Raw genomic sequence first — 288,358 nt, 5'->3', positions numbered from 1 at the left:
TAGGAAAGACTTTGGAGGGAGATGTAGAATAAGAATGTAAAGGGCTACTATCGAAGACAGTGAGAGAAACCCCTCCCACTGTACGAGAGATATTTTAACAGTCACATGAGATAGGCTTGAGAGTGTATATAATAACTGTAAATAATAGAGTTGTTAGATAATCTTTACTGGAATCTAAGACTTTCTCTAGAATGCCCTACAGTGCTACTAATACAAATACAACAATGCAACAAAAAGAATCCATATATTTTATTAAAATCATTCATTTTTCCATAACCTAGGCTGACATTTCAGTGCAGCACTCTCGGAGGTGCTGTCTTTTGGGTGCGATGTTAAACTGAGGTTCCAACTGCATTGGCAGGTGGATGTAAAAGATTCTATGACACTATTTGAAGAAGAGCAGGAGAGTTCTCCCGTGCCCTGGTCAATATTCCTCCCTCAGACAAACATCGCTAAAGAAAACTGATTATCTGGTTATAACCTCATTGTTGTTTGAGGGATCTCACTGTGCGCAAGTTGGCTGCTGCATTGCCCTACCTTGCAACAGTGACGACCTTTCTAAAGTACTTCATTGGCTGTAAAGTGCTTTCGAACATCCTCAGATTGTGAAAGGCACTATAGAAATGCAAGTTCCTTCTTTTCTTTCTGACTCTTATTATTTATAATAGGACATCTTAAAAATAGTAATTTGGCAATGACCAGTTCATGAACAATGAGGAATTGCACCATCTGAGGGAATGGATTAACAATTGCAGAAAATAGAATGAGATGAAGCTTGTGAAGTGTGAATGGACAGTAAGCAACACTAAATAAAAAACCTCTCATTCTGTTCTTTGCTGGACAGAATTCCAAATAAACAAAACACTGGCTTTTTAAAACTTATACGCAGTAAGGTAAGTATATGGAACAACAACAATTTCCCCTCCACATTCCCCTCCAAGCCATAAAACAGGGTTCTCCAACATATGGCCCACGGGCCAGGATCTGGCCCACCAAAGGTTTCCATCCAGCCTGCGGATGTTTTTCAGAGATGAGAAATTTTCCATTTGCTTCTTCTTCCAGACCAGCTTTTTAAGAAAAAATCGCAAGTCTATTTCACAGCTGACAGGTGCTGGGAGTGGGAACAGCATTTTCTGAATCTCGGACAGATTCGGGGTTTTCTGGCGGACTTTAAAAGAAAAAGTCAGAACCCACTGGAAAACCCTGAATCTATCCGAAGTTGGGAAACCACTGTTCCTGCTCTCAGCTCCTGTCAGCTATGAAATTGACTTGCATTTTTTAAAAACTGGCAAACCACAAAGCTACTCTGCTGAGCATTCCCATTGTCTGCAACTGTCAGAGAGAGAGAAAGAGACAAGGTGGAGAGAGGAAGAGAGGGGTAGAGAGGAGAACAGAGAGATGGGGGACAGAGAGCGAGGGGGGGCAGAGAGAGAGAGATATAAGGGGGCCGGGAGAGAGAGACATCAGAGAGAGAGGGGATAGAGAGAGAAGGGGACAGAGAGATAGAGAGGGGGACAGAGAGAGAGAGAAAGAAAAAGAGGCAGAGAGAGGGGTGGACAGAGAGGGGTGGACAGAGAGAGGGGGTCAGAGAGAGAGAGAGGGGGGAGCAGAGAGAGAGAGCAGGACTGAAAGAGAGAGAAGGGGACAGAGAGAGAGAGAGATGGGGACAGAGATGGATTGGGGCACAGAGAGAGAAAGAGGGGGAGTCAGAGAGAGGGGAAACAGCACAGACGGGGGGAACACAGAGAGGAGGACACAGAGAGGGGGGACAAAAAGAAAGAGAGACAGAGAGAAAGACAGAATGAGAGACAGAGTAAGAGAGAGGGAGAGAGAGTGATCAAAATTATCAGAATACTTTGCTTCGCTACAAGTGTGCGGGCAAACATTGACTACCTGTGCAAGCAAACAAAAAAATGCCAGGTATCTGACTAAATCAGTATCCAACATAGTAATGATAAATTAAGAAAATAAATTAGTCTTCTCATTTAAAGCTTGTTTGCAAAAATGTGCATTTGTTGTTGTTTTGATTAATAGTAAGATACATTTTTAAAGCCTTTATCTTTCTGAAATTGTCTCACCGACCCCCAATGTAAGGCAAAAATTGTAATATGGCCCCTCCCCCCCATGCGAAAAGCTTGGACAAGCCTGCCATATACCATCCCGACTTGGAAATATATCCCCATTCCTTCATGATTTCTAGGTTAAAATCCTGGAATTCCCTACCTAACAGCACCATGGGAGTACCTTCACCACATGGACTACAGCAATTCAAAAGCAGTCACTGCCACCTTCTCAAAGTCAACCAGGGATCAGCAATAAATGCTGACCTTGCCAGCAATGCCCACACCTCCAGCATGAATGGTAAAAAAATTTCTGTGGAGGACCATTGTGACAGCCAACCTGTCTGCTGGAAATTCTGCACCATGAAGTTGGCAATTCTCTCAAAACAAAATGTATGTCTGATAATGTTGTGTTAAACCAATCCTGCAGGTTGGACTATGCTTTTCCCTTCGAAACCTGATATTGCACTTGATAAATGCCAGTGTATCTCAGAGGCATCAGTGATGTGTCCCTGCATAAATCACACAATCTCTGCAGTTTAGTGATTCAGTCTCGGATGTGCCAACAATTTCTATATAAAAACTGATATTTGGTATTTTACAGGCAATGTCAATGTAATCTGGTCACAGCATTCAAAATCCACAAACATTATTTTGAATTATACCCAGAGACAACCTAGCATCTATTATCCTTTCCAAGGTCTGTGAAAATGGACCTTCAAGAGAATGGAGCATAAACGGCTGATAATGGTGCAATAAGTGCAATACAGAAAAGATTGTGCAGTTCTTTCCAGCTATTGCCCAATTCATTATTTTTATAGAAAGTGACAGGCGCTCAGTGCAATGTACCACTCACCAGAAACAAATTCAGATTTTTTTTAACTGTTATAACAAGTTTAGGACAACAAAAGAGCTGTAATGGTTTGTCAGGTAATAATGGCTTTACTCAAAAGCAGTTGCATTTCTTATTCACTGCTGTCATACCATATTAATGGTGGGATATACAGAAACTACACATTATACTAAAAGAAAACCTGTGTCTGTCAGTTTTTATGAGCATAGTGTAAGTACTTAATGCACTTAGTGGAGCAGACATCAGTAACAGAGCCCAAACCAGATGCATTGTTAATAATTAATGTTTACTGTGTGTTGGCAGCCCATGATGATAGGGTAAGAGGAAGTTGTTGGCCTCTGTCTTTGCCATGCTATTTCAGGAACTGCTGAGAGGTTGAGATGATGGAGGAGCACTGGAGTAGGAGTATGTTATGATCTTGCCAAAAAAAAAAATATGCGTGGTTATTATGGTAACTCCGTCTCTGATTGAATGTTTTAAATGCAATATTTTAAAATTGCACTTTACAAGAAGTGGTCTTAAGAACAGTGTAGAACAGCAAACATTTTATTTGTTTGTGAAAATTACACTTACAGCCAAAAGAAAGGTAATACTGATGGAGATGTTATACACATGTGCTATATGTTAAAGGGAGGTATATGTCAGCAGATGTAGAAGCTGTACTAAGTGGATGCATTTCTCAATCAAGTATCTAACTTGCTCTTTCATAGAATCATACAGCACAGAAGGAAGCTCTTCGGCCCATTGTGCCCGTGCCAGCTCTTTGTTAGAGCTGTCCAATTAGTCCCTCTTCTCTGCTCTTTCTCCATTGCCCTGCAAATATTTCCTTTTCAAGTATATATCCAATTCCCTTTGAAAGTTGCTAATCGAATCTGCTTTCAGCACCCTTTCAAGTAGTGCATTCCAGATCATAACAACTCGCTGTGTGTGAAAACAAAATCACCATCATGGCCCCTGGTTCTTTTGACAATTATCTTAAAATTAGATACATGTCATCCTGTTCTCAATATTGTCCTCTTTTATTTTAGTTGTCACACATCCTACTCACTTTACAAAATCTATTTGCGAGAGTTAATGCTGAGATGCACATCAGATATCCAGTGGTAGATCATATTGTGAATCTGCAATGTTTTTTCAGATGTGTATTCTGTGTATGGCTGCTAGATATTACATTTCGAATAATTAAAATGATAATGCTCAGCACGCGATACGTTTAGATGTTACATAATTACATTGGAGAATCTCTATGACTGATTCCTAAGCGAAAGTTTGGTGGTCTCAGTTCTAACAGGAGTGGAGCAGTGATAAGATTACATCAGAGTTCAACAAAAAACAATGGTCCCAAAATGCCTCTCTTGAATAACCTTAGTGAAAAGCTTTTTATGAGTAGGAAATGTAATGCCAGGAGAAAGCTCTAGTGGCTGAATCATCCTTGTTCAATGCTGATCCAAGCATTTGCACCACTTTAAAAAAGGAGTTTGAAAAAGGCTTGTGAAATGGGGGAAGCAAGCCAAGCTAAGGATTTGTTAAAGATCATTAATGATATACTCTTCTGTTCTGTCACAATTTTATATTTAAACATAATGACAATGAGGATTGGAAAACAGTGATTTGACCCACATAAGTTCCTTCTTGCAATAAATCCAAGAGAAAACCTGCTGGATAAGTCCTTTCCCCATTAAATAGATTTGCACAACTGGAGACAGTAACATGTTTAATAATTCACTTCATTTATTATTGAAAAAACATTAATCTTAAAACACCCTAACCAACCATACAGAGCAGCACAGATTAGTCTTGCATCCATAATTTACTGACCTGGCATTTCCGTTATGTTGAGCTGTATTTTTGAGCGCAATTCACCCAAAATTTGCCAAACCAGTGCTAATGATCATGGAATTTCAAGCACAAATTATATCCAGCGCAAGCTAAGTTTCCGCAATCTCTTGTGCTAGAAGCTGACCCTACCCATGAAACTGGCCAAGTCCCCGGAACAAATTAATCATGGTTGCGGGTTTCCACTAATTGCACCTATTCGTGGGCCTTTGAGGAGGCTCTTAAAATAAAGTTTTTCTTTTTTGACACAAGGACACTAATAGGCATGTTTTAAAAGATTTTTGATATATACTTTTTTAATTTACTAATTACTAATTGCTGTATAGCAATTATGACTAGTAAATGGTTTGGTATAGTTTGTCAAAGGAATTTTCAGTTATATCACATTAATAATAAAGATGAATCTGTCACCGATGTTGTGGAATAAATGCAACTTCTGGCATTCCTACATGCTCAGTTAAATGCAAAAGTCAGGAAGTTGCTGTTTGAGTTATAGTTATGGCTCCTCCAGTGGCTGTACTATAACAGAACCTCACCAATAGACTTGGCATTGCTACAGTGTGAAGTTGCAGTACTTATCCATTAGTTACCCATTAAACACTCAAGGGAAAGTTAAGCTGATGCATTCAGGAATAAGTGAATTTTTTAATGGTGTGATGTGATAATTACTGCCAAACAACCTTCCCGGGCCTGAAAATTTTAATTTACAAGTGTGGAGTCTCATTCCTTTTGAAGTTAATTGGTGTTGGCGATTAACTTTTTTTACCCTTTTCTGTTTCTTCTATTTCTCTCTCTTAATCACATCTGTCTTTCCCAATTTTTGTTTTGCTTTCTGTACATGATTTAAATCTAATTTATACTTCCTACTTTATTCTCCCTAGTTTAGACTCTGTGAGCTGAATTTTCCCAGACCTGTGGAGACAGGATTAGAAGTGGGATGCCGGGAAAGATAGCAGGAGAATGTGTCGGGTCTGCTCGCCAACGTCTTGCCATCGCCAGTCAATTTCTCTAGTGGTGGCCAGAGCACGGTAATGGGAGCCCGCCAGCTGGCAGCGGGAATCCAATTGAGCCATTTAAGGTGGTAATTAAAAACAACTTTGTGCAGTATTTTCAATTTTATTGAAGGTGCATGGGTCTCTCGAAGCTTCAGTGACTTGCCAGCTACAATGAGGCGAAAGCACAGTGAGAGGTGGTTGTTGCCTGTAACTGACACACAATAAGAAGTGCACAGTTTCCAAGTAGGAAGGCTCTGGGCTGCCATTGGACGGCAGTGCAATTTAAAGGGATTGTTATGTGGGAGGTCAGTAACTGGAAATTTTCTTCCTAGGACCCTTGCAGAAAGGCCAGTCAAGACAAGGGGGTTGACCCCCATTGAAAGTTGAAGGTTGCAAAGGAAAATGGTTGCCCTATGCTCAGAGATCCCCTCCTGCATTCAGGAGGAGACTGAGAGAGAGGAATTTCAGTAGCCACATGGGAACAGGCTGCAGCAGCCAGAGGAGTACCAGCTGCATGACGCTGTGCTGACACGTGCATGCGGAGGACTCATAGGGGCATTTAAGCAGCCGAATGCTCAAAGAAGGTGCTACCCAGCCCAAAGGGTCCACAGAAAATGGCTCAGCTTCATGGACCTTTCAGAACACCACTGTCTCCAAAGACTCCACTGATCAAGACTGGTGGTTGCTGACCTGGCAACATGCTGGAGGAGGAGTTGAAGCCACTGGGATGTGGTGGGCACCGATTGCCTGTGGCAGTGAAGTTGACCATGGTGCTCAACTTTTCCTCTACAGGGTCGCTTTGGCTGGAGACATTTGTGGGCTGTTGCAATCTGCAGCCAACATTGCAAAAGGCAGGTGATGGATGCCTTGTTCGTGAGGGTGGAGGAGTACATTATGTTTCCAGACTGATAATGCAAGTCAGGCTGAGAGGGCCATCAGCTTCAGCGCCAAGGCAATATTTCCTCAGCTATAGGGGGTCATTGAGTTCATGAAGGAGGCCATCAAGGCTCCCTAAGTGCAGCCAGGTTCATCAAAAGGAAGGGGTTCCACTCCCTCAATGTGCAGGTTGTGGCGGCACAGTGGCGCAGTGGTTAGCACCGCAGCCTCACAGCTCCAGGGACCCGGGTTCGATTCTGGGTACTGCCTGTGTGGAGTTTGCAAGTTCTCCCTGTGTCTGCGTGGGTTTTCTCCGGGTGCTCCGGTTTCCTCCCACAAGCCAAAAGACTTGCAGGTTGATAGGTAAATTGGCCATTATAAATTGTCACTAGTATAGGTAGGTGGTAGGGAAATATAGGGACAGGTGGGGATGTTTGGTAGGAATATGGGATTAGTGTAGGATTAGTATAAATGGGTGGTTGATGTTCGGCACAGACTCGGTGGGCCGAAGGGCCTGTTTCAGTGCTGTATCTCTAATCTAATCTTGTGTGAGACTACCACAAAAGAATCATGCACAAGGTTCCCAGGAAGCTGCCATGACTCCTTCATTCAGAGACAGACACAGGTGCCTCAATTGTTCTCTGCATGGGAAAGCCTTCGTGGATGGGTGTTGGGTGACAAAAACTATCCACTGAGGTGCTGGCTGCTGACAACCAGTGCGGATCCCTATCACTGAGGTGGAGGATTCATACAACCACAGCCATCTAAACATAAGGACCCTTGACCAGGCAATCAGGCGACTGAAAATGTGCTGCAGATGTTTAGAGCGGGCTGGGGGAGTCCTTCAATATGGCCCCTCAAGGGTCTTCTATATTGTAGTCTGCTGTGCTCTGCACAACCTGGGGCAGCAGAGAGAAGTTGAACTGGTGCCGGATGATTCTCTTTTGTGCGTTGCCTCTTCCGATGAGGAGGATAAGGGGGACGTAGAGCTAGACCCAGCGGACAATGGTCATGCACAGGAGTCGCTGATGGCCATGACCATTGACATGCGTACAAGGGAAGCTAGAGACTCCCTCATCCACAGTAGATTTAGCTTCCTTGTGGATGTCCGGGTGGCTTGTGGTGTCAAGCCATCACAATGTCATGGGCCGGTGGCGAGCCCATCCCATGTCAATCATCAATCCTTGCCCTTCAGTCATTGGCACTAAAGGCCTGCTACCCGATCCGAACCCGACGGGACCCGACGACATGTGTCGGGTTCGGGTCGGGTAGGCTCACACTTCCGGTTCCGGCATTCGGGCTCGGGTCGGGTTGGGTCGGGCCGGATTGGACACACTCTATCACCAACTCAGGTAAGTGACTTTAATGTTAATTTACTTTTTGGACTTTAAAGGTGGTTTTGTTACAGTTATCTTAAGCTTGTGCAGGTAAGGGTCGGGTCGGGTGTGGGGAAAAATGGAAGGACTCGGGCCGGGTCAGGCTCGGGATCGGATGGGGTTCTGTCAGGCTTGGGTCGGGTCTTATTTGCAGACCCGAGCAGGCCTTTAATTGGCACCCCCTTCATGGACTCTGTCTTCACGCCCCTACATCTGATCAGGGCCCCATGAGGTAATAAGAATCACATGACACAATGAAGTAAGGTATCAAAAATATGTTTAGTTGTACAAATGAAACATACAGTGCCATACATTAAATAAAGGCAAAGTCGTGATACCCATTGTGCAACAAGGCCCATTTACCTGTTCGCTTTCTGAGTGCTTCTACATTGTGCTCTCCCTGCAGCTGGAGCTGATATGGGGGCAGGCTACTGGCCTTGCTACTCTGGTGCATTAGATGACTGCAGTGGACAGCCTTTGGTTAGAGGGCCCTTGAGGGCCTGGCATAGACTGTGCCACCTGGATATGTGCAGTTAAAGCCTCTGTCCTTGTTGCGAGAAAACAGCATTCATGTCACTGTCAGAGGGGCCACCATTAATACCGGGGGCACATTGAGCAGAGTCCCCATCATCTTCAGCCATCCATTCCTTGAGCCTTTCAGGACCCACCTGCACTCCCCTGCTTTCCAGAAGCTCCCTGCCACCTGGCAAAGGGTCCACACATCACTGAGCCATCACGCCAACTCAGTACTCAACACCACTTAAGGTTGATGTGATACTTTGGAGACCAATGTGCGCTTCCTGCATGCACTCTGCGGCCTGCCGCATGTGGTTCTCAAGGTTCGCCACTCTCTTTATGAAGGAGGCCTTGCACTCACAAGCCAAAGACATAGCACCGTTCATGGCATGGATGGACTCCTCCATTGTGCAGACATGAGAGTGAACAGCCTCTGGGAACTCACAGATGTCCACACAATTTCCACTGCCACTCTGTAAGCATCGGCTTCACTGCTGACCCCCAAGTTTCAGCATCTGCGTGGAGCCGAGCATTGCTGGGCCGGTCCTCACTCCTCCAATGGGGACTGCCCGTAGCTGTCACTGCTTCCATCATCTGTTCCTGCAAGTGTGTGCCATGCTCACCAAATGGTGCCACCCACTCTAACCGAGCTTCATACCTTACCACTGTGAGAGTATCTGCACTGGTGGAAGGTGCGCTGGACTCATGTGACGATGCATCTTCAGATGGCGCCTCAACCTCTGAGGTCTTTGCATGTTCCGATGACCTCTGCTGCGTCACCTCCACCGCTGGTTATGCGGGAAAGACAAGAGCGCAGTTCCCTATGCAACCCCTTCCTCCTGGCTGTATATGCTCATGAGCTGCATATGATCATCATGGTCCACTGAGGTGACACAGAACTGACAAATGAGAAGGATTCACATCCACTGCCATATCATTGCTTGCTCTCTCTTAGCTGTGCATGGCCTCGCCCTCTGAGACAGCCTGGCCTGCTGCCACCTAGCCAATCTCCATCGCCTTCTCCTCCATCTGCATTGTCAGTGTTAGGAAGGGAATGCCACTACCCATCCATCTCTGCTATCTTGCATTATTTTTTTTTTAATTCATTCATAGGATGTGGGCATCGCTGGCTAGGCCAGCATTTATTGCCCATCCCTAATTGCCCTTGAGAAGGTGGCGGTGAGCTGCCTTCTTGAACCGCTGCAGTCCATCTGGGTAGGTACGCCCACAGTGCTAGCGGTTAGATACAACTGAGTGGCTTGCTAGGCCATTTCAGAGGGCATGTAAGAGTCAACCACATTGCTGAGGGTCTGGAGTCACATGTAGGCCAGACCAGGTAAGGACAGCAGATTTCCTTCCCCAAAGAACATTCGTGAACCAGATGGGTTTTTACAACAATCGACAATGGTTTCATGGCCATCATTAGACTAGCCTTTTTTTTTAAATTCCAGATTTATTAATTGAATTCAAATTCCACCTTCTGCTGTGGTGGGATTTGAACCCATGTCCCCAGAACAATACCCTGGGTCTCTGGGTTACTAGTCCAGTGACAATACCCCTACGCCACCACCTCCCCTGAGCTATATTATGAGCTATATTATCTTGTGACAACACCAAGATAAAGTGTTACACTACCCTCCTGACCCTGTGATGCTCATAACGCTGCACCACTTTCAATAGTCATCATTGTGGAACTGGGAAGCTTGCTGCATGCATTTATCCAGCCTTGGCACTGCAGAAAGTGCCAATAATTGGCCATGGTGCTCTGTGACCCTCTATCTTGATGTACACGTTGGTCCTTTTTGCATTTCTGTGCATTTCTGCACATGTCATGGTGGCCAGATTTTCCATGCAGGGCTGCCATCTTGCCAGCATTCATGCCACTCATCTTGCCAGCCCTCACCAGATCTTTGAAGGGCTTCCGGTACAGCATTCATGTTCTTGCCACGATCCTGCGGCTGCACACTTCTTCGGCCAGCTCCAGCCATGCCTTCTTCGTGAGCCTGTCTGGCCTCCTCCTCCTCCCATCCTCTGGGAATAGCACCTCTCTCCTTTTGCCTCACTGCCTGCATCTCTCGGAAGGTGTCACTGAAGCGTGGAGCCACTCTTCCTCGCACAGCAGCCATCACCCCACTCACAGACATTCTGCAGCCTTCTCTGTATGCAGCTGGTATGAAGGCTACAGATACCCCTTTAAAAATGGTGCCCTCAAGTTCCCTGCCAGAACTAATTATCACCCACCACCCTTTATTTATCAGACCCCGCGGCCCTGATGTTAATTGGATGCATATCAGAAGATTGTTGCAGAAGTCCTGCCATCCACATGACCCGGAAATGACCCTGCCATTGGCATCTTGAGGCAATCGACAAAATCCTGCCCTGTGAGTCTTAGTGAGGACTCTTACATCTGATTTGTTGAGCCTTGCTGTTTCCTTATTTGCTCACTAATGCCATAGATGCCTTCTAGAGGGCACCCCGCTAGATCAGCTGCTGGAGCAGAGCAGCTCTTCACTCAAAAGCTGTCAGCAAGGTGAATGGCAAGCAGCATTTCTTCACTGCTGACTGCAAAATGCAGGCCATTATCTTTTATATTACCTGCCCTTATATTAACCCCCTGCTGTGGTGAGGAGCCTCTGCTTTAAAAGCTTTATTTTATCAACTACAACGAGGGGAAAAGACAGGCTTTTTGAGAACAAAACTTAAACCAATCCCTTTCTACATTGCAGTTTTGCCTCTATTAAAAACAAAAATAATGTAAAAACATATTGATATTCTACAAAACCACAATTGCACATAACATCTGCAGAGTTTATTAATATGTTCGCAGCATGAGAATGGATTATTCAAGACAAAGTTACACACCATTCAACTACATTCTTAAATGTGATCTAAATCTGATCCTTAGTTTGTTACGTGAAGATAGAGCAAGCCTTTCACACGTTATTGCAGTCTAAAATCTTTCAATTCTAATGAGATGGATTTTTGTTAGTCTACTGTCCCATTTTGTTTTGGCATGAACAGGATGTTCAGCAGATGAAAATAGTTTTTAAAAAAAATCACCAATCACTGACAGCCAGAGGCCCATTTTTGGCAGGTTTCCATTTATGCAATGAAAACCCACAACTTGGTGTGGGGTGAAGGGCTAATTCATAAATTAAAATGTATGAATGTAACCTCAGGAGGGGTAGTGAAGTGTCCCATTGTGACTGGAAGTGAGGCTTGTGCAGCAGAGGAGGGAAGGATTGGCTGAGGAAAAGTATGGTTTTGCAAGGCTATATTCAGAGGAAGAGAAATGTGAAATGGAGTCTAACCTTGGCAGTCCTGGTAAGGTCATTAGATTTTTTCCTGCGCTGCAACCAAGCTCTGGGAATGTTTCTGGCTTCGACCTGATCAGGCACCTGTTTCCATGCCTGCTGACTTATTTGGTGTGGCATTTGTCTGCCATCTGAAGAGAAGAGAGCTTCTTCCTGGATTTGACTTCTGCAATGAGCACCTCCACAGCCATATCTGAAAATTGCAATGCTCTGATTGTTGGCTTTGTCCCCGTTGCTACTGAAATGTGCATTCCACACACCACCAATAAAAACTCAATCCCCCCTTTCCAGAGATGCAGTCCTGCCATACTACCCATCCTTTTAAATAACCAGCAGCCAAAAAGCAATGTGATCCATCCTGGCAGCGGGCCAAAGCTCAATGAGGCCCGACCAACAGAATGGTTTGGGCCTCCCACTGATGTCATCAGTAGCCCCACCTACCACCCACCCAATGAATATCGCAGATGAAAATCGACCCCAACGCATCTGCTCTCCAGCTCTGATACAGCAGCATCGAAAGAACAAACATTAACACAGTTCATCCAATTCCAATCCATTTTTCACTTCCTGACACTAATCTGTTGCTGTCATATCACCAATGTTTGTGTCAGCTGTGGCTAAGCAGTAGTGTGTCACTTCCACATTGAAAAGTTGTGAGTTCAAGTCCCACTCCAGAGATTTGAGCCTAAAAGTTCAGGCTGACACTTCAGTGCAGTGCTGAGGGAGTGCTGCACTGTCAGAGGTGCTGTCTTTCAGATGTGATGCTAAACTGAGGCCTGTCTGGCTTCTTAGGCAGATGCAAAAGATCCCCTGGAACTATTCAAAGAAAAACAAAGGAGTAATCTTTAGTCTCCTGTCCAATATTTATCCCTCAACCAACATCATTAAAGACAGATTATCTGGTTTGAGGAAACTTGCTGTGCACAAACTAGCTGTCGTATTTCCTACACTTCGAAAGTACTTCATTGGCTATAAAGTGCTTTGGGACATCCTGAGATGGCAAAAGTTGCTATATAAATCTTTTATTCCTTAACTGTCTCAGTATCCAGGTCCAGACGTAAAGATTCAGGGCGGCATTTTGTGAGGCTGTTTGGAGCAGGAATGGACACATGGTGGAGGCTGGAGAATAGAGGTGGACACGCCCGACTGGAAATCCGGCGTCATGACGTTGAATCGAGATTTAGTCATTGACGGGAAAACTCCAAGGCGGGGACTGCCATTTGAATTGCTGAATAGGTCGCTGTAATAAATTACCATGCGATTGATCGCGATTCAATGGGAGCGTTTGGAATTAGGTGAACAGCAGGCAGCCCTCATGTGCCTTCGGATCCCCAGCCTCAGTGCCACGACAGGAAGGCAGCCATGACAAGCACTGGATAGGGGAAGAGGGAGGAGCAGTGCTGTGCACTCTGCACAGGTAGGCTTGGTCTCAGGTGGCAGGACCAGGTGGGTTTGGTCTTGGATGTGAGGGTCGGGTGGCCATCCTAATAGGTGAGGAGGTCAGTTGGCAATTGTACTGGGTGCTGGGCTGGCTCTCAGCAAGGGTGGGCACTGAGGGCCATTAGTGTGTAAGCTGAGGGGAGCAGCAAAGGCAAAGGTGTCGATGTAAGTTCATCTCCAGAAGGACAGTGCTCTGGAGGCCTACTGATCAGCTGGCAGGGGTCTCAAACACTCTGTCTTTGTGGACCTCTATGGTCTGATGCAGTGCTTCTGATGGAGGGAAGGCCAATAGGCAGCTGCACCTGCCCATGAAGCTCCATGACGAGACCATCAGCAGCCAACCTTTCCAAGAAGGGCCCACCTGTGCCACAGAATGTACCGGACTCACCTCAGCTACCTCCAAATGTCCAGTCGGCATTGTAAGTGAAGTCTGCAGCTCTTCTGGGAGGCCGTCACCAACTTATGCACCATGTTGCAGGACAAGTTGTGACCTATGGGATTCGGTGTTCACCCTATGCCAGTGGCCCTGAAGATCACTGTGGTACTCAATTTTTATGCGTCTGGATCTATCCAGGGATCCACTGGGGACATGCGTCGGGTCACTCAGGCAGCATCCCACCGCTGCATCAAGGAGGTGGCCAATGCCCTGTTCAAAAGGGCCAGTGACCTTGTGCACTACTGGAGTGACCCTGATAGTCAGGCCGAGAGGGCCATCAAATATGGGGCCATCGCTGGATTTCCCCAGGTGCAAGGTGTGATAGACTGCATGCATGTGGCCATCTAGGCTCCAACTGACCAGCCAGCCACCTTCATCAACAGGAAGGGCTTCCATTCAATCAACATTCAACAGGTCTGTGACCACCAAAAGCGTTTCCTGCAGGTGTGTGCCCGTTTCCCGGGAAGCAGCCACGACACCTACATACTTCGACAGTCCCAGGTGCCACAGCTTTCAGGCCCCCCAACTCGCCTTCAGGGATGGATTCTCAGGGATAAAAACTACCAATTGAAGACCTGGCTTTTGATGCCTGTGAGGAAGCCTTGCACTGCAGCAGAGGAGAGGTACAATACTTGCCACGGCTCCACCTGAGTGACCGTCAAGCAGGCCATTTGCACTGCTGAAGATGAGATTCCGGTGCCTGGATTGAACCAGTGGAGCCTGCAGTTTGCCCCAATGAGCATCTCGCATATCATGGTGGTCTGCTGTGCTCTACACAATCTAGCACTGCAGAGGAGGGAGGCCTTGCATAAAGAGGACATGATTGATCGCCAGTCCTCAACCAATGAGGAGGACATGTAGAAGGTGAATGTGCAGGCAGCACTGGATTTTGAACCCCTTTCACCGGAGGCCAGGCACATTGAGTGGAGGGCCAGGCAGGCAAGAGACAATCTCATACTTACCCACTTCCAGTCATCATGATGGCCTCTCAAATAAAGACTTGCCTCAATGGATTCAGTCTGTCGCTTCCTTTCTATCTGGATTCCATGCCTGGCGCCCATCTAATCCAGAGCTGCCATGTTTTCTTTTAGTGGGATCACTGTAGTTCTATAAAGATATTGACATTCAATTCTACGAAGTCCAATGACATCACTGCCACTGACAACATTCTGGCTATTCGTGTTGAAATGTTACCTCAGAAACAATGATTGGTCCTCAAGTATGCAATGCTGTCCTCTCTGCGTTGCATGTTTTGTGACATACTCCATAACCAGTATGGAGCCTTGCTGGGCAGGATGGCAAGTTAAGGGAATTGAGCATTATTCCCATCGAGTGAGGCGCCACACCGAGAGTCCTACCTCGGAAGATGTCACCTCACATTTTCTTCTATATAACGCAAAGATCAAGCTGATAGCAATGCAAGTTTCTGACAAAAGGCTTATGGAGCCCACTGTAACCCTGTAAGCAAACTCACTGCAAGTTGTTAAGATCAGGACCAGAAAGACTCAGTAAAACATGAGAGATGAATTCAAACTTAGCTGAGGAACACACATAACTTCTTCTTGCAGAGAATGGTAGACACGTGGGATAGAATGACAGTGAAAGTGGAGAACAAGATAAATTTTAAGGCTATGGTCACATTTTTGACCAACAGAGCTACTGAAGATGATGAGAGATCTTTGGGATTTGTATAAGGCTGGAGATGGTTGTATCCTGGTCCTCCATACAAGAACACAAGAAATAGGAGCAGGAGTAGACCATCTGGCCCATCGAGCCTGCTCCGCCATTCAAAACGATCAGGGCTGATCTTAGGATTCAACCCCACTTTCCCGTCTGACTCCACTTTCCCACTGATAGAACCATACAATATGGGAGGAGGTCATTCAGCTCACCATGTCTGTGTCAGCTCTTTGAAAGAGCTATCCAATTAGACACATTCCTTTGCTCTTTCTGCATAGCAAATCTTTCCTTGTCCAATATTCCTAAAAAGATATGGTGATATGGTGAGGTATGGTGAGTAAGGTGAGTGGGGGTGGGGGGTGGAAAATTTGAATCCATCCAATGATGGTTTCTGTTTTGCAATGACCCTCTGGAGTGAAACAAGCTGCTGAATTTTCCATTGCCTGTTACAGGTGTGGGCGGACCCAGAAAATCATGGAGGGAGTGAGGGGGGGTGGGGGGGGGTGGGTGGGGAGATGCAAGAAACCCACACGCCTCCAATTACTTGCTTGTAGAGTTCATTGTGGAGCTCTTTAGGAGTAAGGGGAGCAACAGTTATCAATTTACAAATGGCAAGCACTGGGGACACAGAGTGGGGGGGGAGTGTCTGGGACATGTTTGAGCATAGCTGTCAGGAACACAGCAGGGAGCCATTAGTGCTCCTGACTGCAGTGTGAAAAAGTTGTATAAAAGCGGAGATTTAAACTGCAGTTGCTCATGCAGTGGCACAGAGTTGGCATCACTAGAGCGGAGAGGCTTAATTTTGTGAGGAGTGTTTGGACTCTTGAGGGGAATGTGAGGCTGCTGGCATCTGTGGCTACCTCTAGCCATGCTTGCTTGGTATGGCTCGCTGGAGCTCTTCTTCCAGATGGAGGGAAGAGTACAGCTCTCCTGTCCACCACAGCCCAGATCACGGCCACAGAGGAAGCAACAGAAATACAGCTGCCCAAACCAAGCTGTCCCTCTGCTCTTCCTGTTCATCCATTTCAGAGGCAATGGCAAGCCCAATCATTGCTGCCGTTTGCCTTTTCAATTATCTCTCCGAGCTTAGCTCCCTCCTCCAGCCCATGCCGACGCCCCTAATTGGTTGCCGGACTCACCTCCAGGCCAATTAGTGACTGCCACTTTGAAAATTGCATTGCCTCACTGATGCTGACACGGTGTGAGGTTGGGACCCAGAAACATTCGAGGTATTGGGTTCCCTACCCCCGAATGAAAATTCGGCCCAGGGAGTCAAAGAACAAAGAACAGTACAGCACAGGAACAGGCCGTTCGGCCCTCCAAGCCTGCGCCAATCTTGATGCCTGTCTCAACTAAATTCTTTTGCACTTCTGGGGTCCATATCCCTCTATTCCCATCTTATTCATTTATTTGTCAAGATGCCTCTTAAACGTCGCTATCGTACCTGCTTCCACCACCTCCCCCGGCAGCAAGTTCCAGGCACTCACCACCCTCTGTGTAAAAAACTTGCCTTGCACATCCCCTCTAAACTTTGCCCCTCGCACCTTAAACCTATGCTCCCTAGTAAGTGACTCCTCCACCCTGGGAAAAAGCTTCTGACTATCCACTCTGTCCATGCCACTCATAACTTTGAGCCAGGGAGGAATTTCACAGAACTTTTCCTGAAATTGGCTGCCAATGACATTTTTTCCCTCTATAATTGCTTCCTGCATGAGACAGTTTTGCTTTGGGCTGGGGATATTGGTGCATGCTAAGGTTAGCATAGCTGGTCCTCTCTCACCTCCCTTTGTATATGTTTTATGTATGTGTGTTGTTAGCTGACAGTCTTTCCGGAGTTATGAATGAATGGTTCCCGAAGTATGCCCATATCTGCAGGGAGACCCAGGAGTGTGTTAAGGGGTCCCCAACACAGAAGAGTTTGAAAACCAATCCATTAAATGTTGAATAATCACTGCCTGAGGGTGAATGTTTTCCTGAGCAGCACATTAGCAATGTCATTGCTGACTCAGAGCAGCTCCTCGACTCCTTTCTGAACTGACAAATTTAATATTACCACCAGGCCTTATTGCTCTGTCTTCCTGAATTAGTTACTGAATAACTCCTCCCAATTAAAGATAGTGCAGGAGCCAGACCCAAGCTCATGCGTTTAAAAAAAAATGGAAAATCAGGCTTTGAAGAAAGAACTAATTTGTAAATGGGCCCTGCTTTCAGAGAGGGACAGTGATCAATGTCTCTTCACTAAACTTGACTCGAGTGTTGCCAAAAAGAACATAAGAAATAGGAGCTGGAGTAGGCCATTCAGTCCTTTGAGCCTGTTCTGCCATTCAATAAGATCATGACTGATCTTCTACCTCAACTGCACCTTCCCGCACTAACCCTATATCCCTGAATTCCCTTTGTACCCAAAAATCTATCAACCTCTGTCTTGAGTATCCACAGCTCTTTGGGGTCGAGAATTCCAAAGATTCACCACCCTTTGAGTGAAGAAATCTCTCCTCATCTCAGTCCTAAATGACCGACCCTTGCCATCCTGGGAAACCAGGCAGTGTGAGTGTAACTGGTTACCTTGTAGCAGGGGCAGGCTACCCATTATCTGACCTGGCTGAGAAATTAACTGGTAAACAAGTTCCACTTCAGCAGGGAAGGCAGTGATGGTTAACGTAGTTATTTAGCAGTTGCAATGACCCAGTGATGAGGCTACTGGGCAGCAAGGTGGCACATGTACAAAAGCCTTAAATGTCACTCATGCATGGAAACAAGAAAGGCATCAGGGGAAAGACCCCATGGAAAAATTCAGGCTCGAACTAAGCAAAAACTGAAGCTGGAGAGCATAGATAAAGGCTAGGCCTCCAGATGTCAAAACTGTTTGGATCAATTTGAAACAGCCCTTAGGCAATTTCCGAAGTAAGTTAAAAAGAAAACTGAAAATTATTTAAGTTTTATATGGTTAAAATTGAATTACAGTTTGGGGATCAAAAAAATAGCTTGAGCGATTTGATGGGTTGTGTTTGCAATGGTTGCTAGCTATTGGTTCGGTAATTATTCCGTAGTTACAAAATGAATGCAAAAGAGCTGCAGTTTAATTGTTGTGTTTTTAGTTAATGGGATTTTTAACAAATAAACACATTTTGATTTACTAGATGGTGAGTTGTGATGCGCTAAAGACCCCTGTATGGGCTACTGTAAAGCCTGAAAATATAGTTGCACTTTGCTGTGGAGTAAGCTCCAACTACGTTTTGCGAAGTTGCACCACGGGTCCAGAAATGGGCCCAGGAGCTTCATTTCAATTTTGAATTGAGACCTGCGCTCATTTCAAACAGTCGGTATGGCCGCCTGAAGGAAAGACCCTGCCAAATTTAGCAGTGGCCCAGGCCTACTTGAAAGTCAGGCACAGGTTTTCCCACTGCTAAATTGGTTATTGTTGTACACTCGTTAAACAGGTGCAATGATGTTGAATTGAGACACCATTGTTTAAAAAGTTTGTATTTTCTACATTTACACCGAGCTACAGGCTGACCAAGTGTTTTTAGTTTGTTTCATCTCACTTGTCTTCTGCATCTCTTGAGAAATTGGAATATGGGGCTTGGAGCCAATCATGTGGAAAGCAATCAGATGTGGTAGAATAAATCTGGCTACGATTGGGACTGAGACATAGGGCAGAATTTTCGGGCCCGAAATAGGGGAAAGAATGGAGGCCGGTGGGCGCGTATTTTTGCGCTGCTGGCCGGCGTGCCAGTTTGTTGGCACCATCCGGCCCCTGAGCCATTTCCCTGGAGGTGGGATTCAGGGCAGAAGGACAAGCCACCCACAAGCTGCAGGTAGCCCATTGAGGTGAGTAAAAGGCCAATTAAGGCCTTTGATCAGAGGCTAACTGGAATTTTCCAGTCAGCCTGCGGGCACCCCATGGAATTGGGAACAGGCCAGCTGCTTGACGGAGGCCTCCCGGTGGCAGACCAGGGGGCCAGCACTCCAAGCAGATTCTAAGGCACTCCCCCCGCACTGCCCGCCCCCACCTACCTGGCACAGCTGTGGCTGCAGTCCGCCTTGTGGAGGAGTTCCCCAAAATAGTGGCCAGGCAGCCGTGAACATTTTTTATTTTAGATTTTTTTAATTTGCTGAGAGGGTGCCTCGAGATGAAGGCATTGTCTCTCTCCTTTACTGGCAAAGGCAGGCTGCAGCTCCTTCTGTGCTGGAGGACCTCCTATTGGCTTCAGCCTTTGGCAGCCCACCTGGACACGAGTGCACCCTCTGGCCACTAACTGGCCAATTCAGGGAAAATCACTTCCGGGTGATTGCTCTCGCTACAATGCAGGGTCGGGACCCCCATTTGACCCCAACATTGTGATCCTGACCCAAAAGGCAAAATCCTGTCCATTGATGTTTATTGAGGTGTTATACAAATGCCACAGGAAGTACTGTATAAAAGGAAGGGTATGATAACAGCATTACCACCAGGACTGTTACTATAGTATACTCCCTCTCTTACGTATGCTTTTATTTTCAAAAAGGTAGCTAAGTCACTTTGCAACTGTAATCTTCAGGTAAAGTGGAGCTAGGGAGCAGGAGAGATAATTGCGCCCAGGCATGCCACCTTATTTTAAAGTCATCAGGACCAATTATAACTCAGCCGGCTGATTGGAAAAGGGGCAGTGGCAGAGTTAAAATCTCTGTGGCAAACCTGCCATTCCCCCTCTGCCACCATATTTACTGGGGCCTTCTGCAGAGCAACCCAGAAACCTGCCTGAAGCAGGTAGGAGTTTCCTTACTCAATGGCGTGACTAGGACACAGGAGACATTTTGGGGGATAACCATGCAGAACCTCCCTCCATCATCAGGTCAAAAGTGGGAATGTTCACTGTTTATTTATTTTTAATTTTTATTTAGAGTTACAGCACTGAAACAGGCCCTTCGGCTCACCGAGTCTGTGCCGGAAACGACCACCCATTTATACTAACCCTGCAGTAATCCCATATTCCCTGCCACCTACCTACACTAGGGGCAATTCACAAGGGCCAATTTACCTATCAACCCGCAAGTCTTTGTTGATTGCACAGTGTTAAATTCTATGCACAACTCAGATATTGAAGCAGTCAATGCCCCCATACCTGGGCAAGACCTGGGCAACATTCAGACTCGGACTGATAAGTGGCAAGTAACATTCACGCCACATAAGTGCCAAGCAATGACTCTCTTCATCAAGAAAGAATCTAATCATCTCCCCTTGACATTGAATAGGATTAACATCATCGAGTTCCACAGCATCAATGCCCTGGGGGCAGTCACCGTTGACCAGAAACATAACTGGACCAGCCACATAAACACCATGGCTACAAGAGTAGGTCAGAGGCTGGGAATTCTGCAGTGAGTAACTCACCTCCTGACTCCCCAATGTCTGTCCACCATCTACAAGGCATAAGTCAGGAGTGTGATGGAATACTCTCCACTTGCCTGGTTGAGTGCAGCTCCAAAAAAGCTCAGAAAGCTCAACACCATCCAGGACAAAGCAGCCCACTTGATCGGCATCCCATCCACCACCTTCAACATTCACTCCCATCACCACAAACTCACAGTGGCAGCAGTGTGTACCATCTACAAGATGTATTGCAGCAACTCACCAAGGCTCCTTCAACAGCACCAACCAAACCCATGTTCTCCACCACCTAGAAAAACAAGGGCAGCAGATGCACGGGAATACAGCCACCTGCAAGTTCCCTCCAAGTCACTCACCATCCTAACTTGGAAGTATCTCGCCACTCCTTCACTGCCACTGGGTCAAAATCCTGGAACTTCCTGCCTAATAGCACTATTGGTGTACCTACACCCCAATGACTGCAGTGGTTCAAGAAAGCGGCTCACCACCACCTTCTCAAGGGCAGTTAGGGATGGGCAATAAATGTTGACCTTGCCAGTGACACCCACATCCCATAAATGACTGAAAAAAAATTGTTGTAGTTGAAGCTGCCTAAGTACCAAATGGGTAAATGAAAAATTATTTTTTTGAGGCCAGGAAGCACTGATGTGTTTTCACGATTCCAGAAGAAGAGTACATAAGAACACAAGAAATAAGAGCAGGAGTAGGCCATTTGGCCCCTCAAGCCTGCTCCACCATTCAATAACATCATGGCTGATCTGATCGTGGCCTAAACTCCTCTTTCCTGCCTGCCCCCTACAAGTATTCATTGTTAAATGTGCAATTCAATAAACAGAACCTCCAATAATGCTGCAGTCACTCAGTACTGCACAGGGAACATCAACCTGAATTTTGTGCACAAGTCTTTGGAGCAGGATTTGAACCCACAATCTTCCTAACTCAGAGGGGATTGAGCAGCTCACCAAGCCATCATTACAATTACCATCAGTAAGAGTACTGTGGGCATCTGCTGTCCTGGCTCCCTCACTCTGCAATTGGCCCTCCACGCCCCCCAGCACCCCACACCCACTCCCCACTGCCCCTACCACCCCTACCCCCCCACCCCACGCCCCCCCCCCCTCCCCAGCACCCCACAACTGAACCTACCTTCCCACTGACCAGGTTTGACTCTGGGTTGTCCATTATTGTGCTGACCAGGACAAGGGAAGCTGCAATAAGACATTCATTGGGAGTGTGCAACTCACTGTCACTAAGGCAATGAAGCCCAGGCCTCAAAATGGACCAGACCTGCAGCCAGTTGTCTGAGAGATAAAAATGTTTCTCTATATTCTGTCCTTATTTTTCTATTGCCATTAAATGGGCCTTAAAAATTTTCCCCACAAAATAGGTAGACTGATAACAGTACATAATATATTTAAGCTTCCATTCTTTATATTTACTTTCTTTAAAATCAGTTCTGTAACTAAACCATCTCACCCATTGAGCAATACTGATGTTTTATAAATGCTACAATCATATCTGGGAGTTACAAACCACCTCAGGGCTGATATTCTAGTCTTTCAACCAACCTAGATCCCCACATTAAATACTGAGCATTGCCGATTCTGTCTGTTTCCCTTGACACTGTTTTGTGCCCTCTCAGATTAAGTCGTGATACAAAAATGCAATGCACAAATACAAAAGCAAAATACTGAAGATGCTGGAAATCTGAAATTAAAACAGAAAATGCTGGAAATACTCAGCAGGTCAGACAGCAGCTGTGGAGAGAGAAACAGAGTTAACGTTTCAGGTCAACGACCTTTCACCAGAAATCGACTGTGAAAGCGAGTTGTGGTAGCTACCTGATCAAACACGAGAAGGGAAATAGAAAGCAATGAAGATGAACAAGGTAAAAGAAACAAATGGAAAGCTCGTCAGAGTGAAGAACAGAACTTCTTCAAGGTGGGCATTCCTGGAAGAGAAGTGGCAGTGAGTTAAACATGAATATGAAAACAAAATACTACCAATGCTGGAAATCTGAAATAAGGCCAGGAAATGCTGGAAATACTCAACAGGTCTGATAGCATTTGTAGAGAGAGAAAAACAGAGTTATTGGGGCTGATTTTTTAGGCCTCGCTGGGGCTGGGAGCAGAGGGACATGGCACGTAGCCGATCCAGCTTGTGAACAGCCACTCAAGGCTAATTAAAGGAGGTCAAATGGGATTTTCCAGGCAGCGTCCTTGTTTCCCCAGGTGGCGGAGGTCAGTTTAACTGCCTGGAGGTAGTCTCCCAGGGGCAGACTGGTGGGCCCAGCACTCCAGCTGACCTACGGGCCCTCCCTGCCTGCTTGGGTGTTGCAACAGCCACAGGCTGCCCTGTAGAGGGGCTCCCCACCGACCCTCCCCCACCCCTAGCCCCCACAGTCGTGGCCTGGCTGCAAATACCATTTTTTATTTCAAACTTAAAATGTTGGACAGACATTTAAATGTTGCATTTTGAAGCACTCTCTCCCTCATTTACTTTCCTGCTGCTCCTTTCAAGCTGGAAGGCCTCTGATTGGTCCTCCAATTTCGAGAGCCCGCCCTCTGGCCATTAATTGGCCTCCCCGGGGAAAATCACAATGACTGACTGTTTCCCACACAGTGCAGGCGTCTGACCCACATTCCAGCCCCATGGCGGGGGTTTAGAAGCCCACAGGGAAATCCTGCCCAACATTTCAGGTCGATGACCTTTCATCAGAACTCAGATAATGCACACCTCCTTTCAGATACAGAAGTTTTAAATGACTCATCTCATGGATAATATTCTATTCCAGGGCTATTAACAGAACCGAACCAAATTTTGTTGTCAGTGAAAATTACACCATTAAAATTATTCATTTGTTCCCCATGTGCTTATGTCCAGCTTTTAAACAGACATTTTCATGAACTCAGCAGTCTGTTAAGAAGCCTTTGGCAAACATTTTCTTCCCTGCTTGGCAGAAGCTCCAAAACAGTGCAACCAGTGTTAAAACTTGTCATGTAGAGAAAATAGCACATTGCATTTTTGGATTTCCACTTCACCACACAGATCCAAACAAATCTCTGACTTTTTCAGGATCTTTTAGCACTTTTTCCAGTTTATGTTGTTTACACGAGCATTGTTAAGTAAACAGCCAACAGTAACTGTTCGGGCACATTTTGTTGGGGAGACTAATGGGTAGCAGTAACAAACATGGGGTTTGTATCTGTAATTCTCAACACATTGGGGTTGATTTTGAATCCCATCGCCTGGCGTTAATGGCCTCAAAAGTGGTCGGTAGCATGACCGCCCCGTTACCATCGGCGATGTGGCCAGCGCCATTTTTAAAAGGGGCCTACCTCTGGAGGTCTGAAGTACCCACCTAATTCAGGTGATAGGTTCCACTTAAACCTCTTCTCTCTCTCCTGTTTCCTCCACCCTCACCTCCAACAAGTGCGAGGAACTTATGCGATTTTAGTTACTAAGATTGAGGCATGGATTGATCAGCTGCCTCTGTCACTTCTCTCCTGTCCCCTGGCCAAACTTCGTATAATGCTCCCCCCTGGCCTAGACCTGAATTTGTATCATTCTCTAATTTCTCTCCTGTCTCCCCTCACGACCTCTCCAAGCTCATCTGGTCCAGGAGACCCACCTCCTGTTTCCTCAACTCTATTCCCACTAAACTGCTCACCCCCAACTTCCCTTCCTGCCTCCCATGTTAGCTGATATTGTTGACGCTTCAATCTCTCCTCACATACTGTCCCCTTCATTCAAACCTGCCCTCATCACCCCTTGCCTCAAAAAACAACCTTGACCCCTTTGTCTTTGAACCTCCCTTTCCTCTCCAAAGTTCTTGAATGTGTTATAAAGGCAAAATACTGCGGATGCTGGAAATCTGAAATAAAAACAAGAAACGCTGGAAATACTCAGCAGGTCTGGCAGCATCTGTGGAGAGAGAAGCAGAGTTAACGTTTCTGAAGAAGGGTCACTGACCTGAAAAGTTAACTCTGCTTTTCTTTCCACAGATGCTGCCAGACCTGCTGAGTATTTCCAGCATTTCTTGTTTTTATCCTTGAATGTGTTGTTGCCTCCCAAATCCATGTCCATCTTTCCTGGAACTCCATGTTTGATTCCCTCCAACCAGGTTTCTGCCCCTGCCACTGTATTGAAACAGCTCTCATTAAAGCTGCAAATTACATCCTATGTAACTGTGACAAAGGTGAACTATCCCTCCTTGTCCTTCTCGACCTGTCTGCAGCCTTTGACACAGATTACCACACCATCCTCCTCCAACACCTCTCGACCATCATCCAGCTGGGTGGAACTGCTCTCAACTGATTCCATTTATATCTACTCATAGCCAGAGAATCACCTGCAATAGCTTCTCTTCCTGCTGTCGCACCATTAACTCTGGTTTCTCCTAAAGATCTATCCTTGGCTGCCTTCTATTTTTCATCCACATGCTGCCCCTCAGCAACATCATCTGAAAACACAGCATCAGTTTCCACATGTATGCTGACAACACACAGGTCTACCTCATCACCACCTGTTAGGACTCCTCCACTGTCGCTTAATTGTCACACTACTTGTCTGACATCCAGTACTGGATGAGCAGAAATTTTCTCCACTTAAATATTGGGAAGACTGAAGCCATTGTTTTCAGTTCTCTCTACAACCTCCGCTCCCTAGCCACTGACTCCAGCACTCTCTTTGGCAACTGTCTGAGGCTGAACCAGACTGTTTGCACCCTTGGTTTCATATTTGACCCTGAGATGAGCTTCCAATCACATATCCGTGGCATCATTAAGGCCGCCTTTTCCCACCACTGCAACATCGCTCAACTCATCCCTGCCTCAGCTCATCTGCTTCTAAAACTCTCATTCATGCCTTTGTTACCTTTAGACTTGACTATTCCAACATTCACCTGGCTGGCCTCTGACATTCTACTCTCCATAAATTTGAGGTCATCCAAAACTCTACTGTCCGTGTCCTAACTTACACCACATCCCATTCAACTGTCACCCTTGTGCTCACTGGCTTACATTGCTTCCTGGCCCAGCAAAGCCTCAATTTTAAAATTCTCATCCTTGTTTTCAAATCCCTTCATGGTCTCATCTCTTCCTATCTCTGTAATCTCCTTCAGCCTACAACCCTCTGAGATATCTGTGCTCCTCTAATTCCTGCCTCTTGAGATCCCCAATTTTAATTGCAACACCATTGGTGGTCATACCTTCAGTTGCCTAGGTTCCAGGCTCTGGAATTCCCTCCCTAAGCCTCTCTGGTTCTCTACCTTGCTTTCCTTCGTTAAGACGCTCCTTAAAACCTAAGTCTTTGGCGAAGCCTTTGGTCATCTGTCCTAATACCACTTCATGTGGCTTGGTGTCATATTTTATTTTACAATACTCCTGTAAAGCATCTTTGGGACAATTTATTACATTAAAGATGCTATATAAATACAAATTGTTGTTGCTGTTGATGTTTTAGTTCCACAGGCGAGGGAGGAGAATAGGTCTGCCAAAAGTAATTGTTGGATTATTTTTGTGGGCCCCACAGGAGCAAGACTGCACCTCCTATACCCACAAAAATAACCTGGGCCACTGCTGGCCACTCTCCTCAACTGCAACTCCCTCTCCCCACCTCCCCTCCCGCCCCACCGACTGACCTTCCTAGTGGCGTCCCTGACAGTTTCCTATGCTGACTCTAGTGAACCATGTTACGATGCCCATTTGGAGCCTCGCAATATGCCTGCTGAATGTAAATGATATTGAGCCTGAGCATTGTGCCTCCTGAAAGAATAGTCCCCATTGTCGGTCTACTGCCCTCTGTACACCTGTCAGGATCCCCAGTGCATTTTTATTCTCAGACCACATTCCGGCCACTTTTTCCTCAATCCACCAACAAAGCCTTGATAGCACAGGTTGCAGAGTAACTATTTCCAGCGGTAATAGCTGCATTCAGGGAAAAACAGGAAGCCGTAGCAACACTCCCTTTTCCGTAGTCTCCTGCCTATTTTAGGCTTATTTTCAGGCCGCCATTAGTTTATTTCCTGAAGCTGTGGGTGCTGATAAAATTTCCCTGCTGCTGAAAACTCCAGACTTTCAGGCCGACCAAATGGCAAGCTGCTTATAAGCAGTCTGCTTAGTGCTGGAGAAGCTTGTCCATTGTATTTCAATAAGGCTGGACTACTCACACTGATTGGGCCTCCTGCCAATGTCTTCAGGTGGGCAGAGCTGTCTCCCTACTCATCACCCACCGCAAACTGCCCACCATCTACCACCCGCTTAATAGGCCCCAAAGGTAATAATTACACCCACCAAATACAAATGGTCTACTAATAAGAAATGGTCAATGGCAAGGATGTATTTTTTGGCACACTTTGGTAACAAAAGAGTCGTCAAGCTGTCCAAAGCCTTCGATTTGTAGTTCTAGATTGAAAAGGAAAGAAATAACATGCATTTATATAGAGCCTTTCATGACCTCGGGACATCCCATAGCATTTTACACCCAATGAAGAACTTTTTGAAGTGTAGTCTGTTGTAATGTAGGAAACACAGCACACAGCAATGTCACACAAACAGCAATGTGATAATGACCAGATAGTATATTTTAGTGATATTGGTTGAGGGATAAATATTGGACAACGTCCCAACTCTTCTTCAAAATAACGCCATAGGATCTTTTACACCCACCTGAGAGAGCAAACAAGGTCTTGGTTTTAACATCTATTTTGATTCACAGCACTTATGACAGCGCAGCATTCCCTTGGTACTGCGCTGGAGTGTCAGCCTGGATTTGGTCTCTTGGAAGAGGCTAAACCCACAACCATCTGACCAGGGGTGTGAGTCTGACTGAGCCACAGTTACCACATTGAGTGGAAAGTCTTGCTGAATTCTGTTCAGGTCAGGACAACTCCTTATTGCCGTCCACATAGCAACTTGCTTCAAGATATTTTGTTGGAGGGTGATGCTCCATATATCTAATTGTCTTTTCTCTCCTCTTGAGATAAGACAAAGCACGCTGATGTATTAAATTATCTCCTTCCTTTCCCAGAGTTATTACACATTGATATTTCATCAGTACACATTGCTGCTTTGCAATTATACATACATCAATGGAGATACATATTGCTGTTGTATAAATAACCTTAATACTAGCACTGACTATGTGCTTGAGTTTTTAATTCCACCAGTGGAGCAGTATCATTCAGTGGGCAGTCAGAAAGGGTAATTCAGCTACTTACAGTGCTTGACATTTCAACAATTTATTATTAGTAAGTTTGAAAGAAAGGTTTCAACCAAAAGCATTGTGATAATAGAGCAAAATGTTAGAGGTTATGCTGTGATGTTGCACTTCACACTGAACTTTGTAACAATGAATGTAGCATTGCAGCTTTAATAAAATAAAAAATTCCTTCTCCAGTTTAAACAGCAATATATTCCTCGTAGACCATGGATGGGGACCACTAGTGCCAGTGTGGTCCCAGTTTTTGCATCTATGTTATGCCTTTGTTTCTGGCTTTTTCTTACCCATTTTCAACAAAATATCTTACAGGTGAATTTGTGAGGTGACTTAGTTACTTTCTTAAATTAAAATCATACATTTCCTTCGATGTAGACAAATGATTGAGACCCCATTTACATGTGTCCTTTGTGCTTTAAGATGCAAGCACAAAGCTAATTTAAGTATTTAAACTGCAATACTTCCTCCGTACTGCACTGAGCTTACCACCTAGATTATATGCTCAGGTCCTGGACTGAAGTTGAATTGATGATCCTCTGATTCAGAGGCAAAAGTGCGACTCATTGGTACATCAATAGAGGTGGCCATGGTTACTACTCCTAGAAATTGTCATAGATGTCATTCGAAAATGTTCTTCCTGAAGATTATCAGTCTTGTTAGTGAATTGCATCTATTCTAGGAATACATGGTAAAGGTCCATTCAACGTTAAAGCAATTGGGAGTGGAGTGCAGTGTAAACAGCTTCGAGTCTACAATATAACATTGCTACCAGTCTGACTCTACGCGAGCTCGGGCAAGATTTTGACTTTATAGTCACTGACCGGCAGCATGCACTGGTAGGCCATTCCAGTGGTGGAGAAGGCCTTGTGGTTTTGGGGTTCTGGCCTCATTTAAATTGCCAGATGAGCTGTGGGTGGTCAAATAGGTGTCACGATGCAGCTTGCCACTTTGATGCTTGAAAATCAAACAGAAGGTGCTGCTAGCAAGGCAAGCTGCAGGGATGGGGGCAGCGAGAGGGGGAAGGGAAGTCGCAATGGTAGAGGGTGGGAATTCCTGCTCCTCCAAGGCTCACAGCAGTAATTGAGCACTTTGCCAGCCTTTTCTCTTCCATTGCGCAGGCTTCAACTTCGTCCCTACCCAAAACAACAATTGGGGTCCTTTACAGCAGAGGACCCCTACTTCCATATCCAAAGGGGTGTCTGAGCTGAATCAGGCAGATGCTTTGGACATCTATCAGTAGGCCCATTTTTAAAAGGGAGCTGACCATATCACGGTGGCAACAGAGCGTTAAGGTTACGACCTCATTCGAGGCTGTTAATGCCCCATTAACACCAGACGAGGGCACTCAAAATCAATCTCCTATGTGTGGAAAATTTTCCATCTAACTTTTAAATTCTATTATGCCTGTATGACACAATGGCTGCCTGGTGCTGTTGCTGCTGGTTGATTAAATCATACCGTCATATGTCATTGAAAGACTTTGCATGAATCATATCTTAAGACACTGACCAGGGAATAATTAAATAAAGAAGAAGGAGAGGAATGAGATCCTTGATGAAAATCCCAATGACTGTCAGCAGTATTTTTACATGCCACATGAGGATCTGCTCATTAATTGGATTATGTCTGTAGCTGTTAATTCTACAGTCTCCAGCTGAGGAACAGCAGCCATGTCACACCTGTTTTATGTTCTGGGAACCTAGGGAAGCAGCAAATACGACTCATTTAAATTGCACTTCATGCATATAATTATCTCTCGTTGCTGTGATTAAAGAATTGTTCTTCATTAAGAACCAATGTGAAGTAATAGGTAGTGTGACAGGTTGAAGGTGAGGCCTCCTGTCGCTATCAAACATATTCACTTTGAAGTTGCTGGTGCAATTTTCTTGGCCATTGTGAAATGGTAGGCAAAGAAAATAAGCAAAAGTTGAGCCACTGCTCCTAATAAACTACCATAACCTCAAAGGAGCTGACATCTCAGAAACAGCTGTAAATACAGGCCTGTGGCCTATTGTTCAATCCAAGTTGTATTGGAATGGTCCATCACTTGCATATTGGAACATTTAGGCAAAACTTGCATGGATTTGGGGTGCAGAATTCAGCTCCATAGTGCAATGGTTTCAGCGCTAGGGGTGCTGGTTTAAATGCAAAATGGCATTCGTGCCATTTCTGCCCATTTTCCACGCGGTCTGCGCCGAATGCCCTCTAAGCATGGGCATTTTGTGTTTGCACTGAAGTATGCAGAGTTGGCAGATCAGGATGTTGGCAGCAAAGAAGAGGAAAAGCTGCTCGCAGAAGGAAGGAGGAGGAGGAAGAGTAGGGCTTTCAGCAGGAGGCCTTAACCAACTTGGTCTTCCGGGAACACTTTGTAATATATTGTTATACTATGTTTAAAGTGCGAGGAACGAATTAGCTAGGAACGAGTTGTTATGTGTAAGTGTTTCACTGGGACCACATTCATGGCTGCACTGAAGAATCATGTGATACGTAACACAAAACCAGTCTCACCAATCCTACAGCAGGCATCATGGTGGCTGAACAAATAAATGAAAAGCTCAAGCCTTTCTAAGTTTAAAGTGTGATTATTTCCAAAATCTGGGAACCAGAAAACACCAAGAAGACGTAACACACTTTCTTGCCTGCACCTTCGCCAGGAATAGTGTGTTCAGCGACTGTGATTCACCATGGAGCTAGTCACATCGGCCACCTCTGGGCACCAAACCTGCAGCCTCAAAGCAGGGTGAGGATAGTGCTGCTAATGGTGAGGAAGGTGACCATGGCCCTCAAATTCTATGTGTCAGAGTCCTTCCAGGCTAGAACAGGCAACATAGAGAACATCTTAAAGTTCGCTGCACATTGCTGCATCAGAAAGGTGGCAGAGATTCTTTATGCCAGCAAAGGGGACTTCATTATTCTCTCTCTGAACAGAGAGAAGCAGGCGGAGCACGCATATGGATTTGCCAGGATGACGGGCTTCCCCATGATGCTGGGTGCCATTGACTGCAAACGTGTGGCATTGCGGGCACTACATCTCAATGCTGAATTGTACAAAAACCACAAAGGTTACTACTCATAAGTGTACAACTGTGCTCGGCACATCTTGCTGGTGAGTGCCCCCTATCCTGGCAGCAATTATGATGCGTTCATCCTGCACCAGTCCACTGTTCCAGTGATGTTTCAGTCACCTTGCCAAACCAGAGGATGGCAGCTGGGTGACAAGGGTCAATGTTCCTGTGGAGCCAGGCTGAACAGGAGTACTCCTTTGACCCCACAGAAGTCATGATTGCTTTCCCACCCCTCCCTGTAGCCAGGTATGCTGATGTGGCCTGAAGATCAATTCCTAACTGCCCTCGGGCCTCTCAGTTTGGTGCACCCTGGTCGCACAGCATTGAGTGCAGGCCCAAAAACAGGCCCAGGCCAAAATCTATCCCAGCGTGCCTAATGCTCCTTGTGACAACAGCATTCTGCTATTCTGTAACTCTTCATGAAGTTTCACTATTTGGCTGAATCAAAACTGAAGAACGCTTATTTAATACCCTCTGTGTATGGATGTAGACAAAGACAGCTGTTGAGTTGAGTATTGATAATACGTCATTTTCGTCACCCACGTGTTTAAGAGCAAAGGTTTCTGCAATGTTAGCACATTGTGCATTCAATAAATCCAGCTTTTGGCCTAATTACCTGTGCGGTTACCTCCAGTCTCCCATCATATCCCGTGGATTTTTCAAACTTTTCCAACTGCAGCTGATCGCCATAACCATTTTAACCATTCAGTAACTCATACTTTGTAGCTGTTTTCATCTCCATGTACATAAATCATTTGTGATAGATGCAGATATCAGTGTAGACCGCACCGTGGAAAGGACTTTTCTAAAGGCAGAGAGAGGACAAATCTAAAGTTTTTGAATTTCTGCCATGAACCTATGTTTTTGAAATGGAGTTATTAATATAGTGTGATTGTTCGGTTGTAAAAATTTTATTTCAATTTGGATATAATCAAGATTTAATTAAGCCGTATTGTATGCTGGTATAAGCTCATTTGTCTGAATCGTGCAGAACTGCAAGGCAATTCTAATATGTGGCTAAATTGAATGAATTAAATAAAAATAAATGTGTACAGTATTTACATTGTTACTCAGCATGCATTAATTATTCTAATACTACATTATACTGGTTCAGTTAGTCTTTGACGTAATTCTGTTCTCTCTTTATTAAAGCAGGCACGACTATTGTACATTCATTGCCTGGTCCCTTAAAGCTCTCTACAATTCAATTATGAAAAAGAAATTCAAATCAGTAAAACAACTCTCTCCTATTTCTTTCCTCTTTTTGTTCTTATTAGTCTATCTCATATACTAGGAGGACACAGGGAGAGTATTATTACATTAAATCGAATGTGCTGCACAGAAACAGGCCATTTGACTCAAATGATTCATGGAAGTGTTTAAGTTCCACCCGAGCCTTCCCCCATCTTACTTCATCTAACCCTGTCAGCTTATCCATCTGTGTCATTCTCCCTCATTCACCTCAACTACTCAATTTAGTAGCGAGTTCCACATTCTATCCAGTCTCTGGGTATTCATGGAGGGGGAAACCAGAACTCATTTAAGATCACTGAATCCAGTGGTTAGTATAGAAGGTCCATAACTCAGGACTATCTCTAATGTGGAGGAGTTGTGTATGCCTTTAGTGAATTCGTGAAAGCTCCCAAGTTTAACAACTTGTTTTGGGTTATTAGTTTGTTCTGTCCACAATATGTATAGTGTTCCAATCACTGCCTCTAGGTAGTATAATGATTTTGAAAAAATATTCCTTTATCAATTTTCTCCCTTTCTGTTTTGAAGGCACTGCCCAAAGCTAGTGTATCATTCGACAGATACACATAACCCATCCGTCATTGAACCAAATGCTTCTTCTTGATTGTGAGCGGCAAGGCGTGTGTTAGCAGGCCTTTCTCCATGGGGACCATCCCAGGGAGATATGATCTTATTCTCATCTGACATCCAGCACATCATGTTTACTTCCCATAAAGACAAACAAAAGCACCCCAGATAGGATTGAGACTCAGGGGATGAATTCCCCAGGCCACTGTGCCTCAATACCTTAGTGAAGAACGGGCAGAATTTTGTGCAGGCAGCAGGGGGTCCTGATGCTGGGCCAGGAAGGCAAGAGGAACTCTGCCTCAGCTGTTTGAGGGACCCCCGACCAAATTTAACAGTGCTCACACAATTAATTCCACCTCCAAGAGCTGCCAGCCAATCAGAGGGCCGGCAGCTCAGCAGGCCCAGCAGCGTCAGCAGGAGCAGTGGCCACTGCTGGGACTGCAGATAGGCCCAGGTCCAGGAGCAGCGCTGGAGCCCCAAACTGGAGGTTTATGGGGTAGGCTCGCTGGGGCCAGTCAGTGGTGAGGTGGGTGGGTGACCATTGAGGGTGTTGTTGGCAAGGGGGAAGCCTTTGCCACTGGGGGCCCTCCTTGGGTCAAAGATTGCCCACACAGAGGTCCTCCTCCATTAGCCCACACAGAGGCCCCTGCCCCGCATCACTGGTTCAATACAAATGGCGGCGGGGTGAGGCCCATAAGTGGCCATTAGTTGGAGGTAATCCGGGGGAGTCGGGAATTCTGACCCCTGCCTTCCCTCCCGATTCAATGCCACCCCCTTACCTCCCAGCCTGCTCCCAAGTGCAGCGGGGCGGGGGGGGGGGGGGGGGCATTAAATTCTGACCCATGTGTATACATGTAACTGGAGCTTCCAGTGCAGTTACTCCAAGGTTACACTGGAGATACGGTGACACAGGTGGAGAAACTCTGAGGAAAATCAGCACCTGCCTCCGCAAAGACTGAAACAGTTACACAGTAGGTTTGACAGCTACATTTAATATGAACATACAAAATGGAGAGACAAGAGAAGGCCAGCTGGGCCCTCAAACCTGTCTCACATTCATGATGAGTGAAACATCATGATTAGACACTTTCAAACCACCCCGACTCACCCCACAGCCATGTAATCTCCTGGGAGAGGCAAAAGAAACCCAGGCAAACCCCAAGTCAATAAGGGAAGAAGAAAAAACCTGGAAAATTCTTCTCTGACTGCCTCAGATGATCGAAACAAGTCCAGGAGATCAATAAATAAGCATAAGCTCAATGTCACTATGAACAGGCCACAAAATGGTATACAACTAGAACTCAAGGCATGGCTGCTTGATCACTAAAAACAAACTTCAAAGATAGGATCTTTCCCTTTCCTTAAACCGACCTAGGCCCAAATATCTATACAACTCGTATGAAATGTAGCCTCTTACCATGCTTTAATGGGCATGCCCTCCTCTGATACATACAGTGCCTACACTTACACAAGCACAATGTATTCCATTATAGCAATGCATGTTTTGTTCTTGTTTAACAAGTCAAGAGCCATCCACTGAAACTATTTAATTGCAACCCCACTGACTTCTGTAATTGAAAATGGATCTTTTTCTCTGTTAGTCTTAGAATCTTTGAAAAAAAAATGTCAGCAAGCCCTGTATTGACACAATGTGGAGAATCCTTCTGGTCACCACATGTGGAGGATTTCCAATTAACAGCATCAGAAATTCTCTGGATTCAAAGAGAATCGTAGATTTGTATTCAACTGCATCCTCGCAAAACGCACAATATCCTCGGCTGATCCAAAACTTGATAAGAAATGCTTGATAGAATTCTAGCAGATCAAACAGGTTATTTTTCCTATCCATTAATTACTGGGCCTTGGAGTGTTTGGCAGATGATTACATGGAGAAAAATGAAAAGCATCATGTGCGTTAAAACAATTAAAAACATAATGGTTTTGAAACGATTAAAAACAATAATGGTCAAGAGTTCCTGCTTTGGTTGACAATCACCAATTCGAGCACAAATTGCTACAAAATCACACTAGTTTTAAGAAGTTATTTTGCTCACCTTTTAACTCAAATGCATTTGCATATTATCAAATGTAAAATCTATCATGAGCCAGCGCAATCAGGCAGCATTTTAGAAAGTAAATTGTTTTTTTTTAAATGCGTGAAAAATATTCCTTGATATATTTAAGAGTGGTAACTTGGTGCAGTTTCATTAATACAGCCTGAAAATGGGTTTATCACAAAAATAATCATTTTAAATCACAGTGTCAATCCACCACTTGTGAGTAACCTGATTTTAAATGACTGAAAATGACTTTAAAAAACTATACATAACCAGTTACTAGTTTCATTGTTGTACAGTAGTGACTTTCTTAGTAAATTAAAAATATATATATTTAAAAGCTTTGTGAATGTGCCTCTCTTTGCCTCTAAAAATAGAAGCTTAATTTTAAAAGTCTCCTCAGAGGGCCGCAAACAGGAGGAATTACCAGAAATTAAAGCATCCTGGGGGTGTGGCCAGTTTTGTGGGCAGAGCTTTTGAAACAGAGCAAAAGACTGCGAAAATTTAATTTTCACTGTGCTTTAAATTCCTCACTCTTTTGCGCTGGTTTAGCCAATTTAGGGCAAATAGTGGAAACTCCAGGTCAATGATCTGGTCAGCCTTGAGTATTGTAAAGGTTTCAACATTAGGTAATAGGAAGAAATCAAAATATCTTACAATTGGTTCATCGATCTCATGAAGATTGAGAAATGCTGTACAGACAAGGAACATTCAATAATCCCGTGTATAACAACAATAAATATTGTGAACTGTGAGGAGGATAGTGATAAACTTCAAGAGGATATAGACAGGCTGCTGGAATGGTCAGGCAAGTGGCAGGTGAAATTTAATATAGAAAAGTGTGAAGTGATTCATTTTAGTAGGAAGACCGAGAAAAGGCAATATAAAATAAAAGATACAATTCTAAAGGGGGTGCAGGAGCAGAGGGACCTGGGGGTATATGTGCACAAATCATTGAAGATTGAGAAAGTGGTAAAATAAAGTATTCAGGATCATGGGCTTTATATTAGGGATACAGAATACAAAAACAAGGAGGCTCTGATAAACCTGTATAAAATACTGGTTCAGCCTCAACTGGAGTTTTGTGTCCAGTTCTGGGCACCACACTTTATGCGGATGTTAAGGCATTAGAGAGGTTGCAAAAAAGATTCATGGGAATGATTCCAGGGATGAGGAACTTCAGTTACTTTAAAAAAAAATCTGTTCATGGGATGTGGGCATTGCTGGCTAAGCCAACATTTATTACCCATCCCTAATTGCCCTTGAGAAGGTGGTGGTGAGCTGCCTTCTTGAACCACTGCAGTCCATGTGAGATAGGTACACCCACTGTGCTGTTCGGAAGGGAGTTCCAGGATTTTGTCCCAGCGACAGTGAAGGAATGGCAATATAGTTCCAAGTCAGGATTGTGTGTGGCTTTGAGGGGAACTTGCAGGTGGTGGTGTTCCCATGCATCTGCTGCCCTTGTCCTTTTAGGTGGTACAGGTCATGGGTTTGGAAGATGCAGTTGAAGGAGGCTCGGTGAGTTGCTGCAGTGCATCTTGTAGATGGTACACACTGCTGCCACTGTGCGTCAGTGGTGGAGGAAGTGAATGTTGAAGGTGGTGGATAGATTGGAGAAGCTGGGGCTGTTCTCCTTGGGGAAGAGAAGACTAAGAGGAATTTGATAGTGGTGTTCAAAATCATGAATGGTCTGGATAGAGTAGATAGGGAGAACCTGTTCCCATTGGCAGAAGGATCCAGAACCAGAGGACACCAATTTAAGGTGACTGGCAAAAGAAGCAACACGACAAAAAAGCTTTTTTACGCAGCAAGTGGTTAGGATCTGGAATGCACTGCCTGAGAGTGTGGTGGAGGCAGATTCAATCGAAGCCTTCAAAAGAGAATTGGATAATTATCTGAAGAGGAAAGATTTTCAGGGCAACAGGGATAGGGCAAGGGAATGGGACTAGGTGAGTTGCTCTTGCAGAGAGCTGGCATAGACATGATGGGCTGAATGGCCTCCTTCTATGCTGTAACCATTCTATGATTTTATGATTCTAACTGGCATTTATATGATGCCATCAGATAAAATTGAGCCAGATATTAGGATAGGTGACCAAAAGCATGATCAAACATGTAGGTTGTAAGGAGCATCTTAAAGGAGGAGAGAGAGGTAGAGAGGCAATGATGTTCAGAAAGGGAACTTAGGACCGAGGCAGCTGAAAGCATGACCACCAATGGAGGAGAGATTAAAATTTGGGATGCACAGGCACCCAGAATTGGAGGATCACAGAGATTCCTGAGGGTTGTAGGACTGGAGAAGTTAACAAAGATAGGGAGGGGTGAGGCCATGGAGGGATTTAAAAACCAGCAGGAGAATTTTAAAATCGAGGCGAGGTTAGAAAACAGCAGCAGGAAAATAATTTCATGTGTCTTTGTGCCTATAACAGTAAAACATAGACAATCATAAAGCAAAGAAAGAGTTAGATTTAAGCATAAATGTAATTCCATTCCCTGTGCAAATGCAAACATAAGGAAGATGATTTTCTCTATGCATCATGTGTAACAAAATCATAAAGTGTATGATTTCATTACACATAGCACATTGGGAACTATCATTAAGTTCCTTATATGCTCTTCAGTGGTTTTAAAATCACCAGCAAGATTCACATAGAGTGAAATAGAAACAGGACATATGGCACAACCAGTCCATACTGGTGTTTATGCTCCACTTGAGCCTCCTCCCATCCTTTCTGATCTAACTCTATCAGCATAACCTTTTATTCTCTGCTGCCTCATATGCTTTTCAAGCTTCCCCTCAAATGTAGCTCAACTATGCGCCTCAACCACTCCCTGTGGCAGTGAGTTCCACATTCTCACCACCCTCTGAGTCAAGGGATTTCTTCTGTGTAAACATTTATAGGAACTAACTTTCAAAAATAAACCAGGAGATGAACCCAGAGGTAGGGGAGAGAAATAGGAGAGTAAAATGTAATGGCCCTGGGATTCCAAGGAATGGTCACTTTCAGCCTGTTCCCCCATTGCTCTGGGGTTTCCATGGTTTTCCATTTAAGTTGCGGAGTGAGATCGGGACACCCGTGGAACTTTAAGGTCACTTAACCCTGAACAGACTCCTTTGTAACTCCAATTGGGAAAATTATTCCAAACTCCTGCAGTCCAATCATGTGTTCCTGACCTGTAACTACTGCCGTACACATACACCAACAGAGATGATGCCTGATGACTACTTTTGTTGTGTCCAGCTGTGGTTCAGTGGTAAAAGTCGAACTCTAGCTCTGAGTCAGAAAGCCTCATTCCAAGGGGATGGAGCATATAATCTAGGCTCACAGTCCAGTGCAGTACTGAGGGAGTGCTGCACTGCCTGAGGTGCCGTTTTTCAGATGTGACATTAAACCCACTTAATTCCAACATCGGATTTTCTTGCTAATTAATGAAAATTAACTTCAATACTATGGCTGACTGTACATTTCTTTAATTTCATTGTTATATTGAATCTTCCACTGAACTTTTTTTTATTCCTGCTTGTAATATGCTCTGGGTAAAAACGGCTGAGAGGTGACTTGATGGGAAACTGATTTGGGCCTTCATTAGCCAAATGGTCAAAAAATAAACTTCAGCAGAAATCTAACAGAGGCCCAGACAGGCAGCTTTCTGTGTGAGAGCTAAAAGAATCATGGAGGCTCAGATGTGGGTCGAGCTGGGACTAACTAACTGGGCACCAAAGCTTCCGGGGCAAATTTTACAGACCCCCCCCCCCCCCCCCCCGATGTCGGGGGTCATGGTGCTGGGGGGACCAGAAAACACCTCCAGCAGAAGCTCACCACGGACCGCGACGCTGGGAAAGCCCGGCCCAATATTGCTGGCAGTGGCAAGGCCTCGTGGCGGCCCCTGCGCCGCTCAGCATTGGGAGCCAAATTTAAATATGTTAAATAATTTAAATAAATGAATTAATTACCATCACGCTAAGCCGTCTGTCCTGGAGCAAAATCCCATCTGGGGATCCGAGGCAGAAGACTGGTGGGAAGGAGGGTGTAGGTTAATTGTTCAGTGCGGGAGGGGGTGGGAGGAAGCGGGTCAATCTCATTTCATTGGTGTGGGGGATGGTGGGAAGAGTTACATGGACAGTTTATGAACTTTGGGGGGGGAAGGTCAGGTGCACAAGGTAAGTATTATGGGGGGGGGGCAGGGAAAGGAATTAATTATATGGTTATTGGGGGGTGGGAGATGGTCAATATCAAACTAATTAATTTTTTAAAATCAATTCAGCTTAGAATATTTAAATTGAAATGTAGGGCTTGAAGCCCTTTTAAAATGGCGTCAGCGCCTGCGCAAAGGCAGCTGACGCCGTTGCCAGGGACGGACCACCCTTCCCCTCCACGTCACTGGGATGGGCGATGCGTCCTGACTATTTAAATGAACCGCCACCTTTAATATGGCGGTGGCTCCGTGACGTGCAGCCCGCACAGGCGGACCCGCCATTGTTTACGTCGGCCGCCAATTTTGGGGGCGGAAGTATAAATTTCGGCCCCCTATGTTTTCTTGCTTTAGCCATTCTCTACCATTGAGCTGTTTATGTGCTGATCAGGGTCCAATAGTAAGAAAAAGATAGGTAAGACCAGGAATCATGAGACACTGACCTGGCTTGGGTGAGCAGCTGGATACCAGACATCTTTTGTAATCAAGCCATTCATACCGAGATAATGATTGGGTTAAATACATCTCCATAGGCTTTTCTGTGTAAAGAAAGTATAAGAAGAGATTCCCCAAGCACAGGATTGTTTCTGTATTATGTGTGACATTGACTTACGTGACGGTACCTGGGGCATGACCAGGGATTAGTTACATGGAGTTCACACTACTATCGAGGGCATAATGGTAATACTGTTGTGTTTGATACTACTGCTCATTAGCATGTGTCAAGTCTTACTTGTACTGAATAAAATATAACCACTGTTACCAATACACTTTGAATCATTTCGGAACTTGAGAATAAGAGGTTAAAGGGCTAATTGACTCTGGTACCCCGAACTCCAACAGTCTGCTGTCTCAGATGGACATAAAAATCCCATGGCAGTATTCAAAGACAAACAGCAGATTTCTTCCTGGTGGCATGGTCAATATTTATCCTTCAACCAACAACAACTAAAGCAGATTATCTGATCAGTGTCTCATTGCTATTTGTGGTGTTACGACTGAGGTGGGAGGAGTGCACTGTTTATTCTAGCTCCACTTCTCCACGGGCCACAACATATATTTAAATTTTTTTCCCACTTACCGATACGGTCAATCATAGACTCTATTTTTATCTTAGAATAAAACACACCAACCAGGTTTCTTTAATAAACAACAAAATTATCCGTTTATTTTAAAACAAGTCTTAACCAGTAATGAAGCAAAGCATAAACACACAGATTGAAATGTAAAAGTACCTTTTTTTCCTTAGACACACACAACGCGCACACTCACAACACCTGCGTGCGCACAGACACACACACACACACACACACGCACAAAAAAAAGAGATTTACTCTTTAGAGCTCTAGTACAAAAAAATACGTTGGCCAAAATACTTGCTAATTCTTGAAGAAAAAAAGAGAAGATATGAAAAAGATGTCAGAAGTCCTTTTTGGTTTGGCGTCCCAAATATATACAGACAGCTGTCACTGGGATCTTCCTAGAACAGTTCTTGACAGGCGATGTTGAAGATCAGTTAGGGCAGACTTTCCAGGAAAATGCAGTTGCATGCATTTCAGGCAGTTTTTTACACTTGCTTCTCAGCTGCTCAAGATTTGGAAAACTGGCAGTCTTTTTCAAAGAGTTGGAATGGACTCAGCTGGGGTTTTGCTTCCTTGGCAAGTTTTCTCCAACTGTCTTTTCAAACCACTGTCCACATCCCAACTCACTGTCCAAATTAAAACCAAAAAACAATGTCACAAGAATCAAGCCTCCTGTCCCCTATAAATCTTGACCTGTCACTTCGCCATAAACATCTTCCCCAAGTCAAAAACAACCCTTGTGGGGTAATTATTTGAAGACAGGTGCCTTCCAGTAACTGTTTGTAATACAGACCTCTCAGTGACCCTTGTTAAAAAAAAATTCCAAGGACTCCTTTTCAGTTTTAAACCACAAATCTTCAAAGTTTAACAAAAAATGGAAGCCCTCGATACACTGGGACTTTGCTGTGTATGAATTGGCTGCCAAATCTCCCTACATTACAATAGTGACTACACTTTAAAACTACTTCATTGGCTGTAAAGCGCTTTGGGATGTCTTGAAGTCATGAAAGGTGCTATGGAAATACAAGATCTTTCCTTTCTCTCACCCTCCCTACATTTCAGATTATCATAAAAATTTTTTAATTCAGATTAAATTAAATTCTTTTCATGATCAATACCCCCTGCCCACCACCCCCACCCCCATTCAGAATTTCTATAATTTGCATGCGGGTTATACGTTTTAGTCATTCTATCAGTAATAATTTTCAAGTCACAAAATCCTACCAAGGATAACAACACTTGTAAGTCAGGTATTTAATATTTGATGATAGCCCAATATTATTGCACCTTAAATTTAAGAGGTGACTAGCAGCTTATTGGTACAGCACTGAAATGGCAGTCAGGGTGTGATCAATGCTTTGCTTCTCAATTGTTGGCTTATTAAAAAGAAAGACTAGACTGCATCTCGGGGATCAGAGCATTCTTAGCAAGCTGTGCAATTGTGGTTGTGCAAGCGAAGGAAAGACAGAAAGGGAAGCAGCATCCCCTTACCTCTTGTGGTGTTTGTATTTCTTCAATGCTTTGATGGTTAGCTGCTGTAAATCCTGTCAACTTTCACATCCACAACTGCTTATTAGGAAGTGGTTATTGAAGATTGTGAGGGAATAATCCTTAAATGCACAGCCAGCCTCACTTGTGTATTCCAGTTAATTCCATCCAAGTTGGATAATAAAAGGTTTTTGAAAAAAAACCTCATCAAGAATAATCTAATTTGTCATTTTTTTTTTAACCTGAGATTCAATTTTGGACTCTGAGGCAGGGCAGATTGACTGGAGAATGTTATAACTAATTTATTCGGCTTATGGCCTCGGTGCCGCTGTGACATTAATGAATCTCTGAAGCTTGAGAAACTTCCTTAATCAATGAAAACAACTGAAATTGTGGTGATCCATAAAGACAGTGGAGATCTATTGGTCCCTGGTAGTGACCATCTGTCTCAGAGAAGTCTAATTATTAGCTGAGAGCTGCACCTTGGAGGGATAACGCCCCTTATTAACCATTCCGATCAGGTGAGGTCTGTATGGTGTGGAGGTAACTCAGATAACACAAGAATGGTTCTAGATTTGCTCATACTGAACAGGGGGAGTGAGCCAGATGTGCTGGGCAAAGCTTTCAGTTCAATGGCGGAGTTGATAAATCTCTGCAGTTGACAATTTTTGTGCAGCACAAGGAATCAGCAATGTGAATTTGGGTTAATGTTAATCTCATCATGAAAGTAGTGTGAATACGATCTCAGTGGGAGTCTAGTGGAACTCAGCACAGGTATTGTGTGTGGGGTGGTGGGAGGAGGATGCAAGGTGGGCACTAAGCCCCCATGATGTTGACAACCTGAAGCCCAGGCCATTATAGCTCCTGGGCCTCACTGAAAGATAGGCTACCCTCCCTACCACATTTAGAATGGGGCAGCTCCCCCTCCCCATGTGACCTGCACAATTTCTACCATATTCCTGGTAGTATACGGGTTTGAAAGGGTTAATGTTTTGGACAGTGTGAGTAATACCTCCCACATTGATGATGTAAGAGATCACATGTGAGAAAGACTTGAAGAATAAGCAGCATGGCAGAGAATGTAAAGATGTATATAATTAATATGTAATAAATGAGTTAATATTAAACTTACTGAAGACTCAGTAATCTCTCCTAGCTAGGCTAACCAAACACACAGCATTCCCTAACTCTACCTAAAGTGGGGGATGAACCTCTTACGGCAAGCTTCCATCTGCCACTTGTACTCATTTGTCAACTGTTGAAGGCTTATTGATTGCAGAGTTGAGTGAAACAATAACAACTTGTATTTATATAGCACCTTTAACAAAATAAAATGTCCCAAGTCACTTCACAGAAGTGTTATGCAAAAGTAGCATAAGGCGATATTTGGGCAGATGGTCAAAATCTTGGTCAAATAGGTATGTTTTAAGGAGTGTCTTAAACAAAGAAATAGAGGTTGAGAGACAGAGAGGTGTCGGGATGGAATTCCAGAGCTTAGGGCTAAAGCAGCTGAAAGCATATCCACCAATGGTAGAGAGATTAAAATCAGGAATTCTCAAGAGGCCAGAATTAGATGAGTGCAGATTGGAGGGTTGTGGAGCTGTAGGAGATTACAGAGATAGGGAGGGGCCAGACCATGGAGGGATTTGAAAACAAGGATGAGAATTTTAAAATCAAAACGCTGCTTGACCGGGAGCCAATGCAGGTCAGCGAGCATAGGGGTAATAGGGCAATGGACTTGCTGCAGGTAAGGACACAGGCAGCAGAATTTTGTATGACCTCAAGTTTAAGCACGATACAATGTGTGAGGCAGGCCAGGAGTGTATTGGAATAGTCATTGTCTAACTCAAAGGCCAGAAGGGAAATACTGTTCCCCAGCAAGAATCATCCCCAAGGTAAATATCAAGCGGATCTGGATGGAGGTGGCTGAAGTTGTCAGTTCCAGCAGCATCACGCTCAGGATTTCAATGCAGATAGATTTCATGATATCAAAAGAGCAGCAAGGTTGAATACAACATCTCTCCAGCTCTCTCAATACCTGACAATGCCCCTCTCATTCCCCACCCCCATCACATCTTTCAATGTACAATCACAAGTGCTGATGGTATGTGAGGAAAACATGACTTATTTGCTGTGCTGTTGTGATAACCAGAGCAGGCTGCCTTTCAGACCCTGCGTGTGACTTGATGTGAGTCTATTTATATTGGCTCCCACCTTGGCTACACACGCACAGAGAGTCCCCAACACCATTAGTCTCACATGGGCAAAGCAGAATCACTGGAGATCACTAGACCAGGCAAGATTATGAGCATCAATCCAGAAGAGGCCGATGGCATACCCAAGCATAGTGTCTGCATATTACTTTTATCTCTTCATTCACCTTGGCACAGATACAGCAAGCTTAGCAGCACTAACCTGCAGTCTCAAGACTTATACCTGATCATGTGCAGCTTCTTTCTGACATCCTAACTTCTCTCCCTTTTCTCTTTCTTCTTTTAAAACACATAGTGGCTCCTGCAGAAGAACAGATCTTGGCGGAGGACAATCCCCCTGAGGGTGTAATCTCAGGCATTCCACCTCTCCTCACGGCAGCTCAGACAATGGCAATCCACGTGGGCTAGATGGTGAAGTAGAAGAGTCTGCACAGGGAGAAACACCCAACACTGGTAGACAGAAGTAGAAGGACTGAATGGCCAACAACTGTTCCTATGTTTCAAAGCAATGGAAGAAACAGCAGAGGAGAGACTTTGCTGGAGGCCAAGGTTCTCTCCTACATTTGCTGAGAATGACAGAGATGAGGACTTCCAGGGCATAGCCATGAGAAGAAAACTGCTGGCCTCACACAGACAAATGTCCAAGGTACTGGAAAGCGTGACAAGGAGTCTCACCACTATGGCTGAGAACATGGAGGAGTCTGCATCCTGCCTCTGAGGTGCCACCTCTCATGGCGTCAGCACTCTGCATTCTACTCTGCAGTGTGTGGTATCCTCCAGAGATGTTACAACAGGGCCCTCACAGCGGTGTCCATGCTATGATGATTTGCAGCTTTGGTGTAAGCTCAAACGGTCACCATATAAATTCTGCGCTTCACATGGGTGAGAATGGTGGATCAAATGAATCGTGGCTTGGAGGAGGGCAGTCATCTTTAGTGATCTGTTCTCCCACAGACTACTGGAAGTAATGAACCTAGTCCAAAGGGAGTGGCATTGGCACAATGGGAGCAGGATCTGCTGGCTCCTCACAAGATGTCATCCCATGAGCTCTGTTGGAGAAACTTCCAAGCCTGTTTGTGAAGAAGACACTGAGACGAGGATGCTTTGGTGGAGACTGTTTATTGCTTGCCACAGAGCTTACGTCTCCAAACCTAACAACACCCAACACCTGTACACCCTATTACCTTCAACTACTAGGTATTTGACATCCAATAATAGAACTCATTAGACACTAACAAGCACCTGCCTCCAACAACCGACCCCCTCCCCACACCATTGCTATTGGTCTCCTGGCATGTCCATCCTCATGGTGGAGTCCCATCTACACCAATCAGAATGTGAGTAGACTCTTCATTCCCTGATTGGATGATTCTTGACGGTCAAAGAACCTTTTTATTCCCATGTCCGATATTCTTATAAACTAATGAAAAAAAAGTGTTCAATGAAGATTTTTTTGAACACAATTTTTTATTGCCCCTATTATTTTCCTACTGGGTCACACGTAGCAGCTTTCTGGATTGTTCTTTAATTCCTGTAGACTCCAGGGCGATCCTAGCTATGGTGCCAGCATGTCACCTGGGCCAGCTTGCTCTGGCACCATCTGACTTGCAGTAGTCTGAGGCTGGGCCCTCACAGATTTGAGCACCCAGGCAGCTCAGGAGTCTCCACCAGAGGAAGAGCCCCTGCCACCAGCCCTGCGCAGGGCATTAGGGGAGCACCTTGTAGAAGTAGCAGGGTTAGGAAACCTTCTTTATAGAAAGTCACTCTGCGCTCATCACCTGGGTGAGAAATGAATGGAAGGCATGTAGTACACCCGGCATTATGCCTTTATGGCCTTTGGGAGTGTGGTATGCAGAGTGATTTAATGGCATCTACTGACTGCATAGTAAGAATGTCATTGATTTAGAAGTTGCCTGAATCATTTGAATGTTTCTCAATGCAGGATGTAAGGACTGTTGTGCAGAACAGCTCTATGTAATTTCTCAGTGGAGGGTGTGAGAAGCTCAGTGGACTCGGCAAGGTATGAGCTGATCCCTGATGTCTCTGACTGCAAGGCACTGAAGTGGCTCCTCTTCCATCAGCTGCTCCCTCTCCTTCCCCCAGATCTACCTTGTCTGCTGACGATTACTGCTGCTGCTTCTCCATCAAGGGCAGGCCTCCCTGCAAAGAAAATCTGGGCAATTTGCAGCTGACTCTGACAATACATGACACTCTATCTGGGACATTCTGCTTGAGATGTCCAATTGTGTGCTCTGTAAGGTTCCTGCTTATGTCCTGGTTTCAGTTGTATCTGTGTTGCTTGGGCATGGTGGGGTTGTGCAGGAATGTCATTGGCCAGGTCTGCAGTGGGTATCCCTAAGCCATTCTGTCCCGCTCCTCTCCGAGTTGAATTGCAGGATGATGGTAGGAACAGGAGTAGACTATTCAGTGCTTTGAACCTGTCCTGCCATTCAATTAGACATTGGCTGATCTGTACCTCGACTCCATTTACCTGCATTAGTTCCATTTTTTAAAATTCATTCGTGGGATGTGGGCAGCATTTATTGCCCATTCCAAATTAGCCTTGAGAAGGTGATGGCGAGCTGCCTTCTTGAACCGCTGCAGTCCTTGGGGTGTAGGTACACCAACAGTGCTATTAAGGAAGGGAGTTCCAGGAGTTTGACCCAGCGACAGAGAAGAAATGGCAATATAGTTCCAAGTCAGGCTGGTGTGTGGCTTGGAGGGGAACTTGCAAAGGGTGGTGTTCACATGCATCTGCTGCCCTTGTCCTTCTAGATTGGTTTGGAAGGTGCTGTCAAAGGAGCCTCGGTGAGTTGCTGTAGTGATACCCTTACTGAAAGAAAACCCATCAATTACAGTCTTGAAAACTCCAATTGCCCCAACATCCAGTTATTTGGGGCAAGAATTCTAGGTTCCTACTACCCTTTGTGTGAAGAAGTGCTTCCTGTCTTCAGTTTCAAGTTTCCAGTTTTCATAGCTATTTCAAATCCCCCATACAAAAGTAATGTTAAGAGATTGCGGATGATTTTGACGTTAAAGTCAATCGAACTGAAAATCGGTAGAGATGTATATGGGGGCTGAACCAATCTCCCCTGTTTCACACTATTACCCACAGTCAAAATGAGCCCCTCTGTGTTTATACTGGAGCAAAAAACCTGCATCCTCCCCTTTGTTCAGTGCAAGCTGGGATCTTGTTGAACATAGGTCAATAAAATAGACTTACACAAGCAAAACTATGTTCAAATATTCACCAAAACAGCAAAAGGAATGTGCCTGAAATTCCTCCTAGCTGAACAACAAAGAAGGGGCATTTGAACATATGGAATTGATGGGAGGGAAAAGACTGTTCATTAAGCCTGCCCCACACCATTTTGACTGGAGTACTGTGACCAAAACTTCCTTATGTCCCACCGCCCCAGTAGCCATGTAATCTAAGAGAGGCACAAAAACCCAGGGCCAATTAAGACTTCTGACATTCATTGCAGTGCTATCCATCTCACAGTTATAACAGCATATCTGAGGCTTTAGACACTTATAACTGAATTTTCACCAGTAGTACAAAGGGCACAGGTAACACCTCACCAGGGCAGGTTTCCAAAGACCTCATGTGGCCAATTTCCATTCTCCTGTCAGACTCCACAGGAAACTAGACATTATTGTATAAATGATCCTGAGGCTGAAGATTGACTCATGGAGGGAAATTTCCCCATAATGCGCCACAGGATGCACACTGATCTCCGACATCAGGGATCAGGGCACATTCTTGTGGCGCAATTGTGGAGTCTTCCACGAAGAGACGACTCCTCAGAGAAAAGTGAGAACTTCAAACCCTGTTTATTGCCCTCAGCTGGTACTAGTGCAAGTAATCTTTCAGTGCCTTACACTGAGGAAAATTGTGGAGCTCAACAGCAACAGGGCCAGCTTAGCATTTTCCAGCTACTCTCTCCTTTTCTTATAATGCTTGACATTAGCCCCCCCCCACCCCCAGGATGGGCTGCAGGAAGGGGGGGATGGGGGTTAGGGCAAACCCAAAAAAAGCTGACATCAACCTGATGCATAGATGCCTGATGACATTTGTGCAGAAGGGCTGGACACCTCATTACCATATTTAAATTAGGCTTCCACTGTGTAATTTTATTGCTGCTGCGTGGCCATCCCAAGGATCAGGAAACCCAGCAGTGAAATGGAGGCAGGTGTTGCCTGCGCCAGAAGGTAGATGTCTTTTATAGCGCACCTTATGGGCTCGGAGAATAAGGAGTGCTCCCCTCCCTCCCCATCACACTCCCTGACCCGTCAGGAAAGCCTTTGGACTCCCCCTAGCCGATCGTGGCCCCTCTTTAGGCCCTGCTGTGACTGACAACCTCCCACCATGGCTCCACCACCCCTGCAAGCTCCGATATGCCCCCAGTGCAATTGCCAGGGACTGTTCCCCAAGGGACCCCAGCTCCAACATCCTGCGACTGGTTTTCCCCACCCAGCACTCAACCAGCTTGTCAATTTGGCTGGCTGATGGTCAGCGGATAGTATAAATAGTTAATAATAAGGTCCTGCTGTTAATTCAAGCAAGACCTCTGCGACCCCAGTCTTATCGGGTTCTTTGGCTGCGTTCTGTCAGCCTGACACCCTCCCCCGCTCCCAGCCCATGTCAATATCAGGTTCTGAAATCAGAGAAGTCTGGAAATACTCAGCAGGTCAGGCTGCATCTGTGAAGAGAGAAACAAAGTTAACGTTTCAGTTCAATGGCCTTTAATCAGAACTGGAAGATGTTAGAGATGAACAGCTTTTAAGCAAATACAAAACCTGGGTAAAGGGGGCAAGTAAAGAACCAAAGGGAAAGGTCTGTGTAGGGTTCAGGGCAGGAGTGATTTACTGACAAAAGGAGTGATGGTGTAAGGCAAAAGGATGCGCTAATGAGAAGAGTATAGAAACAAAAGACGGGCCTAGAGGAGTTGTAAATGGTTACAGAAAAATAACAGAGGGGGCGATAAGCATGGACAATATGTGGCAGAAGGATGATAGGTAGACCCTAGAGATGCAGAACACCCTGCTGGCTGTGTCCCAATAGGGGATCCCCATCCCAAGTACCAGTCCACACTTCCTTCAGTCCCAGTGATTCCGGTGCAGCCATCCTCCATTACCAGTGTCCGAGGGAAAATGGAAGCTGCGGTTAAGGTCTAAAGTTGTTACTCTCAATGTTAAAGCTGGAAGGGTGTAATGTGCTTAGTCCAATTAAAGTCGAGTTCCCGTTCCTTGAGCTTGCTTTAAAATATTCTCTTGGCTTGCATTGAACTTAATCTTTTCATTTATTTCATCGATGGACCCAACGATACAATAAGCACAGATGCAAACAGTACTTGTTCAGGGTAAGAATGTCACCATGTGTGCATTAGAAATATCAGACACCCAAGCGAAATTAAAATCACCAAAATCAATATCTCCAAACGAGCGCCAATGCATTTCAAGACTGATTCAAATTCGGTTGTACAATCTATACTAGAATTTAGAGCTCGGCACAAGGAACTGATTAAGAATGACATGTTATCCAATAACTTAATAAAAACAACTGGGAACTTTGGATTCTCTGTGGGTATTTGAGTCTCATGATGGATGTGTCTGTCAGAGATATAGGTGACCACCCTCCTTGGCTGCCTTTGTCACATCCATATGAGACAGACCCAGGGGCTGTAACCATCATATCAGAGATGGAGTCTTCCAGACAGATTTCCGATAAAGTCATCATGGGAGATCTCAAAGCCATCAGAGCCCCAAATTCAGTTATTTTATTTATAAAAGTTGTATGGCCAATATTTAATCCTCCTGCTGATTTAATTACATCTAATTCCTCATGTATTTTCTCAATTTTAAAGTAAAGTATTTATCTAACCGTTGTATTGATTTTATGGCTTTGCTGTATGCCCTAGCAGATGACATTGCAGAATGCAGGAAAAGAGTAGTTGGACTGCAACTAAGCCTGTATCTGCTGCCAGCATTGTTCCCATCTAAAAATTCAATTATTGGACAACTTGTTCCTGATGCCACAAGTTTTAAGAATCAATTATAGACAGTTGAAATTGCACATGAAGGCCTTGAATGCAATTCTGATCAGAATTAAAAAATAAACTTTTGTTAGATCAGAAACATAGGAACATAAGGCTGAATTTTACAATTGGAATTGGGACCCCCAACAACAGGGTGAAAAGCGGGTCCCAAGCCCGCACTTGCTGGCAGCAGACGGCTCGGTAATTTTACCACAGGTGACCTCCCCATTAGCTGCCTGCGGACCTGCCATCCAGTTAATGACGGCGGAGGGGATCTCGATGTTGCCAGTCCAATCAGAGGGAGAGGTGGTCACTGCTGAGGCATTCAGGAGACCTCGGAGTACCTCCAGGAAAGAACATTAAAAATAAAAAATTTCAGGAGGCCAAGGGACGGAGAGGAAACCCCTCTCGGGGGATCATTGGGGCCGCAGGGGCTGCCTTCCCTACCTGTGGCCCCCTCTTTGCGCAATGGAGCGTCTGGCTCTTATGGTCCCCCGGACTGCCACAGGGAGGTCGCCTCCATGAAGCTGGCAGCCTCCCCACGTGGCAGGAGGGCCACTCTGCCTTCATCAAAATGCTAGCGGGCCCAGAAAATAGCCTTTAATAGGATCTTTAATTATGCAAATCGGCTGCAGCATCCTGTGAAAACTCCCCAGCATCAGGGAACCAGCCCAACAGCTCCCCGCTATTTCACCCCCCACCCCTCCCCTTCCTCCCAGCCTATCACCCAAGGGTTGGTAAAATTCGCCCATAGGAACAGGAGTAGGCCATTTAGCCCTTCAAGCTTGCTTATTCTCTGGAGTTTAATGAGTAAATCTCTTTGCTTTGGTACTTTTCTCCATGTTTATGAAAGCCTCCTCAAAGCTTATCTATGCAACTGCGCAATCCGCCAGCTCTCCTAACTTTTCCATTCAGCGTACTTTCCCCTATGTGAAATGCCTTGGAACATTACAATATGATAAACATCCTTTATAGAAGTAAATTGTTTTCCTCTTGCTGAACATACAGAGGTTCTAAAAATGTCAATTATTGTCTATTTTTTCAATGTGTATTATCGTTTGTTGCTTCCAATAAATATATTTGCTAAAGTTAATTTGCACATGCTGTTAAGCAAGTTTACTGGAAAGCAGGCTGATCCTTCCACAGTTCCTGAGGTCTGCCTGATTATCAGGATGATGGCGAGCTCTTGAGGTTACAAACATAAATCATTGTGCTCACCATTTGGCATCAGGAACAAGTATTCTGCTGCAGGATTTGAAGGACTGCAGCATCTTAAGGAGGGTCATAAAACAAAAACAAAAGATGGGATCCATAGCCAAATGTCTTTAATGGAATCATGGCTTGAGAAAAGGCCCAGGGTACTCAGGTTCACAGCAGACATCCCAAACCTGTGACCTCCATCACCTAGAAGGACAAGAACAGCATCATCTCCAAGTTCCCTTCCAAGCTGCACATGGTCCTGACTTGTACATGTATCGCCACTCCTTCATCACTGGGTAAAAATCCTGAAACTCCTCCGTAATAGCACTATGGGAGCACCAGCATCACATGGACAGCAGTGGCTCAAGAAGAAGGACCACCACCACATTCTCAAGGACAACTAGGGACAGGTAATAAGTGATGGCCTTGCACACATCCACAGATTAATAATTTAACAAAAGGAAGCTATGGATGTTCTTCCCCATGAAGCCTGTAAGAGGAAGGTGGCATTGCTTCATTAAAGGTGACGCAGCCCACAATGGAAGCAGCAGTGCTAAGAAGTGGCCATGACAGTCTGTGCTGGAAACATTTTATTGACCTTAACAGGTCTGTAAAGGTAAATGTTACCGGCCACACCTTCCAAGATTGCATTGGACCCCGTATGCCACCTCCCCTCAAACTCAGGTAAAATGCGTGAATTGCTTGCTGTCAATATCCAGGAGGCTGCCTGGTGCCTTTTGCAACTCCTGCCTTCATCTGGAAGGTTTCTTTCACTCACAGCCTTAGATATATTCATCACAATAAGCCTCACTTGGTATGCAGGGTTAAAAGTGTCCCTATGTCAGGAGTTACAAATTACCAGGTGGCACACTCCCAACCCATGATTTTTCCTCCAGCAGATGTAATGGGAGTGGATAATGTTGTAATATATGCTCCTGGCATCAGCAGTGGGGGGCATCTCTTCCCTCTTGGCCTACTGTATCCCATGTTACCGGTCAGCGACTGATATCATGAGACGTGCATGCCACCCCTTCCACTGCAAGTAGCTTGAGAACTCTGCTCCTTGTCTGCCCATTCTAAGGCTCTTTTCCTCCTCTCGATAGGCTTGAAGAAGGGGCTGAGGAACAAGAAGCAGGGTCCTCTGCTCCCTGCCCTGCCAGTGCTTCAATGCATCCATTGGTACTCACTCTCTACCTGCCAAGCACCTGCCTAGAACCATCCACCCAAAAGAATTAGATACTGCGGTAGCCAAGATTGCATTGGGTGATGCACAGTGCATGGGGCTGGGGTCATCGAGCTTCTGATCAGCCATGTTCTATTTAAATGCGGAACAGGACTGAATGGCCTACTCCCGTTCCTACGTAAGAGCAAAAAGTTGCAAGTCAGAGGGTCCGACACATCGGCACTTGGCTGAAGGGGCTGGGGATCAAAATTTCAGAGGTCCTGATTTTAAAAAATGAATGCTTTCAGGATCTTAAGTGTATGTGCAGATACTAGAACCTTTTTCTTCCATGTCAGATAGAATGCTGCCAATGTCAGCATGAATGGCGCAGTCCATTAACCACTTGTACATTACGCTGCTAGATATTTTATAGGCACAGTAGTACACATATCAGCTCCAGGTAGATCTTCCATTACAGAGGTTCTAAATGGCTGTCTGTGTTTCCTCTGTGGATGCTCAGACTGATGATGCAACGAACAGAGGCACCAGATTGGAGAGGGACATCTCATGGTGATGAATACTCCACACAGTTAGGGCAGGATACAGGCAAATATCTCACATTGAGTTTATTGGCACTATTAAGTCTGCTTTCTCGGAGATCAGTGACTATGTGCGGATAGTGTCGAGTTCGATTAGCATGGAAGGAATGGAAGCAGATAACACTCGTCTCCTCGGATTGCAGTCAGCCTCCTTTGGTGCCTGGTTTTATGACTGAAAGGAGGTAAGAACACACTGTCCATGCAGCTTCATAAGAGGTTCAGTCTGTAGCTTGGGCCCTGGCTGGGCAAATTTAACAGCTCTGGAGATTAATGCATCTGTGCCTTGATTGGTGCATCTGTACACAACTCTTTGGCTTTTGTTACAAATATCCCCAGTGTTACAACCAGGTGAGAAAGAGGTCTAAGGTTCCCTTTCAGCCTTCACATGGTCTTACTGTAACAGGGTTTAATTTTTAAATACACCGTATTTTCAGCTCTCCCTTGGTGAATCCTTGTTCACTGCTTTCCAATTTTATGGCAAAGAAACCAGCACAACAGGTTTTCTCAGGTTTAAAGAAGAAAAGTGAAATTTGATTCAACTTAAACTTAAACTCTAATTTGATTAACGCCTATGGATACACGACACAGCCATGCTAGCATGTACACGCGATACACACATGCAGATAGAGACAGAAAGAAAATAGAAGAAATATAGTGGAAAAGTTTGAAGCAATATCTGAGGAGTTTTTTGTGTTACAGTTCTTCGAGCTCACTGTAGAGTCCTTGATTGTAGGTAGATATTGCTTTTTGCTGGGGCCCAGTATACTTCTTAAAACTTGTTCACTGTAGGAGGCTTTTCTCTCTTGGGGGTTCATGTGTCTTCAGTGGATATGGAGTTCCATCAGAAAGAGATGGGAGCAGGCAGACAGGAGAGGCTGTGGTGAGCCAGCCAGGAGAGATCTTCTCAGTCCAGGAGCATTCTGCTTTCTGCCCAAACTGTCCAAATTCAAAAAATTCAGGTTGCCCAGCGGGTTAGCCATGTGACTAGCTTGTTTGACCATGTCCGTTTGTGTATTCAGCCATCTTAGCAGACAACCTGGAATGGGAGCTCCCCACCTTCAATGTCTGGTGATCAAAAGTCCATTGTGGGTTGAATGTGTCAGGGAATGGTCCTTTGTCCTTTCCAAGCACTGCCTGTTAATGTGCAAATGTCTTTCCAGCCAAGGGTCCATTGTGGGTTGAATGTGTCAGGGAATGGCTGCTTTGTCCTTCTTAACACTGTCTATTAATATGCAAATGCCTTTCCAGCCAAGATCTGGCAATTTGTTTTAAAGCAAGTCCTTTCTTCATTTCAACAACACTTTAAAATTTAATGTTCATGTGGCAAAATTAATATGCCTCATGCTTGGCAGGTGGGAGACTGCCCCATGACACCAGTGTTGTGGGAGAATCCCCAGTGAGAAGTCCACTGGGGCTTATCTGAAGGAGAAGTGTTAGAGTGGTCAATGGAAATGTACTTGACAGGAGCAACAATACAAAAATTACAAAAGCTCAAAATATTAGAAATATGGGTTTCTGCAAAACGTAGATAAATAGTTAATGCTTGGCTCTTTAAATTTGCTTCTGCCTTTTCCCCTGCACCTAGCAACCACAACCACCCAATTTATATGTCTGGAACAACTACAAATAAGACAGAAATGATGCAAAAGCAAAACACTCCAGATTCTGGAAATCTGAAATAAAAACAGAAAAGGCTGGAAATACTCAACAGATCTGGCAGCATCTGTGGAGAAAGAAACAGAGTTAAAGTCTCAGGTCTGTGACCTTTCATCAGAACTGGGAAAAGTTAGAAATGTAATAGGTTTTAAGTAGGTAAAATGGGAATTGTGGAAAAAGAACAAAAGGGAAGTTCCATGATAGGGAAGAAGACGGGAGATATTAAATGACAAAAGAGTTGGTGTGGCGGAGCCAAAAGGAGTAATAATAGGACAAATAAAGAAACAAAAGATGTGTCCAGAGGAGTAGTGAATGGCAGAATAATGAACAGCTGCTATCCGAAAGCAAAAACAAGAGAACAAAAAAAGAGAAAAACAAGATTAAGGCTGAAACATGCAATTAAAAGAAATCAAAATAGAGACAGAGATTACAGTCTAAAATTACTGAACTCAATGTTGAGTCGAGAGGGCTGTAAAGTGTCCAATTGGAAGATGAGGTGCTGTTCCTTGAGCTTGCATTGAGCTTCATTGGAAGACTGCAGTACCACAATGATAAAGATGTCAGTGACAGCAAGGTGGAGAATTAAAATGGTAGACCATCGGAAGACTGCTTGCGGACTGACCGGAGGTGTTCCGCAAAGCGGTTACCCAATCTGGGTTTCTTCTCCCCAGTGTAGAGCAGACCGCATTGTGAGCAGCGAATACAGTATATTAAATTGAAAGATGTACAGGTAAATTGTAGGAAGGAGTGTTTGGGGCCTTGTTCAATGAGGACAGAGAAGGTAAAAGGGCAGATGCTGCATCTCCTGTGCTTGCATGGAAAGGTGCCATGAGAAAGACAAGGGGGGTTGGGGGTGATAGAGATGCATGACCAGGGTGTCGGGGAGGGAAGAGTCCCTTCAGAATGCTAAAAGGGGAGGGCAGCGGAAGATGTGTTTGATGGTGGCAACATACTGGTGGTGGCGGAAATGGCATAGGATAATCGTTTGAATCGGAGGCTGGTGGGGTGGAAAGTGAGGACAAGGGGAACCTTATTGTGGTTCTGGGAGGGAGGGGAAGGGGTGAGAACAGAAGTGCAGGAAATGGGTTGGACACCATCAAGGGCCCCGTCAACCTCAGTGGGGGGAATCCTTGGTTGAGGAAAAAGGAAGATATATCGGAAGTGTTGGTGTGGAAGGTAGCGTCTGAACAGATGCGATGGAGCCGGAGAAACTGGGAAAATGAAAATGGAAACATAAAAACATAGAAAATAGGAGCAGGAGTAGGCCATTCGGCCCTTCGAGCCTGCTCCGCCATTCAATACGATCACGGCTGATTATCCAACTCAGTAACATGTTCTTGCTTTCCCCCCATATCCTTTGATCCCTTTCACCCTGAGAGCGATATCTAACTCCTTCTTGAAACATACAATGTTTTGGCCTCAACTGCTTTCTGTGGTAGTGAATTCCACAAGCTCACCACTCTCTGGGTGAAGAAATTTCTCCTCATCTCAGTCCTGAAAGGTTTACCCCGTATCCTTAGCCTATGGCCCCAGGTTCTGGACTCCCCCACCATCGGGAACATCCTTCCTGCATCTACCCTGTCAAGTCCTGTTAGAATTTTATAGGTTTCTATGAGACCCCCCCCTCACTCTTCTGAACTCCAGCGAATATAACCCTAACCGACTCAATCTCTCCTCATACGTCAGTCCCATCATCCCAGAAATCAGTCTGGTAAACCTTTGCTGCACTCCCTCCATAGCAAGAACATACTTCTTCAGATAAGGAGACCAAAACTGCACATAATATTCCAGGTGTGGCCTCACCAAGGCCCTGTATAATTGCAACAAGACATCCCTGCTCCTGTCCTCGAATCCTCTCGCTATGAAGGCCAACATACAATTTGTCCTTTTTACCGCCTGTTGCACCTGCATGCTTACTTTCAGCGACTGGTGTACGAGAACACCCAGGTCTCGTTGCATATTCCCCTCTCTCAGTTCATAGCCATTCAGATAATAATCTGCCTTCCTGTTTTTGCTACCAAAGTGGATAACCTCACATTTATCCACATTATACTGCATCTGCCATGCATTTGCCCACTCACTCAACTTGTCCAAATCAACCTGAAGCTTCTCTGCATCCTCCTCACAACTCACCCTCCCACCCAGTTTTGTGTCATCTGCAAATTTGGAGATATTACATTTAGTTCCCTCATCTAAATCATTAATATATATTGTGAATAACTGGGGTCCTAGCACCGATCCCTGCGGTACCCCACTAGTCACTGCCTGCCATTCGGAAAAAGACCCTTTTATTCCTACTCTTTGTTTTCTGTCTGCCAACCAATTTTCTATCCATTGTAATACACTACCCCCAATCCTATGCGCTTTAATTTTACATGCTAATCTCTTACATGGGACTTTGTCGAAAGCCTTCTGAAAGTCCAAATAAACCACATCCACCTACTCCCCCCTCATCAACTCTACCAGTTACATCCTCGAAGAATTCTAATAGATTTGTCAAACATGATTTCCCTTTCGTAAATCCATGCTGACTCTGTCCGATTCTACCACTGTTCTCTCAGTGCTCTGCTATAAAATCTTTGATAATGGACTCTAGAATTTTCCCCACTACTGATATCAGGCTGACTGTTCTATAATTCCCTGTTTTCTCTCTACCTCCCTTTTTAAATAGTGGGGTTACATTAGCTACCCTCCAATCTGTAGGAACTGTTCCAGGGTATATAGAATCTTGGAAGATGACCACCAATGCATCCACTATTTCTAGGGCCACTTCCTTAAGTACTCTGGGATGTAGATTATCAGGTCCTGGGGACTTATCGGCCTTCAATCCCATCAATTTCCCCAACACCATTTCTCTACTAATACTGATTTCCTTCAGTTCCTCACTCGCACTAAACCTTGTGTTCCCCAACATTTCTGGTATGTTATTTGTGTCCTCCTTTGTGAAGACAGAACCAAAGTATGCATTTAGTTGGTCGGCCATTTCTTTGTTTCCCATAATAAATTCCCCTGTTTCTGACTGTAAGGAACCTACATTTGTCTTCAGCAATCTTTTTCTCTTCACATAGCTATAGAAACGTTTACAGTCAGTTTTTATGTTCCCCGCAAGCCTACTCTCGTACTCTATTTTCCCCTTCTTAATCAATCCCTTGGTCCTCCTTTGCTGAATTCTAAACTGCTCCTAATCCTCAGGTCTGTTTTTTTTCTGGTGAATTTTTTATGCCTCTTCCTTGGATCTAATGCTATCTCTAATTTCCTTTGTAAGCCATGGTTTGGCTACATTTCCCATTTTACTTTTGTGCCAGACAGGAATAAACAATTGTTGCAGTTCACCCATGCGCTCTTTGAATGTTTGCCATTGCCTATCTACCGTCATCCCTTTAAGTAATGTTTCCCAATCCATCATAGCCAACTCGTGCCTCATATCTTCGTAGTTTCCTTTATTAAGATTCAGGACCCTAGTCTCAGAATCAACTACGTCACTCTCCATCTTGATGAAGAATTCTATCATATTATGGTCGCTCATCCCCAAGGGGTCTCGCACAACTAGATTATCAATTATTCCTCTCTCATTACACAATACCCAGTCTAGGATGGCCTGTTCTCTAGTTGGTTCCTCAACATATTGGTCCAGAAAACCATCTCGTATATACTCCATGAATTCCTCCTCTACGGTATTGTAAATAATTTGATTTGCCCAATCTATCATCCATAATTACAGATGTTCCTTTATTGCATGCGTCTCTAATTTCCTGTTTAATGCCATTCCCAACATCACCACTACAGTTTGTGGGTCTATATACAACCCCCCCTAACTTTTTTGCCCCTTAGTGTTTCTCAGCTCTACCCATACAGATTTCACATCATCAGAGCTAATATCCTTCCTCACTATTGCGTTAATTTCCTCTTTAACCAGCAATGCAACTCTACTGCCTTTTACTTTTTGTCTGTCCTTCCTAAATACTGAATGCCCCTGGATGTTCACTTCCCATCCCTGGTCACCCTGCAGCTATGTCTCCGTAATCCCAACTATATCATATCCGTTTACATCTATTTGCGAGATTAATTTATCCACTTTATTGCGAATGCTCTGCGCATTAAGGCACAAAGCCTCAAGGCTTGTCTTTTTAACATTACCTGTCTCCTTCGCACTATTTTTCACTGTGGCCCTGTTTGATTCTGGCCCTTGATTTCTCTGCTGATCACTTTTCTTATTCCCCTTACTGTCTTTTGTTCTTGTCTTTGATCCCCCCTCCTCTGACTCCTTGCAAAGGTTTCCATCCCCCTGCCATTTTAGTTTAAACCCTCCCCAACCACTCTAGCAAATACTCCCCCGAGGACATCAGTCGCGGTCCTGCCCAGGTGTAACCCCTCCAGTTTGTACTGGTCCCATCTCCCCCCGAACCAGTCCCAATGTCCCAGGAATCTAAAACCCTCCCCCTCACACCATCTCTTCAGCCACGTATTCATCCTATGTATCCTGCTATTTCTACTCTGACTAGCATGTGGCACTGGTAGTAATTCTAAGATCATGACCTTTGAGGTCCTACTTTTCAACTTACTTCCGAGCTCCCTATATTCTGCTTTTAGGACCTCATCCCTTTCTTTACCTATGTCGTTTGTACCAATGTGTACCACAAAGACGGGCTGTTTACCCTCCCCCTTCAGAATGTCCTGTAACCGCTCTGGAGTCTCGTTTGCGGCCACAGAAATGCCTACCCTTACAATTGAATCCCCTATAACTATTGCATTCCCACACTTTTTACTCCTTCCTTGTGCAGCAGAGCCAACTGTGGTGCAACGAATTGGGCTGTTGCTGCTTTCCCCTGAGAGGCCATTCCCCCCAACAGTATCCAAAGCAGTATATCTATTTTGCAGGAGAACAGCCACAGGAGATTCCTGCACTGCCTGCCTAGTCCTCTTGCTCTGCCTGGTGGTCACCCATTCCCTTTCTGCTTGTGGAGTCTGAGCCTGCGGTGTGACCACCTCTCTATAGGTGCTATCCCCGATACTCCCCGCCTCGCGGATGCTCCACAGTGTCCCCAGCCGCCGCTCCAGTTCCGAAACCTGGGTTTCCAGGAACTGTAGCTGGAGACACCTCCTGCACACATGTTGGTCCTGGGAACTAGAATTGTTCCCAGCTTCCCACATAGAGCACGAGGAGCACACCACGGCTTTGAGCTCTCCTGCCATGACTTAACCCTTTAAATTAAACCTTTTGGAAGATGCTTAATATCAAATAATATCAATTACTCTAGGGTCCTTCTTCCCTGGTCCTCGTTACTACAGAGCTCCCTAAAAAATCACTACTTACGATATTTGAAAATAAACTGTAGATCTTTCTTACCTTTAGTTACTAAGCCAGCTATTTAGAGCAATCCCTAACAGCAGTTACTCACCAACCAATCACCTTGCAGCTTTCCTGTAATGTCACTGTTGACATTTTTTTTCAAACTCCGGTGCGCCTGGATACTCTCCCTGAAGGTAAGAGACTGGGCCTTGATCCTTGGGTTCGATTTATAGGCTCCATCCTCGGTGTTCACCCCACAGGTCCGCTCCGCTCCGCTCCCGGAAGGTAAGAGACTGGGCCTAGATCCTCGGGTTCGATTTATAGGCTCCGCCCTCGGCGTTCTCCCTACCGGTCCACTCCGCTCCTCTCCTCTCCACTCCTGGAAGTTAAGAGCTTCTCATGGAGTCCTTATAGGAAGCAGGGTGTGAGGAAGTGTAGTCGAAATGATGCAAACTGAGATAGATTACATTCTCACAACATTACTGACTCACTTGAATGTTCATGCTCCAAAAATGCAGAGGACATTTCTGCTCTCTTGCCGAAAATGACGTGGAAAATTGGCTGAGCACAACATTGAACGGGGATCTGGTAAAAGAGAGCCCTGCTCAATTAGGCCCACACCATGGGGCTGATTGTAGCAGGAAATCTAGGCCTTAGATTGATAAAGTGGTCCGAGGTTAAGCTTTCTGCATGTCACAATTAGAATGACAAGCAAAAATAGCAGCACCCTCCCCCAATCCCCGGCCCTAGTACAACTTAAGCTTCTATCTCTATAGCAGGCTGCAGAATACTTGTTACACTTTGCCTTTGGCCATGTTTAGTTTCCTGGAGAAATGAATAAATGCACAGATTAAAACTAGATTAACTGCAGAAAGTGCTTGAATTTGGCAATGTAACGTTTGCTGGGGATCTCACTGAATGCCTTGTTAGTCAGCATATTATAAAACTCCCAAGAGAACCTGGGTACTAAAGGATGAGCATAGAATTAGAACCAGCATTGCAAATTGTACTGATATGAGCTCAAGAAATAAAAGTGACACAGCGCAAACGCGCTTCAAATTAGGATCAAGCAATAGCTTCTTTAAAAAAAATGGAAATGTGGGTATAGAGATGGACATTTATTGCACATGCATAATGTCATTTTCAGCCTTGCATTTGATGTGTCCCTCCATGCTTCTGGTGTAGAACATAGAACATAGAACAGTACAGCACAGTATAAGCCCTTCGGCCCACGATGTTGTGCCGAACCTTTAACCTACTCTACCATCAAGCTACCTACATACCCTTCATTCTACTATCATCCATATACCTATCCAAGAGTCGCTTAAATGTCCCTAATGTATCTGCTTCTACTACTACCGCTGGCTGTGCATTCCACGCACCCACCACTCTCTGTGTAAAGAACCTACCTCTGACATCTCCCCGAAACCTTCCTCCAATCACCTTAAAATTATGCCCCCTGGTGATAGCCCTTTCCGCCCTGGGAAAAAGTCTCTGGCTATCCACTCTATCTATGCCTCTCATCATCTTGTACCCCTCTATCAAGTCACCTCTCATCCTTCTTCGTTCCAATGAGAAAAGCCCTAGCTCCCTCAATTTTTCTTCGTAAGACATGCCCTCCAGTCCAGGCAGCATCCTGGTAAATCTCCTCTGCACCCTCTCAAAAGCTTCCACATCCTTCCTATAATGAGGCGACCAGAACTGAACACAATATTCCAAGTGTGGTCGAACCAGGGCTTTATAGAGCTGCAGCATAACCTCGCGGCTCTTAAACTCAATCCCCCTGTTAATGAAAGCCAACACACCATACGCCTTCTTAACAACCCTATCAACTTGGGTGGCAACTTTGAGCGATCTATGGACATGGACCCCAAGATCCCTCTGTTCCTCCATACTACCAAGAATCCTGTCTTTAAGCCTGTATTCTGCATTCAAATTCGACCTTCCAAAATGAATCACTTCACACTTTTCCAGGTTGAACTCCATCTGCCACTTCTCAGCCCAGCTCTGCATCCTGTCAATGTCCCGTTGCAACCTACAACAGCCTTCCACACTATCCACAACTCCAGCAACCTTCGTGTCATCGGCAAACTTGCTAACCCAGCCTTCAACTTCCTCATCCAAGTCATTTATAAAAATCACAAAGAGCAGAGGTCCCAGAACAGATCCCTGTGGAACACCACTGGTCACCGAGCTCCAGGCTGAATACTTTCCATCTACTACCACCCTCTGTCTTCTCTGGGCCAGCCAATTCTGTATCCAGACATCCAACTTTCCCTGTATCCCATGCCTCCTTACTTTCTGAATGAGCCTACTATGGCGAACCTTATCAAACGCCTTGCTAAAATCCATATACACCACATCCACTGCTCTTCCTTCATCAATGTGTTTTGTCACATCTTCAAAGAATTCAATAAGGCTTGTGAGGCATGACCTGCCCCTCACAAAGCCATGCTGACTGTCTCTAATCAAACTATGCTTTTCCAAATAATCATAAATCCTGTCTCTCAGAATCCTCTCAAATAATTTGCCCACTACCGACGTAAGACTGACTGGTCTATAATTCCCAGGGTTATCCCTATTCCCTTTCTTGAATAACATTTGCCACCCTCCAATCATCTGGTACTACTCCAGTGGACAGTGAGGATGCAAAGATCATCGCCAAAGGCGTGGCAATCTCGTCCCTCGCTTCCCTTAATATCCTTGGGTATATCCCGTCTGGCCCCGAGGACTTATCTGTCCTGATGTCTTTCAAAATTTCCAGCACATCCTCCCTCTTAACTTCAACCTGTTCGAGCATATCAGCCTGTTTCACGCTGTCCTCACAAATGACCAGGTCCCTCTCACTAGTGAATACTGAAGCAAAGTATTCATTTCGGACGTCCCCTACCGCCTCCGACTCCAGGCACAAGTTCCCTCCACTATCCCTGATCGGCCCTACCCTCACTCTGACCATCCTCTTGTTCCTCACATAAGTGTAGAACGCCTTGGGATTTTCCTTAATCCTACCCACCAAGACTTTTTCATGTCCCCTTCTAGCTCTCCTAAGTCCATTCTTCAGTTCCTTCCTGACTACCTTGTAACCCTCTAGAGCCCTGTCTGATCCTTGCTTCCTCAACCTTAAGTAAGCTTCCTTCTTCCTCTTGACTAGCTGTTCCACATCTCTTGTCATCCAAGGTTCCTTCACCCTACCATCCCTTCCTTGCCTCATCGGGACAAACCTATCCAGCAGTCGCAGCAAGTGCTCCCTAAACAACCTCCACATTTCTGTCGTGCATTTCCCTGAGAACTTCTGTTCCCAATTTATGCTCCCCAGTTCCTGCCTAATAGCATTGTAATTCCCCCTCCCCCAATTAAATATTTTCCCATCCCGTCTGCTCCTGTCCCTCTCCATGACTATAGTAAAGGTCAGGGAGTTGTGATCACTATCACCGAAATACTCTCCCACCGAGAGATCTGCCACCTGGCCTGGTTCGTTGCCAAGCACCAAATCCAACATAGCCTCCCCTCTAGTTGGCCTATCTAGATATTGAGTCAGGAAACCTTCCTGGACACACCTGACAAAAACTGCTCCATCCAAACTATTTGCACTAAGGAGGTTCCAATCAATATTAGGGAAGTTGAAGTCACCCATGACAACAACCCTGTTACTTCTGCACCTTTCCAAAATCTGCCTCCCAATCTGTTCCTCCGTGTCTCTGTTGCTATTGGGGGGTCTATAGAAAACTCCCGATAAAGTGACTGCTCCTTTCCTGTTTCTGACTTCCACCCATGATGACTCAATAGACAAACCCTCCTCGACGACCTCCCTTTCTGCAGCTGTGATACTATCCCTGATTAACAATGCCACTCCCCCACCTCTTTTACCTCCCTCCCTATTCCTTTTGAAACATCTCAACCCCGGAACATCCAACATCCATTCCTGCCCCTGTGATATCCAAGTCTCCGTAATGGCCACAACATCGTAGCTCCAAGTACAGATCCATGCTCTAAGTTCATCACCCTTATTCCTGACACTTCTTGCGTTACAATAGACACACTTCAACACATCATACTGGCTGCAACTTTGCCCTGTCAACTGTCTACCCTTCCTCACAGACTCTCTGCACTCTGTATCTGTCTGTTCAACAGCTACCCCATCCACTGTTCCGTAGCTCCGGTTCCCATCCCCCTGCCAAACTAGTTTAAACCCTCCCGAAGAGCTCTAGCAAACCTCCCGCCTAGGATATTGGTGCCCCTCCAGTTCAGATGCAACCCATCCTTCTTGTACAGGTCCCACCTTCCCCAGAAGGTATCCCAATGATCCACAAAACTGAAGCCCTCCCTCCTACTCCAGCTCTGTAGCCACGTGTTCAGCTGCACTCGCTCTCTATTTCTAGCCTCACTAGCACGTGGCACCGGTATCAATCCTGAGATTACTACTCTGCTCGTCCTGCCTTTTAGCTCCCAACCTAACTCCCTATATTCGCTTTTCAGGTCCTCATCCCTTTTCCTAGCTATGTCATTGGTACCGATGTGTACCATGACTTCTGGCTGCTCCCCCTCCCCCTTACGAATCCCGTAGACTTGATCCGAGACATCCCTGACCCTGGCACCCAGGAGGCAACATACCATCCGGGAATCTCGTTCGCGGTGTGTTGTGTTTCATCTGATCCCTCGCACTCTAAGTGGTGGACTAATTCATAGATCCATAGAAATGTCTGGCACAGAAGGAGGCCATTCACCCTGCCATGCCCGTTCTGGCTCTTTGGAAGAGCAGTCGTGCTTTGTCCACTGCCTCATTTTTATCCATAACCCTGTAAGTTCCTCAGTTTCAAGCCCCCGGCCAACTTCCTTTTAAAATTATTTACGGAATCAGCGTCCACCACCTTTTCAGGTAGAACGTTGCAGGTCCCAACAACTCTGAGTGAAAAAGATTCACATCATCCATCTAGATTTTTTGCCAATGATTCTAAATTTATGATCTTTGGTTATTGACCCACTTGCCAGATGGAACCGTGGTCAGAATTTAGTGGAGTCAGCGGGGCTCCCAGCGTCAGGCCGAAACAGCGGTGGGAACACCACCTTGGCCATTTGGAGCACCCCCTCCAGCTCTAGTTAATGGAGTCTGGGCAATTAACAGCCCGGCATCAGTATCCCTGTCCCTTTAAAGACGGGATCGTGCCTCCAAGAGCTGAGGCTAATCAGAGGGCCAGCAGCTCAGCAGTAATGGCAGCACCACCAGAAGCTGGGGCCACTGCCAGCACTGCTTGAGGCCTGGGAACCAGGCCCAGTGCTGGAGTCCCGGACCCCAGGCAAGTGAGGTGGGGTTGCCGGGGCCAGTCCAGCAGGCCCTGGCGATGGGGGGAGGGAGCGTGGGCATTGAGTGCAGGGGGAGGGTGGTTCAGGGAGGTGGATTGTTCGCTGTCTGGCCACAGATTGGTCATGGAGGACCATCGCCAGCCAAGCCCACAGGGAAGTCAGCTTGTTTTACTGGGCAACCTTCCCATGTAGTGAAGGCCCCACCCGTAGATTAATGCCAGTGGTGGCAGGAAGAGGCCCATAAGTGGCTGATAGTAAGCCTCCTAAGGGCCTCAATTGGCCTCTGAGCAGGAAGGCTGTAGAGGCCTATCCTGCTCCTGACTAAATTACCGTGCAATGGGAAGACGATGGGCCCTCCACCCCCCACCTCCATCGCAATTCTATGGGCCCCTCTGCCTCTTGCCCCTCTCCAGGGGCCCATTAAATCTAGCTGAGCCTTTCTGTATTGACACGATCAAAACCTCTCATCATCTTGAAAACCTCTATTATGTCAACTTTTAATATTTTCTGTTCCAAGGAGAACTGTCCTAACTTTTCCATCCTCTCCTCATAACTGATTGCCTCCCGGTAAAAGAGCAGAAGCAGCTCCAAAGAATCTGGTCATGGTATATGACTGTGGCAGTGGGGATGCAACAGTACAAAAGGAAGACAGATATGGATGTGGAAGAAGCACTGAAAATATGGGGGAAACTCCAAGGGAACAAGGCATCAGCACCTTATGTTACACATGCTGAGAGAAGTCAGAAAGGAAATAGAGGCTATGAGCACAGATTAAACTCCAGGGCCTAGAAATTAGTCCAAGCTGACCAGTGCGTGGCTGAACCAAGAGGCTTGAGATTTGATGGATATTGATACTTGGGCCTCATTGACAGATGTAATCAGTGTGGGGCGTAGAGGGGGACAGTGGGTGGCATTTTCCACTTTAGCCCTGCAGTGGCTCCATAATGGATAGGAAATTACAGGCTGGGGTACATAGTTTCCTGCTGTGCATTTCAATGGATGCTGAGAGAACCAAAGCATAAAATCAAAGTTTAAATCAAGAGTTTAAAAACATAAATCGATATCCGGCAGTGTTACAGATCTCCGTTTAAATAGTGTACATTGTGCAGCTGCAGAAAGCGAACAAAACTAATGTTTCGATGCCATAGACCACGTTGTCCCTCGGGAGCCCCACAGATATAATTTCAAATCTCTAATTATAGAGTGACCCAGCATTGAAATGCTGGCCTCTCGTGACATATCTGGTAAGCTGCTGAGCTGGGTATATTTCCTCAAGAGGTTGCAGACACTCGAGGGATGGATGTTCATCTTCTCATTACAACAGGAGTCAGGGTTCGGCCCTACTCTGATACTCTTTTGCTTCACTGACCTGATCAATGCATTCAAAAGTGAGATGATTCTGTTTGCTAATTATACCAGGTGATTAACTCCCTGTCTGACGGAGAAGCACCGACCAGATCACTGGTAATAAATATAGACAGAACTGTACAGTGCACAAGCAGACATAAAGAGACCTATAATGTGATGTAATGCCTGAAGTGCTGCAGCACATGAGGTGCTGGAGCCCCATATTGCTGGGAGTCAAAGGCTGAGGCCTACTTTCTGCCCAGCTCTATCTGATGGGACAGCAGTACTGTATCATTGGCTACATAGTGTGTTATCTTCAGTACTAAAACCAAATCAATAATTCTTTTTAGATTAATGGGTTATAAATGGACTCAACAATATATATCCTATCATAATTTCAAATTCTGTTCTGTTGTAAATATTGATAAGAACATCAGAAATAGGAGCTGGAGGAGGCCATTTGGCCCTTCAAGTCTGCTCTGCCATTCAACAAGATCATTGCTGATCTTCTACCTCAACTCCATCTTCCCAGACTATCCCCACATCCCTTAATTCCCTCAGTACACAAAAATCTATCAACCTCTTTCTTGTATATTCAAGTTCTTAACTTAGTAATAGCAACTGATCTACACTGAGACAAACCAGTGATGAAGATGGCTGCAAAATGTAAATGCAGGAAAAGCACACTGAACACAGGAAGGTTCCAGCTCAGTGGCTCTTTATTCCACTGGCACCAAACATGAAACTACATTCATGAAGAAAAAAACTTATCATAAAGAAATAAACTCAATACAGTGGATGACCACTGCTGGCCACCCCAAAGCAGTAGATATGTTGAGAGTTCAACTCCTTGATTCAAATCAGCAGGGTTGCAAAATGTTTTTTATTCATTCCTGGGATGTGAGCATCACTGGCTATGCCAGCATTTATTGCCCATCCCTAATTGCCCTTGAGAAAGTGGTGGTGAGCTGCCTTCTTGAACCGCTGCAGTCCATGTTGGGTAGGTACACCCACAGTGCTATTAGGAAGGGAGTTCCAGGATTTTGACCCAGCGACAGTGAAGGAACGGCGATATAGTTCCAAGTCAGGATGGTGTCGCTTGGAGGGAAATGTACAGGTGGTGGTGTTCCCATGCATCTGCTGCCCTTGTCCTTCTGGGTCATAGATGTCGCAGGTTTGGAAGGTGCTGTCTAAGGAGCCTTGATGCTTTGCTGCAGTGCATCTTGTAGATGGTACACACTGCTGCCATTGTGCATCGGTGGTGAAGGGAGTGAATGTTGAAGGTGGTGGATGGGGTGCCAATCAAGTGGGCTGCTTTGTCCTGGATGGTGTCGAGCTTCTTGAGTGTTGTTGGAGCTGCATCCATCCAGGCAAGTGAAGAGTATTCCATCACACTCCTGACTTGTGCCTTGTAGATGGTGGACAGGCATTGCGGAGACAGGAGGTGAATTACTCGCCGCAGAATTCCCAGCATCTGACCTGCTAATGTACCCACGGTATTTTATCTGCTCCAGTCATGTTCAGTTTCTGGTCAATGGTAACCCCCAAGATGTTGATCGTGGGGGATTCAGCAATGGTAATGCCTTTGAACGTCAAGGGGATATGGTTAAATTCTCTCTTGCATGAGATGGCCATTGCCTGGCACTTGTATGGCACGAATGTTCCTTGCCACTTTTCAGCCCAAGTCTGGATCTTGTCCAGGTCTTGCTGCAGCTGGACACGGGCTGCTTCATTTTCTGAGGAGTTGCGAATGGTACTGGACATTGTGCAATCATCAGCAAACATCCCCACTTCTGATCTTGTGAAGCAGGGAAGATCATTGATGAAGCAGCTGAAGGTGGTTGGGCTAGGACATGCCTAACACTTGTTTGTTAAACAATGGGTTGCAGGAATGCCCTGCTTTCAGCAGGAGTGCAGGTTTGCGATCCTGAACCATTCTCTCTTGACCTCTTATCCCCACTCCTTGTAAGGGATTTTAGACTTAAAAACTGTACTTAAAGCACTGCAAGAACAAAGTCAAGAGCAGCCGCACTCGTGGCCCCCCTGTTACTAGTTTTACTTGAACCCCTGAGCCACAGGTTACCTTGATACCCAGATCACCAGAGTCCTCTTCAGCATCTCATGCCTTCTCAATCTCTAGGGCATCTGTGCTTCCTAGCTAGCCCTCCATGGCCCATCGTAGCTGGATGCAAACCCCAATTTCACCCCCCCCCCCCCCCCTTGCCAGCACCATTTCCTGCAGACCTTAGGCTGCTCTCTCTGGCTCTTTCTTCTCCTGCCCACACTTCAGCCTGCTGCCTGTGGCTCTCTGGCTCCACCCCTAAGCCCATCAAAGACATGGCTCCAATCCCTGAAAGGATTTCTGGGTCCGAAAACGGCCCCAACCCACTGCCACCTACTGGCCTGGAGGTGTGCACCCTGAGGAGAATGTCCAATTAAGCAGAAGTTGCTCCAAATTCCAAGGAAATGCTTGCTGATCAGTTCACAGCAGTCAACAAGAAGAAGCATGACCCTCCTGCTACATACGCTGAATAAAATATGAGTCCTGTAAAAATGTTTGCTGCTACACATCAGTCTGCCCAATGGTGGAGTATTGAAGTCCAATCTGAAAAAATGAAGAAAAACAATCTCCTGCTTCAGGAATCAGTACAATGCATAGCCATGCAACACTGTGGGCTGATGATGACCTACTCAATGCTATGCCTACCCTATATGGCACTGGCCATGTGGTCAAGCTGTGAGAGTGCGGCAAAGAATTATGACCAGAGCAGCATCATCATCACCGCTAGTGCTGTAAAGGGATCTACAGGTCCATACAATAGCAACAATAGAAACACTTTGGGTACTGGCCCTTAGCATTCTATGTGCTTTTAAAACATTAACATTGAGTGCCAGCTTCAACACTGCCTCTTCTGCTTCTCAAACTGTTTCCCAGACACCATGGGGAGCAACATTAACCAAAGCTGCCCATCGGGAAACTGACAGGATTGGGTAGAATTTACACCCAGATTTACACCCTGCCTGATTTTACTCATTGAGCTCAATGAAGAGTAATATTGGGATTTAAAACCTGCGTTCCAACTGATTCCATCACTTTCCCGATGGGAAGCTTAGGTTAAAATTGACCTGATGCCATTTGTTTCCCACCCATTGGGGGGAATGTTATACTGCACCTGTGGCAACATTGGAGGCAGGAGAGCATATATTCCAGCAGGATGTTGACGGGGGTGTTGGGGGTGGGGGGGGGGGGGGGAGGGGAGGGGCCTGCCACCATCCTGCCTCCACCAAAATTAAGTCCGGGAGGGAAAGGCCTGTGGACAGAGTTCTCAACCCGCCACCAATTGAGGCCCTGAATTGGGCAATTAATGTCCAATTAAGGGCCTCATCCCACCTCAACTTGTATCAGCCTAGCGTGGGCAGGCCGTTCGGGTTATTTTCCAGCTCCGGGGTTGGGGTGGGTGCGAGTGGGGGGGGGGGGGTCCCTCATTAAGTGCCTGATCGAGGGACCTGGTATCAGCACTTGCTGCCAACCCCGCCACAACTCCATCTGCCGCCACCCGCACTCCGTGAAACCCTTCCTACCCTGACTCACCTGTGGCCTGGGTCCAGTGCCTCTGGTATGTCCAGTACCAGCAGCAGTCACCACCTCCGCAGTGGCACTGCTCAGTTAAACAGTTAAACTACTGCTCTGTGATTAGCCCAGCAGCATCGGGAGCCCACCCACTGTCCTTAAGAAGTCGGTTAACTCAGAGGCAGCCAATTAGGAGGCCGCCTCCAGCAACATCGCTGGGCTGGTCTCGCTGCCGGCGCATGTGGGCTCAGGACCTCCATTTGGTCCCGATGTCGGGGGTCCTTAAACCCACCGGAAAATCCTGCCCGATATCTTGAGAGGCTATTGTTGTCTTCAGTTGCATCCAATTGTTATACCATTTAAGAAATCATAACAAAATTAGGGGCAGATTTGCAACAAATATCAGTGTTTTTTTTCACAGACCCTCCAGTAATGTAATATATGTGATTCTGCATTTGATTTGGTTCTGGGGATTAAAGTGGAATTAGTATGTTACCTTAATTTGAGTTTCTTTTGTGTTGCTGTGTTGCTGAACGGACGGTACGAGAACATGCTGGCGCATATCTCCAGTTCGTCATCTGAAATCTGTTTCGCCGTCTTTTTTACAGCAAGTGATCAGTAGTAGGCATGTTTTCAGGGTATTATCTCAAAGAGGGTCCTGTGCAAGACTACAATGGCATGTAATAGCACCACCGTGTCACAGATTGAGAGGACAGAGGTTTCACTTTCCACTCTGTCAAGTTCCTGATCTCAGCCTCCCAGCACTCTGTGGAACATCCTTCTGCAATCAAACAAAAAGCTCGACATTATGAATATGCATTTTTTAAATCCTACAGTCCGTGTGCTGCAGATGACATTTCCAGAGTTCCAAAAGGATTAAACCCTACTGTTTGATCATCTGTGCCAAGACCTTTGCACAAATAAATAAATAAACATTTGCTCCAGCTGCTTTCTCAGCACATCAACTTAACGTGTGGGTCTTTATCACACATCTGGCAATTTGTGACTTCAGGTTTGCTAAATTGTATTCATCATCCATTTATCCGATAAGCTCTAACTAAGTTAAATAAGCTGCAACGCCCATGACATTAGCATTTTAAAGACCTGGATCATGTTCACTCTAATCTTCTTTTCCCCGCTGAGAATTTAGCTAAATCCATCTGCTTCCATCATTTAAAGTTTCAAGTCTAGGAATTACACTAGTTGCCCCTAATTATCCATTGGTATATTTAGATCAGAAGTTCTCTGTGCTGGGCTGATCAGTAGAAGGGAAAGCTCAAGGGGTGAATTTTAACCCGAGCCACCCAGCAGAAACCAAGCAGGTTAACAGGTTAAAATCCACCAGCTAACTTACCCACTGACATCCTGCCTGGGTCGCGTTGTTTCCAATCTTTACCATCACCTTTGGACAGGTGACTAAGCCAGCTGCCCAAACCCAGGGGGTCCTTTCTTTCAGTATGCAGCTTAGGGTCCAAAGGTCATCATTGGGCCCTGAGCAGGGAAGCTGTTGCCTTTTCCTGCCCAGTGAGGGCCAGTACGAAGAGGACTGGCAGCAGAGAAGGCCATTTGAGGTAAGTTTTCTTTTACCTTTGTGGAGCCAGGAGGAGTAGGATTGACCTAAGTGTGCCCGCCCCCACCCCACCCACCACCACCCTCCAGAGCCACACAAGACATGTTTAGGCCTTCTCTTACCACCCACTCCAGGTGGGAAGTTGACCGAAAGCATGTATAGAGCAAAGTGATCGATCCCACAACCAACAAATCAAATCAAAGCGCTGAAGTCCTGCCTCATCCAGTCTAGAAAGATAGTTGACAATTAAACAATTAACGGAAGCAGGAGGCTCCATGAATATAGAATTAACAGCACCAAAAAGGCCATTTGGCCCAAAGGGTCCATACCTGTGTTTGTGCGTCACAAGACTATGAAGCCACCTTACGGCATCTAACCCTATCAGCATAAGCTCCTATTGCTTTTTCCCTCATGTGCTTATCTAGCTTTCCCTTGAATGCATCTATGTTATTTGCCTCAACTGCTCCATGTCGTAGCAAGTTCCACATTCTAAACAATCTCTGGGTAAAGAAGTTTCTCCTGAATTCCTTATTAGATGTATTTGTGACTATCTTATATTTATGTCCCATAATTTTGGTCTTCCCCATAATCATAGAAACACAGAATTGTTACAGCACAGAAGGAGGCCATTCGGCCCACCGTGTTTGCCCAGGCTCTCCAAGTGAGCAATTTACTTTGTGCCATTCCCCCGCCTTCTCCCCATAACCCTACACATTCTCCCTTTTCAAATAAGTCTAATTCCCTTTTGAATGCCTCAATTGAACCTGCCTCCACCACACTGCCTAGCAGTGCATTCGAGATCCTAACCACTCGCTGCATGAAAATGTTTTTCTTTTGCCAATTACCTTAAATCTCTCGTCTTGATCCTTTCACGAGTGGCAACAGTTTTTCCCTATCTACTCTGTCCAGTCCCTTCATAACTTTGAATACCTCTATCAAATCTCCTCTCAGCCTTCACCTCTCCAAGGAAAACAGTCCCAACTTCTCTCATCTATCTTCATAAATGAAGTTCTTCATCCCTGGAACCATTCTCGTGAATCTAAATGAGAAAAAGTGGTGTGACAGAAACCGCACCTGCCAAATGGAAACATATTAATTTTGTCACATGGAACCCTATTTGAAAGCTTACTGGACATTGAACATAACTTGTTTAAAATGACCACAGGGCAGTGGCTGAAAACATGGCTGCACATTTGCATTCTGAAATACAGTTGCACAGAAGGACAATGGGAGTACTCTCTGATTCAATTAGCTAGAAGGGTTTTGTGAGTAGTGTTGATCAAAAGACATTGAGAGTCATTGTCTGTGTAAGAACCAGCACCCCACCACCCCACCACACCCCCCGCCCCCACTCAGTGTGTCTAGTAAGCTTTGAAGAATCAACAGCCCTCGCTAGTGATGTTGTGTCAAACAAAGAGCTGGTCACATGGCTAACCTGCTGGCCAACCTGGGAATTGATTGAATTGTGCATCACAGAAAAGTTTTGAGACAGACTGCAATTTTGAAGACCAAAGTGAAGCAAGGTCTCTCTCTCTCTCTCTCTGTCTCTCTCTCTCACGCAAAGTTCCAGGTACCCACGGAAGTAACTTAAGCCTCATGACAGATGACCCCTGAGGCCTTCTGGTACCAGCAAAACAAGTTTGAAAGTGTGCACTGGGCCCCACTGAGAACTGCAAGACTTAACTCCAATCAAGGCCTTTGCATTCAAACCAAAAACAGTTATTGAATTCCATTTACTACTTCAAACCTTTCCCCCTTTAATTCTTTCTCCTCCATTGTATCTATTTGTGTGTGTGTTTATCGCGTATGCATGCTAGCGTGGTTGTGTCGTGTATTTTTAGTAGTTTTAACTGAGTTAGAGTGTTAAGGTTAATAAACATACCTCTTTCTTGTTTAAACCTGAGAAAGCCTGTCTGATTGGTTCCTTTACAATTACAATTAGAGAGCAGTGAGTAAGGGCTCACTGAGATGAAGCTAAAAAACACTGTGTTTTAAAAGTTAAACCCTGTTACAGCCAAACCAGGAAGGGGGTGAGAGGGTAACCTGAGACCCCTCCTTCACCCGGTCGTAACAGTAGAAACATTTTCTCTATATCTACACTATCAAACCCCTTTCTAGTTTTAAAGACTTCTATCAAGTCACCCCTCAGCTTTATCTCATTTCTAGAGAAAAGAGCCCCAACATTGAATATTAATCAGGCCTACTGGTTAAAACTGCCATTGCCTCTTTCTGCAAAAGGTGGGAGGGAAACTAACTTGCCATTAGAAATGCACCACAAGTTAAAATCCACCCTGGAATAGGAGCTGAACTGGTTAGTTGATTCAATTATGCCTATGATTCTATCTCTGTCTCTTAAAAAAAGCTCTGCCAATGATACTTGGCACCTTGATCAATATGAAGCATCCCAAGCTAAGTTTATCTCTGCTTGCAACATGTGTAAATCCACTATTAGAACAGCTGAGTGCAAACTAGAAGCATCACTGGTGTCTTCTTGCTCCCACCACCCATCCCCCTCCAGCAGCTGCTCCTTTCTGACCCCTGCTGGAATGTAGTGCGGTGGTGACGTCACCTTTAAGAAACCGTACCTTTAAGAGATCAGACCACTGATGCAACTGGTGCCATCATCAAACATATATAAGGAAGAAACACCATTTTGAAAGACTCATTCAGACGTGGCTTTACAGAAAGCAGACACACACCAAAGAGAGAAAAAAACTGAAACTGAACTCGTGCAATGTAGATAATCAAGATAATAAATAGTGTTTGTGTTGAATCCGAATATAAAGTCTGCGGTTGTCATTTAAAGAAGACTTAAGAACACAACACTATACTTGCCACTGTTGTCTTTTGTAACTTTTGTGAATCTTCACTTCCTCTTGTCACATTTTGAGATTTTTGCTTATCTGTCATGCAAGTGATTTTGGAGTTAATGTTATTTTATGACATTGCTGTAAAGTTAAATTTGGTTTACAAGAGGTTAACTCCCAGAAATGCACAGGTTATCTGGAATGTTGACTAAGTCCATTAATTAGTACATTAGACAGAGTCATTAAAAGAATAGTATTCTCTGGCTATGTCATTTTGGTTTGAGACAATGGATGGAGGGTTCATTACCATATTCAAGAGAGGTTTGCATCTATAATCTTTGATTGGTTTCATTCATAAGTACAGGCAGCCTAGTTAAATAACTAATCTAGTGGGGCAAATATCTCATTCAAGATGGTAGCTTTGATTGGCAGTTCAGTGACACAATCCATAACACACAGAGTTAATGGAGGGATCACAGGTCAGTTTTGTCTGTCCACCTCCTTGGGAGCTCTCTGCCAGTGCAAGTGCGATAGGGCAATACTCCCATCTTCCCGAAACACAGCCTGGAGATCCTGTTCCGAATCCTGGAGATAGGTTATATACATGATGATGGTGGATGCATTCTGCCTGCAAAATCACATTGATGGTCTCACTATCTTCTCTGGCCTCAATTAAGGCTAGCATATCTCTTCCATTGTGAGAGCATCCTCCATGGAACTCAGTTTCTCTTAAGAGAACATTTAGGGAACATTTCTCTTCCCTTCAATAACTTACAACTATCTACAAGGCCCAAGATTTGCTTTAAGATATGGAACCGGCGGAGGTTTTCCTCGCACCAATGGGATGAAATTGGATGGGTTCTACAAAGGCTTGAGGATCCACTTGTATGATTACCATCCAAGCAATGAAAGTGAAAGTGACCCCCTTAGAGCTTTTTTCCTCCCACAATCATCAGGCTTTTGAAACACAAGCTTGGTTACTAACTTGATGCTTTCTTGAACAATCGACCTTCTGCTTGGTATTTTGATAATTCTCTTTTTTATAAGCTGTGCACATACTTATCTGCATGGGGAAGTTATTTTGTTGTGTAGTCTGGATTGGAAGTAGTTAAGCACTAAAAATTGAAGACACTCTCTGTGGCTATGGATTTGGGGATGTGTTAGTCAACACTGCTGCTCATGTTACCCATTCTTCATCTTCATTCTATAGATAGAGTCTGCTCTGCAGTGTAAGTGGCACTTTATGCCATGTGGCTTGATCTGCACTGTTGGGCAGCGCATAACACTTTGCAGGGGTTATATACCAGGTGATATCATGCAGCTGAGCAGAAAGCTGTTTCATTTTTGAAGTTGAAACCACGAGAAAATTCACAACATTTTTCTTTTATTAAAAGAAAAAAATCAATATAGCTGACAAGTTTACTTGCTGTATTATCTCAAGTCATAACTGTTTTTAGTTCCTCCCCTGAGCAAAGCATTTTGCATTTTAAATGTTTTAATGTATAACAAATAAAAATCTGTTTAGTCACCGCACATATTTGGAAGTAAATCTGTGTGATTTTTATTTTAATTGGAATTTTAAATTGCTGTGATTTGTTAATATGACCTTCGCTCACAGCACTAACAGGCTGTTAATTAGCTTTTAGGCTACTTTAGACTATTCAAACCATCCTGTTTCTCTAGCTCATTTTAAACTGATGTTTGCATCCTGTGTAAATCAGAAAAAATGTGCCTTTCATGACTTTGGGATGCCCTAAAGCGCTTTACAGCCAATTAAGTACTTTTGAAGTATAGGCACTGTTGTATTGTAGGAAATGCGGCAGCCAATTTGTGCACAGCAAGCTCCCAGCAAGGATGAGATAGCAAATAAATTTCTTCCATCAGGCCCTGGCCTCTCTCCTGGTAAAGCATAAAGGAAATGAAAGCAGAAAATGCTGGAAATGTGTATGTGATTCATCACAACTGAAATTGGGTTGAGATCCTTCATCACAATTGATAGCTGGTCAATCTTTTCAAAGGGATATTCCCACATTCCTTACTTAGTTCTGACAAAGGGTCTCGACGTGAAAAATCAACCAGCCCTTTGTCTTTTCTGGTACAGATGGGCCTGCTCTGCATTCCATTTTCTGCTTGTAATTTCGAAACCCCAGCATTTGCAGATTTTGTTTTTCTTCTTACAGTCCATTATTACTGCTTAGCCACAGTCTCTGTCACTCAAGTCAATTTTTTTCCAGTCCTTTGCAGTTTTCAGTGCCTGAGGGGGCAATCAGACAACAAGGGGGTCAAACAACAGCAGAGAACTTTCAATTGCTGCTGACATGCTGAAGGGGTGTTTAGTTGCCACCCTGTCACCTGCAAGAATGTCTTGTGAAGTTATTTTCAATCAAGACTTATTGTCCTCAATCGGATTTGAAGGTTTTGCATTCAACCGATTGGAGAGTTTAATACATGATACAGGATAGTGAGGCAAGTTTGGGTCAAAGCAAGCTGTGATAGATTTAAAGGTTAAGGAAAAAGGTTGCCAGTTATATTATTGTTCACCCATTGTTAGTTTTTGATAAAAAGCTTTTTTTTTGTGTGGAGATTTGCTTCCCACATTAAGCTGATGCAGGGTATTGAACTCACCAAATTCAAGCTGGGCCGACCTTGTTGAATTTCCTGAGTTCAGCTTCATTAAGTAAGCTCCTGTCCTGATTTAAGCCCCACCGGCAAGATCTTGCTATCAGCAGGGGAGTGGGGGGAAGGACAGGACATAACACACAGGCATGGTTTTTGAAGGCCACAGGGTCATTCTGACTTTGTGCAAAAGGGTATTGGCAGCCCGTTTTAGATCTAATGCCATTTTTATTTCCTTTGATGTCAACAGGAGAGATATAAAATGGGCCGTCAATTTGCATTTGCCCATTTCACACAATTGCACAAAGTCAAAGTTAACCCCTACAGCTTGAGCTGCTTGATCCTTTCAGGGTAGGGACCGGCAAATACCAGGGGCAAGGATGCATGGCACCTCTGGTTTCAGATGCTGCCTTGGAGGTGCTTCTGCAAAGGGTACAGTTAACTCTCATTTCACGAAACTAAATATACGGGCAAACTTAGCATAGCATTTTGTATTTCTTCTCACCTTGTTACATAATGGTGAGATGGCAGGTTGAGCTCTCAGAAAGCAGGGCTTTCTAAGCTTCACGTGTTTACCCATACTGCAGCAGGGCACACGATAACACTGCTGCTGTTGTATTACCATTCGGGACAGTGAGCTGTAAGCAATATTACAACACTATCTACCAGCACGACACATGTACATCCCCTTGGGTGCAGTGGACACATGGATGTCATTCCAGTGCTGTTCAAACTCCCAACATCTCAATAGAACTTTTCTGTTTGCCAGACAAGGCAACACGGAATAGGAGGGAACCTACCTAAACAGGAGGAGAGCCCCATAATTTCGAACAGTTTAGCCAATTTGAACAGGCTGCACTTCATATCTGAAGCCCAAGAATACAAAAGGCAAGGCAGCATCAGTGGAGACAGAAACAGAGTTAATGTTTCAAGTCTGTTACCTTTCATCCAGCATTTTCTGTTTTTATTTCAGATTTCCAGCCTCCACAGTATTTTGTTGCAAGTATGCCCACCTTGGGTGACGTGGAGGGGGGAGTAGTTTGGATAGGCAAAAAAACAGATGTGCATTTTCATGACCACCAGACATCTCAAAGTGCTTTATACACAATGAAGTACTTTTTGAAATGTAGTCACTGTTATAATGCAGGAGCCAGAATGTGCACAGCAAACTCCCAGAAACAGCAATGTGATAATGATTTGTTTTTGGGGTGTTGACTGAGGGATAAATCTTGGCCAGGACACTGGGGAAATCACCACTGCTTTTCCAAAGAGCACCATGAGATCTTTTACACCTCCCTGAGAAAGCAGACAGGCCTCAGTTTAACATCTGATCTGAAAGACAGCACCTCAATCTGACATTGCAGCACTGCTTCATACTGCACTGGAGCATCAGCCTTGATTTTTTTTATGCTGACGCCCTGGAGTGGGACTTGAACCTAAATCCATATGACTCGCAGATATGAGTGCTACAAACTGAGCCACCTGCCGACCACCAGAGCAACCCAGGTCCTTCCTCAGCTGCAAAGCTGGGATTTAGACCTCAAGTAAGCTACCCTTAAAAAAAAAAGGAGTTCTGAAGAAGGGTCACTGACCTGAAACGTTAACTCTGCTTCTCTCTCCACAGATGCTGTCAAACCTGCTGAGTATTTCCAGCATTTCTTATTTTTATTACTTAAAAAAAGGATGTGATCTGAGGTGGTATAGAAGAGAAAGAAGAGAGAAAGTAGAAGGGCAGAAGGTGGACTGGGTAGGAGGAGGGTTGGGGAGAGAGGAGATGAGGAAGAAATAGCATATGCTGAGGGGTAGGGCTTAAGCTGAGAGTTAGGGCTGGTTTGATGGTTAAATTTGCACAAAGGCCCTACTTTGATCCATCTCCCATATAAAGATGTGTACTACAGAGCGGAAATCATGTTAACGATACAATTCCAGTTTTGGTCCCCTTACCTAAGGAAGGATATACTTTACTAAGATGGAGTGTAATGGAGGTTCACTAGAGTAATTCCTGGGATGGGGTATTGTCCTTTGAGGAGAGATTGAGCAGACCTGACCTATATTCCCTCGTGGTGACCTCATTGAAACATATAAAATTCTTAATAGGTTTGATAGTGCAGCTGGTGGGAGGATTTCCCCTGGCTGGGGAGTCTAGAACTAGGGGTCACAGTCTCAGAATAAGGGATTGGCCATTTAGGACTGAGATGAGAAAAAAATTCTTCACTCAAAGGGTTGTAAACCTTTGGCATTCTCTATTCCAGAGGGATATCCAGCCTTGTAGTTTATTCAAGACAGAGATTGATATACTTTGAATACTAAGGAAATCAAAGGATATGGGGATAGTGCAGGAAGGTGAACTGAGGTGGAAGATGAGTATTGATCTTATTGATTCGTGAAGCAGGCTCAAGGGGCCGAAAGGTCTGCTCCTACTCTAATGTTCTTATGTCCTTATGTTCAGAAGTGGTGCACAATTATAAAGTCACGACAATTAGGAGGTGCGTTTTCCCTAACACATATAATAGCTTCATAACTGAACATCTCCAAACCAACTTGGGACTACAGATGTATTAGTAATGGACCCTGCCCAGCCATTACTCTGCGTGTAACTAATTAAATTATCATGAGGTAAGATAATTGGTTAGTGTTTTATCAATAAGAGTTTCCCTTATCTTGTTAATGCCATCACTTTTCAATTACTAACTACTAATCCAGTGCATTCCACTTAAGTGAATAGTTGATGGCTCAATATCTTTGTTAAATAGAAACGCAAGATCCCAACCTTTTCTATCTGTACCCATTGCATTCATTCATGTTAGTTGAATAATATTCACAGTGGATTCTGGTGAATAACTTTATGGTAGATTATGTGCACAGCCACAATTGAGGCACTCGTCTTCTGTGAATGTATTGCACAAACCTGATTATTGCAGCAATTAGAAAAGAAATACAATAACGTGAAAGACACTGAAAATAATCCCCATTACTCAAAGAAACTCAACAAAACCTTAGTAACCAGGGGCTTGAGTGGCTCAAGCTGCCCTTTCACCTGAGGTAACCGGGTTTAAATCTGGTCCAGAGTCTTCTTAGCCCAAGGACCCTATGCAAAATAAGATCAGGCAGCTTCAATCCAGTAAGGGTAGCCTCAAACTGCCTTTAACTTGTTGCTGGTTGGAGTGTCAAATTGAAAAGTTCACCCAGTGAAAGGACAAGGATTGCTGATGTACAAAGTGCAACAATTCACAAAAGTGCAGGGGGAGCCTTTGAGAATTTGCAGCCTTATATTAAAGGCAGCATTGCTGTGCATCTGTGCTGCAATAATCCTTAATTAAATTAGCTCGGGTGAGCAAAGTGGAAAAGTGGTCAATTTGCTATTATTTATGTCTTGTGAAGGTATTCAGCCTTAATGAGGAGTTATAAGGTTAAAATAATTATTTTCCTATGAATGAGGGATTAAAAAATTTTAAAAAGGTACATTTTTGCTGAAAGGTTAAAAAAGTTCATCTCTATAATACTAAAACCTCAGTGAGAAAGCTTGCCTCATCTTAGATCCATAAAGGCAGCTTCTGATCAGGAGGATTCACTCTCAAAGTCACGAACCTTATCACACAGTAAAACATTGATAACATAGTTTTGCAAACTGTCACAAAAACTACCACAGTGTACTACTGGATAAGATGATTTTATGCTGATAGCCCTAAACTACAGTCAACTGAATTTTTGATAAAGCTAACCAAATCCAAAAAGTGAATTATAATCTTGAAACACTGTTAGATGACTAATGGGAAATTGACCATCATGAAGCTCGCAGTTTGGCTTTCTTAGGAATCAAAGAGGATGGACTTTACCTAGAAATTAATAATTAAACAACCTTTTTTAGGAATCAAAGAGGATTCTTTGAGGACCGGAGCGGTGGCAGGCGGACCTGGGAGGAGGAGGATCCGGAGCGGGACCTGAAAAGACAGCATGGGGCTCAAGGCCCTTACCTACCTGAGGACCGGAGTGGTGGCAGGCGGATCTGGGAGGAGGTGGATCCACAGCAGGACCTGTAAAAGAAAGCACGGGAATCAAGGTCCTTACCTACCTGAGGACCAGAGCGCCGGCAGGCTCTCTCTCTCTCTGTGTGCCAACGCACACTGAGGTTCAAAAGAGGAGAAAAAAGACTTACAGTGACATCACGGGAAATCTGTAAGCTGATTGGTTGGGTACGTAACAGCTGTTAGTGCCTGTGAATAGCTTTAAAAAAGGAAAAAGTTCTTTTTAAAAAAAAAACCTCAAAACCTACCTTATAAGTGTTTAGTTTAGAGATACAGCACTGAAACAGGCCCTTCAGCCCACCGAGTCTGTGCCGACCATCAACCACCCATTTATACTAATCCTACACTAATTCCATATTCCTACCACATCCCCACCTGTCCCTATATTTCCCTACCTATACTAGGGGCAATTTATCATGGCCAATTAACCTATCACCCTGCAAGTCTTTTGGCATGTGGGAAGAAACCGGAGCACCCGGAGGAAACCCACGCAGACACAGGGAGAACTTGCAAACTCCACACAGGCAGTACCCAGAATTGAACCCGGGTCGCTGGAGCTGTGAGGCTGCGGTGCTAACCACTGCGCCACTGTGCCGCCCATAAAGTGATAAGGTTAGTGCTACTAAAGTGTGTATTTTTAATTATTGTAATTTATTAAGGACTTTAGATTGTAGTGGGTAGTGTTGGAGTAGAACAAGTCCCCTAATGTAATTAGTATTTTTTAATTAAAGGGAGTAACTAAGTAAACTCAAGGTAAGTCATGGCTGGAGAGCTCACACCCATGATATGCTCCTCTTGTGCTATGTGGGAAATTAGGGACGCTTCCAGTGTCCCTGACGATCATGCGTGCAGGAAGTGTATCCATCTGCAGTTACTGGCTTTCCGCATTACGAAGCTGGAGCTGCGAGTGGATTCACTGTGGAGCATCCGCGATGCTGAGATCGTCATGAATAGCACTTTTAGTGAGGTGGTCACACCGTTGGCAAATGCTGCCAAGGCAAAAAGGGAATGGATGACCACCAAGCAAAGTAGAAGAAGGCAGGTAGTGCAGGAGTCCCCTGTGGCCACCCCCATCTCCAACAGATATACCACTTTGGATATTGTTGGGGGAAATGGCTCAGGGGAAAGCAGCAAGAGCTAAGTTCATAGCACCATGGGTGGCTCTGCTGCACAGGAGGGGAAAAAGAAGGGTGGCAGAGCTATCATGATAGGGGATTCAATCATAAGGGGAATAGACAGGCGTTTCTGTGGCCGCAAAAGAGACTCCAGGATGGTATGTTGCCTCCCTGGTGCTAGGGTCACGGATATCTCTGAGCGGCTGCAGGGCATTCTGAGGGGGGAGGGCAAGCATCCAGTTGCCATGGTACATATCGGTACCAACGACATAGGTAAAAAAAAGGGATAAGGTCCTACAAGCTGAATATAGGGAGTTAGGACGTAAATTATAAAGTAGGACCTCAAAGGTAATAATCTCAGGATTACTACCAGTGCCATGGGCTAACGAGAACAGAAATAGCAGGATATATCAGATGAATGCATGGCTGGAGAAATGGAGTAGGGGGAGGGATTCAGATTCCTTGGACATTGGGACCGGTTCTGGGGAAAGTGGCACCAGTACAAGCTGGACGGGTTGCATCTGGGCAGGACCGGGACCAATTTCCTCAGGGTGGGTGTTTGCTAGTGCTGTATGGCTGAAGCTAAGAAACACAAAGGGGCAGAAAACGTTGGTGGGGGCTATCTATACGCCCCCAAACAGTAGTGGAGATGCAAGGGATGACATTAAACAGGAAATTAGAGACGCATGTAATAAGGGTACAACTGTAATCATGGGTGAATTTAATCTACATATAGATTGATCAAACCAAATTAGCAATAATATTGTGGAGGAGGATTTCTTGGAGTGTGTACGTGATGGTTTTTTAGACCAATACGTTGAGGAACCAACTAGAGAACGGGCTATCCTAGACTGGGTATTGTGCAATGAGAAAGGATTAATTAACAATCTTGTTGTGCGGGGTCCCTTGGGAAGGAGCGACCATAACGTGATAGAATGGGTGGCACAGTGGCGCAGTGGTTAGCACCGCAGCCTCACAGCTCCAGTGACCCGGGTTCAATTCCGGGTACTGCCTGTGTGGAGTTTGCAAGTTCTCCCTGTGTCTGCATGGATTTCCTCCGGGTGCTCCGGTTTCCTCCCACATGCCAAAGACTTGCAGGTTGATAGGTAAATTGGCCATTATTAATTGCCCCTAGTATTAGGTAGGTGGTAGGGAAATATAGGGACAGGTGGGGATGTGGTAGGAATATGGAATTAGTGTAGTGTAAATGGGTGGTTGATGGTCGGCACAGACTCGGTGGGCCGAAGGGCCTGTTTCAGTGCTGTATCTCTAAACTAAACTAAACTAAACTAAACTAATTCTTAATTAAGATGGAGAGTGAAGTAGTTGAATCTGAAACTAGGGTCCTGAATGTAAATAAAGGAAAAAACAGGGAACTACAGACCAGTTAACCTTACATCAGTAGTGGGGAAAATGCTAGAGTCTAGCATGTAATAGGATGTGATAGCAGAACACCTGGAAAGCATAAACGGGATTGGGCAAAGTCAGCATGGGTTTATGAAAGGGAAATCATGCAAAACAAATCTATTGGAGTTTTTTTGAGGATGTAACTAGTAGAATAGATAAGGGAGAACCAGTGGATGTGGTGTATTTGGATTTTCAGAAGGCTTTTGATAAGGTCCCACATAAGAGGTTAGTGTGCAAAATTAAAGCACATGGGATTGGGGGTAATATACTAGGATGGATTTAGAATTGGTTGACAGACAGGAAGCAGAGAGTAGGAATAAACGGGTCTTTTTCCAGGTGGCAGGCAGTGACTAGTGGGGTACAGCAGGGATCAGTGCTTGGGCCCCAGCTATTCACAATATATATTAATGACTTGGTTGAGGGAACTAAATGTAATATTTCCAAGTTTGCAGACGACACAAAGCTGGGGGGGAATGTGAGCTGTGAGGAGGATGCAAAGAGGCTCCAATGTGATTTGGACAAGTTGGGTGAGTGGGCAAATGCATGGCAGATGCAGTATAATGTGGATAAATGTGAGGTTATCTACTTTGGTTGTAAAAACAGAAAGGCAGATTATTATCTGAATGGTGATAGATTGGGAATGTGGGAGGTGCAACGAGACCTGGGTGTCCTTGTATACCAGTCGCTGAAAGCAAGCATTCGGATGCACAAGCAGTTAGGAAGGCGAATGGTATGTTGGCCTTTATTGCAAGATGATTTGAGTACAGGAGCAAAGATGTCTTACTGCAGTTATACCTCAGTGAGACCAGATCTGGAGTATTGTGTGCAGTTTTGGTCTCCTTATCTGAGGAAGGATGTTTTTGTCATGAGGAAGTGAAAAGAAGATTTACTAGGCTGATTCCTGGGATGGCAGGCTTGACATATGAGGAGAGATTGGGTCAGCTAGGCCTATATTCACTAGAGTTTAGAAGAATGAGAGGGGATCTCACAGAAAACTATAACATTCTAACAGGACTAGACAGGCTAGATGCAGGGAAGATGTTTCCAATGGCTGGGGAGTCCAGAACCAGGGGTCACAGTCTCAGGATATGGTGTATGCCATTTAGAACCAAGATGAGGAGAAATTTCTTCACTCAGAGGGTGGTGAACCTGTGGAATTTTCTATCGCAGAAGGCAGTGGAGGCCAAGTCATTAAATATATTCAAGAAGGAGATAGATATATTTCTTAATGCCAAAGGGATCAAGCGATAAGGGGAGAAAACGGGAACAGGGTACTGAATTAGACGATCAGCCATGATCTTTTTTGAATGGCAGAGCAGTCTGAAGGGCCGAATGGCTTACTCTCTGCTCCTATTTTCTATGTTTCTATGTTTACCTAAAAATTGACTGTTATACAGCCTTTTTTGGGACATAAAGGGGGATGAACTTATTTGCAGTTGAGGTAACATCCCCATACATAAGAAATCAGTTATGCAACTTGAAAATCAGTATAAATTTTGGAAGCACACATTGGATTTTTAGATTCGTTGGACTCGATCCAATGTCTCTCACGGTAAAGGTACGACTATTGGAGGGAGGCGGTGCTGGTTCTCTCCTTAACTGGGGCAGAGGTATCTTGCTAACTCTGTAGTCTGCTACTCGGGGATTTAAGGTAAATGTTAATTTAATAATTGATGGATGTCCTACTTAAATATTTTACTGTAACAATATTTAGATTTAAAAATTGGATTCTCTCCTGGAAACAAGATTGTACTTTCTATCTTTTCCATCGAATTATTAACATTGCGATTGACTGTCTCACCAGCTGTGAACTACATGTTCAATTCTTTAATAAACTTTTAATTAAATTAGAACTTATATTGTCTCACATAGTCTTCTGTATCGCTAACTCGTGAACCCATCTCTGTACACTCTTTGGTGGGGAGGTACATTACTGAGGAGAGATTTCCAGACCCTCATAATAATCGTGTTATTACAATCTGTCTGAAAACTATCTGGAGGATGGTAATATTCTCAGTTGGTTCCTTTTCATTAGGGAGAGGTAGATCAGTCCTTCAGACCCATTCACCTATCTTTGGTATCTCTGTCTTTCTTAACCACAAGTTGAAAGTGATCATCTGAGAAGTACCCCTGATCTGGGATAGACTCAAAAAGGGACTAGGATTATAATCCACTACAGTCTTTCATCTCAGTAAGCACTTAAGTTCCTCTAAACAGTTATATTATTCAATGTTTTGGGCCAATATGTCTATAAGAGTATAATATTGCAAATTGGAGATTATCTCCCTTCCACTCTGAGACCGGCTGTGCATGTACATGAACATATAAAAATGTCAGGCAGTGAAAGGCCAGTTGGTCCATCAAGGGCTGGTCCACACTCATAGTGACTGAAACATCACATATGGTCTTATGTTCTTGCACATGGATGACATGTGAAAACTTCTGATTTCCTTGAATCAAGTCCTACTGTGCAGTAAACAAATATCAGGAAGCCCAAAAATTGTTAATGTGGTTGCACGAGGTTGTGCATGTCTGTACATACATAGTTGTGATGTTTTTGTGGAGAATTTATGAATATTTTTGCATCGCACACTGTTGCATTTTGAAACAGTTTGAAATATATTTTACAATACAAATGTCAGATATGCTAGGACTTGGAAATGAGCTTGATTCTTGCCTGCACTTGTTTTAGTAAAATTGCTATCTGTTTCAGCTGCACCTCAAGTAGTATTTATTTCCATTGTACTGCCTCTAACTGATTAGGAGCCAAGTTGTGCAACACTAACTCTGCCTCTGGGATCTGAGTTCAAGCACCAGCTCAGAGTGATGGGATAAAAGCTTCCTCTCTCTGCTGGCTCGTATTGATCCGAAATGAAATGAGTTTGAGAAGTCTCAATCCCGTTACTAGGGGAAGTGAGCACACCGCACTAATTGGTTATCTCATTCGCAGAAGCTAAACGCTGGGTGATTGGTATGAGAAATAAAAATATCGCATAGAAGCAGCCAGATGTCTTCTTAAGCGGCAGGTCTGGCAGCATCTGTGGAAAGAGGAAACAGAGTTAACAGGCTGGGTTTTATCCAGCCCTTGGAGGTGGGCTGTGAGGCACGGGGCAGGGTGGGCACACAAAATGGCGAGAAGTGGCGTTGAGCGACATGCCTGACGGTGTCCTGCCCCCATACCAATTTGTCCACAGCAGGCATCGTGGCAGATGGGAAGTCCACTGGGAGGCCAATTAAGCCACTTAAGGGTGCCTCCTGCCACCGCTGGCATTTAGCTAACGTTGGAGGGGCCCGCCACTGCATGGAGACACTGCCAGGTGAGACCTGGTGGCCTCCTAGGGGGCTCAGAGGTGGTCCCTCCTTTAGGGATAATCCATAGTCCATGGAAGGCCCACCTGGCAGTGATGGCCACCCCCACAGCAACTCCACCACCCTGCCCTCACCAACCACCGCCCCACCCCCTCGCTGTGGCCTTCCTGACTGGCCCCAGTGACCCTGACCCCACTTACCTTGGTCCCAGGGCCTCCTCCTCCTTCGCTGATCCTGGCCTCCTGCAGTCCTAACAGTGGGCACCGCTTCAGGTGGTGCTGCTGGGACTGCTGAGCTGCCAGCCCTCTGATTGGCTGGCCTCTATTGGGGTGGGATCTTGTCCCTTAAAGGGGACACATCCAGATGACCATAACATCCCCGATGACAGTATTTTGTTTTTGGCTTCTAAGGAGGATTGCGTAAGTCGTATTATTCAAGCAGAACAGAGAGAGCTTGTGTCTGCATCTGGAAGTGGTAATTACTGATGCTGGACAATCATTCAGAGAAAAGAAATTGCATCCCAATTTTGGTATTCTTCATCTTGAGTTGCAAAATACAAGGAAAATTACCGAAAGAAATTTTAAAAATTACACAGCTCACAGTGCTGTGCCTTTAAAAAAAAGACAAAAATAAATGTAAACTTCAAAAGTACTTCATAGGCTGCAAAGCACTTTGGGACAACCTGAAGTTGTAAAAAAACATTGTGCAGATGGAAGTCTTTCCTTTTTCATTTTAAACTGTGTATGTATCCATGCTCAGTCTTGCAAACTGCGGGAATATTTTAAGATGTAATCAGGAAAGGTGTCACATTTCTAAAATTTTAAAGTTATCCTTAAATACCTTGTTAATTGAAACCAACATTTTCCAAAATAAATGAAGAATTTGCATATTTCTAGCTTTTTAACCCATTCTAAACAAAGAAAGCATTTTTTTCAACTCTGCAGAATGCTTGTTGTGTACTCCTCTTAAGTACTCATCTTGGAACCTTATGTGCAAATGATGGAAATTGACTGGGCCCCTGACAGGAGTACATTCATATACAGCATTTAATAAAATACATTTGGCTTCGTGTCACAGACTATTCCCCTTGAAGTGTGGTAGATAGAACTAGATCTGGTAAATTAGGTACTCATTGTCAAAACAAATCTGACTGGAAACCCATAAGAGTGAACAGGTTCTCAGAACATACATCCACTGCATCCCCGAAAGGAAGATTTGTGCTTTCTGGTGAAAGGATAATACCAGATTCACTGGCAAAAATGCACATGCACTCTGCTTCTTACAGCTTTCAGCGTCTTGGTACCAGATAAGATAACTGGGACTGACACGGACATCTTCCACCTGGCTTGCGGAAATGGTTAAGGAACATTCATACATGCTTCAGGTGCCAGGTACGATGCAAGAAACTACACATCCGGGCAAAGACTGCATTTTGACAGATGTTTTTTTATGAATGCAGCACAAATGCAAGATTTAACATCTAGTTTTCATTAACACTGGTTAACTTAGAAATAAAAGTTGACAGCTTTGTTTTTATATATCTGTTATCTTCGGGAATAAATGTTTTGTTTTGAAAACTGTTAAACATAATAACTTATTTATATGTATCTATCTGATACAGCCAGTTTGAGCACAATTATAGAACATACTGATGCTGATAAAAAAGGCCCATTAGACTTACATGAGGAAATCCAAAAACATAATGACTTGCAAAATTCAATAAGACCTGAAAACAGGCGCAGGGATCACAAAACGCGATTAACCCGCGCCCGTTGTTTCCAATGGAGGTAGCGCATACGCTTTATGCTACCTGCTCATTTAAACGATTGCAGCGTGAAGCTGGTACTAGGCATGCTGTTGAGTGGCTGAACACCTGAGCAGGGAGCACAAAATAGTGAGAGGCTAGCACGTGTTCAAGCTAGCTTGTGCTACTTAAAACAATCCTGCACCTCTTAAAGGGGAGGTGCATTTTGGTGCAGCAGGTGCTGGAGGTCATTGTCAAAGTGACTTTGACCTGGCAAAGACAAAGAATGGCACAACATGGCAAAGATTTTCTGACACTGCACTGGAGACCTTGGTTGAGGAGGTGCAGAGGAGGAAAGCTGTTATCTATCTGCAGGAGGTCCTCCAGACAAACTGTCAGAGGCAGTGGGTCCAGATAGCTGTGGCAGTCAATGCCAGGAATCTAGCTACAAGGATCTTAATGCAGTGCTGCAGAAAGTTCAATGAGCTCACACAAGTAGTCAAGGCCAGTGAGTGTATCTTCAAATGCCATATCTGCATCATTAGCCTCACACATTGCTCAGTATTCCACAACCCCTTCACTCAACTAATAACATTCTCTATCAATCATGACTCAACCCTCACATTCATAGCTTCACCTCATCCTCACATCTCTCAACCTGCACAAACTGTCAGCTATTCAACTATGACAGCCACATCACCTAAACACATTGCACCCCACTCATCGACACATTTTCTTCTGTCTTGCAGGACAAGGTGGTACACAACTGGAAGCAGCAGCGTCTAAACCTCGGGGGACAGGCACGGCTGCATGTCCTCACCCCCATGCAGGAGACGGTTCTCACCATCCTTGGAGTGGCCATGACCGAGACCATGGCCAGCAGTGGTGCTGAAACCATTGAAGATGGCAGTATGCTCATATCTAATCATCCTTTTCACACTCCCTTCCCTGTCATCCCACAATTTCTTCTGATTTACAAGGTGCAGATGGTGTAAGCATACACCTCTTGCTTTCTCTCTCCTAGTCTTGTGCCTCTTTCCTTTCAGATATGCAAGAACTATAAACTGGCCTGGCAGTGATGGAAGAGCAAGAGAGCAAGAAATCTGTGATGAAGATGAAACACCGTCACTCACTTTTATACTCACAGCCACCAGCTCAGATACTGACACTGTGCCTATTTTAGAGGACGGCTTAGAGGCGGGATCCACACGTGATGAGATGCTGCTCGCAACTGAGCTGCAGACAGGGGAGAGGGCATGGATAATACAGATGCCAACTTGTTGGATGGCGAGGTCGCACACAAGTTCTGCTGCAGAGGACTCAGATGAGGACTTTGATGGGATGGTGTACAGAAGAAGGTTGATGGGTATGCAAAATGAAATACATAGTGTATTGGCAAGCCTACGGACAATGTCAAAAGGCATGGAGGAGTCCGGCATCAACTTGGCACAGGGCTTTGCACAGAAATTGAAGCCCAGTCTCTTCAATGTGGTGGCAAACTCTGTAAGAACACCTGTGGACACATCCATGATAGCCTTGACTCAGCTTCCATGACAGCACAAATGGAAGCCACGCAATGTCTTTGGAAGCTCAGACTAAAGTCATGCAAGCTTAGCTTGATGCCAAGAAGGCTCAGATTGCTGCCATCAAAGCTCTTGATACCTGTATTCAAAGGGGATCACAGGGTGTCGTAGGGGTTCAGCAATCTGACCTCCAGCAATTTGCTAGGATTGTTGAGGCACTGCCACGGGGGAGTGGGAGTGGCTCCGTGGATGACAACATTCGTCCTCCCATCACTGTCACTGCGCCAGTGCCCTTGCTGTTGCCTCTAAGCCAGCCAGCCTGCCCAGACTGTCATTTGTGTTGCATCAGTAATCCCTATAATCCAACCTTTAGAAAGAAGAGGATGCATGATGACAGAGAAAATGGAAGGGAAGTATAAGGAATAAGATACAAGTCCATCATTTTCTATACGTCACTGTCCTGACCACAGAAGTTTTAGGCCCAGCTGAGGATACTCCAAGCTCTGAGCATTCAATTGTTTTTCTTCAGGCACACGGTTTTCCAATCAATTTTCAGCCAAGTGACCTTTCCCGTCGATCAACCTTAGCCCAACAGATTCTTTTCCCCAGTTTGAAAACGAAAGCTATGGCAGTCGGGACTGTTAAGAGTCGCAGCAAGAAACTTATCTTTCACTGCGCTTTGCTAATCAGGATAGCTTTACTCACTGCATATTTAATCACTAACAGCTCTGGCTCTGAATAGCCTGGCAGCAATTTACACCACACTAAAACAGTTTAACCAGGAATCTAGTCACATTGTTTATTTTACATTAAGTGGTAAGTGTTATGTTTATGCCAGGTCACTGGGTTTAATTTTGAAATCCGATTTACTCTCAGAGCAATGCAGATATCACACTGTATTAAATAACCAACTGGTTCATTTACAACACATTAACTTTAAAAGTTCTTACGCGATTTCAGTACATGTCTTCCAGAGCAGCCAGTGTGTGTGTTATGTAGAAGCTTCTAGCTGTGTGTGTCTGAAATTCATTTTTGACTCTACAGCCTCATCCATAGGCTTAAACAATCAAACACAGTGAACACAGATAAGTGGACAGACTGATACAATCAAACCCAGATCAATCAAACTCTACAGTAAACATTATATTCTACTATGAATGTTCATAAAAAATAATTCTATTTCAGAGCTGAAGCAAAAACACTTATTATAGCACCTTTCACAACCTCCGGACATCCCAAAGTACTTTACAACTAATGAAGCACTTTTGAACTGCAAAAACTGATGTAATACAGGAATTGTGCCAGCCAATTTGTACACAGAAATGTCTTACAAATAGCAATGTGATAATAACAAGATATTCGTTTCTTTTTTACTGGTAAATATTGACCAGGACACTGTGGACAACTCTTCTTCATCAAAATTGTGGCATGGGATCTTTTACCTCCACTTGAGAGGGTAGAGAGGGCCTCTGTTTAACATCTCATCTAAAAGATGGCACCTCCAACAGTGCAGCACTCCACCAGTACTGCACTGGGCAGGTCAGCTTGGATTTTGTATTCAGGTTTCTATAATTGGTTATAACCTTCTGACTCAGAGGCAAGAGTTCACCTCTGAGTTGCTGCTGATATATTGCCCACCATAAAGAATGTCTCTGCTTCAACAGTTTCGCTTATAGTTAAATCCACAAAGTATGATCCAAGCACATTCTGACCATACAAAAAACATTCCTATCAAACAATGGACATATATTGTTCCCAAGTTATATTTTATTGCTGATTTAGAATGAGATTGTCACAGTTGTGATTTAATCCCAGCCTCGCTTGGCATCTCAACATTGCTCATCTTCACTGGCCAACTTTTGTAAAATACAACTTAAGCACCTAGTCCAAGTATTGTATAGTAGCAAAGCACAGTGTTTCAGGAAAATATTTACTCATCCTGATCTACTATATATAACAGAGATTTTACAATAATTAAAATAATTCAAAATGCTGGAATTTAGCATGCTCTGAGGAAAATATCTACATTTAGTTCACCAGCGTCAATTTTTAACATGTAGTTTTCTAGTGACCAATTCTTTTTTAATGCTCTTAAGAAAAAAGCAAACTTATATTATCAATAACAAGCCAGCTTGGGATTCCTGAAAGACCACGGAGTCATTTAATTGCGTCATCTATGACAATTATTGAAGGGGCTATTGAATGAATCCATTTAGATAAACAGCTAACATTCTTGGCTGGAGTCGTTCTGTCTGCAGGCGTTATGACACCCATGCATACTTAGTGCTGAATTATTAGCAAGGCATTTCCCTTATTTTTATATGGCAATGTACTGCGACCAGCGAGTTAAGTCATTCAATGGAACATAGCACATAATAATGCCAATTAAATAACTTTTTAATCAGAAGCTAGCAACTTGATCCTTGCCAGTAAGTGTGATTTAGGTTCCGCTGAGGGACCATGGCATGCAAAATACTAATGTCCAAGGCAAAAGCAAAATACTGCGGATGCTGGAAATCTGAAATAAAAACAGAAAATGAGATGTCACAAACCTGAAACATTAACTCTATTTCTCTCTCCACAGATGCTGCCAGACCTGCTGAGCAATTCCAACATTTTCTGTTTTTATTATTAATGTCTAAGGTATGTTTCAGGAATCAGGCATTCTTAGTTTGAATAAACAACTCATTAAAAAAGGACACAGCGGTCTCAAATAACAATGGGAGCTTTAGAAAAGGCTCAAATATTCCACAAATTTTTTTTTCCAAATTCAAGAGAAAACCATAGAATTACCAAAAGCACCTAAAAGATCTTAAAAACTGGCATCACTGAAGACCCCTTTGCACACCTTTTGGAATGATGACCTTAAGTCTTAGCAACAGTTTGTACTTACAACTTTCTGGCCCAGAGCTCTGAGTGTTACTAACTAAGCCAAGCTGACTGACTCTGTTCAATACCTGGTTCCAGTAAAGCCCATCCCTTCAAATTACTCCCAATTCTTCCCTGCTGCCTTGCTCCCGTTTGCATTTTCACCTCGGCAGATACAATGATTGTCAATTCTGAATTGAAGGAGGGCAGGAGGATGGAAGAAAGCATGGATGGTACTGGAATCCTTGTAAATAATCAGCCAAGAAAAAAAGAAAGTCAGGATGATACAACCTCAACTGCAGGGACTTTCAAATGGGGACTTTACAACATAATGGAATTGTTCTCTTTTGCAGCTGGTAGACACGAGCACGCACATTAGGTACAAATTTTCATTCAATTCACCCTTTCCCGTCAACGCACCATGAGCTGGTTGGGAATGGAGAGCATTAAGATCTTAGGTCACCACAAATGTAATTTGTGCTGTGAAAGCAGCATCTTTGGCATCACAAAACTCAAGCTGGCTAAGCACACCTGAATAGACTGGGGGGAATTTTGACTGTGGCCAATTGTGCAAAGCGGTTGATATCGATTCAGCTGCTTCTGATACATATCTTCGACTTTCATTTACATTGACCTCAATGGTAAATTGGAAGAGATGTATAACGAGTGACAGATCTGATATCGCCCGTTTTATAACTCCCAAAGTCAAAATTATCCCCACTGATTCTATTATTAGCTCATACAAGGGGTGATTTTAATTTTTGGCAGCAGCGAAAAGAGTCAGTAGCAGATCACTTGTCCATTATCCAGCTGAGCCCACTCAACTTTCCTCTCCTTTGTGTGATGGAAAATTGGGCAGAGTGTATAATGGGCAGCTGATATGCCACCAACAGTTTTCTGCATTGAAATTTAAAATCGACCTTCACAAATAGATAACCAAGCATTCTCCTCTGTGCAACTGAAGATACCAGGCACATCGTAAACCAGCCTATCAGGATTGCTGCTGTCACCCCAAAAGTCACAGTGGTTGATACATCACTCCCCATAGAATCTTGGAGACTCAAAGAGATGTTTTATTGAATACTTCATGAAAGTGACTTTGTATCCAAACAAATGCAGTTTTGATATGTTTCACTCATTCATTGTGGTTGCATAGACTTAGTTTGTATTCTCTTGAGTGTAGAAGATTAAGAGGGGATCTAATTGAGGTGTTTAAAGGAATTGATAGGGCAATTAAAGAGAAACAAATTCCCCGAGAGGGGGAGTCCAGCGCAAGGGAGAATAACTTTAAAATTAGGGCCAAGCCGTTCAAAGGTGATGTCAAGAAGCACTTCTTCACACAAAGAGTAGCATAAATCTGGAACTCTCTCCCCAAAAGCTGTTGAGGCTCGGGGAGAATTTTATGCTCTCCCCCGTGGTGGGTTTGGAGGTGGGGAGAGAATTAAATCAGGTGGGATGGTGATGGGGGGGAGCCCACCACCTTCCCGCCTCTGCCAAAATTAAATCCGGAGCGGAAAGGCTGCCACTCGAGACCTTTAACTGGGCAATTTACCCCAATTAAGGGCCTCATCCTAATTGCCTCATTGCCACAATTAGCCGTGTGACAGGCAGCCCTGTTGCTGCATGGGAAGCACAGAAAGAAAAACCGTGCAGGCTGTTTTCCCGCTCCGGAGGGTGGGGGTAGTCGGATGGTCAATTCCCTCATTAAAAGGCAGTTAGTGCCTGAATGAGGGATTCGGCATCGGGAAGGAGGGCGGCCTGTTGCCCTTGCTAATGAGCCCCTTACCACACCCCTCCCCTACAACACCCATTCCGTGAGATCCCTCCTGCCCTGACCTACCTATGGCCTGGGTCCAGCACCGCTCCTAGGCCTTGGGTAGGTGCAGTGGAAGAGCTGCCGGTCTCTGATTGGCTGGCAGCTCTCTGAGGACGGGACTTCCGTGACTGGGGTCCTTGATCCCGTGGAAGGCCCACTGCAGTCCACTTAAGTGCCTAATTGGCACTAGATTCAGCAGGCCTCCCATAGAAGAGGTGGCGCAATGTTCTCAGCATCGCTTTTCTGGAAGTCAAGATCCCCATCGGCAGGAGAAAATCCCGGTCTAGGTCAATTGAAAATTTGAAAACTGAGATTGATATATTGTTATACAAGGGAATTAAGGGTTATGGAATCAAAGTGGATAGATGGAGTTAAGTTACAAAACAGCCATGATCTAATTGAATGGCGGAATAGACTCATGGGGCTAAATGGCCTACTCCTGTTCCTATGTCACCGACCTGAATGTTTCAAGACGCAACACCACCACCTTCTCAGGATAAAGAGGGCATAAAGCTTCACTCACATCCTGAGAACAAATTAAAGCAAATGGCTATTGAAGGGAGCAGTTCAAAATGATGGCTCACTTCATCAGAGAGATGCAAAATGGGTGGCATCAGTCCTGCATGCCAATCATACAGCTAGTATGATTGGGCCATCTTCCACAGTGTCAGCAAAGGGGTGGAGAGGGAGTTGTATGAATTTAAAATGGGAATGAGTTTTGGGTTGCAGCTTTTATGTAAGAATAAAAATCTATATTTCCATAAATAGTGAAACCTGTGAATTATGAACATCTAGGGGACTGGTGATGGTTGCATGGAATTTCAGGACACAATATAATCAGTCGCTTTACCCATTCTCTAGATCATACCATAAGCCATGGGTTGATGAAAATCGCATGTGAGCCCAATACCCTGACAAGAGTTTTTTATTTGACCCTAGAATCACTACAAGTTACCCAGACATTAGTTATGTGGGAAGTGAAGCTCATTGAGGTAACAAGAGAAACAATGATCACTGGTCAGACTTCATTTGGAGCACTATGTTCAGTTTTGGACTCATCATCCTGGAAAAGGTACACTGTCTGGTGTTTTAAAGTGTGGAATACACTTAAGAAATTAGGGCTTGGTACATCGAAGGCTATCTGTACTCTGTAATTTGTGACTGTCTGTCACTTCAGATTGCCTCTTGTATCTTTTATAATGTAAAATACTTGGGACTATCATGAATTGTCCATATTTTAAGATTGTCTGTCGTTTGCAAGTGTCTGTAGGACCAGGTTTCACTGTCGATGGGATATTAGCTTATCCTTCCCACTGTGGTATGTGGCTGCACAGCTTTTCTTCTGAAAAATGTATACACTTCAATTCCTATCTTCTGAATGATGATCAGTTCTCAGTTGAATAAACACATCATTTGAGCAGAAATAAACTTGATGGACCCTGAAATTATTAGTCACAATTGTAGAAATAATTAGGCACCATAAGGCAGTGTAATTATTACAATTACTGCAAAAGTACCCAATTAACACCACTTGGTATATATACTGATCATTGATGCTATTTATGGCTGGATATCGCAATATAATTGTACCTAAGTTTCCTCCGCAGTTTGTACGCGGTCTCATATACTGCCTGACTTGTTTGAACAGAGATGAAAATCAGGAGCATGAATCAGACATGTGATGAGGAGTGATACATTGTTGCAATCTACTCTTTCATTGGACGTCAATATAATGGAAAAAGAAACTGCTTGTGGATGATTCTTCAGCAGGTTGTTTTAGATTTAGAGCACATAAGGAAATTCCTGATTGGAAGTGGCAGAAATTGATACCTGTTTCACCCGTTTATTGGGTATAAAATGGGCGCAAGCTGTACCAATTTTTAGACACGAGGTCCTCCATTTGAAATGGGGTGATGACATGGCAACTACCATGTTGAACTGCATAGCTCCCAGATGCCCCTTGTGGTCCGTTAAAAGCATATATAAAGAAGGTTCAATTATGGGTGCCAGGCCTCTTCTGCCATATTGGGCAAATAACCAGGCAGTTTATCTTATTTTGACAGTCGCCTAACCAACGGTCCTTAAAGACCCTGGAAGGAACACAAAGGTAAGCTTTTAAAATCTACCTGGATGAAACTGCTGGCTGTTTCTGGTTTACGCTCGCACCCCTCCTTCTCACCTTCCTCCCAATTGCCTTCGCCACCACACCATCCCACTCCACTCGCCTACCCACCGCCTGACTTATCACAGGCCCTCAGCCGGTAGGTTATGCCCCATCTGTCGACCAGTGAACTGTCTCTTGGAACAAAGCTAGTGGCCACCGAATGCCAGTCACATCCTGATGAAGCAGGACGATGAAAATCGTGTGGTGCTCTTACCTAACAGTTGAAACATGGCGGTTGTTGTTGCTGCTCGGTTCGTGTATGAAAACAGATGCAAACAAATTTCCAGATGAAGAAGTTGTTTATTAGAAATTTTTTGGTGAGGAAATTTTAATTACAAATTAGGGAAACATTTAAAACTTTACCATTATTAGTAGTAAACGTAGAGCGTCACAAATAACAGCTGGCATTTCAAGTGATTTCCAAGTCCTTTTATAGATATGTAAGAGGCATTCTCTATAGTCTCAAGTCCAGGCTGGAGTTCCATTACAGAGGCAACGTTCCTGTTTACCGTAGCCTTTTGCTCTGTTACTAAGCTCTGATGCAAAGAGAAGTAAGTTGTTTAAAAAACCAGGTGGAAAACATTCTATCTGATACCTTCATAGATCAGATAAAAAGATTGATGATCCTCAACTCTTAGGTGAGAAATGATTTGAAATCATCTCAATAAGTTCTCAATGGCTATGATTCAGCAACCAAAAACTGCCTCCAAACTGGCACTGGCTTGGTAAATCTAACTCAGAGGTAATTATTGCACTTATTTCTGGGGTGTAGCCCAAAGTGTTTCCATTTGTGCAAGGCTCCATCTCAGCATATTTGTGGCAAGTTGCAGAAGTTCAATGAGAATAAGAGAGTGAGACCATTAGTCAAGGCTGGGGTTAAGTTCAAACTCTGCAGATGTCAATGGCCTATTCAAGTCAGAAATATTTTACAACAATGTTGAAAAAATATTATCAAATAATAGAAGTAAGGTCTTACTAGAAATGGTTAGTCAATCAGATCAGAGAAAATTTTAGCTCTGGAAGATTTCACTGTGTGCATGTGTTCTTGTTAACATAAATTTGGGAAAGCAGATGGTAGAAAAACATCAAATTTTTGAAAGCTAATTTGGGATATTGATCACCTACATTTGGATATGCTTCTTCATATGGATGAACAAGACCATTGAGGTGAGTTGAGTTTAGGAGATCGAATACTGCATTCACTAAAATAAATTTCCACTTATGTCTAGTTTTGCATACCCAATGAAAAGCAAGCTGTTGGAATTGAATGAAGTTTTTCTGCCATTAAACCTTGTTTCTTTTTAGGATTGACCTTGTGCAAGACCTTGGTCAGGCCTTTGGTCGAATACTGTGTCCAGTTTTGTTCTGGCAAAAGGTCATTGACCTGAAATGTTAACTTTGCTTCTCTCTCTACAGATGCTGCCTGGCCTGTTGAGTATTTTCAGCATTTTCTGTTTTGATTTCAGATTCCAGCATCTGCAGTATTTTGCTTTTTATTTTAGATTAATTCACAGTTTGAAGGATCTTTAACAAGGTAGGTTAAGAGAGCTGGGAATCTGCACTTGAGAGCAGCAAAGACTTTGGGGTGATCTAATTAAAGTTTATAAGATGATAAGGAGAATAGATTGTGTTTGAGTTGACAGTTTGGTTGGGGAGGACCAGGGATCACAACTCTAAGTTGTATGAGGCCATATCTAGATGCCAGGAAGTGGTTCTTTTCTCAGGCCATAGTGGTCCTCTTGAATAGATTTCTAACTCAGGTGATGGGAACCAGTAAGAGCTATAACTATTTCTAGCTGGGTTGGACATTACCTCTTACAGAATGTACATGCTGCATATCATTATCCATGTCAGTGGGATCTCTGGGGCTAGCTTCGATCGGCTAAGGGGACAAACATTAAAAATGGAGGACTGTACAAATGAAGAGGTACTGAGTAGGATTAGGGCAGGATGGAGTTGTTTTGGGAGATACAGAGATAATCTGTGTGACAGGAAATTACCAGTGGCATTAAGGAGTAGGATCTATAATCAGTGTTACGACTGAGGAGGGAGGAGTCACAACATATATTTAAATGTTTACCCAGTTACCGATATGGCCAATCGTATACTCTATTTTTTTTTGGTTTGGAATAAAATACACCAACCAGGTTTCTTTAATAAACAACAAAATTATCAGTTTATTATAAACCAAGACTTATCCAGTAAAAATGCAACGCATTAACACACAGCTTGAAATATGAATGCAAATAGATATTCCCTCTAGATACCCAACACACATACATACACACCGGTTAAATAAAAAATAAAGAAGTTTTCTCTGCAGAGATTCACTTTACAAAACGGCCAAACAAAATACTTTGGCCAAATACATGTTAATTCTTGAAGGAAAAGGAGAATATACGGAAGGATCGCAGTTGTCCTTTGGTCTGGCATCCAGGTATACGGAGACGGGTCACTGGAATCTTTTCAGAAGCAGTTCATTCTAGAGGTGTCAAGAATTAGTCTAGTAGGCTTTCCAGGAGAAATGTGGCATCAGGGATTTCAGATATTACACTGGATACACAGGGTTTCTCAGAGACAGGAAGAAAGAGGTGAGCTGTGTGCTTCTCTCTTGGTAGGCTGACCTCCAACTGCCTTCAAAACAGTCCACACTCCAACTGAACCAAAACAATATCCCAAAATCGAAACCAACTTTTGATCATCATAAATCTTGACATGTCACTTCTCTGTAAACAACTCCCCGAGTCACCAAGGCATCTGTTGTTTATTTAGCTTAAGGCATGTGCCATCCAGTAAAGGTTTGCTTTCAAACAAAACCTCAAGTGTCCTCCCAGTGACCCTTGTAAAAAAAAAACACATCCATGGAATCTTTTCAGTTTTACAAATGAACCGATGTCCTTAATCTTTAACACAAATCCTCAAAACAATTCAATAATGGAGCACCTTCATACCATCAGTATGTTCTATCAAACATAACATCTGGGATGGAATCATGGACAACTACAAAATATATAGAACAAAAACTGTGTACAACTCAGAGAGTAATGAAAAGGCAAATGTTACACATCTCCATTCGTGATAAATTCAGGTGTAATGAAATGCGCCAGAAAACTGGAGTTAAGGACATCATTCAGAAGATAAAAGAAGCCAAATGGAGATGGGCTGGGCATGTTGCTCGAAGAAATGATAACGATAACAGCTGGGCAAAAATGCCAATGGATTGGCAGCCAAGAACAGGAAAAAGAAGATGGGGGAGACCAAGGAGAAGCTGGAGAAATGACATACTATCGTAGCTAGGAACCACATGAGCGAGAACAGCAAGGGGCAGAGCTAAATGGAAAAGGCATGAGGAAGGTTATATCCTACAGTGGATGAACACAGCCTAAATGATTGATGATTGATTGAAGGGGATCAAAGAGGAATTTCTCAGATTTCTCCGCTCAACTTGGCTTGGGTTTTTAGATCTGGTTATTCACCTCTCCCTAGTGATCACACATTTTCGGTTGAGGTGGGGAGCGTATATATTGTGATGCACAAAGTATCACAATTGTCTGAGACAGGATGAATGGAGCACAGAGTCTTTTCCTGTCTGTCATTGTTCTTATCCATATGTTTGTAAGATTAAAAATGAGAGTCTGGATTCTTGTATAATGAAACAAGAACCATTTAAAAATCTCAAGGCTTTATTCTTCAGCTGTTCCTACTGCTGCACCAATCATCTTGCTATTGTTTGTACTCTACTGATCCTATTATTACTGCTGTAGCTACATACATTTCCATTAGCATTGCTGCTGCTCCTGTTGTTGTTCATGCCCTATCGGAACTGAACGACTGAACATCACCCCAAGAGAAATGAAATATTCCAGTTGCAAAATTCTCTGTCACAAACATTGAGCACAAAGATCGATCATTAATTGCGATTCATGTATATTCTTGTTGGTTGGGCCAGCCATACATTCTCTAATTAACTGACTTGATGTATATTACATTTTCTTTGATCTACAGGATAAGTGCTAGTTTTTCAGCCTCACAGCTATCTAACTAGAATTGCAATGACAGTTGTGAAGTAAACACAAAGAAGTGACATCACCTATAGGGTTTGCTACACGTAACAAGGTCTCTAAGTACGAGTCTATTTTACTGGACTAATTGTTTGGGGAAGGATTAGATGTATAAATGCTCAACAAAACACCCTGTCAAAGGGACATCTTGATTACTCCAGTGACAGAATGTATTTGCCTTGGAATTGTGATTAACATTCCTCTAGGTGCCCCTGTGTGGTTTGTCCTGAGACAATCTATAATGAAAAATAAGCACAAACGACCATCTAATTTAGCTATTTCCTCCAATTCTGCTCTGTTGTGCAGCCCTGATTTTCATTGCCCCATGAATGGCATCTGCTGCCTAGGCCCCAAGCTCTGGAATTCCCTCCCTGAACATCTCCGTCTCTCTCGACTTGTATCTTCCCCTGAAGACACACCTTAAAACCTCTTTGACCAAGCTGTTGGTCACCTGTCCTAATACCTACTTATGTGGCTCAGTGTCAAAATTTTCTTGATTACACTCCTGTGAAGCGCCTAAGGTAATTTTACTACATTAAAAGTACTATTGAAATGTAAGTTGTTGTTGTAGCACTTGTATCAATTCTCAGATGAAAATCCATGGCTCCATATATTATAGTTGACCAAATAGTGTGCATGATGTAGTTTCTTCCTGGCGATGTAAAGTTGGGAGAGGAACTGAGTTCTTTGACTATTAAATTAGGTTTGTTCCCAATGATGGTTAAGGGATGTAGCTTCCACTTTGAAGCCTCAGAGGAAGTAAACTTTTAAATGTCGCCAGAAAAATTTTCATGCTTGGCATTGCTTGCAACTTAAATATACTTAGCTCTAGGTCTGTCCGATATCTTAATGTAGGATTGAGCCAAGCAGACTAGGAAGGTCTCTAACTCAATCCATGGTCAGTGTTGAGTTAACTGCTTTCAACTAGGGTAGGGTTGAGGGTCTAGAAGAGGTATGAACGCATCTAGGCTGGGGACAGTAAAAATCAGCTAGGGTGGCTATCCAGTAACTTATGCTAAAAAGTGTCCTCATGTTGGTGCATGTGAATGTGTGCACATCAATGGGAAAACTGCTTGGAGGGTATCCAGCACCTATGGAACTATGACCTAGAATAAGTCAGCGCTTTACAGAGAGGATTGTGAAATTTTTAGGTGAATAATTAAATAATGAAACAGAAGCTAGTACTTTTGTTTAGTTTCTTTTTACACATGTTCTTCAGCAACAAGGATCGAAGTAAATATTCTTCCTGGGGCGATTCCTGCAGACAACACTAACACCTGCGGCTTGGGAGAGCATCAGAAATGACAGATTGTAGGGTTTCTCTCAGTCTCTTGTCATCAATTTGACAGAAGATTGGCAGAGTCTATGCTTGTGCCATTATCTCCACAGTTTGGCTAAAGTATCAACTTTGGCTCAGTGGAAAGCACTCTTGTCTCTAAATCTGAAGGTTGTGGGTTCAAGAGCCACTCCAGAGATGTGAGTATAAAATCTAGCTTGATATTCTCATGCAGGCATGAGGGAGTGCTGCACTGTCTAGAGGTGACATTGCTCAGCTGTGATGTTTAAACTATATGCCTGTTCAGCTGAACACAAATGATGCTATTTGTAGAGTAACAGGAAGTTTTCCTGGGTGACTTGGCTGATATTTATCCCTAAAACATGTGATCTTGTTGCTTGTTGTGCAGAAAGTGGCTGTTATATTTCAACAGGAACTATACTTCAAAAGTACTTCATTGGGATGTGCGGAGGCTGTAAAAATGAAATTATGCACCCTCATTCTTTCATCCCTGTAAGATTCATAGCCCTGTTGCATGGAAGTTTCCAGAGTGAGGGGAGGGGGGTGGGGGTCAGCAACTTACATAGTTTCCACACTTGAGTTGCACCAGAGATATTTAAATTAACTCACCCCAAGAAGTCTGCATGTAACTCCCTCTGTTGGCAAATAGCCTAACCTTTCAGCTTGACTTCAGTGTAACAATAGAGTAACTGGCATCAAGGAAATTCAGAGCCTATGACAGGGCTCGAAAAGGGACTGTTCACACTGCTATCAGCAACTGGTGGTCTTGAGGTGATGAGTCAATTGGATGAACCAAGGGTCCACTCCAGACTTAAAAATATTACATTATCATTTCTTCAAGTGTTTTCTTTAATTATAATTTCCCAATGCTTACTCAAAGTGGAAACAGAGCAGATTTACTTGCCTAGTACAAATGACTTATACCTGGGGCATTACATAAGTACATGAGGGAGAGAAGGAATAGAAGGTTAAGCTGGTAGAGCTAGGTGAAATAGAGTGAGAGGATGTAAGAACAGACAATGCTGGAAACACTCAACAGGTCTAGCAGCATCTGTGGAGAGAGAAACAGAGTTAATGTTTCAGGTCAGTGACCTTTCATCAGAACTGGCAAAGGTTAGAAATGTAATAATAGGTTTTGAGCAACTGAAAAGGTGGAGGTGGGTGGAGGGCAGTTGGAGAAAGAACAAAAGAGAAGGTCTGGGTTAGGGAACAGGGCAGGAGAGATTAAATGACAAAGATGCCATGGAACAAAAGGCAAAGGGAGTAGTAATAGTTATAGTAAAAGACAAAGCATTTGTCCAGAGAGAGCGTTAATGGCAGAATAATGAACAGCTCTATCCAAAAGCAAAAACATGAAAAACAAGTTGAAGACCGACACATGGTTAAAAAAAATGGCAGTCATGGTCTGAAATTGTTGAACTCAATTTTGAGCCCAGAAGGCTGTAAAGTGCTTAATCAGAAGATGATGGGCTGGTCTTCAAGCTTGCATTGAGCTTCACTGGAACATTGCAGCAGGCCGAGGACAGAAATGTGGACTTGAGCGCAAGGTGGCGAATTAAAATGACAAGCAACCGGAAGCTCAGGGTCATGCTTGTGGACTGAGCAGAGGTGTTTCGCAAAGCGGTCATCCAATCTGCTTTGATGAAATCTTCTGATGAAAGGTCACAGACCTGAAACGTTTGGTACAGTGTCACACAACAGACTTGTGAGCAAACTTACAGCTCATGGAATAAAAGGGACGGTAGCAACATGGATACAAAATTGGCTGAGTGACAGGAAACAAACAATAGTGGTTAATGGATGTTTTTCAGGCTGGAGGAAGGTTTGTAATGGAATTCCCCAGGCATCAGTGTTGGGACCCTTGCTTATCCTGATATATATTAATGACCTAGACCTTGGGCTAGACAGGGCACAATTTCAAAATTTGCACATGATACAAAACTTGGAAGCATTGTGAACTGTGAGGAGGATAGTGTAGAACTCCAAAAGGACATAGACAAGTTGATGGAATGGACAGACAGGTGGCAGATGAAGTTTCAATGCAGAGAAATGTGAAGTGATTCATTTTGGTAAGAAGGACAGAAGGACATGGAGACACAATATAAAATAAAGCGTACAATTCTAAAGTGGGTGCAGGAGCAGAGGGACCTAGGTGTATGTGTGTATAAGTCATTGAAGGTGGCAGGGCAAGTTGAGAGAGTGGTTAATAAAGCTGGGCTTTATTAATAGGGGCATAGAGTACAAGAGCAAGGAAGTTATGTTGAACTTGTATAAGACTCTAGTTCAGCCTCAGCTGGAGTATTGTGTCCAGTTCTGGGCGCCGCACTTGAGGAAAGACGTGAGGGCATTGGAAAGAGTACAGAAAAGATTCAGGAGAATGGTTCTAGGGTTGAGGAATTTCAGTTATGAAGATAGAACTGTTTTCCTTGGAGAAGAGAAGGCTGAGAGGTGATTTGATAGAGGTATTCAAAATCATGAAGTGTTTGGACAGAGTAGATAGCGAGAAACTGTTCCCACTCATGAAAGGATCGAAAATGGGAGGGCACAGATTTAAGGTATTTGGTAAGAGAAGCAAAACTGACATGAGGAAAAACGTTTTCACACAGCGAGTGGTTAAGGTCTGGAATGCGCTGCCTGAGAACGTGGTGGAGGCAAGTTCAACTGAAGCATTCAAAAGGGAATTAGACAGTTATATGTAAAGGAAGAATGTGCAGGGTTATGGGGAGAAGGCAGGGGAGTGGAAGTGAGTGAATTGCTCTTTCAGAGAGCTGGTGCGGACATGATGGGCCAAATGGCCTCCTTCTGCACTGTAACATTTCTGTGATTCTGTGATTCTGTGAACTCTGTTTCTGTCTCCACAGATGCTGCCAGGCCTGTTGAGTATTTCCAGCACTTCCTATTTTTATTCAGATTTCCAGCACCCACAGCATTTTGCTCTTATATTAAGGTGAGAGGAAGGTTATGTGGAGCATAAACACCAACACAGACCAATTGGGCCGAATGGCCTGTTTCTGCACTGTAGATTTTATGCAATGTGATGGAACACAATTAATCAAAGTAGAAGCTCATGGTGTAGGGGGTAACATATCAGCATGGATAGAAGATTGCCTGGCTGGCAGAAAACAGAGAGTATACATAAAGGGGTCCTTTTCTGATTGGCAGGATGTGACCACCCTGCAGGGGTCTGTGCTGGGGCCTCAACGTTTTACAATTTATATCAATGAGTTAGATGAGGGGAGCGATGGCATGGTAGCTACATTTGCAGATGACACAAAGATAGGTAGGAAAGTATATTGTGAAGAGGACATAAGGAGCTTGCAGACCGATATAGATAGGTTGAGTGAGTGGGCAAAAATCTGGCAGATGGAGAATAATGTGGGAAAACGTGAAGTTGTTCAATTTGGCAGAAAAAATAAAAAAAGCAGATTATTACTTAAACGGAGAGCCACTGCAAAATTCTGAGGTGCAGAAGGATCTAGATGTTCTAGTGCAGGAGTCACAAAAAGTTAGTATGCAGGTACAGCAAGTAATAAAGAAGGCGAATGGAAAGGTATCCTTTATTATCAGAGGAATTGAAAATAAAGGTAAGGATGTTATGCTTCAGTTATACAGGTGAGACCACATCTCGAATACTCTGTGCCGTTTTGGTCTCCTTATTTAAGGAAGGATGTAAATGCGTTGAACGCGGTTCAAAGGAGGTTTACGAGATTGATACCTGGTATGAGCGGAAAGGTTGGACAGACGGTGCTTTTTTCCACTGGAGTTTAGAAGAGTGAGGGGAGACTTGACTGGAATTTGTAAGCTCCTGAATGGGGTCTTGACAAAGTGGATGTGGAAAGGATGTTTCCTCTTGTGGGTGAGTCCAGAACTAGGGGGCACTGTTTTAAAATTAGGAGGCACCGTTTTAGGACAGAGATGAGGAGAAATTTTTCTCTCAGAGGGTTGGGCGACTTTGGAAGTCTCTGCCTCAGAAGATGGTGGAGGCAGGAACATTGAATATTTTTAAGGCGGGGTTAAATAGATTCTTGTTAGGCAAGGGAATCAAAGGTTATCGGGGGTAGATGGGAGTGTGGAATTCAAAACACAAACAGAGCAGCCCTGGTCTTGTTGAATGGTGGAGCAGGCTCGAGGGGCCGAATGGCCTACTTCTGCTCCTAATTCATATTAGAATTTGATATCTAAATTTACAGCCAGTGTATTTAGTGCTGTATTTAAAACAAGTGGCCCTCTCAGGTCCTAACTGTAACTATCCCGATTTACAGTGGATTTGCCACACTAATACCAATCAACTGGGAAACAGAGAACTAATTCACTCCAAAAATAGCAATGCTTGCATGTTAATAGAGAGAGAAATATTGTTTCTCATTGTTGATCTCTATTATCCCTTCAAGTTACACTTGTAGTTTGTACCAGAGAATATTTACTGGCCAGTTATCCTTTACATTTTGCATCAATGCAGAGTTGGCTTGCATCTGGATCAGCATCTGTTTGTGTCTTATATTTCAGATGCAAAGTCACTCAAACTTACATTGCCAAACAAAGGAACAGGCTTGAGGGGCTGAATGGCCTATTGCTGTTCCTATGTTCAAAAGCACCTTGAGGAGATCATCTCACACTGCTTTACCTCTTCTGCTGTATAGCAACAAGTAAACAGCAGTGTTTAAAATATACAAAGATGATTCATTTTTGAGCAAGCCAGACCTACATTTTTATAGTGCCATTCATGGCTTCAGGATGTCTCCAAAATGCTTTAAAGCCCATTAAGTGCTTTTCAAGCGTAGTTACTGTTGTAGGAAAATTGACTGCCAATTTGTGCACAGCAAGGTCCCCCAAACAGCGATGAGATAATGGCCAGATAATCTGTTTCAGGCATTGGCTGAATGATAAGTATTGTAAGTATTGGCCAGGACACCAGGGAGAACTCCCCTGCTCTTCTTCAGGAAAGAACTGAATGTGCTGTTGGCATTTTATTAACATTGTAATGTGGCCAGCATTCAGAAGCTGCATCGATGTGGGGCCAGCATTATATATTTTAGGCTTTCTGGCCCTGTGTCACTCTAAACAAGTACCCATCTCAAACTGGTCGTGAAAATATAACAGTGCCATTAGGGAATAATTCTGTAAATTTCCAAACAGCAATACTGCAAATTTGAATTAATGGAACAGATGGAAACATCCCTTTGCCATATCAGAAACCTGTTACATTTTATATTTAGTAAACTTTTTGCAAGGCTTATTTATATGATTAGCAGGTGTATAATTTGGCGTGTGAATGTGTGTGGGAAGACCAGTTCTTGTTAACATAGTATTGGGAAACCAGATGGACAAAAAATAATTAAATTTTAAACAGATATGGTGGGATGTTGAGAATCTCAATTTTGTGCCATTGGAATTTTTTTCTCTGTAGAAAAACAGATCTACTGAGGGGAGTTAGTTCACAAGTGAGTTTCTATAAATGTCTGTCATAAACTTTGCACATTCTCTGCTAGTGGTTTGCAAGCAATATTGGGGAAGGAAGACTGAGAAGATGATTGACCTCAAATTCCAGAACGTTCAGCTACAGCACCATCAGATGACTTTAGGCCACGCAGTATTATGACAGTAAATCCAGGAAACTCATGGAAGCTAGTCTTTTGCCTGGGGCGGAGCAGTGTGAATGAGCAGTAGAGGGTTTAATCATACATATCTCAGAAGTGGCACAAACAATGGATGAAATTTGCGCATAGCAATGTTTCAGAGTAAAGCACAAATTTCCACAGCAAAACAACAATGTAACTCTACACGTGTCATAGCTACACTAAAACCTTCCAAGAAATTCTGGGCTCATTTTCTTTCCATCTCACGGACTGTTTATCCCCACCTCCACTATATTTTCCATCTCTGAAACACATATCAGTGCCTTTGTCACTTCCGGACTTCTATGGTCTCCTTGCTGGCCACCCATCCAACTCCATCCATACTTCATAGTCTACAACTTGTCCAAACTTCTATTGCATGTATCCTGCCCCTTCATGAAATTCTGCTTGCCTATCACCCAAGCACCCATTGCTCTTCATGGTTCCTTGTCACCCAACACTTCAAATTTAAAATCTTTATTTTCATCTTTAAACCATTCCATAGTTTCACTCTATGCACCCTCCTCCAGTGTCATAATCCATCCTCCAAACTCCTTTCCTCTCCTCTGATTCCAAACTCTTCTGTATTCCCCTTTCCTTTGCTCCAAAACTGACAGCAGAGCCTTCAACTACCTGGGTCACACTCTGGAACGTCCTCTTCAAGTTGCTCCCATCTTGAATTCATCTCCTTTAAGATTTTCCTCAAAATCTATCTCTTTGATGGTCACTTTTGTTTGCTCAGACTGTCTCCATTCATGTATTTTTCCTTGCCATTATCTGGGAAGTGCTTTGAGAAGCCTTTTATATTAAAGGCACTATATAAATGGAAATTGGTGCTGATAGCTCATAGATTTTTTTCAAAAATATGTCAACTACTGTAGCACTGGCTAACATAGAACCATAAAAGAAGAATGATAGAAAAGTTATGGCACAGAAAAAAGCCATTCAGCCCATCGTGCCTGCACCAGCAGAAAAAACTAGCTGCCCAATCTAATCCCACTTTCCAGCATCTGGTCCGTAGCCTTGCCGGTTACAGCACTTCCTGTGCAGGTCCCGGTACCTTTTCAATGAGTTGAGGGTTTCTGCCTCCACCACCAATCTGGGCAGTGAATTCCAGACACCCACCACCCTCTGGGTTATAAAGTTTTTCTTCATGTCCCTCTAATTCTTCTACAAATCATCTTAAATCTGTGCCCCCTGGTAATTGACCTCTCTGCTAGGGGAAATAGGTCCTTCCTGTCTACTCTATCTAGGCCCCTCATAATTTTGTACACTTCAATTAAGTCACCCATCAGCCTCCTCTGTTCTCAGGAAAACAACCCTAGCCTCTCCAATCTTTCTTCATAGCTACAGCTTTCACGCCCTGGCAACATTCTTGTAAATCTCATCTGTACTCTCTCCAGGGCAATTATGTCCTTCCTGTAATGTGGTGACCAGAACTGTATGCAATACTTCAGCTGTGGCCTAACCAGCATTTTATATAGTTCCAGCATTGCATTCCTGCTTTTGTATTCTATACCTCAGCCAATAAAGGAAAGCATTCCATATGCCTTCTTCACCACTCTATCTACCTGTCCTGTCACTTTCAGGGACCTGTGGACATGCACTCCAAGGTCTCTCACTTCCTCTACCCCTCTCAATATCCGCCCGTTTATTGTGCATTCTCCTGCTTTGTTTGCCCTCCCCTAATGTATTACCTCACACTTCTCAGGATTGAATTCCATTTGCCACTTTTCCGCCCACTCAACGAAACCATTGATATCATTCTGGAGTCTACGGCTATCCTCTTCACTGTCATCTACATGGCCAATTTTTGTGTCATCTGCAAATTTCCCAATCATGCCTCCCACATTTAAGTCCAAATCATTAATATATAGCACAAACAGCAAGGGACCCGACACTGGGCTCTGTGGAATGCCACTGGAAACCGCCTTCCATTCACAAAACACAACTCGCCACATTCCCCTGTATCCCACGGGCTTTTACTTTTCTGACCAGTCTGCCCTGTGGGACCTTGTCAAATACCTTACTAAAATCCATGTAGACAACATCCACTGCACCATCCTCATCAATCCTCCTTGTTACTTCCTCAAAAAATTCAATTAAGTTAGTAAGACATGACCTTCCCTTAACAAATCCATACTACACTAAGTCACCTTATGAGACCAACGAAAACTCATAAACTCTAATGACAAGTGAACATATTCATAATACACTCTTTCAAAGGCATTAATTATTCATATATGATTAGCCTATGTAGACATAGCTCCCTTTGCTAAACCACTTCATTATTCAACTATTTAACATATTTATTTATGACGATTACAGCTCATCTCATTTTAATAATGTAACACAACCCAACCACAGCTTCCAGACAAAAGACTAAACACACTGTAGGAATCTGCAGGAATATTGCTTGGGTTAGTCAATTACTACACCCTAAGTGAAAGCCTTGGCAATCACAAACACAAAGACATGTAAAAAAAACTCTTTTGATCCAGGCAAAAGAAAATTGGTATCGAATAAACAAAGGCTCTTACTTCCTGTCAAAAGATGATCCTTCAGCTGTCTATCCATAATGTGATTGATTGAAGAGTGAACAGCTCTCAGACACTCACATGAAATAGCTATTTAGTTGATACTTCCTTTTAAACTAGTCTTAATCATGTGACAACATTATTTACCTCAGTGATGGGATACATTCGTGAGTCGTGCCTCCAGCCACCCAGGGTTCATATGATATTAGATGGTTCAGCCGTTATTCAGCCCATCCGATTTTCATGGGTGGGTTCTGCAATGGGCAGGTGATCCACTCTACCAGGCTACTGCCCAAGTGGTGAAGCTGAAATTATGCCCGCATGCCATCAATTGCACCAGAAATGCAGTGAACTGATTGCACTGGTGCACTCACCACTATCATCTTGCAATGCTATAGCGCTCCTGGCATACTGTACCATCTGTGCAGAAAGACTGAGAGAAAGGGCAGATAGAGGGAAGAAGAAAATAACAGGAAAAGGAGTTATCTAAAAACATGGATTAATAGGAGGAGTCAGGAGGATATTGAAAGCAGGGAGAGAGGAGCTGGAGTTGTGCAGTTTGGGGAGAGGGTTCTGGAGGACAGGGGCGCAAGGAGATCAAAAGCCAAACATTTGCAACAATCTTCAGGCAGAGGGGCAGAGTGGATGATCCATCTCAGCCTCCTCCTGAAGTCCCCAGCATCACAAATGCCAGTCTTCAGCCAATTCGATTCACCCGCGCGATATCAAGAAATGACTGAAGGCACTGGATATGCAAAGGCTATGGGCCCTGACAAATTCCAGCAATAGTACTGAAGATCTGTTCCCTAGAACTTGCCGCACCCCTAGCCAAACTGTTCCAGTACAGCTACAACACTGGTATCTACCCTGCAATGTGGAAAATTGCCCAGGTATGTCCTGTACACAAAAAGCAGGACAAGTCCAACCCAGTCAATTACCGCCCCATCAGTCTACTCTCAATCATCAGTAAAGTGATGAAAGGTGTCGTCGACAGTTCCATCAAGTGGCACTTGCTTAGCAATAACCTGCTCAGTGAGGCTCAGTTTGGGTTCCGCCAGAGCCATTCAGCTCCTGACCTCATTACAAACTTGGACAAAAGAGCTGAACTCAAGAGATGAGGTGAGAGTGACTACCCTTGACATCAAGGCAGCATTTGACTGAGTATAACATTAAGGAGCCTTAGCATAACTGAAGTCAATGGGAATCAGGTGGAAAATTCTCCGCTGGTTGGAGGCATACCTAGCGCAAAGGAAGATAGTTGCGGTTGTTGGAGGTCAATCATCTGAGCTCCAGGGCATCGCTGCAGGAATTCCTCAGGGTAGTGTCCTAGACCCAAGCATCTTCAACTGCTTCATTAATGACCTTCCTTCAATCATAAGGTCAGAAGTGAGGATATTCGCTGATGATTGCACAATGTTCAACATCATTCGCAACTCCTCAGATACTGTAGCAGTCCGTGTAGAAATGCAGCAAGACCTGGACAATATCCAGGCTTGGGCTGATAAGTGGCAAGTAACATTCGCGCAACACAAGTGCTAGGCAATGAACATCTCCAACAAGAGAGAATCTAACCATCTCTCCTTGACATTCAATGGGATTACGATCACTGAATCCCCCATGATCAACATCCTGGGGGTTACCATTGACCAAAAACTGAACTGGAGTGGCCATATAAATACCATGGCTACCAGAGCAGGTCAGAGGTTAGGAATCCTGTGGCGAGTAATTCACCTCCTGACTTCCCAAAGCCTGTCCACCATCTACAAGGCACATGTCAGGAGTGTGATGGAATACTCTCCACTTGCCTGGATGGATGCAGCTCCAACAACACTCAAGAAGCTCGACACCATCTAGGATGAAGCATCCCGCTTGATTGGCGCCTCATCCACAAACATTCACTCCTTCCACCGACGCACAGTGGCAGCAGTGTGTACCAGCTACAAGATGCACTGCAGCAACGCACCAAGGCTCCTTAGACAGCACCTTCCAAACCTGCGACCTCTACCAACTAGAAGAACAAGAGCAGCAAATGGTTGGGAACACCAACACCTGCAAGTTCCCCTCCAAGTCACACACCATCTGACTTGGAACTATATCGCCGTTCCCTCACTGTCGCTGGGTCAAAATCCTGGAAATCCCTTCCTAACAGCAATGTGGGTCTACCTACACCCCAAGGACTGCAACGGTTCAAGAAGGCAGCTCACCACCACCTTCTCAAGGGCAATTAGGGATGGGCAACAAATGCTGGCCTAGCCAGCGGCGCCCACATCCCATGAATGAATAAATAAAATAAAAATCACCAATAGTGGGCAGAGGGAGCAGGGGTGAAAAGTAGATTGATGCCTGAGGGTTTGAAGGCACACATATAGTTAGATGGGAGCAAGAGTGAGTGTTGCGTGAGACCATGGAAGAATTTGAAAATGAGGAAAGGATCTTTAAATCAGTTCAGTGGGGCATTGTGAGCCAGTGGCAAGGACCAGAATGATAGCAGTGCAAGACTTTATGTAGATTAAGACACAGGCTGACGTATTTTAGACGAATTGTAATTTCTGGATTATTGAGGTTGGCTTTGGTAGCCTTTGAGAAAGGTACTAGAAGTTATGTATCAGATTTTTGTCAACAATGGTTTGCAATGTTTCAGGGTCCTATGACCATGTTTCCATTGAAAGTATACTGGAAAAGCAATTAATTTTAATTTCTGTTTTTTAACACCACTGGGTTTACATAAGATAGAAGCTGGACAGAAACACATTGGAGTAGTAGAGCTTGAAGATAACAAAGGTTTGGAGGAGGGTTTCAGCAGTTGAGGAGCTGAAGCAAGGTGATGCTAAAAATCAGCTCAAAATTAAATTGGACATAGGAGGTCTCTTCAACTTGAGACAGTGGCCAGGGGAGGAGATAGAATCAGTGGCAAGTGCATCGAGTTTGTTGTGTCACAAGTCAAAGATGCTGGCTATACCCAATGGTATAACCAATGTCAAGCTGAAGGCAATTGTGGTTTATCCAACACTGGTCTGACAATACAGGTTTAGTGGAGGAGGTTGAGAAAGTGGTGAAAAGGTAGATCTGGCTGTCGTCAGCAAACAGATAGAAACTGACTTCATTATGTCTGCAGATGAAGTCACCAAGGATGCACATGAGGATGAGTAAGGGGACATCCTCAGATCCTTGGAGAACTTGAGAGATAACAGTGTGGGGTGGGAAGAGAAGCCACTGCTGGAAATGCTTTAACTTGGATCAAATAGATAAGAGTGGAGCCAAATGATTCAGTCCTACTAAGCTGCACATGAGAGGAGAAGCACTGGAAGAGAGGTATGGCTGACCGTGTGAAAGGCCACGAAGTTAAAGGAGACAATGAGGAGTAATACAGTATACTCAGAGTTGTAGAGAATGGCATTTCTGACTTTGGTTAGGGCTATTTCGGTGCTGTGTCAAAGGCAGCTGTCTGGTTGGAGAGATTCAAGCATGGAATTGTAGGAAATTGGGGCAAAGATTTGGGATATGTCCAAGGACAATGGAGATGAAAGGGAGGTTGGAGATGTGGCAATTGTTGGTGACGAAAAGTGGTGTTCAAGGTTGCATTTTTTTAAGGAGAGGGTGTGATGATGATGATGATTTTTAGATGGAGGGTAAGAGTACCTCAAGGAAACCACTGGCCAAGAGAAGAAGCTGGGTGGACAGCAGTTTAGAGGGAATGGGTCAAAGGAGCAGCAGATGAATCTTCTGGATGAGATGAGCTCAGAGAAGGCACAATGGGAGATGGAATGGAAGCTCGACTGATTTGTGAGTTCAGGGAAAAGCATGTGGTGGGGTGGTAGGTTGGCTTAGTGCGGCCCATGGTGGTTTGTGCAGTAGAGGTGGATGAAAACATAAAAATAACAAGTTACATTGTTCGCACTGATACTTCCAACTAATTCATGAAGACAATGACCTGCAGCAACATGCCGCCTGTGTTTCACTGAATTGTCATTTTTTTCTTTACAAAATCTAAATATAAAATATAAACTATGGAAGGTAAGGAATAATAAAGCTCTGACACATCAAATGGAATGTAGATTGACAGATTGGTTTCAATAATGGTTGAGACGAGCATATTCCTGTCAAGCCACCAATAAGTTCTCCTCCTAATGACGCTCCTGGATGTTGTTTCACTGCTCAAGGATGCTGGTGCTGAGATACCAAGAAGCTGGGGTTTGAACTGCTTGATTGTTTAACAATTATAGCAATGTCTAGGTGATTGCCATTGCAACTCAACAAGCCAATACCACAATAAAATTTCTACCAGTTGATAAATTAATTCAAAATTGCACAACCACAAAAAAAAAACAAAGTACCATTTGATGCAGAATTTAAAGGATGGGTAGGGATTTTCAGATCATGCAATCATAGAAGTTAGAGTACAGAAGGAGACCTTTCATTAACTGGAGCTCTCTTTTCTAATCTAATTTCCCCACCCTTTCTCCAACATTCATTTTACGTTGTTCCTTTTCAAATGTTTATCCAATTCTCCTTTAAAAGACGTTATAATATGTGCTTTGCTTGTGCTTAAGCACCTAAGATTGAATAACACCGCACCCCCATCCTCAAAAAAAATCTAGCTTCCCCTTTGGTTCTTCTGTTGTAAGTTTAGGCCCTCCCTACAGATTCAGAAACCAACTACCCCCTCAAGTCCTTGCTGATTTTGAAAACCTGATTTAAATCCCGCCTTAACCTTCCCTGTTGCAGGGCGAAAGCTCCAAGGTTTTGAGCCCTCGTTACTTGAACTTATCATTCCTAAATGTAGTGAATCTTATTGTACCTTTTCCATTGCTTTGAAATCTTTCATATCATACAAATTCAACATAATTTTCTTGCTTTTAAATACAACACCCCCACGAAGCCTCAGAGTGGAATTGCACAGCAACAGATAGCCCGAGGCCCTATTCAAATTGGGCCTCAAGCTTCATTTAAATTAGACCAGCGCGTCAATTAGCTGGAGGTCACTTTTGGACTCCTGCAACACTGGCATAGGTCTGGAAAAGGGCAGAGACAATCAGAAGGTGTGCTGGCAATCAGGAGAGAGGGAGATGATCAGTAGGGACAGAGTGAATCAGGCAAGTGTGAGGGGATCAGGATTGCGGGGTGGAGTGTAGCATTCTGAGGGGCTTGGGATTCCTAAAAGATGGGGCCCACAGATTTAGCAGTGGGACCAATGCCAGGGCAGATTGAGTCTCTCATCTGTCACCTTGTCAAACATCTAATGCAAATCCATATGAACAGCATCCAACATATTCCCTTTATCCATGCAGTCTAAAATTCAATCAAACTAAATCAATATAGTTTTAAAATTTCAAGCATTATGTGGCATTGGAGCTTGTAAGGTGTTGAATAATTTTGACTGATTGTCCAACAGCAAGATTTATACCCATGAGTTGTTGCCTGATAACTTTAAAGTATCTTGCTTTTGTCCTACACTGTCATTCAATCAGCTTTGGTAGACATACAATTTTATATTTCTACCATTTTATTACTTTTAACTCCCTTCCCTACTCCTGAACTCACATCTTTCTCTAGTTTCTCTTCTATTCTCTCCTATCACCCCTCATGCCCTTGCCAAGCTGATCGCTTCCATGAGAAGGGAGGTGGTGGTGTAGTGGTATTGTCACTGTCGTAATTGTTGTTAAAAAACCCATCTGGTTCACTAATGCCCTTTAGGGAAAGGAAATCTGCTGGTCTTGCCTACATGTGACTCCAAACCCGCAGCGATGTGCTGGACTCTTATATGCCTTCTGAACTGGCCTAGCAAGCCACTCAGTTGTATCTAATCACTACAAAGTCAATGAAACTGGACAGACCACCCAACATTGACCTATGCACTGGAAATGACAATGGCAAACCCAGTCCTGTCAACCCTGCAAGTCCACCTTACTAACATCTGGGAGCTTTCCCCAAAGTTGGGAGAGCTGTCTCACAGACTAGTTATGCAACAGCCTGACATAGTCATACTCATGGAATCATACCTGACGGATACTGCCATCACCATCCCCAGGTATGTCCTGTCCCACCAACAGAACAGACACAGCAGAGGTGACGGTACAGTGGGGAGGGAGTTGCCCTAAGAGTTCTCAACATTGACTCCGGACCCCATGAAGTCTCAAGCCATCAGGTCAAATATGGACAAGGAAGCCTCCTGCTGATTACCGCCTACCACCCTCCCTCAGCTGATGAGGCAGTACTCCTCCATGTTGAAAAGCACTTGGAGGAAGCACTGAGGGTGGCAAGTGCATAGAATGTAGTCTGGGTGGGGGACTTCAATGTCCATCAGCAAGAATGGCTCCGTAGCACCATAACTGATTGAGCTGGCTGAGTCCTAAAGAACGTAGCTGTAGACTGGGTATGCGGCAGGTGGTGAGGGAATCAACAAGAAAGGAAACACATGCTTTTTTTAATTCATTCACGGGATGTGGGCATCGCTGGCTAGATCAGCATTTATTGACCATCCCTAATCGCCTTTGAGAAGGTGATGGTGAGCTGCCTTCTTGAACCGCTGCAGTCCATGTAGGGTGGGTAGACCCATAGTGCTGTTAGGAAGGGAGCTCCAGGATTTTGACCTAGCAACAGCGAAGGAACGGCGATATAGTTCCAGGTCAGGATGGTGTCTGACATGGAGAGGAACTTGCAGGTGGTGGTGTTCCCAGGCATTTGCTGCCCTTGTCCTTCCAGTTGGTAGAGGTTGCGGGTTTGGAAGGTGCTGTCTGAGGAGCCTTGGTGCATTGCTGCAGTGCATCTTGCAGATGGTTTACACTACTGCCACTGTGTATCGGTGGTGGAGGGAGTGAATGTTTGTGGATGGGGTGCCAATCAAGCGGGCTGCTTTGTCTTGGATGGTGTCGAGATTTTTGAATGTTGTTGGAGCTGCACCTATCCAGGCAAGTGGAGAGTATTCCATCACACTCCTGACTTGTGCCTTGTAGATGGTGGACAGGCTTTGGGGAGTCAGGAGGTGAGTTATTCTTCACAGGATATTGTTCAGGTCTTGCTGCATTTCTACACGGACTGCTTCAGCATTTGAGAAGTTGCGAATGGTGCTGAACATTGTGCAATCATCAGCGAACATCCCCACTTCTGACCTTATGATTGAAGGAAGGATATTGATGAAGCAGCTGAAGATGGTTGGGCCTAGGACACTACCCTGAGCCCTGAGGAACTCCTGCAGTGATGTTCTGGAGCTCAGATGATTGACCTCCAACAATCACAACCATCATCCTTTGTGCTAGGTATGACTCCAACCAGCAGAGAGTTTTCCCCCGGATTCCCACTGACTCCAGTTTTGCTCAGGCTCCTTGATGCCATCCTTGGTCAAATGCTGCCTTGATGTCAAGGGCAGTCACTCTCACCTCACCTCCTGAGTTCAGCTCTTTTGTCCATGTTTGAACCAAGGCTGTGATGAGGTCAGGAGCTGAATGGCCCGGGCAGAACTCGAATTGAGTGTCACTGTGCAGGTTATTGCTCAGCAAGTACTGCTTGATGGCACTGTTTTCAAAAAGGAGTTAGATATAGCTCTTGGGTCTAAAGGGATCAAAGGATATGGGGGGAAAGCAGGAACAGTTTATTGAGTTGGATAATGAGCCATGATCATAATGAATGGCGGAGCAGGTTCGAAGGGCCAAATGGCCTACTCCTGCTCCTATTTTCTATGTTTCTATGTTTCTATGTCCTTGTGGAGACAATGTCCCATCGTCACATTGAGGATATGTTCCATCGTGTTGTGTGGCACTATAACCATGCTAAATGGGATAGATTTCAAACAGATCTAGCAATGCAAAACTGGGCATCCAAGAGGCACTGTGGGCTATCAGCAGCAGCAGAACTGTACTCAACCACAATCTGTAGCCTCGTGGCCTGGCATATCCCCCACTCTACCATTACCATCAAGCCAGGAGACCAACCCTGGTTCAATGAAGAGTGCAGGAGGGCATGCTAGGAGCAGTACCAGGCATACCTCAAAATGAGGTGTCAACCAGGTGAAGCTACAACACAGGACTACTTGCATGCCAAACTGCATAAGCAGCATGCGATAGACAGAGCTAAGCGATCCCATAACAAATGGATCAGATCTAAGCTCTGCAGTCCTGCCACATCCAGCCGTGAATGGTGGTGGACAATTAAACAACTAACTGGAGGAGGTGGCTCCACAAATATCCCCATCCTCAATGATGGAGGAGCCCAGCACATCAGTGCGAAAGATAAGGCTGAAGCATTTGCACCAATCTTCAGCCAGAAGTGCCGAGTTGATGATCCATCTCAGCCTCCTCCTGAAGTCCCCAGCAATAGGAGCGGCACAGTGGCGCAGTGGTTAGCACCACAGCCTCACAGCTCCAGTGACCCGGGTTCAATTCTGGGTACTGCCTGTGTGGAGTTTGCAAGTTCTCCCTGTGTCTGCATGGGTTTCCTCCGGGTGCTCCGGTTTCCTCCCACAGCCAAAAGACTTGCAGGTTGATAGGTGAATTGGCCATTATAAATTGCCACTAGTATAGGTAGGTGGTAGGGGAATATAGGGACAGGTGAGGATGTGGTAGGAATATGGGATTAGTGCAGGATTAGTATAAATGGGTGGTTAATGGTCGGCACAGACTCGGTGGGCTGAAGGGCCTGTTTCAGTGCTGTATCTCTAAATCTAAATAAAAATATACAGATTCCAAATATCAGCCAATTCGATTCACTCCACGTGATATCAAGAAACAACTGAAGGCACTGGATACTGCAAAGGTTATGGACCTTGATAATATTCCGGCAATAGTACTGAAGACCTGTGCTCCAGAACTTGCCGTGCCCCTAGCCAAGCTGCTCCAGTACAGCTACAACACTGGCATCTACCCTGCAATGTTGAAAATTGCCCAGGTATATCCTGTACGCAAAAAGAAGGACAAGTCCAACCCAGCCAATTACCGCCCCATCAGCCTACTCTCAATCATCAGTAAAGTAATGGAAGGTGTCATCAACAGTGCCATCAAGCGGCAGTTGCTTAGCAATAAGATGCTCAGTGACGCTCCGTTTGGGTTCCGCCACAGCCAATCACCTCCTGACCTCATTACAGCCTTGGTTCCAACATGGCCAAAAGAGGTGAGGTGAGAGTGACTGCCCTTGACATCAAGGCAGCATTTGACCGAGTATGGTATCAAGGAGCCTGAGCAAAACGGAGGTCAATGGGAATTAGGTGGAAAACTCTCCACTGGTTGGAGTCATACCTTGCGCAAAGGAAGAAAGTTGTGGTGATGGAGGTCAATCATCTGAGCTCGAGGACATCACTGCAGGAGTTCCTCAGGGTAGTGTCCTGGGCCCAACCATCTTCAGCTGCTTCATCAATGACCTTCCTTCAATCATAAGGCCAGAAATGGGGATGTTCGCTAAAGTTTGCACAATGTTCAGCATCATTCGCAACTTCTCAGATACTGAAGCAGTCCGTGTAGAAATGCAGTAAGACCTGGACAACATCCAGGCTTGGGCTGATAAGTGGCAAGTAACATTCGCGCCACACAAGTGCCACGCAATGAACATCTCCAACAAGAGAGAATCTAACCATCTCCCCTTGACATTCAATGGCATTACCATCGCTGAATCCCTCACTATCAACATCCTAGGGATTACCATTGACCAGAAACGGAACAGGAGTAGCCATATAAATACCGTGGCTACAGGAGCAGGTCAGAGGCTAGGAATCCTGCAGCAAGTAACTGACCTCCTGACTCCGCAAAGCCTGTCCAACATCTACAAGGCACAAGTCAGGAGTGTGATGGAATACTCTCCACTTGCCTGGATGGGTGCAGCTCCAACAACATTCAAGAAGCTCAACGCCATCCAGGATAAAGCAACCCGCTTGATTGGCACCCCATCCACAAACATTCATTCCCTCCACCACCGATGCACAGTGGCAGCAGTGTGTACCATCTACAAGATGCTCTGCAGCAATGCCCCAAGGCTCCTTAGACAGCACCTTCCAAACCCACGACCTCTACCACCTGGAAGGACAAGGGCAGCAGTTGCATGGGAACATCACCACCTGCAAGTTCCCCTCCAAGTCACACACCATCCTGACTTGGAACTATATCGCTGTTCCTTCACTGTCGCTGGGTCGAAATCCTGGAACTCCCTTCCTAACAGCACTGTGGGTGTATTTACCCCAATTGGACTGCAACGATTCAAAAAGGCAGCTCACCACCACCTTCTCAAGGGCAATTAGGGATGGGCAATAAATGCTGGCCTGGTCAGCGATGCCCCCATCCCATGAATGTTTAAAAAAAAAGAATCACTGCCTGTTCCCTTGACTATCTATTAAACTGCTGACTACCTAATTTCCCTTCCAGACTCCCCTGGTAGCTAATGTTGTTTACGGTTCCCCCTCCTCTGGTAAGATCCCTCTTCCTTTCAAATCTGCATCTGCTCAAAAAATCCACCCATGACCCCTCTGTCCTTGAAAACTACAGCCTATCTCTAACCTTCCTTTCTTCTCCAAGTTTCTTAATCATGTTGTCACCTCCCAAATCTGTGCCCATCTTTCCCAGAATTCCATGTTTGACTCCCTCTAATCTGGTTCCACCCCTGAAACGGCCCTTTATCAGAGTCACAAATGACATCTTATGTAACAGGGACCATGGTAAGCCATCCCTCCTTGTCCTTCTCAACCTGTCAGCAGCCTTTGACCACACCATCCTTCTTCAAATCCTCTCCTCCTTCCTCCAGCTGGATGGGACTGCATTTGTCTTGTTCCATTCTTAGCCATCCAGGAGTAGCCAGAGAATCATCTGCATTGGCTTTTCTTTCTGCTCCCACACCGTTATCTCTGGTGTCCTCCAAGGATCTATTCTTGGCCGCCTCCTATTTCTCATCTGTCTGCTGCCCTTCAGCGACATCATCCAAAAACACATCTGGTTTCACACATCTACTGACGACACCCGGTTCTACCTCACCACCATCTCTCTTAACCCCCTCCACTGTCTCTAATTTGTCACACTGCTTGCCCAAGGTGCAGTACTGGATGAGCAGAAATGTCATCCCATTAAGTGCTGAGGAAAACCGAAGCCTGTTGTCAAGGCCATCTCAAGGTGCTATATAATGCAATTGTTGTACTATTTGTTCCATGGTACTATAGAAGGTTATAGCACAGAAGGAGGCCGTTTTGCCCATACATCTATTTTTTGTTTTGAATTTCACTTTGTATTGTGTCTTGTTTATTTATTAATATTCTTTGTGTATTTACTGAAGAATTATCTCCTGTCTCCTGAGTCATTCCTAATTTGTATTTCAGCGATTGCCTCTTTCTGAGTTTTAGCTTATGTTTGATTTCTGCTTTGGCATTATCTTCAGTGGGTCTTTGGTTGCCCTGCTCTGCAGCTTCTGTTTCCTTCTCTCACTGGTTTACAGCCTGGAGCTGAATTTATATCAAGCTTGAGTTGTCCTGTCTATTTGGGTTAATGTTTTCAGTTTCTCCTGGCCTGAGAAAGTCTTACTATTTTAGTACTGCCTCCAGATTTCTCCCTCTCTCAGCTGAGTCCCTTGAGTGTGGTTCTCAGATGGTTAGGTTAGACCCCCACTTGCCAAGAATGAGCCATATTAATTTTGTCATTTGAACATTGATTTTAAACTGTTGCTGGAGTGAAGAAATGACTTCTTTAGAGATCACCAGACACTGGGCTGGAAGGACATTTGCATACTAAGAGACACTGCTTGTGGAGACAAAGGACTATTCCCTGCTCCAATTAACCCCAAATGGATTTTGATCACCAGACATTGAAGGTGTAAGGAAGTGCATTCCAGGCCCTGCTAAGATGATACAATCCACAGAGCCAGGACTGGTTAAATCAGCTGGTCACATACCACTTCTCTTCCAGGAATGCTTACCTTGAAGAAGTTCTGCTCTTTGCTCCGACAGAATTTTCGTTTGTCTCTTTTACTTTTTTCACCTTCATTGCTTTCTATTTCGCTCCTGGTATTTGATAAAGTGTCTCCCAAAACTCGTTTTCACAGCCTAATCTCCTTCCTCAGCGACTGTTTCCGGCTCCGACGTATTCCACGTGGATTCCAACTGCAGTTTCACCCATCATGTTTTGAATCCACCCAGGATTACAGGTATCTCCGAGAAATACAACGTTCCTCGGACTGCTGTTCTCACCGCAACCTGAGATCCACACTCAGTGCTACGCGCCGCCACTTGTACACACTGAAACTCTCTCTCCAGCAGCACCGCCTCACCTTATCTCAAAGCTGTTTTACTCCACAGTTTCATTTCATCCTTTTTCTCATCCGGCGCATTAACTAAAAACTTTTTTTCTTCCTTTCAGGTGTCAAGGAACGAAAGCTCCAGCAGCTGATGGGGACTAATGCCCCTCCGGATCCTTCTTCCCCTTCACTTCCCTCTGACCCCACCCCTTCTGATCTGACCCCTTGCCGTATATTCACTATACCCTCTGATCTCCCCTCTCTGACGCTGAACGTTCTGTACTGAGCAAAGATCTCAATTTTATCCCCTTACGTCCCTACCTCAATGAATTTCGCGCTCAGCATGATGTTGAGATATTCTTCCGCCCCCTCTGCCTCCGGGCTCATTTCTTTGACCAGGAGTCCTTCCCCCGATCAGTAGACCCATTCATCCACCTCCAGCATTCTCCCTCTACCTGGACTCCTCCCCCTGGCCTCTTACCCACTCTTGATCTTTTCACTGAAAACTGTCAGCGAGACATTGGTCATCTCAATTTCTCTGCCCCCCTCACTCACTCTATCCTGTCACCCTCTGAACTTGAGGCACTCCGTTCTCTCAGGTCTAACCCCGACATTGTCATCAAACCTGCAGACAAGGGTGGTGCTGTTGTTGTATGCCGTACCAACCTCTACCTTGCAGAGGCTCAGTGACACTTCTTCCTACCTCCCTCTGGACCATGACCCCACCACCGAACATCAAGCTACAGTCCACAGGACTGTCACTGACCTCATCTCCTCTGGAGATCTTCCCTCTACAGCTTCTAACCTCATAGTCCCACAACCCCGGACAGCCCGCTTCTACCTCCTTCCCAAAATCCACAAACAGGACTGTCCTGGCAGATCCATTGTGTCAGCCTGCTCCTGCCCCACTGAACTTATTTCTTCCTATCTTGACGCTATCTTTTCTCCCCTGGTCCAGTCTCTTCCCACCTACATCCGTGACGCTTCTGACGCCAGACATCATTTTGACAATTTCCAGTTTCCTGGCCCCAACCGCCTCCTCTTCACTATGGACGTCCAATCTCTATACACCTCCGTCCCCCACCAGGACGGTTTGAGGGCTCTCCGCTTCTTCTTTGAACAGAGGGCCAACCAGTCCCCATCCACCACCACCCTCCTCCGCCTGGCTGAACTTGTTCTCACATTGAACAACTTCTCCTTCAACTCCACTCACTTCCTTCAAGTAAAAGGTGTTGCTATGGGTACCCGCATGGGTCCTAATTATGCCTGTCTTTTTGTGGGATATGTCAAACATTCCTTGTTACAGTCCTACTTTGGCCCCCTCCCCCAATTCTTCTTCCGGTACATTGATGACTGTTTCGGTGCCGTGTCTTGCTCCTGCCCGGAACTGGAAAACTTTATCAATTTTGCTTCTAATTTCCACCCTTCTCTCACCTTTACATGGTCCATCTCTGACACTTCCCTTCCCTTCCTCGACTTCTCTGTCTCCATCTCTGGGGATAGATTGTCTACTAATATTCATTATAAATCCACCGACTCTCACAGCTACCTCGACTACACTTCTTCACGCCCTGCCTCCTGTAAGGACTCCATTCCATTCTCCCAGTTTCTCCGTCTCCGCGCATCTGCCCTGATGATGCTACCTTCCACAACAGCACTTCTGATATGTCTTCCTTTTTCCTCAACCGAGGATTCCCCCCCACTGTAGTTGACAGGGCCCTCAGCTGTGTCCGGCCCATTTCCCGCACCTCTACCCTCACCCCTCCCCCTCCCTCCCAGAACTGTGACAGGGTCCCCCTTGTCCTCACTTTCCACCCCATCAGCCTCCATATCCAAAGGATCATCCTCCGCCATTTCCCCCACCTCCAGCGTGATGCCACTCCCAAATACATCTTCCCCTCCCTTCCCCTGTCAGCATTCCGAAGGGATTGTTTCCTCCGTGACACCCTGGTCTACTCCCACCACCTCGTCCCCATCCCATGGCACCTTCCCATGCAATTGCAGGAAGTGTAATATCTGCCCATTTACCTCCTCTCTCCTCACTATCCCAGGCCCCAAACACTCGCTTCAGGTGAAGCAGCGATTCACTTGTACTTCTTTCAATGTAGTATACTGTATTCGCTGCTCACAATGTGGTCTCCTCTACATTGGGGAGATCAAACGCAGACTGGGTGACCGATTTGCGGAACACCTCCGCTCAGTCCACATGCAGGACCCCAAGCTTCTGGTTGCTTGCCATTTCAACATTCCCCCCTGCTCTCATGCTCACATCTCTGTCCTGGGATTGCTGCAGTGTTCCAGTGAACATCAACGCCAGCTCGAGGAACAGCATCTCATTTACCAATTAGGCTACAGCCTGCCGGACTGAACATTGGGTTCAATAATTTCAGAGCATGATGGGCCCCCCATTTTACTTTTATTTTCAGTTATTTTTTTCTTTTTCTTTTTTTTTATATATATTCTTTTGTGTTTCTTTTATTTTACTTCATCTTAGTTTGTTCAGTTTGCTTACCCACTGTTTTTTTCATGTTTGTACATGCGGCTGTTCAATTTTCAGTCCGTTAACACCCTTTCTGCACTAATGCTTTGTCTTTCAACACACCACTAACATATCTTTGCTCCATGACCTCCTGGTCAGCTATTCTGTGACCTTGTCCTATCTACACCTTCTCCTTTGTTATCTCTTGCCCCACCCCCACTTTACTTGCTTATAACCTTCTACATTTCTAATATTTGCCAGTTCTAAAGAAGGGTCACTGACCTGAAACGTTAACTCTGCTTCTCTCTCCACAGATGCTGCCAGACCTGCTGAGTATTTCCAGCATTTCTTGTATTTATTTTGGTCACATGGCTAACTGGCTGGTCCAGGTTTTTTGAACTGGCCACAGGACAGTTTGAATTCGGAAGGCAGTGTGCAACTGAAGCTGAAACAAGCAAGCCTCTCATCTGGCTGTCTTCTCGCTTGCTTTCTCCCCAAGCCACTGGACCCACAGAACACACGCAAACCTCAAGGAGAAAAGACTCCTATATCGGAACAATTTGAAGTATGAACTGGGCCCCAACAAATTGTAAGTCTTACTGGCAACCAAAGACTCCACATTGAATTTAAAGGACCGTAACTACCAGATATTACCTCAAACTTTTTCCCTTTATTACTTCTACTTTTTCTGTCTCTATCTGCGTGTGTGTTTATCGCTAGCGTGGTCACGTCGCAAATTCGTAGTCATTAACTCGGATTAGAGTTTAAGATCAATAAACTTCTTCCTTTCTTGTTTAAATCTAAGGAAATCTGTTTGATTTCTTTGCCTTACAATTGGAGCAGTGAACAAGGTTTCACAAAGGGGGAGCTAAAAACACTGTGTTTTCAAATTAAACCCTGTTATAGTTAAACCAGGCAAAGGCTGAGAGGGAACCCCTGGACCCCTTCTCACCTGGACATAACATGGTCTCTATAACCTTGTTAAATTTCTCACAAATTAATATATTCTATTTTACAACAGCTCTCTCTGTTCTGTCAATAATCTTATTAATTCAGTAACTACATTCAATGCTGAGCTCTAATTCTGCCATTGTCCTAAAACCGACCTTTCAAAACTTTCATCGGACTGGCTATTGCACACCCTGACTTACTTCTTGACTCCTAATTTTGGACAATTTACTGAATCGCCCACAATGCATCTCTCTGCAGCCTGTAATGTTTCCTGTTGCTCAGATTTAGCTCCACTTCTAGTTGATACCTTTCAGTAAAAGGTGCAGAACACTTTTGTATGATATTTACATTTGCATTTCATAAATATCTTTCTCCCTATTGTTTGGTTTGAATAGTTACTGTTTAGACATGAGTTATTCCTCCTCCAGTTTGTTTGGACTCCAGTGAGTTATATCTTCAGGATGTATTGCTGTTCAAACAAACCAATTATTTTATGTCGGACCATGAGAATCTGTGCCAACCTGAGAGAAGTTATAACTTTGGAACACGTGCAGAGAAGGTGCATGAGGCTGATCCACGTGTTAGTGGATTGACACAAGTTAGAAAACCTGGAATAAAAACAGAAAGTGCTGGAAATACTCAGCAGGTCAGGCAGCATCAGTGGAGAGAGAAGCAGAGTTAACATTTCAGGTCAGTGATCCTTCATCAGAACTGGCAAAGGGTAGAAAGGAATTAGGTTTTAAGCAAGTGAAGGGGGTCAGGGATGGAGGGGATAGTGGGGAAGAGAACAAAAGGGGAGGTGTGTGATCGGGCAGGAGAGATTAAATAACAAAGCTGTCCGGGGACAAGGGCAAAGACTGTGTTAATGCTTGTGGTGAAAGACAAAGCATTAGTCCAGAGAGAGTGTTATCGCAAAATAATGAGCAACTGTGTCTACATGAAAAACAGGCACATGGTTAAAAAATAAAATAACATTTTTAAAAAAGGCCAGCCATGCTCTGAAGTTATTGAAATCAATGTTCAGTCTCCAAGGCTGTAGAGTGCCCAATCGAAAGATCAGGTGCTGCTCCTTGAGCTTGCGTTGATGTTCACTGGAACACTGCAGCAGGCCAAGGAAATGATGGCATGAGAGCAGGGGGAATGAGTGTTGAAATGTTTCGCGACTGGAAACATCAGCGTCATGCTTTAGGACTGAGTGAGGTGTTCTGCAAAGCAGTCACCCAATCTGCATTTGGTCTCCCCAACATGGAGGCGACCACATTGTAAGCAGCAAATACAGTATACTAAATTGAAGGAAGTACAAGTAAATCACTGCTTCACCTGGAAGGAGTGTTTAAGGCCTTGGATGGTGAGGAGAGAGGAGATAAAAGGGCAAGTATTACACCTTCTGTATAGGAAGGTGCCGTGGGAAGGGGACGAGATGTCGGGGGTGATGGAAGAGTGGACCAGTGTGTCATGGAGGGAACTCTCCCTTCAGAATGCTGAAAGGGGAGGGGAAGGGAAGATGTGTTTAGTGGTGGCATCACGCTGGAGGTGGGGAAAATGGCGGAAGATGATCCTTTGGATGTGGAGGATGGTGGGATGGAAAGTGAGGACAAGGGGAACCCTGTCGCGGTTCTGGGAGGGAGGGGAAGGGGTAAGGGCAGAAGTGTGGGAAATGGGTCGGACACGGTTGAAGGCCCTGTCAACCATAGTGGGGGGGGAATCCTCGGTTGAGGAAAAAGAAAGGCATGTCAGAAGGGTCACTGACCCGAAACGTTAACTCTGCTTCTCTTTTCACAGATGCTGCCAGACCTGCTGAGTGGTTCCAGCATTTCTTGTTTTTATGTCAGAAACACTGTTGTGGAAGGTTGCATCATCAGAACAGATGCGTCGGAGACAGAGAAACTGGGAGAATGGAATGGAGTCCTTATATGAAACAGGGTGTGAGGAGGTGTAGTCAAGAGAGCCGTGGGAGTCGATGGGCTTATAATGAATATTAGTAGACAGCTTATCCCCAGAGATGGAGACAGGAAGGGAAGGGAAGTGTCGGAAATAAACCATGTAAAGGTGAAAGAAGGGTGGAAATTGGAAGCAAAGTTGATGAAGTTTTCCAGTTCGGGGCGAGAGCAAGAAGCAGAAAACCTGGACTCTTTACGTTTGAAAGAAGACTGATGTTGGACAGGGGATGGGGTGGTAGTGCCTTATAGTGGTATATAAGATACTAAATATAATGCATAAGGTTATTCTGGAGCACTAATTCATGTTAAACTGCAACTGTTCGACATTGGGTCATAGATACGAACATACAAACATACGAATCAGGAACAGGAGTGGGCCACTCGGCCCTTCGAGTCTGCTCTGCCATTCAATAAGCTCATGGCTGAACTAATTACTCCACATTTCCACCTACCCCTGATAACCTTCCTCCCCCTTGCTTATCAAGAATCTATCTACCTCTGCCTTAAAAATATTTAAATACTCTGCTTCCTCCGCATTTTGAGGAAGAGAATTCCAAAGACTCATGACCATCTGAGAGAAAAAATGTTTCCTCATCTCTGTCTTAAGTGGGTGACCCCTTATTTTTAAACAGTGACCCCTAGTTCTAGAATCTCCCACAAGAGGAAACGTCCTTTCCACATCCACCCTGTCAAGACCCCTCAGGATCTTATATGTTGCAATCAAGTCGCCTCTTACTCTTCTAAATTCCAACGAATACAAGCCTAGCCTGTCCAATCTTTCCTCATAAGACAGCCCGTCCATTCCAGGTATTAGTCTAGTAAACCTTCTCTGTACTGCCTCCAATGCATTTACATCCTTCCTTAAATAAGAAGACGAGTACTGTATACAGTACTCCAGATATGGTCTCACCAATGCCCAGTACAGCTGAAGCATAACCTCCCTACTTTTGTATTCCATTCCACTCGCAATAAACGACAACATTCTATTAGCTTTCCTAATTACATGCTGTATATGCATACTAACCTTTTGTGATTCATGCACTTCTTTCTTTCTTTCTTTTTCTTTTGGGCCTCCTTATCTCGAGAGACAATGGATACGCGCCTGGAGGTGGTCAGTGGTTTGTGAAGCAGCGCCTGGAGTGGCTATAAAGACCAATTCTGGAGTGACAGGCTCTTCCACAGGTGCTGCAGAGAAATTTGTTTGTTGGGGCTGTTGCACAGTTGGCTCTCCCCTTGCGCCTCTGTCTTTTTTCCTGCCAACTACTAAGTCTCTTCGACTCGCCACAATTTAGCCCTGTCTTTATGGCTGCCCGCCAGCTCTGGCGAATGCTGGCAACTGACTCCCACGACTTGTGATCAATGTCACACGATTTCATGTCGCGTTTGCAGACGTCTTTATAACGGAGACATGGACGGCCGGTGGGTCTGATACCAGTGGCGAGCTCGTTGTACAATGTGTCTTTGGGGATCCTGCCATCTTCCATGCGGCTCACATGGCCAAGCCATCTCAAGCGCCGCTGACTCAGTAGTGTGTATAAGCTGGGGATGTTGGCCGCTTCAAGGACTTCTGTGTTGGAGATATAGTCCTGCCACCTGATGCCAAGTATTCTCCGAAGGCAGCGAAGATGGAATGAATTGAGACGTCGCTCTTGGCTGGCATACGTTGTCCAGGCCTCGCTGCCGTAGAGCAAGGTACTGAGGACACAGGCCTGATACACTCGGACTTTTGTGTTCCGTGTCAGTGCGCCATTTTCCCACACTCTCTTGGCCAGTCTGAACATAGCAGTGGAAGCCTTACCCATGCGCTTGTTGATTTCTGCATCTAGAGACAGGTTACTGGTGATAGTTGAGCCTAGGTAGGTGAACTCTTGAACCACTTCCAGAGCGTGGTCGCCAATATTGATGGATGGAGCATTTCTGACATCCTGCCCCATGATGTTCGTTTTCTTGAGGCTGATGGTTAGGCCAAATTCATTGCAGGCAGACGCAAACCTGTCGATGAGACTCTGCAGGCATTCTTCAGTGTGAGATGTTAAAGCAGCATCGTCAGCAAAGAGGAGTTCTCTGATGAGGACTTTCCGTACTTTGGACTTCGCTCTTAGACGGGCAAGGTTGAACAACCTGCCCCCTGATCTTGTGTGGAGGAAAATTCCTTCTTCAGAGGATTTGAACGCATGTGAAAGCAGCAGGGAGAAGAAAATCCCAAAAAGTGTGGGTGCGAGAACACAGCCCTGTTTCACACCACTCAGGATAGGAAAGGGCTCTGATGAGGAGCCACCATGTTGAATTGTGCCTTTCATATTGTCATGGAATGAGGTGATGATACTTAGTAGCTTTGGTGGACATCCGATCTTTTCTAGTAGTCTGAAGAGACCACGTCTGCTGACGAGGTCAAAGGCTTTGGTGAGATCAATGAAAGAAAAAAAACAAAAAAACCTTTTGTGATTCATGCACTAGGACACCCAGATCCCCTGCATCTCAGAGCTCTCCAATCTCTCACCATTTAGATAATATGCTTCTTTTTTTATTCTTCCTGCCAAAATGGACAATTTCCCACTTTCCCACATTATACTCCATTTGCCAGGTCTTTGCCCACTCACTTAACCTATCTACATCCCTTTGTAGCCCCCTTATGTCCTCTTCACAAGTTACTTTCCTACCTATCTTTGTGTCATCAGCAAATGTAGCAACCAGAACTTCATCTAAGTCACTTATATAAATTGTAAGAAGTTGAGGCCCCAGCACAGATCTCTGTGACACCATTCATTACAACTTACCAACCAGAAAATGATCTATTTATGCCTACTCTCTGTTTCCTGTTAGCTAGCCAATCTTCTATCCATGCCAATATGTTACCTCCTACACCATGAGCATTTATTTTCTGCAATAACCTTTGATGTGGCACCTTATCAAATGCCTTCTGGAAATCTAAGTACTATACATCAACCGGTTCCCCTTTATCCACAGCACATGTAACTCCCTCAAAGCACTGCAATAAATGATTAAACATGATTTCCCTTTCACAAAACCATGTTGACTCTGCCTGATTAACTTGAATTTTTCTAAATACCCTGCTATAACGTCTTTAATAATAGCTTTTAATATTTTCCCTAAGACAGATGTTAAGCTAACTGGCCTGTAGTTTCCTGCTTTCTGTCTCCCTCCCTTTTTGAATAAAGGAGTTGCATTCGCTATTTTCCTTTCTAACAATCCCCGAATCTAGGGAATTTTGGAAAATTAAAACTAATGCATCAACTATCTCACTAGCCACTTCCTTTAACACCCTAGGATAAAGTCCATCAGGACCCAGGGACTTGTCAGCCTGCAGCTTCAACAATTTGTTCAGTACCACTTCTCTGGTGATTGTAATTTTCTTGAGTTCCTCCCTCCCTTCCATTTCCTGACTTACAGCTAATACTGGGATGTTATTTGTATCCTCAATAGTGAAGACCGATGAAAAATATCTGTTGAAATCATCTGCCAGCTCCTTATTATCCATTATTAATTCCCCCGACTCATTTTCTATCGGACCAACGCTCACTTTGTTAACTTTTCTAGTTATCTATTGAAACTCTTTACATCTGTCTTTATATTTCTAGCTAGCTTTCTTTTGTACTCTAATTTTACCTTCCTTATCAATCTTTTAGTCATTTGTTGCTGTTTTTTATATTCTGTCCAATCTTCTGACCTGCCTCCCATCTTTGCGCAATTATAGGCTTTTTCTTTAAGTTTGTTTTAGTTAACCATGGATGGCGGGTCCCACCCTTCAAATTTTTCTTTCTCGAAATGTATCTATTCTGTGTATTCTGAAATATCCCCTTAAATGTCTGCCACTACATCTCTATTCACCTATCCCTTAACCTGATTTGCCAGTTCACTTTAGCTAGCTCTGCTTTCATAGCCTCATAATTGCCCTTATTTAAGTTTAAAATACTAGTCTTGGACTCACTCTTCTATTTTTTATTTAGAGATACAGCACTGAAACAGGCCCTTCAAGTCTGTGCCGACCAACAACCACCCATTTATACTAACCCTACAGTAATCCCATATTCCCTACCACCTACCTACACTAGGGGCAATTTACAAATCAACCTGCAAGTCTTCGGCTGTGAGAGGAAACCGGAGCACCCGATGAAAACCCATGCGGTCACAGGGAGAACTTACAAACTTCGCACAGGCAGTACCCAGAATCGAACCCGGGTCCCTGGAGCTGTGAGGCTGCGGTGCTAACCACTCCGCCACTGTGCCGCCCTTCTCTCCCTCAAACTGAATATAAAATTCAATCATATCATGATTGCTGCTACCTAGGGGCGCCTTAAACATGAGGTCATTAATGAATCCTATCTCGTTGCACAATACCAGGTCTAGTATAGCCTGCTCTCTGGTTGGCTCGAGAACATATTGTTCCAAAAAATTATCCCAAGAACATTCCATGTACTCCTCATCTAGGTTACCTCTGCCCAATTGATCTTTCCAGTCTATATGTAGGTTAAAATCCCCCATAATTATTGCTGTACCTTTCTGAAAAGCTGCCATTATTTCTTCCCTTATACCCCATCCTGCAGTGTGGTTAGTGCTAGATGGCCTGTACACAACTCCCATAAGTGACTTCTTGCCTTTATGATTCCTCATCTCTACCCTAACTGTTTCTATGTTCTGGTCTTCTGAATTTAGGTCATCCCTCTTTATTGCGCTAATACCATCATTAATTAACAGAGCTACCCCTCCACATTTTCCTAGCTTCCTGTTCTTCCTAAATGCTATGTACCCTTCAATATTCAGGTCCCAATCTATGTCGTCCTGCAGCCATATCTCTGTAATGGCTATCAGATCGTATTAATTTATTTCTAACTGAGCTGTCAGTTCATCTGTTTTGTTTTGAATACTACGTGCATTCAGATCCAGAGCCTTTAGTTTTGTCCTTTTATTATTTTTGTAACCTCGAGCCTTATCTGTTGATTTACTCTTAGATTTGTATGCTCTGTCCCTTCCTGTCACAGTCTATCATTTCCCATATTAATACCTTTCTCTCTTGCCTTGTCTCTACTCCTTGATTTACCATATCTTCCCAAATTTGATCCCTTGCCCCCACTATTCAGTTTAAAATCCTCTCTACAGACTGATAAAACATAATTTAAGCACTGCTTCGGGCAAAGTGATTCATACTTGGAATGGTCTTCCGGTGCTGGCTAAAGCCCTGAAACTATTTCAAGAGCCAGTTGGATACTGTGGTGGTGGTACCACATGTTTCTTCACAAGGCAGAGCTTGATTGGCCAAATGGCCATACTCACCTGCACTTACCAATGTGATGTTTGTGATCTATGGCACCGTTGACATTTTCACAGGGTCGGGCACTGGCCAATCCCATCTATTGATGCTGGAGAGACTGCACTAACCTGAAAATAAGTCACATTGGCCATTCTTGTGTCATTGATAATTTAAAGTGCCTGTAACAGTTAGCACTGTATCAATTCATTGTTATTTCTAACATCACTTATGCTTAATTTTAGTTTTTGTTAAGTAGCTGGACATAATTTATAAGAAAAATCTTTTAATCGAACTATTAAACTGGACTTACATTGTAACTTTCATAATTTGTACTCTTTTGCATAAAATTTATTATTCTTATCTATTATGGGCGGCACAGTGGCGCAGTGGTTAGCACCGCAGCCTCACAGCTCCAGCGACCCGGGTTCAATTCTGGGTACTGCCTGTGTGGAGTTTGCAAGTTCTCCCTGTGTCTGCGTGGGTTTTCTCCGGGTGCTCCGGTTTCCTCCCACAGCCAAAAAGACTTGCAGGTTGGTAGGTTAATTGGCCATTATAAATTTCCCCTAGTATAGGTAGGTGGTAGGGAAATATAGGGACAGGTGGGGATGTGGTAGGAATACGGCATTAGTGTAGGATTAGTATAAATGGGTGGTTGATGGTCGGCACAGACTCGGTGGGCCGAAGGGCCTGTTTCAGTGCTGTATCTCTAAACTAAACTTATCCAAAGAAACTGAATGGAAGTATATAAAATCTGACATTCTTTGTTTCAGCTAGGATAACAATAGGAAACAGTTGGAGGCAGCTGTATTTAAGGCAATATCTCACAAATGGCTTAGAGAATTTGGAGTATAAATTCATCTTGGTTAAGCAATGTCTTGATTTTAAAATTTTCATCCTTGTTTTCAAGTCCCTCCATGGCCTCGCCCCTCCTTATCTCTGTAACCTCCTCCAGCCCAACAACCCTCTGAGATATCTGCGCTCCTCCAATTCTGGCCTCTTGAACACCCCCAAAATTTGATCGCTCCATCATTGGTGGCTGTGCCTTCAACTGCTGAGGACCTCAGCTCTGGAATCCCTCCCTAAACCTCTTTGCCTCTCGATCTCTGTTTCCTCCTTTATGACACTCCTTAAAACCTACCTCTTGACCAAGGACCAAGGCTCTAATATCTCCTTATGTGGCTGGGTGTCAAATTTTGTTTGATAACTTGAAGCACCTTGGCTGTATTATGATGTCAAAAGTACCATATAAATACAAGTTATTGTTGTTGTTGATAACTCAAAGTGGACTCCACCCTATTTTCTTGTCTATTTTCCTCATTGGGTAAGAAAATTCAGCAGAGTGCAAAGTACACTGCCGATTTGCTACTACTCATTTTGCAGTACCGGACAAGACAAATTTGTATCCCTTTGTGTCAACCCTGGAGCCTTCCTATAGGCAAGAAATAGTGCATAAGGATTCAGTGTTGTTGTGAACCAAGGCTGATGTTCACTTGCGAAAATGGTCTTAGGGACTTTGAACTGTGCTGAATTCAGGAGCAAGACATAGATTTTCTCTGCAGCCCGCAAACAGGAACAATTATTCATCAATGAGAGAATATGTTTAAAGAGCATCAGGTGGTCTTGGATTCAAGGCCCTTGCTGGAAGTATATAACTTTGGTTAACACCAGCACAGTACTGTGGGAAGGCTGATTTTTTTTGAGCATCTTCCTCTTGAATGAAATTTTTAACTAAGGCCTTGCTTGCCCTTTCAGGTGGATATAAAAGATCCCAAGGCACTATCTCAGGAGTGTGGGAGCGTTGTCCTAGCCAATACATATGCCTCAACTAACATCATTCAAGGAGTTTATCTGGTCACTTAGCTCATTGCTGCTGTGTTTTCCTACATTACAATAGTGACACACGTCACATGTTTGAGGGAAGAGCGAGGGCGTGGAACTAATTGGATAGTTGTTTCAAAGAGCAGGCACAGACATGATGGGATGAATAGCCTCCTTCTGTGCTGTATGACTCTATGACTTATTTAATCCTGTAAAATTATTTTAAAAATATGAAGTAGTGGGGGCAGTATGCATAATGTTCACATACTTTGTAGAACCACAAAGATTTTCATCACCATTTACAATAGCTATGAGGATATATAGCAAAGAGGTAAGGCTCTTCTCCATAGAGTGTGACTTCTCTGGTATATGCCTTTAAAGCACAGTATTCTATTTTTATTAAAAGAGCTGAATGGTTTCAAAATACGAATATCCTTATTAAACAGCAGCTATTAGCTGTGAAACACTTTAAGATGTCATGAGTTTGTGAATCAGAGAATTTGACATTAAAGAAGGAGGCCATTTGGCCCGTCACACCTGTGCCGTCGCCTTGGAAAATGCTGTCCGATTTAGTGCAAAGGCACTTTATAAATGGGAGTTCCCTCTAGAGTGAATGCAAAGTCACAATTAAGCTCCCCTAATAGTAATTAAGTTGCTCTTATTGTTGCTGAAAATAACAGGATACTATCCATCTTCTATCCACAGCTGTTTACCTTTCAAATGGACAGCTAAGCATTCAGTAGAGAGTGGTATTGACAGCAAAAACAAACGAAGCTTCCAATGACACCCACTTACAAAGAGAAAAGCAATGAGGTAAAGTTAGGAGCATCGGCTATGTCTAATACGATCTGCAATGGAAATAATTTTGCTCAACTGTACATTAAAAGCCAAGTGTGCCTCATGGACAAGGTTTATTTTCTGTTTACAGTGTGCCTCATAAACATTGTGAAAAAAATTACAAAACTTTCACTGATTACAAGGTGATCAAAAATATATTAGGTATCACCATATTTCAGTTATTGACATAAATCATTGCCGATTTATAATATGTAATCTGCTGGTACTGACGTTATTAGTCAAACTGTATAAAGTCCACCCACATCCATTAGAACACAGCTTTGCTTTATTCCTTTATAATGAGATGTGTGTTAGAGCGAGATCAGGTATTGCATTCCATAGTTTATTGTTAAAATAAACACTCTTGACTAAGAACAAAATGACGTCAAGCAAGCAAACATGAATCTTTCAATAAAAAGATATGCTACATGATAGAACAAAACCATTTTTACCTTTAATCCATCTCTGCTTGTGTGCCTGAGCTCCAATGTATCATTTTTTTTTAGTTTTTGGTAGTTTCTCAAAGAGTGCTGTCAATTAAGTTTCCACGGTTCATGAGGAGCCATCCCTCCAAACTCTCCATTGCTTCAAATAATGGTGACAATAATGGTGGCATCACCATTGAGCATTCTCTTTTATGATATGATTCCAGTGGTCAGCTATCACCAGTCCATTAACAGAACAGAACCCACGCCTGTCATCCAGGTCATGGGGGTTGAAGGGAAGGGTTTGATGTCCAACTGTGCACCATCTATGGTGCTCTTCATTTACAGGAATCTCATCCAAAACGTAAAAGTAACATTGTCTTTTGTCCTGCTTTCTATGGGAAGCGGCTTTTCCCCTGGCAAACCTGGCAGGTTTCTGACTCTTCTTTGATGCATTGGTATATGGAAGATGGTTGATTCTGACAAAATAGCGGGTTGAAAGGATGCCATGACAAAGAAATTTAGCACTGTACTGACTTCCTTAGCCGAAGGCAAAGCCATCCCTTTGTAGAGGATGTCTGCAGCTCTGGCTCAAGGAGACTGTGTATGTTGGTAATTTCTTCCTCAATGCAGCATAGACAGTGACTACTAGTCTCTCTGACATGCCCAGGTAGTTGTGCCTAAGTCTACATAGGCAGGTCCTGGGCCAAAAGTTGGTCAGGGCATAACTCTGCACTTGTCATTTGTGCTTCACAAACTCCTTATCCAAATCTGGCAGTGCTAGTGAAATCCCCAAAGGAATTCTCACGCTGAACTATTTAACTGCTGCAAGTTAAATCACATCTGGCAACAAAAGCTGTCGTGCAGAAAACAGTTGTATTGCAGTTCAAAGACATAACCTGAATCAGCAGCAGGAACTACCACAGGAAAAAAAGAAAAGCAGTATAGAAGTCCAAGGCGTCTTTACTACGTCAATTCTCAATGGATAGAGTGTCAAATCTGTGTGGGCCTGTTTTATATGGAAAGAGGAACCATGAGGTGAGAGAGAAACTCTCCAAACTCCCGAAACAGTGTGTGGCCCTTATTACCATGTATTTGCATAGATTTGCATTCAATAATGAGACTCTTGCTCACTCTGCGTGAGCCTCTCAAAAGGTAAAACTCTTTTGGCACTGGAAAATCAGGAGCACTTCTTATCAGAGCAGCACAGACCCTCACACCCATTCTGAAATGCACAATGCCAGCAGCACAAAACTCGATGCCAAAAGCAAAGCCCTGGAAAATTGGCACGTAAAATTGAAAGGTATGTAATAAAGGTGTATGTCCTTTGAAATAGCTAAAAAATGTAATTAAAAATATGATACTCTGTTTTAAAGGCATGCACTAGAGAAGTCACATTCCCCATGGAAGAAAGTCTTACCTCTTTTTAACCTCACACCCATTCTGAATGGTTACGGAAATCTTTGTTGTTCTACAAATTATTTGAACATTATGCGTATTGTTCCCACCACTCTGATAACTTTACAGGGCTAAATCAATCATAGAATCATACAGTGCAAAAGGAGGCTATTCAGCCCACCGTGTCTGTGCTGGTTCTTTGAAAGAGATATTCAATTAATCTTAATCCCTTGTTCTTCCCTGACAGCCTTGCAGATTTTTTTCCTTTTAAAGTATATATCCAATTCCATTTTGAAGGTTACCAGTGAACCTGCTTCCACCTTTCAGACATTGAATTCCAGATCATAACAAATAAGAAAACCTTGCATTTCTATAGCACTTTTCATGACCTCAGGATGTCCCAAAGCACTTTACAGTCAATAAAGTATTTCCAAGTGTCGTCACTGTTGTAATGTAGGAAAAACAGCAGCAAATTTGCACACAGTAAACTTTCACAAACAACAATGAGATAATGACCAGATAAATATTTGTTGCAAATATTGATTCACAGAATCACAGAATAATACAGTGCAGAAGAGGCCCTTCGGCCCATCGAGTCTGCCCCGATGCATTAAAACACCTGACCATTCTACCTAATCCCATTTGCCAGCACTTGGCCCGTAGCCTTGAATGTTATGACGTGCAAAGTGCTCATCCAGGTACTTTTTAAAGGATGTGAGGCAACCTGCATCTACCACCCTCCCAGGCAGGGCATTCCAGACCGTCACCACCCTCTGGGTAAAAAAGTTCTTCCTCAAGTCCCCCTTAAACCTCCCGCCCCTCACCTTAAACTTGTGACCCCTTGTAACTGACCCTTCAACTAAGGGGAACAGCTGCTCCCTATCCACCCTGTCCATGCCCCTCATAATCTTGTACACCTCGATCAGGTCACCCCTCAGTCTTCTCTGCTCCAGCGAAAACAACCCAAGCCTATCCAACCTCTCTTCATAGCTTAAATGTTCCATCCCAGGCACCATCCTGGTGAATCGTCTCTGCACCCCCTCCAATGCAATCACATCCTTCCTATAATGTGGCGACCAGAATTGCACACAGTACTCCAACTGTGGCCTTACCAAAGTTCTGTACAACTCCAACAACTCCCTGCTTTTGTAATCTATGCCTCGATTGATAAAGGCAAGTGTCCCATATGCCTTTTTCACCACCCTATTAACCTGCCCTTCTGCCTTCAGAGATCTATGGACAAACACGCCAAGATCCCTTTGTTCCTCGGAACTTCCCAGTGTCAGGCCATTCATTGAATACTTCCATGTCACATTACTCCTTCCAAAGTGTATCCCTCACACTTTTCAGCGTTAAATTCCATCTGCCACTTTTCAGCCCATTTGACCATCCTGTCTATATCTTCCTGTAACCTAAGACACTCCACCTCACTGTTAACCACTCGGCCAATCTTTGTGTCATCCGCGAACTTACTGATCCTACCCCCCACATAGTCATCTATGTCTTTTGTATAAATGACAAACAATAGGGGACCCAACACAGATCCCTGTGGTACACCACTGGACACTGGCTTCCAGTCACCAAAACAGCCGTCTGTCATCACTCTCTGTCTCCTACAGCTAAGCCAATTTTGAATCCACCTTATCAAGTTACCTTGTATCCCATGTGCATTTGCTTTCTTGATAAGTCTCCCATGTGGGACCTTGTCAAAGGCTTTGCTGAAATCCATGTAAACTACATCAACTGCACCATTCAGGGGTAAATATTCACCTGGAAACCAGGCAGAAATCCCCCCACTGTTCTTCAAAACAGAGCTATGGGATTTTTTAAAAGTCCACTTGAGAGAGCAGAGGGGGCTTCAATTTAACATCTCATCCAAAAGGCAACTCCGTACAGGAATGCCAGCCTAGATTGCTGTGCTACACCCCCAAAGTGGGACTGAACCCACAACTTTCTGAGTTACTAATGAGATTATTACCAACCGAGCAACAGCTGAAACTAACTGCAAAGGGGTCCCTCCTCATCTTACCTGTTGTCTTTGTGCCAATTACTTATCCCTGTGTCCTCTAGGTGCTGACACTTCTGCCACTGAAAACATTTTGTTCTTATTAATTCCATTAAAAGGTTTGGTAATTTTGAACACCCTTATTAAGTCTCCCCTTAACCATCTCTGCTATAAGCAGAATATTCCCAGCTTCTCTAGTTTTTCCACAGATCTGAAGTCCCTCAACCCTGGTACTATTCTAACAAATCCCCTCCATACCCTCTCCAAGGCCTTGCCATCCTTCCTAAATCTTGGTAACCAAAATTGGACACATACTCCAACTGATTTATAAACCAGTGATTTATAAATGCTGACCAAAAAAAGTGGGTATCTTAACATTTTTTAGCCTTTCAGCTAACGTTCTAGACTACTCCATCACCATCTCAAGCAATATCCTGTCAACTGGCAGGACAGACCCACCAGAGGTAGCAGCACAGTGGTATACAGTCAGGTGGGAGTGGTCCTGTGTGTCCTCAGCATTGACTCCAGACCCTATTAAGTCTAATGGCATCAGGGCAAATATGGGCAAGGAAACCTCCTGCTGGTTTCCACCTACCACCCTCCTTCAACTGATGAATCAGTACTCCTCCATGTTGAACACTACTTTGGAAGAAGTACTGAGGGTAGCAAGAGCACAGAATGTACACTAGGTGGGGGGGCTTCATTGCTCAGCACCAAGAGTGGCTCAATAGCACCACTACTAATGGAGATGGCCGAGTCCTCAAGGCCATGTCTGCTAGACTGGGCCTGCGGCAGGTGGTGAGAAAACCAACGCAAGGGAAAAACTTTCTTGACCTCATCTTCACCAATCTACCTGTCGCAGATGCATCTGTCCATGACTGTATTGATAGGAGTGATCACCACACAGTTTTTGTTGTGACTTAAGTCCCGTCTTCACACTGAGGACACTCTCCACTGTGTTGTATGGCACTACCACAGTGCTAAATGGGATAGAATTAGACCAGATGTACAGCTCAAACTGAGCATCCATGAGGTGCTGTGGGCCATCAGCAGCAGCATAATTGTATTCAACCACAATCTGTAACCTCATGCCCTGGCATATCCATCACTCTACCAGTACCATCAGGCCAAGAGATCAACCCTGGTTCAATGAGGAATGTAGAAGAGCATGCCAGGAACAGCACCAGGCATATCTAAAAATGAGATGCCAACATGAAAAAGTTACAACACAGGACTGCATGAATGCCAAACAAAGAGAGCAGCATAGACAGGACTAAGCAATCTCACAACTAACCGATCAAATCAAGGTTCTGCAGTCCTGCCACATGTAGCCGTGAATGGTGTTGGACAATTAAACAACTAACCAGAGGAGGAGGCTCCACAAACATCCCTATCCTCAATTATGGCAGAGCACAGCACATGACTGCAAAAGACAAGGCTGAAGTGTTTGCAGCCATTTTCGTCCAGAAGTGCTGAGTGGATGATCCATCTCGGCCCCTTCCTGAGGTCCTCATCATCACAGAAGCCAGTCTTCAGTCAATTTCATTCACTTCACATGGTATTAAGAAATGGCTGAGCAAACGGAACACAGCAAAGGCTATGGGCTGCAACAACATCCTGGCTGTAGCGATGAAAACATGTGCTCCAGAACTTGCCATGCACCTAGCCAAGCTGTTTCAGTACAGCTACAACACTGGCATTTAACCAGCAATGTGGAAAATTGCCCAGCTATGTCCTGTCCACAAAAAGCAGGACAAATCCAATCCGGCCAATTAGCTCCCCATTAGTCTACTCGCAATCATCAGAAAAATGTTGGAAGGTGTCAACACTACTATCAAGTGGCACTTACTCACAAATAACCTGCTCACCGATGCTCAGTTTGGGTTCCAGCAGGGCCACTCGGCTCCGGACCTCATTACAGCCTTGGTCCAAACATGGACAAAAGAGCGAAATGCTAGAGGTGAGGTGAGAGTGACTGCCCTTGACATCAAGGTAGCATTTAACCGAGTGTGGCATCAAGGAGCCCTAGTAAAATTGAAGACAATGGGGATTAGGAGGAAAACTCTGCACTGGTTGGAGTCAAACCTAGCACTAAGGAAGATGGTTGTGGTTGCTAGACGCTAATCATGTCAGCCCAGGACATCACTGCAGGAGTTTCTTAGGACAGTTTCCTAGGCTTAACCATCTTCAGCTGCTTCATCAATGATATTCCCTCCATTAAAAGGTTCAAATTGGGAATGTTTGCTGAAGATTGCACAGTGTTCAGTTCCATTTTCATTTCTGCTCACATGCAGCAAGACCTGGGCAACATTATGTAATTATGTAATTCGATGCAACATTTGGGCTTGGTTTGATAAGTGGCAAGTAACATTTGCACCACACAAGTGCCAGGCAATGAGCATCTCCAATAAGAGAGAATCTAACCATCTCCCCTTGACATTTAATGGCATTACCATCACTGAATCCCCCACTGGGTGTCTCCATTGACCAGAAGCTTAACTGGACTAGCCATATAAATACCATGGCTACAAGAGCGGGACAGAAGCTGGGAATTCTATGGCGTATGACTCACCTCCTGACTCCCCAAAATGTTTCACCATCTACAAGGCACAAGTGAGGAGTGTGATGAAATACACTCCACTTTCCTCGATGAATGCAGCTCAAACTACAATCAGGAAGCTTGACACCATCCTGGACAAAGCAGCCTGCTTGATTGGCACCCCATCCACCACCTTCAACATTCACTCCCTTCACCATTGACACACAGTGGCAGCAGTGTGTACCATCTACAAGGTGCACTTCAGCAAATCGCCAAGTTTTCTTCAACAGCACCTTCCAAACCTGCGACCTCTACCATCCAGAAGAACAAGGACTGCAGACACATGGGAATACCACCACCTGCAAGTCCCCCTCCAGGTCACACATTAACCTGACTTGGAACTACATCACCATTATCATTGGGTCAAAATCTTGGTACTCCCTACAGGCAACTCTGTGGGAGCACCTACACCACACGGATTGCAGTGGTTCAAGAAGGTGGTGCACCATTACCTTCTCAAGGGTAGTCGGGGATGGGCAATAAATGCTGGCCTTGCCAGTGCTGCCTACATCCCATGAACAAATAAAAAAACTCTTGAAAATTTAATAAAGGATGAATGACAAACTATTTGTTAGAAAAAAATCTGCGTTACGTAAGATCACTGGGGAAGCTGCATGAAGCTTTTCATTTTGGTAAGTATTGATTGACTTATCTGCTCAGAAATACAAGGTTAAAGTGTTCTGAGTGTTTCAGTCAGTGCGTCAATATTCAAGCATGGGTTACACATGACAGTCCGAGAGCTAGCCAACTGCCTGAACAGCTAGATATAAGCAGAGATGGATTAAAGTGATAAATGCCTGTGTAGTGCCACACAATTCTCTTCTCTTTACTGAAAGAACCAAAAGAGTGTTTATTGTTTGTATGTCTTAGGAAAGAGTTTGATTTTACAATCAACTATATGATTTATGAGTACGGCATTGGGCAAGGACTGTTGAATAAGCAGGGGAAATAAATAACCACAAAGTTTAAGAGCAAGTTTTTACCAAAAAGCTCTGAAAAATGATTCAGAAGTATCTGGATTTGCATTTTAAATGAACAAATATAGTTTCCAGGAATCGTTCCAACGATGCATACAACAGAAACACCGCATTATAATGTAAGTATAGGGAAATTCCACCGTTGATGTTTCTATGTAACCTTCAGTAATTAAGCTTATGCTGCAAAGGAATACAGAAGGTAATTTCAACATACTCTGTATGTGAATATGCCAATATAACACGTCCATTTATAGAATTACAGATGAATTCTGATGAGAAGCAAACATCTCCAGCAGGATCCTAATAGTTTGAAATAAAATAATTTCACGTCAATGCTATTTCAATTAGCTCAGAGAATAAAAAAGATCAATTTTTTGTGCATAAATTAATTTTCACACTAATAGCCAGGCACTTCACATAACTGCTTGGTGATGTAAAACTTTTATGGTTGAAATAAATCCTGACTGAGTGGCCCTTTATGAGTGAAGCAGAAATAATGTCAGTAATGTGATTTTGCTATTGTTGCTAAGTACAAGTTTAACTCCTTGTATGGCCAACAGTAAAAATAGGCTGTCATATGCAAACCTGTCAGCTTTGTTGCCAATCTCAACTTGTCCATGACAGGATCCCCTTGTAATTAGTATTATCTTGCAGCTAATAAGACAGCGGGGAAATAAATTCCTTTGTGTGTTACATGTAGCAGAAAACCATTTTTCAAGAACACCTTAATTATTTTTGCTACATGGTGCATAGAAGAAATTTCCCCCAAGCATTATTTCTGAAGAGCTTAATTCAATTAGAGTATTCCAAAACATGTACAAACAGCCCACAGTATACTGCAAGTGTGTTTCCTAATGTACTTTAGGAGTCAGTGGCGGCTCAGTAGGTACCATTTTTCCTTGTGGGTCAGATGGTTGTGGGTTGAAGAGCCACTCCAGAGACTTGTGCACAAAATCTAGGACAATGGCTCAATGTAGTGTGGAGGACATGTTGCACTGTATCTTGTGGATGAAACATTAAAGTGTGGCCCTATCTGCCCTCTCACGTCAACATTAAAGATCCTTTGGAAAAACAGCAGGAGAGCTCTGCTTGTGTCCTGGCCAACATTTAGCCTTCAACCAACAGCTAAAATAGAATGTCTGGCCATTTATTCCATTGCTGTTTGTGGAAGCTTACTGTTCTCAAATTAAGCTGCCATGTTTCCATACACTGCACCTGTGACTACATTTCAAAGCACTTCATTGGCTGTAAAGCACTTTGGGACATCCTGAGGTTCTTTGAAAACATTATTTACAGGGATAGAAATTCCAATTATCCCCATTCCTAAACAAATGTTTACCTGTGATACCATATCCCTCTGATATTTTAACCTATTAAACAAATTTAGGAACAGTTTGAAAATACTGTAAGTTTCTGCTGTTGTACTAATGTCTGCTGTGCTCACTAAAGATCAATAAGCATGGATTAGTTCCTGCCACTAAAAAATAATTATGTTACAAAATAATTGAGTGCAATGCCTGGCTATTCATGTGAAAATAAAAGAAAATGCAAAAATTATTTTTCCCCAAGCTAATTGAAATAAAATAATGCAGAGAGAAACTTGGCACAATGATAGCAGTAATGTCAGGGAAAGTGCCATCATTCTTAAACAGGGCTTCAACATGATTTTATAAAACTGTTATTTATTCTAAATTTAATGCTAGCTATTCATTTATTATTGATAAAGAGAAAGCACTGAGAGGAACACTCATGGAAAATAGGATCGGTTGATATGATACAGAAATGCTATTTATTGAATTTTAAATTTTAAATGAGGTAGATTATAATTGGCTTCAACTAGCTGATCTCCCATGGAACTGTAGACAATTGGCACCAATGTTAACTGTAACCCTCCCTTCCTATCCCCTCCTCAGTGTAAAGGGGCAGTAGTGGCCTGAAATTTGCCCTGGGTCACCAGCCGCTTTGTTTAGTCAGGTAGTGTTCTATAAATGGATCGTCAGTGTGCCTGCTTATTTCAGGCAAGAGGTCACTCTTAATATGTAAATCGGGGTTTTACTATATGTATGGGAGGTGATTGCAGTTTTGAGGTACAAATGATGTATTCACTCTCCGCCCATTAATATTGATGTTGAACCTCCCTCCTGTAAAGGATCCCTGGAGGTTGTTTGAGGAATGGTCCAGAATTGTTTTCAACGTTTGTTTTTGTGAGTAAATAAATACTCTTCTTGGCCCCGCAAAAATATTACATTCTGCTGCCAGCCTGTGCGTGACTTCCACAGGATCAGATCCCATCCACCGTACCCCTGCAACTCCCCCGACCCAGACTGTTTGTGGGATCCACATAGGAGCCAGCTTTCCCTAACCTGGAGAGTTCCATCGGAGTACTGGTTTGTTGTACACTGCTTGCTAGATCGATGGAAATGAAGCCTGGTTTCTCAAATTGACTTGGGCTTCATGGGGACAATAGCAGCAGGTGGCTGATATATCCCGTCCACATTGTGGCAACATTACAATTAGCCGCAGGGAGTCAAGACCAAGTGTAGTATGCAAGTGAAGTAGGATTAGAGGGAAGAGGGATAATTGGATTGGGATACGCAGATGGAATTCAGTCCCTATTTTAAAATTATACATCTGCCCTTATTATTGCATAATACTTTCATTTGACATTATTATTTACGGTTAAATAGCAAAACCGATTGAAGTTTTAGATGTTGATTGGAGTAAAGAAACTTCTCTCCAGTACAGGGTGTGGAGCTGAAATGGAGGATCCACTAGCCCTGGTGAGGAAGAGTAATTTCAGTGTAGAAAGCAGTAAGGAAGTAATATTTTGTAGACAGGAACTGCATAAGACTGATGACCCGTCAGCTCTCTCAGGCCAACATAAAAGATCCCACAGTATTGTTTCAAAGAGGAACAGGGAAGTTTACCCCCGTTGTCCAGGCCAATGCAGGATGTTGAAAATCATCCTCCAGAACTTTCTCAAAAGGCCCTTTCAAAATCCTGGTCTTGTTGCACAAGCAAAGACTTTTCCATGGCTCTCTTTTCGCTTAGTTTTTTGTTGTTTGTTAGCATCTTGCAATGTGGCTTGAACCTGCTGCAAGAATGAGGGAATGTTTTAATGCACTGCGTTAACTGAGCTGATGAAACATTAACTAGTTACAAGTGACAGGGGAGAAGCAATACCACACAGTAATGACCTACAAATTATCAGAATGAGTGACCCAAAGAAAGCATGGAAGCAACATAAGAGGTCAGAAGTGAAACCCTGGGGTAAGGCTCCATGCAGTTAAATCTTTACTGCACTGATTTCCAGTTCGATGGGTTTTATGGGAAAATTGAAATCATTTACATGTTTATTATTTAAGCTTTTATGTCTTTGATATGTTCTGAACGATGTTTTTCTAGGTTCACATAGCCAGCTCAAGAAACAACATGGCTAGCAGAAAAGTGTTTTGAGCAATTTGATGTACTTTGATCCTTTTTTTGTGTTTGTTGATCTGTGAAATATAAAAATTAGTGAATTTAATTGCACGGCATCCTGCTTGTTACTTGTTCCTCTGAGGCACTTGCGCTATGTTGATTTGTTTGCTTTTAGCTAATTCCATTTTTCGTAACAACCAAGTATTTGACAGGAGTGTGATACTTTGGAAGTGTGATGTCCTGAGATGTGTCCAAGGATCTATTCCTGGCCCTGTCCTATTTTTCATCTACATGTTGCCCCTTAATAGCATCATCCAAAAGCACAGCATTAGTTTTTACATGTATGCTGATGACATTCAGCTCAACCTTATCATCATTTCTCTCGATTCCTCCACTGTTGCTAAGTTATCAGACTGTTTATCCGACATCCAGTACTGGACGAGCAGAAATTTTCTCCAATTAAATATTGGGAAGACTGGAGCCATTGTTGTCAGTCCCTGCTTCAAACTCCGTTCTCCAGCTACCGACTCCATCCTTCTCCCTAGCAACAGTCTGAGATTAAGCTAGTCTGTTCACAACCTTGGTGTCACACTTGAACCCAAGATGAGCTTCCAACCTCATATTTGTGCCATCACTAAGACCACCTATTTTCACCTCCATACAATCACTGTCTCAGGTCAACTGCTGCTGAAACCCTCATTCATGCCTTCATTACCTCTAGACGTGACTATTCCAATGCACTCCTGACTGGTCTCCCATGTCTGAACTTGCATCAAGTCCCATTCCCCTATCATCCCTGTGCTTGCCAATCTACATTGGCTCCTGGTCAAGCAATGCCTTGATTTTAAAATTCTCATCCTTGTTTTTGAATCCGTCCTTGGCCTCACCCCTCCCAATCTTCATAACCTCCTCCAGCCCCACACCTCTCCAAGATATCTGTGCTCCTCTAATTCCGGCCTCTTTTGCATCCCTCATTTTAATTGCTCCAACATCGGTGGCCGCACCTTCAGTTGCCTAGACCCCAAGCTCTGGAATACACTCCCTACACCTCTCGCCCTCTTCACCTCGCTCTCCTTCTTTAAGACACTCCCTAAAACCTATCTCTTTGACCAAGCATTTGGTCATCTGACCTAATATCTCCTTTTGTGGTTTGGTGTCATACCTTGTTTTATAAAGTTCCTGTGAAGTGCCTTGGAATGTTTTATTACATTAAAGGGGCTATTTAAATATGAGTTGTTGTTGTGTGACACCTCACTTTCAGGGTCGAATTCTTCACAAACTGTGACACGACAGGTACGTATTAGCCCAAGGCTTATAATTATATTGGTAAATGATTAGTTCAAAGTACTTCTGAGTGGATACAATGCACAGGCTACGCCCATTACATTAAATTCATATTTTATGCAGTGATTCAGAAGTTCCACATATGTTACTAATATCAAAGGAATAATTGGGCAGAATGTACTGAGGATTTCTAATCAGGTAAGAACAGGCTGTGCTGTAAGGCAGCTGTTTAAGGAATCGAAAAGGTAAATACATTGTTTTCCAGAAGCCGAGTTGTGGCCCGGCAGTAGCTGCAAGCTTTAATTAACCCTTTTTCAGTTTGATCAATAACTCAGCTGTATTTTTTTTATTCGCTCATAGGATGTAAGCATGCTGGCAAGGTCAGCATTTGTTGCCCATGCCTAATTGCCCTTGAGAAGGTGGCAGTGAGCTGGCTTCTTAAACTGCTCCAGTCTATATGATGTAGATACGCTCAGTGAGGGTGGGAGTTCCGGATGTTTGCCCCAGCGACAGTGAAGGAATGGTGCTATAGTTCGAAGTCAGGATGATGTGTAACTTGCAGGGTTACATATCTCATATTTAGTCATACAGATGCTTGACTGAGCAGAACATCCTTTTAATCCTTAAAAGAACATAATCCACAGTACATTGCCATTTTGGATATGAATATCCACCTAATTATTGTCATCTTATTTATTCTCTGTGATAGAAAACATGAAATTAATGCATCTTCAACTATAGAGGTAGTCTTCTTGCTTGCTGAACTACATTGACTCCCTTTCTGCTAACACCTCAATTTAAAAATTTTCATTCTTATTTTCAAATCCCTCCATAGTGTTGGCCCTCCCTATCTCTGTCAGCTCCTTCAGCCCTATAACCATCCGAGATCTCCAAGCTCCTCTAATTCTGGCCACTTGCACATCCCCAATTTTAAACTTACATTGATGGCTGTATCTTCAGCTACTTGTGCTCTAAGCTCTGGAATTCCCTCCCTAAACCTCTCCCCCTCTTGACCTCTCTCTTCCCCTTTATGATGCTCAAAACCTATCTCTTTGACCAAGTTTTTGGTGAACTGTTCGAAAAACTCTTGCTGTGGCTCAGTATTGAATCTTGTTTGATAACGTCTGGAATTTTATGTTGGGTGGGAGGCCCCGCCCACTGGCCAAAAAGTCAGGGATGCGCCTGCCTCTGCCAGGCCTGGAAGCTATGCCAGGATTTTACATGGCCTATGCCCTTAATTAGACTTGGGCGGGACTTCCACCTCTCTGAGGCAGGAAGTCCCGCCTAATGGAGCTGCTGGCCAATCAGCGGGCCAGCAGCTTTCAGTCCCTGCAATGCCACCGGAAGCAGTGGCCGCTGTTGGGACTGGACCCAACCAACAGCAGGATCGTGGAAGTCGGCCCCGGAAGAGAGGTAAGTTTTGGGGCCTTGCCGGGGACAATCGGCCGGGCCCCAGCGAGGCAGGAGGGGGTCAGTTGGGAGATGGGGGGACTTTATTTCAGTGGGGGCGGTTGGAGCTATGGGGGGGGGGGGGGGCCTTCCATGGGGCACAGGGTGCCCGATCAGGAGGGGACCCTCAGCCTGCAAAATCTGGCGGCCTTCTGTGGGGCCTAAGGTGCCCGCTGGCTGCTGGTAAAATACCAGCGGTGGCAGGAGGAGGCCCTTAAGTGGCAGTTAATTGGCCACCTAAGGGCCTTGATTGGCCTGGAATAGGCGGGCCATTTCTTGCTGCTGCCATCCATGGCAAAACCGCAGTGGGAGTGGGAAAGTGTCGGGAAGGGCTGTCCCGCCTCCCATTCAATTTTACGATTACCCCCACCCCCGCCACCTGCCTACTCCTGTGGGGGTCCATAAAATTCCAGCGAACACCTGCTGTGAAGCACCTTGAACATTTTTACGACATTAAAGCCACTATATAAATGCAATCTTACACTGTTTATTCCATTTGAGAATAGTTTAGTGGCTTGAGCTTACAATTACCTTGCACCAAGGAATCATGGAGTGATGTGGATTTACACCCCTGATTTCACATGATGAGACTAGAATCTTGATCTGAAACCATCTATTCCATCTAGAATTATGAAAAATAACTCAGTCGCAGATCAGGTTTGTGTTCAGTGCTGACACTGCGGGATGTGCAGTGATTAAAAGGGAATGCTCAGAAAAGAACACCTTATAATAACGCAAAAGTGTACTTAGATCTCGGTTAGGTTGTATGGGGATGGTGATGGACATCTCTTGTGCTTTCCCCACAGCCGAGGCATCAGTTATAGAATGAGATTGGTAGGAGCCTGCTCTCTGTTAGGGAAATGATGCATGAAGCAGGAGATGCAGAGCATGGAAAATACAAACAGTTTATTTTAAGCCTAATTAATAATACTGCAATTGCACATTAATGTTGTAACAATTATGGCACAAATTCATATCAATGGCATTGTAATTATATAATATTTCAGTATGATTAAGCATGTTATAACCATGGTAATTAATATAAAGAAACAGCCGTGTTATTTCGCTATAAATTAATTATAATAGAATGAATTGTAACACATTATTATGCAACAATATAAAAGTAAATTACAGTAATACATTTGTTGATCATTCTAAATTGTTGATATAATGCTAGAACAACATGTTAAGTCATGTCCTTTTAATCTGTGCAATTATGCATTAATAACACAAATGCTAAAGTAGATTTCCGAAGTATCAGCATCACATTCATTAAACATTTCTACAACGTTCTCACTTCTTGAGCTTACAGTGCTGTTACCTCAATTTTCAAGCTACCCCAGTCAAAATAAAATATCTTATGTTATCTCTATGTTGCTCCAAGTGTCTTGGTGTTTAAGTCAGCTCGATTTTTATCATGATTGAAGGTGTTCAGCTGGCTTGCATGGTGCAGCTCACGAGAGTCTTGTGAAAAGATACTACTAGACTGGTGTTACCATCAGCCATCATATTCAATGTACAATCAGGAATCTGGGCATGGAGCCCAGCGGCTGTTGAGGATTTTCCATCCATTAAAATATATAACCTGCCAGAGTACTATGGGGTAGAAATTCGCTACTGATGGCGGAGCTTAGCTTTATCCAATGGGCCACCTGATATACTCCCATCTTGATATATTATTTCATTGAAGTCAATGGAAGTGAATAACGGGTGACTGCTATCATTCCCGCCTGTTTTTTGCTGCCAGACAAGATGAAATTGTATCCCTAATTGTCTGTCAGCCAGAGAAGCTAAGGGGTGAATTTTCCCCTGCACATCGGGAACCTGAAATCGAGATCATTTCCCTGAGTCTGTGCATTGTGGTAGTGCACCTGCTGGCTTAATTTTACCGGAGGCGGCCAATCCGTCAGCTGCCTCCACGTTCACCATCCAATTAGTTTCAGCGGGTGGCACACGGATGGTGGGAGGGCCGATCGGAGGGGCTGCAGGGAGGGCCAGCCGACAGCCCCAATGGGAAAGATGACAGCTGCTCAGGCAGGCAGAGAGTAAAAGGGTGCCGCAAGATGGAGTCACTCACCTAAATGTCCAGACAGCATCCTATCAGTAACGTCCAGGATCTTGGGGCTCAGTGTGCAGGGAAACAGCTCCAAATGCCTGTGCTGCTTACAACCTTTCTGCTTTTTTGTACATGATTCTGCAAGATCATATTATGATGCTCCGGCCATCACCGTGAAGCTGCCTCCAATGCGTTGCTGGCTTCCTGACAGATGAAATCGTCGGCAATTGAGGCCTTAACAACCTCAATTGGGCTCCCGCTGCAGACAGGCAGGTTACCAGAATCGGCCCCAGCCTGGCCTTGGGGAAATCAGCCGGTCCAACACATTTTTCCACTATTTTCACAGCGCCCGCCTCCAAACACACCTCTGACAGACCAGGAACCCCCCTCACCAGGAGAGCACAAAACATCTTGTGATGTTTACAGCGAGCTTATTAGCAGGATTACAGGTATATTGTTCACCTTGGTATGCCATCTCCCACATTATTTTATACACAAAGTCACATTTGTTTCCCTAGGGAGCGTGGACTTCCCCCTGGAAGAAAAGCTTTGCACCAGGCTATAAGAAAAGGTATCTGAAACCCCCTCAAATCTTAAACTGGGGAAGTGAATCTCAAGAACAATGTTATCTGAAGCCCTTAATGCTTTTACTGATTATCTTAAATTTGGGCCTTCTTGTTATCATCTTGCTGATCAGCGGAAACAATCTATAACGACTTAGCCCATAGTGACAGATCATTTCCATTGGTTGCTGGGACATTAATGAGGGCACAATTAAAATTTAATGATCGCAGGAAGAATTAAAGCGCTGGCTAGAAAAGACTTCTTTCCACAGAAGGTGATTAGAATGTGGAATCCATTCTCTCAGGCCATCGTTGTAGGAGAGCCCTCAATTCTTTTGTGCAGGAATTAAATTGTTGCTTGAAAAAGAGGAATCCGAGAGGATGTGGAAGAGCAAGATGGAGATGGGCTAGATGGTATGTTTCTGTGCTATAATATTCCATGGTCTAATAGTTCAAGCTCACCCACCTTTGACCACATTGGGGGTGGGGGGGGGGGGGGGTGGAATGTTGGTGAGGGCTTTCAGGGCGCAACAACCAATCCCTACATCTGAAATGGTGAGGCTTGAGGTGTCCCTGATATTCAAGCCTCATTTCCATTGAGCTGGCAAACTGCAGACAGCGACTGAAGGAAAGACAGAAAGATTTGCATTTATATATTGCTTTTCACAACCTCAGGATGTCCCAATGTAGTACTTTGTGAAGTGTAGCCACTGTTGTAATGTAGGAAATGCAGCAGCCAATTTGCACACAGCAAGCTCCCAGAAACAGCAATGTGATCATGACCAGATAATCATTTTTAGTGATGTTGATCAAGGGATGACTATTGGCCAGGACACTGGGAATAACTCCACTGCTCTTCTTCAAAATACTCCCACCTGAGAGGGCAGGTGGGGTCTTAGTTTAATGCCCGATCTGAAAGACATCACCTCAGGCAATGCACTCCTTCAGCACTACACTGGAGTATCTGCCAGGGGTTTTGTGATCAAACTGTGCTGGGAAGCACAATGGCAGATCGGATCACTGTTTGACATTGTAATGACCCTCAGATAAATGATAATGCAGGTGGCCGGGGGTGTGACTGGGATGGAGGACGTTCATGTCAGGAGTTATTGGTGGCCAGTGGGTGATTGGTGGGGTGGGGAGGAGTGGAATTTGTAACACTGACGAGGACATGCTAGCTATTGGAGATGGGGGAAAGGGAGGTAACTGATGATTGGGGGAGGGCATATCCCACAGCAGCCTGCATTCTGTTCATGTGGGGTCACGAGGTACGTACCTTGTTGATTAAGGCCTGAAAGGTTGACCCTTTACAGACTGTCAGTTAGGCCACAAGTAGGCTTGATTTTCCTAAGTGCCTCAGGACAAACTAACCTTGCAGTGAGGTCCTCAAATTGGCATTAGGCCTCTTATTTGCATATTGAAAGGACATAACATCTGTTTCAGGTGTGGGCAACCCACAAAGATTTATTAGACTTACCAATAAGGTGGATGGGTACACTTACAGCTCATAATGAGCATGCAATTCCTGCCCGCCATATCATAGGCCAACCATTCCACAAACCCCTGCCTCCAAATCCCCCATCATTTAATTATGAATATACCAGCTTTATAAATTTAGCAACAAACTCCCAAGTTTAGCAAGAATTCCCAAACACTTGGGACAAATTGACTGAAGTTGCACACATCAGTTGAGTGAAATAGTTTAAATAGACCCCAGGCTATCAGTAAGGAACCATATGATTCACACTGGTTATACTGCATTGCATGATTCATACTGCAGTGATATTCAATTTCATTTCACAGCCTGTTTCAAGAAACTAGCTTAATATATACAGTGTAAGTGTTTTGCACCATCTCAAAAATTCTGGAATTCTAATATATTTTTAAAATGCAAAAATCACATTGCCAAATAATAGATGTATTTAAGAATTAAGCTCATGTTCTTTGCTAAGGACCTACATCTTCATCAGCTTGTTAAATTAGATGGTTTAAAGCAAGTTTTTCCCATCCCCTCCTACATAACTCCTACTTCAATTCTGTTGTTAATTACAACTATTTTCAACAGTTATTAAATCCACATCATCACAAACATGTTCCTAATCACCTCCTCATGATTGAAGGTAACTTCTTTATTCAGTTATACAGTTGGAAACTAATGTCACTTGAGTAAAGGGAGAAGTCTATATGGTGCCAAAAAGAGTTAGTAAGCTTGAAAATTGGGAGGATTTTAGAATTCAGCAAACGATGACCAAAAAATTGACAAAACAACAGAAAATAAAATATGAAAGTAAACTAGCTGTGAGGAGGATCCAAAGAGGCTGCAAAGGGATTTAGTCAGGTTAAGTGAGGGGTAGGAAAAATAAAAAAGCAGAACATTATTTAAATGTTGAGAATTAGAGGGACCTGGTGTCCTAGTACATGAATCACAGAAAGTTAACATGCAGGTACAGCAAACAATTAGGAAGTCAAATGGTATATATTACAAAGGGATTGGAGTATAAGAGGAAAGAAGTCTTACTGTGATTATACAGGGCTCTGGTGAGACCACACCTACACTACTGTGTACAGTTTAGGTCCCCCTACCTAAGGAAGGATATATTTGCCTTAGAGAACATTAGATAAATGTTCACTAGACTGATTCCTGGGTTGAGAGGATTGTCTTGAAGAAATTGAGTAGACTAGACCTATATTGTAAGAATAAAAACAGACAGTAACACCATCCTGAAACCTGTTACTTCATCATAGCAATTATCAGTATCTTACTCCAGGGCTTCATTCGATAACTTGTTTCATTTGATAGTTTTTCACTCTATTTTCAGAAAATAAAATGTTAGTCTGTCTACCATCCTGCACATTTGAACCTCACAACAATGACTAATTCTCAGCAATTCCCTTAATAATAGAATGCCAGTGGGAAGAAATCTGGCTTGCACGATATAATGCTTTGATCAGACCACAACTTGAGGACTGCACCCAGTTCTACCGACTGACACACGGGGAGACATTCAAGGTCTGCGAACAGTTTAAGGAAGAGCCAGAAGGCTGATCCCTAAAAAGTGTGGAGTTATGAGGGAAAAGGAAGGCCTTTTCCCTCTTGAAAGGAAGTGACTGAGTGATGACCTTGTCGAGGTGTTTCCGATAGCAAATGGTACAGAAAAGATAGATCTGGAGCACTGAGTCCATTGATTGTAGTGCAATGGAAAATTGAAGCAGGGTGTAAAACAGGTGGCTGCTCGATTTGTACCCTTGCTCAACCTGAATTTCCCTCCCCCACTTTTTTCTTTTGGGCCTCCTTATCTCGAGAGACAATGGATACGCGCCTGGAGGTGGTCAGTGGTTTGTGAAGCAGCGCCTGGAGTGGCTATAAAGGCCAATTCTGGAGTGACAGGCTCTTCCACAGGTGCTGCAGAGAAATTTGTTTGTTGGGGCTGTTGCACAGTTGGCTCTCCCCTTGCGCCTCTGTCTTTTTTCCTGCCAACTACTAAGTCTCTTCGACTCGCCACAATTTAGCCCTGTCTTTATGGCTGCCCGCCAGCTCTGGCGAATGCTGGCAACTGACTCCCACGACTTGTGATCAATGTCACACGATTTCATGTCGCGTTTGCAGACGTCTTTATAACGGAGACATGGACGGCCGGTGGGTCTGATACCAGTGGCGAGCTCGCTGTACAATGTGTCTTTGGGGATCCTGCCATCTTCCATGCGGCTCACATGGCCAAGCCATCTCAAGCGCCGCTGACTCAGTAGTGTGTATAAGCTGGGGATGTTGGCCGCTTCAAGGACTTCTGTGTTGGAGATATAGTCCTGCCACCTGATGCCAAGTATTCTCCGAAGGCAGCGAAGATGGAATGAATTGAGACGTCGCTCTTGGCTGGCATACGTTGTCCAGGCCTCGCTGCCGTAGAGCAAGGTACTGAGGACACAGGCCTGATACACTCGGACTTTTGTGTTCCGTGTCAGTGCGCCATTTTCCCACACTCTCTTGGCCAGTCTGAACATAGCAGTGGAAGCCTTACCCATGCGCTTGTTGATTTCTGCATCTAGAGACAGGTTACTGGTGATAGTTGAGCCTAGGTAGGTGAACTCTTGAACCACTTCCAGAGCGTGGTCGCCAATATTGATGGATGGAGCATTTCTGACATCCTGCCCCATGATGTTCGTTTTCTTGAGGCTGATGGTTAGGCCAAATTCATTGCAGGCAGACGCAAACCTGTCGATGAGACTCTGCAGGCATTCTTCAGTGTGAGATGTTAAAGCAGCATCGTCAGCAAAGAGGAGTTCTCTGATGAGGACTTTCCGTACTTTGGACTTCGCTCTTAGACGGGCAAGGTTGAACAACCTGCCCCCTGATCTTGTGTGGAGGAAAATTCCTTCTTCAGAGGATTTGAACGCATGTGAAAGCAGCAGGGAGAAGAAAATCCCAAAAAGTGTGGGTGCGAGAACACAGCCCTGTTTCACACCACTCAGGATAGGAAAGGGCTCTGATGAGGAGCCACCATGTTGAATTGTGCCTTTCATATTGTCATGGAATGAGGTGATGATACTTAGTAGCTTTGGTGGACATCCGATCTTTTCTAGTAGTCTGAAGAGACCACGTCTGCTGACGAGGTCAAAGGCTTTGGTGAGATCAATGAAAGCAATGTAGAGGGGCATCTGTTGTTCACGGCATTTCTCCTGTATCTGACGAAGGGAGAACAGCATGTCAATAGTCGATCTCTCTGCACGAAAGCCACACTGTGCCTCAGGGTAGACGCGCTCGGCCAGCTTCTGGAGCCTGTTCAGAGCGACTCGAGCAAAGACTTTCCCCACTATGCTGAGCAGGGAGATTCCACGGTAGTTGTTGCAGTCACCGCGGTCACCTTTGTTTTTATAGAGGGTGATGATGTTGGCATCGCGCATGTCCTGGGGTACTGCTCCCTCGTCCCAGCACAGGCATAGCAGTTCATGTAGTGCTGAGAGTATAGGGAAACTGTTTCAAGATGGCTCCTGGGCTGGAAGCTCCCTAGGAAGCTCCCTTGCTGTTCAACTCGATCCATGGCCATCTGCTCCCATCCCTAACGTTTTCTCCCCCAACCTGCCCTCTTAAACTGTTTAAATTCCCCTGGCTCTTTAAATCAGTTCATTTTAGCCCTATCTAAAAGTTAACAGTTAGTTTAGTGTATGTTACCTGGGCCCACTGCCCTCCCCCAGCCACACCTGCTCTTTGTTTTCTCAATGAAATTGATCCGGATGAAACTGACGAGAACAGCTGCCGATACTTTAATCTCCGATCCTGCTGTCTTCACAGTCCAGAGTGTCTGCAGCCACGGCATGCGGTAAGTCCATTGAGGTGAAGAAGGAGCTGCGGGACCCGAGAGAAGTCCTGTGAAAAGGTGCCCCGAACACCCAAAACATCCACGAACGGCCCCCCCGGCCGCAACTTCAAAGCGCCCGCGGGAGATGGCTCGGAGAGCATCTGCAGCGCACTGTCGGCAATGCTGCATGCCTTTATTTAAACCACTGCAAAAAAAAACCCTTAACAAATGTAATCACCTCTAAGTCTGCCAAATGATGCTTCACCTCCCGAAGGACGTGGATGAGCTTTCCGGACGTCGATGGTGGGCACTGAGGAAATGGCTTATTACCTGCACCAGATTCCACCCCCCCTCCCCCCCCCTTTACCCCCCTTCCACCCCCTTCCACCCCCCCCCCACCCCCGTCCCCTTCCCTGCTCCACCCTCTCAGCTCACCCCCTCACAACCCCGTCCCAGCCCGCCCCCCCCTCGCACCATCTTCACCCCGCACCCCCTTCCCCTGCACCCCCCCCCACCCCCTCCCTCTACCCCTCCCCCTTGCATCCCCTCCTCCCACCGGCACCATCCTACACCTGTGTAGGGGCCCCAACAACCCCACTGCCTTGTGGGCGTCTCGGGAGAGACCAAGGCTAAGGGAGTAAACCCTAACAGAAAATCCGGAGCGGAACCCCGTAGGCGGTTATGTGTCACCTTTGGCATGTTTCCGGCAGTTCCTGCAGCCATACTGGTGCCAAACGTCGTGTCCTGCACTCCTTTGGACCCCACCAGAAAGGCCGAGAGGGGGGTTTTGACGACTGGGCAACTCTCAACCTCCATAAATTTGCCCAGGCATGCGCCATGGAGAGGTCACTCCATAGTTGCCTCACAGCGACTGAAACAACACGGAAGGCAGCAGTTACGGGTTATAAGTCCAGATAAATTGGCGTAGAAACTGGGCGCCACGGGTTGCCTTTGTCGGTGGGAGAGGTCATTGCACCTCACTGGACAGCTACCGCCCGCCTCAAACCGGGCAGCCCCCGGTCAATAAGGTTCTGTCCCGCCACAGTCTGCCTGCTTCAATGGGTGCTTGGAGCTCAGGGTCATTGCCCGAAAGGTGGACTGATACACCGCACCAAACAACATGAAAAAAGGAAAGAAGGTACCAGCCCTTCGCTTTGCAAGCTGGAACGTCAGAACTATGTGTCCTGGCCTGTCGGAAGACCTTACACAAATCAACGATTCTCGGAAGACCGCCATCATTAACAACGAGCTCAGTAGACTCAATGTGGACATTGCAGCACTTCAGGAGACTCGCCTCCCCGCGAGTGGCTCTCTAGCAGAGCAAGACTACACCTTCTTCTGGCAGGGCAGGGATCCTGAAGAACCAAGACAGCATGGAGTGGGCTTCGCCATCAGAAACTCCTTGCTCAGCATGATAGAGCCTCCCTCAAATGGCTCGGAACGCATACTGTCCATCCGACTGCTCACCACCTCTGGTCCAGTACACCTACTCAGCATCTATGCTCCAACACTCTGTTCCGCACCTGAAGCTAAAGACCAGTTCTATGAACAACTCCATAACATCATTAGCAGCATCCCCAACACCGAACACCTATTCCTGCTGGGGGACTTTAATGCCAGGGTTGGGGCCAACCATGACTCATGGTCCTCCTGCCTTGGGCGCTATGGCGTTGGAAGGATGAATGAGAACGGGCAGAGACTGCTTGAGTTGTGTACCTATCATAACCTCTGCATCACCAACTCGTTCTTTCACACTAAACCCTGTCACCAGGTTTCATGGAGGCACCCAAGATCACGTCGTTGGCACCAGCTAGACCTCATTGTCACAAGGCGAGCCGCCTTAAACAGTGTTCAAATCACACGCAGCTTCCACAGTGCGGACTGCGACACCGACCACTCCCTGGTGTGCAGCAAGGTTAGACTCAGACCAAAGAAGTTGCATCATTCCAAGCAGAAGGGCCACCCGCGCATCAACACGAGCAGAATTTCTCACCCACAGCTGTTACAAAAATTTCTAAATTCACTTGTAACAGCCCTTCAAAACACTCCCACAGGGGATGCTGAGACCAAGTGGGCCCACATCAGAGACGCCATCTATGAGTCAGCTTTGACCACCTACGGCAAAAGTGCGAAGAGAAATGCAGACTGGTTTCAATCTCATAATGAAGAGCTGGAACCTGTCATAGCCGCTAAGCGCATTGCACTTTTGAACTACAAGAAAGCCCCCAGCGATTTAACATCCGCAGCACTTAAAGCAGCCAGAAGTACTGCACAAAGAACAGCTAGGCGTTGCGCAAACGACTACTGGCAACACCTATGCAGTCATATTCAGCTGGCCTCAGACACCGGAAACATCAGAGGAATGTATGATGGCATGAAGAGAGCTCTTGGGCCAACCATCAAGAAGATCACCCCCCTCAAATCTAAATCGGGGGACATAATCACTGACCAACGCAAACAGATGGACCGCTGGGTTGAGCACTACCTAGAACTGTACTCCAGGGAGAATGCTGTCACTGAGACTGCCCTCAATGCAGCCCAGCCTCTACCAGTCATGGATGAGCTGGACATACAGCCAACCAAATCGGAACTCAGTGATGCCATTGATTCCCTAGCCAGCGGAAAAGCCCCTGGGAAGGACAGCATTACCCCTGAAATAATCAAGAGTGCCAAGCCTGCTATACCTCCCCCACTACTTCAAACTAAATCAGCCCATTTGGACGCAGGCCCAAACCACTAAAAGGTAACTTCAAGGCCAATGTTAGAAAGTTATTCTTCAAAGAATGATTAAAAACAACTTGTATTTATACAGGGCTCTGAACATAGGGAAACGTCTCCTGGCTCTTCAGGGAAGTGCTATCAAAGAAAATTTGACACCGAGCCACGTGGAGAGATAGTAGGACAGGTGGCCAAAAGCTTGGTGAAAGAGGTAGGTTTTAAGGAGCGACTTAAAGGAGGAGAGGGAGGTGGAATTGTGGGAAAGTTTAGGGAGGGAAGTCCAGGCCTAGGTGGCTGAAGACATGGCCAGCAATGGTAGGACGAAGGAGATGGAATGGACTTCTTGGTAGTGTATTGAAGTAGTTTAGAAACAATTGGATGTTGCCATGAGAGGGTTAGGGAAGGGGTATTGATGGATTGAGGCATGATGGGTTGAGTGACATTCCTCATTAATGTGTGCCTTGTAATTTGTGAATGATTAGACAGCTTCATTAAGTGATGGAAGTCAATCGGAGGCAGAAACCCTCAACTCACTTAAAAGGTACCTGGACCTGGACCTGAAGTGCTGTAACCTGCAAGGCCATGGACCAGGTGCTGGAAGATGGGATTAGAATGGGCAGCTAGTTTTTTCAGCTAGTGCAGACATGATGGGCTGAATGGCCTCTTCCTATGCCATAATGTTTCTATGGTTCTATCGTTCTATGTGCTAAAAACTTAAGATAATCAGTAACAACAACTGGCACTTATATAGCCCATGTTACAAGATACAATAAACCATCCCCAAAGGTGAAAACAATGAACAGTTAGATGCTTGCAACTTTAAAATACTCAAGCTATGTGATTTTGAAATACTGTGTAATTGGACCTCCAAACAGGATTTTTAAAAATCATCTCCAAGAAAGTTATGAGTCTTGCAGAGTTTGCATTGAAAAGCAGCTGTTAATAGCAGTATGATATACAATCTGCCAAAATGTATTTTGTGCCACTGGTATTTCTAGATAAATATGGTCCACAGTGGGACAATCAGCAATTAAGTTTTGTCAGGTTAAGAAAACTACAAAGCTTAGCTCTTATATGGGCCCAGAAGCTTGAAAATATTTCTTACAGCATGATAGAAACATGCACTGCAATTGTCTTGTACATGTAATAGAAGATGGTTTTCTGTGAACCTTACTCTGCCCCTTTATTGTTTACTCAGAGAATAGAATCTGCACAAAATGGTTCCTATGATTGCTACCCTTTCCCTTTACTGTAGGGTTCACTACAAAGATCATTTCAATAGCCATCAATCTCTTTTCCTGCTGCGCATCAGCGTACAAAGTCGGGAGAGCATTGCTCCTTTGTGACTTGCATGCCCTTTCCTTATTGTTGGCTCAGTGTACAGGATTGATTGTACAAGGTCAGCACACTTATGCTACCACTGCCCTCACCCCTTATTGATGATATGAATTCTGAACCTTTTCCCCTTCCAGTTTAGTCAGTTAGCAGGATCAGCATCAAACAATTCTCAGGAACTATGGCTGTTGCTCCCACCACTTCAAAATAAGAACAGGAGTGGCTGGGTCTGATCTGTATCTTAAGTCCATTTACCAGCCTTGCCTCCATACCCATTCATACCCTTACCTATCAAATATCATAAAAATCATAGAAATTTACAGCACAGAAGGAGGCCATTCGGCACATCGTGCCTGCGCTGGCCAACAGGGAACCATCCTGTCTAATCCCACTTTCCAGCCCTTGCTCCATAACCTTGTAGGTGACGGAAATTCAAGTGCATATCCAAGTACTTTTTAACTGTAATGAGGCTTTCAGGCAGTGAGTTCCAGATCCTCACCAGCCGCTGGGTGAAAAACCTTCCCCTCAAATCCCCCTATCTATCAATCTCAGTGTTGACATTTTCAATTGATCCCCACCCCCAGCCTCAACAGCTTTTTGGTGGGGGGAGCATTCCAGGCTTCCAATACTCTTTGTGCAAAGACGTGCTTCCTGACACCACCCTTGAATGGCCTTAGCCTAATTTTAAGATTATACTCACCTTGTTCTGGATTCTAAAGCAAATAGTTTCTTCATACTTTGGGCTTTAAGAAATGAGGGTTTTATCTTATGTAAAATCCGACAGTAATATCATAAATCAATAACTAGTTACAAATGAATAGCAATTGAAATGGCAGAAACAAAATTAAAATATCAAAGTAAGTGAACTTACACAGTACCCAATGCATATTCCAGCCTGCCTGCAACTACTGTGTGTGAACATATGAACAAACAAATTAGGAGCAGGAGTAGTTCACTCAGCCCCTTGAGCCTGCTCCGCCATTCAACAAGACCATGGCTGATCTGATTGTCACCTCGACTCCACATTTCTGCCTACTCCCGATAACCTTTTATACCCCCTTGCTTATCAAGAATCTATCTACCTGTGCCTTAAAAATATTGAAAGACTCTGCTTCCACTGCCTTTTGAGGAAGAGTTCCAAAGACTCACGACCTTCTGAGAGAAAAAAATTTCTTCCATCTCTGTCTTAAATGGGCAACCCCTTATTTTTAAATAGTGATCCCTAGTTCTCAATTCTCCCACAAGGGGAAACATCTTTCCCACATCTACCTTGTCAAGCCCCCTCAGGATCTTACATGTTTCAATCAAGTCACCTCTTGCTCTTCTAAACTCCAGCAGATACAAGCCTAGTCCAACCTTTCCTCATCAGGCAACCTGCCAATTCCAGGTATTAGTCTAGTAATAAAAACAAGAAATGCCTTCTTCGGAAGGGTCACTGACCCGAAACGTTAACTCTGCTTCTCTTTTCACAGATGCTGCCAGACCTGCTGAGTGGTTCCAGCATTTCTTGTTTTTAGTACAGATTAGGTGTTAATGCACTGAATATTGAACAGCAGCAAGTGCAAACCTGAAAAAAAACAGTGGGTAAGCAAACTGAACAAACTAAGATGAAATGAAATAAATGCAAAAAAAAATTGTAAAAAATGTAAAAAAAAGAATGTAAAAAAGAAAAAAAGAAAAAAGAAAAAAATAACTAAAAATGAAAGTAAAATGGGGGGCTGTCATGCTCTGAAATTATTGAAATCAATATTCAGTCCGGCAGGCTGTAGTGAGCCTAATCGGCACACTGTAGTGTGCTTAGTCTAGTAAACCTTCATTAAACTGCTTCCAACGCATTTACATCCTTCCATAAATAAGGAGACCAATACTGTGTACAGTACTCCAGATGTGTTCTCACCAATGCCCTGTATAACTGAAGCATAACCTCCCTACTTTTGTATTCAATTCTCCTTTCAAGAAACAATAACATTCTATTAGCTTTCCTAATTACTTGCTGAACTATCATACTAACCTTTTGTGATTCATGCACTAGGACACCCGATCCCTCTGCATCTCAGAGATCTGCAATCTCTCACCATTTAGATAATATTCTTCTTTTTTATTCTTCCTGCCAAATTGGACGATTTCACATTTTCCCACATTATACTCCATTTGCCAGATCTTTGCCCACTCACTTAACCTATCTATGTCCCTTTGTAGCCTCCTTATGTCCTCTTCATGTGGCCTGCTTACATGTTACATCAAATTCCTCTCTCTACTATCTTAATGGACATGTTCATTCGTTTAAATTAGATAAGGCGAGGAATGTCAATTTGGTTTGGTGGTAGCACTCTTATCCCTGAGTCAAATGGTTGCATGATCAAACCTCATGTTGGGACTTGAGCCTAGTTTGACATCTAGCATTGCAGTGAGGGAGTCCTGCATTGTTTGCCATGTTGGCCTTCAAATAAGATATTAAGAAACTGAGGCCTTATTCATCTCTTGTGGTGGTTTAATTTGATATTAGTGATCCCAGGCACTACTGGAACACCATTCCTTCCTCAACCAACATGGACTGAAACTGCCGGTAATGGGAGTTTGCTCTGTGCAAAATGGCCATATATAACAACAGTAACTACATATTAGAATTATTTTCAAGTGAAATTTTGAAATTTTTCTGAGAAATAAACAAGATTTTTCTTTTAGCTTGGGACAGATGGTGTTGTATTGCCTTTTAGAAGCACAATTTGCATTCCATACTGCTTGCAGGGGGAGGGGAAGAGTACATTTAAAAATCCACTTTTTCATTAATTTCACATCGATTCAGTTGCTGTGACACTGACTTCTCTTCATACTTGAAGCATCTATCCTTGGTCACCCTCCAATTTCATATACAACATCAGTTTTCATATGTACATTGACGGTACCCAGTCCTACCTCACCACCCACTCTCCCAACTTCTCCACTGTCTCTTAATTATCAGACTGCTTGTGCATCAGAAAGTTCCACCAATTATATATGAGAAAGACTGAACCCATTGTCGCGGCCCTCACCACAAACTCCATTCTCTAGCTACTGACCCCATCCTTCTCACTCCCACTGGCCACAGACTGTGTTTTCATATTATTAGTGTTTGCTGAATAAACAAAGCACGACAGATTTTCTTGTAAGTTTAAAATGGAAGATTATCTATTGCACAATATTCATTAATCAAAATGATCGCAACACCACCCATGCACGCATTCACTCTCACATGCACATTCAAGAAGAGATAGATAGATGGTAAAGGGTAAGAGCTGTTAAGAATTCAAGATGTAAAAGTCCGTTGTTCCAGGAAAACCTGTGGAATCCTCTTGGAAGGTGAGTTTTAAAATTAAGGGTCCATTTTCAACTGCAAACCTCCCCATTCTGAACTATGCACAGCCTCCACAAACTTTAATGATGAAGATTCATGATCATGCAGGGCCTGGGCAATCGAGGATAAGCCCCCTTGAAACTGAACAGTTCCACTCTTCCCCTCTGTGCAGTCGAGTCGTCAGATAGTCTGATGGACTGTTTCATTTTTCTGGGATCAGTCCTTTGTCAAAAGTAGTTTTGAAGGTAAAAGATCACCATTTACTTCATACACTTTAGGAGCAGCTATGTTTCCAGTTCTTAATAAGCATGGAAAAAAAGCATCTGTGTCCTTTGAAATCTAGTGATAATTTCATGGAGGACTATTCTTTTTACTATTATTACATTTTGTGCTTACTGTGACTGAACTGGGACAACCCTGATGAATGATGAACAATACAGATGCATCTAGACTCAGCAGTTTGCTACAAGAGGACTGGTGTTTTAAAATGGCAAACAGCTGATCATCATGAATTCAGGATTTTCATTTCGGCAATGAGAAATTTCATTTTTGTTCAATGTCTCACACGTTACATAATCATATGAAAAATCTTATGACGAGCACCTTTGAACAGTTATACTGTGAGAGGAAATTAGATCGCTTTGCAGAACAATCAAGCAGAAAATCGACAACAATAACTTGCATTTTATATAGGACATTTAGGGTTATAAATTGTCCCAATAGTGCCTTTAACATAGTACATTCCCTCTCTAAACCTCCTTGCTTCTATCGCTCTCCTCCTTAAAACCTACCTTTTTGACCAAATTTTTGGCTACTTGTCCTACCATCTCCTTATGTGGCTCAACGAAAAGTTTTGTTTGATAATGCTCCTGTGAAGCTCCTGGGACGTTTTGCTATGTTAAAGGCACTTTATAAATGCAAGCTGGTGTTGTTATTGTAAAATGCCTCAGTGGTGCCTTTAACATAGTCAACTGTCCCAAGTCACTGAAAAAGTTCAGGGGGTCAAAAACACTGTATCCATCGAATATAAACAAAGGGAACTGAGGGTCCTCATAACAATAATTTTCTGCATCGAACATCCCTGACAACCTGACAAGCCAGAGCTAGATAACCACTTGGAAGTTAATCTGAAGCAGATGTGAGGCATGTCAATGTGATTCCAGGGATGTCTACTCTTAGACAGCTCTACCTACTTGAAATTCATACACAATGTGTTGTAGATCCGAGCAATCCAATACAGGCTTTTGACGGTGTTGCAATAGTGACAGATGGAACAAATGAGGGTGAAGACAGATAGGTTCTTGTTGTGCCTAACACTTCAGTTGCAATAGAAGACAATGGAGTAAACTTTCATCTGCCCACCTCCTTATTAGTAGCTCAAAAAATCGGATGCAGTGCAAAAGGCAAAATGATGCTAATCCTTTTCCCCCATGGTCCACCTGAATGGCATTGCACCTGAACTTCCTGTACAGCTTTACTGCTGGTTGCACCTGAAGAGGTCAAGGCAATGTACATTTCAGGCAAATTGACGTCACGTACATTTGTGTTAACAGCATCAGGTGCAGACTGGGCCAGACTGCCCCTCCTCCCATTGAAACATCTGATACAACTGCTTGCTGAGTTATCCTGTAGGCACTTTCAGCATTACTTCTGCTCTAGAATGCTGCAAAATCAGGAATTACTCAGCAGCTTCTGAGAAAGTATATTGCGAGGGCAAAATGTAGTAGGCTTGAAAATCTGTGAGGCTGCTGACTTTGCAGCAATACGGATGGGGCGGAAATTCTGCTTGCCAGCTAAGGGTCCCATTGGCCTTGTCAGAACTTGTAGTAGCTGATTTTAGCTTACTGAATTTCCAGGAGCTCAACTCCTGTAGCATGGGAGTAAACTGTTGGGTGGGAGGAAAAGGAAGCTTGCTACCGCAGGGTTGGAAAGCCTACAGCAGGTTAAGGCAGCAGTAGGTTTCTGGGGCGGCGGTGGCATAGTCGTATTATCACTGGACTAGTAACCCAGAGATCCAGGGTATTGCTCTGGGGACATGGCTTTGAATCCCACCACAGCTGAAGATGGAATTTGAATTTAATTAATAAAAATGTGGAATTAAAATCTAGTCGAATGATGGCCATAAAACCATTGTTGATTGTTGTAAAAACCCATCTGGTTCACTAATGTCCTTTAGGGAAGGAAATCTGCTGTCCTTACCTGGTCTGGCCTACATGTGACTCCAGACCCACAGCAATGTGGTTAACTCTTACATGCCCTCTGAAATGGCCTAGCAAGCCACTCAGTTGTACCTAACCGCTACAAAGTCAATAAAAAGGAATGAAAATGGATGGACCAACAGGCATCGACCTAGGCACCGGAAACGACAACAGCAAACCCAGCCCTGTCGACCCTGCAAAGTCCTCCTTACGAACATCTGGGGGCTTGTGCCAAAGTTGGGAGAGCTGGCTTACAGGCTAGTCAAGCAACAGCCTGATATAGTCATACTCACGGAATCATACCTTACAGACAATGTCCCAGACACTGCAATCACTATCCCTGCGTATGTCCTGTCCCACCAGCAGGACAGTCCCAGCAGAGGTGGCGGTACAATGGTCTACAGTAGGGAGGGAGTTGCCCTGGGAGTCCTCGACATGGACTTCGGACGCCATGAAGTCTCATGGCATCAGGTCAAACATGGGCAAGGTAACCTCCTACTGATTACCACCTACCACCCTCCCTCAGCTGATGAGTCAGTACTCCTCCATGTTGAACACCACTTGGAGGAAGCACTGAGGGTGGCAAGGGCACAAAATGTACTCTGGGTGGGGGACTTCAATGTCCATCACCAAGAGTGGCTCAGTAGCACCACTACTGACCGAGCTGGCAGAGTACTCAAGGACATAGCTGCCAGACTGGGTCTGCGGCAGGTGGTGGGGGTACCAAAATGAGGGAAAAACATACTTGACCTTGTCCTCACCAATCTGCCTGCTGCAGATGCTTCTGTCCATGACTGTATTGGTAGGAGTGACCACCACACAGTCCTTATGGAGACGAAGTCCCGCCTTCACATTGAGGATACCATCCATCGTGTTGTGTGGCACTATCACCGTGCTAAATGGGATAGATTTCGAACAGATCTAGCAATGCAAAACTGGGCATCTATGAGGCACTGTGGGCCATCAGCAGCAGCAGAATTGTACTCAACCACAATATGTAACCTCATGGCCCAGCATATCCCCCACTCTACCATTACTATCAAGCCAGGAGACCAACCCTGGTTCAATGAAGAGTGCATCCAGGTATCAACCTGGTGAAGCTACAGCCCAGGTGTACTTGCATGCCAAACTGCATAACCAGCATGCAATAGACAGAGCTAAGCGATCCCATAACCAACGGATCAGCTCAAAGCTCTGCAGTCCTGTCACATCCAGTCGTGAATGGTGGTGGACAATTAAACAAATAACTGGAGGAAGTGGCTCCACAAAAATCCCCATCCTCAATGATGGGGGAGCCCAGCACATCAGTGCAAAAGATAAGGCAGAAGCATTTGCAACAATCTTCAGCCAGAAGTGCCGAGTTGATGATCCATCTCGGCCCCCTCCTGAAGTCCCCAGCATTACATATGCCAGACTTCAGCCAATTCGATTCACTCCGTGTGATATCAAGAAACGTCTGAAGGCACTGGATACTGCAAAGGCTATGGGTCCTCACAATATTCCGGCAACAGTACTGAAGACCTGTGCTCCAGAACTTGTCGCACCCCTAGCCAAGCTGTTCCAGTATAGCTATGACAGTGGCATCTACCCGGCAATGTGGAAAATTGCCCAGGTATGTCCTGTACACAAAAAGCAGGACAAGTCCAACCCAGCCAATTACCGCCCCATCAGCCGACTCTCAATCATCAGTAAAGTGATGGAAGGTGTCATCAACAGTGCCATTAAGCAGCACTTGCTTAGCAATAACCTGCTCAGTGATGCTCAGTTTGGGTTTCGCCATGGCCACTCAGCTCCTGACCTCGTTATAGCCTTGGTTCAAACATGGACAAAAGAGCTGAACTTAAGAGGTGAGGTGAGAGTGACTGCCCTTGACATTAAGGCAGCATTTGACCGAGTATGGCATCAAGGAGCCCTAGCAAAACTGGAGTCAATGGGAATCAGGGGGAAAACACTCTGCTGGTTGGAGTCATACCCAGTACAAAGGAAGATGGCTGTGGTTGTTGGAGGCCAATCATCTCAGCTCCAGGACATCACTGCAGGAGTTCCTTCAGGGTATTGTCCTAGGCCCAACCATTTTCAGCTGCTTCGTCAATGACCTTCCTTCAATCATATGGTCAGAAGAGGGGATATTCGCTGATGATTGCACAATGTTCAGCACCATTCGTGACTCCTCAGATACTGAAGCAGTCCGAGTAAAAATGCAGCAAGACCTGGACAATATCCAGGCTTGGGCTGATAAGTGGCAAGTAACATTTGTGCCGCACAAATGCTAGACAATGACCATCTCCAACAAGAGAGAATCTAGCCATCTCCCCTTGACATTTAATGGCATTACCATTGCTGAATCCCCCACTATCAACATCCTAGGGGCTACCATTGACCAGAAACTGAACTGGAGTACCAATTAAATACCGTGGCTACAAGAGCAGGTCAGAGGCATGGAATCCTGTGACGAGTAACTCACCTCCTGACTCCCCAAAGCTTGTCCACCATCTACAAGGCACAAGTCAGGAGTGTGATGGAATACTCTCCACTTGCCTGGATGGGTGCAGCTCCAACAACACTCAAGAAGCTCGACACCATCCAGGACAAAGCAGCCCGCTTGACCGGCACACCATTAACTAACATTCACTCCCTCCACCACTGACGCATAGTGGCAGCAGTGTGTACCAGCTACAAGATGCACTGCAGCAAGGCTCCCTAGACAGCACCTTCCAAACCCGTGACCTCTACCACCTCGAAGGACAAGAGCAGCAGATGCATGGGAACATCACCACTTGCAAGTTCCCGTCCAAGTCACACACCATCCTGACTTGGAACTATATCGCCGTTCCTTCACTGTCGCTGGGTCAAAATCCTGGAACTCCCTTCCTAACAGCACTGTGGGTGTACCTACCTCACAAGGACTGCAGCAGTTCAAGAAGGCAGCACACCACCACCTTCTCAAGGGCAATTAGGGATGGGCAATAAATGCTGGCCTAGCCAGTGACGTCCACATCCTATGAATGAATAAAAAAAGATATGGTCGGTAAGTGGTACATTTGCTGCTTCAGATTTTGACAAGGATGTTCAACTGCAGTGACCTCTCACCAATCGATTCTCTTTTGTGCTTTCTGAAGACGTCATCATGGTTTCTGCACCAGGCACTAGTTGTCACAAGGAAAGACCCGGGCATGTGGTGGTCAGAGTTTTCCAGATGTAGATTTACAGATGCTTCAGGATGAGATCCACTAGTGTAGAGAGACCATCCTATAGTTAGTCTCACAGGGAAGGAGACCACTCCAAGCAATCACCTGAGACATGTGGAAGGAGGTAGTAGTGGCAATAGTGTCATTTTAACTTCTTCTGTTCTTATTTCCTTATGTTCTCTTGACCCCAGGGCAGAAGGTCAATGCCAGAAGACATTTAATGATTTCATAAGGACAGGCAAGGTTAAAAAAAAGAAACCTTCACCTTTTTTACCATGAGACCTCCTCCACTGTTGTCTTCACTTCTAACATTGAATGGCAAGTCCCTCTCTCTATGTAATGTCCTCCAGCTCTAAAACCCTTAGCGATCGCTCCGCTCCTCCAATTCTGGCCTCTTCCACATTGCTGATTTCAGCACTCCACCACTACCTTCTCAAGGGCAATTAGCGATGGGCAATCAATGCTGGCATAGCCCACATTACCCGAATGAATAAAAAAAACTGCTCCCACTTTCTCTCTGCTGTTGCTGACTTTCTCTCCAGGTCAATCTTGTTCAATAATGCTCTTGTGAAGCGCCTTGGGGCATTTTACTATTTTGAAGGTGTCATATAAACGCAATTTGTGTTGTTGACAGTCCACATGTTTATAATCACTGTCTAACTCTTCCATCTGCCTCTGATGTTTGAAACTCTCCTTACGAAGCCTTTCCTTCATGCAACCACTTACAACACAGACCTCTCATGTTACTAGATCATTCTTGCACTTAGCCTCCCTGCTATGTCAGCTGTCTGCTGCCACCTGGAAAATATTCTTCAGATAATTACCTTCATCTATTGCTGTTAATGCCCCAGAGAAACTGCTACACAATTTTCAGGCTATTAAGATGCTGGGAAGGTAAGGGGCAGAGGCAGTCACTGCTGGTGAGATCACTGGGCTAGTGTCAGTTCATCCCTGAATCCCCCAAGCCTTTCCGCCATCCACAAGGTGCAATTCAGGAGTGTGATGGAATACTGTCTGCTTGACTGGATGAGTGCGGCTCCAACAGCACTTAAGAAGCTCGACATCATCCAGCCAAAGAAGCCCACTTGATTGGCATCCTATCCACCACCTTAAACATTCATTCTCTCTACAAACAGCACAATATGGCTGCAGTGTGTACCATCTAGAAGATGCCACTCACAAAGTCTCCTTCGACAGCACCTCCCAAACCTGCAATCTCTACCATCTAGAGGGCAACAGGCGCATGGGAACAGCACAACCTGAAAGTTCCCCTCCAGGTCAAACACCACCCTGACATGGAAATATATCTCAGTTCCTTCATTGTCGCTGCTTAAAATTCTGAAACTCCCTCCTTGACAGCGCTGTGGGTGTACCTACACAACATGGACTGCGCGGTTCAAACAGACGGCTGGCCACTGCCTAGTCACGGGCAATTAGGGATGGGAAATACAGGCCAGCCTTGCCAATGATGTCCACATCCCGTCAATTAATTAAAAAAAAATGAGTGGGTACAATACAGTGCAGTAGTTGCAATGCTACAGCACTGTGAAAAAGCAAGCGGCCATTGAATTCTGGAGCAGCGTCTGGTATTAATTCTGTCTTAATCCTTAGCCATCTTCCTTCATGGCATTAAATTCTAGCCCATTCATACTCCAAAGACAGCCCTTCGTTATCATTCATGCCTCTGTTGCAACTACCTGCAACCAACACCCAACTCTCCTCCCCACCATGTGACATGACAGACTTTAGTCACATTTGGCCACAATGTTTGCTGTTTACGCCAACAGCTAGTAGTTTTTCCACCTGACAGTGGCTGTGCTGTTGTGCATCTTTTCAAATATATGGCACAGAGAGGGTGAAGAGGTCAGGGAGATTTCACAAAATAACAATGAATTATTTATTCCATTTTATGCTTTTGATGTTTTGTGATGCATTATTTCAAGCAGCTAATCCTCAAGTTCATGATCAAAAGCCAAAATGTATAACAAAAGGAAAACAAATAAAAGCAAAATAAATAAAATATGAAATCGTCAGGGTGAATAGTACAAGCCCTGCACGGTACTTTAAGCACCAAGCGTGCATCGAGACCAACAGGCTGAACACCCTCAAATAACATGAGATCAGTTCATTTTGATATTTTAAGGTGATCGCGGGGTGCAGCACATGACATATTAGGAGTGTAATGAGCTCAAAGGGCAGGATTCCTCAAGCCAGCAGTAGTTAAAGGGCTGCCTTTATAGGTGTGCCTTGCATTGGTCATAAAATGGCTAGGACAGAACGCCCCTTTCCAGATCAGGCATTGGCAACCTTGCAACAAAGGGTGGGCCTCTTTGAAGAAGATAGCCAGCCCTACAATAAAGATTGACACATTTCCGCAGGCCTCTCTTGAAGTTCCCATTTCAAATAAGCACTGAACATCTGAAGCACTTTGCAGTTTTCTCAGCTGAATTATAGAGCTGAACCCCAATTTACATGAAATTTTTGGCCTTAATTTATGCGCTTCAAGTCTGCGCAGAGGCCCGATGCACTAAAAGGACCTCAAGTCACTTTTATCAGAACTCACAGGGTGCTGATTGGGCCTCAAGCCACAGCATCCAATAATATGGGCGTGTATTGCCATTAATCGCCCCCATGTTAATACAAGAATATTTAAATATTACACTGAAAGGTTGAAATAAAGGAACTATTTATCAAGCATGTGACGCACCAACCTATACCACCAGTCATGTATTCTGGGAAATCACGGGCATTATGTCCGCAATTCTTCATCTAAAATTAGTGGAGGGAAAGCTCTGGACGTTGTGACTGAGATTTCCTGAGATGGACAGTTTAGGCTCCCTGCAGCAGATTGTACTTATAAAATGATCTCCCATTGTCTGTTATCGGGAAACCAAGGTGAACACTCTAATGGTGAGAGCTCACTTACTGTCAGCTCCCAGACTCATCTGTAATGCCCATCGACCTGAAATGTTAACCCTTGTTTCTCTCTCCACAGGTGCTGCCTGACCTGCTGAGTGTTTCCAGCACTTTCAGTTCTTATTTCCAATTTCCAGCTGTGTTTTGATTTGTATTGTTTTCTTTGTTGTCAAACAGGATACAAGTGGTGTGCTAAGTGACCATAGACTATGAACCAGAGTAAAATTGGCAAGAAAGGAACAGCCTTGGTTCAGTGGTAGAGCTCTCCCCACTGAACCTTAGGGTTGTGGGCTTGAGCCCTGCTTCATAGACATAAATGCATAAGCTAAGTTGACCCTTTAGTGCAATTGTAAGGAGTGCTACACTGTTGGATGAAACATTAAACTGAATCTTTGTCTGCCTACTTAGGTGGACTGCACCCATCCAAAGACCAAGAGGGACGCCGACCCCGAAAGAGGTGAGTGGGGTTACGGGCCCCACCGGGGACAATCGGCTGGGCCCCAGCAAGGGGGTGGGGGTCCATCAGGAGGGCGGGGGGAGGTGCTGCAGTAGGGGCAGCTTGTGCTGTTGGGGGGACCCTCTATGGAGCACAGGGCGCCCAATCAGGAGGTCCCCTACCCCAGCCTGCAAGTAGGCCGCCTGGTATTACTGGACAGCCTCCTCAGCTGATGATGTGCCCGGCCGTCGCTGATAAAATACCAGCAATGGTAATTAATTGGCCACTTAAGGACCTCAATTGGCCGAGGGTGGGCAGGCCGTTTGCCACCTCCTCCGCTGCTGGTAAAATAGCAGCTGGGGTGGGTAGGCAACAGGAATGGCCCTCTCCACCTCCCACTTGATTTTAGGCCCCCCCACTCCTGGATGGGGTGTAAAGTTCTGGCCAGTAAAACAGTTTACCTGGCAACTTATCTCACTGTTGTTTGTGGGACTTATCTGTGTGCCTACCGCAATATAAATGTTTGGCCATCCTTCCTTCCGTCCTTCAGTCTTTCCTTAGGTTACTCGCATGCACCAATAAAGGCCCATTCTGGTCAATGCACAGCTACAGCCTAAGCATCTATCAGACAGGTTACCATTAATGTTACATATTGTGTGACCAGCTTGGGTAACCTGCAGGCTTTTACTGAACAGTTGTGTCTGGATCTATCCATGAACAGTCAATCTGTTCTGATGGTAAGGGTATTCTGTTGTCCTCAAGTACCTCCCTTCCCCCATTGCCTGGCACTGTCTTTCTCAGCTTCAGCAACATGTGGAGTAGGCAATCAGAAATAGACTTTATCTTTCTTCTGAAAACTATCATTCACACATCCCCCGCCCCCACCCCCCCCCCCCCCACCAACAAACCATGCCCATAGTGCTTGCAGAGTGTGTTCAGTATCCTTTTCATGCTAATCCAGCAAAAATAAACTAAAGCTTGTGGAGGCAGAACAGGGGGTGTGGCCTTCACCTTATGGAGTATATGAGAGGGGAGAGTCATGTGGGGTGCCGATGGCATCATCAAACAACTTGTTATAAAAATTTTCCCCAAAGAATGTGACCCAGAACAATATTCACTCTCATGGTACATGGATGATGCTTCTTCAGATAAGCTGAAGATTGCAATAAAGGTAAATAACTTTTCTTTCATAACAGAATGTATCTATTATAAACGCCGCTCCTGAACAATCTTTACACTGCCCGGTCCCGCAAAATAGTTTTGCACTGATGTGAAAGCTGCATGTTTTATCCTGTGATTTACAAACACAGGCCTGGCCTTTTGCCAGAATGGTATTTGATCCCCAATGCACATTTCCAATCAACAGATGAACAGGGTGGAGATTTCAAGCCACCACCTTTGCCCGACCCCTTCATAAGCATGTTTCAAAGGTCCAAGGCCTGCATTGTACACCTCTGGCCTGAAAGGTCACATATAAGAGTCACTTGAAGAGTCAAAAATCAGATTATCAACATTGCCTCAAGGCACAGTTGCCTGCAGAGTGAATATGTTTGGAGGAGCATAGTGGTTAACCCATGGCCTCACTACTTTGAACTGATGCTAGACAGATTGATGGGAACTTTTTCAAAAGGCAAAAGAAGCAGGAAGTGGTAGATATTGAGGGCGAGCAGATTAAAGGTGCTGCATTTCCTAGAGCTAGGTTTAAAAGAAGGAAGTGTCATATGGAAAATGGAGCTAAGTTGAAATGACAGCACCATTCCAGGTTGCTGTCAACAGCTGACTCTTCTGTGCAAGAGGTAATTTCTCATATGCTAATTTCCCAGTATGCAAAAGGCCCTTTGATCCAACCTCTCTTCAGCGAGTGTAAGGCCAGAAACTCTGGGACACCTTATGGCAAACCACGGGATGTAACATTAAAAATGAAAAGAAAACTGTCTGGAGTCCATTCAACAAATTTATCAAAAAGTGAGTGGGTCTTTTCTGACTATCTGTTAGTTGGGGAGCTGCTTTGCATCAGTCTATCTTCCGTAGTCTAAGCTCTACTTGCTACTTGCAAAGCAAAGACAGCTGCTGAGCTTTCCTTGGTTGCTTTGAGATGTAATTTGCTCTGATGGGCATGTGAATTATTAATTCCGTCAGCCTCAATTACACAGAAGTATAAAGAGAACAGTCTGCACGGTTGGCTGTGACAGTATTGACCGACACTTTTATACATGTGGTTAAGTAATTCTTCAGTAAATTGAATTTATTTTTTTACAAAGGAACAGCTAGAATTTCACTTAAGCGAGAAAGAATTTTGTAAACTGGCCAGCCAGCTTCCTAACCAGATGGTTTGTGATGATGATAACATTTCAGAGAGCCCAGTTGGTGCAACACTTTCCTTTCGGAAATTATTTTTCATTTCAAAACTAAACTCAGTGCAACCTTGGCCAGTTCTTCATTACGTCAAGCAGTTAGCTCACCCAATATTGCTCTGCAAGTAACCATTCTCTGCGTATAAGCCCAGACATTGTGGGGATAAACCCACCAGATTCACTGAAGTCAAAATCATGTGGTGTGTAAAACCAGCATTGTACCCAATCCCCTCAGTTTCCTGATTTAGATATACATGTTCACCATTGGAAATTTTGAATGTTCTAATTTTAATAAGAAATGCAGTGTAATTCATTTGGTTGGATTTGGTTTGAAGATATCTTTCTTCTCTAAATTTATTCCCCTGTATATCAGGTCCAGCGCTTCTAAGACTATATTCCAAATACAATAAATATGTTGTAACAAAACTGAAACAAATACATTGGAGTAATTGCCATCTTCTAGTTTGCACTGCTTTTAATAGAAACCAGAAAATTAAGTGCTAGGAGCACTCAATTTTCATGATTCACAACTCCAGGTGCAAACAATGCCACGTCTGGGGATGACACCATCAGTCGGAAATGAAAATTATGTGTAAGTCAGATTTAAGAGAGTGGGCGGCACAGTGGCGCAGTGGTTAGCACTGCAGCCTCACAGCTCCAGCGACCCGGGTTCAATTCTGGGTACTGCCTGTGTGGAGTTTGCAAGTTCTCCCTGTGTCTGCGTGGGTTTCCTCCGGGTGCTCCGGTTTCCTCCCACATGCCAAAGACTTGCTGGTTGTTAGGTTAATTGGCCATTATAAATTACCCCTAGTATAGGTAGGTGGTAGGGAAATATAGGGACAGGTGCGGATGTGGTAGGAATATGGAATTAGTGTAGGATTAATATAAATGGGTGGTTGATGGTCGGCACAGACTCAGTGGGCCGAAGGGCCTGTTTCAGTGCTGTAGAACTAAACTAAACTAAAGTGTCACAAGGAGGGAACAAAAATTTAAAAAGCTTCAGGAGATAGTTAAAAAGTGTCTAATTCCATCAGAAACCTTTTCCAAGGATGAAAGGGAGAGGCATTTAGAATTGGCAGGACAGAATGTAGGGAAAGGCACTCGTAGGTGCAGACAAATGATGGTGCAGTCCAGGCCTTGGTGACCTCTTTGGTGAAGTGAGATAGCGCTGCATCAGATGATTGCGGGAATGGTTTTCACCTATGCCACCCTATAGGGCAGCACTGCAGGAAGATGCAGCTAGGTTTCTTGCCACATCTAGCTGCCTTTGCACATGTGCCAGCTGTGTGCTGCATAGTAGCCACTGATGTTCTTGCAGCAGAAGATCACACAGCTCAGTGCTTCCTCTCTGCTGATCCAGACACTCAAAAGGCAGGTTTACCACGGTCATTCCCAGGTGAGTTTGCAGGGGCCTGGAGAAATGGTTGGTGACATCTTGGCAGTGCAGCCAAATGAGCAATAGTGGCTTCCGATCGCCCTGGCATGCCTTCTTCCATATAATATAATGTAAAGCATGGCATGCTGTGATTTGGGATACTTCTGAAGAGCCTTCCAGGCATTCACAGCTCATGGTGTTGCCACCAGAAAATCTGTTAGCACAGCCATTGGGAAGAGGAGCCTCTGATAACAAGCCTCTCTTTGAGAACACTGGAGTGCGAGCACAGAAGAGAGGGACTAGAGCAACTTTTGGGCAGCCTAACCCACCTGGCAACCTTCTGGTGGTCCCCTTACCTTCTAGATACAACAGCTCAATGGATTCCTCATAAGGAGCCCTTTGGTGCTAATGAGGGAGTGTGGGACGAAATAAAACCATAGAGCCATAGAAAAAGTAAGGCACAGAAGGAGGCCATTCAGCCCGTCATGTCCGTGCCGGCTGGAAAAAAACTAGCCGCCAAATCTAATCCCACCTTCCGTCACCTGGTCCATAGCCTTGCCGGTGACAGCACTTCAGGTGCATGTCCAGGTATCTTTTAAAAGAATTGAGGGTTTCTGCCTCCACCACCGTTCCTGGCAGTGAATTCCAGACACCCATCACCCTCTGGGTGAAAAGGTTTTTCCTCATGTTCCCTCTAATCCTTCTACAAATCACCTTAAATCTGTGCCCCCTGGTAATTGACCTCTCCGCCAGGGGAAACAGGTCCTTCCTGCCTACTCTATCTACGCCCCTCATAATTTTTTACACCTCTATTAAGTCACCCCTCAGCCTCCTCTGTTCTAAGGAAAACAACCATAGCCGATCCAATCTTTCCTCATAGCTGCAACTTTCGAGCCGTGGCAACATTCTTGTAAATCTCCTCTGTATTCTCTCCAGAGCAATTATGTCCTTTCTGTAATGTGGTGATCAGAACTGCATGCAATACTCCAACTGTGGCCTAACCAGTGTTTTATACAGTTCCAGCATTACATCCCTGCTTTTGAATTCTATACCTCGGCCAATAAAGGAAAGCATTCCATATGCCTTCTTCACTCTATCTACCTGTCCTGCCGCCTTCAGGGACCTGTGGACATGCACTCCAAGGTCTCTCACTTACTCTACCCCTCTCACTATCATGCCATTTATTGTGTATTCTCTCGCTTTATTTGCCATCCCCAAATACATTACCTCATACTTTTCTGGGTTGAATTCCATTTGCCACTTTTCCCCCCACTCAACCAAACCATTGATATCTTTTTGGAGTCTACAGCTATCCTCTTCACTATCAACTACACGGCCAATTTTTGTGTCATCAGCAAATTTCCCAATCATGCCTCCCACATTTAAGTCCAAATCATTAATATATACCACAAACAGCAAGGGACCCAACACTGAGCCCTGTGGAACGCCACTGGGAACAGCTTTCCACAAAAACATCCGTTGACTACTACCCTTTCTTTCCTGTCCCTGAGCCAATTCTGGATCCAACCTGCCACATTCCCCTGTATCCCATGGGCTTTAATTTTACTAATCAGTCTGTCATGTGGGACCTTGTCAAATGCCTTACTAATGTCCATGTAGACCAAATCCACTGCACTACCCTCATCAATCCTTCTTTTTACTTTCTCAAAAAACTTAATTAAGTTAGTAAGACATGACATAAAAACAAGAAATGCTGGAACCACTCAGCAGGTCTGGCAGCATCTGTGGAAAGAGAAGCAGAGTTAACGTTTCGGGTCAGTGAGAAGGGTTACTGACCCGAAACGTTAACTCTGCTTCTCTTCCCACAGATGCTGCCAGACCTGCTGAGTGGTTCCAGCATTTCTTGTTTTTATTTCAGATTTCCAGCATCCGCAGTATTTTCCTTTTATTTTAGTAAGACATGACCTTCCCTTAAGAAATCCATGTTGACTATCTCTGATTAATCTGTGCCTTTCTAAGTGGCAGTGTATCCTGTCCCTCAGAATTGATTCTAAAAATTTACCCACCACCGAGGTCAGACTGACTGGCCGATAATTATTTGGCCTATCCCTTTTTAAACAAAGGTACAAGGTTCGCAGACCTCCAATCATCTGGTATCTCTCCTGTATCTAGTGATGATTTGAAGATGATCCTCAGCGCATCCACTATTTCATCCCTGGCTTCCTTTAGCAATCCATCCGGCCCTGGTGATTTATCCACTTTCAAGGATGTCAGACCCTCTAGTACTTCCTCTCTCATTTTGCTTATCACATCTAATATTACACACTCCTCCTCTTTAACTACAATGTCTACATCTACCCTCTCCTTTGTAAAGACAGAGACAAAAAACTCATTAAGAATCCTGCCCACATCTTCTGCATCCACGCATAAGTTACCTTGTAAATCTCTGATAGGCCCTACCCTTTCCTTAGTTATCCTCTTGCTCTTAATATACTGATAAAACACCTTTGGGTTTTCCTTGATTTTACCTGCCAATAATTTTTCATGCCCTCTCTTTGCTCTTCTAATTTCCTTTTTTACTTCACCCCTGCACTTTCTATACTCCTGTAGGCTTTCTAAAGTATTAAGATTTTTGTGATCGTCATAAGCTTTCTTTTTCTGCTTTAACTTACCCTGTAAGCTTCTAGATAAACAGGGGGCTCTAGATTTGGCAGTACCACCCTTTATCTTTGTGGGGACATGCCTACACTGTGCCTGTAGTATCTCGTTTCGGAATGCTTCCCACTGGTTTACCATTGATTTTCCTTCAAGTAGCTGTATCCAGTCCACTTTCGCCAAGTCACCTCTCAGTTTCTTAAAATTCGCCTTCCCCCAATTTAGAACTTTTACTGCTGTTTTATCTTTGTCCTTTTCCATGATTATGCTAAAACTGTATTATGGTCACTATCTCCAAAATGGTCACCCACTGTTACTTCCTCCACTTGCCCAGCTTCATTACTGAAGACTAAATCTAGAATTGCGCCCCCCTCTCGTTGGGCTTGTTATGTGCTGGCTAAAAAAGATCTCCTGAATGTAGTTCAAGAATTTTGCCCCTCTGTGCCCTTCACACTGTTTGTATCCCAGTTGATATTGGGGTAGTTGAAATCCCCAACTATTATTGCCCTATAGTTTTTGCACTCAGAAATTTGCCTACATATTTGTTTTTCTACCTCCCTCTCACTATTTGGGAGTCTATAGTACACTCCTAGTAGTGTGGCTCCCCTTTTTTATTTCTGAGCTCCACCCATATGGCCTCATTTGATGATTCATTTAGCATATATCCCTCCTCAAAACTGTTATTGATTCCTTAACTAATAATGCTACACCCCCTCCTTTTTTATCTCCCACTCTATCCTGCCTCAAAACTCTATATCCCGGAATGTTGAGTTGCCATTCTTGCTCCTCCTTAAGCCAAGTTTTCGTTACAGCAACGATATCGTGTTGCCATGTGTCTATCTGTGCCCTCAGCTCATCGGCTTTATTTACTATACTCCTTGCATTTAAATAAATACCCTTTAACACTGCCAAATTTCTGTGCTGCACACTTTTTAACCTTTGCTTCTTCTGTCCTTCAGAATCACTCGTTAATTTTCTACCTCCTGTTCCCTGCCCTAAAATTGTCCTATCTAAGACTGCGCTCAGGTAAGTAAACAACAACTGGCACAAAGGCTCATGAAAACCTAAGTGCCCAGCTGGAAACAAAACAAAACACAAAAAGTGCCTATGAAAGCCTTAATGCCATAAATGTTAAAATCATATGGGACTTCTAAATGCCCTGCTACCTGTAGGGCTGCTTGAGGCCTTGTCCACTGCCAGCTATCACTGGCGTGCAGAAAACTCAGTGCCCAGCATACCCTGGATCTCACAATGGTGTGAAGCTCTGCCCCAGTTCCTTCTGCAAGCACCAACGTAGCTCCTGCCTTCTTCAAGCAGCAGCTTCCTGCACCCACACTGAGCTTGACCCTTCAATAATTGGAGCAGGGCCTTAAATAAACTGATATTCTGCAAATTTCTGAATCTTCACCGTCCCACTACTGCCCCAAATTGAGTTGGCAGTGAGAAGAAAATCGCCCCTCTTTTTGTGCAAAGGAGCAAATTCCTGGCCATATCTTAATAGATGTTCATTGTTGTGGACAGTCAGTATTGCTGTTTGTGTAATCAGTAATGGTACCGTCTATTCTATACAAGCATGTCACTAAGCAGCCTATATATGTCATGACTCATAATGGATCCCACTATATTATTGCTGAGCTTCAGTCCTCGAAGGATGTTAGAATCTTAGGTCCAGATTTTATCCTGGTGACGGGGGTCCCAGTGGCTGGCCAGAAGGCTGGGGGAGACACCACTTCGAACCTCCGGTGGAATTTCATGGTGGGCAACTAATTAACAGCCCGCCATCAGAGATATCGTCCCTTTAAGGGACAAGCTTCCACCTCCAGAGCAGCCGGCCAATCAGAGGACCAGCAGCTCTGTAGTACCACCAGCGCCACCTAGTGTGATGACTACTGCAAGTATTGCAGGAGGCCTGTAGAGGTGAAGATGCCAGAGACCCCGGCATGCAGGTAAGTTTGGTCGGGGTTGCCAGGGCCTGTCAGGCAGGCCCTGGCAATGCGGTGAAAACGGGATTTGGTAAGGGTGGGGGGGGGGTTCTTGCCAAGGGGCGGTCATCAACACTGGGGGGCCCTTGGTGAACATTGGATTGGCCCCAGAGGAGGGTCCCCACCACCTCCAATCCCACTGGGAGACTGCCAGGCGGTGTCTCCATGTGGCGGCAGGCCCCTCCTACTTCAGGAAAATGGGAGCAGAGGTGGGAAGCTGCCCTTAAGTGGCCATTAATTGGTCTCAGGCAGGAAGGCTTTCCTCGCCCCGGACAAAAGGGCAGGGGGCCACGATGTCAACCCTTGCCATTTTGTGTGTCCCCTGCCTCTGCTCCCGTCTCCAAGGGTAAAATAAAATCTTGCCCATAGAATCAGAGAATGATACAATATAGGAGGCCATTCAGCCCATCATGCCTGTGCCGGCTCTTTGATGAGCTATACAATTAATCCCACTCCACTGTTCTTTCCCTATCGCGCTGTAATTTTCTCCCTCTTGAGTATTTCTCCAATTCCCTTTTGAATATTATTATTGAATCTGCTTCCACCACCCTTTCAGGAAGCAGATTCCAGATCACAACAACTCACTGTGTAAAAAAAAAGGTTTCCTCATGTCACCTCTGGTTCTTTTGCCAATCACCTTCAATCTGTGTCCTCTGATTACTGGCCCATCTGCCACTGAAAACAGTTGAGCAAATATTGACACGGATTGCTCTTCTTTTTCTGTTCTGCATTTGCAATTTTCTGAGGGTCTGGACTAGAAGCAGCTCACCCAGATCGGAGTCCTTTCATTGCTCTAGAACCTCAACAGAACTTGTAAACAAGGTCAGCTTAAATGATAATCAGCATTCAAAGGATTTTCCAATATTAGTCCGTCTCACTCCAGTTCTTTTGAGTCACAAACCGGGCCCGGGTGATCATGTGCATTCCAGTTCAGAGTTAACCTGCCCTTTCAGCCTCGGTACGTGACATTGTGACATTGAGCAGAAATCCCATTTCTTCCTGCTACTGATCTGGTTGTCCTATTTCCATCAGTGAATGCGGGGGCGCGGTGAGAAGTGACCCTGAAAAGACACTGTCGGCAAATTGCTTCTGCAGCTGAACGAATATTGACACGGAATGTGCAGTTTTGGTTTTCACATTTAGAAAAGGATATACTTGCACTGGAGGCAGTGCAGCAAAGATTTACTAAATTGGTCCCTGGGATGAGGGGGTTGTCCTATGATGAGAGGCTGAGTAAATTGGATCTATATTCTCTGGAATTTAGAAGAATGAGAGGTGATCTAATTAAGACATACAAGATTCTGAAAGGGCTTGATAGGGTAGAAGCTGAGAGATTGTTCCAGCTGGTCAGGGAATCTAGAACACGGGGACACAGTCTCAGGATAAGGGGTCAGTCATTCAGGACTGAGATGAGGAGAAATTACTTCACTTAAAGTGTTGTGAATCTTTGGAATTCTCTACCCCAGAGGGTTGTGGATGCTCCATCATTGAATACATTTAAGGCTGGGATAGGTAGATTTTTGGTCTCGCAGGGAATCAAGGGATATGAGGAAGGGGCAGGAAAGTGGAATTGAAGCCCAAGATCAGCCATGATCGTATTGAATGGCGGAGCAGGCTCAATGGGCCATATGGTCTACTCCTGCTCCTGTTTCTTGTGTTCTTGTGTTCTTGGAATGCTTTTCTTTCTCTGTTCTGCATTTTCTTTTTCTGAGGTAAATTGCAAAGAATCTGAACTAGAGACAGCTCATCCAGGCTGGAGTTACACTGTTGCTTTGATTTATGGAGAAGCAGTTTCTGCTTTGCAAGAAAAACAAAAGTGGCTGTGTAATTTTTAAATCATATTTTACAATCTCACTCTCCTGAAGGAGGAAGAGTGGAACTGTTGGCAGCTAAGAGGTTTCAAAACAATTTGATCGTGGCAGTATATACTTGTCTAATAGCAAACCCATGAGCACTCAATACTGGGACTCAGCAACACACTGGCAGAATTTTCTGCTGCCCTTGGAGGTAGGTACAGGGGCATGGGAGCAAACAAAATAGCACGAGGCATCGTTACTGGCGTTGCACAGGTCCCCTGCCATTTTGTCCAGGGCAGGGAAGGCCAAGGACAGCTTTCCCACCCTAGGCCAATTGAGGCCCTTAAGTGGTCAATTAATAACCACCAAAGCTCCTCTTTGCAACTCCACCTAAATTTTGCAGAAGGCGGAAGGGCCCGCCACCGGGGGGAGACACCGCCAGGTAAAGCCTGATGGCCTCCTAGCAGGGTCGGGTAGGGGTCCCTCCTCTGGGGGAAACCAGGGCACCTGGAGGGCTCCCCTGGCAGTGATTGTGGTCCCCCCACCCCCCTGGAAGAAAACCCCACCCGTACCAAACCTCCCCCCTGACCCATCGCCAGAGCCTGCCTGAATGGCCCTGACGACCCCAACTCCACTCACCTCTCCCAGGGTCTCTGGACTCTTTATTATTGCAGAGCTGCCAGCCTTCCAATTGGCCAGCACCTTTGGAGGCGGGAGCTCGTCCCGTAAAGGGACAGTGTCCCCAATGGCGGGAAGTTAACTGCCGTTAAATAGCTGCGGGGGTCCAACAGAGGGCCGAGGTGACCCCCATCACCAGAATGTAATATTGTAGAGAGGACCTGGCAGCAGTGCCACAAGAAGTCTACTGACCTCACGCAGGTGGTAAAGGTGAATGAATGCATCATTATATGACATCTCTTACCCACAGCTCCACCGACCTCTCATGCTGCTCAATGCACCACACACCCATCACTCACCCTGCACTAGTCCATGGCATTCAGGACTAATTCATAACATCCAAGTACTCCATATCTCCCTCAACCACCTATCAATGCTGCCAGCCTCACACTCACCTCTTGCTGCCTCCACATACCTCTAGCTATTCACCTATGGCAGGCACATCACCCAAACAGTGCAACACAATCACTGACGTTCTGCCCTCTCTCTTGCAGGATAAGGTGGCACACAGTAGAAGGCAGCAGAGCAGACTGGGACAGAGGGATTGGAACTCTACACTTCTACTTGTAGGAGTTCTGTAATATAAAAGGGTTTAAAGAAGAAAATACTAGCCATATCCTTCAAGTTTGTGAATAATTACATGTCAAACCAGCCCATTAAGGGAACAGTTAATAGATGAGCATTTTCAAAGTTTAGAATGATGGGATATAGGTGGTGGTGGGTGTAGAGAGAGGGGTAATTAATCTGCTTCTTGAGTGTGCATTTTGTATATAGGCTGCAAACCTGTACAATTAAAAGGAAAATTAATTCTAATTAGAAACTTAATCAAACAAGCATCCATGGACCTTCTGATAATTCACACACAGCTGTTTGTGTAGGACTTGCTTATATCCCAGTGCCAACTTATCTACATGCCGAGCAGAGTAGAGAAGCCAATATCTGAGCACACAACACTCTGGTAAGGGGCAGGAGGTTCAGAGGGGATTGGAGGAAAAGTTTTTTCACCCAGAGGGTGGTTGGAATCTGGAACGCACTGCCTGAAGGGGTGGTAGAGGCAGGAACCTTCACAACATTTAAGAAGTATTCAGATGAACACTTGAAATGCCATAGCATACAAGGCTGGAAAGTGGGATGAGAATAGATAGGTGCTTGATGGCCGGCACGGACACGATGGGCTGAAGGGCCTGTTTCTGTGCTGTATAACTCTATGACTGTATGACTAACATGATGCATTGGTGAGGGGGAAGGTGGTATTTTTCTGTCTAAGATCTCAGACTAATACAACAGCTTTACAAATGGTTCCTATCCAACAACAAGAACAACTTTTATATATTTATATAGCGCCTTTAACATAATGAAACGTCCCAAGGTGCTTTACAGGAGCATTATAAAACAAAAGGAAATATTAGGTCAGATAACCAAAAGCTTCGTCAAAGAAGTAGGTTTTAAGGAGTGCCTTAAAGGAGGAAAGCGAGGAGGAGAGGCAGAGAGGTGTAGGGGTAGGGAGGGTATTCCAGAGCTTGGGGCCAAGGCTGCTGAAGTTGCAGCCACCAATTCACCAATGGTGAAGTAATTAAAATCAGGAATGGACAAGAGGCCTGAATTAGAGGAATGCAGATATCTTGATTATAGGGCTGGAGGAGATTACAGAGATAAAGAGGGGCGAGGCCAAGGAGGGATTTGAAAACAAGGATAAGAATTTTAAAATCAAGACTTTGCTTGACTGGGAGCCAATGTAGGTCAGTAAGCACAGAGGTGATGGGGAACGGGACTTGGTGCAATTTAAGACACGGGCAGTAGAGTTTTGGATGACATCAAGTTTACGAAGGGTAGAATGTGGGAGACCAGCCAGGAGTGTGTTGGAATAGTCAAGTCTAGAGGTAACAGAGGAATGAATGAGGGTTCCAGCAGCAGATGGGCGGAGATGGGGGCGAAGTTGGGTGATGTTAAGGAAGTGGAAATAGGCAGTCTTAGTGATGGCATGAATATGAATTATGAATATCTCCAGAAAAATGATGCACATTTCCCACAGAAAATAATAGCCTCCGATTATAACCTGGGGTGTACATCAGCCAGGCATGTTTTGTTTATGTTTATGTTTATGTTTAGAGATACAGCACTGAAACAGGCCCTTCGGCCCACCGAGTCTGTGCCGACCATCAACCACCCATTTATACTAATCCTACACTAATCCCATATTCCTACCACATCCCCACCTGTCCCTATATTTCCCTACCACCTACCTATACTAGGGGCAATTTATAATGGCCAATTTACCTACCAACCTGCAAGTCTTTTGGCTTGTGGGAGGAAACCGGAGCACCCGGAGGAAACCCACGCAGACACAGGGAGAACTTGCAAACTCCACACAGGCAGTACCCAGAATTGAACCCGGGTCGCTAGAGCTGTGAGGCGGCAGTGCTAACCACTGCGCCACTGTGCCCTCTGGAAGTTAGGCTGGAAGTTAGGCACAGATGCCCTCTGGAAGTTAGGCTGTCACATTTGATGCACATCCAAACCTGTTTCGTATTGATGTGAAAATGGAATGTATTTATTTTTTGTGCACCACATTCATCTATTTTGATATATTTTCACCTTGCCTCATCACATTCCTGCTGAGACAGTGAGTACATGGACTATTCTCAGTTATTTGGCAGTAGCATACTTAAATAACAAACTCGGAACTTGATGTTTGGTGAATCATCGATGTGAAACTATCTCCCACCATCTATGGCTAGAAGGGTTTAAGGACCTTTCCTTAGCCCTCATTGGCATTCATGTTCAGCTGCTGAGAATTTTGCTAAGATTTTTAAAGGGTGCACAGGGTGGAATTCATGGGATCTCTGAGAGATCTACCAGGCTAACCCTATGATTTGAGGATAGAAAATTTGCTCAAGTACTGGAATTTCAAAAATGAGGTAAAATATTGACAGCACTGAGTACGGAAAGTCCTCATCAGGGAACTCCTCTTTGCTGACGATGCTGCATTAACATCTCACACTGAAGAGTGTCTGCAGAGACTCATCAACAGGTTTGCGGCTGCCTGCAAGGAATTTGGCCTAACCATCAGCCTCAAGAAAACAAACATCATGGGACAGGACATCAGAAATGCTCCATCCATCAATATCGGTGACCACGCTCTGGAAGTGGTTCAAGAGTTCACCTACCTAGGCTCAACTATCACCAATAACCTGTCTCTCGATGCAGAAATCAACAAGTGCATGGGAAAGGCATCCGCTGCTATGTCCAGACTGGCCAAGAGAGTGTGGGAAAATGGTGCACTGACACGGAACACAAAAGTCCAAGTATATCAAGCCTGTGTCCTCAGTACCTTGCTCTACTGCAGCGAGGCCTGGACAACGTATATCAGCCAAGAGCGACGTCTCAATTCATTCCATCTTCGCTGCCTCCGGAGAATCCTTGGCATCAGGTGGCAGGACCGTATCTCCAACGCAGATGTCCTCGAGGCAGCCAACATCCCCAGCATATACACCCTACTGAGCCAGCGGTGCTTGAGATGGCTTGGCCACGTGAGCCGCATGGAAGATGGCAGGACCCCCAAGGACACATTGTACAGCGAGCGCGTCACTGGTATCAGACCCACCGGCCGTCCATGTCTCCGCTTTAAAGACTCTGCAAACGCGACATGAAGTCCTGTGACATTGATCACAAGTCGTGGGAGTCAGTTGCCAGTGATTGCCAGACAGCCATAAAGGCGGGGCTAAAGAGTGGCGCATCGAAGAGACTTAGCAGTTGGCAGGAAAAAAGGCAAAAACGCAAGGGGAGAGCCAACTGTGAAACAGCCCCGACATCCAATTTTATCTGCAGCACCTGTGGAAGAGTCTGTCACTCTAGTATTGGCCTTTGTAGCCACTCCAGGCGCTGCTTCACAAGCCACTGACCACTTCCAGGCGCTTATCCATTGTCTCTCGAGTCAAGGAGGCCAAAGAAGAAGACAACACTGGTGAAGTCTTTCAAGTTTAGAACACTTTCCTTACTTTGTTACTAAGGAGGTTTTTGCCCTCCAGGGTGGACCCCAGGGAGCTATCAAAAAAAAGAATGAAAATGTGCGTATCTGTATTTAAAATAAGAGGCTATATACAGTAAATTCAACATAAAACTGCATTAATGACTGCAAAAATGACTTTTATCGATTATGGTACATATTTAAGCATTTTGATATTTGAATGTTAATTTGTATTATCATTCAAATGTGGTAGGGTGGCAATATATTTATGATAAGACAATACATCTACAATTAATACATTCAACTAAAGTTGCAAAAAGAAAAGATTTTTTTTCAGTATTTGATATAAATTTTCAAGAATAAATTCAGCCAGAAAATATCAATAAAACATAGATGTAGTCAGAAAACAATTTGCAATTGCACTGGACAGTTATCTACATCTATACACTCATTATAAACGTCCATATTTCATAGCATATTTATGATCTATTCAAATATATATGGAGGCCACTTCTTGGAGGTCAGTATGACTGGGTTTTTGTTATCACAACTGCATAACTCAAGGTTAACAAGTGAGTTATGGCCACTGTCACAAGTGGAAATTTACAAACATTGTACAATGGATACAAACTGTCCCATTTACTGTTTATGCCAAAAATGTAATTAATTTATATTTTGGTCCAGGAAAGATATGATAAAATTATAATTTTTAACAGGGTTCAAACAACAGTTCTAAATTTCTACGTTCTGCACCTTGCTATTCAACACTAGTTGCAATGTGCTACTGGATGTGAAGGACCTATTCACCTTAATAAAGAGGTCAGTGACTAGGGGTCATAGATTTTAACTGCTTGGTAGAAAGATTAGAGGGGAGATGAGGAAAAGATTTTTCACCCAGAGGGTAGTGAGGATCTGGAACTCACTGCCTGAATGAATAGTAGAGGCAGAAACCTTCATTTCATTTAAAAGGTGTCTGGATATGCAACACAAGTGCCGTAACCTGTAGGGCTACGGACCAAATGCTGGAAGGTTGGATTAGATTGGGTGGCTCATTTTTCAGACGTCGCAGACACGATGGGCTAAGTGGCCTCTTTCTGTACCATAAACTTTCTGTGATTCTATGATTCTATGACATTTGAACAGCTACTTATGCCTGCTAATATAGTGTGATGTACCATCTTTTTCTAACAGAGAAATGATATCCAGTTAAGTGTGTAGGTTGAGCAGGATTATTTAAGTGCAGCTATGATGAATTTGCTGCTTAATGCATTCATGTTCAACAGAGAAGCTGTTAGAAACAGACAGTCATGATATCATGAGCATTCCAATCTTTATTGTGATGTAAACAGTAGAATTTGCAATTTTGCTCAATTCTCTGACTACTGCATCTGCCTTAAATAACGTGAAGTGATGAGTGTCACCAGCTATCAACCAGTAATCAGGGTCGAGTAATATACCTAGAGCACTCCTATTTGTTTAGTTTAGAGATACAGCACTGAAACAGGCCCTTCAGCCCACCGAGTCTGTGCCGACCATCAACCACCCATATATGCTAATCCTAAACTTTCCCATATTCCTACCACATCCCCACCTATCTCTATATTTCCCTACCACCTACCTATACTAGGGGCAATTTATAATGGCCAATTTACCTCCCAACCTGCAAGTCTTTTGGCTTGTGGGAGGAAACCGGAGCACCCGGAGAAAACCCACGCAGACACAGGGAGAACTTGCAAACTCCACACAGGCAGTACCCAGAATTGAACCCGAGTCACTGGAGCTGTGAGGCTGCGGTGCTAACCACTGCGCCACTGTGCTGCACTTGGTTTCGATATTCCTTCCTACAAAGCTTCCAAGTTAGACTGTGATGTAACTCTAGCCATATTGAGATCATTCCCCCTTTTAAATCAACTGTCCAACTATCAGTACAGTGTTGAACATCGGGTTAGCAAGTTTCAAAATCTGAATATGAATGAGGTTATGAGGTAGGAGAGCCCAACCTTACAACAAATTAATTATTTGTGATTTACAACAACTTGTATTTATATTGTGCCGCTAATGTGGGAAAAAGAGTCCCATGCTGCTTCCCAATGGAAATTCATCAGGAACAGATGCCAAGCCTTGGTGGGAGAGACGAGAAGAAAAAACAGAGGTGGAGGTTTTAGGGAAGGAATGCTTTCATCCAACAGGCAATCTTCAACCTGCTTAATCAGGTGAGCATGCTAGTACTAAGCTAAACTCACACTTAGGTTTGTGCCCCCACGTTCAGCACCTTTTCAAAATCTCCAATTATTCCAAGCTCTTTATAAGGTGAAAGGAGAAGGAATCCAGTGATGAATGTTCAGTGCTGAGTGTCACTATGGAAACTGAATGCTCTTTAAGTGAGTGTTGTGTTGCAGGCATCTCGGATGTTTGAGTGTTTCTGGCCTCAAAAACTGTCGGGTAGATTTTCAACTTGAATCCAGGGTGCAAAACTGAAGTTGCAAATCGGCAACCTATTTATAGAGACTGCCCACATTTCATTTCCATTCAAATCAATGAGAATTCATTGGCTGATCCATAGCTTTAAGCACAGCCAGTCTTTTGAAAATCTATATTCTTTATTGGATAGGGGAACAAATCACGCCCGTTTGGTGCCTCCTCAAAAACATGCCAGATTTAAGTGAGGATTCAAATGAGAACAAAAGTCAATATCGACTGCTCCAGCTTTCAAAACTATGATGCGCAAATACACCATACCGACTTAGACACATTGCTCATTCCTTCATCGTTGCCAAGACAAAATCTTGGAACTCCCTACCAACAGCACTGTGGGAGCACCTTCACCACACGGACTGCAGTGGTTTAAGTCGAAGGCTCACCAGCACCTGCTCAAGGACAACTAGTGCTGGAAAATTCAAGCTGGTCTTGCCATCGCTGCCCACATCCCAAGAACGAATACAGAAAAATGTTGAAGTGTGTAATGTCCTTAAAATAACTGAAATCCCTTAGAGCTGATCTGCTAATTAACTACCTAGTTCCCCCTTTCAAATGTAAACTGAGTGAAAGAATCTTTGTCTTGTCCAGAATTGTGCTCATTGTATTAGTGCCGGTGCACTCCATTAATTCTCTGCACATTCCGTTAGATTGGGTTGGCTGAATATCTAAACAAACTATAATGGAATTTATACCAGAAAGCTTTTATATCATAATGATGGAACATTAACTCACTTTCATTTTGAAGGATTCACTGTAGTCCATGTTTTGCAGAGACTATCTGCACACTTCATTCCTAATGAGCTGATACTAAACTAGCTCCAGTCTCTGTGCTGGACTCCAGTAGCCCTGATTGCCATTGTTTACTCTATCTTCCTCTCTGTCATGAAAGTTATATCCTGATTTTTAAACCACAGCAACAAAGTAGTGGAACATCAAGACACTGATTTTTAGTCCATGGAGCTTGTAGGGAGGCTCTCACTGCTGAATGTGGAAGATGGCAAGATTGGTGGCATTTTGCCAGTTCCACACCACAAACTGACCATGTACACAGTTACCCTGGCAACTGTGTGAAGTATCATACAGCCTCGAATGTTCAGCCCAATGGGGATGCTAGTTATCCGTTCTTGGCTTCAATCTTCCTTCCTTGCAAATTCATTGCAACAGGCAACATAAGAGGAGAAAGATGATGGTGAAAAGTATGATGAGGACTAAGCCACCTCAACTGCCTGCGCTGCCACCCATCAGGTTTGCAGTGCATACCGGGCCTCCAGCAGTTCTCCTCATAGCATTGCAGTGATGGAACATGGGACGAGACACCGATCTTCCAAAGGAAAAGCTGCCATGACACGAGGGCCACTGCAGTCTCCTGAGCCTTCCATGCATGAGTAGACAACCACCTCTTGGAATCCCGGCCTACGTAGAAGAAACAAAATAGTGAAAAAGAAAATGGCATGTGTAGGCACTCAGGTGGTGCACAGGGTTAAAAAAAAAAGAGTAGGTTGATCGTGTGCACTTTGGATTCACTCTACTAAAATCAACTGTATACTGATTGGCGTTTTGTTATTGATGGAACTGAGAGCTGTACAAGAAAGTGTGCACTTACGTGGTGCAGACATCTTCACTCAGGTGGTGTAAATTAGTATGGTCATGTAGTGGTGCAAAGGGCTGATGTGTTGTCGTGTGATAGGATGAGTATGGTTTGAGAGAATGTCCATTTATTGAAAGTGGGGGGAATGAGGCAAGGGATCGAAACATAGGCCATTCATATGAACATACGAATTAGCCTGCTCTGCCATTCAACACGATCATGGCTGATCTGATTGTAACGTCAACTCCACATTTCCACCTACCCCCGATAACTTTTCACCCCCTTGCTTATCAAGAATCGATCTACCTCTACCTTAAAACATTCAACTCTTCGAGCCAGCTCTGCCATTCAATTAGATCAGGGCTGATTTATATCATCACCCATCACATTTTCCTTTGATTTTGTAACCATTAATACTCTTTACTAACAAAAAACTATCATTCTCACTTTTGAAATTTACATTTGACACCCAGCCTTAACAGTTTTTTGGGGGAGAGAGTTCGAGAGATCCACTACTCTTTGTGTGAAGAAGTGCTTCCTGTCATCACCCCTGAAGGGCCAAGCGCTAATTTTATGGTTATTCTCCATTGTCCTCAACTCTCCCTCCCATTCCCCAGAGCAAGTATTTTCTCTTTATATACCCTATCAGCTTCTTTAATCATCTCAAGTACCTCAACTGGATCACCTTTTAATTTATATTCTCAAGGGAAGACTAGTTTGTGCAACCAATTCTCATAAGTAGGCCTTGTTCCACTGAAGAGAAGATTTCAGTGATCACACATTATGCAGTTAAATCTGTCCGGGTCTCCTTTTCTCTATCTTATGGTGCTAGATCCCTTCATGATAATGGCATATATCAGTGCACCCATAGCAAATGCCATACCTGCTCCTGAGAAGCCCTGACTGTGGGTATATAGTGGTGATGGTTTTGGGGATGAAAAACTTGGACAAAAGGCCTGAATTCCATAGGTGAGGTGAGAATGACTGCCCTTGACATCAAGGTAGCATTTGACCAAATGTGGCATCAAGGAGCCCTAACATAATTTAAGTCAATTGGAATCAGGGGGAAAAGTCTCCTCTAGTTGGAGTCATACCTAGCACAAAGAAAGATGGTTGTGATTGTTGGAGGTCAATCATCTCAGCCCCAGGACATTGCTGCAGGAGTTCCTCAGGGTAGTGTCCTAGGCCCAACCAGCTTCAGCTGCTTCAACAATGGCCTTCCCTCCATCATAAAGTCCGAAGTGGGGATGTTCACTGATGATTGCACAGTGATCAACACCATTTGCAACTTCTCAGATACTGAAGCAGTCTGTGCCTGAATGCAGCAAGACCTGGACAACATCCAGGCTTGGGCTGATAAGTGGCAAGTAGCATTTGCACCACACAAGTGCCAGACAATGACCATCTCCAACAAGAGAGAATCTAGCCATCTCCCCTTGTCATTCAACAGCATTGCTTGCCACTTAAATCAGCCCAAGCCTGAATGTTGTCCAGGTCTTGCTGCATTCAGGCACGAACTGCTTCAGTGTCTGAGGGGTTATGAATGGTAGTGAACATCATAATATCAGCAAACATCCCCACTTCTGACCTTATGATGGAAGGAAGGATGAAGCAGTTGAAGATGATTGGGCCTAGGACGCTATCCTGAGAAACTCCTGCAGCAAACGACTCTTCCCACTATCAACATCCTGGGGGGGTCACCATTGATCAGAAACTTAACTGGACCAGTCATATAAATACTGTAGCTACAAGAGCCGGCCAGAGGCTGGGAATTCTGCAGTGAGTAACTCAACTCCTGACTGTCTGCCATCTACAAGTCACAAGTTAGGAGTGTGATGGAATACTTTCCACTTGCCTGGATGAATGCAGCTCGAAAAACACCCAAGAAGCTTAACACCATCCAAGACAAAGCAGCCAACTTAATTAGCATCCCACCCACCATGTTAAACATTCACTTCCTCCATCGCTGGCACCGAGTGGCAGCAGTGTATACCATCTACAAGATGCACTGCAACAACTCGCCAAGCCTTCCTCGAGAGCACCTTCTAAACCCATGACCTCTACCACCTAGGAAGTCAAGGGCAGAGATGCCTGGGAACACCACCATCTCCAAGTTCCCCTCCAAGTCACACATAATCCTGACGTGGAACTATATCGCTGTTGTTTCACTGTTGCTGGGTCAAAATCCTGGAACTCCCTTCCAAGCAGCACTGCAGATGTACCTACCACCCATGGACTGCAGTGGTTCAAGAAGGCGGCTCACCACCGCCTTCTCAAGGGCAATTAGGAATGGGCAATAAATGCTGGCCTTGGTGGCAGCGTTCACATCCCATGAAAGAATAAAAAGAAATTACTAATGGTCTGAATCTATGAGAAGCATCAGAAGCATTTCTGGTTGTCATTCGGCAGAATGGGAAGAACAAAAGCCTTAGAGAGCATCACCCAGCTGCAAAAACTCTATTTCACAAATATCCAGATTTTTCCACGTCAGGAACGCTTCACTTCTGTCTCTGTCAGGAGCTCCTCACTTTCTGCTGCTCCAGTGCTGCCCAATAAATACACTGAAAATGATGAGGAAATTCACCTACCTCTCATGTTTCCTGCAATGATGCAGTTCCTACTCATCATTGTTCAATGGAACTGTATAATCTTTATATGGTTGGCACATATATGGGGCATTCTTTGACAAGGTTAACCTTGTCAGGGGCTATGTTTTGCTTCACTAAGCATGGAGTTTATTCTGCCTATTCCAATCTCAGGCACAACGCAATTAGGAAAAGACAGGATCAGTTCTGGAAACTTAGGAATGTTTGGGACATTTATGATTATCTTTCAAATTTTGCCTGACTAAACGCTCTCCACTGACAGCTTGGCGTGTGCATAACCAGCTCTTTTTTCCGATTTCGATAACCTCTCATTGAAAACATTAATCAATGGCGAGGAAAGCCCAGGGTATCTATCATCGCTTTAGTACACTCTCTGAAAAATCCACCTCATCAGTTCTTCAGGATGCGCTCTGCAGCACAAGTGACAAGTCTCAGAGCTGTCCTTGCATTACAAGGCTCCTTTTGGCACTGTACAAGAATGGCATGCACCCAGGTGACACAAAGAAAATAGGCTATGCTTATGTAAGTATCGTATTCTGCCCTTGATTCCCTGCTACAGAGCTGAATGTCTGATTCTGCCCTCAACTGCTTCAAATGAAGCAATATTCCAAAATGAAAACCTCTTGCTTTAGCACAATGCTGCACTACTTAATTGGCTTATCAAACGCGTAAAAAAAAATCCTGTTCCATTTTTCATTCCAATTTTGTCCTTCTTCAATTACATTGCTTCATGTTGTGAAATATAACCAATTTAATCTCAGATTTCCTGAGCAGCTGCTATAAAGTAACTGATACAATCATGTGTTAATGATCAGTTTATCCTTTTAAACTATGCTATGGTTGCGGGATTGCATGTGCTATGCATTTGCAGTTGACATACTATGCATCCCTCAGTTAGAAAAAATTCAATCTCTTGACCTTTCTGCAGCTCTTGTCTTTTTGGTTGAAGACGTGTAAAGCAGTCCATTGATAGTTTATAACTTTCTTATTTCATTTCTCCATTTGGCATTCACTCTCCTCCTGCTCGAGAATGGATGAAGCCAAATAGGCCCAGAAGGATAAATCACCATTCCAATTTCCCTCCCTCTGCAAGGAGACATCATGGCCTAGTAATATGGTGCAGGAACTATTCAGCAAACACATTATCACATCTAAATAAGGTTTATGGAGTGGCTGTCTGACAGGCAACAGCAAGGACATGGCAGAGTGGCAGGGGTGGGAGGGCTAATACTGTCATCCTAAGGGAGGTTCCTGCTCCAGGGAGCCACTGCCACTTCCCTGGGTGGTGCCTCAGCAATCTTAGTGACTTCTTGGAAGACAGATTGCTGCAGTGCTGTGACACCCTGCAAGCCACTTTTAGGAACTTAGGAACATTAGGAGCAGGAGTAGGCCATTCAGCCCTTCAAGCCTGCTCCACCATTCCATAAGATCATGGCTGATCTGGTTGTGGTCTCAACTCCACTTTACTTTCTGCCCTTCCATAATCCTTAACTTCCTTGTCTATCAAAAATCTATCCAACTCAGCCCTGAATAAATTCAATGACCCAGCCTCCACTGCTTTCTTGGGGAAGAGAATTCCACAGATTAACGACCTTTTGAGAAAAACATTTCTCCATCTTAGGAAACCTTTCATTCTTAAACTGTCTCCCCTAGTTCTAGTCTCTTCCACAAGTGGAAATATCCCCCTAGTATCCAGTCTATCAAGTCCCCTCAGGATTTTTAAAATTTGTTCATGGGATGTGGGCATCGCTAGCTAGGCCAGCATTTATTGCCCATCCCTAATTGCACTTGAGAAGATGATGTTGAGCTACCTTCTTGAACCGCTACAGTCCATGTGAGGTAAGTACATCCACAGTGCTGTTAGGAAGGGAGATCCAGGATTTTGACCCAGGGCCAGTGAAGGACTGGCGATATAGTTCCAAGTAAGGAAGGTGTGTGGCTTGGAGGGGAACTTGCTGCCCTTGTCCTTTAGGTGGTCGAGGTTGTGGGTTTGGAAAGTGCAGTCTAAGGAGCGTTGGTGTCTTGCTGCAGTGCATCTTGTAGATGGTACACACTGCTGTCACTGTGTGCTGGTGGTGGAGGGAGTGAATGTTTGTGGATGGGGTGCCAATCAAGCAGGCTGCTTTGTCCTGGATGGTGTTGAGCTTCTTGAGTGTTGTTGGAGCTGCATCCATCCAGGCAAGTGGAGAGTATTCCATCACACTCCTGACTTGTGCCTTGTAGATGGTGGACAGGCTTTGGGGAGTAAGAAGGTGAGTTACTTGCCACAGGATTCTTAGCCTCTGACCTGCTCTTGTAGCCACGATATTTATATGGTTACTCCAGTTCAGTTTCTAGTCAATGGTAACCCCCAGCACATTGATCGTGGGGGATTCAGCGATTGTAATGCCATTGAATGTCAGGGGGAGATGGTTAGATTCTCTCTTGTTGGAGATGGTCATTGCCTGGCACTTGTGTTGCGCAAAGGTTACTTGCCACTCATCAGCCCAAGCCTGGATATTGTCCAGGTCTTATTGCATTTCTACATAGACTGCTTCAGTATCTGAGGAGTCGCGAATGGTGCTGAACATTGTGCAATCATCAACGAACATCCCCACTTCTGACCATATGATTGAAGGAAGGTCATTGATGAAGCAGCTGAAGATGGTTGGGCCTAGGACACTACCCTGAGGAACTCCAGCAGTGATGTCCTGGAGCTCAGATGATTGACCTCCAACAACCAAACTTTCTTCCTTTGCGCTAGGTAGGATCTTATATGCTTCAATAATATCACCTCTCAATCTTCTAAACTCCAGAGGGTATAGGCCCAACCTGTTCAACCTTTCTTCATCACTGGAATTAATCGAGTGAGCCTTTCCTGAACTGCTTCTAATGCAATTATATCCTTTTTCAAATAGGAGACCAAAACTCTACACAGTTCTCCAGGTGCAGTCTCACCAAGGTCCTGTACAGCTGCAGTAAAACGTCCTTACTTTTATACTCGATTCCCTGTGCAATAAACACCAACATTCCATTTGCCTTCCTAATCACTTGCTGCATCTGCATACTAACTTTTTGTGATTCATGTACCAGGACACCCAGATCCCTCTGTACCACTGAGTTCTGCAATCTCTCTCCATTTAAATAATATACAGCTTTTCTAACCCTTTGAACACTGCTACCTGCAGCTGTGATGGTCGCAGTGTGAGCTTGCGTTGCAGCAAGCTGCCCTTGCATGACTTCAGTCTAAGTTTCCACTGCAGCACTCAGACTTTTAGTGGAAGCTGCTTGTGCTGTAATGGAAGCTGAGACATCGGCCATCAGATGCTGCATCATGGGTGGGTCCACAAATGTATTGGAGTAGTCAAGTCTAGAGGTAATAAAGACATGAATGAGGGTTTCAGCAGCAGATGAGCTGAGACAGGCAACTTTACATAGGTGGAAATTGACGGTCTTAGTGATGGCCGAATATGTGGTTGGAAGCTCCTCTCGGGGTCAAACATGATACCAAGATTGTGAACAGACAGGTTTAGACTCAGACTGTTGTCAAGGAGAGGGATGGATTCAGTAGCTAAGGGATGGAGTTTGGATCGGGGACCAAAAAAAATGGCTTTAGTCTCCCCAATATTTAATTGGAGGAGGTTTGATGTGGGATGTGATCAATGGTTTCAGCCCCACCACTGGCCATGGCCTCAGCAATTGCCATTCCAATAATGGCCAGCACTGCCTCCTCCATGAGGATTAATGCATCCAGCGCCTCCCACCCTCCAGTTAGTTCCTGCTGCTTTCTGTTGTGCCCCACTTCCTCCTACAAGGGAGGGATGAGTGCCAGTGAGTGTCATGCAATATGTTTCAGTCATGTGGCTATCATGGTTAATTAGCTGGCAGTGTGTGCAAGCAGCGAGATGTGGGTGTGAAGCTTGCAAAGCACTTAGTGTCTGAGTCCTGATTGTTGGTAGGTGAGTGAATGAAGCTGTGTGTGAGGCGAGTGGTGCAGTTGGTATTTGATGATGCATTCATTAATTTTGATACTTGTGTCCAGGTCCTCATGGCTATCTTGGCCTCCATGGCTATCTGCTGCCAGTGCCTTTTCACCATGAGTCTGGAGGGCCTCCTTAACACAGGGCAGCTCCATTGTAGTGTTGGAAAACCTGAGTGTCCACACATACCTCTATTCAGCCATTCCTCTGTCTTTCCCAGGTCACATTCAGCTCTCACAGGATTCCCAGCAATTCCCCTTTAAGGGGCACAGGCTGGCTCCTATCAATTTTGGGGCACTTACTGATGCATGCGTTTCGAGCAAAGTAATCATTGTAAGTGAGCAGGCAGCATGTAGATGTAATCCTGCTTGTCTTGTGTCCAAAGGGCAGGCATTAATTATGCATTGTGACTCCTGTGCCTGTTTTCAGGGACTATCCAATTTAGCCGCACAGAGAGTTTGACACTTTTCCACTACAATGCAATTCTAAAGTAGCACAGTTCCCCTATTCTAACATTATTGTTCAAGCTGTGGTCCCAAAGGACCATTGGCATTTGTCTCTATTATGGTGAGACAGTTGGTAATGTATAGCTTGGGGCAAGGCAAGGATGCAGGCCTCCATAAACTACCACGGCCAGTATGGGGATTGAACTTGCTGATGTGGGTGTTTTTCTGCATCATATTCTGGCCAACTGAGCTAACCGACCCCCCACTTTTATATAGAGGCATAAGGCACAAAAGCAAAGACGTTATGCTCAACCTTAAAAATTACTGAATGAGGACCCAGCTGGACTATTGTGACCAATTCTAGTCACAACACTTTAGGAAGGATGTCAAGGCCTTGGAGAAGATGTACTAAAATAGTGCCCAAGTATGAAAGACTTCAATTATCTCAAGCGAGGAGAGAAACTGGTGTTGTTTTCCTTAGAGTGGAGAAGATTCTAGGTCAATATGATTGAGGTGTTCAAAATTATGATGGGGTTTTGATAGAGTAGAAGGAGAAATTGTTTCCAGTGACAGAAGGGTCAGTGGTCAGAGGACACAGATTTAAATTAATTGGCAAAAGAAGCAGAATCACAGAAGTGTTACAGTGCAGAAGGAGGCCATTCAGCCCATCATGTCCGCACCAAATCTCCAAAAGAGCAATTCACTTAGTGCTATTCCCCCACCTTTTTCCTTTTCATATTCCAGTCTAATTCTCTTTTAAATGCTTAAATTGAATCTGCAACATGAGGAAAAATAAAATTTACGCAGCCAACTGTTCTGACGAAAGGTCACTGACCTGAAACGTTAACTCTGCAGCTCTCTCCACAGATGCTGCCAGACCTGCTGAGCATTTCCAGCATTTTCTGTTTATATTTCAGATTTCCAGCATCCGCAGAATTTTGCTTTTGTTTCACAATCCTTCAGTTCTATTTTCTTGTTCAGTTCTTTCTGCCAGACATGAAATAGTTTGTTTTCTCATCTAAAACACGGAACTTGTTAGGCTGCTTACTATTAAGCACATGATGTTGAGACTCTCAGCTCAGAGTCAGAAGGGTGTGAGTTCAAGGCCCACTCCAGAGACTTAAGAAACATTCTATGCTATAACTCCAGTTACTCCTGAGGGAGTGCTGTACCGTCAAGTGTCCAACCTTTCAGATGAGACATTATATTGAGCCCCCATCTATTCTCTTGGGGAATTAACACCATTACACTATTTTATGGAAGAGCAAAGGAGATCTCCCCAGTGTCTTGGCCAATCCTTCCCCACCTCCTGGGTCATAAAAGATATTATATAAATGCAATTCTTTTTTCAAAGGGTTATTTGCATGCATTTATGATGTTTAGAAATGACTCTCTGAAGTCTCTTCCTCACTATTTGCTACAGACTCCTAAATCTTTTGATGCTTCTAGCTTTAATCTCTTGCTAAAAGTATTACAGCACCGTGTTGAACCTTCACCTATGTTTGGAATCATGACCATTTTAAACATGCATTTTGGCATTATAACTTCAGAATACCAGCTACATCTCAATAAAAGACATCTCAATTAAACACAAAGGAAGATGGTAATGGTAGAGTAAGGGATATGCCAGGTCATGAGATTACTAATTATGGCTGAATACAATTCTGCTGCTGCTGATGGTCCATGGCACCTCATGGATGCTCTGTTTTGAGCTGAATCTATCCCATTTAGCACGATGATAATACCACACAACACAATGGAGGGTGGCATCAAAGTAAAGACGGAACTTCATCTCCACAAGGACTGTGTGGTGGCCACTCCTACCAATACTGTCATGGACAGATACATCTGCGACAGGTAGATTGGTGAAGGTGAGGTCAAGTAGACTTCTCCCTGTTGGTTCTCTCACGACCTGCCACAGGCCCAGTCTGGCATCTATTCCCTTCAGGACTCAGCCAGCTTGATCAGTCAGTGGTGCTACTAAGCCACTCTTGGTGATGGATATTGAAGTCCCCCACCCAGAATACATTCTGTACCCTTGCTATCCTCAGTGCTTCTTCCAAGAGTTGTTCAACATGGTGCAGCATTGATTCATCAGCTAAAGGAGGGCAGTAGATGGTAATCAGCAGGAGGTTTCCTTGCGCATGTTTGTCCTAATGCCAGGAGACTTCTGGAGTCAATATTGAAGACTCTCAGGGTCACTTCCTCCTGACTGTATAGCACTGTGCTGGTGGATCTGTCCTGCCAGTGGAATAGTTATGGAAGAACAGGGACAGTGATGGAAGAGTCTGGGACATCAGCTGTAAGTTATGATTCGGTGGGTATGACTATGTCAGGCTGTTGTTTGTCTAGTCTGTGGGACAGCTCTCCCAATTTTGGCACAAATCTCCCGATGTTAGTGAGGAGGACTTTGCAGGGTTGACGGGGCAGGGTGTGCCTTTGTAATTTCCAGTATCAGATGTTCTTTTTAAGATTTTTAGATTTAGAGATACAGCACTTAAACAGGCCCTTCGGCCCACCGAGTCTGTGCTGACTATTAACCACCCATTTATACTAATCCTACACTAATCCCATATTCCTACCACATCCTCACCTATCCCTATATTCCCCTACCACCTACCTATACTAGGGGCAATTTATAATGGCCAATTTACCTATCAACCTGCAAGTCTTTTGCCTGTGGGAGGAAACCAAGGCACCTGGAGGAAACCCACGCAGACACAGGGAGAACTTGCAAACTCCACACAGGCAGTACCCAGAATTGAACCTGGGTCGCTGGAGCTGTGAGGCTGCGCTGCTAACCACTGCGCCGCTAACCACTGCGCCACTGTGCCGTTTTATACTTTTTCAACTTTTCTGTAACGGTTTGTTACAAATGCTAGGCCATTTCAGAGGGCAGTTTAAGAACCAAACACATTGTTGTGGGTCTGGAGTCACATGTAGGCCAGACCCGGTAAGGACAGTAGATTTCCTTTCCTAAAGGGTATCAGTGAACCAGATGGGTTTTTTAACAACCATCTGGTAGATTTATGGTTCTCACTACTACTGAGATTAGCTTTGTTATTCCATTTTTATTCATTAATTGAATTTCCATTCCACCAGCTGCCATGGTGGGATTTAAACTTATTTCTCTGAAGTATCAGCCAAGCCTTTAGATTACTAGTCCTGTAACATTACCACTATGCTACACTACACTTATTTCAAGGCTGCTTGTGGGATGTTGCTGTGTGCAAATTGACTGCCACATTTCCTATGCTACAGCAGGGACTACACTTCAAAAGTGCTTCATTGAGTGTGAAGTGCTTTGTGATGTCCTTATGTGATGAAAAGTGCTATATCAATGCAAATTTGTTTTTTTTCCAGATGAAGGAACAAATGCCCACTGTCACAGCAAGAGCTTTCACGGAGAAAAGCTGTGAAGCATTTCAGCTTCAAAGAGCAATAGATTTATTGCACCATGACATCATTTATATTCTCATCATAAAGCCCTTAATAATCCCTTAATTTTCAAACTGTTTCCTGGCTGTTGTCTCCTAAGGGCCTCTCTCAAACTCGATTGTCTGTACTTACACTGGCCTTCCTAATGGAGCCAGTGTCACTTTGAAGACTGCAATTTTTTTTTGCTGAAGAATCAAATTCTTCCAACACACAAGTAGTAATAGTGTTTTTCCTGTAACTGATACCACATTAGGCGAATTTTCACAAAGTGGTTCTTTGCTGCCCTCCAAGATCCTCGCTATCATTGAACCCAATCCAACAACTCAGAGGTGATTACAAGCTCAAAGACACACTTTCGTCCCATACACTAGTGATTGCCGAGGTAGAATTTCAACAGAAATAATTCAATCAAACAATTGAAATTTCATTACTTGGATGTTACAAGTGTGCAAAAGGAAAGGCGAAGGCACAAAGGACTGCGTAAAGATTGATAAAGAGATGTAGTTTCTGTGAAATTTTATGAGGACAGTATTTTCTTTGTATTTAAGTGATAACAGTTGGGTATCTCTACAAGGCATTAATATTACAGTGGAAAGGTAATACCCCTGGTGTTTATCATCATGGGTCCCAATGCTGAGGCCAGTATCACCACCCAGAAAATCATTTATTTCCAATTAAAGGAGAGCAAGATTAATACAGAAGGTGTTGCAAGAGAAAATGTGAGAGACTGCAAGGGGAAAAGGAAGATTTTAACGGGGAATGCAAAGTTATAAATAACAGGAGTTATATACATGTGCCGACCAATACTTAAGGTTTAAGCATTTAGCCATTGAATGCCTATTTCCACCTCCATAACATCACCCAACATCCCCCCTGCCTCATCTCATCTGCTGCTGAAACCCTCATACATGCTTTTGTTATCTTTAGAGTTGACTACTCCAATGTGCTCCTGGATGGTCTCCCACGTTCTACCCTCCATAAATGTGACGTCATCCAAAACTCATGTGCTTACTCGCATCAAGTCCTGTTCACCCATCACCTCATGCTGGCTGACCTACATTGGCTCCCAGCTAAGCAACGCCTCGATTTAAAAATTCTCACCCTTGTTTTCAACAAGGCGTTGCAATACTTGACTAGCAAGAGATTAAGGTGAGAAGCATCAAAAGATTTTAAGCCTGTAGAAAATAGTGAGGAGAAGGCTTTCATTTCATAATATCACAAATGCATGCAAATAACCCTTTAAAAAGAATTGCATTTACATAGTGTCTTTCATGATCTAGTTGGTGGGGAAGGATTGGCCAAAATCGCCATTGCTCTTCTACAAAATAGTGTCATGGAGTTACTTCCCCAAGAGAATAGATGGGGGCTGAATATAATGTCTCATCTGAAAGATTGGACACTTGACATTACAGCACTCCCACATGAGTACACTGGAGTTACAGCATAGAACTTTGCCCAAGTCTTTGGAATGGGGCTTAAACACATAACCTCCTGACTCTGAACTAAGAATCTTAACACCATGTCCTTAACAGTAAGCACACAGTAAGTTTGGTGCTTTTGACAAGAAAACAAACCATTTCATGTCTGGGTGAAAGAAGTGAACAACAAAACAATGGAACTAAAAGATTATGAGACAAAAACAAAATACTGCCATGCTGGAAATCTGAAATAAAAACAGAAAATGCTGGAAATACTCAGCAGATCAGGCAGCATCGGTGGAGTGAAAAACAGAGTTAATGGCTGGAATTTTATCAGCATTAAACGTTTCTCTTTGGGGACGTCCGGATGGTAAAATGAAGCGCGATGACGTCGGGCCGTGTCCCCGGCATCATTACGCGCAGACGTCATTTTACCGACGTCGGAAGTCGGGTGTGAGCAAGTCTGCGCTCTCCGCCCGTATACAAGTAATTGAAAGGTAATTGAGGTTGTTTACGAAGTAATTGACTACAATTTTACATCTGAGGTCTGATTTAACGTCCGTAAATCGGCTCGTGGGGCATGTCGGCCAGCCGGCAGGTTCATCAGGGTGGCAGGCATTGATTCAGGAGGGAGTTGGAAGTACAATTTTCAGTTTTGCTCTGAAATAATTCTAATGCTATTTGTATACCCTGACAAGGAATGTGACTTGCAACTAGTGCTAAAGGATTCATCTGAGTGTTCTGCACTGCTGATGGGGACCCATCAACTTTGATTTATGTGGTGAAAGGAAGGGGATCTCGTGAGCCAGTCCTAACAGCTGGAAGCTAATATCTGTGGTCAGAGCATCTGGTGAGTAGTACAGCAATGGGAATTGTTCAATGTGGAAGTGGATCATCAGATGAGGAGGACCTTGCCCCTATGAGGGACAGAAGGACAAATGTGCAGGGGAACGTGCAACAAGCTGACCCAGTGCACCATCGTGATATGGGAGGGAGAGCAGGTGGCAGAGTCGCCCGTTAGCGAATACATGTCAGGATACTTGCCTACCCACCAGGAGGGGCATACCGGCCGTGTCTGAGCTACCTGCAGCTGTCAGCTCACCAGTGCAGAAGAAGACTGCAGCTGTCACGGGAGACTGTCACATCTCTTTGTGAGATGTTGGTAGTGGATGTTTCCTCAAACTGCATCGGAGGCCATCCAATGCCGGTCGCTCTAAAGGTTACAATATCTCTTAACTTCTATGCGTCTGGCTCATTCCAAGCCTCGGCAGCAGACTTGTGCGGAGTCTCACAAGCAGCAGCGCACCACTGCATCAAGTTTGTGACTGATGCATTGTTCCAACGTGGTAACCAATTCACCACGTTCAAGGCGGACAACACTTGTGAGGCTGAGAGAGCCAGTGGCTTCAGCACTATATCTGGGTTTCCAATGGAACAGGGCATGATTGACTGTACTCATGTGGCCTTCAAAGCCCCAGCAGGTCAGTCAAGGGCATTGATTAACCGCAAGAGATACCATTCAATGAACGTTCAGCTCGTCTGTGATCATCGTCAGAGAATCATGCAGGTGTGTGCACGTTACCCTGGGATTTGTCATGATGCCTTCATTCTCCGAAACTCCCACGTACCTGCACATTCAGGCCTCCAGACAGAATGGAGGGATGGATACTTGGCGACAAGGGATTATCCTCTGAAGACATGGCTCATGACACCAGTGAGGAATCCAAGGGGTCATGCGGAAGAACGATACAATGAGAACCATGCGGCCACCACAGTGACCATTGAACAAACTATAGGCCTCCTTAAGATGAGGTTCAGGTGTCTTGACCGCTCAGGTGCAGCACTGCAGTACGCACCTTCAAGGGTTGCAAGAATAATTGTCGTCTGCTGTGCCTTGCGTAACCTGGCGACTGAAAATGGAGAGGCACTGGAGAAGGATCAGTGTCATCGCGATGTGTCATCAGGTGACGATGATGTTTCTGATGATGAAGCTGGACACCACTGACTTGATGGTCATGGAGAGGATACTGAATTTAATTTGGATCTAAGTGCTCGATAGACAAGGGTGTCTTTAAGAGGCATTGAGAGTCTGTAAATTTTCGTACAATTGGGATTACCATATGACAAGACTAATTGTGAGGCTCTGAAAGGGCAAATTCACTCACCTTCACAGGGAGAGAGAATGTGACGATGCAATCCTTCACATCATGTGGAACGCAACCCAGGTGTGAGACCTCGCATGTTGAACTACTTTTGTTGAGCAACGATGTTGGCATTGACTTCAGGAAAGCCATGACAAAATCTCAGAGAACCCGATTTTATTACACATTCAAATAAAAAACCTTTCAATTCACCCTGTGAACCAGTAGTGATATTAAAGTGATTTCTTAAATCTTTTCCGAGTGCTCTTTCGGGTGGATGATCCCTCGCCACCAGACACACCAGAGGCAGGTGGCTGAACTGTTTGCCGCCCTGCTTGTGATGACTTTGGCGGACGTCCTCTGCTTGCTCGTGGCCATGAGGGTCCCAGCATCTCAGGGTTCTCCTGAGAAATCTCATGAGTACCCTGTAACACCCTGGGATTTCGCTGATCACATGTCCCTGGCAGAGGGAGCAAGGAGCTGGAGGATGCACCAGAGGCGCCCTGAGAGGAGCTCCCATATGCGATCTGCTGCCCCTGTGCCCTCGTGAGGCTTGGACGATCCTCAGTGGTGACATCAGAGGGATGAGCGGCCTCGACCTGGCGCCAGTGCATCAGATTCTGCTCTCTGGAGCTCTGGTCCAGGGAGGCCACAATCGATCTGACGTCACGAAGTGCATCCAGAACTGGCCCTTCCACTGCAGCCGCCAATCTGTCAATGGAGGAAGCCAGATGTTCAATTGCCTGAGAGTGAGCAGAAATCATACTCTGGATGGATGTAGCCGAGTCTGATTAATTCCGTGCATTGTCTCAGGCAGCTCCGTCAGATTTTCAAGGACCGTTTGCTGCACCTGCAACAGCTCCCGCCGAATGGATGTTCTCAAAGACATGTCATCAGCTTGCTGCTCTGCACTAGCCTGGCCTCTCACACTCCTCCGACTGTGTGAGGCATCGGCCGATTCTGCCTCCAGTGGCTGGCCTGGCACCTGTGCTGTGCTGGATGTGAAATGGAATCCACGGACACGCAAATCCCAACCGAGGTGTCTGTATCTGCACTGGTGCTTGGTGCGTCACGAGGATGTGACGGTGCGCCCTCTGAGGCGCCCTCCTCAACCTCAGAGGTGGATGGTGGTACAACTAAGACGCTTCCTGTTCCATGCAGTCGGTCACCTGCTGGGAAAATCATATTGATCAGTTTGATCAGAAAGCCAGAGTGGAGAACATGTATTTGAGTCCATTATGGTCACATCAGTGTGATGGGACTTTTGAGAGCTTAATTATGTTCATTAGTAACTCATAACAACATTGGCCCATCAACCTCCCCCACCCTGCCCCCTCCCCCCCAAAATGCACTAATACACCACTTTCTGGATCACTCACGATCATGGCCATGTCCACCGGCCTCGCCATCTGCTACGGCTCGTCCTCCTTCCTCCCCTGCTATCATCAATGCGTCCTCCTCCATTCGACTGAGGAATGCTGGACAGGCCACGCCACCACCTGTCCGGGACCTCTCTCGGGCGCTGTGTGCCCTCTTTTCGAAATGAAAGAAAAAATTAGGTCAAACATTGTTGTGGGCATTTCACGTAATCACCCAAATGGGTTGATGTGGCTTTTAACTGCTGTGCCATTGCAGAGCATGCCCTCAGCAATCCCTCCTTAACGTTCATCTCACATATGCCCATCCTGCATCCCAATGCAAGGAGGCAGCCAGGCAATGATCACACAGGGGTTCCACATTGCATCATGAATACAAATACACCCTCCCTTGACAAAATAACAATTAGATGAATGAGGAATGCCCTTTACCCGGGCAGAGCGAAGCAGGTCATTGAGGCGCTTGCGGCACTGTATCCATGTGCGCCGAACAGCGCCACGGCTGCTGACCTCCTCCGCAACCTCCAGCCAGGCCCTCTTTGGCACTGTCGACGGTCGCCTTCTACCGTCTGGGTTGAAGAGGATATCACGCCTCTCCTCAACCGCCTGAAGGAGGACCTGTAGTGAATCATCTGAAAAACAGGGGGGCTGAGCGAGTGCTTCTCCCCTCCATGACTTCCTCCACCTGTGTTTAAATCTCTAACTCCTTCTGCACGAACAGAACTGTAGCCTCTCAGTGAACCACAACTACTACTGCTGATGTTTAAACAATGAATGAGTACCTGGTCAATTTCATTGAGGTAAACATTTTTCAAGGGTTTACGTCAGACATTCCCGGATGTGGCCCCGCCCCCAATGATGTATATCTTCCCACCCGCACCAGCCGATTCAGGTCTCAGTTACGCCGCGGAGCCGCTAATTGGCTGCCCCGCGCTTGATGCCGGTGGATAGGAGACGCAGCGCGGGAATGGAGGCCGCATCCATTTGAGTTCCACCCATGCCGGAGCCAGCGATTATGGTAAAATTCCGGCCAATGTTTCGGGTCAATAACCTTTCATCAGAACAGACAGTATCACCCGGTTATAGACAGGGGACCATGAGTGTGCAAATAGCAGCAAAACTCTCAAACACCGTGGTTTACTTGGCAAACTGTCATGTGTTGGAATGTCTATGGAGCAGACAAAACAACTTATTTGGTGGACACCATCAACTAATCCACCAAGTGATATCAAACACATAATACACAAAAAAAGAAACTGCTGGAAATACCCAGCAGGTCTGTCAGCATCTGTGGAGAGAGAAACAGAGTTAACAGCCGGAATTTTTCCCTTGGCAGATGGGAGCTGTCCACCGACTGAAAGGTTGGTGGGGACGCTGTCTCCACCTGGCCTGGGGATCCGGATAGCATTTTGCAGTCCACGGGCCTTTAACTGGTCTGAGGCGGGACTTCCACCTCATTGAGGCAGGAAGTCCCGCCTAATGGAGCTGCTGGCCAATCAGCGGCCCGGCAGATTTTAGTCTCAGCAGTGCCACTGGGAGCGGTGGCAACTGGTGGGACTGCAATCCAGTCATCAGAAAAAAGATGTTGGGGAGCCGTGGAACGAAGGTAAGTGTTTGGTGCCTCGCCAGGAGTGATCAGTCAGGCCCCAGCAAAGAAAGGGTGGTCGACTGGGGGGACAGGAGGCGTGTTGTATGTTGGAGGTGGTTGGGGCAGTTGGGCGGCCCTCCATTGGGCACAGGATGCCTGATCTTGAGGGGCCCCCCGAGGCCATCAGAAAGCTGCCTGCTTTTGTCAGGTGGCTTTTCTCGGGCCTCGGCCACCCGACTGGCCAAGGCTAAAATCCCCGTGGCGGTGGATGGAGGCCCTTAAGTGGCCGTTGAATGGCCACTTAAGGGCCTTGATTGGCCTGGGGTGGGCTGGTCGTTTTTCGCTGTCACCGCCCCGTGTAAAGTGGCGGCAGAGGTGGGAGCAAGTCGGGAAGGTCCCCCCGAGCCTCTCGCCCCATTTTACGCCCCCCGCCACCTTCCCGCTATTTTTGTTAGCGATAAAAAATAGCAGCCATTTACAGTCCACCTGTAATAATGATCCTTTAACACTTTTTAAGTGTTAACAAAAATAAATTTCATTTATACAGTGCCTTTCATGGACTCAGTTCATCCCAAAAAGCTTTAAAATCAATGAAGTACTTTTTGAAGTGTAGTCACTGTTGGCCCAACCATCTTCAGCTGCTTCATCAATGACCTTCCTTCAAACATAAGGTCAGAAATGGGGATGTTCGCTGATGATTGCACAGAATTCAGTACCATTCGCAACTCCTCAAATACTGAAGCAGTCCGTGTCCACATGCAGCAAGACCTGGACAACATTCAAATTTGGCTGATAAGTGACAAGTAACATTCACACCACACAAGTGGCAGGCAATGAACATCTCCAAAAACAAAGAATTTAAACATCTCCCCTTGACATTCAATATTATTATCATCACTGAATACCTGACCATCAACATCCTGGGGTTAACCATTGACTAAACTGAGCTGGAGTAGCCATAAAATTGCTGAGGTTACAAAAGCAGGTTGGAGGCTGGGAATTCTGTGGCAAGTTACTCACCTCCTGACTCCCCAAAGCCTGTCCGCCATCAACAAGGCACGAGTTAGGAGTGTAATGGAATGCTCTCCACTTGCCTAGATAGGTGCAGCTCCAACAACGCATAAGAAGCTCGACACCGAGGACAAAGCAGCCCACTTGATCAGCACCCCAATCACCATATTAAACATTCACTTTCTCCATCACCGAAGCACAGTGGCAGCAGTGTATACCATCTGTAATATGCACTGCAGCAACTCACTATGCCTCCTTCAACAGCACCTTCCAAACCCACGATCTCTACCACCTAGAAGAACAAGGCAGCAGGTTCATGGAAACATCGCCAGCTGCAAATTCCCCTCCGAGCCACACACCATCCTGACTTGGAACTACATCACTGTTCTTTCACTGTTGCTGGGTTAAGATCCTGGAACCCGCTGCCAACAGCACTGTGGGTGTATCCACACCAGATGGACTGCAGAGTTCAAGAATGCAGCTCACCACCTTCTCAAGGGCAATTAGGGAAGGGCAATAAATGTTGGGTTTGCCAGTAACGCTCATATCCCATGAATGAATGTAAAAAACAGAAATGTGGCAGCCAACGTGTCACTGCATGGTCTCATAAAAAGCAGTGTGATTGTTCTTTTTAGTGATGTTGGTTGAAGGATAAATATTGGCCAGGATACCAGGGTGAAATCCTGTGCTCTTCTTCAAAATAGTGCATTGGGATCTTTTATGTTTATTTGAGACAGGACAGGGCCTCAGTTCAAAGTCTTATAAAAAAGATGGCACCTCCAATATGCAGCACTCACTCAGTACTGCACTTGAGAGTTAGCCTAGCTCAAGTCTCTAAAGTTGGGAAAGAACTCATAACCTTCCAACTCAGAGGTAAGAGCAATACCACTGAACCATGGCTGACATCAACTTAGTCAATATAAATAAGAACATAAGAGAATAAGAAATTGGAGCAAGAGTAGACCATATGAGCCCTCGAGCCTGCTCTGCCATTCATTAAGATCATGGCTGAACTTCTACATCAATTCCACTTTCTTGCTCTATCTGCATATCCCTTGATTCCATTAGTGCCCAAAAATCTATCAATCACAGTCTGGAATGTACTCAACAACCGTGCATCCACAGACCTCTGGGGTAGAGATTTCCAACAATTCACAACTCTCTGAGTGAAGAAATTTCTCCTCATCTCAGTCCTAAATGGCCGACCCCTTATCCTGAGACTAGGAACCCTCATTCTAGACTATCCAGCCAGGGGAAACACAGGAACATAGGAATGGGAGTAGGCTATTCAGCTACTCAAGCCTGTTCTGCCATTCAATGAGAATATGGCTGTTCTGTGATCTAACTCCATGTACCCGCTTTTGCCCAATATCCGTTGATACCTTTGGATAACAAAGATCTAGAAATGGCCTCTCAGCATATACTCTGACAAGCCCTCTAAGAATTTAATAGGTTTCAATGAGATCTGTTCTCATTCTGTTAAACCCCAGAGAGTATAGGCCCAGCCTCCAGAATGAGCAAGTTTGCAGTCCAATAATGTTTTAGAAATAGTTTGTGTGCGTCTTCAAAATAGTCTGGATATCTCAATATCTCCTCATACAAGGCACAGTGGCGCAGTGGTTAGCACCACAGCCTCACAGCTCCAGCGACCCGGGTTCAATTCTGGGTACTGCCTGTGTGGAGTTTGCAAGTTCTCCCTGTGTCTGCGTGGGTTTCCTCCGGGTGCTCCGGTTTCCTCCCACATGCCAAAAGACTTGCAGGTTGATAGGTAAATTGGCCATTATAAATTGCCCCTAGTATAGGTAGGTGGTAGGGAAATATAGGGACAGGTGGGGATGTGGTAGGAATATGGAATTAGTGTAGGATTAGTATAAATGGGTGGTTGATGTCGGCACAGACTCGGTGGGCCGAAGGGCCTGTTTCAGTGCTGTATCTCTAAACTAAACTAAACAACAATCCTCTCAATAACAGGAATCAATCTAATGGACTTTTGCTGCATCTCTTCCAAGGCAAATATATCCTTCCTTAGGTAAGGATATCAACACTATACACAATGCGTCAGGCGTGGTTTTACAAAAATATTTCACAAGAATTAATACAGAAAAACTTCCTACTCTTATACACCAACTTTCTTGCAATGGAGGCTAACATAGCATTTCCTTCCTAATTGCTTGCAGTACCTGCATGTTAATTTTCTGTGATTCTTGTACATGGACACCCAAATCCCTCTGAATACCAACATTTCATAGTCTCTCACCTTTTAAAAAAGTTCACCTGTACATTTCTGGAGAATGATTCAAGGGAAAATTTCAAAAAGTACAATTAGTAAGCTAAAACTTGCCCTTGCATAACACCTCTTAACATGTGTGCCAATAGAGGCACATGCATCGATCCTAGTTATCAGCTTGAGTGATAGAAGTGTTTAGGAACTAAAATGCCAAGAGAAAAACATAACCATGCTAATGGCAGCACAGTGGTGCAGTGGTTAGCACCACAGCTTTATAGCTCCAGTGACCTGGGTTCAGTTCTGGGTATTACCTCTGTGGAGTTTGCACGCTCTCCCTGTGAGTGTGTGGGTTTCTGTTGGATGCTCTGGCTTCCTCCCACAGCCAAAAACCTGCAGGTTGATAGGTAAATTGGCCATTGTAAACTGCCCCTAGTATAGGTAGGTGGTAGGAGAGTTGAGGGAATATGAGATTAATGTAGGATTCGTATAAATGGGTGGTTGATGGTCAGCACAGAGTTCTGTTTCAGTGCTGTATTACTCTATGAGTAAAGGTATTATGTAATCTATAGTTCCTGCCAGCTGTTTTTCATGAGCTGTGTTGATGCCAAAGCAAATGTTTAAAGACACATTCTCATGAAAGGAATGCAGAGGGGTGGAAGCTGTGCTTCATTTGTATAAAGCTCCAGTTGGACTGCATCTGGAGTAGAATTCAGCCCTGAGCACCGTACCTTAGGAAGGATACACTGGCCTTGGAGGGGGTGCAACGCTGATTCACCCAGAATGATCCCAGGGCTAAAAGAGTTACATTATAAGGACAGGTTGTATATACTAGGCTTGGATTCCCCTGTGCAGGAAAGATTAAGGGGTGATCTAATTGTGATGTTTAAGATGAGTGAAGGATAGGAAAAGAGAAAAGCTATTTCCTTTGGTGAGAAAGTCCAGAACAAGGAATCATAACTCTAAAACCAAATCTCGGCTGCTCAGGGGTAATGTCAAGAAGAATTTCATCACACAAAGGGTAGTGAAAATCTGGAACTCTTTCCCCTAAAAAGCTGGTGAGTCTGGGATCAACTAAAAATGTCAAAATCGCAACTGATAGATTTTTTTTAGGCAAGGATATTAAGGGATATGGAACTAAGGTGAGTAGCTGGAGTTAAAATGCAGATCAGTCATGTTCTTATTGAATGGTGGAACAGGCTCGAAAGGTTGAATGGCCTCCTCCTGTCTGTATAAAAAGGTAACTATGTATTGGAATCCCTCTTTACTAATTTGCCTTATGTTTTAAAATTAAAGAGATTTCTACCCATTAACATAGTAGCAATGGCATCTCATGCAAGTGGATGTAGTCTGTCGATGGTGCAAAATGAGATTGTCACAGAACTTTGCCTCCAGGAATCCCTGTTTTGTGGTTCACTTTGTCCGATTAGACAGCAACCTGGAATTATATTTTTTCCCAGAAAGCAGCTATGTCAAATCTGATTTGTATTGTTATGTCATCAGCTAATCATCAAGTGACAACAAAAAACCCACCGCTGTCCTTTAGACTTGAGCTTCCCAGAGAACTGATCTTGTCACCAGGAAGTAGGGACAAGCTTCTGCAAAACTGCTTTTAAAAATTGTCACATGTCCTTTGCCTTTTATGATTCTTTAATGGTTGGCCTGCTCCTTCAGGCTATAATGGTAGTTCCAGAAAAATCAGCATTTGATGGAGAAGGAATCGGCCCGATTTTACAATGTCATTTTGGTGCTCCTGGCAATGGCACGTCTCCCATTTTACCACCACTAGGGAGGAATCCACAGGGAGCCTTTATGCTGAAAGTTCTGAGCCAACAGTTGTTTACATTGTCAGTTGTTCCGCCAGGCTTTCCCATTCTTAAAATGTTGGGTATTGGAAGGTGTATTCAAGGGCCCATACGAAAGTGGATGGACCCGAAACTAATGCTCCAACAATTTGTCTTGCCACATTACAATAACAAACATTTCTCACTGTATCTTCCAATTGTTGTTCACACAGAGATGAAATCATATTTTACTTAGAAGTAACTATGTTAAAATAGCACATCCATAACATTATAAATCCACGTTCGGAAACCACATAAAGGATAAGCAAAGTTCCTATCAAGAATACCCACATTGGTAGTATTGGCTTTTGAGGGTTCTAAGCAATGTGTTACACTCAATACAAGTTCTTCATGAGAGAGAGAGCAATAGCGAGAAGCTCTATATCAGTCATATAATATATCAAAGAAGGTTTCATTATTCCACTTAACAAAAAAACCCTCATTTAAAACAACAGCTTATTAATCAAACAATGGTTTATTAATCAATATGGTAATACAATAAATTAAGTGAAGGTCATCCAACCTAGAAATGTATGCATCATTTTCTCCTGGCATTACTAGAAAGAAAATACCAATAACATACATGAAGCTTTGTTAAAAGGTAAAAAATAAAAGGCTACATAAAGCTTCTCTTTGTAGGCTGTTTTTGGCAGCAGGTTTCGATTGTTAATTTGCATGAACAGGCATCCAAAATACAGTACGTGTGGCTGCTGCCAAAACCAATGCTATACTCTAAGGGGCTCTTATGAGTAGGCCTCAGTGCCTTCCAGGTTAGTGTCCCTTTTCTATTTTAATTGTGCAGTCCTAAGGCTTCAGAGCTCGAGGTAACAGTGAATGGTGTTTTTATTACGTGGGGAATTATAATTCCCCCAGTCAAGTTGAAAATATAACACATGATAAGAGGTCACTGCCTAAAGATGATAGTTTGTAAAAAAAACCTTTTGCACAGAAACATGAAATAAGGTTCAAAGTAAGGACAACCTGTCTAGGTATAAACAAATCCTGATAAATGTGATTTCTTTTCCTGCTTGTAACAGGAACATGCTTGTTTTTTATTCCTTCTTAAGATATGGGTGTCGCTAACAAGGCCACCATTTATTGCCCTTGAGAAGGTTGGTGCTGGGCCTTCCTCATGAACCGCTGTGGTCCAAGCCTTTGGTCATCTGAGGAAAAGAGTGTTTGATGACAAAGACCTCAAACCTGGTACCAAGCTCATGTTCTACAGGGCCGCAGTGTTACCTGTCCTCCTGTATGTGTGGAAACATGGACACTGACAGCAGGCATCTCAAAGCCTTGGAGAGATATCACCAGAAGTGCCTTTACAAGATCTTGCAAATTCAGTAGCAGGACAGATGGATGGTCATGGCTAGTCAGTTATATTGGGTGGGCCACACCGTCTACATACCTGACACAAGATGCCCAAAACAAGCTTCCTACTCCGAGCTCTGTCATGGCAAGAAGCTACCAGGTGGACACAGGAAACGCTACAAGGATGTACTTAAAGCCTCCCTGAAAAAATGTGACATCTCCACCAATTCATGGGAATCTCTTGCCGAAGACCGCCCAAAATGGAGAAGAAACATCTGCGAAGGTGCCAGCCAGTTCGAACAACATCAACATGCCCAGGCAGCGACCAAGTGCAAACACCGGAAGGAGCGTTCAGGAATTCGAGCATCCCATTCACTCGCCTTACCAAACACCACCTGCCCCACCTGTGGCAGAGCGTGCGGATCCAGAATTGGACTATTCAGTCACCTAAGGACCCACAATTCTGGAGTGGAAGAAGGTCATTCTCGTTCCCGAGGGACTACCTAAGAAGGAAGGTATGCCCACAGTGCTGTTAGATAGGGAGTTTCAGGAACCTGATCCAGCTTTTAAAGGAAAGAAAAAAGAAATTGCATTCATAAAGTACCTTTAATGTCCTTAAGACATCCCAAAGTGCTTGACAACTATGGATTACTTCTGAAGTGCAGTCATTGTTGTTCTGAAAACAAGAAACCACATGGATGAATGATCCAATTGTCCTTTTGTTGTTGGACAGGCCACTGGAAGAACTGTTTGCTTTTCTTTGAACATTACCATGGTATCTTCTGCACACCTGAATAGACAATTTAGAGCCTCAGTTTAACACTTTATTCAATAGCCACCACAAGTAACATGCAGAATTCTTTCAACCCTGTGCTTCAGTGTCAACCTGGATTATCTCTTCCAATTGCTTGTTGAGGCTTGAACCCACAAACCTTTAGAATCACAAATCAGTGAAAACAGCTGATGCTTTAGGCCATTAAGTTAGCTTTCTGTAGTCCAGCATCAGAGTCATAGACCCAGCAATTATTGGAATCCAAACTGAAGAATTGACTATAGGAGCAGCTTGAGTGTACTGAGCAGTGAAAAGTCATAATTGGAGGATATTTAACATTAGGATCAAGAATTTAAATTAACAATTACACTGTGATAAGCAGTTCTGGAGCAGTAAGTGAGAAATTGTTTGACTCACAGAATAAAAACAGAAAATACTGGAAATACTCAGCAGATCTGGCAGCATCTGTGGCAAGAGAAATAGAGTTAATGGGCTGAATTTTCCCAGCCGTGTGAGTTGGAGACTGTGGGGGTTGGAAGCTGGGGGCAGGGATGGGGCAGGAAAATAGGAGGGGAACCGTGTTGGGACCCGCTTCCAGGGGGCATTTCCCAGGGTTGGTCTGGGAACAAGCTGGCTACTTGTTTCACGGAGGTGTCAGGCCAATTAGGGAAATTATGGCACCACTGAGGGGCCATTTTGCGATGATGCCTGTAGTTTCCCGCCATTGGAGCAGCCCTCCGCCGAGTGCGGAGCCTGGAACTTCATTGGAGGTGGTCTCCCAGTGGCAAGCCTTGGTACCATCAGACCCAGGGGCTCAATATCCCAGTGACAGGGCCGTGGGGATGAAAAGACGCAACTGCGTCCGAAACCAATCATGCAGAGGGGATTCGCCTCCACCCCAACGGTGCTACCGCCTTCAGGTCTCTATTTGCTAACTCCTCTGGAGGTAACTGAGAGCACCTCCGTGTTGAGACGCCCTCGTCCTCGCCTTTCTGCCTCAGCATCGCCCACCTGTCCTGGTGGGACTGCCAACCACCCAAAGCTGCAGGCCGTCTTACTTGCCTGTCAGCCTCGGGAACCCGCTTAATAGAACGGCGAGCGAGAGGCGGCCAATTAGGAGGCCTCCTCCCGGAAGGTTGCGATATAGTTCAACATCCTATTAGTTTTGTTAAATTCTTCCCTGCTTTGCTTGAACGTGTTTAGCATTCAGTTTAAGACACTGAGCTCCATCCTCGGGTATCTCAGCAACATTCATTTTAAAGCCTGGTTCGGGTATAAAATTAAAACCTGATCTGGGCCCGACCCAACCACAGCCAACACAAATCCGACCCGAGCCCGATCCGACCACAGCCAACACGAATCCGACCTGGGCCCAACCCGACCACAGCCAACACAAATCCGACCTGGGCCCAACCCGACCACAGCCAACACGAATCCGACCTGGGCCCGACCCAACCACAGCCAACACGAATCCAACCCGGGCCCGACCCGACCACAGCCAACACGAATCCAACCCGGGCCCGACCCGACCACAGCCAACACGAATCCGACCTGGGCCCGACCCGACCACAGCCAACACGAATCCGACCCGAGCCCGATCCGACCACAGCCAACACGAATCCGACCTGGGCCCGACCCGACCACAGCCAACACGAATCCGACCCGTGCCCGACCTGACCACAGCCAACACAAATCCGACCCGGGCCCGAACTGACCACAGCCAACATGAATCCAACCCGAGCCCGATCCGATCACAGCCAACACGAATCCAACCCGACCACAGCCAACACGAATCCGACCCGAGCCCGACCCGACCACAGCCAACACTAATCCGACCTGGGCCCGACCCAACCACAGCCAACACAAATCCGACCCGGGCCCGACCCGACCACAGCCAACACGAAACCGACCCGAGCCCGACCCGACCACAGCCAACACGAATCCGACCCGGGCCCGACCCGACCACAGCCAACACGAATCCGACCCGGGCCCGACCCGATCACAGCCAACACGAATCCAACCCGAGCCCGACCCGATCACAGCCAACACGAATCCGACCCGGGCCCGACCCGATCACAGCCAACACGAATCCAACCCGAGCCCGACCCGATCACAGCCAACACGAATCCAACCCGAGCCCGACCCGATTACAGCCAACACGAATCCGACCTGGGCTGAGTTAATTTTAAATCTGAGATAGATAGATTTTTGTTAAGCAAAGATATTAAGGGATATGGGCCAAAGGCAGGTATATGGAGTTAGGCCGCAGATCAGCCATGATCTCATTGAATGGCGGGACAGGCTCGAGGGGCTGAATGGCCTACTCCTGTTCCTATGTTCCTATGAGTCCTTCAATTTTTTTTCATGCCCGACCCAACCTGAAAAAATCAAACATGTTATTAGTACAGAAAAAAAATCGCGTCAAAACGTAGATTAAAAAGAAAACAATACAAAACAAAACCCGACCACAGCCAACCCAAACCCGACCCGACCCGACCCGACCCGACCCGAGCCTGAACGCTGGACACAGAATATGGACCCAACCCGACACATGTAGTCAGGTTTGGTCAGGTAGCCAGGCTTTAATTCATTTTTCCTTCCTATCAGTAGCACTTTACACATTCTGCATTGAATTCCATTTACAACTGAGGGAAGTACTGACATACTTTTTGTCTCATCTGATTCTGCTACCCTTCCTAATTTGGTATAACTGACCATTTTGCCACGAGTTTCTCATTTCCGTTGATTAGAAACAATGGTGCCAGCACCAAGCTCTGGAGCACCTTATTTGGTATTACTTGGAATAATAGAATCTTATAGTACAGAAGGAGGCTATTCAGCCCATTGTGCTTGTGCTGGCTCTCTGAAACAGCTATCTAATTAGTCCCACTCCTCTGCTCATTCCCTATAGCCCTGCAATTTTTTTTTTCCTTTTCAAGCATATATCCAATTCCCTCTGGAAAGTTACTATTGAATCTTCTTCCACCACCCTTTCAGGCAGTGTATTCCAGATATTAACAAGTTTCTGCATAAAACAAATTCTCCTCATCTCCCCCCTCCCCCCCTCCACCCCCCTTGGTTTTTTTGCTAATAATCTTCAATCTTCTTAAATTATATCTTAAGTGTTAAGTTTAATTTCTCATAAATGTATATAGTAGTCCAATAAATAGAGGCATTGCAGGGCACCTCAGTCCCATTTGATGCACATCCTGCACCATGTGGTTGTCCAGGACATTTCTTGTGTCCTGGACAACCATATGTGCAGGAAGTGTTGTCAGCTAGAGGGGTTCGAGTTCCGGGCTTCGGAGCTTGAGCAACAGCTGAAGTCACTGCAGTGCATCTGAGGGACTGATAGTTTCATGGATAGCACATTTCAAGAGGTGGTCACTCCATAGCTTAAGAGTGTGCAGGCAGAGAGGGAATAGGTGACTACCAGGCAGGCAAGCAGAACCAGGCAGGAGGTGCAGGAGTCCCCTGAGTACATCTTACTCTCCAACCGATATTCAGTTCTGAATACTGGTGAGTATGATGATTCCTCTGGGGAGTACAACCACAGCCAAGTCCATGGCACCACGGGTTACTCAGCTGTACAGGGGTCAGGAAAAAGGATGAGAAAGCAATTGTGATAGGAGATTCTATAGTTAGGGAAGCAAACAAGTGTTTCTGCGGCCGCAGAAGTGATCCCAGGATGGTATGTTGCCTCCCTGGTGCTAGGGTAAAGGATGTCACTGAGGGGCTGCAGAGCACTTTGAGAGGGGAGGGTGAACAGCCAGAGGTTGTGGTCCATATTGGTACCAATGACATAGGTAGAAAAAAGAATGAGGTCCTGCAGGCAGATTTTAGGGAGCTAATAAAGAAACAAGCAAGCAAGACCTCAGAGGTAGTAATCTCCAGATTACTCCCAGTGCTATGCACTAGTGAGTACAGAAATAGGAGAATAGAGCAGAGGAATGTGTGGCTGGAAAGATGGTGCTGGCGGGAGGGTGGGACCTGCACAATGCGGATGTGTTGCCCCTCAACAGGGCTGAGACCAAAATCCTCTCAGTGTAGTTTGTTACTATTGGGGAGGGTTTAAACTAACTTGGTACGGGGATAGCAACTGGGATCGAGCATCAGGAAGGATAAGCAAGGTGCACAAAGGATTGGGAGAAGCAGATAGCACTAGTGTAAGAAATAGTAAGGTATTAGTTGGGGTCAGACTAAGAGGTAATGCGATAAATTCTAAATTAAGTATACAGTGCATGTATGTGAAAGCACAGAGTGTGATAAATAAAGCTGGTGAGCTGCAGGCGCAAATAGCCTCATGTGAATATGGTATTGTGGAAACCTGGCTCAAAAAAGAGCAGGACTAGGTACTAAATATGCCTGGGTACAAGGTGTTCATGAAAGATAGGGTAGGAAAGAAGGGAGGAAGGGTGGCTATAATGGTTAAGGAGAATATTACAATGCTGGAGAGAGAATTTGTCTCGCAGGAGTCAAGGACAGAATCTATTTCGTTAGAGTTAAGAAACAATAGAGGGACCATTACACTAATGCATTTATTCTACAGTCCACCAACTAGTGGAAAAGATATAGGGGATGAAATTTTCAGGGAAATTAGAGAGAGGTGCAAAAACAATGGAGTAGTGATAATGGGGGATTTTAATTATCCTGATATAGTCTGGAATAGTGATATTGTAAACGGCAGAGAGGGGCAAGAGTTTCTGAAGTGTGTTCAGAATTTTCTAGATCAGTATGTTTCCAGCCCAATGAGGAAGGAGGCATTGCTGGATCTAGTTCTGGGGAATGAGGTGGGTCAAGTGGATCAAGTGTCAGCAGGGGAACATTTAGGAGACAGTGATCACAGTATCATAAGGTTTAGGTTAGCTATGGAAAAGGTCAAGGAGCAATTTAAAGTAAAGATACTAGATTGCAGGAGGACCAGTTTCAGTGGGATAAAAACTGATCTGTCCCAGGTAAATTGAAATCAAAGATTGGCAGGCTAAAATGTAACAGAACAATGGGCTGCCTTCAAAGATGAAATGGTCTGAGTATAGTTGAGATACATTCCCATGAAGGGGAAAGGTAGGGCAAGCAAAGTCGGAACTCCCTAAATGATAAAAGAGATAGTAAGATGAAGCAGAAAAAAAAAGCATATGACAGATGTCAGGTTGATAATACAAGTGAGAACCAGGCTGAATATAGAAAGTTCAGAGGGGGAGTGAAAAAGGAAATCAGAAAGGCAAAGAGAGGGTATGAGAAGAAACTGGCAGCTAGCAGAAAAGGGAATCCAAAAGTCTTCTGTAAGTATAGAAATAGTAAAATGTTAGTCGAGGACAGGTAGGCCCAATTAGGAACCAAAAGGGGATTCTACACACGGAGGCAGAGGGTAGAGCTTTTTTTTTATTCATTCACGGGATGTGGGCATCGCTGGCCAGGCCAGCATTTATTGCCCATCCCTAATTGCTGAGGTACTAATTAAGTACTTTGAATCTGTCTTTACCAAAGAAGAAGGTGCAGGCAAAGTCATAGTGAAAGAGGAAGCAGTTGAGATATTGGATGGGATAAAAATTGATAAAGAGGAGATGTTAGAACGGCTGGTTATACTTAAAGTTAAAACTAGTCCAGTGACATTACCACTATGCCACCATCTCCACTTATTCAAAAAAAGGATATAAGGACCCAGAAAATACAGGCCAGTGAGTTTAACCGTGGTAATGGGAAACCTTTTAGAGACAATAATCCGAGACAAAATTTACAGTCACTTGGACAAGTGCGGATTAATTAGGCAAAGCTAGCTTGGATTTGTTAAAGGCAAATGGTGTTTAACTAACATAGATTGAGTTTTTTGATGAAGTAATAGAGATGGTTAATGAGGGTAATGCAGTTGATGTGGTCTATTGGATTTTCAAAAGGCAATTGATAAAGTGCCACATGATAGACTTGACAGCAAAGTTGAAGCCCATGGAATAAAAGGGAAATTGGAAGCATGGATATGAAGTTGGCTGAGTGACAGAAAACAGGTCAAACATGGGCAAGGAAACCTCCTGCTGATTACCACTGACCATCCCCACTCAGCTAATGAATCAGAACTCCATGTTGAACACCACTTGGAGGAAGCACTGCGGGTGGCAAGGGCACAGAATGTACTCTGGGTGGGAGACTTCAATGTCCATCACCAAGACTGGCTCAGTAGCACAACTACTGACCGAGCTGGCTGAGTCCTAAAGGGCAAAGCTGCTAGTCTGGGTCTGCGGCAAGTGATGAGGGAAAAATATACTTGACCTCCTCCTCACCTATCTGCCTGCTGCAGATGCATCTGTCCATGACAGTATTGGGAGGAGTGACCCCTGCACAGACCTTGTGGAGACAAGGTCCCATCGTCACATTGAGGATACCCTCCATCCTGTTATGTCGCACTACCACTGTGCTAAATGGGATAGATTTCGAACAGATCGAGCAATGCAAAACTGGGCATCCATGAGGTGCTGTGGGCCATCAGCAACAGCAGAATTGTACTCAACCATAATCTGTAACGTCATGACCCGGCGTATCCCCCACTCTACCATTACCATCAAGCCAGGGGACTAATCCTGGCTCAATGAAGAGTGCAGGAGGACATGCCAGGAGCAGCACCAGACATACCTCAAAATGAGGTGTCAATCTGGTGAAGCTACAACACAGGACTATTTGCATGCCAAACAGCGTAAGCAGCATGTGATAGAGCTAAGCGATCTCATAAACAATAGATCAGATCTAAACTTTGCAGTCCTGCCACATCCAGTCATGAATGGTGGTGGACAATTAAACAACTAACTGGAGGAGGTGGCTCCACAAATATCCCCATCGGGGGAGCCCAGCAAATCCGTGCAAAATATAAGGTTGAAGCATATGCAACCATCTTCAGCCAGAAGTGCAGAATAGATGATCCATCTCAGCCTCCTCCTGGAGTCCCTAGCATCACAGATGCCAGTCTTCAGCCAATTCGATTCACTCCGCATGATATCAAGAAACGGCTGAAGGCACTGAATACCGCAGAGGCTCTGGGCCCTGACAATATTCCGGCAATAATACAGAAGACCTGTGCTCCAGAAATTGCTGCACCCCTAACCAAGCTGTTCCAGTGCAGCTACAACACTGACATCTACCCTGCAATGTGAAAAATTGCTCAGGAAGATCCTGTACACAAAAAGCAAGACAAGTTCAACCCAGCCAATTACCGCCCCATCAGTCTGCTCTCAATCATTAGTAAAGTGAAGGAAGGTGTTATCAACAGTGCTATCAGTGTCTCTTGCTAAGCAATAATCTGCTCACTGGCGCTCAGTTTGAGTTCCGCCAAGGCTACTTAGCTCCAGACCTCATTACATCCTTGGTTCAAACATGGACAAAAGAGCTGAGCTCCAGAGATGAGGTGCGAGTCACTGCTCTTGACATCAAGACAGCATTTGACCGAGTATGGAATCAAGGAGACCTATCAAAATTTGAGGTCAATGGGAATCAGGGGGAAACTCTCCGTTGGCTGGACTCATACATAGTGGAAAGGAAGATGGTTGTGGTTGTTGGAGGTCAATCATCTCAGCTGCAGGACATCACTGCAGGAGTTCCTCAGGGTAGTGTCCTGGGCCCAACCATCTTCAGCTGCTTCATCAATGACGTTCCTTCAATCATAAGGTCAGAAGTGGGGATGTTCGCTGATGATTGCACAATGTTCTGCACCATTCGTGACTCCTCAGATACTGAAGCAGTCCGTGTAGAAATGCAGCAAGACCTGGACAATATCCAGGCTTGGGCTGATAAGTGGCAAGTAACATTCGTGCCACACCAGTGCCAGGCAATGACTATCTCCAACAAGAGAGAATCTAACCATCTCCCCTTGACATTCAATGGCATTACGTTCACTGAATCCCCCATTATCAACATCCAATGGGTTACCATTGAGTAGAAACTAAACTGGAGTAGCTATATAAATACCATGGCTACAAGAGGAGGTCAGAGGCTAGGAATCCTGAGGCGAGTAACTCACCTCCTGACTCCCCAAAGCCTGTCCACCATCTACAAGGCACAAGTCAGGAGTATGATGGAATAATTTCCACTTGCCTGGATGGGTGCAGCTCCAACAACACTCAAGAAGCTCGACACCATCCAGGACAAAGCAGCCTGCTTGATTGGCACCCCATCCACAAACATTCACTCCCTCCACCACTGACGCACAGTGGCAGCAGTGTGTACCCTCTACAAGATACACTGCAGCAACTCACCAAGGCTCCTTAGACAGCACCTTCCAAATCCACGACCTCTACCCCCTAGAAGGACAAGGGCAGCAGACGCATGGGAACACCACCACCTGCAAGTTCCCCTCCAACCATACACCATCCTGACTTGGAACTATGTCACCGTTCCTTCATTGTCGCTGGGTCAAAATCCTAGAATTCCCTTCCTAACAGCACTGTAGGTGTACCGACCCCGCATGGACTGCAGCGGTTCAAGAAGGCAGCTCACCACCACCACCTTCTCAAGTGCAATTAGGGATGGGCAATAAATGCTGACCTAGCCAGCGACACCCACATCCCATGAACAAATAAAAAAAATCTATCTACCTCTGCCTTAAAAATATTCAAAGACTCATGCCCCTCTGAGAGAAAAAAATTCTCCTTATCTCTGTCTTAAATGGGTGACCCCTTATTTTTAAACAGTGACCCCTAGTTCTAGATTCTCCCACAAGGGGAAACATCCTTTCCACATCCAACCTGTCAAGACCACTCAGGATCTTATATTTTTCAATCAAGTCACCTCTTACTTTTTTAAATTACAGCAGATACAAGCCTAGCCTGTCCAACCTTTCCGCATAAGACAACCCACCCATTCCAGGTATTAGTCTGGTAAACCTTCACTGAATTGCTTCCAATGCATTTACATCCTTCCTTAAATAAATAGGCCAATACTGTACACAGTACTCTGGATGTGGTCTCACCAATGCCATGTATAACTGAAGCATAACCTCCCTACTTTTGTATTCAATTCCCCTCGCAATAAACAATAACATCCTATTAGCTTTCCTAATTACGTGCTGTACCTACATACTAACACTTTGTGATTCATGCATTGGGACACCCTGATCCCTCTGCATCTCAGAGCTCTGCAATCTCTCACCATTTAGATAATATGCTTTTTTTTAATTCTTCCTGCCAAAATGGACAATTTCTCATTTTCCCACATTGTACTGTATTTGCCAGATCTTTGTCCACTCATTTAACCTATGTAGATCCCTTTGTAGCCTCCTATATCTTCTTCACAACTTATTTTCCTCCCTATCTTTGTGTCATCAGCAAAATTAGCAATTATATCTTCAGTCCCTTCATCCAAGTAATTTTATAAATTGTAAAAGGTTGAGGTCTCAGCACTGATCCCTGTGGCACACCACTCGTTACATCTTACCAACCAGAAAGTTGTTTCCTGTTAGCTAGCCAATCTTCTATCCATGCCAATATGTTACCCACTACACCATGAGCTTTTATTTTCTGCAATAACCTATGATGTGGCAGCTTATGAAATGCCTTCTGAAAATCTAAGTACAGTACATACACCGGTTCCCCTTTATCCACAGCATATGTTGCTTCTTCACAGAACTCCAACAAATTGGTTAAACATGATTTCCCTTTCACAAAACCATGTTGAATCTACCTGATTACCTTGAATTTTTCTAAGCGCACTGCTACAACGCCTTTAATAATAGCTTCTAACATTTTCTCTATGACAGATGTTAAGCTAACTGGCCTGTAGTTTCCTGCTCTCTTTCTCCCTCCCTTTTTGAATAAAGGAGTTGTATTGGCTATTTTCCAATCTAATGGAGCCTTTGGAAAATTAAAACCAAAGCATCAACTATCTCACTAGCCACTTCTTTTAAGACCCTAGGATGAAGTCCATCAGGACCCGGGGACTGGTCAGCTCGCAGCTCCAACAATTTGCTCAGTACAACTTCCCTGGTGATTTTAATTTTCTTGAGTTTCTCCCTCCCTTCCATTTCTTGATTTACAGCTATTTCTGGGATGTTACTTGCATCCTCTATCGTGAAGATCGATGTAAAATACCTGTTCAATTCATCTGCCATCTCCTTATTTTCCATTATTAATTCCCCAGCCTCACTTTCTATAGGAACAACACTCACCTTGTTACCTCTTTTCTTTTCTAAATATCTATAGAACATGTTACTATCTGTTTTTATATTTCTAGCTAGCTTGCTCTGGTACTCTAATCTTTTTGTCATTCATTGCTGTTTTTATATTCTGTCCAATCTTCAGACCTGCCACTCATCTTTGCGCAATTATATGCTTCTTCTTTAATTTTGATACTATTTTTAACTTTTTTAGTTAACCATGGATAGTGGGTCCTCCTGTTGGAATTTTTCTTTCTCGTTGAAATGTATTCTGAATTCTGAAATATCCCCTTAAATGTCTGCCACTGCATCTCTATTGACCTATCCCTTAACCTACTTTTCGAGTTCACTCTGCTTTCATGCCCTCATAATTGCCCTTATTTAAGTTTCAAATGCTAGTCTTAGACCCACTCGTCTCTCCCTCAAACTCAATGTAAAATTCTGCTGCTCGGGGTGCCTTCACGATGAGGTCATTAATTAATCCTATCTCGTTGCACAATACCAGATCTAGTATAGCCCGCTGTCTGGTTGGCTCCAGAATGTGCTGTTTTAAGAAACTATCCCGAAAACATTCTATGAACTCCTCATCTAGACCACATTTGCCCATCTGATTTTTTAGGGATGCGGGAGTTCAGTTACGTGGATAGATTGGAGAAAATGGGGTTGTTCTCCTTAGAGACGAGAAGGTTGAGAGGAGATTTAATATAGGAGTTTAAAATCACGAGGACTCTAGACAGAGTAGATAGAGCAAAACTGTTCCCATTGGCGGCAGGGTTGAGAACCAGAGGACACTGATTTAAGGTGATTGGCAAAAGAATCAAAAGCAACATGAGGAAAAACTTTCTTACGCAGCGAGTGGTTAGGATCTGGAATGCACTATCTGAGAGTGTGGTGGAGGCAGATTCAACTGGGGATTTCAAAAGGGAAAAAAATTGCAGGGCTGCGGGGAAAGGGCTGAGGAGTGGGACTAGCTGAGTTGCCCTTGCAGAGAGTCAACATAGCCGAATGGCCTCCTTCTGTGCTGTAACCATTCTATGATTCTATCTGTGTCCTCTGGTTACCAAACCTCCTGGCAGTGGAAACGGTTTCTCCTTTCTCCACAGTCTTCTGATATAACTACTCCAACGAGTACTTATTTCATATCCATTCCCAGGGTTCACTCTGAATCACCACGGCTTTGAGTTTAATTAACACTCTTTCATGTGCAACTTTATGTAAAGTGTTTTGGATGCTGAGGTATACCAGGTCGCTGGGCTTATAAAAGTCCACTTAGGTTTTACTTCCTTAAAGAAGTTGAGGGCATTGTTAAGGTAGAATCTTCCCGTTCTGTGTTTACGCTGACTGCTTTCATCTAGTTAATGCTGTACATATCATCCTCAAGTTTACTGCTAATTTTTGCATGGAATGAAGTTATCTGTTTCTGATCCAAGGCAGGTAAATGGAGTTAAGATACTGATTAGCCATGATCTAACTGAATGGCGAACAGACTTGAGGATTGAGTGGTTTACTCCTGTTCCTATGTTCCTATGCTTTGTCAGCTTTTTTGAATGTGGTAACTTGATGCCAATGGCTAATTTCTCATTTGAGGACAAACTACACTATACCCAATTATTTTCAAACAGATGACACTTCTAAAATTGTGAAAGTATATTTAATTACATATAAATAAATATAAGACTCTTCTCTAATAGTGTGGTTTTTAAGTAGAAAAACAGACTAATTTGTTGTAATACCACTATCACTGGCTTACTGAACAGATTACAGGACTGTTCCTGCATTTGCATTTTTGCTGTTAAAGTGGGTATATTATCTCATATCAAGTGTGGAGAGGTAATGTGGCATTTGTAACTGCTCAAACCAGCTTAATCTGCTACCACAGTGTAATAACAGTACTTAACACTGCATCATTCACAGTATGACACATGAAAGCCACTGTGTATGGCAAAGTACTGCTCAATAATAACTCAGGCAGCGTATACTCATGGTATAGATGCTGCTTGCTGCAATTTAACGGCTAACTTTAGCAGGGTACAGCCCAGCAGGTGCAGCACTGTATGATGTGAGATGCTCCGATAAAGGGCACTCAGTTTGAATAGATGGCCTTCCCAATCAGATTTCCCCAGAAGATAAAGTTGTCAGTGCTGGCAGGAATATCAGGAGGGCGAAGAGAGAATAGGCCAAAAGAAACTCAAGATCGTATCTTGCTAGTTCAGCCCAGCAGCAACATCAATGGTGTTTAGGAAAACATTTGCACAATGAAGCTAGCTTGGATGTGAAGGTAAAGCAGGGAATGGAAATATTAAAAAGTAATACTCTTGCCAATCTCAAGAGTAGGATTTTTATAAAAGAATATATTTATAGTGTCAGGAGAACCGCACCCCCCCCCCCTCACCTGCCAAGATTGAGGCACACATGATTTTGCCACATGAACATTCAAACTTAAAATTGCGACCCCTGACCCGAAAGACATTTCCATGGTAACTGGCAATGTTGGAACAAAGGACAAAGGGCCATGCCCTGACTTATTCAACCAACAATGGACTTTTGATTACCAGACGTTAAAGGTGGGGGGAGCTAACATTCCAGAGACTGCTAAGGTACAATCCACAAACCTCACAGGAGAGACTGTTCCATATAAGGAGCTAGTCACATGACTCACCTACTGGGCAACCTGGGAGTTTTTAAAAATTTGAACCGAAGCGATTCCTGACAATGAAGTGGCCTGCTGACATCATCATAGTGCGCCAAACTGCGCACATGTGCAGCTACATGTTTCCAGGACTAAGTGTCGCGTGCGCGGGATAACGTCATCACATATCCGCACCTGGTCCATCTTCATACATGCACGACAAAGTGTCATCGGGTATCCAGCCCCCTTTCGGCTGGAGGAAGCGGCTGAATGGGAGACTTTGAGGCTGGAGCTCAATCCCTGTCACTCGCTCCTGCCCCACTAGCCGCTCTCCCCCCTCGGCAACTCGCTCCAGGCCTTGACACTCCCTCCCCTCAGCCACTCGCTCCAAACCTCACTGCTCCCTCCCACTCCCCTGGCCGATTGTTCCTCACTTCCTGTCACCCCGCTCTCTGGCCACTCGCTCCCCGCTTTCCCACCCCCCTCTCCAGCCGCTAGCTCTAAACCGCACTGCTTCCCTCCTCTCGGCCGCTGGTTCCTACGTCGCCCCGTTATTCCTTAAGAGGGAGTGAGCGGCCTGTGAACGGGGTGGCGCAAGGGAGGAACAATCGGCCAGGGGAATGAGGGGGGAGCAGCGAGGTCTGGAGTGAGCGGCTGAGGGGGGGAAGCGGCCAGCGGGGAGAAGGAGGAGAAAGCGAGTTGCCGAGGGGAGAGAGCGGCCAGTGGGGTGGGAGCTAGTAGCTGCGTTTGGGTGAAATCAGTCCTGGTCAGTCATATAAACGAATCACAATAACGAAGTGGCAGCACATTTTATACTCTGCCCGATTTTCGATCGGGGTGACAATTCATTATCTTCCAATGGAAATTCAATCATAAAATTCCTTTTGTATTTAATAGGATTACTGGAATATTAAATGGATCTGAGGATTACATTTCGTATGCTATTACTACATAGTAGCATATTACTGGGCTTCCATCCAACTTAATGTAAGGTTAGTTTGCTAGAACGATCTAGCCATAAGCATTTAGTTCAGTTTAGTTTAGAGATCCAGCACTGAAGCAGGCCCTTCGGCCCACCGAGTCTGTGCCAACCATCAACCACCCATTTATACTAATCCTACACTAATTCCATATTCCTACCACATCCCCATCTGTTCCTATATTTTCCCTACCACCTACCTATACTAGGGGCAATTGCTACTGGCCAATTTACCTATCCTGTGATAAATTGAGCAGTGCCATCTTTAATCCTGGCAACTGCCTGAAAGTCGCAGACACTGACGTTCCAGTAGAAGAGCTTGCATTTGTGCATGTGCATGTGCAAGTACTGCGCAACCTATTGGTTGCGTTGTCAGCAAACACAGCCAATTTGAACTCCCAACAAAGGAATTGGAACAGAGAATGCCATGTGCTCATGGACTGAGAACATCGCCTCTCCTGTCTGCCTGCTTCTATCTCCTTCCCACAGAACTGAATCTTGTGAAAACACGTGAAACTCAAAGAGAGAAATGTTTCCTACGTGAACAAGGTTTTAAGAAGACTACTGGGCCCCAACAAAACGCAAGACCATATCTTCAATCAAGGACTACAACGAGCTCGAGAAACAGTAATAAGATATTGCCTCAAACTGTTTTACTTATCTTTTCTTCTGCTCTTTTCTGTACCTATTTGCATGTGTGTATTGCTGTACATGCTAGCGTAGGCATGTCGTATATCCGTAGGTGTGAACTGTATTAGAGTTTAAGTTTAAGTTTTAATAAAATTTCAGCTTTCTTCTTTAAACCACAGAAAGCTGGTTTGTGCTCATATCTTTGCCTTATAATTGGAATGTTGTGAACAAGGATTCACAAAGGCGGAGCTCAAAACACAGTGTATTTAAAATTGAACCCTGTTGCAATAAGACCAGGTGAAGATAGTAACAGACGCCCAGACACCTTTCACACCTGGTCATAACAATAGGAAAATTCTACTTATGGGATCAGAACAGAATTACACATTGATCCCTCATGCCTGTTCTGGCTCTTTGAAAAAATCCAATTAGTCCTATTCTCCTGCACTTTTCTCAAATCCCTGAAAATGTTTCCTTTACCTTTTATTATTCCATGCCATATGACAAGTGGTAAACTTGCGCATTATTTCACACTATTGCATTTGGTATATTGGGTCTGTCACTCTGTAAGGAGCTCTACTGATGATATACAAGTTTTGAAACTGGAGCATCACAACTTCAGCATTGTTTGTAAATTGTGGCACGCGATGGGCTGATTTGCAAGTCCGATGCTTATAACATGATTGGCTACCCTAAAGGGATGAAAGCATGAAATGACTGAGTGAAATGCTAACAAAATAAAATAAATACATGGAGTATTTAAGGGGAATAGCATATTTGCACTTAAGGGGAATCTAAGTAAGTACATGAGGGAGAAAAGAATGGAAGGATATACTGATATGGTTAGATGAAGTAGGGTGGGAGGAAGATCATGTGGAGCATAAACACAGACATAGACCAGTTACATAGAACATAAGAACATAAGAAACAGGAGCAGGAGTAAACCATATGGCCCATCTAACCAGCTCCACCATTAAATATGATCATGGCTGATCTTAGGCTTCAACTCCACTTTCCTGCCCCCTCCCCATATTCCTGATTCCCTGAGAGACCAAAAATCTGTCTCAGCCTTAAATGTATTCAATGATGGAGCATACACTACCTGCTAGGATAGAAAATTCCAAAGATTCACAACCCTTTGAGTGAAGTAATTTCTCTTCATCTCAGTCCTAAATGATCGTCCCCTTATCCTGAGACTGTGCTCCTGTGTTTTAGATTCTACAGTCAGCGGAAACAATCTCTTCAGTGCATAACTTAACAAGTCCCTTCAGAATCGTGTAAGTTTCAATGAAATCACCTCTCATTCTTCTGAACTCCGGAGAATATCGGCCCAATTTACTCAGACTCTCATCAGGGCCTCTAATGTCATTTTTTTATTGTTATTCCCTGTATGTCCTTACTCACTGATGCACAATTCCTGTTAAACTCTCTGTACCTTCCTGTCTCACTCTGCTTGTCTTTACCCACATCACTAGACTGTTCTATTGCCTCAACTTTTTTCTTTGGATTTCTAAATCTCCCTTCACCCAAACCCTCCTCCCACTCTGTTAGTTTAAAACCCTATCCACAGCCTGAGTTATACGATTCACTAGAACACTGATCCCAGCCCAGTTTAAGTGGAGCCCATCCCAATGGAACAGCTCTCTCCTTCCCCAGGACTTGTGCCAGTGCCCATGAATCGAAACCCCTTCTTCACACAACAATCTTTGAGCCACACGTTTAATTCTCCAATCTGTTTGACCCTGTGTCAATTGGTGTGTGGCTTAGGTAACAATCCAGAGATGATTACCTTTGAGGTTCTGCATTTTAATTTGGACTCCTTAAACTTTCTCAGCAGAACATCATTCCTAGTTCTATCTATCTCATTGTTCCTACGTGGATCATGACAACTGGATCCTCCCCCTCCCACTCCAAGTTCATCTCCAGCCGCGAGGAGATGTCCTTAACCATGGTATTAGGCAAGCAACGCAACCTTCAAAGCTGGAATGTGGAAGAGTAAAAGGCGACTTGATTGAAACATATAAGATCCTGAGGGGTCTTGACAGGGTGGATGTGGAAAGGATGTTTCCCCTTGTGGGAGAATCTAGAACTAGGGGTCACTGTTTAGAAATAAGGGGTCGTCCATTTAAGACAGAGATGAGGCGAAATTTTTTCTCTCAGACGATCGTGAGTCTTTGGAATTCTGTTCCTCAAAAGGCAGTGGAAGCAGAGTCTTTGAATATTTTTAAGGCAGAGGTAGATAGATTCTTGATAAGCAAGGGGGGGGGGGTGGTGGTGAAAGGTTATCAGGGGTAGGTGGAAATTGGAGTAATCAGTTCAGCCATGAACTTATTGAATGGTGGAGCAGGCTCGAGAGGCCGAATGGCCTATTCCTGCTCCTAATTCGTATGTTCGTATGTCCTGATTGTGACTGCAGAGAACAGTATCTATCCGCCTCACTATACAGTCTTCTATCACTACCACATTTCTTTTCACTCCCCCTATTTGAAAGGCATCCTGAACCATGGTGCTATGGTCAATTTGCTCATCCATCCTACAGTCCTTGTTCTCATCCACACAGATAGCAAGCACCTCGTACCTGTTGGTGACAGTCAATGGCTGTGGCTGGTCCATCAATACATGCTGGACCTCAATACCTGCCTGACTCACAATTGCACCCCTTCTGTCCCTGACATTGACCAACTCTGAAATTCTATTTAACCTTGGAGGTGTGACTGCCAACTGGAATAAAGTGTCCAGGTAACTCTTTCCCTCCCTAATCCTCTGCAACTCAGAATCCAGCTCAGCAACTCTGAGCCGGAGTCACTCCAGCTGCAGACACTTAGTGCAGATGTGGTTGGTCGGGACTGCAGTGTATTCCGCAGATTCCTACATGTTGCTGTCACGGCACATCACCATCCCTGTCATGGCTGTCTAACCTTATTTACTTAACCTTAGTTATTTAATTAGTAATAGCAAGTTAGAATCAGCTATCTGATTCACACTCGCCAGCTCCTGGTGGTTGAACAAAAAGGTACAAGTAGCAGCACCTCTTTCCCCCTCTGCACCGAATTCCCGATGTAGCACTCAGTCCTCGAAGCTAGAATTACATAGAACATACAAGTCCTAGAATTACATAGAACATACAGTCAGAAGCAGGACATTTGGGCCAGCATGTCTAAGCCATTGTTTATGCTCCACATGAGCCTCCTCCCACCCTATTCATCTTAGCCTATCAGCGCAACTTTCTATTCTTTTCTTCCTCATGCAATTGTCTGGGTTCCCCTTAAATGCATCTATACTATTCACCTCAACTAATCCTTGTGTTAGTGAGTTCCGCATTCTAATCACTCTCTGGATAAAGAGGATGGGCTGAATGGCCTATTTTTCTGCTGTAGATTCCAGGTAAAATCCATGTAAAATCACCACTAGAGAATTACTTGAGAGACTGACCTTCCTTAACTTTGTCAATGTTTAGGGCTGCACATGAGGTTGTCAGTAAAACATCAATAGAATGGAAGATGTCAACTCTTTTTTTCATTCTGGTTGCAATGTATTCGCCGTGTCTCTGCACCTGTCCCTTCAGAAGGATCTAGAATGCAGCTTGTTTCTCCAGTCTTAAACAAGCAGTCAATTTAAATTGACTTGGTTCTCAAGAATCGTTGGCATTCGCAGATACATGGCACCGAGCCAATTCCCCCAAGCGTCACTGATCAATTTCTCTGCAAAAATGCAAAGGAGGATGTTTGACTTGTGATCGCAGCTGAATACCGTGTGAGCAAAAACAAGAATCTAAATCTCAATATCAAATACAGTACTTGTTTTTTCTTATGATCTTTTTAAAAAAAATCAAGTAACACTGTCCAGAAGTTAAATAAAAGACTAAAATGTTCCAATGACTCTGAATGTATTATCTAACTTACCCTTAAGCTGTTTCTAAATGGCAGCTGTTAGGTTTTAATGGAGTATTTTCTGAGGTGAAACTGACAAAAATTGACAGGGTGTTTCTGGGACAAACTCCTTGAGACACCATTAAGGTTACAGCAAATGTGTATTAAATTTTCAAGAAATGAGGGACCTCCTAATATTGTTTGGATATATAGGAGGCTGGGACCACCAGCAATTTTCATTGGGCTTTAGTTACTGACACTCCACCCTTGGCTATAGCCAAATGTGTAAGTAAAGTCATATAATAACCTAAATTATGTAAAGTTCTGGACACCCATAACAGGCCCAGAGAATATGAAGATATCCCTAAACTAGCACTCCTGAATGAGTTCTAATTACTCCCATTGTGCACCCACCAAAATCAATGTGAATTATTTCAAGGACATTTAATCTGATATCTGATGAATGTCATTTAAACTTCTCACCATGATGCAAAATTAATTAAAATTCATCCTAATTGGAACTGCCTGAGATGAACAAAAAAAACGACAAAATCTAATGTGGTTTGAGGATCATAAAATCTTCGATAAAAACGTGTGGTTAAGCAATGTCTGGTTCTGTTAGTATTTAAAATCATACAAACAAATAATATGGCTGGAACACTTCTGCAATTGCTCACAGGCTAACTGACAATAAACTGCAACCTTGAGTATTATTACACATTATTACATCCTTGGGCTAGAATCTTAAATGTCAGTGGCTGGAAGGAGGTCACGTGTCAAAATATATTTTTCGCGACTACCTCCTAATTCTGCAGCCAACAGACATTTCCCTTAATTGAACAAATTATCAACAGGCAAAATGACAAAGAATACTGTTTTCTGTTATCGCAGGGTGACATTTGCAAGAGGCAAAATGTAATGATACGCAAGTCGTGGTTATTCTGTTTATCTTCCGGGGAATGGGTTAAAATCTGTCAGAGAAACCAAGCAGGCCCATCTCACATCACCACATGGTAATTCTCCAGATTGGAAGATTTATTTACCAATAAGTCATTTTACCTCAGCAAAGGTGGTATGTCTTTTTATTTAATTCTTTTGTTCATAAGTGAATTGAGTTCTGGTAGTTTCAAAATTGGTAACAAAACTACCCAATATAATAATATTTAAGCGCCAGTGTCTTAAGATAGTTTTGGTTGGGCAATGTTGAAAAAGGGAGAAACAGAGTCTTTGAATTGGGCTGAGATTGTCAGTATAGTGTAAAATCATGTCTTGTTTCCAGTTTCTGAGTGTTTGCATACTGAATAGAAGTGAGGAGGATGACTCCATTTGTCAGATCCTTTCAACTACTATGGTTAATCAACCCAAAAGATTGCTCATTCTCCTAACTGCATGTGTAAAATGGCAGTCTTACCTCGGTCACATGCAGTTAATGTCTCACAATGGTATGAGAAGTGAATGAAATTCAATTGCACTGGCATTATAAATGCATTTCTCATGATATTTCCCAAAATACAGTTATGATGGATCAAAGCCCACTGCAATATTCAACATTACTTCGCACTAATGCCTGGAAACAGAGCTAGAGGGTGCTTAAAGGACTGGCAGAATGCAGACTCTAACATTGCAGCAAATGAAGTATAATTATTTTTGTTTGCAAGGTATTTATGGCCCACTAGTGATAAAGTGATACTGTCTGAAAGTTGTTACCGGGTCGGGAATGAACTACATCGTGTGAAAGTCAATATAGACTACAGCTCCCTGTCTCAGACCAGCCTCTGTGAAATATTCTGTTGTGCAGCTGGCAGAACAGAGCTATACAAAAAGCTGTGCATCCATCCAAGTAGTAGCGAGGGCAGCTGCAAGTGATGCATGCGTGGACATATGTACAGGACTCTGTTCCCCATGGGGTCTGCTTTTAAATTTAGGAAAGCAGATTTCCCCCTCATAGCATTAAAGACATTCCAACAGGTCCCTGCAGCTTTACGCTGGATTAGAGTTATACCAAAGCTCGTGCAAAGTCATGACAGTGTGATATGGCCTCTTGGTAAGGAATTTGTATTGTTTACTTTTAATGCAGTCAACCGTCAGCTCAAGATCAGGCACCTGAATTGTACTGCCACTTTTGTGCCAATGTAGATCCAAAACTGCTTTGCATCAACTGCAGTCTAAGAGATTATAGATCGGCTTAAAAAAAACATGAATGAATAAGGAGCCCTATCTGTAACTTTGTCATATATAAAATAGAAAATATATTTATCTTCTTTGACGTCCATCATGATTCTATCCTTAGATACTTTTGTAACCTCCTCCAGCTCTGCACCCCTTTGAGATGTCTGCATTTCTCCAATTCTGGCCTCTTGCACATCCCTGATTTTCATTGCTCCATCATTGGCAGCTGTACCTTCAGCCATCTAGACCTGAGCTCTGAATTCTCTCCCTAAACCTGTCAGCCTCTCTGTCCTCCTTTAAGACACTCCTTAAAACCTACCTCTTTGACCAAGCTTTTGGTCAGCTGTCCTAATATCTCCTTATGTGGCTCGATGTCACATTTTGTTTGATAACACTCCTGTGAAGCACCTTGGGATGCTTTATGATATTAAATGCAAGTTGTTATTATTATTGATTTCCTAGGGACTAGCAATAATGAAGAACATTGGTATGTGATGTCCAAGAATAAATGGCATCTAACGTGAGAGGTGTTAGATATGGAAACAACCTACAGACACAGCAAAATACTGCGGATACCAGAAATCTAAAAAGAAACAGAAAAGTGTTGTAAATACTCACATAAGAGTGTGTAGTTTAATGGGATATGACTATTCAAATAGACAAAAAGCACTATATATTTGTCTTGGTAGAAAGCACTAATGTGATAGTAATCTAGATTGGAGCAGCTATATAATTGTACTGTATGACCGCATTTTACACAGCGACAGGAACAATTTCAAAGTGTTAGAACTGTTTGGAAATATATTTGTTACTGATGATTTCAGTTTGTCAGATAGAAGACTGACTTAAGCATGAGGTGGCATTACAAGGTCTCCCTCCAAAATGATGTTTTCCTTAGAGATGCCATGTTCTACTTTTGCCTTGGCTGCAATTGCAGCTTTGATATTTGAGATGGCATTGACCATTTGGACAAATCTGTGAGCACTTTCACCTTGGCTGGTATGACAAGAAAATAATAGAAGTGTGATGACAGGGGATAAGACTTGACATTATCAGATACATAAATGAATGGGCCAGACAACCTATGAGTGCAACATGTTAGTACATTTTACCAGACTGCGAAATGCAGTTTCCCAGTTTGAATTCTAGTCTCATCTGGCAGCTACATTTGGGATTGTTTTTAGACGCTTTACCACCAATTTTGTCTTCATCACTGGGTGCAAGAGTTAAAAGAGGCAAAATACCTAGCTGGTATAAAGCAAAATCAAATGAGGTTTCACCTGAGGTCATCCTTCACCATTATTATCATCAATGCCACATAGATGCAGTGGTGAAGACCCATATATGCATCCCTCATCCTCTCCAATGAATGCCTCATTAAAGACTGAGAAGAGAAAAGAATGCAGATTAAATACATAAAACTAAAAGAAGGCAAAACTAATGAAAGATTTCAAATGTGAGAAAATGTGTTGCAAACTAATAAATAACAATAAACCATAATTGAAATGTTTCCATTATAGTTGTGCTTTATTAATATGTGACTAGCTCACGATTGATAAAGAATAAAAGAGATTAAACTCCCAAAGGGCACTCGTCTCCTGACAGCATTTATAGAAGAAGCGCAGAAATACTATTGACCTTTGAGATCAATGCAGGTGTTTTATAAACCCGGAGATGCCAGTGCACAAGGGAAGAAACTGACTCTACAGTGTAGACACTATTGATATAGATATTCTTTTAACCAGACACTGTTGTTTGACTTTACACAACACACAGCTGGAGCAAGGGCAAGAAAGAGAGCACGTCCAATCTGAGGAAATGGGCTTCTCCTCACTCTTGAAGTGACAGTTTATAGTGAAACACACTTCATTTTTCTCACAGGAGTGGTCCGTAGAGCTTGGGGTTTTATTTCTCTCAGAATCAAAGCCAGACTTCTGATAGCAGGCAGTGCTTATCCTGCTGTTTTTACTTCCTGCTGACAGGTGCCTCCTATCTGTCCTTGAAATTTGTATATACAGATGAAACTATACCAGAGCATCACCTCAAGATAAATGTTCATTTAAAGGAATGTTCAACTCATCGAGGACTTGGAGGAGGAAGCTGCTCACATGAAATTCATTTTAATGCACAAGGCTATTTTCAGCACTCGTTATATCCCTTTTAATTCTTGTGTGGAATGTCTTGCACCAGTCTTGTTGGTTTGTTTACCATTGTTATTGCATGATTGGGAAGCGCATCATGGGACATTTATGCGTATCTGAGCAAACAGATGTTACTAGCTTAGTCTATAGGTACATTTCCAAATCACAATACAGTTCAAATAGCTTAATCAAGTGTTGTGCTCTTTAGTAAAAGCAGCCATCATTAAAACAGCAACAACTTTCATTTATATAGTGCCTTTAACATAGAAAAATATCGCAATGTGCTTTCGAGAAATGTATTAAACAAGGATGGACACCAATTAAAACAGTTAGGGAAAACGACAAGAGTTGCTCATCACTCACATTCAGATTAACCTGTCTTCCTAATTTGGCAATATCTGTATTTTGAACCATAGAGGGACAATTTTTTTTTGTCATTAGATGATTTTTCCTCCATTCAAAGATATTTTCAGCATTCCTAATCCAGTCCACAAGCACACACCACATTATTAATGATCTGAAATTCAAATATGAGAAGAGCATCATTCCCAATAGGGAACTAACTCACTAACTAAAGTCATAACATAACCAGAAACTAGTAATCTTCTCAGGGGTTCTCCCTGTCTTTAACTTCAGTGATTAGCTTATCTGACTTTGGCAATCAAGGAGCGGAGGTCATCAAAACATTTATCCTTGTCTCCATTAGGGTTGGTCATGGTAGGGACATACACACTGAAGACAGTTGCTTGCGTGTTGCCCTGTGAGGGTAGTTTAAGCACCATCAGACGATCATTAACACCCTTGGAAAGGCAAGTCAACTTATTGATGAGATGGTTCATGACAGCAAGGACTACACCAATTTTATGCCATTCTTCTTTTCCATGGCCACTCCTAAAGAATGTGCAACCTGCACCAATTTCATTGAGCTGATCCTCCTCACATAGATGAGTCTCACTGAGGGCGGCAATCTAGATATTGTACCTAGCCATCTCTCTACCGACAATAGCAGTTTTTCTCTCAGGTCTGTTGGCTGTGGCATTGTCCATGAGGGTGCGCATGTTCCAAGTGCCAATGGTGACTGGTGTCATCCTCACTATCTTTTTTGAGATTGTCTTATGATCACGTTGATGGAATCCTGGCCACCTATGGCCTGCTGGCCAGGATAGGTGGAGCAGACTATATTTGGTGCACCTTTTCTAGCCCCTTCCTCATTCTAGAGGGTGGGGGGGGGGGGTGGTGGGGGGTGAGGGGTGAGCAGTGCGGTCCTAAAAAAAGCTTCTCAGCACTCAGGGGGTTTTTCGAGTTCCACTACTGATCATTCTTGGTGACTTCAACACAAGGGTTGGTGTAGATCACCAACCATAGGAAAGGGTCATCAGAAAAAAATGAGGTTGGCAGTTGTAACAGCAATGGTCTCCTCTTGCTGAAGATGTATGCTGAGCATGAGCTCTTAATCACCAACACAGTTTTTCACCTCCCTAACCGCAACAAGACATCTCAGATGCACCCTCGCTTCATGCATTGGCATCTAATCGACTATGTCATAACCAGACAGAGGGATAGGCAGGATGTGTGTGTGCAATGAAAGCCATGTGCGGCACTGACTGCTGCACTGACCACCATCTTATCATCTCAAAGCTAAACATCAAGATCCATTCTCCTAGACGCCCACAGGGCATTAAGTTCCAGAAGTGTCTCAGTGTCTCAAGGCTCAAACAGGCAGTTGTGAAGGAATCTCTCTGAGAAACTTGAGAGTTGCCCATGTACAGCAAAAGTGGGTATTCACTGCATCAAAGATGATTGGGCAACTTGCAGGGATATAATGTATTGCACTGCTCTAGAGTTCCTTGGCCCGACCACTCATAACCATCAAGATTGGTTCAACAAAAGCAATGCGGTGATCTAGAAACTACAGGAGGAGAAACATCACCTCAGTCGGGCTTATCTCAATGACAATTCATCACTATCCAAGCATGATGCTGACCGAAATATCCTCAGTACAAGCTCAGAGAGATTCAAAACACTTGGCTGAATCAGAAAATAGACAAACTCCAGTCATGTGCCGACCACAAAGACTGGAAGAGATTCTACAATGCTCTGAAATCTGTCTACGGGCCTTAGTCTACTGGTTCATCGCCATTCCTCGTTGCTGGTGTGCCAACATTGCTCACAAGACAAAGCCAAATTCTAGAAAGGTGGACAGAGCACTTTAACTACATCCTCAATTGGCCTTCATCCATCAATGAAGAAGTGATCAACAGGCTGCCACTGGTGCCATCAACTATACTCTTGATGACCTCCCCTTGCTGTTAGAAATGACAAAAGCTATGAAACTCCTGTCTAATAGCAAAGCTCCAGGAGTTTTTTTTAATTCATTCATGGGATGTGGGCGTCACTGGCCAGGCCAGCAGTTATTGCCCATCCCTAATTGCCCTTGAGAAGGTGGTGGTGAGCCGCCTTCTTGAACCGCTGCAGTTCATGTGAGGTAGGTACACCAACAGTGCTTTTAAGAAGGGAGTTCCAGAATTTTGACCCAGCAACAGTGAAAGAACAGCGATATAGTTCCAAGTCAGGATAGTGTGTGGCTTGGAGGGGAATTTGCAGATAGTGATGTTCCCATGCAACTGCTGCCCTTGTCCTTCCAGGTGGTAGAGGTCATGGGTTTGGAAGGTGCTGTCTAAGGAGCCTTGGTGTGTTGCTGCAGTGCATCTTGTAGATGGTACACACTGTTGCCCTGTGCGCCGGTGGTGGAGGGAGTGAATGTTTGTGGATGGGGTGCCAATCAAGCAGGCTGTTTTGTCCTGGATGGTGTCGAGCTTCTTGAGTGTTGTTGGAGCTGCACTCATCCAGGCAAATGGAGAGTATTCCAGCACACTCTTGACTTGTGCCTCATAGATGGTGGACAGGCTTTGGGGAGTCAGGAGGTGACTTACTCACCGCAGGATTCCTAGCCTCTGACCTGCTCTTGTAGCCATGATATTTATATGGCTACTCCAGTTCAGTTTCTGCTCAATGGTAGCCCCTAGGATGTTGATAGTGGGGGATTCAACGATCGTAATGCCACTGAATGACAAGGGGTGATGGTTAGATTATGTCTTGTTGGAGATGGTCATTGCCTGGCACTTGTATGAAGGGAATGTTACTTGCCACTTATCAGCCCAAGCCTGGATATTGTCCAGGTCTTGCTGCATTTCTACTTCACGGACTGCTTCAGTATCTGAGGAGTCACGAATGGTGCAGAACATTGTGAAATCATCAGCGAACATCTCCACTTCTGACCTTATGATTGAAGGAAGGTCATTAATGAAGCAGCTGAAGATGGTTGGGCCTAGGACACTATGCTGAGGAACTCCTGCAGTGATGTCCTGAGACTGAGATGATTGACCTCCAACAACCACAACCTTCTTCCTTTGCGCTGTATGACTCCTGATTCCCTTTGTCTCCAGTTTTGCTAGGGCTCCTTGATGCCATACTCGGTCAAATGCTGCCTTGATGTCAAGGGCAGTCACTCTCACCTCACCTCTTGAGTTCAGCTCTTTTGTCCATGTTTGAACCAAGGCTGTATTGAAGTCAGGAGCTGAATGGCCCTGGCGGAACCCAAACTGAGCGTCACTGAGCAGGTTATTGCTAAGCAAGTGCCGCTTGATAGCACTGTTGACGACACCATCCATCACTTTACTGATGTTCGAGAGTAGCCTGATGGGGCGGTAGTTGGCCGGGTTGGATTTGTCCTGCATTTTGTGTACAGGACATACCTGGCCAATGTTGTAGCTGTACTAGAACAACGTGCCTAGGGGTGTGGCAAGTTCTGGAGCATTGGTCTTCAGTACTATTGCTGGAATGTTGTCAGGGCCCATAGCCTTTTCAGTATCAAGTGCCTTCAGTCATTTCTTGATATCACATGGAGTGAATTGAATTGGCTGAAGACTGGCATCTGTGATGCTGGGGACATCAGAAGGAAGTAGAGATGGATCATCAACTTGGCACTTCTGGCTGATGATTGTTGCAAATGCTTCAGCTCTATCTCTTGCATTGATGTGCTGGGCTACCCCATCATCGAGGATGGGGATATTTGTGATGCCACATCCTCCTGTTAGTTGTTTAATTGTTCATCACCATTCATAACTGGATGTGGCAGGACTGCAGAGCTTAGATCTGATCCATCCATTGTGAGATCACTTAGCTCTGTCTATCGCATGCTGCTTATGCTGTTTGGCATGCAAGTAGTCATGGGTTGTAGCTTTACCAGGTTGACACCTCATTTTGAGGTATGCCTAGTGCTGCTCCTGGCATGCCCTCGTACACTCTTCATTGAACTGATGCTATCCCAGCTGAGGTCTACAAGGCTCGAGGTCAATGCCTCGTCAAGAAGCTCTCTGAATTCCTTTACTCTATGTGGGAGCAAGAATACAAAGAAGCCTCCATTGTCCACATGTACGAGTGGAAAGGAACTTACCAACCTCGCGACGTCAAAGACGAATCTTACTCCTCTACATCGCCTTCAAAATCTTCGCCAGAATCCTTCTGAACCCCTTAGTGCAACATCTCGACCAGGATCTGCTGCCAGAGAGTTAGTGCAGTTTCAGGACAAGTCAAGGAAACACTGATATGGTGTTTGCAGTTAGACAGATCCAGGAGAAATGGCAAGAACAGAACATGGACCAAGGAAGTCAACACAGTCAGTCGTGAGGGCCTATGGAAGGTACTGGAGAAATTCAGCTGCCCTGAGAAATTCATCACGATGGTTCGTCAGTTCCATGACAGCATACTTGTGCATGTCCTGGATGATGGTGAGTTCTTCTGACCCATTCCCAGTTACTAATGGAGTTAAGCACGGCTGCATGCTAAGACCAACCCTCTTCAGCCTGTTTTTCTCTGACATGCTCTCTGATGCCTTCCATGATGGTGATCCTGGCATCGAAATCAGATATCACATGGACAGGATGCTGCCCAAACTGAGATGACTTCAGGAAAAATCCAAGGTCTCCATGGACATCCTTCACAATTTCCTGTTTGCCGATAACAGTACTAATTGCTGATTCAAAGCTGGAAGTGCAATGTAGCATGGACTTGTTCTCCAATGCATGCATCAACTTTGGTCTTATAATCAGCACAAAGAAAACTGAAGTTATGTACCAGCATGCTCCAGGAAAACCCTATCTTGATCCCAAGGTTTCATTCCATGACCAGGACCTGTCAGCAGTGGATAAGTTCACTTCTCCTAGCAGCACACTCTCTTGAGCTGTCTATATCGATGACAAGATGCATGCAAGAATTACCAAAGCAAGTGTAGCCTCAGCAGACTTCAAATATCAGTCTGAGAATGAACAGGAGTAAGTCTGCCGACCAAACTGCAAGTCTATAGAGCAATAATCCTGCCCGCTCTGCTCTAGGCATGCGAGACTTGGACTGTATACCAGTGTCATGCCAAGAAACTCAACCACTTTCACTTGAGCTGCCTTCGGAAGCTTCTGAAGATCAGATGGCAGGACAAAATATCAGACACTGAGGTGCTCACCCGAGCTGGCATGCCAAGCATCCACACCATATTGAGGCAGTCACAACTGAGCTGGGCTGGTCATGTATCTAGAATGCCTGACACTCGCTTACCAAAGCCAATCTTCCATGGAGAGCTAGAGTTTGATGTGCGCTCTCATGACGGTCAAAGGAAGCGTTACAAGGACACTCTGAAGACTTCACTTAGGAGTTTTGATATCGACCTGACTTCCTGGGAGACGTTCACTCAGGATCACTCCACCTGGCGGAACCAAATAAAAAAGGGTGCGGCCTCCTTCGAAATCAATCACAGATTTCTGTGCACTGAGGAGCCAAGTGTCAGTGAATAAATACATGACGTTCAGCAAAGGCGCCAATAGTACACTATGCAGAAAAGTAAAAATCCAGTGAAACTCAATGCTGTGTACTACAAGAGGGCTTGAAAATATCCGGGGATTCACCACCAAATCACAATAAAACACCCCACTGCCTTAAAAATGGCCAAAGAAGAAAATGCTAAAAATGTGCAGTCGTGCTCTTACAGTTCTGTTCTCCTGTCTTGTCAACCTGCTCTGTGGTGTAATCACTTCATTTTGAGCAGCATAGTATAATTTTTTCTCAACTCACGAGTAGAAAGCTTGTGGGTTCAAGCTCCATTCCAGAACTTAACCCGCATTATCTACAGCACAGAAAGAAGCCATTCAGCCCATCACGTCTGTACTTGTTCTTTGCTAAAGAAATTCAAAACTAATCTCACTGCTCTGCTCTCTCCCAAGAGCCTTGTTATCTTCCGCTGCTGATCTATTATCCAATTTTCCCTTAAAAGCTCCAGTGATTTTGGCCTCAACCACTTGATGTGGCAAATCAATCCATGCTCTGCCAAATCTATATGAAAAAGAAAATTCTCGTAACCGTGTTTCTCACTTCATTCATTAGCAGCGCTTTTTATTTCATGATTGTGGACTTGTTACGGGCTTTGTTTCTGCACAACACAGCATCAAGAGTTTGTGACTCTTAGGTTTCATGCACATCTGGCACATTTCGTTGATTTGTTTTTGTTGTTGTGAATTTGAATTTGGTACTTACAGCTCACTGTAGTTATTCACTAAATGTCCAACTGAGTTGTAACTTGATTGAAATGTCTTTCAATTTCTGAAACTGATACATCTGGAAATTGTTATTTCAATCCAAAATTTCAAGACAAATGTGTCAACCGAAAAATAAGTTCAATCTCAAAAATTGTTCAAAATTATATGTGTTTGTGCCAACAAAAGACTTTTTTTATGATATGTCTCAAAAGGTTTCTCATTTTAAAGAGACTGTATAGAGAGAGTGGAAAAAGAAACCAGAAACTTTAAAGAAATTGGCTGATTGAATCTTTGTTGGCTGGTGATTGTGCTGGTTAGAACAAAGTAGATGATGAGTACTTGGGTTAATCCAGAAGAGAAGACAAGGACTGGGAGTGAGAAGCTTTTGAAGCACTCCCACCAGGGCCAAACCACCTGCTGCTTCCACCTTGCTCCAAATTTCCTTTCAGGTTGAACTTTCACAACCATCAGCGTCTCCAGCAAAAGTGATCAGCTTTTTACAGGTGTCTCATATCATTAATGATGCAAACCATCCAGCTTTAATGTTGGTTAGTCCAATTGTTAGCTGGTTATCCTTTGTCCAGTACCTGCTCTCTTTCTCTTTTCTTCAGATATGGCATATAATGCCTTTCATGACCTGAGAATAATTGGCTTTACAGCCAATGAAGTACTTTTTGAGGTGAAGCCACAGTTGCATTGTATTCACACTGCAGGGAGGTGTACTGGCAGTCTTTAGTAGGTAGTTTATCAAAGTTGCCACTCTTCAAACATGAGGAGAGACAGTGAGTGTCATTGGGCTATTCTATAATGTAAGTTATTGCACAAAAGCCAAATTCTATCTCGTCCAATGCCTACACGTCCATATACTTTCCATTAGAGATCACTAGATAGTAATCACATGTCAACTGATTTTTCTCCTTCCTTACCTCAGTGGTCACTGAGGCCAATTATAATGAACAACTCTTGTCATGATTGAGATAACTCAGCACTGACAAGAGATTGAACCCTGATCCGTATGGTTCAGTTTTTACACAGGTGGCATATTTTGACCACTGTACCATTGTCTTGCCAATCATGCATTACCAGCTCAGAGCCAATCAAATATTCTGATGATCAAGGCTAACAATTATCATACAGTTTGGTACTTTTCTGAATTCCCATGAATATAAATAATACGTTGGTTAAAATCAATAAAATGTCCCACAAATTACTGCCAGTCTGGTTCAGTGGAAGAAAAGAGTCAGGGTGATTAAATGTGATTGCATTATTGTGCTGATTCTGTTTATTAAACCCGCCAGCAAATGAAAACAGAAATAATAATTTTCCCCCAAACCACTGAATAAGTCAGATTTATTCAAATGAGTGGCAATCACAGATGCAAAACTATTAATATCTTTATAGGTTACTTCTCTCCTTAACCCATAAAATGTAGCAATTAAGCTTGAAAGAAATATTGTTGGTCAAATAAAATGCCAACTATTGAATTTATCTGTCACCCAATCATTTGGCATATAATAGAATTTGCATATTTGTTCTGGTCTGTGAAGTAGGACTGTAATTATTTCTTTGCTTCAAGTAACAGTATGGCATTCGCCAGCTTTCCGAACCCATTGACTAATGATTTTATTAACATTTATTTCTCAAAACTTTGTACTGTTCCTTGAGGAGGAGAAAAACCACACACGCACATCCAACCTAATCAAATCATTGGTACTTTGTCACTCTTACACAACTGCCAGCTTTCAGTACTCAATCAATAGCTAAAGGGGGGTGGGGGATAAAAAGATATTTAATAATATCACAGATGTTCTGTCAGCCAGTTGCTGGGTAGACATTAATGACTGTAACACATTCTCAGAAGACTGGAAACCTGTAATTTATCTTTTTCCCTTTTCTTTCTTATGGGCTAAAACCCTAAGTTATTTATATGGTTTAATTTCCTGTGGTTTGATAAGGTGCTATATCCCTCAAGTCTGTAATCATTATAGAACATATCAAGTCTATTTGTTGTTTCTACAATTGATAATATATTTAATACTAAGGACTGAAAAATACAACCTTGTAGAATATTCAAGGAGAAAGATAGTGAATTGCTGTGTAGTAAATGCATTTTATATGAAAAAATCTATTCATTTCTTTCTCGACAATCTGTGGATTTATACATTATGTTGCCAAGTATTAGCTCTCCAGAGATTTGTTGCATAATTAAGTGATTGCTAGTTGCTAGCATTCTTTCTTTTGCGATTGGATTTTCCACAGCTGCCTTGTGCACATGGAACTGCTTTCGTCGCAAAAAATCTTTAAAAATTAGCAGTCTAGAAAATTACAATGGCTGTTGTCAAAGAAGAAAAGAGGCAAGGCAATGAATCCATAAAGCTGATTGTGTCTTTTTTTAAATCAAATAAAGTTAAAATGTGCAATATTTGTTCATTCCTTGCTTCTGTAGGTCATGCATTGTTGCCATGGGGTTAATGGCTTCTTCTCAGATGGGTAACCAAATACTGAACAAATTAGAGCCCAGTTGCATATTGCTTTTATAATTACTACTCTTGGCCCTGATTCTTTTTCATCTACTTATCCAAGTTGTGTTGGGCTTATATCAGATATTGCCATATATCCCTATTGCCCTCATTTGGAGGTATTGTAGGATATTGACTTGCAGAGCTACAGGGAAAAGGCAAGAGAGTGGGAATTAGCTGAGTTGCTCTCGCAGAGAGCCGGAATGAACACGATGGGCTGAATGGTCTCCTTCTGTGTTGTAACCATTCTATGATTCAATGATTGAGCAACCATTGAGCAACACCTCAATTTTAAAATTCGCATACTTGTTTGCAAATCCCTCCATATTCTTGCCCCTCATTATCTCTACAACCTTCCAGCCTCACAACCCTCTGAGATACCTGGGCCCCACTGATTCTGGCCTCTAGCTCATCCTCAATTATAATTGCTGCACTATTGGCGGGCGTTCCTTCAGCTACCTAAGCCTTAAGATCTGGAATTCCCTCCCTAAACCTCTCTGTCTCTCTACCTCTCTTTTGTTTTCTTTTTGGCCATCTACCCCAATCTTGCCTTATGTGGCTTGATGTCAAATTTTGCTTTATAATGTTCCTGTGAAGTGCCTTGGTGTGCTTTATTATGTTAAAGGTGCTATATAAATGCAACTTGTTCTTGTTGTCTTATTAAATTAAGTCAATGAAATAATAAAACAGGTCCCCTTACTTACAGTGTATACAAATTCTAGGTACCAATTATAACATTAAACCTCACATACGGAGGACTTCTTCTGGAGGCCCTAAGTGATTGTCTTAACTGGTTACACTAGACTTGGTAAGAATACATTGGAAGACCCCAAGAGCTCCAGTGTGTTGTATTTTTTATAGGTTTGTTGCAATGTTGACACGTAAGCTGTTTAGTGTTAAATTTAGCCGTTACTGTTTGTTGTACATGCCTTTGATCTCTTAGGTTGTTTATTAACTTTGGATATTCCACACATGAGTGCGTCCTAGTTCTCCCGTTGCATTCAAAGTCTCATATAGCCCTTGCAGAATTTGAACTTATATGTGGATATATATTTTTTAAAAACTCACTAAGGCTTTTTCAGCTGGTACACCTATACTTACAAGCTGCATCCAGGGCAAAGCTCCCTCTTCAATGCACTATAAGTCCAATATCAGAAAGCCATCTCCAAATGTAATCTCTTAAGTATTAACTGGACTGGGAACATCCAAACATCTTCCAACCATCCCCATCACTCTAGGTTGCATTCATGTCTAATTCCCTGAGGTGAAAGGAAACAGTGCTATCCTCTCACACTATTTTAGTCTCATTAATTGTACCCTGTTTTATTCCCTTCTTCTTTTCTCCTTGCTTTTATCTTCTACTTCTTCCATTGGAGTCGGCCAGGTCACACAGCTGTGCACAGTGGTGTCATTGCTACTACATAACTGAGCAGCATAAGGTATTGCTTAGTGGAGAAGAACACATTTCCATGCTGCTCTCTTCCTGTCAAAAGAACAAAGAACAAAGAACAGCACAGCACAGGAACAGGCCATTCAGCCCTCCAAGCCTGCGCCGATCTTGATGCCTGTCTACATGAAGGAATAATCCATGATCCCAAAGTTCTTAGTCTGGAAATCCAGCTGCACCTCTGAAAAAGAAAGGAGTAGAGTTATAATGGAGTCTAAAATTGGAATACGTGCCCAGGAGTGCCTGAAGGCAAGACAAACGTTGTGTCATCATACAGGCTGCCAATTATTTCTTTTATCTTTGAAAGTTTTTATTCTACATTTTAAAATGCAATGCTTCTTCAGTCTCTGTTTTCACAAGATTGACTGTCTCCAAATGAGTAACCATTGTATCAAATATAAGAAGCTCTTAAAAGATTATTTAAAAAGAAACTTTCAGGATGATATTTTTTTTGTTGCTGTTACCAAGGAGGGAGTTAAATAATGTTGTTAAATGGATCATTTGTTCTTTTTTATTCGTTCAGGGAATGTGGGTGTCACTGCCTAGGCCACCATTTATGGCCCCTCCCGTATTGCCCTTGAGAAGGTGGTGGTGAGCTGCCTTCTTGAACTGCTGCAGTCCATGTGGGATAGGTACACCAACAGTACTGTGAGGAAGGGAGTTCCAGGATTTTGACCCTCAGCAACAGTTAAGGAACGGCGATATAGTTCCAAGTCAGGATGGTGTGTGGCTTGGAGGGGAACTTGCAGGTGGTGGTGTTCCCATTTCTTTTTTATTTGTTTGTGCGATGTGGACGTCACTGGCTAGGCCAGCATTTATTGCCCATCCCTAATTACCCTTGCATCTGCTGCCCTTGTCCTTCCAGGTGGTAGAGGTCATGGGCTTGAAAGGTGCTGTCTAAGGAGCCTTGGTGCATTGCTGCAGTGCAACTTGTAGATGGTGGAGGGAGTGAATGTTTGTTGATGGGGTGCCAATCAAGCAGGCTGCTTTGTCCTGGATGGTGTTGAGCTTCTTGAGTGTTGTTGGAGCTGCACTCATCCAGGCAATGGAGAGTATTCCTTCACACTCCTGACTTGTGCCTTGTAGATGATGGACAGACTTTGGGGAGTCAGGAGGTGAGTTACTCACCACAGGATTCCTGGCCTCTGACCTGCTCTTGTAGCCATGGTATTTATATGGCTACTCCAGTTCAGTTTCTGCTCAATGTTAACCCCCAGGATGTAGATAATTGGGGAATTCAGCAATTGTGATGCTATTGAATGTCAAAGGGAGATGGTTAGATTCTCTCTTGTTGAAGATGGTTATTGCCTGGCACTTGTGTGGTGCGAATGTTACTTGCCTCTTATCAGCCCAAGCCTGGATATTGTCCAGGTCTTGCTGCATTTCTACATGGACTGCTTCAGTATCTGAGGAGTCGCAAATGGTGCTGAACATTGTGCAATCATCAGCGAACATCCCCACTTCTGACCTTATGATTAAAGGAAGGTCATCGATGAAGCAGCTGAAGATGTTTGGGCCTAGAACACTACCCTGAGGAACTTCTGCAGTGATGACCTGGAGCTGAGATGATTGACCTCCAACAACCACAGCCATCTTCCTTTGTGCTAGGTATGACTCCAACCAGCGAAGAGTTTTCCCCCAATTCCTATTGACTCCAGTTTTGCTCGGGCTCCTTGATGCCATACTCGGTTAAATGCTGCCTTTATGTCAAGGGAAGTCACTATACCTCACCTCTTGAGTTCAGCTCTTTTGTCCATGTTTGAACCAAGGCTATACTGAGGTTAGGAGCTGAGTGGCCCTGGCGGAACCTAAACTGAGCGTCACTGAGCAGGTTATTGCTAAGCAAGTGCCACTTGATTGCACTGTTGACAACACCTTCCATCACTTTACTGATGATCGAGAGTATGCTGATGGGGCGGTAATTGGCCGGGCTGGACTTGTCCTGCTTTTTGTGTACAATTCATGCCTGGGCAATTTGCCAGGTTGATGCCAGTGTTGTAACTGTACTGGAATAGCTTGGACTGGGGGCATGGCAAGTTCTGGAGCACAGGTCTTCAGTACTATTGCCGGAATGTTGTCAGGGACCATCGCCTTTGCAGTATCCAGTACCTTCAGTCGTTTCTTGATATCATGCAGAGTGAATCAAATTGGCTATTTTGCATCAAGTGTCAAAACCAAGGCTGTATAGGATATCAGTTTCGAATAAGTCGCACATTACATAAAATTTGCAGCATAGAAATAGGTCATTCATTGCAACAGGTCCATGCTGGTGTTTGTGCACCACATGAACCTCCTCCCACACCTTTTCATCTAACCTGATCAGAATAACCTTCTATTCCTTTCTCCTGCATGTACTTCTGTTGAAGGGTCACTGACCCGAAACGTTAACTCTGCTTCTCTTTCCACAGATGCTGCCAGACCTGCTGAATGATTCCAGCATTTCTTGTTTTTATTCCTGCATGTACTTACCTAGCTTCTCCTTAAATGTATCTATGCTCTTTGCCTGAACTACTCCTTGTGGTAGTGATTTCCACATTCTAATCACTCTCTGGTTCAGAAGTTCCTCCTGAATTTCTTATTGGATTTATTGGTGACTATCTTAAATTTATGGCTCATCGTTTTTAACCCCCCCCCCCCCCGCTACAAGGCTGGCACAGACACGATGGGCTGAATAGCCTCCTTCAGTGCCGTAGATCTTTCTATGCTTCTATGTCTCTAAGTGGAAATACTTCATGCCTACTCTCTCAAACTCTTTCATTGTCTTATTCCCAAAATATTGTAAAAGTCAGCAACAGTTCATATAGACAGAGCCTTTGTTATGGAGGGTTTACACCATTGTCCTTTAACTTATTTATTAATAATGAACAAGGCACACAAAAATGCTTCATTCATTGCTGGCAAAAAGACTACGAAATGAATTCAATTGGCAATTCTAATTTTTGCCACTATCTGACCTTGGATTAATGTTCCCACTCTTTGCCTGCAGCATTGAGAGCTCGGAATTAATCATCGGTACAGTACAGTGAAAATGTGAGTTCCATTCAGTGCATAACCTGGGAACGGGAAGGATTCTTTCAGACCAAAGTAAAGCCGAATCACAGTGAATAAAAACTCAACATGTTTACTTGTGGCATTAGCATCAACAGCAGTACTGAGGCAACTTCCAATTCTGTGGTACACAGTGTGGAAGGTTTTTTTCATTATTAATTACATTTTTTAGCTGTCAAAGTATGCTTTATCCTGGAAGCAAGGTTAAAAAATTGTTTGCATGGTATTGTTACATTTTCCTACTCTGTTATTTGACACTTGAAAACTGAAGTACAATTCTCACCAGCCGTGACACTCCATTGAACTGTCAAAAAAGCAAAATTTATAGTACAACTAGTAATTAGCTTTGGTAGGTGCCACTATTCTGATCTTGTTAATAAATCTCCACTTTTAAAGTGTATTTTCCCTTTATTAGACTGCAGGGTGCGAGCAAAGGATTCTTATGCTGGAGTGGAGAGAGACCTATTGCTTTAATTAGTCCATTGTCCTCTATTCCAAAGTAGACTCTCTTTCCCTCCATCACCTACAGCCCCTTCTGTGAACGTTGCGATTTAATGCCTTTCAAAACCTCTATGGAATTGAGTTTGGACAGAATTAACCAACTCCTATTGAATTTACTCTTGCGCACATCAAAATGGCAAAGGTCAGTACCCATAACTCATCGCGTAAGTGAAACCATCCTATTAGCCTGTAAGTAGGACAGCTGCATTTGGATTTCTATCAGTGGTTATGGATAATTAGATCAATTTCTCAGTTGATACATTCAACCTAATTGAAGTTACCTATTCAGAAGAAGCTTCATTGGATTTGACACATTTTTAAATGTCCTTGTTTGACCTTGTCACAGTTGTGACCTGATCAGATCAATCTTTACACTTTAGTGTCTCAATTGCTGCAAAAGAAAAAACAGCCATTGGGACTGCATTACAGACAATCAAAGGCCAGTTATTTGGAATTTGTTCTGGAGATATATTTTCCAATTGCATGCAGTTTCTGTACAAATGGTTACAGTGCTTGAACTGAACATGTCTGTGTGATTTGGTTTCTTAATGCACACGTTAAACCATTTTTAGATGACCACTGTGTTAAAAATACACACTGAAGGATGAATTTAGTGAGCCTGTTGTGGGTCCCGGTGGTGGACCCGGAAGCGAGTGCCATCGCATATGACTAGTCACCACTTTACATAACAGAGGTGCGGGGCTTGTCCAATCACATGACGGGGGGGGTGGGGGGGGGGGGGGCTCCGAGGAGGTTATTGTGGTGTCAGATGACTCCAATGCAGGTGCTGGTGCCATATTTAAAGCGCTGCCAGCCCTGCTTGTGTTGCTACCATTCAGTGATTCACTGATACTGGAGAGCTGCTGAAGCCACTGTTGGAACTCCTGGACAGCAACCCCCCCCCTCTCCCTGACCCTGGAGAAGAACGTACCGCCCTTGGTACAGAGCAGGAGTGACTGGGCACTATGTCTGAGAGAAAACCGGGTGGACCCACGGTTTAACGATGTCTCCCTAGAGATTCTCCTCCAGTCTGCAAGGGAAAGGCAGGATGCCCTCTTTCCAAGGGATGGTAAGCGATCTAGCCGCCCGACCAAGCAAGCCTGGATGGAGATCACAGAGGAGGTCAGCAGAACTAGGTCCAGTGCAGGAAGAGAGTGAATGACCTCCTTCGTTCTGCCAAGGTGAGTCCTCCATACATCTCTCATTTTTGGGGCTTGCATGTGGCTATGCAGGAGGCACTGTGACATGGGGAGGAAGTGACCACAAAGGCGTTGGCAAGGGGGTGAGGCATCACCATATCCTGGCAGATGCATAGCTACATCTCGGCGACAAATCACCTTCATTTTGCCATGACGTTCCCTGACAATAGACATGGGGAGAATCCATGCAGGAAACCCCAGCAGGGGACCAGGGACTGCCACTAGCAAACTGTTCTCTTGCTCGTCCTGTGAAGTCTTACTATGCCCCTCTTTCCACTTGCAGGGCAAACAGAGAGAGCTCGAGGACTGGCAGAGGCATACCAAATCCGCAGTCTCTTTCCATGGCTGAGGAAGAGGCACTGGAGCTAATGGGGACCCAGGGTGGCCGCTTAATAGTGGATGGTGACACAGGAGTCTCCACACAAGAGAGTGAGGAATGTCTTCATTTGATCTCCACCACACTTCTAGAGATCTATATCACGCATGGCTTGCATGACAAGATCTGCACAGCCTAACCCACACATGTTTGTGTTCTTTCATGCAGGTCATTGGCCGCAGGAGGCTCCAGCTAAAGGAAAACCACCGTCAACCTCTGAGGAGGAGGAGGAGCAGTCAGAGGATGCACCATCACATGATCCTCCTGCACCTTCCGCCAGCGCAGATTCTGTCACATCAGTGCATATCTGCTCAGCCTTAGATTCAGGGTCACAAGTTGGTGAGAGCACCGCACATGTGCCCAAGCAGTTGGCTGAGGCTGTGACAGCCGAGGCCACAGACAGTTGGAGGACTGTGGGTAGCCAGGCCCTTGCTGAGCTCCAGGCCAATGACGAGCCTCTGGTGTCGACAACACAGGGCACACTGGAGTTGCAGAGACAGGTAAGGCAACATATGGCAGAGCTGCCAGAGGCCATGCACAGCCATGAGCGGACAATGGAGGAGTCCATCCATGCCATGAGTGCTGCCTTGTCTCTGGCATGTGAGCACATGGCTTCCTCCCTCAAGGAGAGCCAGAATTCTCAGATGCACCAGACTTTCACACCATTGCCTTGGCCATGAGCTCGATGCAACAGTGGCAAGGCGAGAGAAGGCCAAGGTGCCTGAAGTTTTGTCCAGGATCTCGTCATTCACTGGTGAGCAGGAAGATTCAATTCAGCCTTGAAAGGCAGGAGGAGAGGCTGGCCTCCACATCTAGGGGCTCCCCTCAGAGCATGCTGAATGTGGACAGTGCCTCCTCAAAACCCACCTACCCCCACGCCAGTGAGTCCAATAGCCATGATGACTGAGGAGAGTCCCACACTTGTGCCAGAGGACGGCCGCCGAAGTCATCCCAGGAGGGGTCACACCTCTTAGAAGCACTCGTAAATGTATTAAGAACAGCATCTAGACACACTTGGAGATTCACTGGTGTTTTCCATTTACCATTTATATTGTTTTATAAAGATTTGTCGTTATTACAGTTCACATTCATTGTTGTAAAATGCCTGAATTGTGAACTGCTGCCTTCACCCTTGCTTCCCCATTGGGTTACCAGTGTAGGCACAGGCTGCCTTTGATAAGCATCTCAGAGCTGCCACAGCATGTGCTGAAGCTGGGCACTAGGCACGGAATCCCAATAGAAAGGAAGCGACAGGTGGATTACAGTGAGGTAAGTCTTTCTTGACTTCATTTTGAGTGGACACCATAGTAGCAGTAAGTAGGTATGTATGAGATTGTCTCTTGCCTCTCTTGCCTATCTCTCAAAGGGTTCAAGATCCAGTGCTGCCTACTCATTAGCCTCCTCCACATCCTCCTCATTGGGCAAACAATCATATCCTCTTCATGCAAGGCCTCCACCCGTCCAGTGCTAAATTGTGCAGAGCACAGCACACCACCACGATATGCGAGACCCTCACTGGGGCATACTGCAGGGATCCAGTGGATCGATCAACTAGATTGATTCCAGAGATGGGGGGCTTGTCTTATGAAGAGAGATTGACCAGTTTAAGCCTTTACTCTCTGGAGTTTAGAAGAATGAGAGGAGATCTAATTGAGGTATATAAGATGATTAACAGGATTGACAAAGTAGACATAGAGAGGAGGGAGGTTTCCTCTTGTGGGGAAATCTAGGTCATAGTTTTAGGATAAGGGGTAGCAGATTTAAAACAGAGATGAGGAGAAATTACTTCTTTCAAAGGGTCGTGAATCTGTGGAATTCACGACCCCAGATTGCGGTGGATGCCGGGATATTGAGTAAATTTAAGGAGGAGGTTGACAGATTTTTAATTAGAAATGGATTGAAGGGTTATGGAGAATGGGCAGGAAAGTGGAATTGAGGCCAAGATGGGATCAGCCATGACCGTATTGAATGACGGAGCAGGCTCGAGGGGCTGAATTGCCTACTCCTGCTCCTAGTTCTTATGATCAAGGCACTGGAATCTCATCTTCAGCAGGTCAATGGCCTGCTCGGGTGGAGCCTTGGCAAGTATTGTACCTCTTCTCTGCTGTAGTGCAAGGATTCCTAACAGGCATCAGTAGCCATGTCTTCAATGGGTAGCCCATGTCCCCAAGAATCCATCTCTGAACGTAAATAAGGGGCCTGAAAAGCAGTAGAAGTATGTAGGCATCATGCCTGCTTCCCGGGAAGCAGGCACACACCTGCAGGAATTGCTTTCGGTGGTCATAGACCAGTTGAACATTGATTAAACGGAAGCCCTTTCTGTTGATGAAGGCAGCTGGCTGCGCCTTGGCATTTGGAGGCAGCTGAGTTGAGTACGGTACACTCTCCAGCTTAGGTGAACCCCCTTTGGCATGGCTGGCTGCTGTCGCTATCCTCTTGGAGCTTCACGAGCAGGCACAGCTGTCTCCTGGCCCTCCCTCCATCGGTGGCGCTGCAGTCCCTCCTCATATCCAAAGCCAATCTCAGTCAGGTTGCACATAGTGGGTCCAAAAAGACGGTGTTTGAGACCCATGCCAGGTGTTCAGTAGCCCTCCAGAGCACTGTCCTTGTGGAAACGAACTTACCTTGACACTTTTGTCTGTGCTACTCCCCTTGGTTTACACTCTAATGGCTCTCAGTGCCCACCCTTGCAGAGAGCCCAGCACCCAGTACCATAGCCACCTGAGACCAAGGCCACCTGTGCAGAGTGTACAGTACTGCAGGCCGACGATGGTCTCTGCTCTACCCTGTTCCCCTATCACCTCGCCTTGGTGTGGCCAACTTTCAGCAGCCAGGGATCCGAACACACATGGGGCACACCTGCCGTTGACTTAATTCCAACCCCTCCAATGAATTGTGATCAGTTCCATGTAAATGCATTACAATGAACTGTACACCAACTTAATTTGCAGTCCCGTTGTGTCGGGGCGGCGATGCCATGTTGGAGCTTTCCTGCTGCTGACTAAATTCGGAACCGACATCATAAAGCGGATTTCCGGGTGAGCGCGTCCATTGCTGTTCTCTGCCCTTCCACGCCTCCATTTCTGCTTCTAATGGCCTCACTAAATTCTGCCCTGAGGGACTTAGTATGAGTGGGTTAAGAGTTTGTAAAGGAACAGCATGCAACTGGGAAAGATACCCCCACCTTTAATGGGAAAAAGTAAGAATAACAACTTATTTTATGCATAAAGAAGGATAGGAAGAAAGAAAGAATAAAGGAAGAGCTTGCATTTGTATGGAATCTTTCACATTCTCACGATGCCCTAAAATGTTTTGCAGTCATTGAACTACTTTGAATGATGTCACAGTTACAAAAGCAAAATACTGCAGATGCTGGAAATCTAAAATAAAAACAAAAAATGCTGGAAATACTCAGCATCTGTGGAGAGAGAAACAAAGTTAATGTTTCAGGTCTGTGACCTTTCATCAGAACTGCTGAGGGAACTAGAGAAATTTGACCAGCTCAATGGAACTTCTCTTAACCTATAGGAATCCCACTTTCTCTAGTCCCTCCTCATAACCAAAGCCAACCTCAGCCAGGTTGCACATAGAGGCGCTATAGTCGACCTTAATGTCCCGAGTTGGAAGGTGAAAACTGGCCAGTGTTCCTGCTTCTGATCGTGACACAGTGACTGTGCTGGGGCTAGGATTAGGGCCACCCAGTTTCAGACATGAAGAATTACCACTTCATCGAGCTACTGCTACTACTCATGAAATTAAGGATGTATATGCTTGCATTGGAGCAATTCAGAGAAGTTTCACTAGGCTGATTCCTGGGAATGAAGGGGTTGTCTAATGAAGAAAGATTGAGAAGGTTGGGCTTATATTCATTGAAGTTTAGAAGAATAAGAGGTGATCTTATTGAAAAATATAAGATTCTGAGGGGCCTTGACAGGGTAGATGCTGAGAGGATGTTTCTCCTCATGGGGGAATCTAGAAACAAGAGGCACAGTTTCAAAATAAGGGGTCCCCATTTAAGACAGTGATGAGGAGGAATTTCTTCTCCCGGAGGGTAGTTAATCTTTGGAATTCTCTCCTCCTGAGAGCATTGGAGGCTGGGTCATTGAATATATTCAAGGCTGATTTTTGATCTATAAGGGAATCAAGGGTTTATGGGGGCCGGCAGAAAAGTGGAGTTCAGGCCACAATAAGGTCAGCCATGATTTTATTGAATAGTGGAGAGGCTCAAGGAGCCGAATAGCCTACTCCCACTCCTATTTCTTATGATCTTATAAAGCGACCACCTCCAGGCGCTTATCCATTGTCTCTCGAGATAAGGAGGCCAAAGAAGAAGAAGAAGAATAAAGCGACAACTAGGTAGTCATCCTAATTAATCCTCTTCCTCTTACCATTTTTATGGCATCGTCCAAGAAAAGAATGTCTACTTTTAAGTGTTGCCAGTATGTGAACTTTCCTCCCCAGCACTTGGTTCAATAATGGGAAGTTATGATATAAATATTCCATTGCCTGCTCATAATTCCAAATCACATTGCCAAATCAGAAATATTAGTACCATGGTACAGCAATCTCTATTCACATCAATGCTGAATCAGAAAGCAAGAATAAAATCTTCAGCCACGTAAAAATGTTTTCATGCTCACTTTGACGCAGCAGAACAGATGCATATATACTGAGGTTACAGATGTGAAATCTGGGGCATTTCAGGTGTTGGGCAGAGGAATGAATAAGGAAGTATTTACTGTTTGTGATACTTCCTTCATCCGAGCAAGTGTTAGTATGTGGGAAAAGCCTTGGAAAATGCAGCAGTACAAGCAATTCTGCAGTGAATCTGCTCACAGTGAATTGGAGGATATGCCATTTTATAGCAATGGAGTGGTAACAAAAAAGTGTGACATGGAAAGTGTGACACTTGTAGGAAGTGCATACCGGACACTTGGGGCTGGATTTCATAGAGCTCTCGATGTTGGGGTCCGTGGCGGTGGGGCCTGAAGATGGCCCCGGATGAGGCCTGCCACGGACCTCGACGCCGGCAGGGCCCAGCCCGATATTTCTGGCAGCAGGCTTATATAATTTAGCCCAATATTCATAATATATTAAAAGCATATGTGATTGCCTTTTTTTTCACCTCATGCATTTCTTTGCCTTTTTTCTCTTATTTCCTCTTCTCTTCCATTGGGAAAGTCTCTCACTTAGTCTAACCAAGACTGGGAAGGCCCAAGTAGAATCGCAGTACAGTACAACCATTATAAACAATCCCTTACCAAAACCATTTGAAGAAAAAAGATCATCAATATGACAATATTCCAGTACCCTCTACAGCAAAGCTGTTATGTATTGTGGACTGTAAAGAATCCTAATTAAATAAAAGACACCCTGTAGCAGGGGTCTTATTTAAACACATAGAAAGCATAATATTAAACATAGCCTGCTCAGCCAAACCACCCCTATCTGCCAAGCTTATCGAGATAAGAGTTTTGCAGGGTGCATTAGTCCTTCTGAGTAGCTGAGAAAAATCATTTCCTAACAGATGTCGGTTCATTCAATTAGAGGCTCAGAGCTGAAATGATGATAAGATCTACCACAGTTGCTAACCAACAGCAAGATCTTCTGAGCTGAATCTTTCCTCATAAATGATTGTAAGCTCCTGGAAGACAGAGACATCAGGGGTCTGCAGAGAGCGCTCATTGGAGCCAACCAGGTTTTAAAAGAAAAATGAAAACAGAAAACGCTGGAAGTACTGAGCAGGCCTGGTAGCATCTGTGGAGAGAGAAACAGAGTTAATGCTTCAGGTCTGTGACCTTTCATCAGAACTGGAAAAAGTGGGAAATATAATAGGCTTTGAGCAAATGAAAGGGGGGAGGGGGAACAAAAACAAAAGGGAAAGTGTGTGATAGGGCGGAGGGCAGAAGAGATTAAATGACAGCAATGTCATGAAATAAAAGGAAAATGAAGTGCTAATAGTTGTAGTAAAAGATAAAGCATGAGTCCAGAAAAAGTGTTAATGTAAAAATAATGAACAGCTCTGTCTGAAAGTAAAAACTAGTTTAAGACAGGCACACGGTTAAAATATAAAAAATAAATAAATTAGATTAAAAAAAGGCATTCATGCTTTGAAATTGTTGAACTCAATGTTGAGTCCAGAAGGCTGTAGAGTGCCTCATTGGAAGATGAGGTACTATTTCTCACGCTTACGTTGAACTTTATTGGAACACTGAAGCAGGCCAAGGACAGAAATGTGGGTGTGAGAACAGGGTGGCGAATTAATACAGCAAGCAACTGGAAGCTCAGAGTCATGCTTATGGACTGAGCGGAGGTGTTCCACAAAGCGGTCACCCAATCTACATTTCATCTCTGCAATATAGAGGATACCGCATTGTGAGCAGTGAATACAGTATACTAAATTGAAAGAAGTAAAAGTAAATCGCTGCTTCACTTGGAAGCCACATAAATGTGATTGCAAGAGCAGGTCAGAGGCTGGGAATTCTCAGGTGAGTTACTCACCTCCTGACTCTCCAAAGCCTATCCACCATCTACAAGACACTTATTTGGATCAGTGCAGCTCCAAACACATTCAAGAAGCTTGACAGGATCCAGGACAAAGCAGCCCACTTGATCGACACCCCATCGACCACCTTCAGCATTCACTTCCTCTACCACCGATGCACAGTGGCAGCAGTGTGTACCATCTACAAGATGCACTGCAGAAACTCACCAAGTCTCCTTCGACAGCATTTTCCAAACCGCCAATTCTGCCACCTAGAAGGACAAGGGCAGCACCTGCAAGTTCCCCTCCAAGCCACACACCAACCTGACTTCAGAATTAGATCACCGCACCATTCCCTCACTGTCACTTGGCCAAATTCTTAGAGCTCCCTTCCTAAAAGTGCTGAGGGAGTACTTTCACCACATGGACTGCAACAGTTCAAGAGAGAAGGTCCACCACCACCACCTTCTCAAGGGCATCTAGGGATGGACAAAAATGCCAGCCTTGCCAGGGTTGTCAACATCCTGAGAATGAATTTTTAAAAAGCTGCACATAAGCACTGCCTGTTAATTGCATATTAATTGAGTGCTTAATTGTATTCAGGTGGTGGGCATTAACTGGGGATTCACTTGTGCTCCTATAAATAAGAGCAGACCAACTGTGGTAGTTGGGTTTGGAGATGCATGTTTGTAATGTGTATCTGTAAATAAAAATGTGTAAAAATTATGATCCAGTTCTATCCTTCACTGTTAGGCAACCATCCTCTAATACCATGTTCTATTCCAGGTAGCCAGGCAGTGAAGGATAGAACTGGAGCCTAGTTTTTACACTGTCAGCTTCACCCCAACAAACATTCCAGTGAATCCAGAACTCTGCAGATCAGGTACTCTTTTCAACAATCCCCTACACTCTTATAACAGCTGTCCTTGTCCCCTGCACCTCCCCCTCCCACACCAGAATCTATCTGCAAGGCTTTCATCTGCATATTGAAACCCTCAAACGTTTTCCCTACCTGAATAGCCTTCGCCAGTCATACTTTCCAGTCGACACCATCATCTCCTGACTTTGACTCTTGGCTCACCTGACGCTACCTCCACCTCACCAGTAGAGAACATTTGTTCAGTCACAGTGCTAGATCTATCCCTTCTTTGACAGGCTCCTTTTTAGTCTAATCTCATCAACAATGGATTCAATCTTCCCACCAGTCCCATCTCCCATTTGGTGGCCTGTTCTCCCCTTTCAAAAGGACTCAGAGACATTTCCCTAATTGAGGGATGCCATAAAAATGTATATACATATTTATAAGTTGCCATTTCTGTAATAGTGCCTTCCTCCTTGCAATTTAGGAAATGATTTTTTGCTTATAGAATAAATTGAAATTCATAAGAAGCTCAGCTGTTGTGGTTTGGAGCTTATAGTGTTTACTGATGACAGTTGCTAAGTGGCTGCCTGATATAGTAATTCCAGAGGGCTGCTGTGGCCTGATTTACTGTTATCCACTGACCTGTAAAGGCAATGATCTGCCAGCACTCCTTGAGTTAGTGCTGCAGCCTAACTTGCCTGAGACAGAAACAGTAAATATTGCATGAGCTAAAACCTTAATGGAGCTTTTGTGTAACAAAGCACTGAAATAATGCAGGAAAGGGAAACTTACAGCAGTGAATTATCCTGTTGACATTCCTCCTTACTTAGTCATACTAAAGGGAGTGGAATTAAGGCATTCAGTTTGGGTGAATATAGCTATACCTCTTTGCCTCTCTACATCCTGAATTACAAGGCACCCAATATTTTAATTAGTCTCCACTGTATTCTGTACAGGACATGCGCGATGCCAATATCATCACCCTCTATAAAAACAAAGGTGACCGCGGTGACTGCAACAACTACCGTGGAATCTCCCTGCTCAGCATAGTGGGGAAAGTCTTCGCTCGAGTCGCTTTAAACAGGCTCCAGAAGCTGGCTGAGCATGTCTGCTCGAAAGCCACACTGTGCCTCAGGGTAGAGAGATCGACCATTGACATACTGTTCTCCCTTCGTCAGCTACAGGAGAAATGCCATGAACAACAGATGCCCCTCTACGTTGCTTTCATTGATCTCACCAAAGCCTTTGACCTCGTCAGCAGATGCGGTCTCTTCAGACTACAAGCAAACATTGGATGTCCACCAAAGCTACTAAGTATCATCACCTTATTCCATAACAATATGAAAGGCACAATTCAGCATAGCGGCGCCTCATCAGACCCCTTTCCTATCCTGAGTGGCGTGAAACAGGGCTGTGTTCTCGCACCTACACTGTTTGGGATTTTCTTCTCCCTGCTGCTCTCACACACATTCACGTCTTCAGAAGAAGGAATTTTCCTCCACACAAGATCAGGTGGCAGGTTGTTCAACATTGCAAGCCTAAGAGCGAAGACCAAATTACGGAAAGTCCTCATCAGGGAACTCCTCTTTGCTGACGATGCTGCATTAACATCTCACACTGAAGAGTGTCTGCAGAGTCTCATCAACAGGTTTGAGGCTGCCTGCAACGAATTTGGCCTAACCATCAGCCTTAAGAAAACGAACATCATGGGACAGGACATGACATCAGGTCAGAAATGCTCCATCCATCAATATCGGCAACCATGCTCTGGAAGTGGTTCACGAGTTCACCTACCTAGGCTCAACTATCACCAGTAACCTGTCTCTCGATGCAGAAATCAACAAGCGCATGGGAAAGGCTTCCACTGCTATGTGCAGACTGGCCAAGAGAGTGTGGGAAAATGGCGCACTGACACGGAACACAAAAGTCCAAGTGTATCAAGCCTGTGTCCTCAGTACCTTGCTCTACGGCAGCGAGGCCTGGACAACGTATGTCAGCCAAGAGCGACGTCTCAATTCATTCCATCTTCGCTGTCTCCGGAGAATCCTTGGCATCAGGTGGCAGGACTGCATCTCCAACACAGTAATCCTCGAGGCGGCCAACATCCCCAGCTTTTACACACTACTGAGTCAGCGGCGCTTGAGATGGCTTAGCCATGCGAGCCACATGGAAGATGGCAGGATCCCCAAGGACACATTGTACAGTGAGCTCGCCACTGGTATCAGACCTACCGGCTGTCCATGTCTCCGCTTTAAAGACGTCTGCAAACGCAACATGAAGTCCTGTAACATTGATCACAAGTCGTGGGAGTCAGTTGCCAGCGATCGCCAGAGCTGGCAGGCAGCCATAAAGGCGGGGCTAAAGTGTGGCGAGTCGAAAAGACTTAGCAGTTGGCAGGGAAAAAGACAGAAGCGCAAGGGGAGAGTCAACTGTGTAACAGCCCCGACAACCAATTTTTTCTGCAGCACCTGTGGAAGAGTCTGTCACTCTAGAATTGGCCTTTATAGCCACTCCAGGCGCTGCTCCACAAACCGCTGACCACCTCCAGGTGCTTACCCATTGTCTCCTGAGACAAGGAGGCCAAAGAAGAAGAAGAAGAAAGAAGAACTGTACTCAGTATGTCTGGGGGTAATTTCACTTGCTCTAATTGGACAGTAGACTAACGAGATGGGGGACAACTCATTATCAAACCTGTCCAATTTTCATTCCCTTCGGGTTAACTTGGGTGGGGTGGGAGAGGGGCATAAACTGGTGGCCTCAGATAGCCTGTCCACTGTGCTCATGGCATGACTTTCCTTCTATTGCCATCAAAGGAAAGAGAAATTGGTCAGGCTGTATACTGGGTGGGCACTCCTCTATGCCAGTTTTCTGCCTGAACGGGTAAAGGTGAAAATTACCTTCTTGGCTTGTACGTCATTTGGATGCTAAACCCATTGACAAAAAGATTTGGACCTGCCAGAAAAAAGGAGCACCTGTATTGAGAAGCAGAGATAGGTCAGGGATTAACTGCAGGATGAGGGCAGCCTGTGAGCATCCTCGAGCAATCCCTTTAATGGCCATTGGTTTGGCTGCCTAGCACCTGAAAAGATTGGACACAGGCTGTGGTCTTCTGCAATTGCATTTGCCTAAGAGACCTGAAAGAGGCATAGGCTTTCCAATTTACATATGGACAGGGACTAATGCCTGGATACCTGCAGAGGAAACCTAACCAAGATGGTGGCGAGTGCCCCTTTGCCACTTAATGGGCTTTATTTTAAGAGCCCACTGCCAAGATTGGCGGCGTGCCCAAAAAATGGCAGCCCGCCCGCGGGGGCTGGATGCCAAAGAGCTGCCACAATCTCCCGTGCAGCAGCTCATTTAAAGGAGGGGGCGGGCTATCTGTCCCTGGCAATGGTGTCAGCTGTCTCTGTGCAGGTGGTTGCGCCATTTTTAAAGGGCAGCCAGCTCTGCCGGCACATTTTAAATTTTTAAAGCGGTAACCCTCCAAAATTAAATAAATATATTTATAACACCCTTTTTCCGCCCCTCCCAATAACAATTACATTAACTATTTGCCCTTCTCCCCCTCCCCCCACAAAACACTTAGCTTTTACATCTGGCTTCCTGCCCCCAAACTGCACAAAGTTTAATGTTCAACCCTTCCCACCATCCCCTACACTTATTATGTTTATTTGACCCTGTTTCCCGCAACCCCCCCACCCCCCAGCACTGACATACTTACTTCCTCCCCCCTCCCCACTAGCGAGGCGTCGCATTTCCCCGGACGAGGATCTGAAGGCACGGGAGTGCTGACTGCCGCACCAAAGATCACGGCAGGCCCTCAAGATCGCAGGTAAGTTTATTAAAATGTATTAATTTTATTGATTTGAACCTGTTAATTGTGGTCCCGTCACCCAGCAACAGGGGGAGTGGGCTGCCATGGAGCCTTGCCGCTGCTGGGAGGATCAGGTCGGGCCCTCCCGGTGTCAAGGCCCATGGCAGGCCGCATCCGGAGCCACCTTTAGGCACACCCCCCCCTCCCCACCACGGAACCCAACACCTGGGGAGAACAAAATCTAGCCCAATGACTTTGCATCTGCTGCCCATCATATTGGACCCTTAGTCTGTAAAATGGACGCAGAGCAGTGCAATTTCTAGACCCATTTTTTAAATATTTAGGATTTAATGTTCTCTTTCTTTCTCTTTTACATTGTTCATTCACAAACCTCAATCACGGGCCCCATGCCTGCAGTAAGTAACATCTGAAAACAAAACTCCCTGTCCATTTACACGTAGAAACATGTAGAAATTAAAATTTATCTCTGTAAATGTTTTTATTCATTTCATGGGATGTGGGAGTTGTTGGCAAGGTCAGCATTTGCCAGTAACATTTATATCAGTAGGTTTCACCGTTTTAATGTATGCTCTCATTTCTCTTCAAGATTCATCATTTCTTTAAAATCCCTCTTACTGTTGATGAGAACAAGTAAATCTGGTCTAATAATTTTGTTTTATATTAAGATTTATACTGTACACGGCTGAAAAGCCTTTACTATTTTACAACACTAAAGAGCACAAAGTCACTAATCTGGAGTGACCTTTATTCATTTTGGTTTGAAACTATAACGCAATTTGACTTATTACATTCTGAAAAATAAACTGCTCCACAGGCTTAAATGGATTTGTGATGTGCTGCACTTTTTCGCAATAAATCTCACTCCGCTAGTGCAATTAATCCCTTGCGATGCTTTGTCACTGTTAATACTTTAAGGTGCGCACAATAATCGAAATCCAGATGCCTTAATATGGTGACCAGATATCTGTTGGAAAAAATCTGATCCCCTTGCTTGCCCCCAGCAAGAAATTGGAATGGTTCAGGCGAGGGGCAATAGGGTCAAAGGTTAAGAGTGTTGTGACTAGTATAGTCACTAAACAATATGGACAATTATATGGATTCTGATGTGTGCGTCTTTTAAAAAATATTTATTCCTCTCAATAGACCGCTTCTCTTCCAGAGGCCTCTGTTGCTTCTGACATTTACACAAAAGCAACTAAAAGAAAGTAATGATGTCAGGTTCCGGTGAGATTAAGTGATTTTACCTGGAGTGACCTTTGAAATGGATTTTCTTACAATCGGCTATGGGAAATTTTAGCTTCATATTGCATCAAATAAAGCTCCTCATTAAATAAAATTAAAACACCAAGGAAACAATAGGTGGCTTCTCTTTTCCACAAACTCGATCGATGTACAAAGAACAAAGAAAATTACAGCACAGGAACAGGCCCTTCGGCCCTCCAAGCCTGCGCCGATCCAGATCCTCTATCTAAACATGTCGCCTATTTTCTAAGGGTCTGTATCTCTTTTCTTCCTGCCCATTCATGTATCTGTCTAGATACATCTTAAAAGACGCCATCGTGCCCGCATCTACCACCTCCGCTGGCAACGCGTTCCAGGCACCCACCACCCTCTGTGTAATGAACTTTCCACGCATATCCCCCCTAAACTTTTCCCCTTTCACTTTGAACTCGTGTCCTCTAGTAATTGAATCCCCCACTCTGGGAAAAAGCCTCTTGCTATCCACCCTGTCTATACCTCTCATGATTTTGTACACCTCAATCAGGTCCCCCCCAACCTCCATCTTTCTAATGAAAATAATCCTAATCTACTCAACCTCTCTTCATAGCTAGCGCCCTCCATACCAGGCAACATCCTGGTGAACCTCCTCTGCACCCTCTCCAAAGCATCCACATCCTTTTGGTAATGTGGCGACCAGAACTGCACGCAGTATTCCAAATGTGGCCGAACCAAAGTCCTATACAACTGTAACATGACCTGCCAACTCTTGTACTCAATACCCCGTCCGATGAAGGAAAGCATGCCGTATGCCTTCTTGACCACTCTATTGACCTGCGTTGCCACCTTCAGGGAACAGTGGACCTGAACACCCAAATCTCTCTGGACATCAATTTTCCCCAGGACTTTTCCATTTACTGTATAGTTCACTCTTGAATTGGATCTTCCAAAATGCATCACCTCGCATTTGCCCTGATTGAACTCCATCTGCCATTTCTCTGCCCAACTCTCCAATCTATCTATATTCTGCTGTATTCTCTGACAGTCCCCTTCACTATCTGCTACTCCACCAATCTTAGTGTCGTCTGCAAACTTGCTAATCAGTCCACCTATACTTTCCTCCAAATCATTAATGTATATCACAAACAACAGTGGTCCCAGCACGGATCCCTGTGGAACACCACTGGTCACACGTCTCCATTTTGAGAAACTCCCTTCCACTGCTACTCTCTGTCTCCTGTTGCCCAGCCAGTTCTTTATCCATCTAGCTAGTACACCTTGGACCCCATGCGCCTTCACTTTCTCCATCAGCCTGCCATGGGGAACCTTATCAAACGCCTTACTGAAGTCCATGTATATGACATCGACAGCCCTTCCCTCATCAATCAACTTTGTCACTTCCTCAAAGAATTCTATTAAGTTGGTAAGTCATGACCGTCCCTGCACAAAACCATGTTGCCTATCACTGATAAGCCTATTTTCTTCCAAATGGGAATAGATCCTATCCCTCAGTATCTTCTCCAGCAGCTTCCCTACCACTGACGTCAGGCTCACCGGTCTATAATTACCTGGATTATCCCTGCTACCCTTCTTAAACAAGGGGACAACAGATGTGTAAACCAGTGACAAACAGCACATTTCCCTTCATAAAGGACAGCGACACTGATACATCTTAAAAGCCCCGGAAAAACATTGCTACTTTCTTTTCAGTTGACCCTTCTACATAATTCTCATCTCCCAATCTGATCCTCTCGATTATCTTTACCTGGGCCTCGTCCACAGGCCTATAGATGAGATTCTACTTGAATTGAGGTGATCTGCGGACACCATCCATGGGCACCAGTGACCGCTCGCTGGTTGTGAAATGGGGGAATATTCAGCCAATGACTGAGCGGGCAGAAGTCCTCAACAGACTCTGGATAGGGGTGCTGTCAGGAGAGGCCTAGCAATGGCCAGCAGCTGCCTTCGGGTTATATGTGGAGTTGGGAGGAGCACTCTTGCACTAAGTAAGCTGGAACATCTTTTTTTTTTAAAATCACCCATTCAGTGGCATCCTCCAGCAATCCCTTTAATAGCCATTGGTTTGGCTGCCGAGCACCTGAAAAGAATGGCCGCAGGCTGCTGTCTTTTTCATTTTCATTTTGCAAAAAGGACCTGAAAGAGGCTTAGGCCCTCCAGTTTGCATATGGACAGGGACAGATGCCTGGATACCTGCAGAGGAATCCTAACCAAGATGGTGGGTATTGATCTTCTACTACTTAATGAGTATGTGCCCGCTGCCCACCTTATTGGACCCTTAGTCTGTAAAATGGACGCAGAGATAATTTCTAGACCCATATGTTTTAAATATTTAGGATTTAATAGTCTCCTTCTTTCTCTTTTACCATTGTTCATTCACAAACCTCAATCACGGACCCCATGCCTGCCTGCAGTAACATCTGAAAAGAAAATTCCCTGTCCATTTGCTAGCATGTAGAAATTAAAATTTATCTCTGTAAATTTTATTTATTCATTTCATGGGTGTAGGCGTCGCTGGCCAGGCCAGCATTTGTTGCCCATCCTTCATTGCTCTAGAGAAAGTTGTGGTGAACTGCCTTCTTGAACCTCTGCAGCCCATCTGGCAGGTTTCTTTTTGAGTAAACTGCATTAAAATGAAAATGATTACCAAGATCCCTTGATAAAATAAAATGAGTTCCAAATAATTATTTATTTCATTCTTTAATTTATATCGGTTGATTTTTACTGGATATTTTAAGTAGCAACTGGTAATGTGGAGAACTGACTTGAAGAAGTTCCTGAAATGAGCTGTGTCAAGATACATAGTGCAAGCTGTAACACATTAATGAATTTAGGAGACCATTTCCAGCGCTGTCAGTTTACCTCTTACACACTGTCGGGTAAGTATGATTGCTTCCATCTTTAAACAGAAATGCTCAAAAAGAAACAACAAAAAGCAAAGCAATATTAAATATGATTCTTGGTAATTATTTTTATAGAAAGGGGGACAATGGTGACAGTGACGCTTCCTCTTAAATATATGTCTCTAGCGGTCATTCTGTAAAGATTATGTAAAAGACATGGTGTCCCAATAAAATATCAACTTTTTAATTGACCAGCCTATCATTTCCAGTTAAGTGTACAATGGATCCAAGAGTAATGATGTAACTGTAAGATAATCACATAATTATAGTAATAAAGTAACTATGGCAAAACAATAGAATAATGTAGTAACTGCAGCATTATAAAGCAACCAGAGTATGTTATCTTTTCCTTTAACTAGCTTGGTACTGTACAGTTGAAGAACCCTTAGTTCATTAACTGCTGTTTCATGTTGTCAGTCAATTTATTGCCGATCTCTTCAAGCATGATTTTAAACAACTAACGAAAAATGCAAAAAAGTTAACTATATTTTACTAGTCCACATATACAATAATAATTGAATGTTATGAAATATTGCGAGTTGAATATATGTTAAGGAAAAAAAGATGTGCAGTTGTATAGCACTTTTCATTATCGCAGGACACCCTAAGCACTTTAGCCAATGAAGTTGTTTTTTTGAAGTGTGGTCATTGTCGTAATGTAAGAAATGTGACAGTCAATTTTGCACACAAGTTCCCACAAGCAGCAATACAATAATGATCAGATAATCTGCTTTTGATTCACAAGACACCAGGAAGAACTCCCCTGCTCTTCTTTCAAATACATGGGATCTTCTGCATCCACCTAAAGGGAAGATATGGCCTCCACTCAGTTTATCATCCAGATGACAACACTTCCCTCAGTCCTGCACAGGAGCACCAAGCTTGATTTTTATATTGATGTCCTGGAGTGAGTCTTGAATCCACAATCTTCTGACTTAAAAGTGAGAGTGCTAGCAACTGAGCTATGACTGGCACTGACAGTCTAGACTTCTACATTCTCATTTTAGAAACAAATTCCAGTTTCAGCACATGTGCATTGTGTCGTGTGTAGAAGCATATTGTGTTTCAAAGCTTGACAATAATAAAGATTACTTGTAGCTAAATGGAATAAATGGTTCTTTGCACAATACCCTTAACATTCTTCCACATTTGACCCTGATTAAAGAACGGATAGTGAAAGACTGACACAAAATCTTCAGTTGAGCAAACACTTGGCCTATTAATAGACTGTCGGAGGAAAATAGGCCAATTATTTTTTTAAAATTTAAATTGTTGGGTTCTGCCAATTGAGAAATGTAAGCACTCTGTTTAGGTGGGGTAAGACATTTCATTTAAGGTGATACTCTATATATGAATGCCTCACTTAGCTGCTGTGCAGTCTACAACATGAAGAAACTGCAGTGTGATGATTAATATTATGTCACTACATTGTGGCTCCATTAAAAAAAAAGAGGAAATTGAGCAAACAAGCAGAGCAATCTGTCATCTAAAGACAGTTCAAGCTCACCAAAGTCACTTGTCAAATACAATTGACTGAGAAAACAATAGGTTGCTTTCTTAATGCTCGCCAGGAAAGAAACCAGGACTGTTTGTTATTAAGGCTCCCTATGTAAAGGCATTCTCATCGCAAGACATGGTGATTCTGTATAGCATTATCGTTGTAATGAGGAGAAACGCAGGGAAATTGTACATCAAATATCAACTAGCATCCTAAAGAAATCATTCAGTGTTCTCTGCCTAGATTGTTGGAGGCTTTGAATGGCAAAGCATCAACTTGTCAACATTTTGCATAGTTTCTGCATTCGTTGATTGAAACCAAATTCCCTCCTGACCAGTTCTTTGATCCAGACTGAGAAAATGAAGACATTAACAGTGCTAAATAATGCAACAGAACATCAGAGAACCAGGAGCTACTTTCCTTAAGTCAACCTTGTGCCTGTGGTTGTATTTACATTAGCGATGGTTCGGAGATTACTGAGTTGCATATACCTCAGGAAGAGAAGAAGCCAGGGAGGGGTGTTTCAGGTTGAGTTTGCACCTGCTTCTTCACACAAGGGTCCCAGAAAGGGGATGTTCCACAAGGGCACCCCTCCCCATTTATTGATATTGTCATGCAATTTATTAATTAACTTTGCTTTTTCTCCTTATTGATTTTGGGCAATGGAGTTATCACTTTGCACCTTTTTTGTGCTGAGTGATACCTTATCAGGCACTTGTGCTCTTATCTGGTTATTTGTTATGGGCCAGGATTCCCTAATAAAACTTTTAATTAAAGTAAGAAAAGGGCATTTAAGGGATACAGAATGGTGAAATATGTCTTAACGTGACACAGCAAAACCACGAGAAAGCCTGAACAAAATTATAAACAGAGTCAAACGATTTATTTACACATTCAAACAGATGGGAAAAGAAAAGGAGTAAAACTAATAATCTACAGAGTGATGAGGGAGAAAGGGGAGAGGTGTATCCTGGAGTCCCAGTGATCATCTATGAATAGGTAGTTGTTGATTTTAAGTCTAGCTTACAGAAAAAAAACACACCAGAATTTTCAGGTTATGCAGATTGGTCCTGAAATTCTTGGGACCTGAGAGGGTGTAAATAGCAGCTACACAAGATGGGGGAGGGGGAAAAGGGCGAGGAGGCAGGGGTGGCCTGGAATATGGACTCGATTTCAGCTCTGCTGGGATTCCACCTCATTTTGATTCAGCTTTGAAATTCTGGTTGATGAGGGAGCCATGGGCTCTTCTACCTGTCCCTCTCCTCAATATCAAGGCTCCAAATTTTCCCCAGATTAAGATCATTCTCTTGTCTACTTGGAGTGCTTCCAATGGAAGCCAAAGTGGTCAACTAATTTTCCATTTGGTCCTTTTTACTATCCATAGTTGCTTTTATAGTTATGGACCTGAAACTTCTGTGGCTTGTCACGCCTACGGAAGCCGAACTTATGAACTATAAAATGAACTTATGAAGTAAACCTGAAATGGACAGTTTTCATGTAAACAAAATGGGGTAAGAGGTCAGGTGACCGTTCCTCTCCTGCCAATACGCATAGAACTAAAAGAACCCTGAGCTAATTTTCATTTCTGGACAAGTCTTGGAGAAAGCATTAAAATACAAACAACCTTTCTGGACACATCCCTGAGAAATCATTAAAAATGCTAACAACCTTTTCTGTGGAAATGGCTGCTTCTCTCCAATTAATTAGGTTAACAATACTGTTTCGGACTTTTTGATTCCAAACTCAAATTCCAAAGAATTGGTGTGAAAAAGCCTACTTTATCCCCCCACCCCCTCCCTCTACCCCTCCCCCTTGCATCCCCTCCTCCCACCGGCACCATCCTACACCTGCGTAGGGGCCCCAACAACCCCACTGCCTTGTGGGCGTCTCGGGAGAGACCAAGGCTAAGGGAGTAAACCCTAACAGAAAATCCGGAGCGGAACCCCGTAGGCGGTCATGTGTCACCTTTGGCATGTTTCCGGCAGTTCCTGCAGCCATACTGGTGCCAAACGTCGTGTCCTGCACTCCTTTGGACCCCACCAGAAAGGCCGAGAGGGGGGTTTTGACGACTGGGCAACTCTCAACCTCCATAAATTTGCCCAGGCATGCGCCATGGAGAGGTCACTCCATAGTTGCCTCACAGCGACTGAAACAACACGGAAGGCAGCAGTTACGGGTTATAAGTCCAGATAAATTGGCGTAGAAACTGGGCGCCACGGGTTGCCTTTGTCGGTGGGAGAGGTCATTGCACCTCACTGGACAGCTACCGCCCGCCTCAAACCGGGCAGCCCCCGGTCAATAAGGTTCTGTCCCGCCACAGTCTGCCTGCTTCAATGGGTGCTTGGAGCTCAGGGTCATTGCCCGAAAGGTGGACTGATACACCGCACCAAACAACATGAAAAAAGGAAAGAAGGTACCAGCCCTTCGCTTTGCAAGCTGGAATGCCAGAACTATGTGTCCTGGCCTGTCGGAAGACCTTACACAAATCAACGATTCTCGGAAGACCGCCATCATTAACAACGAGCTCAGTAGACTCAATGTGGACATTGCAGCACTTCAGGAGACTCGCCTCCCCGCGAGTGGCTCTCTAGCAGAGCAAGACTACACCTTCTTCTGGCAGGGCAGGGATCCTGAAGAACCAAGACAGCATGGAGTGGGCTTCGCCATCAGAAACTCCTTGCTCAGCATGATAGAGCCTCCCTCAAATGGCTCGGAACGCATACTGTCCATCCGACTGCTCACCACCTCTGGTCCAGTACACCTACTCAGCATCTATGCTCCAACACTCTGTTCCGCACCTGAAGCTAAAGACCAGTTCTATGAACAACTCCATAACATCATTAGCAGCATCCCCAACACCGAACACCTATTCCTGCTGGGGGACTTTAATGCCAGGGTTGGGGCCGACCATGACTCATGGCCCTCCTGCCTTGGGCGCTATGGCGTTGGAAGGATGAATGAGAACGGGCAGAGACTGCTTGAGTTGTGTACCTATCATAACCTCTGCATCACCAACTCGTTCTTTCACACTAAACCCTGTCACCAGGTTTCATGGAGGCACCCAAGATCACGTCGTTGGCACCAGCTAGACCTCATTGTCACAAGGCGAGCCGCCTTAAACAGTGTTCAAATCACACGCAGCTTCCACAGTGCGGACTGCGACACCGACCACTCCCTGGTGTGCAGCAAGGTTAGACTCAGACCAAGCAGAAGGGCCACCCGCGCATCAACACGAGCAGAATTTCTCACCCACAGCTGTTACAAAAATTTCTAAATTCACTTGTAACAGCCATTCAAAACACTCCCCAGGGGATGCTGAGACCAAGTGGGCCCACATCAGAGACGCCATCTATGAGTCAGCTTTGACCACCTACGGCAAAAGTGCGAAGAGAAATGCAGACTGGTTTCAATCTCATAATGAAGAGCTGGAACCTGTCATAGCCGCTAAGCGCATTGCACTTTTGAACTACAAGAAAGCCCCCAGCGATTTAACATCCGCAGCACTTAAAGCAGCCAGAAGTACTGCACAAAGAACAGCTAGGCGTTGCGCAAACGACTACTGGCAACACCTATGCAGTCATATTCAGCTGGCCTCAGACACCGGAAACATCAGAGGAATGTATGATGGCATGAAGAGAGCTCTTGGGCCAACCATCAAGAAGATCACCCCCCTCAAATCTAAATCGGGGGACATAATCACTGACCAACGCAAACAGATGGACCGCTGGGTTGAGCACTACCTAGAACTGTACTCCAGGGAGAATGCTGTCACTGAGACTGCCCTCAATGCAGCCCAGCCTCTACCAGTCATGGATGAGCTGGACATACAGCCAACCAAATCGGAACTCAGTCATGCCATTGATTCCCTAGCCAGCGGAAAAGCCCCTGGGAAGGACAGCATTACCCCTGAAATAATCAAGAGTGCCAAGCCTGCTATACTCTCAGCACTACATGAACTGCTATGCCTGTGCTGGGACGAGGGAGCAGTACCCCAGGACATGCGCGATGCCAACATCATCACCCTCTATAAAAACAAAGGTGACCGCGGTGACTGCAACAACTACCGTGGAATCTCCCTGCTCAGCATAGTGGGGAAAGTCTTTGCTCGAGTCGCTCTGAACAGGCTCCAGAAGCTGGCCGAGCGCGTCTACCCTGAGGCACAGTGTGGCTTTCGTGCAGAGAGATCGACTATTGACATGCTGTTCTCCCTTCGTCAGATACAGGAGAAATGCCGTGAACAGCAGATGCCCCTCTACATTGCTTTCATTGATCTCACCAAAGCCTTTGACCTCGTCAGCAGACGTGGTCTCTTCAGACTACTAGAAAAGATCGGATGTCCACCAAAGCTACTAAGTATCATCACCTCATTCCATGACAATATGAAAGGCACAATTCAACATGGTGGCTCCTCATCAGAGCCCTTTCCTATCCTGAGTGGTGTGAAACAGGGCTGTGTTCTCGCACCCACACTTTTTGGGATTTTCTTCTCCCTGCTGCTTTCACATGCGTTCAAATCCTCTGAAGAAGGAATTTTCCTCCACACAAGATCAGGGGGCAGGTTGTTCAACCTTGCCCGTCTAAGAGCGAAGTCCAAAGTACGGAAAGTCCTCATCAGAGAACTCCTCTTTGCTGACGATTCTGCTTTAACATCTCACACTGAAGAATGCCTGCAGAGTCTCATCGACAGGTTTGCGTCTGCCTGCAATGAATTTGGCCTAACCATCAGCCTCAAGAAAACGAACATCATGGGGCAGGATGTCAGAAATGCTCCATCCATCAATATTGGCGACCACGCTCTGGAAGTGGTTCAAGAGTTCACCTACCTAGGCTCAACTATCACCAGTAACCTGTCTCTAGATGCAGAAATCAACAAGCGCATGGGTAAGGCTTCCACTGCTATGTTCAGACTGGCCAAGAGAGTGTGGGAAAATGGCGCACTGACACGGAACACAAAAGTCCGAGTGTATCAGGCCTGTGTCCTCAGCACCTTGCTCTACGGCAGCGAGGCCTGGACAACGTATACCAGCCAAGAGCGACGTCTCAATTCATTCCATCTTCGCTGCCTTCGGAGAATACTTGGCATCGGGTGGCAGGACTATATCTCCAACACAGAAGTCCTTGAAGCGGCCAACATCCCCAGCTTATACACACTACTGAGTCAGCGGCGCTTGAGATGGCTTGGCCATGTGAGCCGCATGGAAGATGGCAGGATCCCCAAAGACACATTGTACAGCGAGCTCGCCACTGGTATCAGACCCACCGGCCGTCCATGTCTCCGTTATAAAGACGTCTGCAAACGCGACATGAAATCGTGTGACATTGATCACAAGTCGTGGGAGTCAGTTGCCAGCATTCGCCAGAGCTGGCGGGCAGCCATAAAGACAGGGCTAAATTGTGGCGAGTCGAAGAGACTTAGTAGTTGGCAGGAAAAAAGACAGAGGCGCAAGGGGAGAGCCAACTGTGCAACAGCCCCAACAAACAAATTTCTCTGCAGCACCTGTGGAAGAGCCTGTCACTCCAGAATTGGCCTTTATAGCCACTCCAGGCGCTGCTTCACAAACCACTGACCACCTCCAGGCGCGTATCCATTGTCTCTCGAGATAAGGAGGCCCAAAAAGAAAAAGAAAAAAAAAAAAAAAAAAATGAGGATGGATGACACCTGGACTCCATTGTCTAACAATGGCCTCACCATCGGAAACCATTTGGGGGGGCTGGAGAATTGGAGCGGCAGCGGCCTGCCACGGAACCTGATGCTGGGATTTCTGGGCCCAATCTTTGCAGTAGCAGGCAATTTCCATGGCGCCCCCTCTGCCACTCTGCAATGGGACCCTGGTTTAAATATTTAAATTACATGTGTGCATTAATTAAAATCTAATCTGCAGCGGTCATACCTTCAGTTCCCAATCTTCAGCACGACGTGCGGCATTCACACGCCTTCACTTTCCTATGCAGGGAAAGCTGGCGTCACCGAGGTTGGGAAGGGATCAACTCTGCACTTTGTATTTTTGAAAATAGAGACATTCTGTCGAAAATTTTCATCTTGCACTCATCAGGACAACTCGCAAGAATACCAATGTTAGGGAAAACAACAACTTTATAATGTATGAGAAGAGAGTGCTGATTGGTTGGCAAGTGAACTCTAATTGGTAGAGGCACTGGCATGGAGAATGGACCAGTTTACGGTGACTGACAGTTAAATGCCAAGCTTTGTTTGAAATTTAAACCAGGCAGCTTGACTCTGATTGGTCAAGGCATTGTCCTGAGGAATAGGTGGTGGCATAGTGAGGGTAGGCGGTGGCGTAGTGGTATTATCACTGGACTAGTAAACCAAAGACCCAGGGTATTCCTCTGGGGACATGGGTTCGAATCCCACTACAGCAGAAGGTGGAATTTGAACTTAATAAAAATCTGGAATTAAAAACTAGTCTAATGATGGCCATGAAACCATTGTCGATTGTTGTAAAAACCCATCTGGTTCACTAATGTCCTTTAGGGAAGGAAATCTGTTGTCCTTACTTGGTCTGGCCTACATGTGACTCCAGACCCACAGCAATGTGGTTAACTCTTACATGCCCTCTGAAATGGCCCAGCAAGAAACTCAGTTGTAACTAACCGCTACAAAGTCTATAAAAAAGAATGAAACCGGACAGACCACCCGGCATCGACCTAGGCACCGGAAATGACTACGGCAAACCCAGCCCTGTCGACCCTGCCAAGTCCTCCTTACTAACATCTGGGGGCTTGTGCCAAAGTTGGGAGAGCTGTCCCACAGACTAGTCAAGCAACAGCCTGACATAGTCGTACTCAAGGAATCATACCTAACAGACAATGTCCCAGACACTGCCATCACCATCCCCGGGTACGTTCCGTCCCACCGGCAGGACAGACCCAGCAGAGGTGGTGGCACAGTGGTATACAGTAGGGAGGGAGTTGCCCTGGGAGTCCTCAACATCGACTCCGGACCTCATGAAGTCTCATGGCATCAGGTCAAATATGGGCAAGGTAACCTCCTACTGATTACCACCTACCGCCCTCCCTCAGCTGATGAGTCAGTACTCCTCCATGTTGAACAGCACTTGGAGGAAGCACTGAGGGTGGCAAGGGCACAAAATGTACTCTGGGTGGGGGACTTCAAAGTCCATCACCATGAGTGGCTCGGTAGCACCACTACTGACCGAGCTGGCCGAGTCCTAAAGGACATAGCTGTTAGACTGGGTCTGCGGCAGGTGGTGGGGGAACCAACACTAGGGAAAAACATACTCGACCTCGTCCTCACCAATCTGCCTGCCGCAGATGCATCTGTCCATGACAGTATTGGTAGGAGTGACCACCGCACAGTCCTTGTGGAGACGAAGTCCGGCCTTCACATTGAGGATACCGTCCATCGTGTTGTGTGTCACTATCACCGTGCTGAATGGGATAGATTTTGAATGGATGTAGCAATGCAAAACTGGGCATCCATGAGGCGCTGTGGGTCATCAGCAGCAGCAGAATTGTTCTCAACCACAATCTGTAACCTCATGGCCCGGCATATCCCCCATTCTACCATTACCATCAAGCCAGGAGACCAACCCTGGTTCAATGAAGAGTGCAGGAGGGCATGCCAGGAGCAGCACCAGGCATACCTCAAAATGAGGTGTCAACCTGGTGAAGCTACAACCCAGGACTACTTGCATGCCAAACTGCGTAAGCAGCATGCGATAGACAGAGCTAAGCGATCCCATAACCAACGGATCAGATCTAAGCTCTGCAGTCCTGCCACATCCAGCCATGAATGGTGGTGGACAATTAAACAACTAACTGGAGGAGGTGGCTCCACAAATATCCCCATCCTCAATGATGGGGGAGCCCAGCACATCAGTGCAAAAGATAAGGCTGAAGCATTTGCAACAATCTTCAGCCAGATGTGCCGGGTTGATGATCCATCTCGGCCTCCTCCTGAAGTCCCCAGCATCACAGTTGCCAAACTTCAGCCAATTCAATTCACTCCACGTGATATCAAGAAACGACTGAAGGCACTGGAATCTGCAAAAGCTATGGGGCCTGACAACATTCTGGCAATAGTACTGAAGACCTGTGCTCCAGAACTTGCCACGCCCCGAGCCAAGCTGTTCCAGTACAGCTACAACACTGGCATCTACCCTGCAATGTGAAAAATTGCGCAGGTATGTCCTGTACACAAAAAGCAGGACAAATCCAACCCGGCCAACTACCGCCCCATTAGCCTCAGTAAAGTGATGGAAGGTGTCATCAACAGTGCCATCAGGCGGCACTTGCTTAGCAACAACCTGCTCAGTGATGCTCAGTTTGGGTTCCGCCAGGGCCACTCAGCTCCTGACCTCATTACAGCCTTGGTTCAAACATGGACAAAAGAGCTGAACTCAAGAGGTGAGGTGAGAGTGACTGCCCTTGACATCAAGGCAGCATTTGACCGAGTATGGCATCAAGGAGCCCCAGCAAAACTGAGGTCAATGGGAATCAGGGGGAAAACCCTCCGCTGGCTGGAGTCATACCTAGCGCAAAGGAAGATGGTTGTGGTTGTTGGAGGTCAATCATCTGAGCTCCAGGACATCACTGCAGGAGTACCTTAGGGTAGTGTCCTCGGCCCAACCATCTTCAGCTGCTTCATTAATGACCTTCCTTCAATCATAAGGTCAGAAGTCGGGATGTTCGCTGATGATTGCACAATGTTCAGCACCATTCGCAACTCCTCAGATACTGAAGCAGTCTGTGTAGAAATGCAGCAAGACCTGGACAATATCCAGGCTTGGGCTGATAAGTGACAAGTAACATTCGCGCCACACAAGTGCCAGGCAATGACCATCTCCAACAAGAGAGAATCTAACCATCTCCCCTTGACATTCAACGGCATTACCATCGCTGAATCCCCCACTATCTACATCCTAGGGGCTACCATTGACCAGAAACTGAACTGGAGTAGTGATATAAATACCATGGCTACAAGAGCAGGTCAGAGGCTAGGAATCCTGAGGCGAGTAACTCACCTCCTGACTCCCCAAAGCCTGTCCACAATCTACAAGGCACAAGTCAGGAGTGTGATGGAATACTCTCCACTTGCCTGGACGGTTGCAGCTGCAACAACACTCAAGAAGCTCGACACCATCCAGGACAAAGCAGCCCACTTGATTGGCACCCCATCTACAAACATTCACTCCCTCCACCACCGACGCACAGTGTCAGCAGTGTGTACCATCTACAAGATGCAATGCAGCAATGCACCAAGGCTCATTAAACAGCATCTTCCAAACCCACGACCTCTACCAACTAGAAGGACAAGGGCAGCAGATGCATGGGAACAACACCACCTGCAAGTTCCTCTCCAAATCACACACCATCCTGACTGGGAACTATATCGCCGTTCCTTCACTGTCGCTGGGTCAAAATCCTGGAACTCCCTTCCTAACAGCACTGTGGGTGTACCTACCCCACATGGACTGCAGCGGTTCAAGAAGGCAGCTCACCACCACCTTCTCAAGGGCAATTAGGGATGGGCAATAAATGCTGGCCTGGCCAGCGATGCCCACATCCCGTGAATGAATAAAAAATAATGAACCAGCGAATGGTTGTCACTTACTTTGCTTAGCTGGAACAAGTGCAATGTTTGTACATATTCCTTCTGTCTGCAAAGAACTGGGCCCTATGTATTAATATGTGTCGCTTTCAGTACGTGTTTTTTTAAAACAAGTTCTTTCTTTACTCCAGTAACTGTTTAAAAATCAATGTTCATGTGGCAAAATTAATTTGTCTCATTCTTGGCATGTGGGGGCTTGTATGAATTCACTTACATTGGTATTCTTGTGAATTGTCCTGATGAGTGCAAGATGGAAAGCTTCGACAACATGTCTCTATTTTCAGCAATACTCAAGTTCTGTACTACCAAACAACTATTCAATACTTTGTGTATAGGGAAGGGAGGATGGCTGGCAGCCTTTTAAAAATGGTGTCAGCACCTGCTTCCACCTCGGTAATGCCATTTTCCGTGCCCGCCTCTGCTCCCGGCAGCCCTAGGTTTCTGATAAGGAGGCAGTATTCCAGTCCTTGATGTTGTCTGTAAGGCAGGTTCCAGCAAACAGTATAGTTCAGTCACTGTCTATGCTGTAATCTTAAGGCAATGAAGACACATCTCCGAAACAGCCGAGTAGGATTGGTGTAGTCTATTGGACATTGCCATTCCAGAGCCTGAAGATTTTGATCCTTCATTAAATTAGACTCTCGTTCAGTGCATGCAGCACAGTAGAAAAGATCACAGGAACATATTGCCTAGCAAGGTGAGAGCTTTTTCCAACATGCTGAAGAAAAATGCTCAATGGCAAAAATTAAAAGGTTCACCACAAACTCCAGTAACTGCAACCTTGCATTAAGGATGATGTTCAAGCAGAACAGCTTTGTAGACTCTCAAGCGTTATTTCATGGCTTCATTCAAGGCTGTGAAATTCAGTATTGGACCGTATTTAAATAGGGGGTACAGTAGTGTGGTGGTTAACTTAGCAGGCGAGTATCATAGGGGTATGGGAGTATAGTAATTATGTGACTCAACTAGTCATCCAGAGAACTTGACTAAAAATCCAGAGAAAGTTAATTCAAATCCTCATGGCAGCTTGAGAATTTAAAAGCAGTTTAAACAAATTCTGGAAATAAAAAAAGCTGGTATCAATAAAAGTTACTGTGAAGTTGTCAAATTGTTGTAAAAATGCAACTGTATCACCAACAACCTTCAAGGAAGGAAAGCTTGTCGTTTTAAACTGGTATAGCCTGTATGTGACTCCAATGCCAAACCAATGTAGATTATTCTGTTACGACTGACCACTCCAGTCAAAGCCCCCAATCAAAATATACGATTCTGATTGTGATGGGAGAAACGTACTGTTAATTCAATCCCGTCCCTCCACAGATCGCCTAACATATCATTTTAAACATTCTAAACTAAAAAAAGACCCAGCCAAATTTTACTATCTATTAACCCCCGAATGAGGCTAATCAAACCAGGTGTCTTTAAATCAACAAATTAACTGTTTAATTTAAAATAAGCTAAATTCTTAAACACTATGAAAATATAAACAACAATTAAAATAGAAAAAATTAGAGTCCTTGCAAATTTACAGTCCAATGTTGCTTGAAGTCCTCACAGCCGTCCAATGGAACAGTCCGTAGTCTAATTCTAGCAGTAAGTGATGCTTTCCTTCCTTCAGCGAATTTCAACAATTAATGACTTGCAAACACTTTTTAAATGAATCAATTTGGCTTTAGAGTTTTTTTTGAGAGATAAAAGATTGTCACAGTCTGACTTCCCTTCCTTCAGTTTTAATTACCAGAGATTTCTGTCTTGGCTTAACTTTTTTTTTGAATTTTGAGAGATAATAATAATTAAGCAGACTAAATTCTCTTCCTTCAGTTTAACTAGCTGACAGTTCTTTTTCCAGGTGCTAACACCAGCTGTCTGTCTGTGTTCTCTATTAGAAGAGAGTGTCTTCAACTAAAAAGCCAGTTCAAAATTGATTTGTAACAAATGTATCGTGTGATGCTCAGTCCAAATGGCTGTATCCAAGGTAACGAGAACGCACCCTTTGAATTGCAGTCTCTGAATGGTTGTATCCAACGGCAACCAAAAATGCATTTTCTCTAAATCCTGAGGCTTGCTGGTTCTTAAAGCAGTACTGATCCTTTGCAAGCCTTAAAGACACACCACATATTTCCCAGAGAGAAAAGAAACTACAGGACCATGACAATTCTTGAGCGCAGTCCGCAAGCAGGACCCTGAGCTTCCGGTTGCTTGCCATTTCAACACTCCCCCCTGCTCTCATGCTCACATCTCTGTCCTGGGATTGCTGCAGTGTTCCAGTGAACATCAACGCAAGCTCGAGGAACAGCATCTCATCTACCGATTAGGCACACTACAGCCTGCCGGACTAAACATTGAGTTCAATAATTTCAGAGCATGACAGCCCCCCATTTTACTTTCATTTTTAGTTATTTTTTCTTCCTTTTTTTTACATTCTTTTTTACATTTTTTACTATCTTTTTTTGCATTTATTTCATTTCATCTTAGTTTGTTCAGTTTGCTTACCCACTGTTTTTTTCAGGTTTTTTTTCAGGTTTGCACTTGCTGCTGTTCAATATTCAGTGTATTCACACCTAATCTGTACTAATGCTTTGCCTTTCAACACACCATTAACATATTGTTTGCCTTTGCTCCGTGACCTTTTGGTCAGCTATGTGGCCTGGTCCAATCTGCACCTTCTCCTTTGTTATCTCTTGCCCCACCCCCACCTCACTTGCTTATAATCTGTGACTTTTCAAAATATTTGTCAGTTCCGAAGAAGGGTCACTGACCCGAAACGTTAACTCTGCTTCTCTTTCCACAGATGCTGCCAGATTAGGAAAGTTTACATGTTTCTAAAGGTGTGGTGTGGGAATGAGGAGTTCCATTTCATGGCACGCTGGCACCAGCATTTGGATGGGAAGGAGCTGTACTATTGGGATGGGCTCCATCTGAACCACTTGGGCCCAAGGTCCCAGTGGAAAGGATAACTAGAACTGTAACTAAGACTCTAAAGTAACATTGGGGGAGGGAACTGCTAGAAATTACAGAAACCTAATAACTAACTTTTTTGGAAAAGCCAGTAATTTGATAGAAGGAATAAAAGTAACACGAATTGCCAGAGATCAGATGAAATCAAAGACCATAAAGAGGAATAATAAAGAAAAACAATTCAACGTTTTCATACAGCAATGTATGTAGTATTCAAAACAAAATGGATGAACTGGAGGCACTAATTTGTACAGAGGATCCAGGTATAGTAGGGATGACTGAAACATGGCTACATAGAGAACAGGATGGTAACTAGATATTGCAGCATATAACATATTTGGAAAGGAGAGGGAAGAAAGGAAGGGAGGTGGGGTAGCTGTATAGTTAAAGATAACATAACAGCAGTAGAAATAGGATGTAACTGGCAGCAAGGTAGATTCAGAATCCATATGGATTGAATTAAAAGATAAGAAGGGATCCAAGTAAGGGTATACCAAATAGTGGAAGGGAATTGCAGGAATAAATATGTAGGCAAATCTACAAGATGAGTATCAAATTAATTCGATTAACTGGAAGAAGTAGCGCAACGAGAAAAGGGAATTGAGTTTTTACAGTGTATACAGGACTCCTTTCTCACTCAGTGTGCAAGAAATCCAAAAAAGAATCACTGTCGGATATGTAATGGGGTAATGAACCAGAACAGGTAGGGGAAGTAAAGAGCAGGAGAGAATCAAAGTAGTCATGATCACAAGATAGTAATGTTCAAGATTAGGATCATGAATTGCATAAGTAGAACAAAGACTAAGGGAATAGTTTAAAAGAGCAAAGTATGAGGAAATAAGGATGGAACTAGAAAAGCTAAACCAGGAGAAAATCTTGAAAATCAAAGACAGGGAAACAGTGGGAAATCTTTAAATGGGTAATCAATAGTATTCAAATGCATTCCACTAAAAACCAAAAACAAACATGCTAATTATGGAACATCATGGATGAATAAAGAACTAGAGGGAAAACTGAATTTAAAGAAAACAACATATAAGAAGTAGTTAGATACTAAAGGAGAGGTGGACCAAAAGGAATATGAAGAAATCAGAAGTTAAGAAGAAACCATCAAGAATGCAAAATGAAATTACAAAATCAAATTATCAGGAATATAAAAAGGACTGATCAAGTGTTCTATTGACACACAAATAACAAACATTCAGGTAGGGATAGGTCACTAAAGGACAAGCAAGATAAACTCACAGGTATTGACAGAGAAATGGCAAAGATATTGGATAACTATTTCACCTTTACTGAAGAAGGTATTGAACTAAAGACATCACTGGAGGATGAGCTGAATAAGAATATTCATCCAGTTGGGAAAGAAAACTAGAAAATAATTGATAAACTAGTAAAACTATTTTTTATTTGTTCGGGGGATGTGGGCATCACTGGCTCGGCCAGCATTTTTGCCCATCCTGAATTGCCCTTGAGAAGATGGTGGTGAGCTGCCATCTTGAACCGCTGCAGTCCATGTGGGGTAGGTACACCCACAGTGCTGTTAGAAAGGGAGTTCCAGGAATTTGACCCAGCGGCAGTGAAGGAATGGTGATATAGTTCCAAGTCAGGATGGTGTGTGACTTGGAGGGGAACTTACAGGTGATGGTGTTTCCATGCATATGCTGCCCTTGTCTTTCTAGGTGGTAGAGGTCGCGGGTTTGGAAAGTGCTGTCTAAGGAGTCTTGATGAGTTGCTGCAGTGTATCTTGTAGATGGTACACACTGCTGCCACTGTGCGTCGGTGGTGGAGGGAGTGAATGTTGAAGGTGGTAGATGGGGCACCAATCAAGCAGGCTGCTTTGTTCTGGATGGTGTCGAGCTTCTTGAGTGTTGTTGGAGCTGCACCCATCCAGGCAAGTGAAGTATATTCCATCACACTCCTGACTTGTGTCTTGTATATGGTGGACAGGCATTGGGGAGTCAGGAGGTGAGTTACTCACCATAGAATTCCCAGCCTCTGACCTGCTCTTGTAGCCACAGCATTTATGTGGCTGGTCCAGTTCAGTTTCTGCTCAATGGTGACCCCCAGTTGTTGAAAGTGGGGGATTCAGCAATGGTAATGCCATTGAACGTCAAGGGAAGATGGTTAGATTCTCTCTTGTTTGAGATGGTCATTGTCTGGCACTTGTGTGGTGTGAATGCTACTTGCCACTTATCAGCCCAAGTCTGGATGTTGTCCATGCCTTGCTGCATATGGACACGGGCTACTTCTGTATCTGAGGAGCCATGAATGGTACTGACCATTGTGCAATCATTGGTGAGCATCCCCACTTCTGACCTTATGATAGAGGGAAGGTCATTGATGAAACAGCTGACGATGGTTGGGCCTAGGACACTACCCTGAAGAACTCTGGCAGTGATGTCCTGGGACTGAGATAATTGGTCTGCAACAACCACAACCATCTTCCTTTGTGCTAGGTATGACTCCAACCAATGGAGAGCTTTCTCCCTGATTCACATTGACTCCAATTTGCTAGGGCCATACTTGGTCAAATGCTGCCTTGATGTCAAGGGCAGTAATTCTCATCTCACCTCTGGGGTTCAGCTCTTTTGTCCATGTTTGGACCAAAGCTGTACTGAGGTCAGGAGCTGAGTGGCCCTGGCAGAACCCAAACTGAGCTGATGATCGGGAATAGACGGATAGGGCGGTAATTGGCCGGGTCAGATTTGTCCTGCTTTTAGTGGACAGGACAGACCTGGGTAATTTCCCACATTGCTGGGTAGATGCCAGTGTTGTAGTTGCACTGAAACAGCTCGGCTAGGGGCGCGGCTAGTTCTGGAGCACAAGTCTTCAGTACTATTGCCGGAATGTTGTCAAGACCCAGAGCCTTTGCAGTATCCAGTGCCTTCAGCCATTTCTTGATATCACGTGGAGTGAATTGGATAGGCTGAAGACTGGCATTTGTGATGATGGGGACCTCAGGAGCTGAGATAAATCATCCACTTGGCTCTCCTGGCTGAAGTTGGGTGCAAATGCTTCAACCTTGTCTTTTGCACTGATGTGCTGGGCTCCTCTATCATTGGATGAAGATGTTTGTGGAGCCTTCTCCTCCTGTCAGTTGTTTAATTGTCTACCACCCTTCATGACTGGATGTGGCAGGACTGCAGAGCTTAGATCTGATCCGTTGGTTGTGGGATCACTTAGCTCTGTCTATTGCATGCTGCTTCCGCTGTTTGGCATGCAAGTAGTCCTGTGTTGCAGCTTCATCAGGCTGACACCTCATTTTTAGGTCTGCCTGGTGCTGTTCCTGGCACGTCCTCCTGAAAGGTTATCTGGGGTAGGCATGAATGTGGAGTCGAGGTTACAATCCAATCAGCCATGATGTTGTTGAATGGAGGAGCATGCTCGAGGGCCGAGTGGCTCACTCCTGCTCCTAATTCGTATGTTTGTATGCACTAACCTGATAGAATCCTTTCAAGAGATAATGGAATGAGTAGACAAGGCCAATGCAGTCGATGTCATATTTTTGGATTTTCAAATGACCTTCCATCAGGTAGTACATGTTAGGCTCATGATAAAGGTTAGGCATGTGGGGTCAGGGGGCAAATACCTGAATGATAATAAATGTCTAAAAAATAGAAAAAAGCGATTCGGGATAAAGGGTAGATATGCAGATTGGAGTAAAAGCTAACACTGAGGAAGAATGTAACATAATACAAGAAGCCATTAGAAAACTTGCAGACTGGGCAGTTAAGTGGCAAATTAACTTGAACATAGATCAAAGTGAGATCATACACTTTGGTAGGAAATACAGACACCTCACCTATACCTTAGAAAATAAGAAACTGAATGAGGCGGAAGTGCCTAGGAATCTAGTGATACAGGTGAACAATTCATTAAAAGCAACATCACAGATCCAAGCAATTATAAATGCTAACAAAGCACTGGGATTTATTTCTAAGGGTATAACATTCAAAAGTAGTGAAGTTATGTTAAACTTGTATCAGATCCTGATCAGGTGACACTTAGAAGACTGCACAGTTCCAGTCTCCATACTATAAAAATTACATTGAACCACTGGAGAAAGGACAAAAAAGGTTTACAAGAATGGTATCAGTACTGAGAGATTACAGCTACATTCAACAGATTGCGGCTGTTTTTTCTTTAAAAAAGAGATGACTTACAGGTGACCTGTTCGAAGTCTTTAAAA

The 288,358-nt window shown here is 44.4% G+C and overlaps 1 long non-coding RNA gene across 1 annotated transcript; it reads left to right on the top strand.

Annotated features, from left to right (window-relative positions):
* Nucleotides 1–102,314: 102,314 nt before the first annotated feature.
* On the top strand, nt 102,315–271,055 carry LOC137379803 (uncharacterized). Its single transcript, XR_010976917.1, has 4 exons — nt 102,315–102,553; nt 135,884–135,991; nt 173,583–173,631; nt 270,864–271,055. It is a non-coding gene; the product is annotated as an uncharacterized lncRNA (long non-coding RNA).
* The last annotated feature ends 17,303 nt before the right edge of the window (nt 271,056–288,358 follow it).

The sequence above is a fragment of the Heterodontus francisci genome, chromosome 18 (genome assembly GCF_036365525.1).
Source record: "Heterodontus francisci isolate sHetFra1 chromosome 18, sHetFra1.hap1, whole genome shotgun sequence".
Classification (NCBI taxonomy): domain Eukaryota; kingdom Metazoa; phylum Chordata; class Chondrichthyes; order Heterodontiformes; family Heterodontidae; genus Heterodontus; species Heterodontus francisci.
The sequence above is the reverse complement of the archived record's forward strand: the minus strand, read 5'-3'. Positions and strand labels throughout refer to the sequence as shown.